The sequence below is a fragment of the Mesoplodon densirostris genome, chromosome 15 (assembly GCF_025265405.1).
Source record: "Mesoplodon densirostris isolate mMesDen1 chromosome 15, mMesDen1 primary haplotype, whole genome shotgun sequence".
Taxonomy (NCBI): domain Eukaryota; kingdom Metazoa; phylum Chordata; class Mammalia; order Artiodactyla; family Ziphiidae; genus Mesoplodon; species Mesoplodon densirostris.
The window spans coordinates 35618011-35870213 of record NC_082675.1 but is presented as its reverse complement, the minus strand read 5'-3'; the positions used below and the strand labels follow the sequence as shown (position 1 = coordinate 35870213).

The 252203-nt window shown below is 41.1% G+C and overlaps 4 protein-coding genes, 1 non-coding gene and 2 pseudogenes across 5 annotated transcripts; 4 read left to right on the top strand and 3 right to left on the bottom strand.

Moving 5' to 3' along the window:
• Positions 1–9660: 9660 nt before the first annotated feature.
• LOC132502362 (cyclic AMP-dependent transcription factor ATF-1-like) lies at positions 9661–12064 on the top strand. Its single transcript, XM_060118191.1, has one exon. The coding sequence runs from the start codon at positions 9668–9670 to the stop codon at positions 10511–10513; it is 846 nt and encodes a 281-aa protein (XP_059974174.1). The 5' UTR covers positions 9661–9667; the 3' UTR covers positions 10514–12064.
• Positions 12065–42470: 30406 nt separating this feature from the next.
• MYOM1 (myomesin 1) lies at positions 42471–181551 on the bottom strand. Its single transcript, XM_060118589.1, has 38 exons — positions 181510–181551; positions 175905–176229; positions 153780–153920; positions 149287–149515; positions 148463–148620; positions 137634–137726; positions 135602–135690; positions 135428–135490; positions 131430–131594; positions 129239–129400; positions 122736–122877; positions 119821–120020; positions 117941–117997; positions 112097–112221; positions 106491–106674; positions 105843–106017; positions 102641–102762; positions 101171–101458; positions 98156–98352; positions 88176–88302; positions 84257–84441; positions 79524–79638; positions 69846–70002; positions 67748–67854; positions 67586–67630; positions 62436–62572; positions 60145–60289; positions 59326–59385; positions 58959–59026; positions 55621–55734; positions 54859–54946; positions 53838–53876; positions 53651–53756; positions 50346–50509; positions 47925–47961; positions 47671–47693; positions 45593–45648; positions 42471–42764 (listed from the first exon to the last, which is right to left on the bottom strand). The coding sequence occupies exons 2-38, from the start codon at positions 176204–176206 to the stop codon at positions 42471–42473; spliced, it is 4959 nt and encodes a 1652-aa protein (XP_059974572.1). The 5' UTR covers positions 176207–176229; positions 181510–181551.
• Positions 138936–140369, bottom strand: LOC132503027 (BTB/POZ domain-containing protein 10-like; annotated as a pseudogene).
• Positions 181552–202291: 20740 nt separating the features above from the next.
• Positions 202292–212481, top strand: MYL12B (myosin light chain 12B). The gene is made up of 4 exons (XM_060119684.1): positions 202292–202411; positions 208130–208328; positions 209044–209205; positions 211983–212481. Exons 2-4 carry the CDS (start codon positions 208145–208147, stop codon positions 212153–212155), a joined length of 519 nt encoding a protein of 172 aa, XP_059975667.1. The 5' UTR covers positions 202292–202411; positions 208130–208144; the 3' UTR covers positions 212156–212481.
• A 5467-nt stretch (positions 212482–217948) lies between these two features.
• LOC132502404 (myosin regulatory light chain 12B) lies at positions 217949–234584 on the top strand. Its single transcript, XM_060118291.1, has 4 exons — positions 217949–218043; positions 226939–227134; positions 230886–231047; positions 231913–234584. The coding sequence occupies exons 2-4, from the start codon at positions 226954–226956 to the stop codon at positions 232083–232085; spliced, it is 516 nt and encodes a 171-aa protein (XP_059974274.1). The 5' UTR covers positions 217949–218043; positions 226939–226953; the 3' UTR covers positions 232086–234584.
• On the bottom strand, positions 226203–226275 carry TRNAG-CCC (transfer RNA glycine (anticodon CCC)). The gene has a single exon. It is a non-coding gene; the product is annotated as a tRNA-Gly (tRNA).
• A 6184-nt stretch (positions 234585–240768) lies between the features above and the next one.
• LOC132502905 (large ribosomal subunit protein eL31-like) lies at positions 240769–241167 on the top strand (annotated as a pseudogene).
• Positions 241168–252203: the final 11036 nt, after the last annotated feature.

Sequence of the window (252203 nt, the reverse complement as noted above, 5' to 3'; positions counted from 1 at the left end):
CCATTCTTCTCTCCTCCGTCTAGCTGGTGTGCTTTAGCCACCCCTTTTGAACCAGGCTAGGTTTTTTTTTGTTGTTTTTTTTTTGGCTGCGCCGGGTCTTCATTGCTGCACACAGGCTTTCTCTAGTTGTGGTGCGCTGGCTTCTCATTGCAGTGGCTTCTCTTGTTGCACAGCACAGGCTCTAGGCACATGGGCTTCAGTAGTTGTGGCACAAGGGCTCAGTAGTTGTGGCTCGCAGGCTCTAGAGCGCAGACTCAGTAGTCTCAGTTGTGGTGCATGGGCCTAGCTGCTCCACGGCATGTGGGATCTTCCTGGACCAGGGCTCAAACCCATGTCCCCTGCATTGGCAGGTGGATTTGTTGTTGTTGTTGTTGTTATTGTTGTTTTTGCGGTACGCAGGCCTCTCACTGCCATGGCCTCTCCCGCCGCGGCCTCTCCCGCCGCGGAGCACAGGCTCCGGACGTGCAGGCCCAGCAGCCACGGCTCACAGGCCCAGCCGCTCCGTGGCATGTGGGATCCTCCCAGACCGGGGCACGAACCCATGTCCCCTGCATCAGCAGGCGGACTCCCAACCACTGAGCCACCAGGGAAGCCCGGCAGGTGGATTTTTAACCACTGCGCCACCAGAGAAGCCCCAGGCTAGTTTTTAAAATATGAACTTCCATTTTTCTCCATACATTTCCCCCTCTCTCCCTCCCCTTATAAGAATGCACGCGGGCATTCTGCTTGTCTCCAGGAACTTCTGAAAAGCAGAAGTTGCCTGCAAGCCATTTCCTTCCTGTCTTTAATTTCCAACACTCTAAACTCCTTGAGGAAGCAATCTAAGTCAGGAGGGAGAGGGCTGGTGAGAAGGGGTTTCTTTGAGGGAATCCGGAAGAGTGAAGGATTTTCCCTAGAATAAGAGTCCAGTCTCCCAAGCCTGGAGTTGGAAGGGAGGTGGTCCTATGCCCTCCATCTGGCAGCTCCCAGGGGAGGGGATTAAGTCGTAGAGAAATAACTTTGTTGTTCCCAGTTTTTGCATCTCTTCTATGAGAACACAGGCTAGTTAGCATTTTCTGAGCCATCATTCCTCAGCTTCCTAGTAATTCTAACTACAAAGCTATGAGGTAGCTGCTATTGTTAATACCAATTTATAGATGAAGGCACAGAGAGGTTGAGTGACTTGCCTCAGGCCTCACAGCTAGTAAGCTGAGATCCTGGGCTTCATCCCCAGGCCTGCTTGTTTTTAACCACCTTCCCTCCATCTTCTGTTAGTTTCCTCTACTGTCCTACCCCAGTCAGCATCTCTTTTTCTCATGCTATTAGTCCACCTTGTACAGATCACAACTATAGCGCTTATTCCAAACATAATAGGTGTCCAATAAATATATGATGAAAAATAAAAGCGGATTTCCATTTCTAGTTATATACTCGGCTGGGTGTCTGGACTAACTCTTCCACTGAAAAGAACAACAAAAATACTGGGTAAAATATTAAAAATATATTCTGAAAAAAAAAAATTCTGGAAGGGATCCAAAAACTGGCAAGGAGTTAAGAAATAGTCCTAGGACAGAGTAGAGGCCAGAACCCAGGAGAGGTAAGCAGAGGCCAAAGTCAGCTTTTGCCTGGAAGGTATTTGCTGAATCTAGTGAATCTGAATATTGGTTTTTGCAGCCTTGGGAGTCTTGGGGACAGAAGTAAAAGCATAGGGTCTGCTTTAAGTGGGGAGTTTAATGGGAGACCCAAGAAAGGTGGGAATCCAAGTGCAAAATCATAGAGTAAGGAAAAAGTTATTTTTGAGCCCACCCAGAAACCTTACTAAAGTTGGTCATAGATCGAGCCATAAAGCAAGTCTCAACAAATTTTGAAAATTTTGTATCATACAGAGCATATTCTCTGACCGCAATGCAATTAAATCAAGAATCAGTTTTTAAAAAAAAAAAACTAGAAAAACCCATTTGTTTGGAAACTTTTGGATCAAAGAACAAATAGTTATGAAAATGTGACAGTATTTAAATGCTGTGTAACAAATATTCGATACTACATGTGGAAGCTAAAGAGAGGAAACCTAGACAAGTAAAGGGAAATTTAGACCTAAAAGCTTATATTAGAAAATACTTGTAAGTGTAAAGAGCAAAAAAATTTAGAAAAAGAATGGCAAAATAAAGTTCAATAAAACAGAAGAAAGGAAATAAGATAAAATAAGAAAATAAAATTGAAAACAAACATACAATAGAAAGGACCAATTAAGCCAAACACTGGATTTGTGAGAGACTAATACATTTTACAAACTTCTGGTAAAAACTGATAAAGGGAAAAAGAAAAGTTACAAACAATGTGAGGAATAAACTATATTCCTATATAGTTTATAATCACACATGATGCAGAAATTACAAGGACACATTTGTGAACATTTTTATGCCAATTAATTTGAAAACTTAGATGAAGTGGGAAAATTCCAAGAAATATGTTAATAAAACTGAAATAGGGCTTCCCTGGTGGTGCAGTGGTTAAGAATCCATCTGCCAACACAGGGGACACGGGTTCAATCCCTGGTCTGGGAAGATCCCACATGCCACGGAGCAACAAGGCCCGTGCACCACAACTATTGAGCCTGCACTCTAGAGCCTGCAAGCCACAACTACTGAAGCCCATGTGCCTAGAGTCTGTGCTCTGCAACAAGAGAAGCCACTGTGGTGTGAGGCCCACACACCGCAACGAAGAGTAGCCCCCACTTGCCACAACTAGAGAAAGCCCGCGTGCAGCAATGAAGACCCAATGCAGCCAAAAAAAAATAAATTTAATAAATTAAAAAAAAAACTGAAATAGAAAACCAGAATAGGCTCATAACCATTCAAGAACTTGAATCTGTTGTTAAATCTTTTCTGCAAAGAAAAATCCAGGCTGAAACAGTTTTACCAGTGACTTCTACCAGACATTCAAGTAATAAATAATTCCAGTGTCTCACAAGCTATTCTAGAGTATGGAAAAAGATGGATTATTTCTCAAATCATTTTATGAGGCTGGCATAAACTTATACCAAAATCTGATGAGAAGAATGTGAGAAACAAAAAATTTCAGGTCAGTCTCACACATAAATATAGACAGAAAAGTCACAGGCAAAATTTTAGCAATTTGAATCCAGCAAGATGATAATCAGAACCAAACTGGTTTACCCAAGAATACAAGGTTAATTTCAAATGAGAAAAATCAATTAATGTAATTCATCACATTAAAGGATTAAAGGAGAAAAATCATATAATGACCTCAGTAGATGCAGACAAATTCTTTGATAAAATTCAATATCCACTCAGATGAAATTCATAGAAAACTAGGAATATTTTCCTTGATAAAAGGTATTTACAAAAACCTACAGCAAACATACGTAACCAGTCCCTTTAAAATGGGGAACATGATAAGTGTGTTGCCATCTCCACTTCTATTCAGTATTGTACTTAAGGTCCTAAATAGTGGAGTAAGGCAAGAAAAAGAAATAAAATATATAGATTGGAAAGGAAGAAATCACAATGACATAATAGTATATGTAGAAAATTCAAAAGAATGTGTACAGAGCCTGTTGAGATGAATATGAGAATTTGGCAATGTTTCTGGGTACAAAAGTCAATACACAAAATCATTAGCATCCATATATACCAGCAATAAACAGAAATGAAACTTTTTGAAAGATGCCATACAATGTTTACTATAATTACTTTATACTCCTTATCATATTTCTATACTACTGCCTTTTTTCTTTTTATCAAACTCAGCATTAAAATACACAGTCTAAGAAGAATGGATAAAGAAGATGTGGTACATATATACAATGGAATATTACTCAGCCATAAAAAGAAACAAAATTGGGTCCTTTGTAGAGACGTGGATGGACCTAGAGACTATCATAAAGAGTGAAGTTAGTCAGAAAGAGAAAAACAAATATTGTATATTAACGCATATATGTGGAATCTAGAAAAATAGTACAGATGAACTGGTTTGCAAGGCAGAAATAGACACACAGATGTAGAGAACAAATGTATGGACACCAAGGGGGGAAGCGGGGGTGGGGTGAATTGGGAGATTGGGATTGACATGTATACACTAACATGTATAAAATAGATAACTAATAAGAACCTACTGTATAATAAATAAATAAAATTCAAAAAAAAAATACACAGTCTTAACTGTTTCTTCAGGTCATCATTTTCTTACCAAGGCTTCTGAGTCTAAATTTGTATGCTTTTCTCCTGTGAATCTGTCTTTGTCAGTTTCATTTTCAGACCCAGTCAGGGGCCCTCATATGGTCAAGGAAAACTTTTCACTCCCCTACAGTATCAAAAAACAAGATACTTAGGATTGGGTCTAATAAAATATGTGTAAGACCTTTACAAAGAGAATTATAAAACTTCATTGAAAGGCTATGAAGAAGACCTAATTAGAGAAATATATTTATGGATAGAAAAGACCCAATCTCATAAAAATATTAATTCTCCACAAATTGATCTATAACTTCAACGCATTTCCATTTGAAATCCCAACAGAGGTCTCTTCTTCAAGAGGCTCTTAAAGAAGAACATAGAGGGAGGAATTGCCCTTCTATATACCAAACCTATAGTAATCAGTAAGGGTGGTATAGGTTCAGGGAGAGACAAACAGACCAATCAAACAAAAATGAGAGCCCAGAAACACCCCTGGCATATACGGAAACTCAATGTATGGTAGAGATGGTAGCTCAGATCATTGGGGGAAAGATAAACTTCTCAATAAATGACAAGGAGGCAGTTGATTATCCATATAGCAAAAAATAGATGTGGACCCCACTCTACACCATTTCACCAAATCAGCTTTAGTTGGATTAAAGACATATAAGAAAAGCAAAACTGCATTGCTGTCATCATTTCAAGGATACACTTTTTTTCACATTTTACCATTTCTGAAATTGTGATTTTTCTTACCATCAGTGGCAACTTAAGATTCAATGATATATGATACAAAACTTTTAGGAGACAATGTAGGAGAATATGTTAACAAATTCTGGGTAAGGAAGTATTTCTAAAGCAAGAATATATTCGCGACACATATAATCAAACAAATATTTGAATCCAAAAGATACAGAGAATTCATATAAATCAATAAATAAAATTCTAGCAATCAATAGAAAAGCAAGCAAAAGAAATGAAGAGGAATTTCACAAAAGAACAAGTGTAAATGGTTCATAAACTTATCAAAAGACATTTAGTTTCATTGGTAATCAGGGAAATGTAAATTGAAACTACAATGAGCTAACACCACACACTCATCAAAACGGCTAACATAAAAAGTTGTTCAATGGCAACTGTTAATGTGGAGTGACCAACCAGAACGCAGACACACTGCAGGTAGAACTCAGACACACTGCAGGTTGGAATTCAAGTGTATAATAACTTTAGAAAAACAGGTTGGTATTACCTAGAAAGTTGAATGTGCACATATACAAAGACTCAGTAATTCCAATGTAGGTATGTATCCTAGAAAAACCCTTGCACAAGTGGACTCAAAGACACATACAGGAATCAATGGCAGCATTGTTCATAGTTGCAAAAAGCAAGAAACAATCCAAATGTTCACCAAAGGTGGACTGGATCATTAAATTGTGGTATAATCATACAATGAAATACTACACAATTACATCAGCATGGATGAATCTCAAAAATAAAATGTTAAGCAAAGAGCAATGAAAGATTAAAATATGATTCTATTTATTCCATTTCATAAACAGGCAACTCTTAAACGATAAGGATAAAAGCACAGGTGATAAAAATTATAGAGAAAAACAGTGAAGAGAGTAGCGGAAATTTCAGGATAGACTTGACTTTGATAGAGCAGACAGGTGCAATTTGGGAGAGGCATGCAGAGGGTCTTAGGTCGGGTGATGTGCTATTTCCTGGCTCGGGTGATTTGTATATAGGTGTTTGTGTGTATCTTTATTTCACAAGAAAAAAATTTTTTAAATGAAGGACAAATGAAAATGAATTAATAAATGAACACATCTCTGTATTTTTTAATGTTATTATGTGCCTACAAGCTTTGTAAGTTTACCTTCAGCACTTATAAGAAAAACTCAGTACGTCTTACCACTTTCCTAAGAAGCTGCAAGAAATGGTTTGTTCTCAACAGTGTGTCACAGTCTGTTTTGTAATAAATCCTAGATGATGAGGAAGAAAAGTTACATAAACCAGACCAGAAGTGCAAAAGGAAGCATGAAAGCTCTTCTAAGAAATCACTCACAATATACCTACCTCCAAATCATCCCATTGAGTTTGTTTGCATTCTTTCATTTTATTTTTTAAAATTTTTGGTCGTGCTGTGTGGCTTGTAGGATCTTAGTTCCCCAACCAGGGATCGAACCCGCGCCCCTGGCAGTGGAAGCACAGAGTTCTAACCACTGGACCTCTTTTTTTTTTTTTTTTTGCATTCTTTTAGTCAGTGGTTATAATTCTAAGTCCTGAGAACAAAGCCATCTAACAACTTTCTTATTTTCACTGGCCCTGCGCTGCTAGGGTCATAAAACCAGGGACCTCAGAGGCCCATGAGTCCTGCTACTAGAGCAGAAATCCCTTGGGCAAGTTGTCCTGTCTCAGCTTGAATCCTTCCAGTGGGGGACAGTTATTCACACTGGGGGCACTCTGTCCATTATTAGGCAGTTGGGTCTGTTGCCCTCCTGGGTAGACAGAGCTATCTGTGGGAGACCTTCATGAGGTCACTCGATGTCACCTAGGAGATGGAATCACTCCAAAAATCATTATCTCACTGGAATACCCACCACCTTCTGTAGCTGAGCAGCTTAGAGAAAATGTGTTCTGTAAATTCTGTGTGAGAAGGATTTGATTATCAGCAGTTTAAGATTATTCTGCTTCCTTGTAGAGCTAAGCTTTCAGCAGCACGTATTTTACATTATAACTGTACAAATAATGTTAACAATAACACTAAATTAGAAGCTCTGGGAGGTGGGGGGATTTTAACTCTCCCTGGAAGGGCTCTGCCCCAAGCCTGTTGGAAAGCCACAGCTATTCACAGAGACCGCCTTACAGCAATGACTTGGAGACCAGCCTGGAAAACTTTCCATTTGTGAACGTTAACTTCCTTGCGCTTCCAGATTGCTTGTTTCAGCAGCTACTGTCTGTTTTTTTCCAGAACAGCCACTAATTTGAATGGAATGTCTGGATGACCCCGAACCGTTCTTAGAAAATGTGTTTGCCGAGGACGTCTGCTCTCCTTAAACTTCTCCGGAAGACTTGGGAATCTATCCTATTCCTCCTCGGTCTGGGGTGTTGGTTCTCCCTAAGGATCCCTGTTGCCACATCTACCCTTTACCTTCTCCCGTCCTCCCCATTTTCTCCCTCATGAAAGCTCTTCTCACTAAATTCATTTTCTTTTTTTCCCCTCTTTCTTTCGTATTTCTCTGAAGGGCTTACTAACGTTAGAGAAATTTCTTCCAATGTTAGAAAAATCAGGGGAAGGTGTATAGCTTTGTAGATTGTTTTCTTGTTAGAACTTGAGTTTTACTATTCTCACTAGGAGTGTCTTTTATCATTAAGTAACAATCCCCAGAATATATGAAATAAATGCTCAGCAAGCTTAGAGTGCTATGTCGTTATTAATTAACTAGCCAATCTACGGAGCCTCTCCTGGAGCCAGTGAGTTACTACTGTGTACCCTCCACAGACTTGTATGAGGAAGGAGACTACTTTTGAACTCTGGGATGGCCTGGTTTGTGAGTATTATCTTCTGGGTGGAGACGAAAACAGTGCTTGTCTCCAAGGACACAGAAAGAAAGGCAAGGTTCAGCTGGCATGGAATGGGGACTCGCCAATGTTTCACTGTTGCAAGTCTGCTATTCCCAACGGACCTCAGCCAACACAGCCCACCCCCACTCCATCCTCCCCTCACACTGCTGGGACTTTCTGTTTGGACCAAAGGGAAAAGATAAAGGAAAGGTACAAACAAGGGGAGTGGCAAGGAGGAAAACAATAAGAAGCCCAGGCCCCTGCACACAATTAGAGGTCAGCTTTAGGGACTTCCCTGGTAGCACAGCGGTTAAGAATCCACCTGCCAATGCAGGGGACACGGGTTCCAGCCCTGGTCCGGGAAGATCCCACATGCCGCGGAGCAACTAAGCCCGTGCGCCAGAACTACTGAGCCTGCACTCTAGAGCCCTCGAGCCACAACTGCTGAAGCCCGCGTGCCTAGAACCCATGATCCCACATGCCGCGGAGCAACTAAGCCCATGCGCCAGAACTACTGAGCCTGCACTCTAGAGCCCTCGAGCCACAACTGCTGAAGCCCGCGTGCCTAGAACCCATGCTCCGCAACAAGAGAAGCCACCACTCACAGCAACTAGAGAAAGCCTGCATGCAGCAACAAAGACCCAACGCAGCCAAAAATAATAATAATAATAAATAAATACATTTATCAAAAAAAAAAGAAGTCAGCTTTAATAACCGACTGTCCCACGAACAGAAACAGGAGCACTTCAGGGGGGAAGGGGTGAAGGTGGGGTGGCCTTGGAGAAAATCTTCCCCAGATCTGATGTTATCACCATCAAATAACCACCTTCCTTTCCAGATTTCACATCTGCTCAAACTTTCTGGAATTTTCTTATGATCTTATGCCAGAAACCACAGCTCTGTGTGTCTACAGTCTGGACGCCAGTGCAGATAGGGGGGACTTTGAAAGGACCCTATAAGGTACTAAAGGAAATTCAAACTGGGAATGTGGAATTTACAATGGAAACAGACATTTAATCTGTCTTCCTGTTCTCAGATTTGAGTCTAAATTTAGATCACAGTATAGAAGAGCATGACCAGGCCTGAAAAGCTTGTTCTGCCAGGCTCACATCCCTTTACCTCTTCTATTTTAGTCTCAGAGAGGCAGTTTTACGTTGTTTCTGTTTTGGAGATAGAAGCGTCCCAGAAAGCCAGCCCCCTTGGCTTCAGAGTCTTATCAACTCACCTCTGGGTGTACTCAGGGAAACCTCCAATTAACATTTGCCAAAATGTTTTTCCAAACCACTATTAGATAGTGGGACCTGAAGTATGTTTGTTTGGGTGTTACCTGACTTGGTGTTGGGAACCAACTATTCCCCAATGTAAAGTTTCTATAGATTATCAATGCACCAGGCCTTTGAATGCCTGGGCTAGTTTTAAGAGAAAAGACATGGAAACAACCTAAATGTCCATTGACAGAGGAGTAGATAAAGAAGATGTGGTACATATATACAATGGAATATTACTCAGCCATAAAAAAAGAACGAAATAATGCCATTTGCAGCAACATGGATGGACCTAGAGATTGTCGTACTGAGTGAAGTAAGTCAGACAGAGAAAGAAATATCATATGATATCGCTTGTATGTGTAATCTTAAAAAAAAGGTACACAACATTAGTCTGGGTGGTAACAAAAGCTGAGGACAAGCCTTCAAGCTTCAATTCACTCTGTCTACAAGAGGCGGGCAGGTCAGGCGTGGATCAAGGCCGGAGAGGACGACACCTCTAGGCCACAGCAAGTAAGGGCTGAGCGCGACGCCCCAACCGAAGAAAACTGCCCCACACCGAGCGGTCTCCTGACACCCCGAGCAGGTGCTGGCCTCCGAAAACACGTGTGGGAGCAGTGGGGACAGAGCTCCTGAAGCAAAAAGGAACCGCAGTTGATTATGGAAGATTCTCACAAGAATAACGCTTCAGAGACAGCACCTCAGTCTGGTTCAACAGCTCAGGGAGCTCATATTTCTCATATTCCTCAACAGATGTCATTAAGAGGATCTGCGCCAGTGACAATTGTACCTCTTCCTGGAGAGCAAGTACAGGTTCAGGGGGTCATCCAGACAGCTCAGTCTTCTGTAATTCACCCACCACACGTGCAAACGGTATCATCTTTATCAGAAAGTGAAGAGTCTCAGGACTCATCTGACAGCATAGGCTCCTCACAGAAAACCCACGGGATCCTAGCACGGCGCCCATCTTACAGAAAAATTTTGAAAGACCTATCTTCTGAAGATACACGGGGCAGAAAAGGAGACGGAGAAAATCCTGGAGTTTCTGCTGTCACTTCTATGTCTGTTCCAACTCCCATCTATCAGACTAGCACCGGACAGTACATTGCCATTGCCCCAAATGGAGCCTTACAGCTGGCCAGTCCAGGCACAGATGGAGTACAGGGGCTTCAGACATTAACCATGACAAATTCAGGCAGTAATCAACAAGGTACAACAATTCTCCAGTATGCACAGACCTCTGATGGACAGCAAATACTTGTGCCCAGCAACCAGGTGGTTGTACAAACTGCATCAGGAGATATGCAGACATATCAGATCCGTACCACACCTTCAGCTACTTCGCTACCACAAACCGTGGTGATGACATCTCCCGTAACCCTTACATCTCAGACAACTAAGACAGATGACCCCCAACTGAAAAGAGAAATAAGGTTGATGAAAAATAGATTCAATGCAGTTCCAATCAAAACCCAAACAGGTTGTTTGAAGAACTTGACAAGTTGATACTAAAATTTGTAGAAGAGTAAAGGGCCAAGAGCAGCCAAAATATTCCAGACAAGAATAAGAGAAGCTGCTCGAGAATGTCGCAGAAAGAAGAAAGAATATGTGAAATGTCTGGAAAATCGAGTTGCAGTCCTGGAAAATCAAAATAAAACTCTAATAGAAGAGTTGAAAACTTTGAAGGATCTTTATTCTAATAAAAGTGTTTGATTCTTACTTAAGAAAGAAAATATTTTTGTGGACTTGCCTAAAAATTAGACGGAATTTCTTTTCTTTTTTTAGTGAAGTTTTATGAATTAAAAGGTCAAAAGTGAAGCTTTTTATTTAGGCTTTTGCAACTCAAAGATAAATATCTTACGCAGGAGATCTGGTGACAGAGGATAAAGTGGAAAAAGACCTCAAGGAGGTTACTGGCACAACTGGAAGCTCTGTAAAAATTAAACATACTCAAGAAACAAGAAATGAACTTTCACAAATTCATATTTTCTAAATAACAATAGTTGTCATATTCCAAAAATGGCAGATAAGATGAAATTTGATAAATAGATTTTTAAAAATAAATCAGTTTACCCTATAGGTTTGCATTTTTTACTGTTTCCTAAAATTTACCTTTTCAATTGTGTGTGTGTGCAATTTCTGCCAATAAATTCTAAATTACAAATAGAAAAAATCTAATATACAACTAAATATATAAATTATGTGTTCTGATTATGTATACTTGCTCTATCATCAGGTCTTAAATGGGTTTTTAAAAGTTTGTTTATTGGACTTGAGAGGATTTTTGAGACTGGGTTAACTATTTTTGAGGCCTTGTCCTAAAAGGCATCTAAGGTACATGAATGGAGTGTGGTGATTTTGTAAAATTTTTTATCAGAATGGAAAGAGAATTGTTTAAAAGTTTGATACTTTTAAATGGTTTGTTTTTTGGTTACTCTGGGAATGGTGATTTTCTACAAATATTTAATAAATTGTTTTTTGATTCTGTATTCTGTATGCAGTTAAATATACATTACTTATTCTGTTGTGCTTTAATAGAATGGAATGTTTACAGGCCCTTGAGATGTTAGAGTATTTTAAAAACCTTATGAAGATGCATACCAAAGTTTTCCAAGAGGACTTTATAATTGGTTTAATGTAAGGTTTATCAGATTCTAAAATAGTACAGTTACTAGGGCAATTTTATGTGAGAGACTATTTTGTAATGTAGTGAATGGTACATTTATAAGAAATGTGACTGCCAATATATTTTTATAGCTAATCTTTATAAATTCTAAAGTTGAGTTTTTAATGATTATTTTAAATGTTTATATAGTTTGTTAGTAAAAAATATTTTGCATCTCAAAGTATCATTTTTATATTATAGGAAGTAAAGTTTCCAGATTGGCTAATATTTGAATTGTAAGTTTTGTATGCAGTTTATCCAGAGTTCAAAAATGCTGTCAGCACACCAGTGTTTAACCTCTGTATTCCAATTTGTATACACTTTGAAATTGTACTGCAAAACTATTGTGTGCTTCTTATACAATATGTATCATATTGTTGTCTATGAAATTAAAGGACATTTGATAAAATTAAAAAAAAAAAAAAAAAAAAAAAAAAAAAAAAGGTACAAATGAAACAGAAATAGAGTCACAGATGTAGAAAACAAAACAGAAATAGAGTCACAGATGTAGAAAACAAACTTATGGTTACCAGGGGGGAAAGGGATGGGAAGGACAAGTTGGGAGATTGGGATTGACGTGTACACACTACTATATATAAAACAGATAACAAAGACCTACTCTATAGCACAGGGAACTCGACTCAATACTCTGTAATGCCCTATATGGGAAAAGAATCTAAAAAAGAGTGGGTACATGTATATGTATAACTGATTCACTTTGCTGTACACCTGAAACTAACACAACATTGTAAATCAACTATACGCCAATAAAAATTTTTTAAAAAAAGAAAGAAAACCCAGCAACCTGGAGATATTCACAGCAGCAACATCACCTGTATGGTCCCACCTCCACCAGACAAATGAAGCCCTAAAGGGATGGTTTTGGTGACACACATCACTCCCTCTAATTCCCCCCACTCCTTTTATCCATCCTCTGGTCCATCTGTTAACTAGACACACCCCTGTCCTCCCACTTACGTCCTCCCAACTTTGCTCAAGTTGCTCCCTCTTTCTGGAATGTTCTCTTGATCCCTTGAGTCTGCTTATTCTTCCAGGTTCTGTGCTGCCTTTCCAATAGTCATCTCTAATCTCATTAGTTGGATGTAATTTTTCTTTTCATTTTATTGAATGACAAAGCAGTTTATTGGTATCTCACACAAGGTCCCGCATTGTGATTATTTATAAGTAAATCCAGTCTCTTTCTGGATCATTTGCTAGTTGACTGCCTGATCCATAGCTAGTTTGTTATCATTGCTTCAGTAATACCTAACAGTGTGTCTAACTCATTGCAGAAAAAAGCTTAATAAATATCTGATGCACAAATGATGAATGTGGCCTTGAGTAAGAGCAAAGTTGGATCTACTCAGTGGTGGATCGTGCCATACAGCTGACATCCTATGGGAGACAGCGAGCGGTTTCCCCAGCTAGAACACAAAGCCCACTGCCCTTACCTCCACCAATTTCAAACTTTGTTTCCCTCCCCTGGCCTCTCCCTGCCAGCCAAGCTCATCTCCTCATCACTGCTGGAAAATGTCAGGCTCATTTCTCAGTCTGAAGCTTTTATTATGACATTCTTCCTACCCGAAATGCCCTACTCTACTGCTTCTAATTGTCTAAGTCTTGCCCTCATTTCCAGGCTCAGTTTAAAGTCCCCCCCCACCCAACTCCAAGAAGCTTTCCTTGACCAGGTTAGCCCTTGGTAGTGTAAGCAGATAAGGTAGGGGGCCCCAGAGGAAAAGAACCAGATGTAACTTTTGACATAAGAGGAACCATTTTAGACCTAAGCCATTTTGTGATCTAAGCCCGGCCACAATGCTTGCCCTTGAACAGGTCTCAGTAATAACGACCTCAAGGGAACAGAAGAACAAAGGCTGTTAAAGGCAAGGAAAGTAACAATAGCAGGTAATAAATCAATTGTAAAGACTCTCAGTTCTGTTTCAATGGTAATGATTAGCCTGAAGCACTTTCTGAGCTGTTTTGCAGAATTTAAACCCCCCTTCAAGGGTTCAAACCACCAGATCAACTGGAACTTCTTCTGACTCTCCTGATTTCAAACAACTAAAGCTTGGCTCTATCGACCTTTGCCCACTTCCATGCTCCTCTGCGCAAGCCCCTTCATGAATATGCATGTACCCTTAGCTTAAAACTTCCCCAGTTTTAAGCGAAGGGGAGACAGTGCTTTGGGAAAGATCCCTGGTGTTCTCCTTACTAGCTGCAGGTAGTGAATCCTTCCTTCTCCCACTCTTTGGCTTGGTTGTGTCTTTTGGCTCAACACCCACGAAGAGGCAAACCCAGTTTTCCAGTAACAGTACCAGCATGCTCTGAAGAAACGGCAACAGATGAAGATTCATACCCCTGGATTCTAGTTTCTGCTCAGCTATCAGCTGGGCAATTTGCTTCATCCTTCCTGACCACTCATCATCTAGAAAATGAGTCCTTGGATGACACAGTCTCTAAAGCTCTTTCTGGTTTGACATTTTACGATACTAATCTTTCCAATCCTGGAACTTCTAGCACCTATATTGCTGCATCCATTCAACTGTAGTAAACTGCATTGTTACTTATCTTTTTATATTGAAGTCTGGCTCATCCAACTCATTTGTAACTCCCTCAAGAACCAAAAATGTGTCCTTTAATTATGTGCAGGCCTGTCATTTAGAAGTTTTGGTTATAAATATTTTTGGTAATAATGACAATAACAGATAGTTACTAAGGTCCATATCCTTTTTCCTGATGCTGCTTTGAGGATGCTGCTGCTCTTACAGCTAGAATTGGCAGTGGGTCACAGTTTTCACCAGTAACCAGATTTTCGGTCTTTGACAGCATCATTGAGCAGCTCTCCTAGCCCAGGACTGTATACCTTAATACTTTTTTTTCTATGTGAAAAATACCCTCAGTATCTACCTATTTAAGCCACTGTCTTTGAGGTTTTCTATCACTTGCAGCTGATCACATTTCTAAGATACCATTTCACTGGTTTGTTATAAGGGTAAACGAGATAGTAGTGTAAATCCCTTAGAATCTCCCAGAGTAAGCCCTCACCAGGTGGATGTTGTTATTATTACTACTTTAAAATATGCCTCCACTACACCCTCCTTTCCCCCAGCTCCCACACTATAGCTGTCGAGCTTCATAACGGAAGAAATACATCTTTTTTTGTGTGTGTGTATTAACCTATGCTTTTCTTTTTTTTCTTTTCTTTTTTTTTGGCTGCGCCGTTTGGCTTGCAGTATCTTAGTTCCCCAACTAAGGGATTGAACCCGCAACCTCAGCAGTGAAAGTGCAGAGTCCTAACCACTGGACAACCAGGGAATTCCCAACCTGTGAACTTCTGAAGATATACTACAACCTTAGTCTGCTCAGGCTGACATAACAAACTACCATAAACTGGGTGGCTTATAGACAACAGAAATTTATTTCTCACGGTTCTGGAGGCTGGAAGTTGGAGATCAGGATGCTGGCATGGCCATGGGCCCTCCTCTGGCTTATAGATGCAGACTTCTAGTATCCTCACCTGGTGGAAAGAGAGTGCTGACCAGTACGCGAGCCTCTCACTGTTGTGGCCTCTCCCGTTGCGGAGCACAGGCTCCGGACGCGCAGGCTCAGCGGCCATGGCTCACGGGCCCAGCCGCTCCGCGGGCACGTGGGATCTTCCCGACTGGGGCACGAACCCGTGTCCCCTGCATCGGCAGGCGGACTCTCAACCACTGCGCCACCAGGGAAGCCCCATGAAGTGTATTTCTGCATGTTTTCACGTCATCTCCTTTTGTTACCTGTCCTCACAGGTCTCTTTCTTACTCCTAATCTTGCGCCAAGTTTCCCTTCTGACCTTGGCTACTCAGTTCTCGCTGCATTGAATGTCAGCCACTCATGCTGTGCAGCGATTTTGTTTCTGTTTTTTCCTGGAGGTGCTCGTCTGAGTCACATGGAAAGATGCTCTCTTGACAACTGGCAAAGTGAGATGATCTGTGTGTCAGAGTATTTGGGCGGGATCCTTACCACCCTTTACCATCAATCAGCTGGCTCTGCAGGGGCAGCCTGTCTGGGATCCTGAAAGACCCTGCTCCCCTAAAACATGGTCCCTACTGTGAACCCCAGATTTAGCACTCGGGGACTTTGTTAAAGTAAAATGTGTTTTTCAAAAGGAATTAGAGTTTTCCACTAGGAGTCCCATTACTCTGCTTGGAGGACAGTGAGGAAATGAAGCTCAGGATGGGACATCAGGACGGGGCTGGTTCTTGGGATGGGGGGCTGTGAAGGGAGACAAACTTGACTGAGGGGCCAGGAACCAGTGGCCGGTGAGTAGGCTCTGGGTGGAATTCACAAGAGCATGGTGTTGAAGAAGAATGAGGATGATCCCCCTGCTTGAACGACTGATCCCGGCTAACTGATTAGTGACCTGATGCTAGAAGCTGTTACCATCAGAGAAATGGATCATAATGTTCTCCTCCCGCCTTCCCATCACAACCCAGGAAAACAGAGTAAAACTCACTTCGCAGGAAGACGTTTTCTTGTATAAAACGAAGGGAGAAATTTGTGAGGCATCCCATTGCTTTAATTATTCCAATATTTGGAGTGAAAAATATGGTCCTATATATTTATTTGCCTAAAACTTAACTCCAGTTGTCACAACAAACCAAAATGAGGAAGGAAGTAGGACTTGCAAGCATATTTTATAGACAGCTACCATCTGTCTCCACGAAATCATGAAAACCTCCTCAAGAACGAGACTCTTGCCCTCATGCTTATCTTCTGTCTCATCTCCTCCCACTGTCCCTCTGTTCTTTCTGAGGCAAAGCTTTCACTCATCTCAAGTGAGAGTGCTGGAGAAATAGTGCTAGACTTTCTGGGAGGATCCTGGGAAGCTGAGTTTTTCCAAGGGAGCAAAATAGAGGAAATCCTAGGTGTTTGGGGCAGCTGACATTTCTACCCACCGTCCCAGTCAAGGACATTGTTCCCCTAATACTCTAGCAGCAAGTCACAAACTCATCTAACAAAGTTGTATTTCCACCTTTGGGCCCCTTGGGCTTTGGGAGACTAGTACCTCAGTACAGCTGGGGAGAGAAAGAAACTGGGGCAGGGTGTTGAGAGACCTGGGCTCCCCACTTCCTGGACGTACTTGTCACATGACCTTGAGCGAAGTACTTCACCTCCCTGAGTGTTAGTTTGCTCATCTGTAAAATGGGGACAATAGCCTGACCCTAGACTGCCCCACAGGCTGACGTATTACTTCATGTACACTAAAGTGCCACCCCAACCAGGAAGCACTTAACATATTTCATACAAAAATAAAATAGTGTCAGTGTTTAGGCACTTGGGCAAACTCCGTGAGAAAATTCCACAAAAATGAATTCCGGATTCCATACACTTCAAATGATTTCCATACTACAGAGGGAGCAGAGGCCGTTCCCGCTTTTATAACATGTTCATATTCGTCCTTTGAAAAGTTGCCCTCAGAGAAAACAAGGCAGGAAGTAAAGAAGGGACCTGGGAAGGCAAGCCCCTCACTACTCACCTACTAGGTGCCAGAGCTTTCTTGGGCACTTTCTAAATGAATCAACTCATTTAATCCTCGTAAAATCTCCACGTGGGAGACACTGTGATGCCCTGATCCCCACGTCCCAGGGGGCTTAGGTGGGGGATCACCTTTCACATGGTCAGAAAGTGGTGGGTTTGAACCCCGTCTTCTAGCTTTGTGATGCTGCCACTGCACCTGCTCAACCCGCCTGCGACTTACAACAAGCGACAACAGAGTCACCAGCGGTGTGAAATTTACTCGGACAAAGTACTTATTTTTGTGCCAAATGGCCTTTAATCAGTCAAACTTTTAGCACCAGAACTTCTGACCGTATGCAGCAGGACTCATTTGAATAGATTCAGCTTCAAGATGTGATGAGGTCCCACCTACATTGCAGGAGTTAATAAGATAAGGTAGAATTTGATGTAAGAAATCCCATGGATCACCTGTTCCAGTCGGCAGTGATGGGTCCAGATTTTCGGTCCAGCCTGATAACTGACTCTATAAAGTACTTTCTATGCTGACTTTTCTCAGTTGTAATAACAAGGATTCCTACTAAGGAAAGAAAGGAGGTTATGTCACTATTTGTCCTTCAGAGAGAAAGATTTACTGAGAAGTTTTGAAATATTTATATAACATAGAAGCCAGTGTTTCTGTTCTGGCTTCCCTGGTGTGGTTGGTAGCTTCACCCAGACTGTCTCCTGTCCCTAAACTACCTCTTAAAAGGGTCTCCATTGTGAAAAAGTAGACCACGAATTCCAGAATCACAGATTGAAAAGGTTTGAGGATTACCAACAGGTCTGGTCAAGTTCTTGCTCGCTGAGATGCAGGAGCTGTAGCGATGGGCCAGCCACGGATGCCCAGGTTGACTGAGCAGAGACCAAATCCTGGTGGAAGGTAGCCAAGATCTAGAAAGGCGACCCTGAGCATCCGGGCAGGGGTCCAGGGAGGGCAAAGGCTCCATCCTTAAGGGGGCAAGGCGGGAAACGCCAGGCAGGGCAGAGGCTAGCCGGTCAGTGCGGAGTGCTGGGGGCGGGGGTGGGGGGGATCCTTATTTCAAGGCCGGCTGAAGTTGGAAGGAATGGAGGCTAAAAGGGACTGTGCCGAGGCTGCTCAGGCAGCTCTAAAATGAGCAAGATGACCTCATGATGAGGCCAAGGGATGGACGGTGTCAGGAAGCAGAAGCAGCAATTCCTATATTCAGTTGGTTTTGTACTCTGATAGATAAGCAACAACAGCAATGTGCCCGTTGCGGCTTGGTTTGCATTCAATTCGGTAAACAGGCATCGAATGTCTGCTCTGTGCAAGACAGTGCCGGGTGCAAAGAGGAGGGCTGAAATAACTAATAAAGTCACAGAAGAAAAGACAGAAGGACCAACAACACTGATGGGGGAAGTTAACCAATAGGAAGTCTGCATAGGAGTCTCTCGACTGCTCCGACCGCCTGAGTGCCCTCTCTTTCCTGAATCTGTCTGTGTAGCTGACAGATAATAATAGTAATAAAGCATCAAGACATGCCTACTGCCTTATACTCCGCTCGTTCATTTATAACAAAACACTTATGGAGAAGCACCTATGGGCCAAGGGTCGGCAGCTGTAATGAGGCATCAGAGGCAGTTTCTGGCCTCAAGGAACTTGCCAGCCCTGCCAGGTTCCACTGGGCCCTCTGTGGCGTCCGGGCCCACAGTCTTTGTTTTCAGTTCAGCTCCTTCCACCACGCTGGACACCCTCCCCCTCGCCACCCCACCCCCCCGGAAAGCCCTAGGTTTCCGCGCCGGGGTACAAGCAGTGCTGAGCCCACGGCGCCCAGGCCTCGGCTCCGCACTCGGCTGCTCCCACCGCGATCTGCACCGGGCAGCCTCCCCTGACGATGCTCCCGCATCCCGTTCCAGACCCTCCCAGGGTCCTCCAGCCGTCAGCACACACGCCCCCTGCTTCTGTCCCGTCTGTCACTTGACCTACCTCTCCAGTTCCTGGAATCCCGCCAAGCACATCAGGAGATGCAATTGTCTTCACGCTTTCTCTCTCCTTCCCCTCTGGCCTCCTTCCCTCCCCTCCTGTCCCCGACGAAAAACTGTGCCTTCTTTGACGGCACCTTCCTCTCTGCTCTCAGACTGACCCATACCCTTCATGCTGAAAAGAGCAGCTTTCCTCCCACCTTGCATCTCCTCTCCGGCTACTATCCTAGCTCTCCCCTCTTTTCAACGAGAATTTCTTGATGCAAGAAGGTGCAATCGTGCCGCCGCCAGCTCCTCTCGGTTCCCTCCCAGCCCACGGGGGTCCTTCTCCCACCACTGCGGAGGCCACTGCTCCTGAAGAGTCACTGACGACCCTCCCTGCTCTGGGACAGTCGCCGCTCGGCCACCCGTGCATCTTGGGGTTGTCACCTGCGATTTCTGGGACACGGCACTGTTCCTGTTTCTCCTTCCGCTTTCTGACAGTCTTTTCCAGGTGCTTCCCTGGCTCCGCTTTCCGTCCAGGAAATATGGGCATTAACTAAAGTTCTGAGTCTGGTGCTTGTTTCTTCTTACAGGTCCCTTCTTCCGGGAGGCCTTGCACATTCTGCACTCCTGCTGTCACACCCGCCCCAGTGTCTCCTAAACGTGTATATAGGGGCGTGATGTTTTCCTCAGTTTCAGACCCAGGTTTACAATTGCTTGCTAGACAACAATTCTACTTCAACACATCCAAAATCAAATGCCTTATCTGTTCCCCAAACTCCATTTCTTCCGTCTTGCACGTCTCAGATAAACACACCACCATCTTCCCGCCCTTCAGACGTGAAGCTCCACCGACTTCGCTTCCTCCGCCCACCTTCCCCCACCCTAACCCCCCTCCCGCCTCAATTACTCACCAAATTCTGATCTTGGGGAGCATCCTCACATCTGCTCCCTCTTCCCTTTTCCTTCTGTTACTCCTGTAGGTCAGGACTTGGAGGCACAGTGGTGTAGGTCCAAGTACAGAGGTCTAGGAGGCCAGCAGAACAGATTCGAATTCTGATCCCACTGCGTGCAACCTAGAAACCAAGCCCAGGTCAGCCACCCCTAGATACTGTGTGTGGCACAATGAGATGCCAAAATACGTTCATTCTCTTCTCTCTTTCTCTTTACTCAGGTTGTTCTGAAATTCACGTTTAACCATTTCCCTATTTTTTTTTCCTCCTTGCAATCCATCCTTCATACCAGCACTGATTTTCATCTGAAAATCCTGTTTAACACTGTGTCATTTTACAGGCTTTAAGGTCCATTATACTCTCTCTACATTTATGTATGATTGAAAATCTCCATAATAAACATTTTAAAAACTTAACGAATAAAGAAAGAAATGAAAGAATGAATGGATGTACATTTCCCCACTTCTGTGCATTTGTTCGTTCTAGTCACTCTGTTAGGTTCTCTTCGTTTCCGCAAGTTCAAATACTACAACTTTCAAGATCCACCTATCTTCTATGAAGTAATCTCCAAGTCTCCTAGTTTTAGACTGATCTTTCTCCACTCCACTCCTAAAGCATCTTGTTTGCTATTTGTGGCTGAGAAGCTAGTTCTCCTACAACATCTGTTCTCTCCTTCTTTCATAGAAAGACCCTCAATTTTTAGCTGGGCTCATGGTCACTCAGAAAAGATTCCATTTTCTTGGCTTGTTTATGGCTTGGAGTAATCAGGTGATTACAACTCCTCTCACTAAGGAGTTGTAATCATGACTGTCCTGTTGTTCTGGGAAACTTCCTCAAAAGACAACCGACCTCTATTCCTTGTCTCTTCTTTTTGCCCTGACCTCTCTCATGCTGTGTGGAATGGGGACCTGATGGCAGGAGCTCTAGTGGCTATCTTGGATCATGAAGACTATGATCACATCCTAGAAACGACAGAGCAACGAGCTGGAAGGAGCTGGGTTCCTGGGAATTTCATGAAGTAGCTCCTGGACTGGACTCCTTCCTGTGGAATTTTATGCAAGAGGGAAATAGGACACTATTTTGTTTAAGTCACTGTTATTTTTGGTTTTTATTTTTCAAAGCCAGAGTTATTGCTAACAAACACCACTTTTTCAATAACATTTCTTCTTTGAATTCTAGTTAGCTGTGGATATACTGCAGGACAGGACGTTTCTCCTCCTTTGTCACCCCCCCTTACTACCTTGGTCACAGATTACAGAGATGGTGTCAACATTAGCAAGAGCAAGGTCTATTTGCCAGTGGGGGCCTATGGCTGTCCAGGCACCATGGAACCTGGGACAATGTCCAGTGTTTCAGGGATCCTGCAGAAGGGGGCAATGGGGTAGGAAAGACCTCAGAGATGTAAAGGAAGAAGAAAAGGGGGCGGGAGACTAGAAGTTGAAGGGACACAAAGTGAACACCTGAATGGAATGGGCTCTGTGTGAACTGCAGGATGACTGAACGGTACTGTAGTCCAGGGACTGTAGTCCCTGGAGCAGGGTGTGTTTGCGTTGGGTTACTGGTAAGATTGTCTTCTCTTGGTGATGGTCAACCGCACAACCCTCTGGACACTGCCAGCAAACTTGCAGGTGACATTCTTTTTTTTTTTTTTTTTTGCTGTACACAGGCCTCTCACTGTTGTGGCCTCTCCCGTTGCGGAGCACAGGCTCCGGACGCTCAGGCTCAGAGGCCATGGCTCACGGGCCCAACTGCTCCGCGGCATGTGGGATCTTCCCAGACCGGGGCATGAACCCGTGTCCCCTGCATCGGCAGGCGGACTCTCAACCACTGCGCCACCAGGGAAGCCGCAGGTGACATTCTTATCTCTCTCCACCTGAGCTCCTCCTGGGCAGGGTCGATGTTCTACTCTTCACATGTAGCCCAGTTCACAGTTCACAGAGATGCTAAAGATGTGTTTGGTGTTGACATTGATGAGCCTGATGATGATTAGCTTTAGTTTTGAAATATCAGTACCTGTGCGATATTTTTCCTGTGTTAGAATCTGAAAAGAAAAAGATACCTTGTCCTTTCTAGCTTCCCTCCCCTCCAGGCACTTAAGGTACTTCTTGGAATTTGCCTAAATAAATATACACCCAAAATATGTGTTTTTGTGCAGAAGGTGCCATTCATAGCCAAGGATGGCTTTAGCCAAGTATTTGTCAGCTTACTTGCTTGATCTTTGTCTATTCCATTCAGAATTTTACTCCCCTCTTTTGGTTAAAAGCAAAACAACCAGAAAATGAGGGACTGTATCTTCCTAATGATTGAATGTTTAATAAATATTTATTGAATGAATAAATAAATGAATGAATAAATGATAATAAATCAACACATTTCTATAAATCCTTTCTATATAACCAAGCGATCATAACCTGCTCTGTGTTATTTCTCAGTTACCAAAGGACAAGCTAAATGTTTATCATAATGGTGTATTTATCAATCAGTATTGACTATATGTCAATTTCAGTGTTAATTAGCATGAGGAACCCACAAGATCCACCTTACAAACTAAGTAGAAAACACACAACAAAAGAGAATGATTTCTTCTAACATGTAAACATAGTACCATTATAAATGAAATAGGAGTTCAAGGAAGAAATAGCCACATGGCCTGGAGGGGGAAGTTAAGGATTACTTCATGGAACAGATCAACAGCAAAGAATGATTCAGATTGGCTAGGGAACATGGAGGAAACAGTGATTTCAGGGGTCAGAAAATCAGGAGCCAAGCTCATGGCTCTAGGTAATGAGCCGAGGTCATGAGGTTCTTGAGCAGAGGATTAACTGAAAGCACATTCTAGACTACTGGTCTGGCTGTGTTCCCCGAGATGAAAAAGATGCCTTTCTTTCTTGTCATAACATGGGGCCTGGGCCATTGTGGGGGCCTAATCAGTGTTTGCTGAGAAGATGAACGAATAAATGAATGTCTCATTAAAATAAGTGTAATCACCCTCCCTCCTTTATTCGAGGGGGGGATACAATAAGTGACATGGTCTCACCTCTCTACCTCCTGTTTTTCTTTCTTTCAAAATCTTCTCTACTTTTCCACCTTCGGATTCATTGCCCACCTTTCTCCCCATCCTTTCCTTTCTTGGTCTATTTTGAGTCCAAAGTGGAAGCCCAGGAAATGGGATAAAAGGCAGCACAGCACAGGCAGCCTGCTGATTCCTGAGTCCAGCAGGATGGATGGCGGTCACTGCGGTTGTCACCTGGCATCTCCTCCCACTCTGACTCCAGGAAGATGCCAGAGCTATGTTCGCCAAGCCTTACAATACTGCATGTCCTCAAGGTCGGCCTGCATTAATGACATTTTCCAAAGTAGGATAATTTAGTTATCAGAAAAACATACATTAGGAAAAGAATGTTGTGACTTCTTGTCTATTCATAGGCATCGTTATTTTCTGACAAGAATCATTTCTTTTTTAACAATCAGGTAATTCAGTTTGCATCAACTGCTTCTTTGTGATAGATGCTGTCAGAATAAATATTGTGAATTAAAAGAAGCTTTGTTTGTTAAAGTTAATTGTCTTACGATAGAATTTTGAGGCTGTTTGGTATATATATATATATATATATATATATCTCGCACATTAGGAAATAAAATCAAGTTGGATATTTCCTTTGATGATTAAATATGCTCACATTTATTTTTGCTTTCGTACAAAAACACAGTAAAGCACAAAGGCAAAAAACAATACAAACTAAGACTCACCCAAAATCCATTAACAGTTTGATATATGTGGCTTTTATCTTTTTTCCTCTGCAATTTGTTTGTATGGTTTTAGATTTAAAAAAGAAGATAAAGGGCTTCCCTGGTGGCGCAGTGGTTGAGAGTCTGCCTGCCAATGCAGGGGACATGGGTTCGTGCCCTGATCTGGGAGGATCCCACATGCCACAGAGCGGCTGGGCCCGTGAGCCATGGCCGCTGAGCCTGTGCGTCCGGAGCCTGTGCGTCCGGAGCCTGTGCGTCCGGAGCCTGTGCTCCGCAATGGGAGAGGCCACAATAGTGAGAGGCCCGCGTATCACACACACAAAAAAAAAGATAAAAAAGGAAGATGCATTTGCTTTTCCAATTAGGCAATAGCAATATATCAATCAATATTGCCACAAAGTGTTCCCTCAGTGGATTACTATAGTTTTCTTAACTGATCTCTAATATTTAGTATTAACAGTGCTTTTTCATACTTTGATATTATAAATAATATTGTGATGCACATTCTTAACTCAAACATCTTAGTACATCATCTCTATTTCCTTTTGACAAATTGTTGAATTTCTGTGTCTAAGGTTATATGCATTTGAAAGATTTTCAATCTGTATTTCTGCTTTTTATTCCTTTTTTACAAAACTTTCAGTTATGCTGTAACTTTAGGAAAACAATGCCAGGCCCAGGCAAACTCTGAAGGACCAAACCTTCTGTTTTGGGTGCTCAATATGTCTGCTCTTTCCCACATAAAAACCTGTTCTCTGGAAATAATCTGAAAAATTAATTCTCACCTGAGGATGAAGTTTGCGAGGACCTCAGTTGCATAAAGTTGGGAGCAGTGCTGGTCTTGTCCCATGCTGTGCACTGGTGTGTTGGCCGCACAGGGCCCTTGGCTGAGAGGAGTTCACTACACACTTACGGAGAGAGATGAGGATGAGGTGTCCCTGCCTGGCTTGAAATAAATCATCTTTCCCATAGGGCTTACATTTTAATAGGAAGTCCCTTGATGATGGAGTAATGGCTCTCTACCTGTGTGATTTTAGACAACTCTGAGCAAGTGAGGGGATACATTCTGGGCAAGGTGAGGACAACAAAACTTTCTTAATTCTGGAATCTCATTTCACAGATTGTTATCTATTCTGTCTACTCACAAGGGGAGGTTAGGGGGAAAAAAACCAGTCTTTGATATCCCGGATTTAAGGATTCCACTCTCTGAATAATGTGTTGTCCTCTGGCCTACTTACTAAAATGCTTCAATTCCAAATGGTTCTATCTCATTGGGACCCGCTGTCCATTGAACACCATTTTCCAAATGTTCTTCTCACTCTTTTTGCCCAGCCTTGGGCTCCATGGTCCAACTTGATCACTTCCTGTGAACCCCCACACCTCCGTCTCCATTCTTTCTCCATTTACTCACTGTGCAAAGCTGCTCCAACATAACTACACTTGTGCAGCTGAATATTGCAGAAGTTGCACAACTGTGCTGACAGTGTCAAATATGTGACACATATTTCAAATGGGCCCTTGACACCTCCTGAAAACCCTACCACATTTTCTGCTAAGATATTTATTTTTTTTAATGCTTTTTCCATGCCCCAAACTGAACTCTCTCTTTAAAAAAAAAATATTTATTTATTTATTTGGGTGCTTTGGGCCTTAGCTGTGGCACATGGGCTCCTTAGTTGCAGCAGGTGGGCTCCTTAGTTGCAGCTCACCAGCTTCTTAGTTCTGGCCTGTGAACTCTTAGTTGCAGCATGCACGTGGGATCTAGTTCCTGGATCAGGGATCGAACCTGGGCCCCCTGCATTGAGAGTGTGGAGTCTTAACCACTGCACCACCAGGGAATTCCCAGGCGGCTAAGATATTTATATCCTACCTTTTTCTCTCTTCAGTCACTAACCCAACCCTCCACCTTCCTCCCGCAGCTTCACTTTCAACTGATGACTTAGCCTCACAATTCATGAAGAAGACGGAAACGATTAGATGGGAACTTCCTCATCATTTCACCATTAACTACCTACCTCTGTGCTCGTATTTTCTACCTTCTGTCCTATTAAGGCCGAGGGGATGGGTCCCTGTCCAAGCAGAGCCACACACCTGCTCATGTGGACGTCATCCCGTCTTGTCGACTCAAGGGCATCAGTCTGCACCTTCGCTTCCTCCCTCTCTACTCAACCAGCCTGATCAGCATCTTTCCATCTCTGATCTATCATCTTAGATAACTCCCCCTTTACTCCAAGCCCCCTTCAGCTACCATCTCATTTCTTCACTCCCCATGCAGAATAAATATGTACTTGACATATTTATCTGTACTCCGTGTCCCCACGTTTTATCTTCCACTCTCTCTGAAACCCACTCCAAGGCTTCTGACACTAAAGCTAAACTCATGCCGACTTTCTGCACATCTGATACAGTTGACCACTCCATTTGGGATGAGCAAATGTTCTTTTCTTTTGCCTCTCTGAGGCTCTCTAGTTGCCCTCCTACCTCCCAAGTTACTCCTTCCTGGTTGCCTTGGCTGGTTCCTCCTCCTCTTCTGGAACTTAAATGTGGGCATGTACCAGGGCTCTCTCTTTTTCACTTCCTTCTTTGCTGAGGTGGTTCTCTCTTGGAAGCCCACGGCTGTTGGTAGCATCTGTAGTCCAACGACTCTAAGTACCCTTCTCTTCTATGACCTCTCCTGAACCACAGACTTTGTCTGACTTCTTACCTGGCATATCCCTTTGTGGGTCTAATAGGTATCTCAAAATTAACATGCCCGATATGGGATGATTGATTTCCCTGTTTTTCCCCATTTTTTCCTATCTCAAACAGTCATACCACCACCCTTCCAGGGGATAGGCCAAAAGTCTTGAAGTTATCCTTGATTTTTCTCTATTTCCCTCATTCACTACATCCATTGCACCAACAAAACTTTGTCCTCGAATTATATCTCAGGTCTATCTGCCTCTCTCCATCTCTGTTGCTAACTACAGTCAGAGCTGTCATCAATTCTCTCTTGAGTTGGTGGGAGAACAATTTAAGTCCTTTTCCTTCTTTCATTTTTGTCCCTCCTCAATCCATTCTCCACTAAGCACCCAGAGTGATCATTTAAAAAAAATTAACTCATGGTGTCTCTTTGCTTAAAAATCTTCTGGTGGGGGACTTCCCTGGTGGCACAGTGGTTAAGAATCCGCCTGCCAGTGCAGGGGACACGGGTTCGAGCCCTGGTCCGGGAAGATCCCACATGCCACGGAGCAACTAAGCCCGGCACCACAACCACCATTGAGCCTGCACTCTAGAGCCCGCGAGCCACAACTACTGAAGCCCGCACACCTAGAGCCCATGCTCCTCAACAAGAGAAGCCACCTCAGTGAGAAGCCTGTGTACCACAACGAAGAGTAGCCCCCTCCCCCTGAAACTAGAGAAAGCCCGCGTGCAGCAATGAAGACCAAACGCAGGCTAAATAAATAAATAAAATCCTCTGGTGGGTTCCCATTGGATTAAGAATAAAGTCCATACTCCTAACCCCACTCTATATGGCCTGATTCCTGCTTCCCTTGCTGACCTTATACTACCCTTCTCCTCAATCACTGTGTTCCAGGAACATTGGCATACTTTCTGTTATTCAAACATGGTAAGTGCCAACCTGCCCCAGGGCCTTTGCACTTGCTGAACCCTCTGCCTGGATCATCATATCTAAACCAGTTCAAACCCATTATTCATTGTCCTGTTGTATGTCTTCATGGCTCTTTTTTATTTCTTTTCTTTTTTTCATAATTCTTAACTCTAAAATTTCTAACAAAGTATCTTACTCTTAGTAGATAATCAATAAATTTTTCTTTTGGAATAAACAAGTGATGCTGCTCAGTGAAACTTGTTCACTGATTGATTCATTCTTTAATATACCTTTGATAAAGAACATGCTTGGGCATCTATCCAAAACTGAACAGGCTTTAAGTTGAGAGAAATGTGAACTGAGTTACAAATAATAGACTGGCATCACTTCAGAGTCAGTCCTTTTAAACGCTGTATTTGAGATAGTTTCTGAGACTGTAATAAAATGGTAATTGAACTGTCTTCCTCCTAATCTATCCACCTCTCACTGTTGACAAGGCAGAGCTCTGATTCCCCTGTCAAAGCAGGGTCCTCTTCACCCTCTGAAATGAAAATTTGTGAAGAATGGGCAAGAACGAAGCATAGACTGGCCACTTACCCACTCTCTACACCTACTGCCATTTTCTCAATAGCCTGGTTTTATTCACACATGTAGTTCTAATATTTTCCCTTTGTCTTTGATATTCTGCATTTTATTCTGAGGGGTCTGGGTGTGGATTTATTTTTTACTTATTTTGCTCATGATACAGGCTTCATAGCATATCTTTAGTTATGGAAAAAACTTCCATGCTTTTTCAATAATGTTATTTTGTGTTCTTCTTACTCTCTTCTCTGGAACTCTAGTTTGATGTATTTGGTATTTCTCATTTTAGTCTCTGGGTCTCTTAAATGATTTTTATGGTTTTCTTCCTTACATCTCTAGTCTGAATTCTGAAGTATTTCTTCCACTTCATTAATTCTCTTTTTAGTTAACTGAGTTTTTTTTTTTATATAGTTCCAATAGGTAATCTACTTTTCATGTGTAGGATTTCTATTTGTTCTTTCCTAAATTCACTTGTTCTTTTCCCCATAATATCCTGTTCCTGCTTTATACGTTGTATTTCTTCCTTTACCTCTTTCAACCTTTCAAACTCAAACTCAATTATTTTAAAGATTCTTTCAGATTGTTCTATTGCCTCTAGTTCTTGGATGGGAATTATCTCTTTTGTGGTTCTTCCCTGGGGTGGTTCATTTCCTGGGTGGTTTGTAATTTTCACCTGTGAGCTCATCTGAGGTGGGTGTTGTTTTCCATGAGAGTCCACTTTCCTTGGGTTTTGTAGACAAATTACAGAGAGAGCAGGTGAGCCTCCTGTGGCTTCTCAAGAGTGGTTGCCCAGTTGGAATGTCCTGGTCTCTGTTTTACAGATGGGACAACTCCTCAGCCTTATACAGGGAGTCCTTCTTACAGAGGTTAGTGGCTTCATCTTTTGACATGTGTGAACATCACAGGTTTGATCAATGAACATCTGATGTATGAACATCAAAACCCTGGCTCCCAAATCCTAAAGCTTGTGTCAGATTCCAGGACCTCCTTTATCCATTCAGTTTTACTCTTGCACACTACTTTGGCTTTGAGTTTTCTGTTCATTTCCAGCCGCTAAAATCTTTTTTTCATTCAACAGATATTTATTGAGTGTGCCAGGCACTATTCTAAACCCTAGAGAATCAGAAATGAAGAAAATAATGTCTTTGTCTTCAAGGGTTTTACATTCCAGAGATTTCTCTTTCTTCTCCCATGCTCTAAATGTATTAAAAACATTCTTGTTACATTTTATCCATCATTTCCATGTGTCTGGAGTGTGTGTGTCTATGGGGTGGTGTGGGGAGGGTGTCTTTCTGCAGCAGGTCAGCCTGTTGGAATGCCCAGGTGCCACCCCTCTCCTACCTGTGCCCCTGCAAAGTTGAGAGGATGGTGAGGCTTCTAGCCTACCTTGAAGACAGTGGAACTATCTCTATCTACATTTAACCTGAGAGGCAGCTGAGTATAATTAACAATTAAAAACATGGACTTTGGAGCCTAAATACCTACATTCAAAACCCAGCTTAACCTCTTACTAGTTATGTGGCCTTGGGCAGAAATTTCTCCTGGTGCTTCAGTTTGCTCATCTGGAAAAGAAGTCCAATAATAGTATTTTTCTTATATGCTTGGAGGATCCAATGTGTAAAGTGCTTGGAACAGTTTCTGACATGTTGTAAGTACTTATTAATTGGTAGCTACAACACAAACATCAGGGACTATTATGGACTGAATTGTGTTCCCCTCCAAATTCACATGTTTAAGCCCTAATCCTCCAATGTGACTGTATTTGGCGATAGAGCTTTTAAGAGGTAATGAAGGATCATAAGGGTGGAATCCTAACCCAATAGGATTGGTGGCCTTATAAAAAGAGGAAGATAGTCTCTCTCTCTTTCTCTGTGTGTGTGTGTGTGTGTGTATGTGTACACACACACACCAAAGAAGGGCCATGTGAGCACACAGTGATCAGGCAGCCATCTGCAAGCCAGGAAGAAAACTCTCAAAAGAAATTGAATCAGCTACAACCTTGACCCGGGACTTCCAGCCTCCAGAATTGTCAGAAAATAAATATCCTCTGTTTATGCCACCCAGTCAGTGGTGTTTTGTTAAGGCAGCCTGAGAAGGCGAATACAGTGATCCAGAGCTAAACCCAGTGCTCTGTGACTAGTAGGTCTTCAAGAGATCTTTATTGTTGCCTGTTTGTTGTATTTTGCTTTCCACCATCTGCATGCCTCACGGGCCAGGGCACGCTGGTGAGATCCAGTCACCAGTATGGCTGGGCTGAGTTGTAAGCTGGAGCAAGGTAGGGAGCCCGGAAACCAAACCCAGTCTCTCACCCAAAAACTGGGTTCACTTCTTGGTGGGTATAGAACCAAAAGACACAACCAAGCCAAAGAGTGGGAGAAGGAAGGATTCATTACCTGCAGCTAGTAAGGAGAACACCGGGGATCTTTCCCAAAGCAGTGTCTCCCCAAACAGCAAAATTGGAGAAGTTTTAAGCTAAGGGTACATGCACATTCATGAAGGACTTGAGCAAAGGAGAATTCAGCATAGAATTAGGGCAAAGGTCGGCAGAGTCCAAGCTTTAGTTGATTGAAATCATGAAGGTCAGAAAAAGTCAACATCATCCCTTGGGTTCCAGTTGATCTGGTGGTTTGAGCCCTTGAAAGGGGTTTAAATTCTGCAAAACAGCTCAGAAAGTGCTTCAGGCTAATCTTTACCATTCAGAACTGGGAGTCTTTACAACTGATTTATTATCTTTGCTATTATAACAGCCTTTGTTATTTTGTCCCCTTGAGAGCATTATTACTGAGACATGTTCAAGGGCAAGCATTGTGGCCGGGCTTAGATCACAAAATGGCTTAGGCCTAAAATGGCTTCTCTTCTGTCCAAAGTTACATTTGGTTCTTTTCCTGTGCCAACCCCCCACCCTATCCGCTTACAGGTCCAAACCAGGGGATGTCTAAAGTCTCTATGGGGACTGTATTAGTTTGTTGGGGCTGCCAACAAAGTACCATAGACTGGGTGGCTTAAACAACAGAAATTTATTTCCTCACAGTTCTGGAGGCTGGAAATCCAAGGTCAAGGTATCAGTAGGGTTGGTTTCTTCTGAGGCCTTTCTTCTCAGCTTGTAGATGGCTTGTCTCCTCCCTGTGTCTTTACATGGTCTTCCCTCTGTACCTGTCTGTGTCCTAATCTCTTCTGAGAAGACCACCAGTTATGGGACTTTCCTGGAGGTCCAGTGGGTAGGACTCTGCACTCCCAATGCAGGGGGTCCGGGTTTGATCCCTGGTTGGGGAACTAGATCCTGCATGCCTCAACTAAGGAATCCCCGTGCCTCAACTAATACCTGGTGCAGCATAAATAAACAAAATAAATAAAAATATTTAAAAAAACCCAAAACGCAGCACCAGTTATATTGGATGAGGACTCACCCCAACGACCTATTTTAACTTAATTGCCTCTTTAAAGGCCCTATCTCCAAATGCAGTCACATTCTGAGGTACTGGGGCTTCGGACTTCAACAAATAAATTTTAGGGGACACAATTCAGCTTGTAATAAGGACAGGATGAACTCTGCTGGACATCTTCTTTCTCTGGGAGCATGTATTCCAGCTCACTTCTGTGCAGACTTGTCTCCTTCTGGGATGCCTTCACAGTGCTGAGTGATTTCTAATCAGTCTCAAAATGGCTAAACCCACCTGCTCATCAAAGCTCAGATAAAAAGCTTCTACTTCTACAAAGCCTTTTCTGAATCTGGTATCTCACCTTCTTCCTATGCTCACCTCATGCTACAGCAAGTATTGCATTCCTCCTCTGAACTCGGATAATAATGGCGTGTTGTCTGTACTTTCCTCATGAACTTGTGGCTTGTATTATGGCTTTTCACGTTCCTGTCACTGCATCAGTTAGAAGTAAGCATCCTGAGGGCAAATCTCCTGCTGGTTCATCTTTATATCCTCACAGTCTGTGCCCAATAAATACGTGTGGAAGGAATAAATGAGTAATAAAAATAACAGCCAGACTGACCTCTATGTCATATATGGAGTCAAGTATTGAGAAGTTCTCCCAAAACCTCTGATCAATATTTGACTCATTTGAAGACCTTACCTGCTTAGCACAACTTTTGCCACTTACTCAAGGTGAGTACTTTGAAAGCCTGGGTGGAAGAGGCATGAAATTAAGGTGTACCTTTGTACAGGCTGAGGGCTACCTTTAGCAAGAGAGAAGGTCATGCAGTTGTGGTGTGAAATCCTCAAGGACTCATGCAAGAGGTCCACAGTAGAATTGAACTGGATTAGATTTTTTTTTTTTTTTTACAGTGACTTTTCTAATTTCTGCATAAAACACTTTAAAGGTTAGAGAAGTAAACGCTTTCTTATTTTTTCCCCCATTTCATTTTAAAGGGAGTTTCCAGAGTTTGACTCTTCTTTTGAATGATGTCTTTGTAACAAACTTCCTGTGTTAACAAGGAACACATTGCATTTCTGTAGCTGTGGCTACCATAGAAATGAGGCGTGGTTCCAAATGTCTTACTATTTTAAGGTCTTTATGCAATTTTCTGAGAGTTCAAGCCCCCTAATTTTTATCATGGGTGTATCTTGATTATATACAACTACAATGCAATACAATACAACTATAATACAATAATAATATACAACTATATCTCTAAATATAAATATATAATATACAAATAATACAATAATAATAATATACTATATCACTATACTATACCGCTGTAATAAGCATATCAAGTAATGTTTTGTTTTTTGTTTTTTGTTTTTTTTTAACTTCGCCTAGTGTCTTGATTTATTTTGCTTTAAATTATCTATCAGCAGAGGCCTGAACACTTACTTCAACCTTGAGGAGGTAAACCTTCCCCTTTATTTTGGTTTTGTATTATTAGGGTGGAAATGGAACCAGTTACCTCTGCATCTCTGCTCTGTCGGAAATCAATCTGCTTCCACTTCAAAAAAGTGGTTCAAATGTCATTGACTCAGATTCTAGCAGAACTGGGGACATCCAAGTGTCCCTATTTTATAGGATAGAGTGATTTTAGCATGAGCCTGTTTTAAAACACAAATAAAAACTTTCTATTACTCAAGCTAAATTTTTATCTTTTTTTTTTTTTTTTTTTTTTTTTTTTTTGCTGTACGCGGGCCTCTCACTGCTGTGGCCTCTCCCGTTGCGGAGCACAGGCTCCGGACACACAGGCTCCGCGGCCATGGCTCGCGGGCCCAGCCGCTCCGTGGCACGTGGGATCCTCCGGGATCGGGGCACGAACCCGTGTCCCCTGCATCGGCAGGCGGACTCTCAACCACTGCGCCACCAGGGAGGCCCTATCTTTTTTTTATCGTTATATTTTATCGTTTATCGTTATATTTTTACTTACAGCTTTTTTTTTTTTTTTTTTTTTTTTGCAGTACGCGGGCCTCTCACTGTTGTGGCCTCTCCCGTTGCTCCGGATGTGCAGGCTCAGCGAGCATGGGTCACGGGCATAGCCGCTCCGCGGCATGTGGGATCTTCCCAGACCGGGGCACGAACCCGTGTCCCCTGCATCGGCAGATGGACTCTCAATCACTGTGCCACCAGGGAAGCCCTTTACTTACAGCTTTTATCTTTCTTTGGTGCCTTGTATTTTAAGACAATGACCTCCTTTAATACAGCATTAGGAGAGCACAGCAACTTTTTTGAAATGTTAACAAGCATAATGTGGCCTAGATGAGAAACAAAAGTAATATTAAAAGCCTGAGGAGATGTAAAATGGAGAAAAAGTCCAACGAAAAACGTTTACACAAAATAGTCTAATTCTTTATAGATATGAAGTTATGCATAGAAACTCATAAGAATTCCCTCTCCCTCTGCCTTCTCTCCCCTCCCCTCCCAGCCACCTACACAGCTCCCATCTTGACCTCACCCTCCATCTAGGGAGACAGAAAAAAACCCAATTTTCACCCCAGTTTAATTCTGTGACTTCTGGGAGTGCCCGTGCAGAGGCCAAAGCTGCCTGTGATTTTCCATTTACATCAACATGAACCTGGAGAGAAGGCAGGGGATTCAAAGGCTGAGGGGCAGCCTGGCCTGCTCTGGGCGGGGGTGGGGGGGGCCTGGGAGGAGGACGGTCTGATCCAGACCTTTGCTAAGTCGATGCTTGTTGGATGAGTGAATGAGCAGAAAAGGCGGTGTCTTGCATTTTTATTAGTATAAGATAGGGGTAATTGCCTTCGCTTCCAGTTCCAAGAAGAAAATTTTTTTTTTTTTCATTTTCGTCATTCTTATCTTTATGTCAACACGGCTGAAACTTCCTCCTAAGATTCTGCCCTAGCAAGGAGTTGATCTCTCCTCTCTCTGCACAGTTTTCTTCTCAGTGAAGTAAAAAGATCCTCTTGGGAATGTGGTCCTGGTTTGTGGTATGGAGGAAGGGGCACTTTTCCCGTGGCGTTCTAGGGAGTGGGGACTGGATGGTGGGGAAGCTCACCAGCTGGTGGGGTCTGTGCTGAAGCAGTCTGAGAGCAGAGGGGGTCCTGAGGCCTGGCTGGAGCTTTGCAGCGGGAATATGAGGCTGTGAAGAGCAGAGGGCAGTGGAGTGGGGTCGTTAGTCTATGTGCTGCAGCTGGCCTGGAGGCTTCTATGCGCAGCTGTGGGCCAGGTGTCTTTGGATCACCGAGGTCAACCCAGGAGCAATCAAAATAGAATCTACATAAGAAAACACTGTGGTTCTGGGCCAGGGCTCCTGGCCTCTGAAAGGAAGCTCGTCCCTCGGACCAGTCCCAGGGATGAGGCATCAGTGGTGCCACCTTGTCACCCAGCTTAGAACTAGGTCAGGGCAGGCAGGATAGGAGGCTTTCCTGTGATACCATGGCACCAGTGACCCTTCAGGCTGTCGTCCTGTTCCTATAGGTTATGCCCTCCGCCCTTCTTCAAACAGGGAGGAGAGGGGAGGGGGCAACCACAGAAACTTGAAATCAGGGGAGGGGAAAGCTACTTTCATGATTTATTCAAAGCAGGGCGTATTTTGTTGCCAAAGTGTCTTTTTTGTTGTTGTTGTTGCGGTACGCGGGCCTCTCACTGCTGTGGCCTCTCCCGTTGCGGAGCACAGGCTCCGGACACACAGGCTCCGCGGCCATGGCTCGCGGGCCCAGCCGCTCCGCGGCATGTGGGATCTTCCGGGATCGGGGCACGAACCCGTGTCCCCTGCATCGGCAGGCGGACTCTCAACCACTGCGCCACCATGGAAGCCCGCCAAAGTGTCTTAAATGCAACTTGGTTGTGTGTTGCTCCATACCTTTTCCAGAATGTAGAAATTTGCCCTTAAGTGGGGACAGCAGGGCGTGTGTACTGTCTCTGGGTGCCCCCAGAACATGAATGAGCTTCGTCACAAGTATTGTCTTATTATCTCTAATAATAAGACAATAGTCGTAGTCTATCGCCACTAGACTACAATAAGGTATGTAAAGAAATAGTGTGAAAAATCACTTAGATCTTAATAACTATGAGCTAGGTCATTTTGGAAGCTTTCATGTAAATATTTTGAGATTTTCACGTACATATATCAGTTGATTCTTCAGAAGCGTATTAAATCATCTAAGACTTTTCTTACATAACTTCATCTCTAAAGCCCTAAGGTAGAGGTCAAAATGCAAACATCTGGGGCTTCCCTGGTGGCGCAGTGGTTGAGAGTCCGCCTGACGATGCAGGGGACACGGGTTCGTGCCCCGGTCTGGGAAAATCCCACATGCCGCGGAGCGGCTGGGCCCGTGAGCCATGGCCGTTGGGCCTGTGCGTCCGGAGCCTGTGCTCCGCAACGGGAGAGGCCACAGCAGTGAGAGGCCTGTGTACCACAAAAAAAAAAAAAAAAAAAAAATGCAAACATCTGAAGACACGACATAATAGTCATTGTGTTTCAAGCATGTAATCTTCCATAAAATCTGTGTATTTTATCTAAACGTCTTGCTGTGTGTAAGAGAGCAGGGCCACAGAGTTGGACATAATAAACACTTTGAGACGGCGCCAGTGGTACTATTAATCCGTAAATCTTTTTTTTTTTTTTTTTTTTTTGCTTGATAGCGGTGGATACTTAGAAGTAACAAGAACATACTGTTTGAGCAATAACAATGCAATGTTACTTTGCAACACAAATGCTACATGGTTCCTGTAACTGCCAAAGCAGTAAAGAAAATTCCTGATTCTATGATTCAACTGGAGTGTAATTCCTCTATCGTACAAGATTTGCTTTCCTGACGTAGATATATTGATGCACCACAAAGATGGGAAAGTTTTTGTTTTGTTTTAACGTACAGTATAAGGATTCATAGTTCCCAGTACTTTAACTCACACTTTCTCTTTTATTTGTTCTGAGAATGCAAGCCCAGTAATCATTTAAACATCATCCTCTGCTGCTTTCTGGTCATTCATCTCATACTGCTTCCTTCTCTTTCAGTCAAGTCTTTTTGTACCTCATATCTTCTAAAAGCAGTAATTTCTTACCCTACCCGAGCTTTTAGGAAACTCACAATTTTGCCGTAATGCAACCCCGCCCCCCCCTCCCCCACCGCCTCACACTGCTTCTTCTATCTCTGGGCTGCTCCCCTTTCAGAGGACACACCATCCATCCAGCTACTCAAGGCAGAGGGTAGGTAGGTGAGTCCTCCTGAGCAATTCTACCCCAGCCCTGCCCATTTACCTCCAAAACGTCTCTCTGGTCAGTGCATCCTCATCTCCTCGGCCGCTGCTCTCATGCAGACACTGCAGGAGCCTCCTGAGTGGTCCAGCCCTGGGTAAGGTTGGACTTCCTGAGACTAGAGGGATGAAGGGCTGGCACATTATCCTGGCGGGACTGCATCTATCCCTAAGCAGCGCCTCTGATGGTACTGATGATGGTGAGGCCTGGAACCCTAGGGCTGGCCAAGTACAGGTGCTGGGTGCCAGGCCGGGCCAGGGTGCCTCTGGCAGAGGTGCATTAGGAGCAAGAAGAAAATACAAATGAGAAAAATGTACTTCATATTTGCCCACGTGTTTGCCACTTCTGCTACGTTTCATTCTTTGTTGATCTGAATTTCCATCTGATGCCACTTGCCTTCTGTCTGAAGAACTTCCTTGAACATTTCTTACAGTGCAGATCTGCTGGTGGCGGACCTCTCTGCTTTAGTTTGACAGATACTGTAAAGTATTTTGCCTTAATTTTTTAAAAAATAAATTTATTTATTTATTTATTTATATTTGGCTGTGTTGGGTCTTCGTTGCTGCGCGCGGGTTTTCTCTGGTTGCGTCCAGCGGGGTCTACTCTTTGTTGTGGTGCGCAGGCTTCTCATTGTGGTGGCTTCTCTTGTTGCAGAGCACAGGCTCTAGGCATGCGGGCTTCAGTAGTTGCAGTACGTGGGCTCAGTAGTTGTGGCTCGTGGGCTGTAGAGCACAGGCTCAGTCACTGTGGCGCATGGGTTTCGTTGCTCGGCGGCACGTGGGATCTTCCCGGACCAGGGCTCGAACCCGTGTCTCCTGCATTGGCAGGCGGATTCTTAACCACTGCGCCACCAGGGAAGTCCTTGCCTTAATTTTTAAATAATATTTTCAGTCGGTAGAGAATGCTAGGTTGAGAGTTTTTGGTTTGCTTTTTACTTGGCACTTTAAAGGTCTCACTCCATGGTCCTCTGGCTTTTATAGCTTCTCATGAGAAGTCTTGCGTTAGTCTCACTTTTGTTCCTCTGTACCTAATTTGTCTTTTTCCCTCTGGCTGCTTTTAAGACTTTCTCTTTACCAATGTTTTTCAGCAAATTCATTATGATATGCCTTGGTATTCTTCCATGTCTCTACTTAACATATTCAGTATTTCCTCTGGCGTCTTGAAAATATAGAATATAGTTATAACAGATGTTTTAAGGTCCATGTCTGCTAATTCAATCATCTCTGTCATTTCTGGCTTTGTTTTTATTAATATACTTTTTTCCCTCATGTATCATTTTATTAGATTGTGGACTTCTGCTAACTTAGATTAATGATCATAAAACTATAGCAATGCCATTTCAAGTTACATACCTATAAGCTACCAACAAATAACTTATATATACATAGCTCATCATATTTCAAAAGCTACTTAAGGGGGCCTCCCTGGTGGCGCAGTGGTTGAGAGTCCGCCTGCCGATGCAGGGGATACGGGTTCGTGCCCCGGTCTGGGAGGATCCCACATGCCGCGGAGCGGCTGGGCCCGTGAGCCATGGCCGCTGAGCCTGCGCGTCCGGAGCCTGTGCTCCGCAACGGGAGAGGCCACAACAGTGAGAGGCCCGCTTACCGCAAAAAAAAAAAAAAAAAAAAAAAAAAAGCTACTTAAGCATCTTTTATGGAAATTATGATTACGTTTGCTGTTGGGATTGCATTGTGTTAAAAATGACTAAAAATTATTTTGAATTTTCATTATCTGCTCAAATTGTATTAAATTAATAATGAATTATTCTTGATACTTCCATAAAATTTGTGTATAAAGTATTTTTCCCAGTTTTATTGAGATATAATGGACATATAACATTGTATTAGTTTTAGGTATACAACATGATCATTTGACATATGTATATATTGTGATATGATTACCACAATAAGTTTAGTTAACAACACCTCACATAGTTACGAATTTCTTTTTCTTGTGATGAGAACTTTTACCATCTACTCTCTTAGGAACTTGTAAATATGCAATACAATATTATTAACTATTGTTATAATAGTTGCATGCTGTACATTACATCCACAGAACTTATTTATATTTAATGTACTTTTCTCCTGGTTATCAATCATATTTTCTTGTTTCTTTGCACACCTGCTGATTTTGATTGGATGCCAGCTGTTATGAATTTCACACTGCTGGATGATGCATTCATTTAAAGTGTGCTGCACTTTGTCCTGACACACTATTAGGTGACCATAGATATTTGATCCTCTGGAGGCTTGCTTTCAAGCTTTGTGAGGGTGTGTCCAGGGCAGCTTTCAGTTTAGAGTTAATTTAGCCCCACTACTAAGGTGAGCAACTTCTGAGGCCTCTACCCAATGTTCCATGTGTTACATTGAACATTTTCATTCCGGCTGGTGGGGAGGAGAACTGCTCCCAGTCTGTGTGAGCTCCCAGGACTCCTTGTCCCCCCACCTCCCAGGGTTCTCCCGCACTCACAGAGCAGCGCTCAGCCAGAGACCTGTCTGCTGCAGCCCGTGCTCCTCTCTGTGCAACTCTTCCCAGAGCACAGGCTCTAGGCACGCGGGCTTCAGTAGTTGCAGCACGTGGGCTCAGTAGTTGTGGCTCCTCTCTGTGCAACTCTTCCCTCCATTGCCCTCTCCCATGAATCCCAGCCACTTCAGCCTCCTTGAACTTCAGTCTCTATCTCCTCAACTCAGTGAGACTGACAGGTTCTCTCTCGGTCCCTCTGGTTGGACTGCAGCCTGAACACTCTGTCCAGGCACCAAGTTGGAGAAATCACAGGTCTTTCGTTACTGTTTCCCTTTCTCTGGGGCATCACAGCCCTGCATGTTCACTAGCCAACACTCCAAACAGTTTTTTTCCACATATATTGTGCCTGGTTTTCTAGTTGTTTATGGTGGGAGGATAATTTCCATAACAGCAATCCTTTGTGGGCAGACACAGAAGTTCCTTGTAGTGTCGTTTTACATTTGCTTCTCTGGGGCCCAGACACTGGCCATTTTTATGGGAACTCTTGGCTTGGGATACCTATACCATGTGGTGCTTGTTGTAAACGTGGAACCCACGAGTGTGCGGTACTAGCTTGAGGAACCCATTAACTTTGTTTTTCTCCCCAGAGCCACTCCCAGGCAGATGGCGAACTTCAGTAGAGCTTCTCCATGTCAGCTGGTGATATTTTTCTATCCTTGTTTTTTTTTGCCTAAACCACCTTTTGTGCATCCCAGCGCTGTGCTGAGGTCTTGGTGTGCAGCTTCCCATTGCAAACAATCCGAACCCATGCCTCTCATTCTGGCATGGGTATTAGAACTCCAGTCTCAGGCTCTAGCAGCTACATCTAGGTAAAATGAGTATTTTTGCATTATGGAGTCTGTGCATATTTGATTTTTATGTACTTGTAATGTTTTAGATAATTAATCCTATTAATAGCTTATGATTCTAACTAAAATGTCTAATTGATTGTGATTTTTATGTTGAAGTCTTACTAAGTTTATGTACAATTTGAGAACATTTAAGAGAACTCAAAATTTTGTATACTTAGTTTTATAGGTAATTAAAGTTATTTAAGTTCTTGGAAAGTTTTTGTTGGTTAAGTCAGACAATAGTAGTACTTAAAATGGAAAGCAAATATGTTATAAATACAGTTTAACAAGTTAAAGGGAACTTAGTTACACTATTAAGGCACCCTTAAAATTAATTTTTTCAATGGCTAGGTTTTTAAATTAGAAAAATAAGGTTTTAAAGCTAAACTTCAAGGATTTAAAATCTAGATTTTTAAGTTTATTATATTAATATGTTGAATATTAATTTTATAAAACTAAACTTTGAATAGTCTTTTCTATTGATCCTCTGTGTTCTAATAGCTCACATTTAGCAGGTGATGGATGAATTCCTCTGAGTTAGGAGGACCATCAGCATCGCTGAATTGATAGAGCTATCATTTCAGTTCTATTTTTCCTGTAGAAACAGCAGCTTTTTACCTAAGCCATCAAATCATGATGTAGTTGATTTAGTTTGGTCATTATAATGGCTGAAATAATTCTCATAATCATGTTACTGAGAAGCCTCGGCTTTAGAGCTGTGAACGTGGAAGGTCTTCCTCTCCCTCACTCCCACACTCTGATTTCCTAAGTTTCCACACAATTTCAAAATTTAGAACACACTGTTTTAAAACTGTGTTTTCATTGGATTCAAAATCCTTCCTGTTTTCCCTGGTCTGGGCTCCAGGGGCTCCAGGAGCGGGGAGCAGGGATCAGGGTGGCAAGTTCTTCTGGCAGGCACCTCCCTCCCACCCTCCTCCCAACGCTGGGGGCTCAGCTGCTGGTGCTTGTGGGGTGCCGGGGGTCCTGTGGAGAGTCTTGGGCCTCTCACCTACACAGCTCTCACCTGTGCAGCCCTTTGGACAGGGTCCCCCTGCTTCACTCTTATCTCCTCTCTGTGGCTTCCCTATGGGCGTCCACTTTCTTTCTGGGTCCACTCGTCCTGGGAGGAGAAGGTCAGCGTGCTCAGGCCGGCACTTTCTGCAGGGTCCACGGGACCCCGGGCAACATCCACCTGCCGTGTCTGACAGTGGGAGGGCAGCAGCTCGCTCCTGCCGGTGGTCGGCGTCAGGGCGATAGTGGGGGCTACAGTCAGGTGAGAGGCAAGTTGCAGTCCTGGTCTTTGCAAAGGAGAGGATGTGTAGGTGCCCCTCCAAACCGTGTGAGGGAGTCTGTCTTCCCATCCCTGACCCTTGACAGGACGAAGGTGGGCGTGGCTTTCACAGTTACTCTTTTCCTCCTGTGTTGTGTGTGTGTGTGTGTGTGCGTGTGTGTGTGTGGTTGTTGGGGGTTAGGGGTAGGGGTGGGGAAGGTCCAAATTCCCTCAAGCAGAAAACGCTGCTGCAAGGGGCAGGCCCCAGAGCTGGCCGTTCTCTGAACTTAGAGTGACCATCCTGTAGTGCCCTTTATTCTCAGCTGTGGCCTTAGTGGCCAATTCTGGTGCTAGACGCCCATGCCATCTTATTATCTTTTGTTGACACATTACGTTTGGTGACTCCGGGTATCTTAACAATGGAAGAGAGACCTGACGGATCGCCTGGTGAGCTACCAGATGCACAGTGATGGAGCAAGTTCACACCTCTGAACTTCAACCAACCCGGATGCCTTATGTGATTGTGTTGTGAAGGCACTGCTTTAACCAAAAGGAATTTAAAATTCAGAAGACGTGTTACAAGAAGAGGCCAGAAAGGTCAGCCAGCGGAGGCCACCCAGCTGGGCAGCCAAACCAGTAAGAAGGAGAGAAGCACTGACGGGGGAGCGGAGGGGTGTGAACTGTTTATTAGGACCGAGAGCTTCCAAATCACCAGGCCGCCCGCAGAACGCACTCGGCTCTCGTTACAACACGCGACACAGACTGGCTGACTGAACAGCTTGTCTTGTCTGACTGGATGCTGCCTCGTCACTGCGAACCAGGAGAGCTGACTGCTGAGAGGCTGGCCGGGTCCCAGCGGCTCCACAGCACGTTTCTCCTACCCCCATGCAACGTCCCTCTGACTTTATCCTGGTCTTTGCCTTAAAACTGTTTCCTAATATTTGCGCTACCAGTGTTATTTTCTTAACACAATTTGTAGGTAAAGAAAAACGATTAAAATGTCGTTAGTCGGTGCTTTCTTATCTGAATAAAGATTTGACAATCCCCCCGGACCCTCAAAGCCAGCACAAAAATAGGGAGTAGGAAGCACGGAGACTTCCTTGCGCTCAGCTCGAACCCTTCGCACACACGTAGCCCGAGGCAGTGCGGGGTGGCTCGCCCCCCTCGGCCCACTCGCCCTCCGGTCACTTGGCCTTCTTGTTGCCCTTCGGGCGCTCCTCGGCGGCCTTCCTCGCCTCCTCCTCCGGGATGAACACGCTGACGGTGAAGTCGCTGATCTCCGAGCCGTACTTGTTCTTCACGACCAGCCCATACTTGCCCGAGTCGGACGTTCTGACCCCGCTGATGGTGAAGTAGGCGGTCTTGCCGGCCTCGAACCTGAGGTTGCAGTGCTCGTCCGAGGCCAAGAGCTTCTCGTTCTTCAGCCAGGAGACCTCCGGAGTCGGGTCGCCCCACACTATGCAGGTGAGGTTAAGCGCCTGGAAAACAGGTTTCATGAGAGGGGAGGAGATGTGTCAGATTAACGATCCAACTTGAAGCATCCTTCTGGGGGCCGGCCTGACCGGATGGAGGATAAACCTAAACCTCCCGGGCCGGGCTGTGTGCACCTGTGTGAGTTACAGTTTGAAATCACACCTGAGTAGGTTTCTCTGGGGCCCTGGCTTTCTGGCTTTGGGAACATTTATCATCAAAGCCCCACAAAGGCATTTGCTTCCAGTTCCCATAAACACACAGATGCCTTTTTGCTCTAATGTGGCGTTTTGGACTCTGTCTCAGTAGAGAAATCTCCTCGTTGCCATGATCTCCACCGGCTTGCTTTTGCATTTCGTTTGTGTCACCAGGCCCAGCAGCAGAATCCTAACAGCTGCTTCAGATAATGACTCATTTTCATATCCCATCGTCCTCATTTTATTTCTCTCCCCAAACCCACTCAAGCTGTTGCAGTTGCAGAGGTGCTCTTCCAGAATGTATTCGTAGTTCCTAATATTTTATTATATTACCATCTGTGCTGAAAACCTCTTATTTTAAAAGATCAATGTTTAGGACTATAATTTTACTTTACTTTTTTGTTGACATATTTTTTAGATAATCATAGATTCATATACAGTATAAGAAATAATAGATTCTGTATATTTTTTACCCGGTTTCCCCCAATAGTAATATTTTACAAAACTACAGTATAATATCACAACCAGTATACTGACATTGATATAACAGATTTCCCCAGCTTTTCTTGTATTTGTGTGTGTGTGTTTAGTTCTGTTCAATTCTGTCACCTGTCTAGGTTCGTGTATCCATAACCTCAGTCAAGATACAGAACCCTTCCATCCCCATAAGGATCCCACCTGCTGTCCCTTTATAACCACGCCCACTTCTCCCTCCCAAGCTATTCCTAACTCCTGGCAACCACTAATCTGTTTTCCATTTCTCAAACTTTATAACTTCCAAAGCATTTTATAAACAGCATCATACAGTAATGTAACGTTTTGAGAGTGCCTTTTACACTGAGCATAATTCCTTGCAGATTCATCCAAGTCATTGCAGGTATCAATAGTTTGTCTCTCTCTATTGCTGAGAAGTGTATGTATGTATATACATGGTATATATATACCTGTAAGGGTCATCTGGGCTGTTTCCAGTGTGGGGCTATTAGGAATAAAGCTGCTATGAACATTTGTATACAGATTTTTATGTGAACATAAGTTTTAATTTCTCTGAGATAAATGCCCAGGAGTACAATTGCTGGGTCATATGGTAAATGTATATTTCATTTTTTTAAAAAGAAATTGCCAAAATGTTTTCCCAAGTAGCTGTATAATTTTGGTCTACATTTCCACCAGCAATGTAGGACTGATGCAGTCTCTCTGCATTTTCACTAGCATTTGTTGTTGTCACTGTCTTTTTATTTTAGCAATTCTGACAGGTGTGTCATGATATTTCATTGTGGTTTTAATTAGCATTTTCCTGATGACCAAAGATGTTAAATTTACTTCACATTTTAAATTCCATTCTTGCATTTTTTTCTTACCTAAGTCCAGAAATTATAAGGAAAAGAGCTAGGGCTCACCATATACAGGGAAAAGGACAGCCTTCTATCTAGAAGGACCTTATATGATCACTTGTTACCTCTTCTGTAAGAGAGTCATTTAGAATTGGGTAGATATTAAGAAATTTGTTTTCTTCCCATGATTAATTAGCACTTCTTACTGATTTATTCTGCAAACACATTTCAGCAAGAAAAACATGAGTCAAACTATTGACATTAAACTTATCCAAGGAGACCACGTGTATGTTCTGGGAAACTGTGATTTCGTGCATATTAAAACTTTTATCAAAACTAAACAAAACTCCCATGCACCTTAGGTGTCCAGGAAAACTATTACCTATACTATATATTTGAGTTATAGATCACAGAATGCTGTCACATACATTCTCTCTCTTAATTCTCACTACCACCCAGTGAATTGAATATTTTGAACCTCATTAGGTGAAGAAAATGGAAAATAGAATTTCAAAACAAAAGCAACCCTGCAGCAGTTGAGCTTAAAGTCAACTGTGGTCCTATTTTCCAGGCACGAAGAAACATAGCTGGATGAACTGACCTCTCATTAAAGCCTTAGGTGTGCCAATGTGCCTCATCATCATAGTCCCAATCACCCATCATACATCTTCATTGCCCTTTGGAGGTGGGAAAAGATGTTGTTCCACTACAAACACCCCTCCTCCTGTGACTGGCATATTAAATTTGTTTTAATGAAACATAGGGATGAAGAAAGTGAATCCAGGTTAGAAATTACGTTCACTGCTCTTCAGAGAAATTCTTATGGATCCAAGAAATACCAGTTTAAAACCAACTGGAAATAAATCAGTTTTCACCTGAGAAGGGGCCTGTAGAAATTCACAGAGCAGCACGTTTCCCTCCAAAGGTGAGGAATCTCATAGGTCAGCCCATTTTCTACTAGTGTGAGAGGTTGCTTCTTCAATTATGTTCGTCACATAGTTATGACTGAACAGTTCCTGCTTCTCCTGATGTTAAAGGGAAATCACTTCTGGAAAGAGACTAAGAGGTCTACATGTACCCACATCAGACAAACGTGCATCCTGATGCTTGACCTACGAAACATTAAGATGAGTGGAAAACTGACTGCATTTTGAACCTTGTATATGGCTATTCTGAAGTCAGGCGTAAGCAGCCGTGGCATACGATGAAGATGGTAGGATGCACCTTAAAAGAAGGAACAAAGTCTGGGCACTGGAACCCCTTCCTAGCGTGGAAGAATTGGGGACAGGAGTGCTCCATGCTTACCTTGCCCTCCTGGATGGTGACCACATCGGGGAGACCTCCCACGACCCGGGCGCGATCTGCAAGCACAGGCATTTCTGGTTAATCACTGAAACGATGAGCGCCAGCAATCACACGCACAAAGCCACCCAGCGGAACTCATTTTCCTGTTTAGTTTCCCTCTCCTTGCAGTTATTTTATACCTGCTTTCAATATGCAAAATAAGAAAATAATCCAGTAATTCTGGATGTTCATCTTCTTCACACACAGGTGCCTCTATCTGTACCTGAAATATCAACTTGAGGTCACTTTGTTGTATCGAGATCTGCTCTGTAACTTTCCTTGCTATTCTCAGCCCTGGCTCTCCTGGAGGCAGAGCGGATCTTGGCCTCTTTCATGGGCTTCTCTCTGATTCGAAAAGGTTACATAACCGGAGGCTGTGTGCCAGGGAGATCTGGAGGCTGGAGAAGATGTGGGCTTTCCTTGGGGCCTTCCCTAGAGAGTTCCCCTTCCTCATCTCCCGGGAGTTCTTGAGATGCTCTGCAGAGCTCCTGTCTATGGCTGAGGGGACAGGGGGTGGGAAGGGTGCTGAAATCCAGGGCTGACACCCACCCCCCCTCCCCCGCAAGCCTTGTGCCGTGGGTGTGACTGCCTCGGCCCCAGGGAAGGACGCCTTTTTGTCATTCAGTCAACACTAACCCAGTAGCCACCACCCTCTCATTTTTAGCCTACTTCAGTGAATGTGTGGCTCTACATCCTTATTTCTATCAATACAATCCCTTCTCCAGTAAGTCAGGCCAGATCTTAGAATGAGTCTTAACTGCCTTCTCCTGCTGACTCCGTTGCCCTTACACCACTTGTGGGCCCAACCCATCACCTGGCCCCCTGAACCACCTGCTGTGTGGTATTAGGTGAGTCACGTCACTGTGTGGACCTCAGTGTCCTCATCGGTTGGGCGGGGGCTTGCATTAAACCCATGGACGTGAAGCTTCTAAACTCTGCTCCACGGCATCCATGGGATTCATCCTGACTCCACCAAAGATAATTCAGCTCTTACCTATTTTATATATTGGGAAGATTTTATGGAAGATTTTATTTGAACTAAGTGTTCTATGCAAATGTTTAAGAACATGGAGCTAGAAGGGCTCTCAGGTCTCTTCCGGCTCTAAGCTGCTGTGGTCCAGAGACCTCTGGAAGGAGCTCATGAACCAGAGGGAGGGTCAGGCTCCTTGTCCACAAGAGAGCTCAAGAACGGGCAAGGCCTGGCTCTGGCTCTGACACTCTCCCGTTGCGCCTGGTGCTGGCCTCGGCCTCACAAGCTCCGGGCAGGAGCGGGAGGGAGGAAGGAGGGGGAAGGAGGGAGGAAGGCCTTGCAGGTCAAAGGTGAAAAGTTCCCTTCTGAGTGACCAGGAGCCACTGACAGGTGGACAACTCCACTTCTCACTCTTCCTCCTGGTTCCCTTCCACCGAGCTCAGGGTCAACCCTACAACTTTAACCCTCAACGGTTTTCAGGTTCTGTTCCCACACTGAGAAAGAACCTGAATTATCACGATGATTCGTCTGTGACTCCCGGGATCCTGTAGACTGAGTTCTAGAAATCTCTGTGTGAAGCACGGTTGAGAGAGGTCAGGAGTCAGCACAGTTTTAGGGACACAGGCTTGACTGCCGGGTCAGGGTCACTCAGCCTTATTCGGCCCTTCAGGAAAATGGGACTACTTGCTGGGGGACCAGCTATAGCGATTTACCTGATACCAAACCTACAAAGTTTCCTATTTTTTCTTCTCTTTAACATATATACATTTTTCTGACACATGGCGCCTGCTGCAAGCGATTAAAATCCTACTGTGTGATTTGCAGCCCAGAGATGTTCAAGTCAAGGCTGGGTGCCATTCTCACAGTGTAACCTGAAACCTTCTTTTCACAGACATTCTTACTGAAGAGACTAAATGAAAACACATGCAGAACACCTAAGATTTAAAATAGAGAAATGAAAGAAAAGGGAAAAAAATGCTTTCACTCTCCTACATCTGCAGTCATAACAGAAAAACAAAAGTTGTATTTTGAAACCACACCAGGAATAAACACGAAGGGGTTTACTTACTTTTCTCCACGATGGCAGCTTGTCTGTGGTTGAGAGAAACAAACAAACACACAAACATAGAAGGATTTTTGTTTTAGTGTTACTTCAAAGTAGCCAACCTCAACTGCATTTCATGTTTTTGCTGCTCAACAAAGCAGCAGAAAATGCTGCTCAAACTGCGCTTGCCCGAATGAAAGACCCTCTGACAGCCGATGGGGAGCAGCACGCATCAGAGACAAGAGTGCCCGTGGCATCGCTGGGAAAGAGGGACTTACTTTAATCTCTGGAATTCATCAAAGGCTTCGTCGTACACTTGAAGAGACAAAAAAGAGAAGTTAGAATTTTCTCACCCAGAACTGGCCACACACAGGGGTCTATTAAAGCTCACAAACTGAGGGCAGTGTAAGCGGTCCAGACAAAATCCAGCTGGCTTTGAATGAGGCTGTGCCCGAGCGGTCCCTCTACAACTTGATGGGCTTAACAAGAGAAGCAAACACTTTCTAGGCAGAAAGCATGAAGTAGTGGATTTTAGAAGCTCTCAATTCAGTGAGAAGCCTTCAACCCTCCAAATAGAAAGGGAAAGATTTGCTCTGCCGAAGATGAAATGGGAAGAAAGGTCTGTTTCAAAAAATGACTGGTTGTCTATTAAGCATCCTGAGCATCAGCAAAGCTTTTCTCTCAATAAATCATCCCGCACGTCACAGCCTCTTAGCCAGACAGTTCTGTGGTCCTTCCCATGTGTTTGCGGTAAAGGGCACGAGGAATTACTATGATCACAGTGCGGGCCAGTGCTGGCCTGAAGCGATGCTTCTACACTGTGCAGGAGACGAAAAATAAGACAGGGAGAGAAGGAAATGAGAGCTATGGAGCTTTAAGAAAATTATTTTTTTCCCGAGCCTTCGAGTAAGGCACTTGGAAGACTTCAGGCCAAAAGCTTCATTTTAAAATTTCTCTCACCTGGTCTTTAAGTTCCTCTGTGGTCTGGGAATCACAACATTTTATGTCTAGAAAATATGTCCATAATACTAGTTTGCTCTCTTCTTTACAGAAGGGAAAAATAAGCGTAAAGCCAGGCTTAAAGCCTCTAGACCAGCTGGGCTAAGACAGGCTACTTAGGGCTGCTTTTCCTGCTCACGACACACTAGAAGGAGATGGGCACGGCTGAGCCAGTGTGTTTGGTGCCAGTGGCAACGCTGGTCAGACAATCCAGGGTCTTTTGCTTAAGGGGGATTTGAGAGCTGGGTAGTTAAATGAGCTTTGGTGAGCAGAGAGTAAAAGCAAATTTTAAATAAGTTTTGAATGTAACTGCCCACTTCTTGTCTCTCTTTTCTATTGTGTCTCCAAGTGTCAGATGGATCGCAGAAGCAATTCCCTGTCATCATCTCTGCAGGGTGTGACTTGCGCACAGTGTGGCCGGGGGGGCCGGGTCCCTGGGGAGCTGCTCATCCTCACAGAGATCCTTCAGGGAGCCTTTCCAGTCATAAAGGGTGGGTGGGGGTGAGGGGAGGGGTACTCAGCCCAAACAACCCGGGGCAGGGTTGAAAGGCTGCTCTCTAAGTTGTGAATCTACTCTGAGGATGAAAACATGAAGAGTCATTGCCTTTTTTTTTTTTTTTTTTTCTTTTTGCGGTATGCGGGCCTCTCACTGTTGTGGCCTCTCCCGTTGCGGAGCACAGGCTCCGGATGCGCAGGCCCAGCGGCCATGGCTCATGGGCCCAGCCACTCCGCGGCATATGGGATCCTCCCAGATCGGGGCACGAACCCGTATCCCCTGCATCGGCAGGCGGACTCTCAACCACTGCGCCACCAGGGAGGCCCGAGTCATTGCCTTTTAATGTACAAAGCCGTAGAGGAAAAGTCAGCCTACAGTCTCCTTTGGTAACTTCACACAAACTCCTTCTTTCTTTAGGAAAGAGTAAGATGAGCAAAGTACCAGAAGAGGGAGAAATGGCACAGGGTTTTTAACTTTTTATTTGTGATTGTACATTTTTTAACTTTTAAAATTCTAATTAATAGCTGCGTATCACCTTTCCTATCTGTTCTTGGATGGAAAACTGCCTTCTGCATCTCATTACTTTCTTCTCCATGTCCCTATTCTTTCCAGAGCCCCTCATTCTCCCAAAAGGCCGAGAAATCTGAGGCCACTTTTCTAACTTCCCTCTGTTCCCCTCAGTATTTATCTTTGCTTATTCACATTTACTCCCTTCTGGTTTCTGAAGAAAAGGTATCCCTGCTCCTTCCCAAAGCCATTGCATTCACCTCTGCCCCGCATCTCCAAGCTTCTGTTCTTCAGAACCCTGAGACATCAATTATTCCCCGTCATTCACATCTCCAATCCTTCCAAAAATCAACCAATTTCTTGGACTCTATGAACATGCTCGCTTTTCAGTCACCATAAAATGATCCTTTTTCAGTGTTTGTTCTTGCTCAATTGATTGTAAATCAACCTGCCCTTCTCTGTAAGCATCTTGGAAGAGCAGCGCTTTCTCTCCACGTTCACTGTCTCCACTTTACTTTTTACTGATTCTCCACTCATTGAATTTTTGCTTCTACCACCGTGGCTGAATTTAAACTGCTTTATTAAAATCTCCCATCATCTTCCAATAGTCAAGCGTAATGCCCTCTTATCACACTTCATTCTTTTTAAAATGCCCTCATCTCCACAGTAGGTTCCAACCTGCAGAATACCCGTTTACCTTGTCCAGAAAGATCCACTGTCTTCTGGTGTCCAGTTTTGCCATCAAAGAGCTCCATCACGTATTTCCCTTTGTCATTCGGAGTGGGCTCGTTGATCTGCAGCCAGATCTGCTCCCCGGTGACCCCACTCTTAACTCTGTCTGTGTACTTAATAGCAGTCCCGCTGTTTTTATCAAAAGAAAACATCGTAATCGTTGGCTTTCATCCAGAGCTTATCTTTACTTTGTCTCTTCTTACTGAAGGTCTTACCATAAAGTTGTACAGACTTTGAAATAACATGGGATCGGCATATGTTCTTCTGCTTCAGAGAAATTATGGGCCCTGAATCACAGAGCGTGGATTCCAAGGCCTGGGGTGGGGGTCTGGCAGTCTGCACATTTCACTCCCAACAGCAGTCTGGGGCCCAGATTGTAGCACTAATACTTCTCAGGGGTAATAATTATCTTTGTTTCCGCTCAGGTTTATTTGTAGGACTAAGGGAATCTTTAAAGTGAGAAGGCCAAAGTCCATATTATATTACTGCATATTTCATGCAGATGGTCTGTGGCTATAAATGGGATTTTACAGGCTAGTTAAAAACAGACCTAAAGAGGTTCATCTGTGGCTGACATCTATTGACACACATGGTTACAAAGCTATTTAAAACAAACTTAAATGTGCACTCAGTAGTACAGCCAAGAATAAATGAAAAGCAGAGTTGCTGTCAGAATGAATGAGGCACTTTCTCTGACCCTGGATGTGAGTTTCCCCATATTCTATAGTAGGTCACGAGCATACTCATGCGTTGTATTCTTTACAAGAGAATAAAAGCAAATAGAACCCTTTCATCTGACAGTCTAGAAATGCTACTGTTACAGATGAAGTAAGAGGAAGGCAGAGGTAGTGTACTCTCAGTGATGTTAAAATAAACTCTATGAAGAGTTTGTAAATGTGAAGAAGTAAGAAAAAAAAAAGCAGTATACAAACTACTTTATTATGGTAACAATTACGCATAGAGAAAAGACCGGAAGGAAGTACCCCAAAATGTTCATACTATGGCTAGGAAAACCATGGATGATACCATAGTATAAACTCTTTCTAATTTGTAATATCATATTAAATATATTTTCTAAAACATGTATTATGTTTGTGGTTGTAATAAACAAAATGAACTTAAAAAAATAAAAATCTCCACCAAAAAAAATTCAGACTTCAAATAAATATTCAGCATTTTTCTTATATACTACATCTTTAAAAGATATTAAAATTAAAATGCCATAAAATGTAAGGTAAAGGAACCCATCCGTACACATAGACGTTAGCCTGAGCAATATAGTATATGTCTTAGAGAGCTAGAAAGACAGATAGTGCTCAGCTTTGCTAATGGTAAGTCTGTCTGAGTTCTTTAATCTCTAGCTAATATGCATAATAGTACCTTAGGTTTGTAAAGCACTTCACGGTTTACAAAATGCCATTCATTCTCTCATTGGGTCCATCAGTGTTATGAGCTAGAACAGGTATTATTGCTCCTATTTTATATGAGAGAAACCTGGGATTCAGAAAATTAGATGTCTAAGATCCAAGGGAAGACAGGAGCAAAGTCAAGATCCAAACCCATTTCAAGGTTTTTTTCCTCATCACACCACATACTTACATAAAGACAGGGAAGACAACCAGTCCTTGGTTCCTGAACCTTTTACAGGCACACGTGTGTGTGCACACAAAACACTCATTTAGCTGACTAGACCAAACAAAGTTTATGTCTTGCTACTCTGGTAGCATTTCCTCAGAACCCAATGTTCTAATTTTTTTTTGAACATGTATTCTTTTAGAGATGATGTAAAGCCTCTTGATTGATGATTCAATTAATTTATCGTCTCATTCTTCAGAGGGATATATTAGAATGTCCTAGATGTCACGGAGGAATTTCCTAGAATTTGATCTATTTTAACTTATAATTACTTTCCTAAAATGTATTCTGAAAGAAATAGAACAAAGGAATGAAACTCCAAGCATTCAAAGTGGAATTTCACTTGTTCTCATTTTTTTTTTAAAGAACTCAGGGAATTAATTGTAATGATAATAAACATAATAAAATACTATTCTAAAACAGTGAAGTCATTTTAGAGAAAATACAAATGACTGTTTTGTGGGACCCAGCTCTGCTTGAGTGTTCGGTCTAGACTTTTAATGCAACTTGAACCCGGGGTACTGCCGTGATGGGGCGGGGGCTCTGGAGCCAGGCTGCCTGGGCTCAGCCCTCCACCTGTCACATAGCTGTGTGACCTCAGGCAAGTCACCTCCCTGAGTCTGAGCTTCCTAGTCACTAAAGTGAGAAGAACCTACCTCGTAGAGGTTGAATATTGAATGAATTCACACATCTAAAGGGCTTGGAGCAGTGCCCAGCGTGTTGTAAATGTCCACTGAAGGGAAGATCTAAATAAACATTGTTGTCTGTATCCTCCCAGGGATGCCACAGCGACCTTCTCCTCAGTGAGGCTCATAAGGACGTTGGGAATTAGCATCTGCTGCATCCCAAGAGTGGACTAAAGGTACATGTGCCCCACCAGGTTTCTTTGGCAGCCTGCTGTCTCTTTCAGCTCAGGAAATTTCAAGGAAGCACAGAGATCAAGGACCCTGATGATGGTATAAGTGGGAGACCTGGTTTGACTAAGAAACCTATTTTAGCTCTTGGAATCCCCAAGGAAAACTTGAGTGAAATCCCTCTATAACTGCGCAAAGGAAGCCTGGGATTAGAACAGATCTTCAGGCTCAATCCAGTTCAAATACACATTCCCAAAGTAATCCTGAGATCTCCAAAGCCTTCCAAGGAAACATGCTAATACCCACTCCGCCAACTGCTATGAACTACAACGATGATAAACTCGGGCACTGCTCTAGATCAGGCTTATTGGGTCATTGGCCATTAGTTCATACAACAGGAAATCTGGTGCAACGCTGCCTCAGTTTTGTTCCAGAGCACAGCGTGGCTTAGGAGTGTGTAGAAAGGTGGAATAAGAATCTGGCAAGGCACGACTGTACGGAGGCAGAGGTCACGTTACTGAGGCATCTACGAGTTATGATACGTCCCAGATCACAAAGACAGAGGCTTTAAGCCATCACTGGCCTCACCATGTGCTGAGGGAGAGTGCTAACCTCACACTAAAGGGATGGCCTGGTGCTTCTGTCCTACACTCATCAACATCAGACCCGAGAAGTAAGAAGACGCCTTACCTGAGAGGAACAGAGGGTTGTTGTTTTTCCCAGTCCTTCCCCTGAGTGGAGAAAGAATTTCTACACAGCATTTACGTTGTTATTTACTTACTTGTGGGACCAGTTAACTTTCAGATCATCCACGTAGTAAGTAACAAAAGAGTACAGCCGGATGCCCTCAACCGTGCTCTGGACCTTCAGGTCTGTTGCAGACAAAGCTGCAAGAAGAAAACACATTATTTCAAACACCTGTAAGCCCATCCTGGAGAAGAATGAAGCATTGCCCTGTGAGAACTTACCTATTGTTTTACATACTTCAGCCATCAGTTCTTTAAAGGCTGTGGATAGAGATTCACAAACAAAGTTATAGCATAAAAATGCTCAATGTCAAGTCAAATCTCAAACTGTTAGTCACACTTGCTCTCAAAAACATCCCATCATAAGGTGAATTTATTGACCAATTGGTAACAAAGAACTTAATTTTTATCAAGTTTCAAAAGATTCCTGCTCTTATTTTGATATTTTTGCTCCCTTGAATTCTTTGTAACTGTCACCATGTTTACATTCTAGAGAAAGAGCCACAATGAGATTTCCAGGAAGCTTCTTGGTTTTAGGATTCTCATCTTCCTAAGTCCCAGGAAGGCTTCATTTACATTAGAGGAAGTGTTCTTATCTGTGTCATCAATTCATGATGAATAACCATCTAGGTCCCCTGGTATTTCTCAGCCAATAAACACATTTAGTCCTGCCTCCACCAGGAGTAGGAAGGGAAATCAAAGGCATACTTCTGCTGTTCGTTAGCAACGTTGCTAAAGATCTTGTTCAGGAACAAAACTGGAAATGTGGGCACCCCATGTAGGTTTTCGTTATCATGATTTAATTGTCCTCAGTAGTCTCTGGAAAATGGAAGTTGCTTTCTTGCTCTGCTATTAACTGAGAGGCTCCGAGTTTCATATATAATCTTTCTTGCCACCTTTTAGAGAGTGGACTCTTGAGACATGCTTTCATGGTAGCTTTTGATCCTGGAACATTTTTCATAGGGTTGAAATAAAAATGATGATTTATATTGAAAACAGACCTCTCGTGGATTGTGGACTATAAATTCTCTGAGGATCAAAACTATACTTCTGATTTCAAGGAAGACTAAAAGTGAAGCATTTTTTAATAAAACAGTAGTTTGCTCAGCTGGAATGGCAATTAAAACAAAATCTGTGGGCAGAAGATCAGCGTGACTTCAATCATTCAGCTCAGCCTCACTCAGAATTCTGGTCACCTGTATACAGAACACACAGAATGGACCCCAGCAGTGGGTGGACTGACCTTCATCCACAAGCTTCAATCTGCTCTTATCTTTTCCTCTGTCGTCTTTCAGGATAACTTCATAAATCCCAGCATCTTTCTTTGAAAACTAAGGGGGGAATAGATATACCACATTACAACTTATTGTAGCCTCAGAATATGGTGTTTGCATTTTTCAGGTCCTGAGATTTATAGAACTGCCATCAAAACACACTGAACAAGCATCTAGCCATGTGAGCAATGAACAGTTCGCAGGTGAACTATCCATCATAACCTGACCAGCTAGCTGTCCTGAGTTTTCACCCTCTAAGGCTACAATTGACTTGAGGCTTAAAGTCCTTATCTTTTACTCTGCCTTCATATTAAAAACTAATGAGCACATGTATTTGAAAGGCATGCTCTTTTAGACAAAAAGTAGATAAAAACCTATACTTAAGTGAATACTATGATCGTCTCTGTACCTTTAGGGAACAAGTTATCATGAGGCTTAAGAGCAAACAAAGAAGGATCCACTTAACTGTCCTGCCGCTCACCCATCTATGAAAAAAACTAGCTCAGAGAGGCAAGAATTGTGGTGTCCAGCCAACATTGTTTGGATATCTGACAAATCCTTGCATATCACAAGGTGAGAGGAGCCTTTGTGTCCTTACAGCTTGCTTTTTGGGTGACATCAGGGCAGGGATCTTTCCCCAGGGCAAAGGAACACATAATCTAGTCTCTGTCTTTTGGAAGAATGTAGGGTACAGAACTAATACATTACATTTTATATTTATAGTCACCTACCTCTGTTATAAGGAGGGTACATATACCATCCTTAAAGTCATGCTTTTCATCCACTGATATCTCCCTTTCATCTTTATACCACACAATATGAGTCTCCTTCTTAATATTTGCCACCTAGAAGAAAAACCGTAGTTATACTTCTCGAAATAAGGGAATGCTACTCTTATGAAACTAAATAATTCTTCATGTAGCATTGGATGTAAGAAAAAGCATAGATTTCTAGAGGAATCAATTGAAAGCTATTTTAACTGATAAAGAGTTTAAAATAAAATGGATACAAAAGAATAAACCTAAATCAATAGCATCTTTATTTCCAGCAGAAAAAAAATTGGCTTTAAAATCACCTGGTGGACAAGAAAACATAGAAACATACACACTAACATACAGACTTAAGTAAAAATAAAAAATTGAAAACCAAAGGAAGATAAATCCCATCAGATTAAAATATAGTCTGTGTCACAAAAACAAATGACTTTATCAAAGTATCAGAATGAGTAAGCCCCAATCTATGGCTAAATATTTTTAAAAAGGTAAATGAAGCTTTGTAAATAAATGTGGAAAGGAAATATGTTTAAAATTATTTAAGTAAAAATTTCTCCAATTTTATTGAGATATAATTGATATAATATTGTATAAGTTTAGGGTATACAACATAATGATTTGATATATGCATATATTGTGAAATGATTAACACAGTGAGTTCAGTTAGCATCCATCAAGTATGGTTTAATAAATTAATTGCTTAGCAATTTTTAGGAAACTCATTTAGATCCAATATCCACACATTGTATCATAAATTTCAAATGGGCAAAATGACTTCATACGATTAAAGGGATTTTAAGCTTTATCTACAATGCTTGAACTTTCTATGAAGAAGAGTATATTCATGTATTTCTTGTGTCATTAAAATTATATGAAAAAGTAAAGACTTCATACAAATCAAGAAAACAATCTCAAAGACCCCACTACATAATTGGACAAATGTATGTATGATTTCCCAAAGAGGAAATATAATTACAGAACAAACAGATGAAGAAAATATTTGATCTCATTAAAGACAAGGAAATGTAAGTTTCAAAAAAAAAAAAAAAAGAAAAAAAATCTCAGCTAATACATTAACATAAGAACCAACACTGGTAACTGCAGTGAAACCAGAACACACAAACGTTCTTTATAAACCTGTAAATTGGTTCCTGGGTTGTAACTGTGTTTCTAGGCAACATTGCTTATGATAAACATGCCCCACAGATGGGAAAGCTACCACTGGACTGGGCGGGACTAGAAATGGACTCCGTGGCTTTGGGCTTCCCTGAATATACTCTTGTTATTCAGACATGGTCCCTGCGGGGACCCTGGAAGCTCTGCTTGGGGTGTTGTTACAAGAGGTATTGGCCCCTTGGGGCACGAGGGATTTTTTTAAAGCCATGGCGTTTCCTGCACCTGCCCAAAGTGGATCTTGTCTCCTTGCACCTGAGCCGTCACCTGTGGGTGGTGAAGGGAGTGATTCCTGATGCGGACTCCTGCAGGACAGGAGTGCCCAGCATGGCCTTGTAGGCAAGCTGGGGTTCTTGTCCATATTCTTTTGAGTAGACTAGTTCCAAGTGGGGCCCATGGTAGTCTCAGAGTCTGAATGTTTGGCTGCACATACTCCATTAACTCTAATGCAATATGTAAATTGCTAAATGTACATAAATTGCTATAATAATGAAACAAAGAACTGTGGGAGGACAGAGGAAGGTTCATTTTACCCAGACTGAGAAGGGGGAGGCCTTACAGAGGAGATGACTGAGTTGGGCCTTGATAAAGGATGTGTCAGAGAAGCTGAAAGAAGAAGGCCATTCGAAGTCATGAATACATAACAAACGAATATTCAGAACCTACTTCTAGGCTCCCGTGGTTGGTCAGGATCTGGGTAAGGGGCTGATTCTCTTGAGGAAAACCATCAGAATAGGGCTGCAGAGCTCACTTCCCAGAAGCCTAGTGCAATAGGAAGCACAGAAAGAAGGACGCACAGACGTGGGGGCCCCTGAGGAAGGGATGGTTTCTGGGGAGGAAAAAGTAAGTAGGGGCACGCAGCTGTGGACAGTCAGGAGGAGAGAGAGGTGCTGCGGGTTTTAGCTGCTGCCTGAGAAAGTGTTTTTCAAGAAGCTCTGCCATATCCTAAGAGGCTAAAATCCAGCACTGATTTTTCCTATACGTTTCTGGTAGACCACTGTTTCTTTGAATTTATCATATCTAGCAGAGACTGGAGTATTTGCGTTCTGGCTTTTATAATGACAACTACATGCAAAACCCCAAATCTGTGCATCTGCTTTGGAGTCACTGTCCACCATCACAGCCTTCACACTCCAACCTCATCCAGCAGTTCTTATCCAAAAACGTTTGATGACTCACGCAGCTGAACACCATACACTCAGGTACATGATAATTTAGAATGTGATGTGAAACTTTTTTTCCCTAAATGTTTCAAAGGCCTAGTAAGATAATTGGTTGTGAGCTGCAAACTCTTTACTAAACCTCTCCCCTCAAGGGAGCACAGGGGTTTCAGAACCAGCAGCAGAGCTGCCCAAAACTCGAAGGTACTGTTGTGCCAGTCACACAATTTAGATTTTAAAAATTGCCAAACTTCCATAGAAACACAGTGTGGCTGGAATGATTCTGGAATAGATCTACCACTTAGAATGCAACGAAGATGATGTGAGATTCTTCTGAGATTAATAATTGAAAAAGAGTTGGTGGGTGTGGTTAGTGAGGGACGAGCAGGCAGAGCACAGAGGCTTTTCAGGGCAGTGAAAATGCTCTGTATGATACTATAAGGACGGGTACATGGTTTTACACGTTTGTCCAAACTCATGGAATGTACAACTCCAAGAGTGCACCCTAATGTAAGCTATGGATTTTGGGTAATGATGTGTCCATGTAGGTTCATCAGTTGTAACAAATGTACCACTTTGGTGGGAATGTTGATAATGAGCGAGGCTATGTGTATACAGGGACAGGGGTGTATGGGAAATCTCTGCACCTTCCCTTCAATTTTGCTGTGAACATAAAACTGCTCTAAAAAAAGTGGTCTTAACAAAGAAAAAAGGAGAGTCTGTCCTTATTAACTAGGGCATGAGTAATGAATAAAAACTATCATCTTGACTTCCCATCTTTTTATGTTGTTTTATTTTAAATATTTCTTACCAACCAACAGTAACATTCAACAGTAAAGGCACGTCACTTATCATTTTGGTGCAAATGGAGGAAATAAAAAGTTGATCTTCCTTTTCTTCTCACATTCTATTTTATCTTTATTTCCCTTGTATCAAATTATTAGAAATTTATCTACTTCTTACCTTGCATTTCAATAGTACGTTACATTCACCAGTCACTTCCCAGCTCAAATACTCAGCGAAATGTGGACCTATAAGATTTTAACAATATCAGCAATCAGCAATATTAATCATGAGTGCAAAAATCCAAGCTCATTCTTAAATTCTAAGGTGATTTACATCTAAAGGGAAATTTAAAAAATTCAAGGTTTAGTTTTTAAATATTTTTAATGGATACATATTTAATAATAAATATTTTTTCAATTATTTTTATTAACCAGGGCATTATTAACATAAGCAATAATATTCATTTAATTTGTTATGGAAATAATCTTGGAATATTTTGTTCAAGAAATTGAAGCTTTTCTCTTTATTCACTGCCTATGTTTACCTTGTTTCCTGATAAATTCTTGACGCTGGAATTCAGCTTCTTTCTGGAGCTTTTTATAAACTGAAAATTGAAAAACGAGGAAATAAGAAATTGAGTTGAGTGGTATAAATGTACATGCCAGTCACTGCGCTAAGTGATTTATATTCCTTGTTATAACACTCATACACCATGACCACCCTATTTGTTTTCAGTATTCATAGATGAAGAAAAAGGCTTAGAAAGGTTAAGAAACTTGTTCAAGGTCATGAAGTCAGGAAATAGTGCAATAGCTTTGGCTATTGCAAATGTAGAGACCTGGCCAGCCTTTCCATTGCTTTATTAAATACCACATTTTAAATCTTGGTGATTTCCACGCTGGCTTATGACAGCTGTCATACAACCTAGTTCTAACAGATAATCATCCATTAGATTTGGCATGCTCTACTCTTGCATATTTATCTTCTTCATTTAAGTAATTTAAAGTAGGTGCACATTATAAGATAGTATCATAGTTTGTTTCTGAGACATAATACTGTCTTGGTTGTATTGCAGTATCCTTCACTAGAGAATTTTAGTAATAAATACTTGTTTATATATGAGATAATTTAAGAGCAGTCTTGCCTGTGGGCCAGTGATAACTTTGGTGTCCTTTTAAATTAACTTTCAATTCTATGAAATGAAATACTATGGAAAGTATTAATTGCAAATTGCACTTTGAACATTGGAATCTAATCAAGAAATAATTTTTACTTCCTCCCACGTGGTCACTTTCACGCAATGGCATATTTGCATTTAAGGGAGTAGCAAAATCTTCCAGATAATGTTTCACAGAACCCTTACCATCGCCAATGAGAACAAGAGTAGAATGGCCAGTTGCTCTTCCATCCTGAACCTGGAAAGTATATGTGCCCTCATCCTCAGACTGCAGCATTTCCATAAACATCTCAATTATACCAGTGTTTCGGTCAATATGCATCTTATATTTCTTCAACGTGAAAAGTAAAAGAGAGAAATAAGTGAGATAGATAGGATGACCATAAGCCATATAAAATAAACACACAAACTCCAAAGTATCATAATTTAATAGTTTCTTGTTAACATTTTTTTAAGTGAGCAAAGTTTCAAAATCTTGTACACAGAGAAAGGAAAATATTATGTGGAATATATGACGTTGACCAGAACTGATTACTAAAAGTCTGACATTTCGTTTTTTAAACATAAACTTTTGTTACCCCAAATCACAAAATGTTATCGAAAAGTTGTTTTTAGATTCCCATTTTTCTTTCCAGATCACATTATTTTCAATTAACAGAATAATGCAACAACTATAAGCAACGTGAAAGAAGTGTTTGTCTCAATCATTGCTATACCCCTGGCATGTAGCACATGCATGGAATATAGCAGCCAATTAATAAACATCTGCTGAATTAATATGTGCATAAAAATGCTTCTAAAGCATTGGAAGCGCATTTGCTCTTAATGAACAGAAATTGCCCTGCTAGACTGTGCTTATTTTATCATCTTCCTTAAGCAACTTTTTTTTTCAGTGTAAAGATAAGTCTTAGTCCTTGGGCTTACAAGCACAAGTTCCATAACAGATTTGAACTAATGAAGTTTTCCTATAAAATGTCACAGAATGAAGGCTCAGGTCTGGGATCAACTCTGTGGTGCAATTCATGCCCTGGAGTTTCCCCTGCAGGGAGCCAGTCTTCAACAGAGACTCCGTTTTGGATTAGCTTGCCCCATACCTTGGCTTGTGTCCCTCACTCCTACCCCTGAGAGTAACCCCCATAAACCACTTGAAGGAGAAACTCTATTTCAGACTCTCCTAGGGAACCTGACCTAAGACAGTAATTTCCACCCAGTGAAATAGTATGATTAGAACCAATTGCAATGACAATAAACTGCTCTTCAAGTTCTGTGTGTGTGTGTGTGTGTGTGTGTGTGCATGCACCACATGCAAGCGTGTGTGAACACATAAAGGGGAGTGCCTCTACACACATGAGCACGAGTGTTCCCTCAATGGCTGTGGTGGCAGTGATGCCAACAAGGCTCTTCCTTCCTCTCCACTGGCCAGATGGTGATCACTGCAGTCGATGAGAACATTTTGAAAACAGGGAGGAGATGGGCCACAGTGGACCCATGTGTGACTTGTTCCTGCTCTGCACACAGTTACTACATGAGTTGAAAAGTAATATACTGCATATTCTTCTGCTATTCATGTTACTCATTCTCCCTCTAACTAAGGAATCCTCAAATATTAAAAAAAAACACATTTTGATGAAAGAGGAACAGGTTGTTAATCATGGCCACAAACTACACCCCTCCCCCATCTTTTTAGTCTCCCATTTACACCCATGAGAAGGCAGGTATGAGACAGGACCCCTAAACCCAAGTTCTTCAGTACCACCAGGCACAAGCCTGATGCTGGCTCTACTGATGTCTGGGGAGGACAGCTAAAGTGCAGATGTTGTAACTCTATCTATAGAAACTATGTTTACATTAAAAGCAAAGAAACAGTAAATATGACATACATAATCACCTATGTAAATAATACACAAATTGATATACACACATAGAAGTATAGAAAAAGACCAAAAGTATATATTAATATGTATATCAAAAAGTTGTAAGAATTTGTGATTTGTCTTTTCTGAGTCTTTAAAGTTTTTTACAATAAGGACGAATTGCATTTTTAATCAGAAAAGCAATGAGTTTCTTTTTACATTTTTTTCTGAGCCATTAGAACGATTCTTCCATATGAAGAACCAAGACGCCACTGGAGTCTCTGATTTGAGTATCTGTGTTCAGGCAAGGGTGCTGGCCCCTCTGCCTTCAGTTTTTTTCATAGGTGACCAACTTCCTGATTTGCCTGAGACAGTTTTTGTTGATGACTGTTATGCTGGAAAAATTATTACTAGCATCTTCTTTCATTCTCAAAAGTATCCTAGTTTTGGATAGTATGATATAATCAATCTATATTTTCTTCCACACTTTTCACATGTGAAATGATTTAAACCCCCTCACCCCACGTCCATTGGTTTTCATAACAACTTATCTGCATTCTAATAGGGGTTTCCCAGCACATTCTACAATGATATGTTTAGAAACATAAAAAGTGTAAAACCTACCGGCCCTTCAAAAATTTCCTTGTCATTAAATATGTAGTTGACTTTGGCGTTGCCAGACAGCTTCTCAGCCTGCATCCAAAACCGGACCTGGCCTTTCTCCAAAATTTCAACTGCCAACTCTGATTTAACTGGGACAGCTATGAAAAGTAAAAATAAGAGTAGTAGTTATATTGGTAACCATTTGTACTGATACAGATTTTTCCAACAAATGAAAAACAATGGAAGTGATGATGTAGCACCTTGCTTCTTTCAGTGAGAGCATTGTAGGGAAAGTTTGATTTTGAGGGACAGTAGAACTGGGTTCTAATCCTGACTGTCATAGATGTCTTAACTATAAATATGAAGAAGATGAACTGACCTCCCAGGGTCCTTCAGCTAACCTCTGTGACTCTCTACTGTGGCTTTGGTTAGCTTTATTTAGGGACAATAACAAAGTATGATGAAAAGAGTCTTGAGCTGGCCCCAGTAGTTCAAGGTCAGCTACTAACAAACTGTGATGTGAGGCAGTTCACTTCGCATCTCTGGGCCTCACTTGACTCATCTGTAAATGGATGGAATTGAACTGAATGTCCTAATTGACCAGGATATTTTCCTGCTCCAACATTCTATGATTTAATTACTTCAAAATATTTTGAAAAAGAGTTCAATTTGATTTTTTTCAACAATTTAACTCACTTTGGAGGTTTTTAAAAATGTTTTAAAAAATGAATCTTAAGAAAGAATTAATTTTGATTACATATATAAGATGAACCAGCTTGTTATTTAAACCCTATCCATCCCAATGGTATACCAGTTCATTTAAGTTCTTATATCAAGCAAAATTTTTCAGATGCAAATAAACAAGTCATTATCAAGAAGCTATATTAAAATATAGCATGGCTTGCTTCACATAGAAAGTAAGGAACCATGTGATATCTCTGATTTACACCTGTATCGCTTAAGCCATTTGAACATGAGTGAAATTTTTAAAAAGTTGGCTGACATCTCTCAAAACCTGTTTCTAAATTTCTTGTAACTTGAAAATGTTTTCTACAAAGCCTCCTCCGAGCCAACAGATCTGTATCAGAGGTGGCTCCTGGGCATCCTTTGTGGAACAAGATGGTTGTTTCTCAAAGTTTTGTAGTCCTTTACTTCTATTAGGGGAAATCACCCTTTGCTTTCTCTCAACTATTCTTAAATATATCTCAAAATTTTAGCTATGCTACATTTTAAATTATAAGCTTGGTATAAACTTGTATGAAATGTACATTAATGTTTTTTGTATTTATCCTAAAACTACCCTTTTCAAGCTTCAAGGGATGCCTTTCCTTTGCACTATTCCATATTCATTGTGAAACTCAGTTATAGAGTCATTCCATGCAGAGCTGAAAGGAGGCTCAGACATCATCTACTGAGGGTGTCCCCTGTGGACAGAGAAGGACCACACCTTGATCAAGGACAGTTATCTACCCCTAAAACCTTGTGTTCCTCACCTGCTAACATGGATATTATCTGCCTCACAAGGCCACCAAGAGTGAATATGGTACCAGAATACACTGAGCCACTGTGAATAATGACCGCTGCTCGAGCAAGGAGTTCTCTTTCTCCCCTGATTTTACTGATGACAAAACTCAGCCTCAGGAAAGCTTAGTAACATATCTGGGTAGCAGAGCTGAGACCAGGGTTGTTCCCTCTATTCTGTGCTCTTATGGTCCTGGCCATCCACTCTGAAGAACACTAGTGGTTTTTCAGTAAGAGTAGATCAGCAACAGACCCCAGGGTGGTGAGAGCAGAGGCTAAGTTTTCTCCCTACAGGATGCTCCTGCTTGCTACAAGTTAAGTCTTGAGGGGAATAGAGAGTAGGATCTCTTCCAGAAACATGTGGAAATCTCACGCTAGGAAATCTAATACATGAGTGATGCAGTTACTAAGAAGCTCAGTGTGGCGGCGGTGGGGAGGGGACACACTCCCACGCTCTCCTGGAAGCCTCCAGATCCCTTAATGTTCACGGTCCTCTCTGAGTAATGGGGCCATTGTCTGGGGAGCACTGGCCACCAGGATGCACACACAGAAACAGCCTATGTCCTGGTTAGTGTCAGACCACCTGGGCTTATGCCCAGGTACAAGCTGTGTACATCTGGTCTAATTACTTAACCTCTCTGTGCCTCACTTTCTTCATCTCTCAAATTAAATCACCATAGTAGTGACCTTTTTAAGGTCATTGTGGAGTTTGATGACATTCTGTTTAAGCACCCTATAAACAGCATATAATAAATTAATATTTTGGTGACTCTTCCTTCAGTTGTTTAAACAACACCCTACAACCACCAACTGTATGTTATATTTACACCTAAGAGGACATACCAGATAGATATAATTTATGTATACGTGCTTGTGTATGTCTGTATTCATAGAGTATAATATATACAAGTGGGATAATAACCAGTGTCTACAAATAAAAAGATATATTATGCAGGATGTCTTTGTTTCTGGTTTTTTTTTAGGTGAGAAGTGTACTTATTTAGGGAGATACACATTCCGTAGACAGAATGTGGTCCATCTCAAAAGGCGAGAGGCCTGCAGGATGTTGTTGATACTGAAGTATATCTCCCACCTTCCCCCCCATATACCTTGAATTTTATATATATATATACACACACACACACACATATTCAAATAAACTGCCTCTCTACACTGTAATTTAGTATCACTACTGGCAACACAGACTAGGTTATTTTCTATTTTTAGCTTTATATATTTTTATTTTTTCCTTCTGCTCAGCCCTAAATTTCCTTAGGCTCTTTTCTCTGGCAGTTAATTTGCTCCAGCAAAATATCTGTCATTTGTAGGTTTAAGGCATATGTTTAGTGGTTTTCAAAATATTTTTGAAAACAGCTTAAAACAGGAGAATTTACTGTGCCAAGGGATAAAGGAACGGCACACTCTTTATTATACTCTGTAAGAGATGAGACCAGTTAAGACCTTACAAAATCTCAAGAAAATGGCTTATGTGTCAACATATACTAAAAGGAAGTGGGTATAAATGGAGAAATTGGATATGTTGCTTTGACCCTATCATCAGACCTCTGAAAATATTCATGCAGTGACCTGGCTGATCCAACAGTGGTTGCGGAGAGAAAAGTACTGGAGCTGTGATACTTTAAACATTGCTTCAACGGGTTCACGGGAGCTACCTCCGGTTGGGAGAGTCATACCTGCACATCAGCGCTTTTACCACATTTTGGGTTCTCTCTGTGCCGACCCAAACGCCACACCTGATCTCTAATAGCGGGGTACCTGAGTCTGCTGCTGCCTCTTCTCCTAGAACCAACAGCTACAGTGATTATGCTCACGCAGAGGAAAATATCTCAGCATAAATGACAGTGACAGCAGGCAATTACTATCGGCAAGTCCATACGATCATTGAACTTCAGGGAGGCTGGGCACCTCCAATTCAACAGTAACACCCCAACTTCTCTCATCTCCATCCTTTAAGCTAAATGTAAATGTGTTTGGACCAGCTGTTGCCTAGACACTTTGTCAAAGTTTACTGTCTGACTAACTAGATTAGATTAGTAGGTGCTGCTGTTTCTGTTTCACGTTGTAGACAGTGCGAGCATTCACAGGCTCCAGCTGTGCTCCGCACGGTGACCCTCTCCTCCACTCCCCTCTTCATGGCCCTGGGAACATGAAGGGAGGACATCAGTGTGACTGGCAGACAGCTCTTCTGCAAGTGGGTTTTTCTAGGTCACTCTTCTGTTTCAATTAACATTTATATTTTCCCTGAAGAGTTCAGGATTAACCAACACCCTGTTGATTGTCTCTCACAGCCCCTCTATGTCGTGGGTGCTGTGAACAATTACAACAGCCGTTCCTGGAAAAGAAACCAGGCAATGGGGAAATTGGGATGAGGTGCTCAGGTTCACAGAGTACAGAACAAAGACAGTCCAGGCCAAACCTCTGCCTTCCATACAATTTTTAAAAGAATAACTTTTAAGACACTATTCTTGGTGTAACTTTTCCAGTTTGATGGTGAATAAGCTTACAGACGAGAAACGGTTCTCCCCTAGAATTCAGAAAGCCTGCTTTCTGCATTCACAATCCACAGGCACCCCACTGTGCTTTGTTGAATAAAGCTGGTTTTGAGAACATTCCAGCTGAGGCCAATAGTCACCAACACCCAGCCTCACCAACAAACATGCATTCCTTGGGAATGTGAGAGAGGTCAGACAACTAGTTTTAAGCAGTGTTTATTTTTTAATCACAGCTCTGCTGAGAATTTCAGGAAAGCTGTAGACCCTCGCCCTAGAAAAATGCACATCTACAAACACACAACCTTTTGCCTATAGTTTGGGGTCACGGTATAGTTCCCTGGGTTCCTGAAACTCCTGTATTAGTGAAGAAGTTATATTTTAGGGATTGAAGAATGAAGAAAATTCCTGATTTAAAAGAATGAGTGATGCTGTCACTCTGTGTTTTCAAACTCTAAGGTGTAACTTTCTGGATGCTTCACTACTTTGGCCAGTGGGTACCAATGGGCAAGAGATCCTATCAGGCCAGTGGAACTTTCTGAGTATCGTTTCAGACTTCTTTCTCTTCTCTTAGGTGTCAACTCTGGAATTTAATCTTTTATGTAGAAGGTGCTTCATTGAAGGGTTTTTAGATAGTTCATAGGGATTCCTTTTCTGATCAAGTCATCTTTACCTTATTTTCCAGGAGTTTAAAATGTTAGGTACTGTCTTTATTTAGAGGTATGGTTCTTCTATTAAATGTTAACATTAAATTGCTTAGGAAGAGATCAGTTCGCCTAAAAGACATACAAATTATTGTATCCAGGAGATATGTGTGTGTGTGTGTGTGTGTGTGTGTGTGTGTGTGTGTGTATAAAGTTCCAAAATATGTAGGCAAAAGGTGAAGAATGTAATTGGTCAGCTGTTATACCTATGTAACCCAATAGTGCTCTATGTAACAGAGCATGGGATGTATTTTCTATGTTAGTGTTCTTTGTATCTCTGGAGAACAATGACAAAGATAAAAGCAGCCCTTCGGAAAGTGCATCTGCAGCTACCAATATATGCTCCATTATATGTTCTCAAGAGCCTCTTCTCTTGATCCTGTCAGAAGTGTGTAGTGGGATGGCTAAACTCTGTGAATGTATTGTGGACACTTACTTGGGAACTTGTGCTCTTGGCTGAGAGCAAGTAAACGTTTCAATTCTGTAGGGAGAAAAAGAGAACAATTAGAGCTTGAACTACTAAAACAAAAGTCACTTGATCCTGGAGAATCACTGAGAAGTCAAAGCAGACTCGTGAATGAACTGATTTTTCACTTACCTTCCTCATCTATCACGTAGCTTGCTGCTATTCCATCAGTGTCTGTTACATCGCAGGAGTAGATGCCCAAGTCTTCCATCCCGAGGTCTTTGAAGGTCATTTTCGTCCTTCAGAACAGAATAATTTTATAAGAAGAGAGGCCCTGTGGGGTCTGAGGACCTGCACCCTGCCCGGTCTCTAGGCATTTGCACGTCCGCTCCCTTCACGTGGAGCACTTGCTCTGTCCCCCTTGCTGATCTAAAGTCCACTCATTCTTGCTGCTTCTGGGAAGACTTTCCTGACCTCCTCCTATGGGCTGATGGTGACGGGAGGGGGAGCTGGTACAAATCTCCCATCCCCAAGCTATGATGCACATCGATGCACATCCCAAATAAAGATATTTTTAGCTGATCAACCCTTGCTGGGCAGCCTGAAATTTCTCTACTTCACAGGGCAGAACCTCCCGATGCCTCTCTTATGTCAACCCTGCACTTCCTGTTATGGAGGTTATCACATGGCATCGGTATTGCCTAGTTCATTAACTATATACCTCCACTGAATGCCTTTTGGGACGAGATCTGTTTTGTCCACTGTTGTGTCCTCCGCCCTCCATACCTTGTCTAGCACATAATATGTGCCTAATGAATACTTGTGGAACGAATGAATGAATGGTCAGTGGTCTAGTTCGCTTTGTTTTCTAACTTTGGTGAGTCACATTGCTGGTCAGGGTCTCAGATCACCCAAACATTTATAGGTTAGTCAAGGAAAAAAAATTTATAGTTTGATTGTCTTTCCTTTGACCAAAATTATGTTTCACTTCAAGGACCTTACAGCATAGTTACAGCAGAACGTCTTTTAATTATTAATATATTCAGTATTTCCTTGCTGTTTTCCAACAAAATTACTATTTCTTTCTTTTATTTTTGAGCTATATTGGGCTTTTGTAATAGAAATAATACTTAGGAATATTTTGCTTTACCAAATATAATCCAATCTGGTTGGCACTATAAAGATATGAAGCTTGATAAATAAGGTGAAATAAAAAGAAATCTTGAGGCTGAAAGGAAGTAACAGATCATAAAATTAATCTCCTTCACTCACTTCTATTTTACAGAAAAAGAAATCCAAGGTCCGTGTAATTAAAAGCTGCCCCAGGTCACACAGCCGGCTCCTGGTAGAGCTGGGACTAGAGCTCAGCTCTCCTGTGCTTCCCATACAGAGTTCTTTCCAGTACAGTATTGTGTCGCTCACAAGTGGTGGTGAAAAAAGCAGAACAGATTATACCCAATCCATTGAATTTACCATAACTTGAATCAGCAAGTTCTTCCTTAACCCCTCCCCATAAGCACCCTCACCATTATTTAAGATTTCAAAATTCTGTAGAATAATGAGAATCATCTTTGAAGTTCACTTTTATGCCAATTAAAGCTTTTCTTACATCATAAACGATGCCAACTAAAAACTGCTGCTCGCCATCTGCTTCTACAAGGATGAAGTCATTAGCCACTTCAGTCGCTGACCTTCAACACACCCTGAAAGGAGTTCAGGAATGAGGCCCTCTGTGCTCTGGAAAAACTGGCAGAACAGGCCTTCAGATAGTTAGGTATTTCTCAGGAGAAGATTTTTTGAGCCCAGTTTCTTGTATCTTCTCATATCTAGAAAAGCACTAAAATAATTGATGGAGACATCAGCTCCTTGTGACTAGCAGCAAGCTTCTGCCAAAACATGTGCTTTGACTTCACGTTTCCCCCTTCACCGAAATCACTTCTCTACTGACTTTCCTCCTAACCTTTTCGGAGCAGTTCCTCAGAGCTGACTGATGCTGTCTCCTGGGCTATTGTCCTCATTTTGACCCAAATAAAACTTAAGTCATAACTCTCACGTTGTGCATTATTTTTTCAGTCGACAGTGAGATACATATGAGAAAATACTTTAAATGGACTAATGTGAAAAGTATTTTATAAGGATTGTTATTTTCTAAGGTTTATACTGGTTATCACTTTTTACATTTCCAGTGATAAAATATTTGTGATTTCATTCTCTTATTTGAAATGGAAAGCGTACTTCATCCTCCTTTCATGAAAAGGAGACCCATAGTTAGGATTGAAACAGTGCGTACTTGTTGCCTTTGCTTTCAACCTCTAATCGTGGAGACTCCTCCGTGAGGACATAATCTTTGGACCAGGTGAACTCAGAACTTGGAGCCATCTGATCACATTCGAAGTTCAAGGAAATGACTCCATCATCATCCACATTTACAACAATCTCTTTGGTTCCTAGAAGATCAAAAACAAGGCACTGATAGTTCCTGGTAGAAGTCAATCACGTAATAATTCCTTACCTTGGGATCCTTTACTGTAGCCTTAAAGCAGGGCATTGAGCCTGTGCAAGCGAAAAGCCCCAACTGCTCACTGCAACTGACAACCCTGCTACAATTTAACTTTTGTGTTGTGACAGAATTAAATGAATGTACCATGTTTCTTAGGTAGTGCTAACACCATGCACAGTACTGTTTGTTCACGGCTGAAGAAAATTGGTTGATGTGACCCGTGGGATAGTTACTGGAGTATGTTGACCATAATAAGAAGGACAAGGCAGCCTTGGGAGAAAGGAAAGTTGAATGGTCCTTATCAGGGCCTAACTCATGACTTTTGCTTCAGTATTACCCATATCTAACTAGTCATCAAGAAAGGATAGATAAGAGATAAAGAAACCAAAGGGAAATTGAAGGGGAGAAAGTAGAGGTAGTAAGAACTGCCTATATTCACGTGTTCAAAGTTTGTAAATCATTTAAGAATGAAAAAAAAACTCCATGGAAACAAGTTCTGCTGATCAGGTAATCATAAATTAATCTAAAGATGCCATTCTAGATTAGAACAATAGAAACCTAGAAATGATTGTTATTGAACTTTATGGAAATGAATTTCAAGAGATTCAAATGTTTCAAGATTAGTTTTTGGATTTTAAAAGAAAACAATAAGTTAATGTTTTTTTGTTTTGTTTTGTTTTTTTTGCGGTACGAGGAGCCTCTCACTGTTGTGGCCTCTCCCATTGCAGAGCACAGGCTCCGGATGTGCAGGCTCAGCGGCCATGGCTCACAGGCCCAGCCGCTCCGCGGCATGTGGGATCCTCCCGGACTGGGGCACGAACCCACGTCCCCTGCATCGGCAGGCAGACTCTCAACCACTGCACCACCAGGGAAGCCCTAAGTTAATGTTTTGAGGGATGTTTTTTGAGGGTTATAATAAATTACATCTGCATTCAATATAGCAATTCAAAGAGTGTGTATAGCATATAAAATGTTCACATCTCTGCCTAAATCCAATTTAAACGGTAAAATGCTCTTCTCAAATTGCCATTCATTCAATTACCAGTCTACACTTAGTTTGTTTCCATACATTAGGAAAACTATATTTAATTTCAGAAAGGTATAGCTTTATTTTTTTTTAAGTATAAAAAAAACCCTTTCAGTAGATACTTCCCAAGTGATGAAAGATTTTCTCTTCTAGATTGCATCATTCAATAAAACTTGTCAGGGGAAAAACAATTTCAGGACTCCTCCCAGGTGAAGAGCAAAATAAAACGAGTGCCTAAAGAGTGATTGGTGACATTAGGATGTTGGTTCCTAAGCCTGGAAGTTGGTCTAATTTGTGTCCTTATTGATAGTAGTGTGTGCTTCAACTGTAAACCTCCAAAAAGTGATTTTTAACACATAGAAAACTTAGAGAAGACTAATTCTAGGAGATTTTAAAAAATTACTTTTTAAAAAATAAAGGGTTATTTTCACATTTGGCTATATAGATAAACAGAAATAAAGATCAATTAAAGATTTAATTTTTCCTAAGTGAAATGTCCCCCATGTATTACTTTTAAGGGTTGTGTCTACTCCATTGGAAGTCACAGACCATGTTTTATTTCTATTCCCAGTAACACATGACTAATCCTTACATTAGGATTAATGTATAACATTGTTGTATAACAAATAACGAACAAGTTATTTAAGAAAAGACTGACACTTAAGAATGCTGAGGTTTAGATGGTATTATAATACACAGTTAGCATAACTGAATCACAGAGAGTATAAATGGAAAATTTTCTGAATATCTGTATTGTTATAAAGAGGAAAGGAGAAGTAATGAAGTTGACTAAACCTTTCTTGCTATTTACATAATAACTATTTTGGAGGCATGACAGATTGTTCATATTAATCATTCATTGGTTTATTTGTAATCTCTTTAAAAAGGAAGTGAATCATCCATATGCCTGCTGTTTATTATGTTGGAGGTATGACTTAAGTTTACAGCAGAAAAAAATATTGCTTAGCTTAAGAGTCTTGATTTTTACTAAAGTGAAAGATTTGACTTTTCTACAAAGGAGTCATAAAACGGAAAGCATATGAACAATATAATTAGCTTGGCTTTTCTCTCAATTACATGGATAACCTTTGTACCGTAACACTTCACTCATTTGGAATCTTGCCCAAGACCAAGAAGTAATGAAAACAAGTCTCTAAGAGCCAGTGCTGATGTGACAAAGTCCACGCACTAGTATTGTTGAACACTCACTGGTGAATTCCATAGACCGTCACTTGGAATCTCTACTTAGCTTGAGCTGAATCTAACAAGCTTAGTTGGTCAGTTTCTCTCAGTAGATTGAACCCAAAAAGAGAGGAAAGTAAGAAGCCACTATCATCAGGAAAATGACAGCAGGAGAGGAAGCAGAAAACTAAAAAGCAGGCACAAAGACATTATTTAGTAGAGGGACAAACAGCTCCTCACCCCATAAGACGTCACTATATTGTAACACTGGGCAATAAATAAGGTGGATACTTATGGCTCTGAGTCATACAGAAAAAGGTAAATGAGATTAAGTATATTGCATCCAGGAAGTATGAAAGGTAGGTACTGAAATGTGTAACCTATTTTACGAGAATTTTCATCACAGAGTCTTAGAATGAAATTTTAAATAATTGATGCTCTAGCAGTAAATTCTCAGGTAAATGGAACTACTGGGTATTTAAAACAATACGTTTTTCAGGTTTCTGAATGACCAGATTTGGTCCCAAACCCATGCAACTTAGAGAATAGAAAAACCCTGCTCAGTTGCTGTCTCAATTGCCTCAGCTATTAAGAGAAGGATATAGAGCTGCCTCACTGAATTATTCTGGGCAATTAATTTTTGTAAAGTACTTGGAGATCTTTTGTGACAGTATGAGATGAAACAAAAGATGTTATTTTTAAGTCCCAGGCAATATGTGTGTTTCCACTTTAACCTATGAGTTTTACATCATTACTTTGTAGCTGGGTTCTAATGTAAAAAAATGTAATAATTTATACTTTTGGAAAACAACATGGTATGTTTTGAAAGTCTTAGATCAAAATTTGTGATTTGAAATTAAGTAATTGCCTGGAGGGGCAAAATAAAAAGTAGAAATTAGATGTAAAGTCAACTAGTATCTGAGTGTGCTCATCTGTGCAGCTTTCCTTGATTAATCATATCAAATCAGGACATGGTAGACAATACCTGTAGTGGATAAAAGAGAGGCATAAACATTTCCTCAATTTATGCTCACATAATTGTGGCTATGATGGGTGCTATTTGTTGATTTATTCAAATAAAGGGAAAAAATTAAAACTCTCTTCCATACTTCAGTTTTAAAAATCAAATACTCATTAAGATGAATATTTGATTAATTTTCAGTTTTCAAAAAGTTGCACTGGTTGTTTATTTTATCAAGAACAGGGTTAAATTCTACAAGGGCAGGGCTTTTGTCTTTCATATTTTCCATACATATTTACACATGCCAGGCCTGTGTAAATATGTATGGACTGAAAAAACAGATTCAAATGAGAAATGTCAGTTTAGAATTGCAATGTTTATTTTATTGGAACTAGTCTTATTAAAGCTTAAGCATAACACCAATATTTTGATAAACAGACAAGATTAAAAAAAACCCAACAAAGAAAACATTCTAGTCGCAGTGGGTTTCCTACTTATGCTCAGAATTTAAAGCTTGATCTCCTTCCTGACAAACAGTGATGCTGTCAACTGGCTGAAAGTGTCGCTCTGAAAGTGATCATAATCACAAGATTTTGAAAAGTAAAATTTACTGAAAATAATTGGAATACTAGTTTTCTAGGCATATTTCTTACGCTCCACAAAAATTCTCTTTAGAAAATAATGTTTAGTCAAAATAACTTACTATTACAAAGAAAGAACACAGTTTCAACTGTATAAATATAAAACAAGGTTATTGTCTTAAAATGATTATGGCAACAAGTTATAGCTTGTTCCCTATTTGTCACATGAATTACAATGTTAATTCTCTCATACTCTTTCAACATGGCTTTTCAAATTCAAATTCTGTTACTTTTCAGCTTTAATTAATTGGTTAACATAGTTCTTTGAATAAAAGTGTTTTTAGAGAGTGACTCAGTAGACCAAGTATTTTATAATAATATCTATAGTGGGAAATGGAATTGAAGTTGCCTTGGAAAAAAGGTAGACTCTTCCTGCATTCTGGGTTTATATATAGAGGAAGTCATTTTTGGAAAATACATAGATTCATAGATTCCTCTTTGTGTAATAAAGAAGGTAATTATGTTAATCTGGAAAGGATATTTTTTCCACATATTAAAATCTAAGAGGAATTAATAGTGGCGTTCCTTAAATGAAGGGATCCTGGATACATCATGGGCAAAAAATTCTAGTGAGATTTTACAAAAGATACATGACACTGAAATGGATGATTCTTTTTATAAGTGCTCTAGGAAAACCAAGAGCAATGTAATGACAGCATTTCTAAGAGGCCCCAGGCTAGTCCACAACTACACCTGTGGAGATTAACCTGGTGCAGCGTCAGAGTGAAACAGGTGCAGCTACAACACCCTCAAATTTTCTTTTTAGAATGTCCCACAGCCTGAGTTTTTGCCAAGCACTGAGCTGCTGTCAATCCATGGTTGAACTCATAAATGTCTAAAGAGACACATTCACTAAATTTGACTAAAACATGAGCAGAATGGTTCTGATATTTAACAGGCAGGCAGCAAGTTTGATGTTCTGCTGTCAAAGTAATGGAATCCCTATGGATATTCTCATCTAGATGAAAGGCCATCTCACTTTCCCGCAGAGTTTTCTCAAAAACAACCTTTGAACCTATTCAAGAATATGAAGAATTCGGTTAAAAGCAGAGGAGATTTGGCTATAGAAAACGAAGGAGATAATTCTGGTCTGAAAAGGAATTAAGAAGAGTTGTCTCTAGTCAGCTGCCCCAACCCTAACAAATCCTTCATGAGGACATAGAGGAATAATGGATTGCTGGAATGGCATTTTAATGGTCCCTCCAGGCTTGCCACTACCCCCAGTAAGTGAATGGGTTAAAGTACGGCCCAGGGCTAAAATGAACTTTTTGGAAATTAACTCCAGCCCACTTTTCTCTCCCTTCCAAATAATGATTTTAAAAAAAGATAAAGGGCTTCCCTGGTGGCGCAGTGGTTGAGAGTCCGCCTGCCGATGCAGGGGACACGGGTTCGTGCCCTGGTCCGGGAAGATCCCACATGCCACGGAGCGGCTGGGCCCGTGAGCCATGGCCGCTGAGCCTGCGCGTCCGGAGCCCGTGCTCCGCAACGGGAGAGGCCACAACGGTGAGAGGCCCGCGTACCGCAAAAAAAAAAAAAAAAAAAAGATAAAATTTAAAAGTGGGAATTCATCTTCCCACACATTTCATAATTCGATGTGAGAATTTTATCATATAATTTAGTCTTTTATATCTGCATTAATAGGTCACTTTTATAAGTTTTATTCTTTGTCCTTCTCCATGGTGTGCATGAGTGTGTGTGTGTGTGTGTGTGCGTGTGTGTGTGTGTGGTGTTTAAAACCACTGGAGAGTGGGACAGAACAGAAGCAGACAGAAGTGAACAAATGTAATCGGCTGCGTGTAACGCTGAGGTCCCCTATGTGGAAGACAGGACCGCTGGCTGACCCACCAGCGGCCCTGGTGCTACATCAGGACCTCCACTGGGCCTCTCCCAACTCACCCTTCACAACCAGGGCGTTCATTACGAGATACTAGGGTTAGGTTTACACGCTGTGGCTGCAAAACAGAGTCACACTCTCTCGCCAAAACATGGTAGCCATTCATTATTTTTTTCATCTATACACCAGGTACTAGGCTATCGACATATAGAGAGAAAACAAAGTTCCTATTTTGAAGGAGCCCACAATCTAATGCACAGTTCATAAACCTTGAATTTCATACTTGAATTACCCAAGGAGTTAAACAAACAAAGAAAAATGAACCTATGCCCAGGCTCAGCCCTGGAGACTCTGATTTAATTGGTCTGGAGTAGTCTAGAATGGAGTCAGAATTTTCAAAAAGTTCCTGGCATGATTCTAATGCAATGTACTGTCAAGGTTGAAAACTACTTTGCTAATGGGTGAAAGAGAGCAGATAGTGAGCAAATATAAGTGAAGTTTTCTAAATTAGCCAGTTGAGCTAATCTTTAATAGTCAGTCTGTCTTCCTGCTTCAGAATCCTTCAAAGCTCCACCTCAAGGCCACTGAGCATTCTCAGCCCTACCAGGTTCTATAACCGATCAATTTTCAGAAACTGGGATTGGTTAGTAGGTTGTCAACTCAATCCCAGCTCATTATTCCTTCTGGAGCCCCGTTCTTCTAACCTGCCTTGCTCTCGGTGAGAAGTCCTAACTTCCAATAACTCAGTTCCTGCTCGGAACTCTGCCTGGGTCTGGGTTCTCCTGCCCCTCACCTCAGTTCTCCTGCCTGCTGCTGGGTCTCAGGTAAGAACACCTGCAGCCTGCTCTGCCAGTTACTTGTTGCCCTCCAGATCACCTGCCACACCTTGGCAGGTCTCTCTCTTGCCTCCCATCTGATCTGGTTCACTTTGTCTCCACCTACAGCCCAGACCTGATACAATCAACATAGATACTGTTTGAAAAATATCAAATATCAAGACTAGAAGTGCCTCTCATGTACCAACAAATCTACTCTAAATATTTTCCAGCTTATTCTTCTTACAGGCTTGTTTAGCTACTAGATTTCTCGGTAAGGCACGGCACACTTAGTTCGTTTTGATCCTCATTACCAGCACGATCAGACTTTGCAGTAGTGGCTGAGCTACATCTGCTGGCATTTTCGTCAACTTCAAAGGGAAACCAGTCACCCTACCAACCCCAGTGGATTAGGTTAACTTTTAACTGGAATTCAAATTGCACTCGAGGTATCTTGTTAGGTGTATTTAAGGTTTGCTGTTACATGATAAGCTTTATTCTCTATCTGAAATTTTAGTAATGTGTTCCAAAAGGAGTGGTTCTTCTGAAATAGCAATCCAAGTTTCACGTTCCAAACCTTGAAACTGATAACAGATCCCACCCCCCGCCAACCCCGGCCCCAAACATTTTAGCATAAAATAAATACATGGTTAAAAGTAATATATTGGTATTTAATAAAGTTAATAAATTCAGACAACCTTAGGCTACATACACGTTTTTACAGGGATTTTTAAAGCCTTAACACCTGTTTATAGCCTATTCATCTATGCGAAATATTTTGTGAACCTCTAAGCTCTCATCATGCCGTGCTGTAAACTGTTTTTCCACTAGCTCATAAGCTCAGTGGGCGGTGACAATGTCACATTACTCTACTCGTGGTGCCCACACAGCACCTGGCATGAAGTAGGTGTTCAGGAAACACATAGTGCAGGAATGAATGTGTCTGTTGCATATGGAACCTGCCCCAGTGTCCTGGGTTTGGGCTCCTTCATGGCGATGCTTCAGGTCAAGCATCTTGACTCTGTGCCTCCCAGGATTTTTTCCTAGGCTTGAGCCAGTGGTTCCTGAGCGGGTTAATCTGCTGCTGTTTAATCTGCAGCTGCTGTTTGTAGTTATATTCTGGGAATGGAATGGCCACAGAATGACTTTGGGTGCCTTGTTCCAGTGAACAAACCAGTGAAACAAAACTCTCCCCCAGGAGCTCACCAGCAGACTCCTTTCTGATGGTAGAGTTTCCACCGTGGTGGCTTTACTAATGTCCTGACTGGCCACCTGCCATTCCAAGGGTTATTGATGAGAAAACAGGAAATCAATTTAAGCTTTCTTTAGTCAATCAGGTTTGGGTTCCACTGCTTAAAGGGTGCTTTTAACCTATCAGTGACTAGATAGTTTATTTGTGTAATAATCTAAATGTTCTTACAAGGGCAGCCTCATAGTTGGGCTCTTCTGCATGTCTATTGGCACCCTATATATCTGCACAGTTGGCACCTGAAGGGTCTGATTTCTATAGGAATGTGTGTCCTCATGTATTCGTGTGTCACCTTTTACCTGGCATTTGGGTCCCTAGCATTTTTCTATTTTCTCATGAAGTTTTGCAAAGAGTACTTATATGAGGTATGGCACTCTGTCCAGACACACCTACCACACTTTGGTACAAGAAGGTCACTTCTGTCGTACCTGGTGCTAGAGGGTAGTTACAGGAGCAGATGAAAGCAGTTCATGAAATAATAGGATGAAAGGGGCAGGTACTTCCTCAAAGGATACATTAGATATTCTTTTCAAGCAGCATGAAGTGAGAGCAGAGTTTTCTGTGTTTACATTCTTTTCTCATCATAAAAACAAATATTACATTATATATCTGCTCTTTATTTCAGTCTGAAAGTAGGAATGGATTAAAGTGAGAGTGCTTGGACTAGAATGAATATAAACTTAAAATAACTGATTAATACTTTTTTAAATCCTCTTTCATTTCCAGTGATTTCTTTCATGTAACTTTAATGAACTGAAATTTATAACTTTGAAAAGGAGATTAAATGACAAAATAAGTATTATATAATGATCTGAAACTACTTGCACAGTGAACACTGTAAACTTTGTTCACATAACAAAGGGAAAGACTGTCTTTCCTAGTCCAATCATGGCATCTTGAAACTGGGAAGTGAGGCTGCCTCAACTCTATAGATCATTCATTTAGGACCGCTGTTAGTTTAATCCAGGGGTCAGCAAACTATGGCTTGTGGGCTAAATCTGGCCCATTGCCTTTTTTTGTACGGCCTGCAAGCTAAGAATGGTTTTTACATTTTTAAACAGCTTTTAAAAATAAAAAGAGGATTAATATTTCAAGACCTGAAACTAGTTATAATTCAAATTTCATAATGCATGTAATGTATCATATTACATAATGCATATATCAAGCACAATAAAGTTTTATTGGCACATAGCCATGCTCACTAATTTATGTATTATCTGTGGCTGCTTTTGTGCCACAGCAGAGTTGAGGATTGTTACAGAGACCATATAACCGTAGAGTTGAAAATATTTACTATCTGGCCCTTCACAGAAAAAGTTTTCTGTCCCCTGGTTTAATTTAGTAGCTACAATTATATAAATCCTACTTTTGTTTAAGGATCATGCTTGCTACCTGGGCTGTTCCAGCTTCCTCTGTGATGGGAAAATATTCTTGTGGGAATTAATGGCCATAGTATAATAGGAATAACGTCCCAGGAACGTATGTTTTAAACAGTTGGTGCAGGAAGCATAATTTGATCAAGAACTTCCCTGTTTTTAAGTATGAACCAGAGTAGCCCTGGACCACTTCAAACCTGACTCACCCCTGCCCTAAGGTCCTGTGATGGGGTAAATGATTGTCATATCCTACGGTCATGCTTATCAATCATTTGGCTAGCATACAGTGATGATTTTGAAAATGAGGAAAAGCATAGAAGTAAGGTTGAATGTTACCTTTGGTATCTTACACAGATGAGATTAACGAAAAAGTAAAAGCCCACCTGGACGGGTTTCTGCCACAACAGGCCCAGCAAGGTCAGATGGCTTCCCGACACCTGCCTGGTTTATGGCTCGGACTCGGAACACATAGCTGACACCCTCTTTGAGGCCTTGCACCTGGAAGAAGCAGGTATAGAAGTGATGGGTGCTTTGTGTCATTTGAACAGAAGTGTCCTTCCTCTGTGGTGGCAATACAATCATACAGCACAAAGGGCACAGGACTTGGGTTCTGAACTTCATTCTGTCAAAGACTGTGTGTGGCTTCAGCTAAGGCTTTCTTCTCTCTGTACCATGTGTAAGTAGACATTTCCAAGATCCCTTGAAACTCAGATGCTGTTTCTTTTTTAGATAATTTAATGGCCACCAGCATCAGAAACAGAAGACTGATACAGGTATGCTTTAAAGGAGTTAGCCACCTTATTCTTTGGTCAAAAGACAAATTACAAAGTGCTCAGAAGAGCTTATATGCTGCCCTTTTTTTCCTGGTCCTTTTGAGACATTCCATGAATAATTTCAGATAAAATTTCTGATAAGAGAGGGGAATTACAAGCACAGATCACAGATCATGGATCACTTTCTATTTGTTTAAAAGCATGTTAAAGCACTAGAACAAAAACAAACAAAAATTGTCCCTATAAATATAATACAGCTATTTCTCACTAAACAGACAAGCAGGGACTTCCCTGGTGGCACAGTGGTTGGGAATCCGCCTGCCAATGCAGGGGACATGGGTTTGAGCCCTGGTCTGGGAGGATCCCACATGCTGCGGAGCAACTGAGCCCGTGCTCCACAACTACTGAGCCTGCACTCTGGAGCCCACAAGCCACAACTACTGAGCCTGCATGCCACAACTACTGAAGCCCATGTGCCTAGAGCCCGTGCTCTGCAACAAGAGAAGCCACCACAATAAGCCTGCACACTGCAATGAAAAGTAGCCCCCACTCGCTGCAACTAGAGAAAGCCCACGTGCAGCAATGAAGACCCAACCCAAAAATAAACACATAAATACATAAATTTTTTAAAAACGATAAAATCTTTAAAAAAAAACAGACAAGCAATTAACATGATTGTGAATTTTAGTAATTTGTGAATAGTCAAATATATTCAAATTCCAAATCCTCACTTTTTTTTTTTTTTTTTTTTTTTGCGGTACACGGGCCTCTCACTGTTGTGGCCTCTCCCGTTGCAGAGCACAGGCTCCGGACGCGCAGGCTCAGCGGCCATGGCTCATGGGCCTAGCCGCTCCGTGGCTTGTGGGATCTTCCCAGACCGGGGCATGAACCCATGTCCCCTGCATCAGCAGGCGGACTCTCAACCACTGTGCCACCAGGGAAGCCCCAAATCCTCACATTTTTAATTATCAAGAAGATGTTTGCTGAGGACCTATATTATATGTGTGCCACCAAGCTAGAGTTACAAGAGCATAAGAGAAGTAAAAAACATATATAATATGTTTTTATACAACAGTCCCACTTCATAATTTTTTGTGACTTTCTTTGGGTTCAACACAGTCTCATTAGTATTACAAATACTGTCAATATTTTACAAAAATGATCTTTTCCTTTTTAGAACATGTGACTTTTAAAAGCTATATTGTATTTTAAGAAGTTTATTACACACAAAGGGCACAATTTTCTCCCATAGTGTTGTGATGGAGATTAACAGCCAAAATGGGATTTAAATCAAACAAAGCTAGAATATACTTATTCAACTAAGCGAAGTGTTTGTGACCATGTATTTAGATGAGCTATGTATTAAATTGTTGGGGTTTTAATCTAATTATTTAATTGTACTGTGTTTATGGTAACAGAATGTCACTACTTATATAGTGATAACTTTCACTGGAGCTAATGGATTTTTGAAATGAATTTTAATCCATAAATGAAATTAGGCACAGGCTAAATGCATAAGAGTTTGATGTATTTAACGTAAGGTAGATAGATAGTGGGAAGCAGCCGCATAGCACAGGGAGATCAGCTCGGTGCTTTGTGACCACCTGGAGGGGTGGGATAGGGAGGGTGGGAGGGAGGGAGACGCAAGAGGGAAGGGATATGGGAACAGATGTATATGTATGACTGATTCACTTTGTTATAAAGCAGAAACTAATAAAAAAAAAAGAGTTTGATGTATTTAAATTCTATACTTAGAAATAATGCCAGGCAACTGTGGATCTACAGAAAGGAGCAGAAACATTTCCTTGTTGTGATAAAAATAGACCAGTTGCCAGGTACCTGCCACATCTGCACCTGCCACTTAGGTAATATGTGGCTGTGAGTCAGATTTCTGCCAACACGGCACAGGAAGTGAATCCACATCCTAGTGTCTAGTCACTGAGGTGACAGGCACACCCCTCCACTCTTCCATCACCGCAGGGGCAATGACTGCTGGCTTAAAGCACTAGAGATGCATTATCTATATCCCCCACCCCTTCCAATTATTCAGTCCCTCTCACCACATTGTCTCAGCAGATTGTAATTACCAGTCAAGAAGGAAGCATGAGCTCTGTTGGTTAAACCTTTTGGTGGATAGTAATGCATCTTACACTCTCTCTAGGAACCCCTAGACACTCAGTGCTAACGTGAATGGGAGTGCTTCTGGCAGAAACCGGTTAGGCCATTATGTTCCAGTGCCATGGTGCTAAAATCTCCTGTTCCTGGAGCTATATGTCCTTTCCTCACTTAAATTTGACAGATTAAACTTTTTAACATGCACATTTTTTCTCCATTTCAGGGCTGAAACTTTTCTGAATACGAAACACCCGGAAAAGTGACTCCACATCAAAATGGGTATGGGGACTATAGGACATCTCTACTTTTCTTCTTTATGCCTTTACTGCTTGAATTTGTCATCATAAGCATGCATCTGTTTTATAATCAGAAAAATCAGTAATTCTATTTTTGCTTTAAAAATTGTGGCCAGGGCTTCCCTGGTGGCGCAGTGGTTGGGAGTCCGCCTGCCGATGCAGGGGACACGGGTTCGTGCCCCGGTCCCGGAAGATCCCACGTGCCGCGGAGCGGCTGGGCCCGCGAGCCATGGCCGCAGAGCCTGTGTGTCCGGAGCCTGTGCTCCGCAACGGGAGAGGCCACAGCAGTGAGAGGCCCGCGTACAGCAAAAAAAAAAAAAAAAAAAAAAAAAAAAAAAAATTGTGGCCAAACTCTAAAGTCATTTCCTTACAGAAAGTTCGTCTTCCAGTTTGTGAGGGGCACTCAACCTCAGTCTCTCTCTTTCCCCTAAATTTGCCTTTCTTTTTCTTTTTTAAAAAAATGAGCGATATTAACCATTCTTTGATGTGTTTAAACTCCATTATTTTCTCTTCCTACTCATTTTTCCTGGGCTCTTGGTCCCCTTTGCTTGGCTTCTCACTCTCACTTGGTTTCCTGTGAGTCGGGCTCCTGGGATCCTGTGCTATGGCAGATGGAGGATTTGGAAGTCATGCTGGCCATAAGAACACACCACCATCAGCCAGTATGTGTCCGGCCTTTGTTTTACACTGGCCTTTGTGGATGTCTTTGTATCTAGAGGCCTCCTGACTTCTCTGGACAGCCAAACAGCATCCTAGGCTTCAGACCTTCCTTGACCTTTTCTCTTCCCCACGAAATGTGACCTTCCTTATCTCCTCATGGTTTTGTAAGGGGCTGGAGAGTTTACTGGCATGTGGGAAGCTGAGTTAATGGCATGTTGGATGTAATGGTTTAAGGGTCATCTCTCCTGGAGGGTACATTTACATCTTTTTATAGGGACCCCAGAGAGTGGCTGCCCTAACCCCAGAGGGTGGCTGACAAATGGTATGGACTTTAGTGGCAGGTTGACAAGAGAAATCTCTTAAACCAGGTATACTCTGAAAATCCTCCAAGGCCCACGCCCTGTGGGGCCATATTCTGCCAACAGATAAGGCTGCACACTGAATGCATTGTGAAGCTTCCTGTTTGACTGTGGTCATACAGTCACACTTCATTGTACGTAACAAGAACTGGAGTCATATTCCCCACAGTTTCTGAGGCCTTGTTGTAGATTCAGGGTCTCCAGATGCCACTGCTGACAATAGGGGGAAACATTCTTTTGAGATTTCTATTTGGTACTAGTGAGAGAGTCAGTGGCTAGAGCAGAACAGTCTCTGGCATATAGAGTTAGAAACTGGTTCAGTTGGAACACTCTAGAGGAACCTGGAAGGCAGTGACATGGAGAAGGGTGAGGACAAGGTCAAGGGTTGAGGCAGCTCATTCCTCTGGCCCCTGAGAGCTCATGTGAACACAGGGGTGAGGGGGCAGGGGAGGTAAGGCCGACCATGACTCAAAAGGATCAGCAGTTAAAGGCTTACAGGCGTGAACTCTATGAAAATAACACCCTCAAATCAAAAAACACCCTCAAAAAAATTCGAGGTAGGAATGAGAAGGTCACCTTTTGGAAATGGTAACATCTTAAGACTGTGAGTAACAAAAATGTGAGGTGGGTAAGTGGAGGAGGGACAGAAGAGGGAGGAGGAATATTTTCTAAAGCCAGGCAAAGGGATTTGGGTCAAATTACAAGCAAATTGTTTTAAGCATCAGAAACATCCCCAAAACCTCACCCACTGCCAAATGGAGTCCTACCAGGATCCCAACAGATGACACAGACCAGCACTGAGATGCTCTGCTTTATCTCACTGACTTTAAAGTTAACCTCATTAGAAGAACCCTTTTCCTTTAAAAAAAAAAAAAAAAAAAAAGATTTTCTCAAACTGTGAGCATCCTCTTACCTTCAGGTATGTGTTTTTCAGAGCCGCCTCATTGAGTCCTCGCCACTGGTCCTCTTTGGCACTGGCCTCCTTCATGTCCATAAAGTAGCCAGTGACCGGAGTCCGTCCCGAGTGGATCGGAGGCTTCCACTGCAGAACCAGGGAGGTTTTCCTGACTTCACTGTACTTGAGACTGTGCGGTGGTCCTGAGAGGGAAAGAGAGACTGATGTGTAACAATCATAATGCAGATAAGAAAACTCCAATGTGTGTAAACCTAGAACCACATTTAAAGTCTTAAAGCTGAAGCTGATGCTGGTGTTCTTCTTTTGTAAAATCTACTACTCCCATGGAAACAGGTATTCTGTGCTCATTCCATATCAGGTTTCCTCAACAGCTCTGTATCAGCCTATTAAGACCCTTTACGGGCAGCAAATGGTTAAGGCCAGTTCAAGGTGCCCTCCAGCAGCTGGATGAAGCCTTGCCCTCAGGCTGTCCTCAGGCCTGTGTTCCTCACCTTTTATCAGAGCAGTTTAATTTGGTTGCAGATTCAGTTTCAGATTATTTTTGGATGACAATCTGAAAATACCCCCCAATCTCAATTATGACGAAGAAAGCAACTTTCTTTGATGGCTTATGAATATAGAAAAAAATATATATTGCAAAACATATATCCCTCCCTCACTGGAGGAATATCTTTCCCGTAAAGCATATATCCCATATAGGGGTAAAAACAAACTACAATTGTGGTTACAAAGAACTTTCACCAAAACAAATACAATCAATCCCATGGGTCCTGAATCTATGCTAAACCCTATCAGGTACTTTACACATTCTTTTATCTCACCCATCCCTAAGACAATTAACAGAAAGCTCAGAGATGCCAAGGAACTTGATCAACCTGTTCAGGAAGGAAGCCAAATACTTCCTGTGTGTGCTCTTTGCACTCTTGGGCGAGTCCCATCTACTCACTGATGGCCTGCATCTTTGCGTGACTACAAGCTGCTATGAAGGTGATATAGCTATTTATTTTCTTTCTTTTTTTTTTAAAGGATATAGTTAGATTTGCACTTTATTTATTTAAATTTGTTTATTTATTGGCTGCGTTGGGTCTTTGTTGCTGTGCGCAGGCTTTCTCTAGTTGTGGCGAGCGGGGGCTACTCTTCGTTGCGGTGCACAGGCTCTAGGCACACGGGCTGCAGTAGTTGTGGCTTGCAGGCTCTAGAGCGCAGGCTCAGTCAGTATTTGTGGCACACAGGCTTAGTTGCTCTGCGGCATATGGCATCTTCGCGGACCAGGGCTTGAACCCGTGTCTCCTGCATTGGCAGGTGGATTCATAACCACTGTGCCACTAGGGAAGTCCCTTTATTTTCTTTTCTCTTTCCTCTTTTTTTTAAATAACAACTGGTTTCTAACCAACCAATCAAAAGCACCTGAACTGACTCACGGCGGCCTGAGAGCCAACTACAAGCGCAGACTCCATCGTGCTATGCTTTGGCATTTTGTAACTGATCACTCAGTGTTTTTTGGGCCCTTTACCTCAGCTTAACGGTCAGTGGCAATGAGTCATCCTTGTCTCCTGATGATGCCTTCTGTGGAAATAGGTTTAAATAACACCAGTACCTTACCCTGGTGTGGAGTGCTCTCTTTTGCAAAGGGCTTTTATGACCACTGTCCTGTGTCATCCTTAGGAGCCAGAGAGGCATCCAAACAGGTAGCACCAGCCCTTTCTTCCAGAGAAGGACCACTGTGCTGCTGCTTCCTACCCCCTCATGTCTTGGAATGAGCAGACCTAGTTTCCAACCCTAACTGCCACTTATTACCTGTGTGACCTCCTGGGTATCATTTAACCTGAGTCTGTTTCTTCATCCGACAAAATGTCCTAAATGCTCTCACCTATCATTAAGCTTTCTTGATGCATGGCTTGCCCAATACTTCTCAGTGAGTCAAGGGTGAATCTGGGAAAAGAGAGGCCGTGGGGGTGGAGGACTGCCCCGTTCACTTCTCCTCTGAGGTGGGAGCACTCACCCTGCAACCTCTTTTGCTAACTATATCTTTGTCTATTAAACCATTTTCCACAGGTCTGCTCAGAATTTCTTGGTCTGTGGTCATTCACATTTTAACTTTATTCAGGAACTGCAAGAATTTAAAAACAGACCCACTTTTGTGTAGGTGGCAGAAAGAACTTAAGAAATATCGCTGGCTTCAAGAAGGCGAAAGGAAAGCAGTGTGTTTGCCTCTTGTATTAACTGAAGGTGACTGAACTCTTGAACTTCTCTTGAGTTTCTCTTGTAATCTTTTTACTCACACCTGATAGAGATGTGATGCAGATGGACGCTCACTAAGTGAAGGCAAAAAAGATGGTTCTCCAAAGGCACTAAGGTTTCAAATAGAGGAAGCAGGTGGCACTGGGGGCATGGCTGGATCCACCCAGTGTGCCCAGTGTGGCCTGGTGTTCTAATGTGGTTGGAGCCAGTGCCATAGCAGTTGTTATACACGCTGAATATCCAACCCAAGTGGGAGAATTTAGTCATTCTGTGGCACTAAAGTACTTGGGTGTTTGAAGTTAGTGCCATTGGAAGCACAATAAAACCATCCACTAGGGACTTCCCTGGTAGTCCAGTGGTTAAGACTCCACCTTCCAATGCAGGGGGTGTAGGTTCAATCCCTGGTCGGGGAATTAAGGCCCCCCATGCCGTATGGTGAGGTCAAAAATTAAAAAAACGAAAAGCAAAACAAACAAAAAAAAACCCATCCACTGACTACATTGCTAGTCTGACTCTTAATGACTTAGTAAATTTGTTAGTATTCAGTCTTTACATTTGTTCACTGTTGTAGCTGTGTAAGAGTTAAAAGCATAGGTAAATGTTTCTGGCTTCTCCCCACTTTCATCCCTGCCCCGTCAACCACCCTCTATGACAACCTCCAAAGGAGAGCATTGCCAGTCCGATTCCAGGATCTTTATTGTGATGCAGAGTTGGAAAAAAGTTGACATAGAGAGAAAGGACTGGAGAGGTAAGTGGACAGATATAAGAGGCAGGAGGCCAGGACTTAAGCCCTAGGCAGGCATGTTAGGTCCCCTGTATGTACTGTGAAGAGCTGGGAGCAAGGAAGTAGGAGACCACAGGAAGGAGGCCACAGAGGCTGGGGCTGAGGAGACGGGGGAGGGAGGCTGATAAATGAAATGCTCTAGAGCAGTGGGAAAATGCACAACTTGGGAGTGCCAGAAGACATTTTTGAGAAATTTTGCTGGGGGATGTGAATTGGATGCCCTTTAATTGCCTTGAAGAAGACAAGCAAAGATTAGAAGTCCTTTTAAATAAACAAGTGGGGGGCTTCCCTGGTGGTGCAGTGGTTGAGCGTCTGCCTGCCGATGCAGGGGATGCAGGGGACACAGGTTCGAGCCCTGGTCTGGGAAGATCCCACATGCCGTGGAGCAACTAAGCCTGTGCGCCACAGCTACTGAGCCTGCGCGTCTGGAGCCTGTGCTCTGCAACAAGAGAAGGCCACGACAGTGAGAGGCCCGCGCACCGCGATGAAGAGTGGCCCCGCTCGCCGCAACTAGAGAAAGCCCTCACACAGAAACGAAGACCCAACACAGCCAAAAATAAATAAATAAATTTAAAAAAATAAATAAAATTAAAAAAAAAAAAAAAAACAAGTGGTATTCAAACTGTGTGCTTCCGTCCATCCTACTCCATGCAGAGGCTGAGCTATGGGGACTCTAGGATTTATTTGGAATATAAGAAATTTATACTCAGTTTTATATTGGTACCTATTGTTTCATAGTACTGTAGAAATATTTAACGTAAACACAAGGGGCTGAGAGAATTTGTCTCCCTTAGAAGCTGTATATGTACCACTTAAATTTAGTTCCAGGTTGTAGGTTCCATTGGAAGAAACTCTGAGCCTCAGTGCTGAGACATGGTCTTCCTGGTTTACCTGGAACAGCAATGGTCCACTCTTCACATTTGAAGCTTGCGCTTACTGCCGAGGGTGCTCCCAAGCCAGCGATGTTCATGGCTGCCACTTGGAACTGATATACCATGTTCTCCTTCAAGTTGCTAATCTGCAACATGGACAATATCATGGATAGTGAGTGTTTCAGGTTTGTTTTTCTAGCGGTTCAACATTTTATTTATTTACCTCCTGTGTTGGACATACTCTAGGGTGACCCCCCAATGAGTCACACCCTTTTCTAATCTCCCCTTGCATTGGGGTGAAACCTGAGACTTGCTTCTAGCCAACAGAACATGGCAGGGGTATTGGAATATGAGTCCTGTGATTGTATTATATCATATGGCAAAGGAAGAGGGATATTTCAGATGTAATTAAGATCCCTAATCAGTTGATTTTGAGTTAATCAAAAGGAAGATAGATTATCCTAGGCGCACCCGACTATGATATTGTGATTTATAATAAGACATATATATTTGGTTTTTGTCCCCATTCCTGGCACAGAGCTCCTAAAACACTTGGAATTTCCTAAGGGATGAGAGTTATAAAGTATCTTTTGTTATGTTAATGAGATGACTTTTGGAAAGCACCTAAGGATGGGGACTGGTTGCCAAGGGAACCAATCATGTGATTAAAGGGTGGGAACTTTCAGCCTCATCCCAGACCTCTGGACCTCTGGGGAGGGAAGATGGGCTGGAGATTGAGTTCAATCACCAATTACCAATGATTTAATCAAGCAAGTCCATGTAATGACGCCTCCATAAAACCCCAAAAAAGCAGGGTTCAGACAGCTTCCAGGTTGGTGAACACGTGGAGGTGCTGGGACAGTGGTGGTCTGGAGAGAGGATGGAAGCTCCATGCTCATTCCCCATATCTTGCCCTATCAATCTCTTCTATCTGGCTGTTCCTGATTTATACCTTTTATAATAAACTGAATAATCTGGTAAGTAAAATGTTTCTCTGAGTTCTGTGAGCCACTCTAGTGAATTAATCAAACTCAAGGAGGAGGTTTTGGGAAACTGATTTATAGTCTGTTGGTCAGAAGCACAGGTGACATCCTGGACATTCAACTGGCATCTGAAGTGGGGGCAGGGTTATTCTTGAGGGACTGAACCCTTTACATGTGGGACCTGAGTCTATCTTCAGGGAGACAGTGTCAGAATTGTGTTAAATTGTAGGACACCCAGCTGGTGTCCGAGAAGTGTTGTGAGTGTGAAGTAGTGTAAGAGCAAAGGAGAAACACACAAGAGGGAGAGTGAGTTTTTCCAAAGGACTGACTTAATCAGATAGAAACTCTTAAAATGGGGTTTGGGCCCTGCCTAAAGAGAAACACTGTCCTGATGGCCTTGAAGAAGTAAATACTGTTTTTCAAACTGCTTAGCCACTCACATTTGGAGAAGGACAGCCTCTAGGAGCTGAGGGTCTCAGACCTACAGCTGCAAGGAACCGAATTTTGCCAACAACAGTGAGCTTAGAAGAGGTACTCGAGTTCCAGATGAGAATGCAGTCCAGCTGAAACCTAAGTTGCAGTCTTGTGATACCTTGAGCAGAAGACCCAGCTAAGCCGTGCCTAGACTCCTGACTCAAGGAAACCGTGATACCACAAACAGGGACAGTTTGTCGTAGTTTGTTACACAGCAATAGAAAACGAATGCATGTACAGATGAAAATTAAATGAATTCTAATCTTGGAATCAAAATACTCAAATTCTTGTAATATTTCTGCTCTTTACTGAGTGACCTCATATTTTCTATATCCCTCAGTATGAACTGGGTTGTTGTGGGGGTAAATATATGTAGTAAAATACTAAATGTGAAAACATTTGCAAAATAGAAATGATGGAATGTATTAATGTGAAAAAAATCCATGAACTAGGCTTTAAAAGAGGAGACAATGAGTAGGACATACTCTCACTCCCTCTTGCAAGAACAACTAACTGTTGAACAATCATCGACAGGAAGACACTGCAACTCACCGAAAAAGATACCCCGCATCCAAAGACAAAGGAGAAGCCACAGTGAGAAGGTAGGAGGGGTGCAATCACAATAAAATCAAATCTCATAACTGCTGGGTGGGTGACTCACAAACTGGAGAACACTTATACCACAGAAGTCCACCCACTGGAGTGAAGGTTCTGAGGCCCACGTCAGGCTTCCCAATCTGGGGGTCCAGCAACGGGAGGAGGAATTCCTAGAGAATTAGACTTTGAAGGCACGTAGGATTTGATTGCAGGACTTCGACAGGACTTGGGGAAACAGAGACTCCACTCTTGGAGAGCACACACAAAGTAGTGTGCTCATTGGGACCCAGGGGAAGGAGCAGTGACCCCATAGGAGACTGAACCAGACCTACGTGCTAGTGTTGGAGGGGCTCCTGCATAGGCGGGGGGTGGCTGTGTCTCACGGTGAGGACAAGGACACTGGCAGCAGAAGTTCTGGGATGTACTCCTTGGTGTGAGCCCTCCCAGAGTCTGCCATTAGCCCCACCAAAGAGCCTGGGTAGGCTCCAGTGTTGGGTTGCCTCAGGCCAAACAACCAACAGGGAGGGAACCCAGCCCCACCCATCGGCAGACAAGTGGATTAAAGTTTTACTGAGCTTCGCCCACCAAAGCAACAGCCAGCTCTACCCACCACCAGTCCTGGCCATCAGGAAACTTGCACAAGCCTCTTAGATAGCCTCATCCACCAGAGGGTAGAGAGCAGAAGCAAGAACTACAATCCTGCAGCTTGTGGAACAAAAACCACATTCACAGAAAGATAGACAAGATGAAAAAGGCAGAGGTCTATGTACCAGATGAAGGAACAAGATAAAACCACAGAAAAACAACTAAATGAAGTGGAGATAGGCAACCTTCCAGGAAAAGAGTTCAGAATAATGATAGTGAAGATGATCCAGGACCTTGGAAAAATAATAGAGGCAAAGATCGAGAAGATGCAAGCAATGTTTAAGACCTAGAAGAATTAAAGAACAAACAAACAGAGATGAACAACACAATAACTGAAATGAAAACTACACTAGAAGGAATCAATAGCAGAATAACTGAGGCAGAAGAACGGATAAGTGACCTGGAAGACAGAATGGTGGAATTCACTGCTGCAGAACAGAATAAAGAAAAAAGAATGAAAAGAAATGAAGACAGCCTAAGAGACCTCTGGGACAACATTAAACACAACAACATTTGCATTATAGGGGTCCCAGAAGGAGAAGAGAGAGAGAAAGGACCCAAGAAAATATTTGAAGAGATTATAGTCAAAAACTTCCCTAACATGGGAAAGGAAATAGTCAACCAAGTCCGGGAAGTGCAGACAATCCCATAGAGGATAAACCCAAGGAGAAACATGCCAAAACACATAGTAATCAAATTGGCAAAAATTAAAGACAAAGAAAAATTATTGAAAGCAGCAAGGGAAAAACAACAAATAACATACAAGGGAACTCCCATAAAGTTAACAGCTGATTTCTCAGCAGAAACTACAAGTCAGAAAGGAGTGGCATGATATACTTAAAGTGATGAAGGGAAGAACCTACAACCAAGATTACTCTACCCGGCAAGGATCTCATTCAGATTTGATGGAGAAATCAAAAGCTTTACAGACAAGCAAAAGCTAAGAGAATTCAGCACCACCAAACCAGCTCTACAACAAATGCTAAAGGAACTTCTCTAAGTGGGAAACACAAGAGAAGAAAAGGAACTGCAAAAACAAACCCAAAACAATTAAGAAAATGGTAATAGGAACATACATATTGATAATTACCTTAAACGTGAATGGATTAAATGCTCCAACCAAAAGACACAGGCTTGCTGAATGGATACAAAAACAAGACCCATATATATGCTATCTACAAGAGACCCACTTCAGACCTAGGGACACATTCAGACTGAAAGTGAGGGGATGGAAAAAGATATTCCATGAAAATGGAAATCAAAAGAAAGCTGGAGTAGCAATGCTCATATCAGATAAAATAGATTTTAAAATAAAGAATGTTACAAGAGACAAGGAAGGACACTACATAATGATCAAGGGATCAATTCAAGAAGATATAACAATTATAAATATATATGCACCCAACATAGGAGCACCTCAATACATAAGGCGACTGCTAACAGCTACAAAAGAGGAAATTGGGCTTCCCTGGTGGCTCAGTGGTTAAGAATCTGTCTGCCAATGCAGGGGACGTGGGTTCATGACCCAGTCCAGGAAGATCCCACATGCCACGGAGCAGCTGGGCCCGTGAGCCATGGCTGCTGAGCCTGCGTATCCAGAGCCTGTGCTCCGCTACGGGAGAGGCCACAGCAGTGAGAGGCCCACGTACTGCAAAAAAAAAAAAAAAAAAAAAAAAGAGGAAATTGACACTAACACAATAATAGTGGGGAACTTTAACACCTCACTTACACCAATGGACAGATAATCCAAAATGAAAATTAATAAGGAAACACGAGCTTTAAATGACACAATAGACCAGATAGATTTAATTGATATTTATAGGACATTCCATCCAAAAACAGCAGATTATACTTTCTTCTCAAGTGCACATGGAACATTCTCCAGGATGGATCACATCTGGGTCACAAATCAAGCCTCAGTAATTTAAGAAAATTGAAATCATATCAAGCATCTTTTCTGACCACAGCACTATGAGATTAGAATTCAATTACTGGGAAAAAAACTTAGAAAACACAGACAGGGTTTCCCTGGTGGCGCAGTGGTTGAGAGTCCACCTGCCAATGCAGGGGACACGGGTTCGTGACCCGGTCCAGGAAGATCCCACATGCCGTGGAGTGGCTGGGCCCATGAGCCGTGGCTGCTGAGCCTGCGCATCTGGAGCCTGTGCTCTGCAACGGGAGAGGCCACAACAGTGAGAGGCCCGCGTACCGCAAAAAAACAAACAAACAAAAAACCCCAAACCCCACAGACACATGGAGGCTAAACAGTACGTTACTAAATAACCAAGAGATCACTGAAGAAATCAAAGAGGAAATAAAAAAATACCTAGAGACAAATGATAATGAAAACACGACGATCCAAAACCTATGGGATTCAGCAAAAGCAGTTCTAAGAGGGAAGTTTATAGTTATACAAGCCTACCTCAAGAAAGAACAAAAATCTCAAATAAACAATCTAACTTTACACCTAAAGGAACTAGAGGAAGAAGAACAAACAAAACCCAAAGTTAGCAGAAGGAAAGAAATCATAAAGATCAGAGCAGAAATAAATGAAACAGAAACAAAGAAAACAATAGCAAAGATCAATAAAACTAAAAGCTGGTTCTTTGAGAACATAAACAAAATTGATAAACCATTAGCCAGACTCATCAAGAAAAAGAGGGAGAGGACTTAAATCAATAAAATTAGAAATGAAAAAGAAGTTACAACAGACACCACAGAAATACAAAGCATCCTAAGAGAATACTACAAGCAACACTATGCCAATAAAATAGACAACCTGGAAGAAATGGACAAATTCTCAGAAAGGTATAGCATTCCAAGACTGAACCAGGAAGAAATAGAAAATATGAACAGACCAATCACAAGTAATGAAATTGAAACTGTGATTAAAAATCTTCTAACAAACAAAAGTCCAGGACCAGATGGTTTCACAGGTGAATTCTATCAAACATTTAGAGAAGAGCTAACACCCATCCTTCTCACACTCTTCCAAAAAATTGCAGAGGAAGGAACACTCCCAAACTCATTCTATGAGGCCACCATCACCCTGATACCAAAACCAGACAAAGATACTACAAAAAACGAAAATTACAGAAAATTCACTGATGAATATCGATGCAAAAACCCTCAACAAAATACTAGCAAACAGAATCCAACAACACATTAAAAGAATCATACACTATGATCAAGTGGGATTTATCCCAGAGATGCAAGGATTCTTCAACATACGCAAATCAATCAATGTGATACACCATATTAACAAATTGAAGAATAAAAACCATATGATCATCTCAATAGATGCAGAAAGAGCTTTTGACAAAATTCAACACCAATTTATGATAAAAACTCTCCAGAAAGTGGGCATAGAGGGAACCTACCTGAACATAATAAAGGCCATATACGACAAACCCACAGCAAACATCATTCTCAGTGGTGCAAAACTGAAAACATTTCCTCTAAGATCAGGAACAAGACAAGGATGTTCACTCTCGCCACTATTATTCAACACAGTTTTGGAAGTCCTAGCCATGGCAATCAGAGAAGAAAAAGAAATAAAAGCAATACAAATTGGAAAAGAAGAAGTAAAACTGTCACTGTTTGCAGATGACATGATACTATACATATAGAATCCTAAAGATGTCACCAGAAAACTACTAGAGCTAATCAATGAATTTGGTAAAGTTGCAGGATACAAAATCAATGCACAGGAATCTCTTGCATTCCTATTCCCTAATGATGAAAAATCTGAAAGAGAAATTAAGGATACACTCCCATTTACCCCTGCAACAAAAAGAATAAAATACCTAGGAATAAACCTACCTAGGGAGACAAAAGACCTGTGTGCAGAAAATTATAAGACTTACAAATGATACCAACAGATGGGGAGATACACCATGTTCTTGGATTGGAAGAATCAATATTGTGAAAAAGACTATACTACCCAAAGCAATCTACAGATTCAATGCAATCCCTATCAAATTACCAATGGCATTTTTTATGGAACTAGAACAAAAAATCTTAAAATTTGTATGGAAACACAAAATACCCCGAATAGCCAAAGCAGTCTTGAGGGAAAAAAACAGGGCTGGAAGGAATCAGACTCCCTGACTTCAGACTATACTACAAAGCTACAGTAGTCAAGACAATATGGTACTGTCACAAAAACAGAAATATAGATCAACGGAACAGGATAAAAAGCCCAGAGATAAACCCATGCACCTATGGTCAACTAATCTATGACACGGGAGGTAAGGATATACAATGGAGAAAAGACAGTCTCTTCAATAAGTGGTGCTGGGGAAACTGGACAGCTACATGTAAAAGAATGGAATTAGAACACTCCCTAACACCATACACAAAAATAAACTCAAAATGGATTAAAGACCTAAATGTAAGACCGGACACCATAAAACTCTTAGAGGAAAACATAGGAAGAACACTCTTTGACATAAATCACAGTAAGATCTTTTTTGATCCACCTCCTAGAGTAATGGAAATAAAAACAAAAATAAACAAATGGGACCTAATGAAACTTAAAATCTTCTGCAAAGCAAAGGAAACTACAAACAAGATGAAAAGACAACCCTCAGAATGGGAGAAAATATTTGCAAATGAATCAACGGACAAAGGGTTAATCTCCAAAATATATAAACAGCTCATGCAGCTCAATATTAAAAAAACAAACAACCCAATCCAAAAATGGGCAGAAGACCTAAATCGACATTTCTCCAAAGAAGACATACAGATGGCCAAGAAGCATATGAAAAGCTGCTCAACATCATTAATTATTAGAGAAATGCACATCAAAATTACAATGAGGTGTCACCTCACACCAGTTAGAATGGGCATCATCAGAAAATCTACAAATAACAAATGCTGGAGAGGGTGTGGAGAAAAGGGAACCCTCTTGCACTGTTGGTGGGAATGTAAATTGATACAGCCACTATGGAGAACAGTATGGAGGTTCCTTAAAAAATGAAAAATTGAATTACCATATGACCCTGTAATCCCACTACTGGGCATATACCCAGAGAAAACCATAATTCAAAAAGACACATGCACCCCAATGTTCATTGCAGCACTATTTACAATAGCCAGGTCATAGAAGCAACCTAAATGCCTATCGACAGACGAATGGATAAGGAAGATGTGGTACATATATACAATGGACTATTGCTCAGCCATACAAAGGAATGAAACTGGGTCATTTGTAGAGACATGGCTGAATCTAGAGACTGTCATACAGAGTGAAGTAAGTCAGAAAGAGAAAAACAAATATTGCATATTAATGCATATATGTGGAACCTAGAAAAATGGTACAGATGAAGCGGGTTGCAGGGCAGAAATTGAGACACAGATGTAGAGAACAAACGTATGGACACCAAGGGGGGAAAGCAGTGGGGGTGGTGGTGGTGGTGGGATGAACTGGGAGATTGGGATTGACATGTATACACTGATGTGTATAAAATGGATGACTAGTAAGAACCTGCTGTATAAGAAAATAAATAAAACAAAATTCAAAAAAAAATCCATGAACTATAAATAATCCTTTGAACATTAAAAATGCTTAATAAATGGAGGTACTGATGGAACCAGCTGAGTTAACAAAGTTTACCTACTGTATGATTTAAGCCAAGAAAAATCTGTATCCATGATCCAGTCTACACCTGATTTTATCATGAAGCTGGGTATCCATAAAAGGGAAAAAAATTTGACCCTTATTTCACACCATGCACAACATTTATAGGTGAATTAATAACTTAAATATAAGTGGCAAACTGTAAAGCCTTTAGAATATAATCTATATAGCATGGTCCCAGCTGGGGCTATGGCTTTCAGGATCCCTGAACTAGAAGGCATTTCTTAAAAAAAAAGAAAAGGCACAGAAATCGCTAATGACAAAGCAAATGTTGGTAAATCTGACTACAATAAATTGACAAGAAAATAGGTGTAGTTCACCATAAGGAGAGGAAAAGTCTAGCCAATGAGACGATATAGACAACTTACATAGCCAACAAGGATTTATGCTCAAAATATTTAAAGAAGTTCATAAGTCAATAAGAAAACCCATTAGAAAAATGGGCAAAAACCTTGTTAGGCATGCTATGAAAGATTTCAAAATGGACCATAAACACAGATGTTCAGACTCATTTGACACCCAGATTGTCAAAACAGGAAAAGTGTGAACATATCAAGTGCTGGAAGGATGTGGAGCATTGGGAATTCTCATACTCTTCAGAAAAACAGCAGAGAATTATGTGGTGAAGTTGGAGATAAACCAGACTCTCTGGCCTAGCAATTTTACTGTGGGTAATAATCTAGAGAAACTAGTGCACATATGTGCCAGCAGGCATGTACAAAAATGTTCATAGCTAAATTGTTTGATATGGCTTACAATGCCCCATGTCAATCAATAATTGAATGGGAAGGTCTACTGTGAGATGGTCATATAATGGAATACACAGCAATAAAGTCAGAGCTACTCGTACCAACATGGAAGAATCTTAAATAAAATTTTGTTTTATGTATTCTCAGTATATGTGTGATATTTCATAAATATTAGATGTTAATTTAAAAGAATGTGACATTGAGTTGGGGAAAGCACCATTCCCCGGACCTCACCCTGCTCTTGCTCTCACGGCTTGGGGTTCTGTGAGGGACGGGGTGGTGACTTGGGTCTAGCTGATGATGCTGTAAAGAGGGGAGCCAGTAGCTATGGTAATAGTGAGACCCCTCAGGTGCTCTGAGGTGGGCCGAGCAGTGAAGGCCCACATGTAGCAGGGAAACTCGTGGGTGGACATGTGAAGTGCCCCTTTGTGGCTATCAGAGCACTATGACAGGGGCCACTTCACAGAGGGCAAGCTGAGTCTGGCCATCGGGTCCATGTCCCTTTATTCTTCATGATTTGGACATTGAAAGTTAAAAATCCAGAGTCATTTGGATTCCGGGACTCTTAAAACTAGTAGCATATTGTTACAGATACTTTGTGAGTTAATTTTTGTAAAAAACAAAAGTTTTCATAAAAAGTATATATTTCATACTAAATATTTGAAGAAATTATGTTTATGTGTATAAATCAGAAAATACACATACTGCCTGGTTAGCCAAAATACTTCTATTCATCTTTGTATATTTGTCACAAAAGTCATGTCACTGCAGGCAAAGGACACTGGAGAAATGACAGGAATCATTGACAAGGTGCTGGGCATGTGCATGTATGTGCATGTGTGTGCATTGTGTGCATGTGGTGTGTCAACAGACATATGACACCCCGCACTACTGAAGGCCACACACTTACCTTATATGCCTCATCACTGACAGCTTTGATGTTGGCTTCTCTCCATCTTCCTGGTACCCCGTCAATTACTTCTCGATAGTTTACATAATAGCCCGTAATTTCCGTCCCTCCAGTCTTATCTGGTTGCTTCCATCCAAGAACCATTGAGTCACGAAAACTTTCAAGACAAGTGATATCATAGGGTGGAGATGGTGCCGCTGTTGCAATATGAAGAGGTCATGAGTGGATAGAAATGCTTCTATGATTCTACCTGCATCAAACTGTCTCATTGGTGCCATGCATGAGGGCACTAGGTCCTGTGGTGTAAAACTAAAATGTGACACCAGTAAGTAACTTAGCATCGATTTGGTCTGTGAGGAAAAAAACTGACACACAGTAAAAACTGCACCGCAATTATTACTCCAAAGATAAAAAGAACCTGCCCCCTCCACTCCCAAGGAGGGATAAGTTTTGAGATACTAACAGCAAAATGTTAGTATTTCTAACAATATCCTGAAAATATAACTAACAATATCCTGAAAAATGATCTGTTCCCCATAAGAAGAAATATTTTCCCCAAGATATATATTTTTGTTTCTTTTTCTCAATACTTTACATATCTTTATTGATTATTTTTCATCCTACTTTGTATATCTCTACTCTAAATTTTAGGACAGAGGTACATGCTACCTCTTCATTCCTAAAGCAATAGCATGAAAAAGTAAGATATTTTTGTTTCTTTAGGTGGTTTTGTTTTCATTTGCTCCGTGAGGAAAATGACATATGTATATCAATTTCTGCCTTGATTTGCTTATTAAGAATTTCTATATATTTCCAAACAGTTAGCATTTCACCACTCAGGTACATGTACCCTGTGAGACCTTACAACTATATAGGCTCTGTCTACACACAGAAAAAAATCATATACTGGAGCTCAGCTAAATGCCATGTTAAAAATTTTTTTAAAAAAAAACAGGAACAGGGCTTCCCTGGTGGCACAGTGGTTGAAAGCCCGCCTGCCGATGCAAGGGACACGGGTTCGTGCCCCGGTCCGGTCCGGGAAGATCCCACATGCCGCGGAGTGGCTAGGCCCGTGAGCCATGGCCGCTAAGCCTGTGAGTCTGGAGCCTGTGCTCCGCAATGGGAGAGGCCACAACAGTGAGAGGCCCGTGTACCGCAAAAAAAAAATTAAATTAAAAAATTTAAAAAATAAAAAACAGGAACAATCAGCCATGTGATTTTTCTCTTACTATAATACTTTTTGCTGCATTATTTTAAACCTGATGCTGGATTATTATTCATATGGCACAAAATACTAAATAGCTGTCACTGTGTTTATTAGTGCTTAGTCAGAAAAATATTTGGATGTTGTTTTTTTTGTTTGTTTCTTTTTGCGGTACGCGGGCCTCTCACTGTTGTGGCCTCTCCCGTGGCTCCGGACGCGCAGGCTCAGCGGCCATGGCTCACGGGCCCTGCCGCTCCGCAGCATGTGGGATCTTCCCGAACCGGGGCACGAACCCGCGTCCCCTGCATCGGCAGGTGGACTCTCAACCACTGCGCCACCAGGGAAGCCCTGGATGTTGTTTTAAAAGTTTTTCTTCATTTATGTGGATTTGCTGATGAAACTTTCACTCAACTACTGAAATTATGTTTTTTTTTTGATAAAGAGAGGGTGGGGTGGTGGAAAGAAATCCACTAGATGTGTAATAACATTAAAAAGAATTTTCTGAATATTTATTTGGATTATCAGAGATAAAGGAACTATCTCATTCTTATTCAAAAAGATTCTCAGGGGCTTCCCTGGTGGCACAGTGGTTGAGAGTCCTGCCTGCCGATGCAGGGGACATGGGTTCGTGCCCCGGTCTGGGAGGGTCCCACGTGCCGTGGAGCGGCTGGGCCCGTGAGCCATGGCCGCTGAGCCTGTGCGTCCGGAGCCTGTGCTCCGCAACGGGAGAGGCCACAGCAGTGAGAGGCCTGCGTACTGCAAAAAAAAAAAAAAACAAAAAGATTCTCAGAACAATAAAGATTTTTAAAAATAAAATACATTTTTTCTGTCTTCACCCCATCACCAACCTCCTTAATTCTTTACATTTTAAAGAAAAGCTTTCTTACTCTCTCTCTCTATTTCAGAGCAATGTTGAATATAAACTCTCAAATGAATACCCTATCTCATCTTGAGTTGAAGGGGCAAATAAAGGTGTCAAAAAAGTAGAGAAGGTTACAGAAGTTAGGGGTGGGATATATATAGGGGATGGGTGAGAGGCATGATATGATTTACCAGTATATGCTTATAATTTCATTTTTATTTGATAAGAAAAACATTGTCTCCTAGAATATATAAACCACAAATACCAAATATCCTAATCAGAAAATTCCAATTACTGATAATTAGTCTTTCTATTCTAATTCTGATTAGGTAATTAGCCTTACTGATAAATAGTCTTAAGTAAATCAGTTCTGGGAATGTGGATCATATATAATAGAATATGTGGTTATAATGCCCTGTTAAACTTTTCATGACAACTCAAAGAGATATTGTTTCTTATGTTTATTTGAATTAAATGTGAAGGTAATTTGAAAACCTGAGGATGAAAAACAGAAGTTAATAACTATGATCCTGATAAAATGTTACTTTTTTGTGAAATATTTTTCCTATCCATTTATTACCAAACACGGATATTTCTAAAGACCTCCCATAGGCTATGAGTATCAAATCCTTCCCCTCTCATATCTAACTCTCTCAGCAAAATGAGGCCAAAGGTGTGTCTGCTTGTTAAACCAAAGAGACTCTATAACCAAATTACTTTAAATATTCTATTGTCATTAAGCACAATGAATTATGTGTCAAAGCCAAACCCCTATAAAATTACTTTCACAATTCATTAAACAAAAGTATTACAAATGGATAACTGAAAGCATAAAATTAAGAATGAACACTGATGAAAGTGAACACAGATGGAAGAAGGTGATCTGGACAATGAGAGGTGAGAACACTGATGGAAACAGACAGGACGCTTTTACGGTTTCAACTCTCACCTAGATCCTTCTTCTTTTTCAGAGGGTCAGACTTACTTTTCCCCTTAAGAGCTGCTTTCTGTAGTGGTGGGGAAAGCTCTTCCTGAACTGTTTCACTTACTTTACTCACTTCTGTTTGGCCCAGGTTGTGAGAGCTACTGGGTAGTGAAGGTTTGTTAAGTTTGCTACCAAGCAAAGCATCTTTCTTAAAAGTTGGCTGGGAGGTGTCATGCATGCCTCCCCTGGAGTCTGTTAGTCCACCTGGTGTATCACTCAGTTCAGGCCACACAGCTGGAGACACTCCTCCCCCTACAATTGCCAGATAACAACAGAAACACTTTGAACCAGGACACAGTACAGAGTGCTCTTACTTCATAGAACAAACAAGAAAAACATTAGCACCACAAACAGAACAAAAGCAATCTTGGTTTAACGGAAATCACTTGGCTTCACAAGAAATATGGAAAGCATACATTTCACATAACTTACACCAAGGAAGCATTTCAACATTTCCATATTTTTGAAATAGAAGAAATGAGAACAAAAAAACCACAGACAGAACAGGAACCATTTTGATTTGCAGGATCCAAGTAAATATAAGAACAAGCACTTCTCAGACATTTCTTGAGAGAGCTCCATTATTCAACAGAATGGGGGTGGGGGGAAGGACCATAAAGTGAACAGGAGACAGACATTGAAGATCTTGATTATACAACAATTAGAGTTATGTACCTTACTGATATAGTAATGGTCTGTACCTTCCAACTTCAAAGAAGCATGTTCACTATGTCCTTAAAATACAAACATATTCTAAGGAATGTTAAAAAGTAATATGGGGTGCTAACTGAAGACAATGGATATTAAATAATCTTTCTCTTTAAATACATGCTACTACATCACAGATTTCAATTTAATTGCCCTGAAATACCTGGGTCCCTTTCCCACCTTGAGATTGGAAGGTACATCACTGTACATACATATAATTACTTTATTACTGGTTTTATTCTGTTGGGTACTTTGCCAGCAGAGATGAAACATATCGAGCAACCACACACGTCTCGCACGAATTTTAGCAGTTTATAAAAAGCAGGTTAATGTGCTGTTACTGAGAACAAGCCAGGCTCTGCCGCAGATGAAACGGCTTTTAGGTATGAGATGCTCTGTGTTACGGGTGATATACCACCTCATGGAATTGGATGGCACTTCATATTCCCGGGATGAGCACGAATTTAGAATGGAGATTCACACAATGGGAAATATCTGAGGAAACTTGGACTGGTGAAGATGAAAAGGCTACAGATGCACAGAATCTGGGTAAGTGACGAAGATCTGTAAAATGACAGCTATGGTAGGTTAGAGGTCACCTGGAGTCAGAGACAATGATCATCTGAGGATGGAATCGTCGAGCAATATTAGAAGTTTTACACAATTTCTGAAGAGGATGGTATCTTTCATTGTAACTTAGAAAAATTCATTTTTCTAAGAACTTACCAATAGCAGCTTTTACTTCGATTGCTTCTGAATCTTGTGAATATTCACTAAGTCCAGCTGCGTTAACTCCTCTGACCCGGAAAATATAACTCTGACCGGTAGTCAATCCATGACAAGTAAACCTGAAAGGAAAGAAAGTTTTAAAAAAACTTTCCCAGGAGGAAGGTTAGGGAAGTTGATTGTTAGCTTAATGGAATGATCTGGCTTTATGAAAATGATGCATTTTTTAAAAGGAAGAAAAAGATGTAGAGAGATGCAGGTAACATATGTACATTAAACAAGAAGGCACCTCAGGCAATTTTCTAAATTCACTCTGTCAAATGATGAGGAGTCTTGGTTATCCCCTGAACAAACACCCTACCCTTTTGAGCCTTTGTGTGCTTATCAGTAAAATGGAGATAATAATGCCTACATGGTAATTTTTGTGTGAAGATTGACCATAAAGTATATATAGCACCAGGAGCCGGGGAGGGATAAATTAGGAATTTGGGATTAACAGATACACACTACTATATATAAAATAGATAAACAACCCTTGTTTATCTATTTGTACCGTATAGCACAGGGAACTATATTCAATAACTTGTAATAACCTATGACAGAAAAGAATTCGAGAAAGAATACATATTAAACAGAATCACTTTGCTGTATACCTCAAATATTGTAAATCAACTATACTTTAATTTAAAAATTTAAAATAAATTTTAAAACTTTAGAAAAAAGTATATATAGTACCTATTACAGGGCCTGGCTATAGGAGGCATTTAATAAATAATAGGTGGTATTAATAACATGATTAATGACTATTTCAGGGATATACTTATAGCTGTAAGGCACTGGCTGCCCTGGTCATAGAGGCCTACTCACTGCCTCCCTACATGCCATGGAAGGTACAATTACTTGAGTAATTGACTCCAGAATTGTCATTTGCATTTAAGGGTCCAATAATGAGGTGTGAATCCATGGGCAGTTTCACACATAAAACAATCCCACTCTTTAATAGCTATTATGGCTATAAAGAAAAACTGTTTCATGAATCACTGTAACATTCTAATGCATCTTGAGGACTGTAAGCAGAGGAAATAACAGGTCTGCTAATGACTCTATCACTATTAGCACGTTGAAATATTTAATAAGGGCAGTCATATGTAGGCCAGCTCAGTTCAGTAAACATTTATGAAGCACTTCAGTGTTCCAGACACTGCGCTAGGTACTGAGGATACAAAGATGAATAAAAAATGGTGCCGGCCCTTGAGCAGCTCTGTTCTATTTATGGAAAGGCAGACTCTGCCTACCCTCCATGAAAATTTCTAAATAGTCCCCAGAAAATGTGGGGAGCTCAGAGTAAACGTGAAGTACACAAACAGGCTACATGAATCTCTTGCAAAACATATTGCCTTCTCCCGTTAACTGGTTTGTCTTCATTCTCTCCTGTTCTGCAAAAGGAGCAACTCATCCTCTGGGGGTCCTTGGACATAGAAGTGGCCAAGTCAGAAGCTGCCTAACAAGCCTGCTTGACAATTGGGATGGGGTGAGTCTCCTCTGAGGTTGGTCCTAAATCAAAGGAGACTCAGAATTTGGATGCAGGCCAGAATTCATCATCAACTTGCAAAGCTGGTTGATAAAATATTCAAAAGCAAGAAAAAATAACCCTCCTCACCTTAGAAACAGACACAAGGAGACAGCAAAGTATTCTGAATGTCTTTATTTTGGTGTTTATATCTCCTCAGCACTGGATTTAACCATACTGATGTTCAAAATCTGTAAAATGTTGATACTTTTTTCTGCTCATTTAAAATGCCTGCATAACTTATGACACTGGACAGCTACATGAACAAGAATCCAACTGGACTACTTTCTCACACCATAGACAAATACAAACTCAACATGGATGAGACTTAAATGCGAGATCTGAGACCATGAAAGTCCTAGAAGATAGCACAGGCAGTCAGCTCTTCGACATTGGCCTTATAATAGTTTTTTGGCTCTGTCTCCTCAGGCAAGGGAAACAAAAGCAAAAATAAACAAATGGGACTACAGCAAATGAAAAAGCTTTTATACAGTAAAGGAAACTATCAACAAAATGAAAAAGCCACTTACTGAATGGAAGAAGACATAAGCAAATGATATATCTGATAAGGGGTTAATATCCAAAATATAAAAAAGAAAACCTCATAAAACTTAACGTCAAAAATCCCCCAAACAACCCAATTAAAAGATGGGCAAGGGGCTTCCCTGGTGGCACAGTGGTTGGGAGTCCGCCTGCCGATGCAGGGGATACGGGTTCGTGCCCCGGTCTGGGAGGATCCCATATGCCGCAGAGCGGCTGGGCCCGTGAGCCATGGCCGCTGGGCCTGCGCATCCGGAGCCTGTGCTCCGCAACGGGAGGGGCCACGACAGTGGGAGGCCCGCATACCGCAAAAAGAAAAAAAAAGATGGGCAGGGCTCCCCTGGTGGCGCAGTGGTTGAGAGTCCTCCTGCCGATGCAGGGGATACGGGTTCGTGCCCCGGTCTGGGAAGATCCCACATGCCGCGGAGCGGCTGGGCCCGTGAGCCATGGCTGCTGAGCCTGTGCGTCCGGAGCCTGTGCCCCGCAACGGGAGAGGCCACAACAGTGAGAGGCCCGCGTACCGCAGAAAAAAAAAAAAAATAATAATAAGGGACTTCCCTGGTGGTCCAGTGGTTAAGACTCTGTGCTTCCAATGCAGGGGGCACGGGTTTGATCCCTGGTCGGGGAACTAAGATCCCAAATGCCATGCGGCATGGCCAAAAAAAAAGTAATAAATAAAAATAAAATAAAATAAAATAAAATGCCTGGTTAATTTATGTTCGCTAGAGCCTATTAGATCCTTGAAATCTAGTATCACACTGGGTATTAAAACACGAACAGAGGGTTAAAAAAGGACAAATAGCATAAAGGGAAAGAATCAGAAAAGAGCTATGAAATGATCTCTTATCATAGCTGGCATTGTGTGTTTCTAAGTGTTTAATATCACTAGTAATCCTTTTTTTCAAATGTATGGCTGTAGACATGTTCAACTTTAAGTTCATCTGGATATTCAGAGCATATTTTTAATAATCTCCCTGTGTTGGATGCTTGTGCTGCTGTTTGGGTCAATGGCTGCGTTCCTTTCCTCAGCCCCTGTGGCTCCAGCGTCATACCCCCACTCCCCACACCATCCACCCTGCATATTGCGGTTACCTCATGCCCTTCACAGGGTTGTTGTTGCAGGGCTCCCACTTGCCAGAGCCAACAATGCTTGACTCTATGTAGTACCCGACCAGCTCCTTAGCATCTTTGGATTCCTCCCACGTAATGACAACTGATGTGTCTGTATTTCTGCTTGGGATGATATTGCTCGGGGGCTTGGGGATGTCTGAGAAAAGAGGGAAATGATGGTCCAGCCCAAGTTGGATTAGAAATTCATTCTTATCACATATGCACAGACATGCACACACATATATAAATTTTACACTAGTAGTCACGTCAAACACACAATTCTTTTATAATATATTTGTTAAAGCAGAAAGTTTTAAAAAATATGCTAGTTTGGGAGTACAATGAGAAACTAAACACCCAGGAACATACCAACCCCTTCCAGAAAAAAATACATTAGCAATACAGGAGTTGAAACTCCTGGAGAAGTGTACTTTTCATAATAATTCATAATAATGAAAAATGTTAATGTATCAGTCAAGTACAGTCATCAATTACATTTATAATATGAAAAAAGGATGTCATGATTTTTACTTTTGAATATATACATATTCCAATAAGATTCTTGCTTTGGAATCCTCTTTTGAATTGAAGTTAAATAAGTTTACAGTGGCTCAAGCAAACTATACTTACCAAGTTTGTCCTCGAGCACGGTCACTTCCGTTGCCTCGGAGGGCTCACCAATTCCTGCTGAATTGGAACAGCGGACTCGGAAACGGTAGGATTTCCCCTCAGCCAAGTCAAACAGAGCAAAGCGGGGAGACTTCACAGGGAGCTCTGGGTTCACCTGCTGCCAGTTTTCTGTTCCTGCATCACACTGCAGCCAGAACAGTGGAATCCAATGAAAGCACAGAAAGAATAAACTGGAACTCTAAGCCAGGCATCTTGAAGTTCGTTTATCTGCCAACAAACTACTACCTGTTATGCAAGTTGGACTGCAAAAGAGATTTGGGGAAAATGGGGTATGAAACATATGAAGTACACAGGATTATCTAAATCAAATATGGCTGTATTGTTGAACAAATATGCTGCTTTAATACTTCACTTCCTTTTTTTTTTTTTTTTTTCTTTCTTTTTGCGGTATGTGGGCCTCTCACTGTTGTGGCCTCTCCCGTTGCGGAGCACAGGCTCCGGATGCGCAGGCCCAGCGGCCATGGCTCACGGGCCCAGCCGCTCCGCGGCATATGGGATCCTCCCAGACCGGGGCACGAACCCGTATCCCCTGCATCGGCAGGCGGACTCTTAACCACTGCGCCACCAGGGAGGCCCTTCACTTCCTTTTTAACTAAATAAGATCATTGGTCTACTTACAAAAGTCCTTAATTTATTTAGATGATAGTTTGGGGTCAGATACTTTTCTAATTCTTAGGGTAGGTAATTAAATTTAATATGCTATGTTAGATACTTAAATTTCCATTATGTTGTTATGAACTGTGTTATTTATTTATTTTTTTTTTCTTTTTGCGGTATGCGGGCCTCTCACTGTTGTGGCCTCTCCCGTTGCGGAGCACAGGCTCCGGATGCGCAGGCCCAGCGGCCATGGCTCACGGGCCCAGCCGCTCTGCGGCATATGGGATCCTCCCAGACCGGGGCACGAACCCGTATCCCCTGCATCGGCAGGCGGACTCTTAACCACTGCGCCACCAGGGAGGCCCTGAACTGTGTTATTTTAATTGTGTTTTGTTTAATGTCTCATAACATCATGCAGGTCTGTGCTCATATACCATCTCCTCAGAAAGACCCACTTGATCACCCTCCTTCCATTACCAATCTGAAAGCTTTATTTGCTCCTTTCCTATCTCTCTGTATCCTTTACTTACTCTGCTTTATTTTTCACCAAAACACTTATCAACACTTGAAACTAAACTATTTATTTGTTGTCTCCTTCATTGGAAAGTAAATTCCAGTGAAACAAGTTCAGGGAGCTGTCTTGTTCACTGCTGTACCCCAGAGCCTGGAATTGTTATCTAGCACATAGTAGATAATCAACAATTATTGTTTCTGAATTAATGAATTTTTCTGAATTCTGAATGCATAAAGTTAGTGTAAGATAAAGAAAATGTTATTTTTTTGCCCATATTTTAGAATAAATAATGGGAAAGCCAATTTAAAGTTATGTTATCCTTGAAATTAAATTGATCTACAGTGGCTTTGAAATCCCTGAAAGAAGGATGTGGTGTGTATTTGAGCTTTGGTACAGAATACAGTAAGAAAACTATCAGCAGTCTTCAGTAATCCTTTTTCCCTACTATTCTAACTTTCAGGTCTGCCCAAGGTAGCAGAAGTGACTTTGCTCCAGAACTTCTGAACAGTTTTAAGAGACTTTTCTGGAAATCCAAATCTTGTGATAGACTGACCAGTTGTCAAGAATGATAAATTTGGGGGACAATAAGTTTATTGGTACATCACTCAGCATAACCTTCATTGACTTGAAATGAGAGGCAATACGGTGTGGTGAAAAGAACTCAGAGGCATCGATTCTGGTCCTAGCTTTGGTAACAATGAGATATGTGATCCTGGGAAAGTCACATTAGTGTCATCATCTGTAAAATAAGCAAATTTGACAAGCTAACCTCTGAAGTCCCTTGCAGTGCCCTTTATGATAATGTGTCAGTTGTGTGTGGGAGGGTTGAGAGGATAAATTCCCCCAAACAATCTGCTCCCCACTGAGGGACAGAATTCTCCCAGACTTTTTATCCTTTAGTTTATGGCTTTGATTCATTTTGACATCTTCTCCCTTAGGGAACACATAAACATTTATCAGTCATTTACACTTTCATAATAAAAATAGTAGCTGCATTTCAGTGTGCTAAGAACTTTACCCCATTGTAAGTCTTTAATCCCCTCAACGGTGCTCTGAAGTAGGTACTGTGGAGGTAATATTGTGTGATTATTGAGGTTTTCCAGAGGAGACTTAGGCTTGGGAAGGTTGAAAGGCAGCGATGTATAAGAGCTGGATACATGGACCTGAGCCAGACTGCTAGGGTTCAAATCCTAGCTCTGTCTCTTCCTAGTTGTGTGATCTTGGGCAAATTATATACCCCATCTATGCTTCAGTTTCCTCATCTACAAAATAGGCATAATGTAAATGAAAGTATTTCCCTCATAGGATTACAGTAAGAATTAAGTGAGTTAACACATGCAGAGCTTAGAACAGTATCTGGTCCTTGTAAACATTAGCTATTTTCATTCCTTTGATAGAAACAGAGCTACCAAGTAATACAATCCTTGCCTCTGACATGACCAGACTTCTGATAGGGGAATGAGAGAAAGAGCTGAAAACATAAGACATCTGAGGAAAAATTGGGGGCTGAAAAGAACACAGTAGGATGGTTGGGAGTGCTGAGACCCAATTTATATAATTCCTCTCAATATCAACCATTTCAGAGCTCACAGACATGGCATAACTCGTTGCAGGCCTGTCACCATGACAGGCAAGTTCATCCTTTATGTGCAAATCCCAGGTAAAGAGTTCCATGAAGAAATGCAAGCACAGGGGTAACCAAAGAGGCAGCACTGCTGTAGGCGTGAACATCCTGGGGATGGAAACTCGCCACAGGACGAGAGCATGGGAACATCTCCCTTAAGAAAGGTCAACGTATTAGATAGAAGTGGTTCATCAGAGATAATCTGAGACTTGGCTCAGGAGAATGGTCTAGCATTTGGATAGTTCCTCTGTAAATGTGCCCCAGGTCTCTGGATGTGTGCTGCTCCCCTACTACCTCAATGTCCTGGCCCTTTTGTCTATCTGCGGTACCTGTACAGGCCTCTTTACCCATGCCGCACTCATAAATGTCCCTTCTGTTCCATACGAACAGGTGCAGTGCTGGAAGAACATTTAAATTTTAACCCGGCTCACGTATTTAGGCCTGGAAAAGTGACAGACTTTCGTGGAGAAATTCGAGTTTATGTGACCAGAGGAGATGCTCAACAGAAGCTAAAGTTGACTCATCTCAAGAAAAGGCCTCGGTAGTAGGTTCTTACTGTGTCATTATTCTAAGAAAGATGGTAATTACTGTCACAGAGCTTATTCAGAACTATCTTCATGTGGAGCATTTCAAAAGGATTCACTGGGGAGGGTGTATTAAACACACCAGGAAGTGAATCACTCTTATCACTCTTTGTCTTGTCCTCTATTAAAAAAAATTGAGGGAAAATTGTTTTTTTGTTTGTTTTTTGTGGTACGCGGGCCTCTCACTGTTGTGGCCTCTCCCGTTGCGGAGCACAGGCTCCGGACGTGCAGGCTCAGCGGCCATGGCTCACGGGCCCAGCCGCTCCGTGGCATGTGGGATCTTCCCGGACCGGGGCACGAACCCGTGTCCCCTGCATCGGCAGGCAGACTCTCAACCACTGCGCCACCAGGGAAGCCCGAGGGAAAATATTTTTAATCAAGAATGCTACTCAAGTTATATTTTATTTGAAGCTAATATCTAGAAAATACAAAAATTAATAAAAATATAAATTTTTAGTATTATTTTGGTAAAATCAGTCTTTCTTTGAAGATGTCCATATTACACTTTGAAGAGATGATCCACTTATTGTTACCGATTTGTTAGGGATAAGAAGCAAGTGAGGAAAGCTCCTCAAAGATGTGAGTTAAATGTCCTCATCAAAGAAAAGTATAATAATTAATAAAGGGAAATCACAGCCCCTAGTGTTTTTAGCTCCAGTATAATTTTCTCAAGAGCTGCTAATTAGAAATAATTAAGGGCCTCCCTGGTGGCGCAGTGGTTGAGAGTCCGCCTGCCGATGCAGGGGATACGGGTTCGTGCCCCGATCTGGGAGGATCCCATATGCCGCGGAGCGGCTGGGCCCGTGAGCCATGGCCGCTGGGCCTGCGCATCCGGAGCCTGTGCTCCGCAACGGGAGAGGCCACAACAGTGAGAGGCCCGCATACCGCAAAAAGAAAAAAAAAAAAAAAAAGAAATAATTAAAAGGCCATAAAGATAGTTGAATATTGCTTTATGTTGTTACCTAATTTGCAGATGCTTGCCTACACCTATATTCCTATGATATCTATTCTCTTGTAATAATTGTCAGGGAAGGTGATCTAGTAGGTGTTCTGAAATTGAATGATCAGAGTAGCATTAAAGGTAAAAGAGAGGACTTTAGGAAAATTAATTGAACTCCATAATATTTTTGCAAAAAAAAAAAAAGACCTTTTCTATGATTTTGCTATGAAAGCAAAATGTAAATGATACCTTAACATGCTATCACAGAATTTTATAAAAATAAAATATAACAAAAAAGTACAAACAGTTGTTTCATTCATTGTTCTAAAAAATGGTGCATAACTGCCAATAAAAATGTTCTTACATACAAGATAAGATAAACTTATTTTAATTTTTTTCAATTATATCCTAATCAAAACCTTCTTAACAATGGATTTTGAACCTCAGTTTCAGCACATTCTCTTTAAATGCCCTTTTCCAGTACCAATGATCCCTTTAGGCGCAGACTTCCTCCACCCACCCCGGGCCCTGTGCCTTGCCTGGCAGGTGCTCCCCTGTGCACTTGCAGCTGGGGTAGCTCTCCCAGATAATGTCTTGTCCAGGTCTTGTTTTTCTCCATTTTCTCAGCATAAATACTTATTAGAACTCTCCTCAAATATGGGTATAGGATAGATTCACATATAATTCTCATCATTCCACCCATTTTAGGCCTTCATTGTATGCTGCCCTCTCCAAGATAACTACAATATAATTGTAAGATATTTGAGGGAAAGAACTAGCCAGTATCTTTCTTGATTGTAACCCCTGACCCCACCCTCCCACCGGCACTTAGAGTAGTGTCAGCCAAGCTCGAGGGAGCACGTGAGGACTTTCTGTCTTCACTCTTGCAGCCATTTGAAAGTATTGTAACTTCTATTCCTCTCGCCCATCTACCAGAAGGACATGTGCAGAGACATGAAAAGGCATTTCTAGGGCAAGGGAGACAGAAAAAGTGTCGAGAAAACAGTGTCACAGAGGCAATCTACAGTTTCAGGAATATTTCTCTTTTTAGAAGGGTTATGAGTTGGGGTCTGTGGACCTTGTAGGAGTCTATGGGTGACCCTCAGGGATCCATAAACCCCCTGAACTTTAAGGCAAAGTTCTGTGTGATACACATTTTTCTATAGAAATAGTTCATAGTTTATAAGAGTTTAAAAAGTTCAGGACACAATAGAAATTTAATCTCTACTTCCTTAAAGAAATCTTGAGGAAGTGGCAAGAGGTATAACGTTGATCCCAGAGTCTTACCTTTTCTACAAAGTAGAGGATGCCCTCATGGCCACGCTGACGGGGGGGCTTCCAGCTCAGCACCACGTAGCTCTGTGTGGCCTCGATGACAGAGAGGTCTGTGGGGGGTCCTGGAACAATACCCTCTGAAAAACAACAGGGAAGAGTGAGGGGCACACACTTGGGAAGCCCAGGACACTCAGAGTCACAGAGAGAGGAAGAGCTAATTGCTGCTCCACAGTAAAAAGAGGTACCTTGTCTCTAAAATTCTTCCTAAAACTTTCATTCATTCATTCACTCATAGCCACAATTTTACTTTCTTTGTTTGACAATTTTAATTTCCTTACAGTCCTGAAAAACAGTAGCAATGATACAAGCTATGTTTTCTGCACATCTTACTTTTTTTTATAAATTTATTTTATTTTTGGCTGCGTTGGGTCTTTGTTGCTGCGTGCAGGCTTTCTCTAGTTGTGGCGAGCAGGGGCTACACTTCATTGTGGGGCGTGGGCTTCTCATCGCAGTGGCTTCTCTTGTGGCTGGCAGGCTCTAGAGCGCAGGCTCAGTAGTTGTGGCACACAGGCTTAGTTGCTCTGCGGCATATGGGATCTTCCCAGACCAGGGCTCGAACCTGTGTCCTCTGCACTGGCAGGTGGATTCTTATCCACTGTGCCACCAGGGAAGCCCTTCTGCACATCTTAAATCAGCTTTTTAACTGAATATCTTTTCAAGTATGCTTGGGTGGCAAACAACCTTGGAATATAGAAATAGTATATCCTCTAGGTCAGAGAGTTGTTTCTCACTGGAATAGTAAAGATAATGTCTTTCTCCAAGAAACTTTGAGTAGGTTGGTGAGCCGCTCCCTTGTAAGACTGGGGTTTCCTAAGGGCAAGCTTTCTCAGCTGTGACGCAGATCTCTGCGTGGGCAATGTCCACATGTGTGGCTCCACATCGCCCTGTGGGGCTCAGGGGAGCAGGGGGACCAGTGAGAATATGAAGCTCATTCTGTCTGCTGTGCTGTGGGTAACAGAGCCCTTTCTCTCTGACCTGGGAGTCTCATGCCTTTTGTCAGCATCTATGAAGCTGCTATGAAACTTGCTGGCTAGTAAACAGGGTGAAGTTTTAGACCCTCCACAGTTCTTGACATTGGAGCGGCCCTTCCATGTGAAACAGCTAAAATAATGAGCAAAATATATGAAATGACCATTTATAGACATTGGACATCAATCATCATAGGACAATGATACCCCATAGCTGGAAAATTAGGTGAGCCCTACCACTGTCCCAGCTTACTGTCTGGAGGGAGTTTCAAGGCAGCAGCTCAGGAAGAGAAACCCAGGTGGAGCCTGGCAGTCTCCCTGAGTGGAGGAGAAGAAGCTGGAATTCCAGGGAGGGCAAAGTGTGCACAGAGAGAGTCATGGGGAGGAAAAGTCTGCACAGAGAGAAAGGCTTCAGAGACCTGAGGGGGTCCCTTTGGAGTATTCACCTGAGTATTGATCAGCACATGCATACAAGGAAAGCACCTGAGTCCAGGAACACCCACACAAAAGAACTGGATGGAAAAATTCTCAAAGCTCTCAAAGGACCTGGGAGAGTTCATGTTCCCACCAGCCAGACTGGAAATCTCCTAACTCATGGGGCATCCAGAGGAGTACTCAGAAAGGTACTACCTCTGTAATTCAGCCAAATTATGGCTGCACTAAAGGCTGCTCTGATTCCACCAAACAAAAGCAAACCTTGAAAGAATCAAATTGTTTCCCCAAAACAAAGCTCAAGAATATTTATAGAAATAAAAAAATATCCAGCACCAAACAACATAAATTCAAAATGGCTGGCATCTCATAAAAAAAAAAAAAAAAAAAGACCAGGGAATTCCCTCGTGGTCCAATGGTTAGTGTTCTCACTGCCGAGGGCCTGGGTTCAATCCCTGGTCAGGGAACTAAGACCCCAACAGACACGAAGCACAGCCAAAAAAAAAAAAAAAAAAATCGCCAAGTATGCAAAGAAGCAAAAAAATACAACCCATGATGAGGACAAAAATCAATCAATGAAACAAAACCAGAAATGTCCCAAATGATAGAATTAGTAGACAAGGACATAAAGACAGTTATTATAAATATATTCCATATGTTCAAGAGGCTAAAGATTAAAGATGATAATTAAAGACATGGAAAATATAAAAATAATATAAATTAATTTCTAAGATGAAAACTACAAAGTCTTTTACAACGAATACATTGCCTGGAATTCACAGTAGGTTAGAGGCTAAAGAAGAGAAGAATAGTAAAATTAATGACATAGCAGTAGAAAGTAACACAAAAGAAATGAAACACAGGAAGAAAAAAAGACTGATAGGAAAAATGAACACAGCATCACTGAGCTGTGGTTTCAAGAGGCATGTATTTGGAGTTCCTGAAGAAGAGAAGAGAGAGGGGAGTATAGAAAAAAATATTTAAAGAAATAATGTGAAAAAAATTTTCCAAATCTGATGAAAACCATAAATGCACAGATTCAAGGAACTTGCAAATGCCAAGCACAAGATATGAAGGAAACTACACAAATGCACATCATAATCAAATTTCTAAAGCCAGTGATAAAGGGAATATCTTAAAAGCAGACATGGGGAAAAAAATACATTACATACAGAACAACACAAATAAGAATGACAGGAAAAAAAATGATAGCAGTCATTCTTACAGTGCAGACCTATATTACAATGGACCAACCTCTAAAGAAAGACTGTCAACCTAGAATTCTATAGCTGGTGAAGATATAGTCCAAAAATGAAGACGAAATACAGACTCTCGCAAACATACAAATAATAAAATAATTCATAACCAGCAGGATTGCACTACAAGAAATATTAAAGGAAATGCCTTAGGTGGAAAGAAAATCACATCAGATGGAAATCCACATCTACACAAAGAAATAAAAAGCAACAGAAATGGTAAAAATGTGAGTGAATACTGAAAACTTTTTTCATACTTTTAAGATTTCTTTGAAAGCTTTGTGACTATTTGAACCAAAATAATAACATCGTATCATAGAGTTTATAATATATAAACAAATAAAATACATAACAACACCACCATGGCTAGGAGGGGTAAATGGAATGATACTGCTGTAAGTTCTTATACTACATGTGAAGTAGGATAATATTACTTGAAGGTACATTGTCATATGATGTATATTATAAATTCCAAACTACTATAAAAGAAAAAAATAATTATAGCTAATAAGATAACATAGATAAAATGGAATAATAAAAGATATTTAATCCAAAAGAAAGTAGAAAGAGGGAAAAGAAAGCAAATGAATAGATGGAACAGATAGAAAACAACTAGCAAGATGGTAGATTTAAATGCAGCCATATCAATAATCACATGAAATGTAAATAGCTCAAACACCCCAATTAAAAGGTAAAGATTACCAGATTGCATAAAAAGGCAAGGCCCAATTATATGCTGCCTACAAGAAACATGATTTAAATACAAAGACACATAGGTTAAAAGTAAAAGGAAGGAAATCATATGTCATGCTAACACTAATCAAAGGAAAGCTGGGGTCGTTATATTCATATCAGACAAAACAGATTTCCAAGCAAAAATGTATTACCGTGGATAAAAGGAGTCACTTCCTAATATTCAAGTGGTCAGTGCATAAGAGGATATAACAATAAAAATGTTTATGCATCTAATAACAGAGCCTCAAAACACATGAAACCAAACCTGATAAAACTATAAGAAGCATTTAAATCCACCATTTAGTTGGAGATATCATCACTATTTTATCAATAATTGATAGAGGGGCTTCCCTGGTGGCACAGTGGTTAAGAATCTGCCTGCCAAAGCAAGGTACACAGGTTCAAGCCCTGGTCTGGGAAGATCCCACATGCCGCGGAGCAACTAAGCCCGTGCGCCACAACTACTGAGCCTGCGCTCTAGAGCCTGCGAGCCACAACTACTGAAGCCCGCATGCCTAGAGACCATGCTCTGCAACAAGAGAAGCCACCGCAATGAGGAACCCACGGACCACAACGAAGAGTAGCCTCTGCTGGCCACAACCAGAGAAAGCCTGCGTAGCAACGAAGACCCAATGCAGCCAAAAATAAATAAATAAAATAAAATAATTTAAAAAAGTAATTGATAGAATGAGTAGATAGAAAATCACGAAGAATAAAAGACTCAACTGAAATCCCAGCAGGTTTTTTTTTTTTTGTAGAAATTGATAAGCTGATTTTAAATTCTACATGGAAATGCAAAGACTTAGAACAGCTGAAACAACTGTGGGGAAAAAAAAAGATTAGAGGACTTATACTACCTGATTGCAAAACTGTGAAGTTTTAAAAAAACATGAAGCTTGGGCTTCCCTGGTGGTGCAGTGGTTGAGAGTCCGCCTGCTGATGCAGGGGACATGGGTTCGTGCCCCGGTCCAGGAAGATCCCACACACCGCGGAGCGGCTGGGCCCGTGAGCCACGGCCGCTGAGCCTGCGTGTCCAGAGCCTGTGCTCCACAATGGGAGAGGCCACAACAGTGAGAGGCCCGTGTACCGCAAAACAAAACAAAACAAAACAAAAAAAAACCCATGAAGCTTATAAAAGCTACAGTAATCAAGACAGTGTGGTACTGGTGTAGAGAAAATAAAATTGACCAATAAAGATTCCAGAAATAGATCCACAAATATACTATCAATTGATTTGGACAATGGTGCCAAGGCAATTCAATGGGAAAAAAATAATCTTTTCAACAGATATTGCTGAAATAACTGGATAGCCATATGCAAAATAATAATAATAACTTAGACCCTTAATCCACACAATATAGAAATAATTAATTTGAAATGGATCATAGATTGAAATGTAAGAGCTAATGCTATAACATGTCTAGAAAAAAAAAAGGGAGAATATCTGAATGAACTTGGATTTGGCAAAGATGTCAAATATGATGCAAAAATGGCAAATAAGCACGTGAAAAGGTGCTCAACAGTATTAGGGAAGTGCAACTTAAGACCACTATACACCTACTATGAAATACCACCATGGTACAAAACTCCACTATGCACCAATTAGAAAGGCTAAAATTAAAAAGACTGATCATACCACGAACTGGTTACAGTGTGGAGCAGCTGAAACTCTGGACTACTGCAGATGGGAATGTAAAATGGTACAACCATTTTGGAAAACAGTTGGCAATTTCTTTAAAAATTAAACAAACAAACAAACAAACAAACAAATTAAACAAACATCTATCAGATGACCTATCCATTCAAACACTGGGTATTTATCCAAGAGAAATGAAAGTGTATGTCCACAAAAACACTTAACAAGGAGGTTCATAGAAGCTTTCAATGGTGAAGGTATAAATAAATTGGAATAAACTGATACATGCATCAATATGGATAAATCTCAAAATAATTATGCTGAGTGAAAGAAACCAGACAAAAATGAGTATGATTCCATTGATCTAAAATTGTGGACAACACAAACGATAGTGAAAGAAAGCAGATCAGTGATGGCCTGGAGATGAGGAAGGGGCAGGAGGGAGGTATTACAAAGGGGTATGAGGAAATTTAGGGGTGATGAATATGTTCCTTATTTTGATCACAGTGATGGGTTCACAGGTGTTTGCACATGTAAAATTTATCACATTGCTCATTTTACAGACATGCAGTTTAGTGTATGTCACTATACCTCAATAAAGCTTTTAAAAAAAGCGATTCTCTGACAACATAAGTTACTTCATGATCTCCAAATATTTCAGAATGTTCTTTCCAAAACACTTAAATAATATACACTGTAGCCTCACAACAAAAGCCAAACTGCATAGCAGAGCACTGGCAATACTATCTGGGGAAAACGTGGCTTTTACCTGTCGGTTCCTCCTCAGTGACAATGATCTGTCCAGTCCAGGGTGCTGAGGGGCGACCTGACAGAGATAAATACAAAAATCAGAAACATTCACAAATGCAGTTCAGCTGCACTGAGAAATTGGTAAACTGGCCAGATTAGTCCCACATGGGTTTGTTACTAGTTTAATTATGTACCTTCTTAGTGAGTCTTACCAAGCATGCACATGGTATTTTGGGGAGAGGGGGCACAGTCTCTGTTCTCAAACAACTCACAGTCTGCTAGAGTCCATGTTTCCGGAACTGTACTGACACAGGTGAGGTAAACAGCCTGTGTTCATACACTGTTCCCCATGTATCTCCTGAAACACGTAGGTTCTCTCACCCTTCTTGAGAGATAGCATTTAATTGGGAGAAACCTTTCAGGAACAATTGTAAGCCGGGCCGTTATTGATGTCATAATGAAGATGAAAGGGGAGAGGGGCGCTGATCCTGTAGTAAAGCTCAACGAAAGAGATTTCTTTCCATTAATTTTGAAAGTGTTACTTACAGAGGAAAGCAGTTTAGATCCCGAGTAAGGAAAATGAGTGAGACAGGCAGTATAAAGTTAAAGAGGAAATTCATTTCTGTGATATCAGAAAGACATCAGAAAGAGAGAATGATTCAACTCCTGCTTCAAGTGAGGGACTTTTCACCAGTGTGTGCAAAAACAGAAAGGTGATAAGCAAGATAACTCATTTTCAATCCCAACAAATCTTACTTTCATTGAAATTTATTAAAGAGGAGTAAATGAAAGTATGAGATGGAATTAGGAAAGAGGGAGAGAAGTTAGACAGTGGGTGAAAAGTGATTGGAGAGTAATCAAGGAGCCTGATAAGAAAAGTCTCCAGAGAGAAGGTGACATTATTTTACTTAGATTTTTATGATGCCACTACATGTACTTAAGGTGAAGAATAACACTGAAAATGTTATAAATTGCATAGACCAGTAGTCCTCAACTAGGGTGATTTTGCCCCCCAGGGACATGTGGTAATGTCTGGAGACAATTTTGATTGTCACGATGGGGGTTGGGGGGAGGGGGTTGGGGAGGAGGGGGTGGGGGGACCATAGGCATCTAGCGAGTAGAGGCCAGGGATGCTGCTAAACACCTTACAATGCACAGGACAGCCCCCTACAACATAGAATTACCTGGCCTAAGATGTCAATAGGGCCAAGGTTGAGAAATCTGGTATAGACTGAAATATGAAATTCCAACAATTCTTTTAATGTCATTTTAAGGTCCCTATTATTAAGGATGCTGTATTGGTTCCCATGAAACAAATGCAGAGCATAATTCATGTACCACAATTTTGACATTGAGACTTAGAGGCTAAATATATGAAAAGATTATTTTTGACTCTAACACAGGAAACCCGAGTACAGAACAGACACGATGTGTTGTAAATGTGTTTTTCCTTTGATATAAAGAAATTCACAGTGTTGAGTACTAATGCTCTAAGGGATAAATTCAAGATTAAGAAAACTACCTTACAATTTTAAGAAAATGAACCAGAAAGAAAAGTATATTTGAACTATGCTAATAAAATGAAAAAAAAAAAAGCTCTCTAGCCTTTTGGTTTTCATATTTCATTTCAAACACAATGCCTGTAACTCAGTCAAATAAGGCAAAGTTTTCTGAATCAAATAAAAATAACATAAAATAAAGCCCTTAGTGAACAGATGAGTCAAAAAACAAATACTTTTTTGTTTTTGTCTTTTTTTTCCCCTGGATTTTTCTGATCAGTAAAGGATTTCTTATTCTCTTCTCCCTCTAGTGGAGGGTGGAGGAATAACCTTGCAATAGGATCTATTTCAGGCATATAAAAAAAATTCAAGATGATCCTGTAAAATGAAAAATGCTTACTTTTAAGTCTAGCTTTCTCAGCTGGATCCAGAGCAGCCACAGGCTCGGAAACACGAGAGGGGAGACCTATTCCAGTTTTGTTCACAGCTCGAACTCGGAATATGTAAGAACGACCTTCTATCAATCCAGTGACTGGGAAACGAGCAAACTTCACAGGTGTGTCATTGCACTGAGACCAGCTGTCTGTGCCCACCTCACACCTAAGGGAGAGAGAGTGATGGACAAAACAGAAAAAAACAGAGCTGGAGGAATCAGACTCCCTGACTTCAGACTATACTACAAAGCTACAGTAATCAAGACAATATGGTACTGGCACAAAAACAGAAATATAGATCAATGGAACAGGATAGAAAGCCCCGAGATAAACCCATGCACCTATGGTCAACTAATCTATGACAAAGGAGGCAAGGATACACAATGGAGAAAAGACAGTCTCTTCAATAAGTGGTGCTGGGAAAACTGGACAGCTACATGTAAAAGAATGGAATTAGAACACTCCCTAACACCATACACAAAAATAAACTCAAAATGGATTAAAGACCTAAATGTAAGACCGGACACCATAAAACTCTTAGAGGAAAACATAGGAAGAACACTCTTTGACATAAATCACAGTAAGATCTTTTTTGATCCACCTCCTAGAGTAATGGAAATAAAAACAAAAATAAACAAATGGGACCTAATGAAACTTAAAATCTTCTGCAAAGCAAAGGAAACTACAAACAAGACGAAAAGACAACCCTCAGAATGGGAGAAAACATTTGCAAACGAATCAATGGACAAAGGGTTAATCTCCAAAATATATAAACAGCTCATGCAGCTCAATATTAAAAAAACAAACAACCCAATCCAAAAATGGGCAGAAGACCTAAATAGACATTTCTCCAAAGAAGACATACAGATGGCCAAGAAGCACATGAAAAGCTGTTCAACATCACTAATTATTAGAGAAATGCACATCAAAACTACAATGAGGTATCACCTCACACCAGTTAGAATGGGCATCATCAGAAAATCTACAAATAACAAATGCTGGAGAGGGTGTGGAGAAAAGGGAACCCTCTTGCCCTGTTGGTGGGAATGTAAATTGATACAGCCACTATGGAGAACAGTATGGAGGTTCCTTAAAAAATGAAAAATAGAATTATCATATGACCCAGTAATCCCACCACTGGGCATATACCCAGAGAAAACCATAATTCAAAAAGACACATGCACCCCAATGTTCACTGCAGCCCTATTTACAATAGCCAGGTCATGGAAGCAACCTAAATGCCCATCGACAGGGCTTCCCTGGTGGCACAGTGGTTCAGAGTCTGCCTGCCGATGCAGGGGACACGGGTTCGTGCCCCGGTCCGGGAAGATCCCACATGCCGCGGAGCAGCTGGGCCCGTGAGCCATGGCCGCTGGGCCTGCGCGTCCGGAGTCTGTGCTCCACAGCGGGAGAGGCCACAACAGTGAGAGGCCCGCGTACCACAAAAAAAAAAAAAAAAAAAAAAAATGCCCATCGACAGACGAATGAATAAAGAAGATGTGGTACATATATACAATGGAATATTACTCGGCCATAAAAAGGAACGAAATTGAGTCATTTGTAGAGACGTGGATGGATCTAGAGACTGTCATACAGAGTGAAGTAAGTCAGAAAGAGAAAAACAAATACCATATATTAATGCATATATGTGGAATCTAGAAAAATGGTACAGATGAACCAGTTTGCAGGGCAGAAATAGAGACACAGATGCAGAGAACAAACATATGGACACCAAAGGGGGAAAATGGCGGGGTGGGTGGTGGTGTTGGGATGAATTGGGAGATTGGGACTGACATATATACACTAATATGTATAAAATAGAGAACTAATAAGAACCTGCTGTATAAAAAAATAAAATTAAATTAAAAAATTTTTTTAAAAAGAATCTTACTAGATTTGTAAAAAAAATGGTGCATTTACATAGAGGGGTACTTTTACAAAGGTAGATAGTTATGTTTTTAATTAAAATACAGATGCATATTTTTAAAAAAGAATATATCTAAAACTTCACAGTTCATCATTATTCAATGATGAAATAACGTGGAAACATTTAGTGTACGGTTAAATAAAGTATAATCTATTATAAATATTTCTCTGGTTGGTACTGAGCCCAGTAGGCATACACTTACTTACTGCTATAAATATTAAGTTTAATCCACCTTGGTACAAACCTGTCATACTACAGTGGCATAGATTATCTGCCCCTAGTGGTTTTTACAGTCAGGGTTATTACTCAAAAATGGAAGAGAATTGGAGCAACTATCTGAAAAGAAACTAAGTCAGACAATAATGTATTTAGGTCAGTAATCTAAATTTGTTTCTAAATTGGCCAAGCTCACTGGATAATTCATATGTAAGACCCATTTACTATAAATATAAAGTCTCTAAGTTTTGGAGAATGTAAACAGCAACGATTTGTAGATAAAACAGTTTAATACTATGGATATTTGTTATTTCTTTGTCAAACTTGAATCCTGTGATATAAATGAGATTTTCTTAGTAATCTTAGAGTATTATTCTTTAAATTACTTAATATTCTTAAATTACTGACAGACTAAGAATATGGACATTAAGCATATTGAATACCAGCTATTTCATTTCTAAAGTGGCCTCTATTAGGTGAACAAATTCATAATATTCTCGCCAAATTAGTGACTTGGGTTGGTAGTACAATTCAAGGATTATCTCTGGAATTTAGGTAAACAGGTAGGTATGTGTATATACATATATATATACATACACACCAGACAGGGACAGAGACACAGAGAAAAGAGGGAGAGGAGACCAATAAAGAAAACACTTCACCTAGAAATGGTGGGAGAAATCAAGCATGTGTCTCTATGACCAAATCACTCTAACTGAAGTTAGACTAAGTACTAACTTATCAATAAAATATCCCAGAATAGGACTCCCTCCATCCACTGCCGGCTGTTTCCAAGAGATGATGATATAATCTTTGTTGGCATCCAAGGACACCACATCCAAGGGAGAGGCTGGGGCTCCTTCAATCTCTGCATCAGCATCTGTGGGGATACAGAAGGATCCTGTTAACCCTCTCAGATGTGCTCTGTCAGCCCCAAAGGCCAAGGTCTTAGTGCAGACATTTCTTACCACACCACCGCAGTGGCTATACCTTTTGCCCCAGTCGAGCAATCTTCAATTTTGTAATTTGCTTACCAAAATAACAATGTGTGCTTTTCACCATCAGTACAAGGAACATTATGCTAGGAAGGGCTCTGAAAAGGACCCATGACCTCTGCCTCATGGCCCTTGCCTGCCCAACATGTTCTAAAAGAAAATAAATAAGGACATGTTGGGGACTGCTATCAGAAAAGTCTGATGTAAGTTATGTCAGGAAGTCTGTTCTTAATATAATTATTGTGCAGTGTTACTCGGAAACTATGAACGGCTCCAAAGGGGAACAAACAGCCCCTTCTTGTCACCTTCTAGATACATCCACAAGAGAAGAAGAACCAAGAAGCTTTGCCCATCCCTATGCTGGGACCACCATTTTGGAAGAGAAACAAAAACATTCATTTTAATTAAATGTTTGTTCCCAAGCTGAAGATCCTTGCGAAAGTAACTCTGATGAAATAGCCACATCTGAGCTTAGTTTATCTGAGTTTAGTAAAAGTCCAAGACTATACAAGAAACAGAGTTCAATGACTGTTCATGAAATGGGATCCTCTGACAGTGGGTCCCCTCAGCAGTGTATGCACAGATAAATTAGTAACTCAGGGGTGTTTTTAGGAGGAAAGGAAGGGGAATGAAAATAACCCCATAGTAGCCTTTTAAGTGAAAATGATTAAGATAAGAGTCAGAGTCCCAAGGGGAGGGGAACCACATTTGCCAATTCCACTTGACATCTGGTCAACCCTTTAACAACAGGAATTAGTAGGAGAGGAGGCTGAGACATGTAGGAGCCACTCACCCAGGGAAAACACTCTTGTTGACTGAATAATAAACACTTTCTTTTCCTATGATCTATACTTCTGTAATTCATAAGTTACTGAAACATTTGCTAACAGGGCTGTGCATTATCTGTGAAGATCTTAAATCAGTTCGGTTTGGAACATTCTGTTTCTTGCCCCATGAACCTGCATGAACCCATGAACCCGCAGGATAATATCTCCTGCATAAGTGCTATAGGAGATTGTAACCAAATCATCGTGCCTAAAACAATGCAGAATTCCTGCATGCCACACAACGGCAAATGGGCATTTTGGTGGGAAGAAACTTTGTTCCTTTTAGGCTTTCAGAGCACTGGATGGTGGGGAGAAGGTCTGCTGATGGTGAAGGTGGAGCAGAGCTAGGATGGAGGTGGAGATGCTGAAGTCAACAGACCTAATAGCTGCTCAGCTGCGAGGGGGACAGCTGGCAACCTCTAGCCATGTCCCTTTTTAGCAAAAAGCCCATAATGTAACAACCAGCAACATTGGTGTTGATAGATAAATCCATTGTATGTAACAGAGCCTGGCAGACAGCAGACATTTAGGGAGCCATTTCTCAGCATTTCTATAAAATTGCTTGGAATATGCCATTTGCCATGTGGACTTGACAATCTTTCAAAACACAGTTCTGTATAGCAGCTGCTGGAAGCCAAATCCAAATACCATGCTGTATTGCTTCACACTTGTGCTCTTGGCTCCCAGCAGCTGCTACAGAGCGACTGGCCCACAGCACCCACTTGGGCAACGTCAATCCTCTTCTTAGCCTCTGCCCTTCCTTCTCCCAACCCTCCAAATGGTCAAACATTTTGTAGCTTTGATTAATTAGGCCAAAGATTAGCCTGCTACTCTTTATATTCTGACCTCTGACACAGGCTATTTAATAACTTTTATCAAAATGTAAGTAATTTTATTGTTTATCTTTATTATAAAAGTAGTGTCTGCTTGTAAAATATATGTAATAAAAAATACATGTTAAAATCCCTCTTAATTCCATAACTCAGAGATTACTAATACTAACATATTTGTCTAGATTTTTTTCCGTATATTTATAAACTCAAAAGTAATTGTTTTTCACAACAATGTAAATTAGCTATACTCCAATTTTTTTTAAAAGTGTTTGTTTTTTAAATAAAAGTGGGATTGGACTATATAGTTTCATGTAAACTGTTTTTTAAATATATTTTCATATTAGTAAGTATACATCATTAGTTTTCATTGCTGTGCTGTATCTGTGTGTTTATATGGAATATTTATTATACTTAATTTTCAGTTCCCATTGGTGGATATCTAGATTCCTTCCAGATTTTCCCCCAAACAAACAGTTTTTTCAGCTTTGTCCGCTTAAATTCCTAGAACTAGAATCGTTGGGAAATGCTCACTGTTGATACATAGTGGCAAAACACCCTGAGAAAAGCTAAACCGATTTACACTCACCAGCAATGTGTGGGAGTGCTGGTCCCTCCATTCCTTCATCCCAGTGGATTTTAAAACCTTGTAAATCTTTTCAGTGTGATAGATTAATTTTATTACTTTGATTACTAGTGAAAACTTTTTCATAATTTATTTTTCATTTGTAATTCTTTTTTCATGACATTTATATCCCATCCTTTATCATTGTATCATCTTTCTTTCCTCCCTGCCATGTGTGTGGGAAGGGGAGGAAAGAATATATAAAAGTCTAGAAGAATATGTGATAAAATGATAACTTCAGGTATCTCTGGATGTTAGACTTACGATGGCTTTTCTTTTTTTTCTTATTTATATTATCTATTTTTTCAGAAAGAACACATATTATGTATGTAATAAAAAACTGGCCAAATATGTATAGCTCTGGAATGTGTTTCCGCAGACATATGGTGCTTTCTACACTGATCATTCTGGTTCAGAAGCTATTTTCTAAGCAGCAAAATACCAGAGCTCTAAAAAATGCATTGAAATGGCCTCATGCAGCTCAAAGTTTAAAAAAAAAAAAAACCATAAAATGTCACTTAAAACACTTTGGCGGTTTCTCAAAAAATTAAACACAAATTTAACATATGACCCAGCAGTTCCACTTGTAGCTATCTACCCAAGAGAAGTGAAAGCCTAGGTCCATGAATAGGAGCACAAATGTTCACAGCAGCATTATTCATAATAGTCAGAGAGTGGAAACAATCCAATTGTCCATCAACTGGTGAATGGACACACAAAATGAGGCATATCCATACAGTGCAATATTAGTCAGCAATAAAAAGGAACAAGGTACCAACATAAAGAACCTCAAAACATAGGCTCAATGAAAAAAGACAAAAGTAAAAGATCACATATGATATCCGGAAATGTTCAGAAAAGACAGTTTATAGAGGCAGGGAGTAGATTAGTGGCTGTCTGGGGGCTAGACTAGGGATGGGAGTGGGGAAGGGGCACAAGAAATCTCTTTGGGGTGAAGGGGATGTTCTAAGCTGGATTGTAGACGGTGGGTGCACAGCTCTATGAATATTCTGAAAAGCACTGTCCACTTAGCATGGTTGACTCTTATGGTGTGTAATTATATCTCAATAAAGATTTTTTTAAAAGAATCTAAAATATATCATTTAAAATAAACTTACAGGGGAAATCTTCTTCTAAAAGTTAAATTCACAACTCGATTTCTGAAATTTGTCTTTGCAATTTTGTCTTCCCCATGAATCTTTTCAATTCTCTCACATCAACATCTGATACATTTTAGAATCTTCCCTTATTTTGTGGATATGAAAATTGACCTAATGATAAATTTCAATCCCTTCCCCCCAGTCTGTGGTTGGTCATTTGAAGTCTGGCCTCAACCTGCAGAGAGCCACGACTCTGGATGTGGGCACTGAGAAATGTTGCTGAGGAAACCCTGGACTGTGTCAGAGCTCCCAGAAAAAGTCCACAAAGGGAACCCTCAAGGCATAACTTAAGTGTTTCTTGAGTCACCAGAGATACTCTTTGGTTCTGGTCAGACTGAGAGCAGAGGCAAAGACTCTGTTTGCTTTCAGTTATCATCTGGCCAGGTCTATCTGGGTGCTTTGTTTAAACAAACATACTTGCTGATAACTTCCAGGGCGTCCATTTTTACTGCAACTGACCCAGAGGGCTACCCCTCTTTTCCCCTCACAAGATACGACTTTTCCCAAATGCTTTTGTGCAGGAGGAAGTCTGCCCCATTTTTCATCTGGCATAGATATTCGTGCATCTTTATCAGTTGCGAATCCATGGCAGAATTCAATGATCATTTGTTATTGTTCAGTACTGGTGTGGTATATAGACAGCTGTCTCTCCCCAGTATCCATTCCTCCTGTTTCCTTTTAGTACCAGAACCCCTGAGCTTCTGCAGGCAACATGTTGCCCAGCTTCCCTCCCTGTGGATGTGTGGTAGAGTGTTCACCATGCAGAAGTGATGTGTGCGTCCCTGCATTTCTGCCCTTCCCACAGGCTGGAACGGGAACACAGGACAGCACCACGGGGGCAGTGGAGCAACAACATAGATGGGAGCCAGGACTCTGAATGACTGAGTTGAGCAGAACCACCTGGACCACCTTCCTGCCTCTGGATTGATGGGCATAGGACAGAAATAAACTTTTTTTTAAATTTTCATTTCAGCAGCTTAACCTATTCCCTAATTAAAATCCTGGGTTAGCCATCAGAAGGCCTGTATCCTAGTCCCACTTCTGCTTCTAACTGTGAGGCTTTTGGTAAATCATGTTACTTTCCTGAGCTATAGTTTTTGCATCTTAAAATTAAGGGGAGGAATTTCCCTGGTTGCGCAGTGGTTAAGAATCCACCTGCCAGTGCAGGGGACATGGGTTTGAGCCCTGGTCGGGGAAGATCCCACATGCCGCAGAGCAACTAAGCCCGTGCGCCACAACTACTGAGGCTGTGTGGCACAACTACTGAAGCCCGTGCGCCTAGAACCCATGCTCTGCAACAAGAGAATCCACTGCAATGAGAAGCCCGTGCACCGCAATGAAGAGTAGCCCCCGCTCACTGCAACTAGAGAAAGCCCACGTGCAGCAACGAAGACCCAATGCAGCCAAAAATAAAAAATAAATAAGTAAATAAATAAATTTATTAAAAACAAATTAAGAGGAATCCTAACATTTTTGTGTGCTTTAGACTCCTTTGGCAAAGTGGTAAAGAAAACCTAGAGGGCCCTTCTCAGAACAATGTTTTTAAATGCATAAAATAAAATAAAATACATGAGCTTACCAAAGAAACTAATTATACTGAAGTACAGTTATAATCACAGACCCCTTGGGAGTCTGTGGACCCCAGTTAAGGACACCTGCATGACCTCTAAAGTTCCACCCTCATCAAAACACCTAGGAGTTTATGGTTCTATTTAATGCACAAGAGATAAAAAATTAGCAAGTCTACCTGTATTGTTTATATGTTTATTTTCTGTACATTGTGACATTTTGACATCTTAAAAGCCTTTCTGGGTGGGGAAAGATTTTCTGCCCCCATCTCTGGGGGCTAGCCAATTTTAACCCGTCCAGAGCTCACCTCCTCCATCTGGCCTGTGTACTCCAGGAGGAAATATTCCTCTGCCTTAATCATCTCAGCACCAGGGACCAGACAACTAAGCACGACCCCTGTAGCTTAGGGTCTGCTGAAGTTGTTCACACCAGCCAATCCTGAACTGTTTACCCCGCCCTGCCATGCCTTTTCCACGGGAACTCCAATACAGACTGCGGTCTAAGCTCTCCCTCTGCCTCTTCTGCCTCCTGACCAACCAGTAGTGACTTTGCTTCCCCATGTGGCCCTGGGTGGTTCTCTAGGACCTATGAGTATAATACACTCTTTTCCTGAGCCCCTCCTCTGTCTCCTTGTGTGGCCACACCTGACTGACCATCACGTAAAAGAACACAGAGTACTGCCTTTGTGGCCTGGAAGTGTTCATCGTCTTCCAGATGTGCTAGGATCTCATGTAGAAATAACATTCCCACTTGTACATGTCTGACCTGTTAGAGACATCGCTGAAAAAAGAAAGACTCCTAAAACCAACAGTTATAGTTTGTCTTAAGGATTCAGTTGTAGCATCTTGTTTCCCAGTTCATTAAAACTAAAGCTATAAAGAAAAGGCCTGGAATGGAGTAATAAATTTGCTCTCCAAAACAGATATTCAAGAGTGAGTCCCCATCACTCTTTCATTGTAGCTTCTCAAACTGAGACAGCTTTTTGCATCACTAGGATTTAGCCTCTCTACTCAGACACCTACAGGGCACTGCTCTGGGGGCTCATTGAAGATGAGGAAAGTACTGACACTAGTGACAGTAACATAGTCTGGAAACTGGTCACCTTCCAACTGGTACCTTCAGGGTTAAATTTTTACATTGGCTCTTTCAGCGTTACCAAAAATATGTTTGGATAGACTGACATGGTCTCGGTGTTTTAAATATTCTCAGATGTTCTGCTTTTTGCCAGGTCTTACCTCGAACAAAGACGTAAGCGCTGTACTGTTCATAATATTCTCCCATTCGTACATGGATTGTGTAGAGGCCTTCATCTTCCTTGTTGAGATGAGAAAATGTTAGTGTTGCCCGATCTCCACTCCAGTGTGTTTGTACCCATTTTGATGGAGAAACAGGAGCCCCTAGGAAACAAAAGTAAGCAAATGAACTGATTTCTTTCTCTATTACTCTCTTCTTCCTCCTTCCCCTCCACTCTTCCCTCCCCCCAATTCTCTCTCTCTCTCTCTTTATTCCTCTTCTATATTGAAAGCTATCTGAATATTAGAGGAAGTCTGTAGGGCTTTGAGTCATTCTGCCATGTTTATATTGGTTAAAATGTTAGAGCAGAAGTGAGGGGACCAGGGCTAGATACATAATCTGCAGGGCCCAGTGCAAAATGAAATTACAAGACTCCTTGCTCAAAAAGCAGAGGAAAAAAACATAGTTAAGGTACTAAAATATTACTTATAAAACATAATAGGGTAATACAAATTGAAAAAAGTAATATTTTCATGCCATAATTTTACATACAAAAATAATACTTTATTAATGTGATACGTTGATTGATAATATGATATTTTTTACTTACTTTTTGGCAAACTCAGTTACTTTTAGTAACTTCATTTTAAATTGATATAACTGAAAGCAACATCAGTCACTCTTTGCAAATGCAAGATCATAAATTAGTTTTGATTTTTTTTTATTTTAAGAAGGATCTTTCTGCTGATGCAACTATTAATGCAGCTGTTAAGAGTATTACATAGTCATAGTAATATATAGCTTTATATGTTATAGTATTATATAGTTATGGTGCTGTAAAGTTAACATTGGGTTAATCTTATGATAAACTATTTCAAAATATAAATTTTAGTACTCTAGAGCTGATGATTCTTTTTTTTTTAAAACATCTTTATTGGAGTATAATTGCTTTACAATGGTGTGTTAGTTTCTGCTTTATAACAAAGTGAATCAGAGCTGACGATTCTTGAGGAACAATTTTTTTCTAAAAATATTTAACTCTTTATACAAATAGTTTCATGTAAGTCTGAATTTAATTTTAAATGTAAATTTACATAATTGCATCCTAATGTTTTCTCTTACATGTCCTGTAACTTGTGGTCATACAAGAAACTGAAAATGACTTCATGATTTGTATATAATTCAAATGCCTGTTTATGCATTCTCTCACTGTATGTTTGATTATGAGGAAAAATTAATTTAAAAATTATCTTTCTTGTTAATAACTGCTTTATCCAAAGTTTCGTATGAAAATAGTGTTCTTTTTCATTGAATGTGACAATCTTTACACTTAATTTTTATTTCCAAGCCTGTGAATATTTGCTTTGCAATGTAGTGGCAGTTTTCATAATCAGAGAGCCTAAACTCTGAAGAATTCTAACTGCCTTATGTGCCTTACTGCAATGTCTATGTACACGCTTTTATTTTATAATATTTTACGGACAAAGTTTACTGCGTGATTGCTGGCAGTTCCTGTCACGGTGCTCAGGCGAGGAAGCTCATATCTGTGCAGATCCCACAAAGACACATTCTGGGGGTGGACGGGCAATCTCGGCTCCCACGGTGGGGGCCCACACTGCCCTACGTGGGACCCCTCCTCTCCTCTAGGGCCACGCTGTCCAGCGATGTTACTGCTGCTGCCGCTACTGCTGCCGTGACTGGTTTCACTCTGGGCCCAGGTCCTGGTCTCAGCCATGGCCTTGGGATGGCCCAGACTGCCCGGTGCCCACACATGCACTGAAGTTCAGACCAACTGCATGGTGACCACCACCCACCGTGCCTGAGGACCAATAGGCATGCTCCATAGTCCCACTGGACTTCACTGGACTCTGCTTTATTTTACCAAATAAAATTAACTTACAAAATGAATATACATCCAACTTGCAAAATGAGAATACATTTTTTTGTAATCCTTTCCCTATATTACTTGGTGATAAGAAATTATAATCTCCACAAATATACTGCAAAAGTTCTGCTACTCTGATATATGTGTAAAAGCTTTTGTAACATCCAAAAGGTTATGTCCTCTAATGTTCAGATTCTGCCAGCCCTGGTAAAGCGAACTGCAGTCTTGTGGACATTCATGCTTTGGGGCCAAGCCCAGGCTGTGACCTGCAAATAAGAACCTAGTGAGAATTCATTAGTAAGGCTCACCATTTCGGTACCACTGGATCTCCGGCTGGAAATGCTTAATTTCAGGAGTGATAACTACACGGCAGCCTAGACTCATCGTCTCGCCTTCTCTCCCGAAAGACACATCAAACTTGTCATCAAAGTGGATCTCAAACTTGGACGCATAACCATAAGGGGTCACAGCAACTGGGCACAACAAAAACAAACATCAGTAATTTACTTTTTGTCATCAAAGAGACACAAGCATTTTAATAAGCACAGGCAGAAAGCAATCACAACAGACCTATCAAGTGACTTATCTGGGCAAAAATTAAGTCTTATAAAAGAAGTAGGTAGCATATTCACATATATCATTATATTGAAATGGAAATTCTGTGTATGGAAATTCTTGCTTCATTGGTCAGATAAGCTAAATGCTTATTTTTACTATTATAATTAATAGAATTTAAAAGGTCAAGTTTAACACCTTACATAAAATGTAAATGAACACCACATTTAGCTTAGACTTAAATATAGCTGCAATATATGCACATTAAAATGTTAGATTCTGAGTTCATTTAAACTTTACTGCTTGTACTCTTGGAACTAATAGCCATCTCGATTTCTCATAAAAATAGAGTTTTTTAGTAAGTGGCTTCAGCTTCTTTGATGATCTCGGTTAAAAAAATACAAGAAATATCAATGGGAGAAAACAAAGTTTAAAATACCATTCTTAGAAATATCTTATTTATAGATTGAGTAAATACCTACATCATAAACTCTCCTAGGTTTTATTTTCTCTTTTCTCAAAGGAAAGGGCCTGGGAAAATAATGACTTTTTTTTTTTCTTTTTGCGGTATGTGGGCCTCTCACTGTTGTGGCCTCTCCCGTTGCGAAGCACAGGCTCCGGATGCGCAGGCTCAGCGGCCATGGCTCACGGGCCCAGCCGCTCCGCGGCATATGGGATCCTCCCAGACCGGGGCACGAACCCGTATCCCCTGCATCGGCAGGCGGACTCTTAACCACTGCGCCACCAGGGAGGCCCCAATAATGACTATTTTTTGATGGCTTCCTACATGCCAGGAACTTCACATTTGACATGTCATCTAATCCTTGCAAAAACTCCATGGCATAGTTACTAGTTTTTCCTCTCTTTCAGGTGGGGATATAGAAGTTCACAAATATATATAGCTAACGCCAAGGTTTCAAAGGTATCATGTGTGAAACTGAAATTCAAATGTATAACTGCCCAACTCTAAAACTTAAGCCCTTTTTCCCCTATTTCAATTCTCTTCCTAAGACCTCGTAGAATTAATTTGAAAATGCAAGCTAACATTTATTGAGTTCACCTTGTGCCAAGTATTGTTCCAAGTGCTTAATATCTATCAACTCAATTAAGCCTCATAATAACCCTATCAGGTAAGTACCATTATTATTCCCATGTTATCGATGAGAAAACAGCAGCACGAGGAGACTAAATAACTGCCCATATGCACCCTGCAGACCCAGGATTTACACTGGCAGGCTGTTTCCAGAGCCTGTGCTCTCAACCAATACATGGGGTTGACTTGACTTTGTGTGTCCCCAGGCAACCACTCATCAACAGGGAAATGACTTCTCTTTGAAGCATGTGTCCTATCTGCCCCATTTTTATATGATGATGTCCTACTGAGATCAAAACGCAAAACAACTTGAACAGATCTTGTTTATTGGGAAGTTGGGCTGGTTTCAAAGCTGCCTCAGGGAGTAGAGATAAGGGTTATAGGGAGAGCCTGGTTTAGGTCAGGGGTTGGCAAATCTGTGAGCCAACTCTGGATTGCCTCCTGTTTTGTACCATGAAGAATGGTCTTTAAATTTTTTAATGGCTGAAAAAAAATCAAAAGAAGGATAATATTTTGTGACATGGGAGAAGTCATAGGAAATTCAAATTTCAGTGTTCATAAGTAAGGTTTTATCTGGAGACAGCCATGCTCAGTCATCTATCTATTGCCGATGGCTGCTTTTGTGTTACAGTGGTAGAGTGGAATAGTTGTGACACAGACCCACACAGCCTAAACTATTTACAATCTAGTCCTTTACAGAAAATGTTTGCCAACCCCTGGTTTAGAATATGGTTTGGAATTAAAAAGACCAGGTTACTAGTCGCTATTCTACTATTATGCGTGGTCTTGACCCATGATTTAATCTCTCTAAATTGCTTCCTCATCTGCATAGCACAGATAAAAAGGCACCCAGTTCATAAGCTTTGGAGAGCATTAAATGAATCAATGTATATAAAAAATGTCCTAGGGGACTTCCCCGGAGGTCCAGTGGTTAAGACTCTGAGCTTCCACTGCAGGGGGCATGGGTTCGATCCCTGGTCAGGGAACTAAGATCACATATGCTGCACGGAGCAACCAAGACAACAAAACAAAACTGCAAACCACCAGTAAAGCTGGCTCCCAGCTCAAAAAAAAAAAAAAAAATGTCCTAGTACAGAGTCTGGCACAACTGATCAATACATATTAACTACTGGAGCAGAACCAAGGGCAGGGAGCTTTATCCATGATATTTACCAGCATACTCCAACCACCTAAACTGGTACTTGGCACACGGTAGATGTTCAATAAATACTAGTTGAATTAATGAATAAGAGCCCTCCATTCTCTATGTTGGGAACAACTGCACTCAACTCAGGAGCCAGAGGAGGCTCTGAAAGATTAAGAAGTTAGAGAGGTTAGATTGAGCTGGGCTTTCAGACTCTGGCTTGATGGAGAAGAGGGGAATGGGAAAAACATGGATGATGATATAGAAATAGGACTGAACAGGATACGTGTGGAGGATTGTAGAATGACCAAGAGGCCAATCTTGGGGACACTGGGGATAAGTCATAGTTTCAAATTTCCCAGCTATTCTATCTCAATGTAAATCAAATGATAGGGAAGGACATGGTTTGGGATGTGTTCCTCCTTCACTCTCACCCATCATCCCCTCTTGCCCATGGGATTGATACCAATGATTACAATTTAGAATATTAAAATTAGGAGCCATTCCATGAAGTCGATGGAGTAGGTCATCTACAGACATCAAACTAATGAGTTAGGTGAAAAATTGATCCATGGGAAAGTATTTTCATTAACCATTTTTAAAACTACCACTTATTTTTTAATGTTTGGAAAATAAGAAGTTCGGGCTTGACTACCTTTTTCAGTCTGAACAGTGTAAGCATCCAATTACTTGAACAACAATAAGGATTTTACTTTTATTGCCTCCCATGAAAAGAAGTTCTGATATAGATGAAATGATTGAAGTTCACAAATTTACAAACTACTATGGATCAGGATATTGTTAATTATTTGTTATGAACCACATTTAGACCTCATTAAATTGCATTTCATAAATTAATGTATTTATTCATTCATCATCAAATACTACTCTACATCAGGTGCTGGGGTTTAAAGATAAAAGGTCCAGCCTTGCCTTCAAGTGTCTCATGGGTCAGTGGGAGAGAACAGTTAACAGTGTCCTGTGAGATAGATGCTCTTATGAAGGTGCCACAGCTTCACCGAGGGCACCAAACTCTGAGTGGGTGGGGCCTGGGGTGGCAATGGGGTCAGACATGGATTTCTCAAGGAGTTGATACTGAACTGGATATTTAAAAATGAGTAAAACTGCTCTGATATAGTCCAGACTGTGTGTGTGTGTGTGTGTGTCTGTCTGTCTGTCTGTGTGTGTGGTTAAATCACTCTGCACAGGTTTGTGTAATGATCTTTCTCAATTTAAACACAGAAAGACTTAAAAGCATTTTAAATGCTTTTAAGACTTAAAACCCTTTTTAGTCTGTCACATCTGGGCATTTATAAAACCAGAACAAAGCAATTAGATGCAGAAAGAGAATATAGTAACCAAAGAATCTGAAAAAATAAAACCAACCACAGGTAGTATTACACACATACTAGCATATATTATAATATAGACTATGTATTTATTTCAGCATTATGGAACAGCTTATTATGCAGTATTGTACAGAGATGACACAGCAAATATACTTTTAAACTTACAGCTGAGGGGCAAGGTGGAGGCCCCCGCATGGAAGCGAGTCTCATCAAACTCTCCCTTATATCCTAGAAGAGAAAGCAGAAAAGCATGCCAACTGTTCCTTGACTTTATTTTTTAGCAGTGAGAATAAATTTTTTAAAAATACACTTTGAATAAAACAAGTTCAGCAAACCTACTCTTTACCACAACCGAAGCATATGCTGAAAGCTCTCCTTTCACATTCATCGCCGAGGCCCGGTACTGAGCGGTGTCTTCAAAATCGCATCTGAAAGAACGGATGGAAATGAGTGCCCAGTGCAGTGACACTCCTGGTACAGTCGTCACTCAGCATCCGCGAGGGATTGGTTCCAGGACCCCCATGGATATTAAAATCCGCGGATGCTCAAGTCCCTTAATAAAATGGTGTAAAATAGTCGGCCCTCAGTATCGGCGGGTTCCGCTTCCTCAGATACAGAGGACCGATGTAATTGCTAGCTGTTTCATCAAGGATCTCTTTGCTAACAAGGCACAGGGCAAATCACTGACTGACACATAGCTCTTTGGCACTCTTGATAAAGCTACTCTCTCTGACCCAGCACCCTGTGGTGTGTTATATAGGCCAACAGATCTAACTACCAACAGCTATAGTCCACCGTGACCCTAGCCTGGGTTCATTTAAAATGTCCAAAAAAAAAAAAGAGTCAACAAAGTGTCAAGCATATAAATTACAGTGTGAACAGTGTGATGAAAAATTGGTCTAAAGTTGTATCAGGAGCAGGAAATGTCCAGCCATGTACCTTTGGAGCAGGTAAGACCCCTAGCACCTTGGGGCCTCCCTCAGGGCGGGTTTCAGTCTGGGGGGCTACAGGGTGATGAAAAGACAAAGAAACAGCCTCTTCTTATAGAGGCCCACAGACTCCCTGAGCCACAAAACGGATCCTGGTTAGTCTAATGTGCTCTAGCCTCGAAGTACAAATAAGTTATTTAACTTTCAATTCTGCTAAGGTTCAGGCCCACAGAACAACACAAGAAGTGCCATTTGGAAGTTCCTCTAAGTTATAATGCAGAAATTGGGATGTCGTTAATAATGGAGTAGAGAGAAGGATCTCACACAGAGATGAACAGGCTAAGATTTCAAAGAAGGCTGTATTGTGTCTTATCACTGCCAGTGTTCGTGTTCTTCATTGTTTGTCTGGGTTTAGTTTCATTTGTAATATCTTAGTTCTTGTTGAAATCTACAGACATCAGTAGAACCCCAGGAGGGTCAATACAGTTGCCTTTCCCATAGCTATTTAATTAGAAAGCAACCACATAGCTTGCTGCCGCCTCGGTAGAATCTCTGACTGGCAGAATGGATGTAACTTTAGGAAGGGGTCAATGCTTGGCGAAAGCCCCAGAGTCCCAGGGTTTTTTCTGCTTGAAGCCCAGCATCACCTGTGTCAACTGCTCTGACCTGAGAAGGCTACGAATCTCTTGAGATCAGAATGACGTAATTTTTTTTACTTTGACATCTCAGCATGTCATGGTTTTATTTGAACCGAAAATGCTGGGAGCTTGTTTAACTTTTTCATCCACATAACTAGGCTTGGATTTCAAAACCACATTAGGAGACATGAGAAACCTTTGAAAACTTGGAAATTTTGATGTGGATTATGCTTTCAAATTTTGCTTTTGATCTTGCTTTATAAACATCCCAATGTCAGGCTCTGCGTCCATCTACAGGCTGACAGGGTGGGCCCATAGTTTCCCACAGTTCCTGGTGAGCTGAAGGAAAGAACAATTTCTCTAAGTCCAGCTTACTTTCAATGTCACCCACCCCAAACTTCATTGGCCTTTACTGATTAAAGGCAAAAGTGTATAGTGATGGCATAGATTTGGAACTCTGAAAGGATAACTGAATATAAATGTCTATTTATGTAACTTATTTTCTTACTAATGTCTAAGAAAAACTCTCCAGTATATAAAAGGATAAATAGATACAAATGAATTTTTCCTCATCGTCTTTGACTAAATTCAAGTAAGATCACTTTGGGAGGTAACGTGGGCTTGGTAAGAGTGTCATGCTTATCGCTCTTCGGTGTGCACCAAGAAGCAACGTATGGGACTGTCCCCCATCCTGATCATGCTGCATTGGGAGGAAAAGGGGACAGTCATTAACTGGAGCACAAATTGCCACCCTATGCAATTGCTGGGCAATACACACAGCAATGTCTCAAACGTGTCTCTTACGCGTTTATCTCCAGAGTGTGCACTCCATATCGGCTTTCGATAATATACTTTCCAGGGTGTGCATGGACGTTTATTGGCACCTGATTTTTATACCTATGAGACAATGGAAACAAGGTGAAGTAAGTTGAGGTGTAAATAGATTCATGATTAAAAGCAACACACACACAACTGTTGTTCTTGAAGGAACACCTGTAAACACAGCACTGAGGTCGGTTGCGGGGTCTGTTCAATAAATGCAAATAAAACGCATTATAAATATTATAAAACTTCTTTTTTTAACATTAAAACAATGGAATTTTATTTTGATGAAAAACGAGTTAACAATCATTTAGTAAATGAAGAGCGAACACTTCATTTTCCTATCTCATAACTCGAAAAAAATCATTAGTAAATAAATATCTGTGAACAGATTAAGGGTAAGGCAGACTGGATAATAAACCACCTGAAGTTCACATTCCCTGCATGTGACTCACTTGAAAAGGATGAAAACGGCACTGGAGATAACTGATGAGATATGGCCATTGAATCTCATCCTAATCATTCAGACAAGCCCAATGACACTCATTTTTTGCTCATCATGGGCAGCAAACTATACACATTTTACTGAAGGAATACTTTGATAGAAGCACTTATTTAGATTATATTGTGCCTCACAATTATTAAAATGGCTTGAACAGTTCCACTTAACCACCATATATAAAATGCAACTATATAATATTCTACATTTTATCTGGGGTGTGATGAATATCAATCTAGACGGAAAGCACCCCAGCTGCCAAGTTCCACCACTTCTGAAAAGATCTAGATGTGTGAAAAAGGACTGTTCCCCCATACAAAGAACCAATTTCACAAACCTACTGGTAAACCAATACATTTATATAACTGGAACCTCAAGATGCTAGAGTTGCACTCATTTGAAAAACCATTCAGGGCTTCCCTGGTGGCGCAGTGGTTGAGAGTCCGCCTGCCGATGCAGGGGACACGGGTTCGTGCCCCAGTCCGGGAAGATCCCACATGCCACGGAGCGGCTGGGCCCGTGAGCCATGGCCACTGAGCATGCGCATCCGGAGCCTGTGCTCCGCAACGGGAGAGGCCACAGCAGTGAGAGGCCCGCGTACCACAAAAAACAAAACAAAACAAAACCATTCAGCTACCTTTGGTCTTTAAAAAAGTCTGCACTGCAATATCCTAAACACTGTTCTGTGCATCTCACAATGAAGAGAGTGGCCTTGCAGTGCAGGATGAGGAGAGTGCAGCAGCATTGTGAAGAGTAGCACGCTATGGTTTCAAGGAACATCACCATCACAGCATCGGATTCTGTGTGTCAGGATCGAGGTCATTGTTTCTAGAAGGGGGATGGATAGGGAGAATATCGAGCTTATCCACTTGAGGAGTTGGGTGCATGACTACCAGCTGGTCCTGGAGAATGTCAGCTGCAGCTGCTGCAAGGCTGGTGATAGATTTACTCTTTACACACTGAAAGTCTACACACTGGCTCTTTCCTTCTTCCTTCTCCCAAGACATTCGAATAAAGGGTCTTTGGACATAGTTGTAAATCACTTCTGGGTGGCCCCCAGGCCTTTTCTTTTACTTTTTTCTTTGTAGGTTGGATAACCTTTTATTCCCAATCTAATCTTCTTAAGACCCCTCTCCATCAAAACTGATTTGGCCACAACTCTGTTTTCAATGTACTTGAAAAATCTATATAATTTTGTGCTATAAATAATTTGTGAATATTATTCTCCCATTTGTGGTGGATACTCTTCATCCCAATCAACCACATCATCGCCTGTAAGCACCACTATGTGGCATTCACGTTCCCCACTCTGGGCACTAGCTACCATGAGAGGCAGAATCATTTCTTCCAGGTAAAATTCGAACTGTCTACGGGCACCATCATTTGATAACTCATGCATTAGGGCACTGAGATCTCTACATTTAATAGTACTATATTCAAAAGAGATACAAAGAGAGTCGCATGGTTTTCTCAGTTCAGGAATAGATATGCCATCGGGACAATGGATTATTCCTGTTTTGTAGTAATTCAGAATAGCTCGAAACACAGTAAAGCCAATCCCCTCTGCCACCTCATACTCTCCTTTCTCGCTGGGACATGTAGAGTTATGTTCTCTGCCAGATCCAAACATCCTGCCCAACACTGTATATGGCTGAGCAGTAAAAATGGATCGGTCTACAACAAATTTAGTGTTATCCACTATTAGTGTCACTCGTTCTGACGTTCTTACATTCCGACCTCCTTCTTTTGCATTTTCATACACAAACACCATTTCCCCAGAAGTCTTACAGCTACCATCTGAACTTGACTGACTACTGTTTCTGCTGCTGTTCCCAGCACTGCTACTGGAACCATTTGGAGGTGACTTTTTGAGGATGAGGACTGCTTGGATGAGAGGAACTGTGATCTTTTTCACGTTCAACATGGTGCTGTCATGTTGGAGAAGTAACATTTCTAATACAAGGAGTGAGCTGAGATTCTGTTCTTTCGTGAGATGAATCTCATGATCTGTCACTTGACCTTCGTCTATCTCTTGATCTCTCATTGAGAGAGATCAAGTCACCAAGTAGTCTCATTTTGGTGTGGTCAACAACTCCCTTGGCAACATGTGAGGGAGTACTTGAATGTTTATAAAGTTTACGATGTCTATTATTCAATTTCCGATCCCAGTTCTCTGGACCACTGGAGTTACTGTCATAAGGATGAGGCCATCCTGCCATCCCACTTCAAGCTTCCTCACATTGCTGCTCTGAAAGCACACATGTAGCACCCATAACCTGTAGTCCCCCTTGAGTGTCCAGACAAAGGCCGGGGCCAGCGACACCTCTGCTTCCTCCCCAACTGGATCCCTCCGGAGGTGTCTGTCGCAGCGGATGCTCTGGCGGCTGCGGCTACAAGAGCCTCCCCAACAGGTTGCAGGCCGGCTCCTAGACTGCTTCTCACCTAAAACTTCTTGATGAATGTGCTTTCCTCTCCTCCATTACAAAAATTACGTTCAAGAAGTTGGCCATTCACAGCAATGTGGTTGAATCTTGCATGTGTAATGTTAAGTGAAAAGAACCAGACACAAAAGAGTATAATGATTGCTTTTATGTAAAGTACAAAACCAGAAAAGACTAATTAATGCCGCTAGAAGTCAGGAGAGTGATTCCCCCGGAGCGGAGCAGGGCAGGGGGGATTAAGGAGGCATCCTGGGTGCTGAAATTGCTTGGTTTCTTTATTTAGGTGCTGGTTACCTGGGTGTATGCAGTCTACAAAAATTCATCAGAGTTCTACATTTATATGTGATACGCACTTTTTAATGTGTAAATGATACTTCAATAGAAGATCTAAAAAAAAAAGAAAACAAAAACTTGCCTATTGTTGACACAACAGAGAGGAAGGCTTTGAGTGGGTTTTTTGTTGGCTGTCTGTGTAGGATGAAAGCAAAACATTCTTCCCACTAACATTCTTGCATGTAGTTCAAAACCTTGTCATTGCATTGAAAGCTCATTATATTTGTTTTACTCTTTTGTGAGCAAGCATGGCTCTCATCTTAGAAGAACTTAAAATATCAATCATGAAAGAAAACTACTGACAAATAGGAGCTGAAAGATTCCCTTTTTATGACTGGCCATCCTTGGTGAAGTCTCTCAGCCTTGAGAGGCTGGGGCTCCATGGAGGGGCCCCTCCTGAGACACTGTCTCCTGAGTCTGCAAGGGGCACCTTCTTCACCACGTCCTCAGGTTCTCAGTAGCCAGTGGCTATAGTGCTGGACCAGGCTTTTCTGCTTAAGCCATTTTCTGTCCCAAAGAGGAGCTGGACTTCATTTGATTCCCTTTCAGACACCCCACTTCACTTGTGCAGACATCGCAAATAATGCTAATAACCATAACGGACAGAGAGTGTTTACTGTGAGCCAGGCAAGTGCTTTAAATTCAATCCTCACAACAACCGCACGAGATGGTACTACTTTTAACATGGTAAAGTAGTAGCATTTTCCAGATGAAGAAACCCAGGCATGGAGAGGTTAAGTGTCTTGCCCCGGCTCTCACCGCTAGAACAGCAGAGCTGGGATTTGCACCCAGGCAGTCTGGCTCCTGACAACATGGGATGCTTCCACTTTCCAGCTGTTCTCTATTTAGCTGCATTTTATTTCTTCAGATTTCTGGACATGGTTATAAGGAGGTTTGGGAGCAGGGAAAGTGGTGGAAAGGGAGAGAAAGAAAGGAAATAATCTTCAGCCAGTCCCTACCTCTCCCCAGCTTGTACACTCATACACACACACACACACACACACGTGCACCCTATGTCCCTAAAATGCATCATTTTTTATACTTTAAAAAATGTACCATTCTCCTTCTCCACCTAGCAAAATCCCAACTCGTCCTTCAAGGCTCTGATCAAATGTCACTTCTTCAATAATCTCTCCCTTGAAATCCCATACAATATCATTCCTGCCTGTCCGCATTGGTGTTACTTGGTTCAAATGGAAATATACAACATTTATCAAATTATGGTTGGACAAGTGTCACTTCTACTAAGGTGTGCGTGCCTTGAAGCTGGGGATTGTGTCTGATCTGTACTTACTTCTATTGCCACTCTCAAGGAAGTAGGCATCACAGGCAAATATTAGGCACTCAGTGTTTGCTAAACTGGATTGAACAGAGTTATTGGGTAACACCATAGATTTAACTCTGCTTCCTGATTTGGGGCCAAAGGAACGGAGTTCTGACAAATCCATCCTTCATGATACAGATAATTTAAAATAAGTGCCTGTGAAGAAGGTGTGTTGAGGCTCTTTGTGTCCCGGTTCCCTAGGATGTGAAGCGGGAGGGTGGACTGGCTTAGGAATCGCAGCTGCGTAGCAGGTGTAGGGGCACAGCCTTCTGACCCACCCTTGGGAGCCATCCCTAGCTGTTTCTCACAGCCCAGAAGCAGCCTCAGTTAGCTGTCTCCCCACAGGGCTCCAGGCAGACGGGACTGTTTGATCAGAGATGGCGTGTAAAAAGAAATCTGCGGCCGCTCCTAATCTGGAACATTCCTTGCTTTGATGAATGACAGGGTAGAACATGTTAATCAGCATGTTCTCCTGACTGAATTGGTTTAGGTCATTTCACACTTGACCCAGAAGCTCCCTCTTGCTCAGTTTTCTCCTTTGCTGTGGTGTTTTCAGTATTTCCTTCTAACATAAGAAGAGAAATATGACACCCAATTCTGTGTGGCAGGTGCTACTTGACCAAACAACTGAGTGACACTCGATTTGGCTTCTGACCAAAAACGTTGTTCATATTTCTATAAAGTTTGAATTGAAACAGCATTTGCAGCTCCCAGGCTTTCTTCACCTTCCTTGTCCTTCTGTCCAATCCGACTTAGCACCTCAATGCCTTCCCCCCATCCCCCGACCCCCAACTAAACAGCCATGGCTTCTCTGTCTCTGTCTCTCTCTCTCTCTCTCTCTCTCTCTCACACACACACACACACACTTTGAGGAGCTTCCATTCTCTCCACTGGAACTCCAATGTCAGTGTAAGAAGCATGTGTTTTAAAGCTGCAGACATGGATTAAGTGAGGAAGTGATTCAATGCTATTCTCCAAGGAATTCACCTAGCAAGGCACTCGGGTTCAGAGTCATTTGCGATTGGCTGTTTTCACCATCAAGTCAGGGGAGAAAAGTAGGATTTGAGGCCTGCTCTGTATATGCTTCACAGTTTCTTACTTCTGGAAAATGAAATTCCAAACTGGCCAGTCATCGGCTAATTTTGGAGAGTTATCTACACCCTGGGGTTATTTGTCAGAGGGTTTCTGAAATTCCTGTGAACATTTAGATGTACACCATTTTCCTTATCATTTTCATGTAGAGTCTATGAACTAGTTAATGAGCTTCTGTTACAAGTATTTCTAGAATAATACCCTTCATGTATGTGTGTAAAATACACACTTAATTCCTCCAAACAAATGTCTGTTTGGATATTGGGCTGACTTTGATAAGAAGGGATTACAGTGAAAGCTCTTTGGCAGTGTAAAGCATGGTCAAACAAAAGGGCTTCACTCTAACTTTTCTCTGTCAGCAAATAATGCCTGCCAAAATGATCTTTTCATGTTGAATACCCCTACAAGTGTGGTTGCTACTTAGAATGCAACCCTACTGTTTTGAATAAATAGCTGTTACTTTAAAAACCAATTAGCTGAGAGAGGGCTATTCCATTAGCATAGAATTTGGACTTAAATAAATAAGAAAAATCTAAAATAAAATCCCAAATTACTCTGGAAGTAATTATAAATAATTTTTAACTATTTTAAATTCAGGCTGTTTTCCCAAGATAATATGGTAGTAATTGCTAAATTTAAATACATTGTGAATAACTCTAATCTTGTAAACAAATTCAATACATGATTCTATCATGGAATTTGTGAATTCACATAATTTGCAAAAATAGATTAAGGCTTTTCCAAATCTCTGGACTCTTCCTAAGATACATTTCTCGTACTATTTTATTCCCAGGTTTTGAACTCTTATCATGCCTAATGACAAATATCTTTGTCTATTTGACAATAACTTCAGGGATAATGTGAAGAATTTCAAATATGTATTTTTAAGTGTCTTGTGTGAGGATCTAGCCCAGTAACCACATACACATCTGAAAACGTGGGTATTGAGTGAGCATTAGACTAATACTAATCCTCACTAACACTAACACATTGCTCCAGGGAGTTTGTGTGAGTCTCCCTGCAGGTTACAATCCAGGCTTCCATTGAAAAAACTGATTTAGACTTTGGGCTCAAAATGCAATTAAATCTGGCTCTTATTTTAAAAAAAGAAGTGTAAAATTAATGCAATTCTCTCCTTCTCTTAAAGAGAACTTTTCTCCCTCATTTCACATAGTTTTTACAATTTGACTGGGCAATACAGGCATATGGTTCAAGGACCAGAAAATATCAGGGTGCCCGGGAAACATTCTCCTTCCTCAAACCTGTCTGCCTTCTGCCCAGCTCCTCCCCACCGCTAACTGTTCTTAGATTCTTACATAGCCTTCCAGAGCTTCCTTATGCAAGTAATATGGATACAAACATAAATGTTTTTCCTCCCCTTTTAAACCAATATATAGCCTATTAAACAAGTTATTATATAAATATAGCCTATTAAGTAAAACAGCTTTGGTTTTTCACCACATATAGATTTCTCCTTCTCTGTTGACAAGCCCTCCTTCGGGATGGCCTGCTTCACTGTGGTGGTGCAGCAGCGTCATCTACAACTAACTTTTCTACCGGACGCAAAGCCCACAGGCTTCCTTCTGCTCGGAAAGTGAGCTGGAAATAGGGCAGTGCTGCTCAGCGTCTCCACACCGGGCCCTGATGAATGATGGGTGCGCCTGTCAGTGAGCGCTCCCCGGCTACCCTCTAGATTCCATCCAGACAGATTTAGTCAGTACGCAGGGTTGGCCAAAGAGCAGCTGCTGTGTGTTGATATCATTTGTGAGACCTCAGGGGTTACCATGACCTGAGGGTGCCCAGTGGAAACTTGGAACTGAACCCTCTTTGGAAAGGAGTCTGAGGGAGCCAGGCCCCAGGCACACATGGCTTTGAAAGCTAAAGGCTTCAAGCAGAGGCATCACAACTGCCCGCAGCAGCATCACACACTTATTTCTGTACTTTCCCTTCTTCTATTCAGTAAGGTCATTTTCAATTATTTCTTTCATACTTATACGCAGTGTCAGGCCCAGGAAGCTGCAGCTGGGTACCAAAGAGGCATAAATGCCAGCAAATTAGTCACCACCAACCGTGGTTCTTGCTAGGTCGTGGATTCCCTGCTCATTGAGGGGAAGGATGCTCACTGAAGATTGCATACTCTGGACCAGCAGCTTGCAAAGTAAATTAGAGCTTCATTTCATGATTATTTTTAAAAAGGCAACATACCCAACAAGCTATAATCAATCCTACATGGAAGTTTACTCTCAGAGGTGGATTTACCTTGAAACCAGTGAAGCTCAAGTTTCAGGGTCTCTCATCAGCATGGGTTCCCATAAGGCTCTGTGTCTAATGCATATGACTTAACTTTATATTCTTTTTTGTAAAAGTACTCCTCAAATTGTATAACTCTTATGCCCCACAAAACCTGGATCTGACCTTATTTATTGCCACAGCCAATTTTCAGTTATCTGCTAGCTGATTGTCCAAATTTCAGCTTTATCCAGGGGCAAATCTTGCTTGCTAAATAAGGTGAACTATTTTTTTAGTGGTCCACTGGCTCTTTTGTTTTCATATTTACTTCTCACTTGACTTGCAAGGCAACAGGACTTTCTGTGAAATGGTCTGATCCGTCCCTACTGGGAGAATTCTTGATACAGAATGGATTTGACTTCTCCAAGCACAAAAGGGGTCGCGGGAACTAGAGAAGGTTTGCTCCAGTCAACGGACAGCCTCCCAAACAGCCTCCCAATCGTACCTGAGACAAATCTTGTCTCTGTGCCTTTGTTTTTGATTCAAATGAACCCCTAGGCCATAAAATTCATACGTTAAGGAAATAAATACTTCAAAGCTAAATGTGAAAGATTTGAGGGATCAATCATACTTCTTCTCAGCCCCATTAGTGAAGATAACTAAAAACTGACAGCATGGGCTTCCCTCATGGCACAGTGGTTGAGAATCCGCCTGCCAATGAAGGGGACACGGCTTCGAGTCCTGGTCCGGGAAGATCCCATATGCCACGGAGCAACTAAGCCCGTGCGCCACAACTACTGAGCCTGCGCTCTACAGCCCGTGAGCCACAACTACTGAAGCCCACACGCCTAGAACCTGAGCTCTGCAACAAGAGAAGCCACCGCATTGAGAAGGTCGCGCACTACAACGACGAGTAGCCTCTGCTCGCCACAACTAGAGAAAAGCCCGCATGCAGCAACGAAGACCCAACGCAGCCAAAAAAACCCACAAAAAACTGACAGTATTTCTATTTTCCCATTTGACTGGAGTTTTACGGGTTGACAATTTAGTCATCTCATATTTTTTCTGTGGCGTTTTAATCTTTTTTGTTTGTTTTTATTTATTTAACATCAACATATTTACTCATTTGCTTAGTTTTGTTTGTTTTTAAATCACTCCTTTTTCAGCCCACAAAGCACTATGTAATGAGTTTAATCTCTAACAGAATTAGAGCTCTGCCTTTGTAGAACCCCATTACTCTGGCTTAGTAACACCATCAGTGGTACATGGCATGTTTGTGTTCTAGTTGCTGTGTATTTAACAGAATAAATAAATGCTTAAGAAATTAATATTTACCTCCTAGAGATTACTTTGTATTCTTTTGAAAATCATCTTTAACTCTGATGTTTAAAAATCAGGAAAACAGAGATAGGACACTGTGTAATAAATATATCTACTTAAGGACTCCAATTATTCGTTTATTGGTAGTACATCTTAATTCATGAAAGATGAGAATTTTTTTTACTCATCAAGTAATATTTCTTTTTTTTTTTAAACATCTTTACTGGAGTATAATTGCTGTACAATGGTGTGCTAGTTTCTGCTTTATAACAAAGTGAATCTCAAGTAATATTTCTTGGAGCTAAAAAATTGTTATTCTTTATGTATTTCTACAGGAAAGTTTGGATTTTTTCTGAGGTGGGAAATAATCAGTTTTTTAAGAGGAAATGTCCCTTTGATAGGCCAATTTGTGCAACTCTATAGGTAGAGAGAAAGGTGGGGCAAAGATGGATTGATTCCTAACTTACTATAGTATACTCTTATACTTTTAAAGCTTGGAAATTGATTTTTTAAACTTCATTTTCATCTAAATATGTTCCTACATTTCTCACCTTTGTTTACTATAAATTATTTGCCTTGGTAATATAGAGCTGGCTTTGGTTTTATTCTTTGGTTTTCAAACTCAAGAACCCTGGAAAGAGTTTACATACAAGAAAAACTGTAAGCAAATCCAATATTACCACAGGCAGATGGATATCACAGGTGAGTTTTAAAAAAACACAACTCACCACCTGCTCCGTAAGAATAACCTTAGCTAGCAGTTTATCTTGTCAGCCACCTTCATTACACTAGCCAGGTGTCCAAAGAACATTAGAAATAACAGAAAAGAGAGGAAGAGACAGGCGCTCTTTGGGTGACAGTGCTATTCTGTGAAGTGTTTCTACTGTGACATAGGGCATATTTACCGCCACTCCCAAGGATAAGAGAACTGCATGCAAAATACCCGTCGGAGAAGAAGACGGAAAACGCCTTTTAAAACTGGCTCACAATCCTCTTCAGACTTCTGCTCTCTGTGGCAGACATTCATGCCGTATGATGGGAGAGTTCTGAGTTTAGGGATCACAAAGTCATTGACAATTGCAATAGGATATATAATGGATGGAAAAAAGGGGAGCTTATTCGTTACGGAGCAAAAATTTCTTCAGGCCCCATAGTCGTAACAGCTCCCATACCATCCCCTCTTTTGTTTGGCTTTAGAAAACACATTAAGACCTCAGCTCATGTGAGGAGTAGAGATGGAGCCCTCTGGATCTTAATTACTTTTAAAAAGGCAGTATTGCTTCTCATCACAAAATGATACCAAATAAATATGCTGACTAAATTTTAACACTTTATATAAGATAAAGACCCATTTGTACAATATGATTATAGAGTATCATAATAAATCGTAATGGATGCAAGACTCTTCTTTCCTTCCATACATGTATTCTTTCTTCACTATTTAAAAAATCTATTCAAATTTGTAGATGCTTTCACTGACCCTTGCATATTCACAATGCCACATGTTTTCACAAGAGGTAAAATTAACTTTGAGTAATCAATTCTATGAGAAATTTTCATAACGATAGCATACCATGTGAGACGAGGTTCTGGCCAGCCGGCTACAGAGCAGTGTAATTTTACATTTTCTTTCTCCCAAACAGTGTGGGAACGAGGTTTAATGACAAATTCAGGAGCATGGAGAAGACTATCTTCATTCAACTTTTTATGGTATGCCTCGGTTTCTTCTAACTGAAAAAAAAATCAACATATTATGAAATCAAAGTAACATGCTACAAAAATGTAATGTAGAAATCAAAATGATCATTTTTTTTCATTTGGAGCCTTACTTTTGCATTCATTTCAAACGAATTCCCCTCACCCCTTTTGAAAACAGACACATCACTTAATTTTTAACATTGTAAGCCTGAGCAACATATTTTACTTCTCTAAGGTGGATTTCTTAAGGTTCTTCAAGAACTTTAATTTCTATAGAACCTAAAATTTCACAGAATTTAAATATTAAGTGTGTCTTTCTTTGACCTATACATTTTGATGTCTTTTTCCTTCTTTTGTTTCTCTGCAAGACCACATATTTCTTCATTTGAAGCTAATTAATCTATATTAACACACATATACACAATGTTACATGCATTTCTACTTTTTAAAATTAATATTTTTTGGAGTATAGTTGATTTACAATGTTGTGTTAGTTTCTGCTGTGCAGCAAAGTGAATCAGTTATACATATACATATATCCACTCTTTTTTAGATTCTATTTCCATATAGGCCATTACAGAGTATTGAGCAGAGTTCCCTGTGCTATACAGTAGGTCCTTACTAGTTATCTACTTTATATATAGTGGTAGCATTTCTACTTTTGTAAGTTATATTAAATTGTCTTTTTTTTTTTTTTACCGTTTTTTTCAGTGACAGGTGTTCTGCCTTTTCTCGAATTGCAACTTTCCTTGACTTCTCAAAACCTTCCTCCTGGTGAAGCACGGACGTGGACTGTTTGGATACTGTGGACTGCTTGGCTGCTGTGACTCCTTCCTCTCTAGCAAGGAGATTCCTCTCGGCTATGTAAGCAGCAGCTTCTTTAATTCTTTCTTCTTCTGTGTCTGTAATTCCACTGACATGCACTTGGCTAAAATATAATAACAGCAAAATATGGGTATTGTGGATGGCAGTGATGAGATAGCCCAATTTTACCAAGTTCAAAGTGCCCGACCTCAGATGCTGTACACTGTGCCCAAAGAAAACCTGACATAGAAAGACCTGGTAAATAGGAGCTAACTCTTCACATATGGCAGTGATCTTCACCTTAACCAACAATGATAACAACAATAATACTACCTATTCCAGCTGTGGTGCCTTGACAAGTGCTTTTTACATACATTGTCTCATTTTTCCCCACAACAACCCTTTGAAGTAGACTGTACCCTCTCTACTTTAGATATACGGCAACAAGACACAGAGAAGTTAGATAACTTGCCCAACGTCATTTCTTTGGTTTCCTTAGTGTGTTTAAATACGATTTAGTCTATAAAAAAAGATTAAGTTACGACTTCCTTCCAGAAAAGACGATATTGTAAAATGACAGACAGTTGTGTGGCTGTGATTCTGATTTTCGACTATGTGCTTGATCTGGATTCTGTAACTCAGATGATGTAATGCATTGCCCAGAGGTGCTGCACACAGAGATAAGTTGTAAATTTACGTGAGATCCTTAAGCCTAGTGGGTTTCCTTTCCATGATAATAAAGGTTGTGTGTGTGTATATACATATTTAATATGACAACCTTACTTTGTGCTTACACACAGCCCTGTTGTAAAGAAATGATCAAACTCACAGTTGAAGTGTTGATGCTGACAAAAGTGACTTGTTTTTACTCATAATTGATGATGATGATGGCAAGTGAGTGGTTACATCCCAAAGTGCTCTGCCTAATATAGTAGTTTATGATAGAATTTGTGCTGTGATTTAGTAATGTTGTTTAAAATATTTGGATTATTTTAAAACTCCTTCAATACCTTTGCTGTCAATCCTATTACATGTTTCAGTGAGGAGTATGTTGATTATATTGAAGATTTTCTTGAAATTGAGTCTCCTGAGACCTCTAAAGGCAGAATTGTACATTTGTTTTTCTTATAAGAAAAATTACTTCAAACTTCAAGCAAACACTGCCATTGTGTTTACAAGTCCCTGGCACCTGAATCTATATAGTTTGCTGACGAGTAGGATGCAACATTTGCACAAGTTTGGAATTTCTCATGGAATATTACTAAAACATCTGGTAGACAAATTAGTCCACCTTGCGTTTTACTCAACTTAGTGAATTTTAATTTCTTTTCCCTTCTCTCTATCTCTCCAAATATTAATAAGTAGTCTCTACCAAGGAAGTTATCTGCTATAATTTAGGGGGAGAAAAAGGAAGATGGAACATTTTTAGCTTAGTGTCCTGACATAATTACCTCTAACTTTTCTTTTTGAATGAGATAGGAAGTAAATGAATTAATAAGTGAATACAAAACAAACGTCATGAGAATCTACTTGGAATTCTCTATAGAGGCTAATATACAATATAGAGATTTGAAATGAGGTTTGTAATATGATTCAATATGTATAGTAATGGATTATATTCAATGCTAGTCCGGCCCCAAGTTGAGACAACTCTAAGTGAAATTCACATGCCCTTTAACAGTGGATGTGCTAACATAGCTCTAGAGGGCAGAATGGAGTCATGGTTTCCCTGCCTTTTCCATTTGCAAATAAGGTAAACCTTGGGGAAAAAAACTGTAATTATTTCACAGGAAAACTCAAGTACACTTAAAAATATATTTTTGACCCAGGACAGCAGGCACATTTGCCTTTAAGTAAATATAAGTGCATATCAGTGGTAACCCTGCTATAATTTGGGTACAAGAGCAAGAATATGATGCTAACATCAAAAACACACTACTGCAAATTTAAAATAATTTAAAACCTTTCCAATACTTTATATCTGATGATTTCGATTTAAAACCTGTTGCTAACATAAAGTTAGTTCTACTTATCAGACTATAAGAAGTGGAATTTTCAAGTGCCATCCAGAAGAAACCGTATTCTCCAGAAATATACTACGATTGCATTTGCCAATCCTAGGGGGACTCTCAGCTCATCCACTACCAGCCATGTGACTTTCAGCAAGTCACTGAGCTTAGATTTCCTTGTCCAAAAATTGACATATTAATACCTCTCCAGGGCTGGATGGAGGACTTAGCAAGATAGTTTATATAATGCACCTAGAGTGATTCCCAGCAAACAATAGGTACTCAGCAAATGTTCATTATTTTCCCATCCTTTTAGATTGTTAATACTGTCAATACCATTATGCAGTGTTATTTTCATAGTAACAGAATATAGGAGATGACTCCACATAAAAAATGAAGGCGAGCTGGAAATAAAACCTAGAAGATAAAATTTTTATTCACATTTTCTTTTATCACAGTTTATTTTGTAAATTATCATTTATTTTTTTATATTTATTTTATTTATTTATTTTCGGCTGTGTTGGGTCTTTGTTGCTGTGCGCAGGCTTTCTCTAGTTGCCGTGAGTGGGGGCTACTCTTTGTTGTGGTGCATGGGCTTCTTACTGCGGTAGCTTCTCTTGTTGCAGAGCACAGGCTCTAGGCACGCAGGCTTCAGTAGTTGCAGCTCACGGGCTCAGTAGTTGTGCCTTAGGGGGCTCTAGAGCACAGGGTCAGTACTTGTGGCACACGGGCTTAGTTGCTCTGCAGCACATGGGATCTTCCCGGACCAGGGATCAAACTCGTGTCCCCTGCATTGGCAGGCAGATTCTCAACCACTGCACTACTAGGGAAGCCCTAAATTATCATTTCTTGAGACTCACCTGGAGGGGACAAAATGGTTTGGTGGGGAAAAGGTAGGGAGAAGATGGTGAGTGAGCAGCTTCACTTTGTGCCCACACAGGTGGAGTGGCATGCCATGTAGGTTAATGCTAAGCTGACATGATTTTTAAATGATATTTTAAAAAACAGAGTGGGAAAAAAAACAGAAAATAAAATATTTCACTTCTCTAACCTAGCCATCTCCTAAAAGGAATATGAGTGTCATTAAACCAACTATGAAGAGGTTGATTCTGGGCAAGCATACTTAATATAAGTATGTTTGTCTGGAAAGTTCACTTTAAAAAATCAGATATAAAAAAAAAGTCAAAGAGGGCTTCCCTGGTGGCGCAGTGGTTGAGAGTCCGCCTGCCGATGCAGGGGACGCGGGTTCGTGCCCCAGGCCGGGAAGATCCCACATGCTGCAGAGCAGCTGGGCCCGTGAGCCATGGCCGCTGAGCCTGCGCGTCCGGAGCCTGTGCTCCGCAAAGGGAGAGGCCACAACAGTGAGAGGCCCGTGTACCAAAAAAAAAAAAAAAAAAAAAAAGTCAAAGATATAAAATGAAAAGCTAAAAATAGAATATTGTTTACTCCCTTACCTTCCTAAGTAGGTTCAGAGCAATTATGACATTAGCCTCCGAAACAATTCAGAAAGGAACCGTCAGAAAGCAGTGGAAAGAAAAAATGGAGGGAAACAGAAGTAGGTCACTCAAAATTACACCGGCATTATTGCCTAGTGATTTTCCTGAGAGCACTTGCCCAGAGAAGACGACCTCATTCTGAACCATCTTAGCTCTGTGAATAATTCTCCATTCAAAGGAAAATAAACAGGGAAGACTCAGAAAGTTCCTGTTAAACTTTAAGTTGGTGTCTTGAACAAGTCTCCTTTCAAGATTCCTTTGTATATATTATCATTCAAAAAATGTTTATACTATAAACAGAAATTTGGCATTACACAGACTGGTGATTTAGTGATTATTTTGTTTGAACTTTACCTCAAAATAAATAGTAATCTATTTTACATTTAACAAACATAAGCCAGGCATTCAAGTTATGGTGCAATTCTTTTACTTAGTCTACGTTATCTAAGACATTTTTTTCTTCATAATGAATAATAATTAAAACCACACTGGCAACCAATCTACCTAAACATATCATCTGATTTTTTTCTTTTAGTTCACCCAGTATTTTATAGTTCTAACCTTTCTTTCTACTCTAAACATAGTGACTATATATAGTGTCCAAACACTAGCATCCAATACTTGTCTTCTAATTTCAACTAGTTACATAATTAGAACTAAGTTGCTAATCATCCTCTTTTGTCATATAGCCATCCTATGTGATGGCAAACATTTTTACAATGAACACATCTCCCTCCGTGCATGGTTCTGAGGTTCCACAGACCTTTCTCAACCAGTACATAGTAAGTGCTCAATAAATGACAGCTGCTATTATTATTACTACCTGACAACATTTACTCTCCACTTTCTAATAATCAGATCCAGGGAGAAAATCCGTACATACCGTCCTGAGAAAATGGGCACCATGTAGTCACTTGGCAGATTTTCTTTCTTCTCTCCAGAGAGAAGGCTTTTCCTGGCTCTCTTTGTTTGGGGGCTCAACTTGGATGAATAATCTTCTAATGTCAGACTGGAATCTGTAAGTCTGAAAAAAAAACACCCTAATGTTAGTCTATAATTTTAAAAAATGCTTATAAAAGGAAGTTTTAAGTTTGGGGATGTTTTACAGAATCCTAGACGGCTAATGTTATAATCATCTTTTATCTTTAGAGCTAGCGTGAGAATGACCTCACATAATGCACTCTATCTAGACACAAGAGAAAAATAGGTCTATAGCAATTTTTAAAAATTGCAGTATAACTGCTTTACAATGTTGTGTTAGTTTCTGCCGCACAGTGAAGTGAATCAGCCATATGCATACACACATCCCCTCCCTCTTGGACCTCCCCCTGCCATCCCACTATCCCACCCAAGTAGGCCATCACAGAGCACCGAGCTGAGCTCCCTGTGCTATACAGCAGGTTCCCACTAGCTATCTATTTTACACACGGTAGTGTATTTATGTCAAATTTCATGGCTTTTTCCCCCTTAAAATTTCGAGGGTAAGTGGCAGTGCTTTGGTAATAGTTCCAAATACCCTTTGCTGTTAAGTTAATGTTGGAAATTTAGGTGGTCTACATAAATGGTTTGGATACATTGTGTATCCAAATGCTTTCAGGGGATTAATACAAAAGCAGATTTTCTGTATTGGGAGCCCAGGCAATTCTGATGCAGGGCCTCTAGGTTCAACCTGAGGCCTTTATGTAGTGTAGACAGACTCCATCTGAAAGGACACTGGGTTCATCAAACAATAGAGTTAATATACTTTCTGTGAACACACAGCGTCGAGTGACTCGGAAAATTACAGGTTTGATAAAGAACACTTTGCTAGTGCTGTTGTACACAAAGATCCACCCACCCATGCACACTGGTGCGAGTGTACACTTGGAGGTAGTTATTGTTCTAATAAACCAAAAAATGTGTTAGCAGAGTGGAAAACATGACAGCAGAGATTGCTTCTAGAGAAAAGAATTGATGAAATTAAAAGGACAACCTTAATCTATATAGTTCTTGAACTAAATGAAGTGCATTTTCTTTCAAATGTATAGAATTTGGCATAAATTTCAGAAGTTCATGGACTCTCTGAACAATCCATGGGCTCAGGCTAAAAGCCTCTTGTCTACATTGTAATGAAAGATAGTCACAATAGGAAGCCGTACAGGAACTCTCTGTACTATCCTTGTAATTTTTCTACAGACTTGAACTGATTCTAAAATTAAAAGTTAATGTTAAAAAGGTCCCTGGTGTAGAGAAAATTTGAAGAGAAAGTGAAGCATGTGAGTGGTGTGGCATGGAAAAAGCCAGCTGCCCAGTTAAAACAGCAAAACCTTCCAAAGTGTCCAAACCTTGATCGTTTCCCAGTCTTTAAAAAGCATTAGCAAAAGCAAAGAGATTACCTAAATCAAAGGAAGACAGTACATATACAAAGTACAAAATGGATACATAATAATGCAAATAATCCTATCCCCTGCTAAGCAAGTAACACAGACCTGCAGGGCTTCTAGGAAGTACAGGGGGTGCAAAGGTAGCCTGAGAGTATAGGGTGGGCTACTCCCTTTAATTCCTGGAGTGGAGTTGTAGCACAGAAATGGCAAACCTTTTCCTCTCCCACTAACTACCCCCTCCCCCAGGGTAAATATCTAGCTCTTATTCTATGATCAGCATTAACGCCAAAGGTTAGAACCTTGAATTCAAACTTGTGGATTGGTTACCAATTGGAAGGCTTAGTGAAATTTGTTCCTGGCTGGCTGTTCCAGGCAGCAGCAAAATGACTGCATTCTATACCCCTAGCAGGTTACAAAGTACAGGCTGTGCTAATACAGGTCTAAGTTTAAAGTGGTATTTTCCTTCACTCCTTTAATTCCATTACTATACAAAATAAAATTAATTATGGAGTCTGTTTCATTTTTTTCTATTTATAGAACATTTGCATTTTCTAATTTTTCTCCTGTTTTTCTGTTTTTGCTCTTTTTACTTTTTACTTTCATTCTACTATCTGCAGTCATTCTCATGAGCTCATATTTTCAATGTTTATTTATATCAAAACAGCTGTGATTTGTCATTCTTTTTCTTGTACTGTCGTTCCTTTTTTTCTGTCATTTTCCCTTTAAGATAAACCTTTAAAATGATTCACTTATTACAAAGAATGTGCCAGAATGTGATTATTCCATTCTCACAAGTAAATCACAGCAGATGATTTTTAATAGTTAAACTTTATGGTAAAGATTCATGGTACTATCATCAGTTTCACATAATATTTCATTTGGAAGAAAAGGCTTCAAAAAAAGCATTATGATTTTATATATTATATAGTATTATTTAGAAAATCATATATTTTATAGTATTATTTAGAAAATCCAAAATATTTAGAAAATATCAAACACTTGTTATGCTCTCTAAAGTTTCTTCAAGCTTTTGAATCCTAACAAAAAGAGCGTGTGAAGGATTAGATGTTAAAATACTGTGCCAACAGACTAGTTGGTAATGCTAAGTCATTTATCGAAGTTAACAAACAAAACTAAACCAGAGAAACAAAGTTTTAAGGAACTGACTATGCAATAATCAGTGTAACTAATTATTTGAAGGAAAGCCATGGCTATTTTGTTATGACCCAGGAACACTGAAGTCTAACATCTTACTGTATTGAATTTTAAAGTCAAATAATGTTTTTAGAGGAGTTCAATAGAATATGTAAAATTTAAATTTCTTTGAAGTTACATCAAAGAGCTAAATAAGGGCTTGCTAACCTCTTGGGCTTTTAGTTGTATCTAAATTTTGAAAATAATACTCTGTCTTATAAGTCAGTTTCTGAGTAGACACTTAACTTGATATGTATGGATCAATGTGGGTCTTTTAACTATTAAAACTATATTTAACGGGACTTCCATGGTGGCGCAGTGGTTAAGAATGGTTAAGAATCCTCCTGTCAATGCAGGGGACACGGGCTCAAGCCCTGGTCCAGGAAGATCCCACATGCCGCAGAGCAACTAAACCCGTGCGCCACAACTACTGAGCCTGTGCTCTAGAGACAGCGCGCCACAACTATTGAGCCCACGTGCTGCAACCGCTGAAGCCCATGCACTCGGTGGCACCGCAACAAGAGAAGCCACCGCATTGAGAAGCCCGTGCATTGCAACGAAGAGTAGCCCCCACTCGCAGCAACTAGAGAAAGCCCACGTGTGGCAACGAAGACCCAACGCACCCAAAAATAAATTTAAAAATTTAAAAAAACCCTAAATTTAATGTTCTTTATGTCTTGAATCTTTCTGAACTTCAATTTATGAAGGCAGGGAAACTAAGCTATAGGTAAGGATTGATTTGCGTGTGCATGGGTGCACCCATGTGTCTGTAACTGTGTCTAGGTACATCTACCTGTACTCTGCTACTAATTGTGGTATGTCCTCTTAATATGTCTAAAGTTAGCAGAATTTAAAGAAATATCATGGTGTGTATGACATCATCACACCTATGACCAGCAGCACCACAGAGGAGGGATGTAGCCCAGGTACAGAAAGCTCTTTCTGGAAATGTTCCAGGGACTCAGAAATAGACTTGCACCTCCATCCAGTTCAAATACTGAACAACAACAACAAAAACAACATAACCTTCTGCTCTTACAACTTCATAATTATTCTTAACAGGAATAGCAAGAACAAAACTAATTATAGAATCACAGAACTGGAAGAGATCTCAGGGATATTTATACCACACTCATTTTATAGATGTGGAAGACCTGGAATATCTTTGTAACTTGCCCAGGTTCATACAGCAAGTTGGTAGGTGAACTAGGACTAGCATTCACCTAGGTTAGTGTTCTTTCCACTACAGCAGTGGTCTCTAGCTTTTGTGACTGAGTCCTCTCGATCCAAAAATATTGGGGGCATGCCACCTGTATATATCTGTTTATTTATAAATTCTACACATATACTGCTGTATAAATATTCTCACTTTATGAAATATTCAATCAACAGAAACATTTTATGGGCCAAATTTGACTTTTTAAAAAATACAGGGCCTCCCTGGTGGCGCAAGTGGTTAAGAGTCCGCCTGCCGATGCAGGGGATGCGGGTTCGTGCCCCGGTCTGGGGGGATCCCATATGCCGCGGAGCGGCTGGGCCCGTGAGCCATGGCCGCTGGGCCTGCGCATCCAGAGCCTGTGCTCCGCAACGGGAGAGGCCACAGCAGTGAGAGGCCCACATACCGCAAAAAGAAAAAAAAAAAAAAAATACAGAAGTGCTCATATTTCTTCCTACACTTCCATGGCTTGCCTTCATGGATTCCCTACTTTGGAAACCACAACACCATGTCACACTGCTCATAATGACTCTGATGTTGATTTGCTATTCCTGAATTTATTCACATCAATTGATTTATTCACATCACAGTCCAATTAAAAATAAAGCATTAAAAAACTCATTAGGGCTTCCCTGGTGGCACAGTGGTTGAGAGTCCGCCTGCCGATGCAGGGGACACGGGTTCGTGCCCCGGTCTGGGAGGATCCCACGTGCTGCGGAGCGGCTGGGCCTGTGAGCCATGGCCGCTGGGCCTGTGCGTCCGGAGCCTGTGCTCCGCAACGGGAGAGGCCACAGCAGTGAGAGGCCCACGTACCGCAAAAAAAAAAAAAAAAAAAAAAAAAAACTCATTAAACTTTACATGAAGTAAAATGCTAGTTCTTTAAAGTTATGTTGTCCTAGTTCCCCAGGATGAGTAACTTTATTCACACTTATGTTAAGTATGGATCTACTTAATGGCTATATTACTTTCTAAAAAAAGTATGACAACCTATCAGCATGTTTCAGAAAAAATGATCGGTTGTAGACACCCATCCCTATATGCCTATGGTTATATTGTATTATTGGTTTCCCTCTCTATCTTTCCCCTAGCCTATGACTATTCAAGGAGGGGAATGGCCTAAGTTACCTTTGTATACTCAGTACTGTGTGCACTGCCTGATAGTGTTCAATAAACTTACTGAATGAAGTGAAATCAAGATTCATCCTGCTGTAATCATATGCTATCTCAGTGATTCTCAACCCTGACTTGCCATCAGAATCAGCTGAGGAGCTAATAAAAATGACCAATGCAGAGGTGGGACTTCTAGTATGGTGGAGTGAGTTCAGCAGTTTCTCTCCCCAAAAAGCCATGATAAAACGGGATACAATTGTCAAAACCAACCCATTCAGGGCTCTGAAAATCAACCAAAGGCATACACTACACTGACAAGTGGTTATTCATAAAAAGATACTGATCTTCAGGTATGAATAAGTGGGAGTCTGTGTGACATTCTTGCTTAGTCTTTCTCCACCCTCCAGCTCCCAGCTCAATCCATAAGGTAGTTCTACCAAGGTGGGAAAAGTTGAGAAAATCATAATGTTCACTGCTAGAGGGGTTGACTTGATTTGGAGCAGAGCATGATAAACCTCCACAACCAGCAACATTGTAACATGAGCCATCTAAGTGGCAAACAAACAAGGGAAGACCAGCAGCTCAATCAATCTCAGGATGCAATCAGGAGCAAGCAGCAGACTGGCAGATCAGCCTGAAATTTAACAGGAAGATTTGAAAAATAAGACCACCATGGGGGGGACGGGGGACTTCCCTGGTGGTGCAGTGGTTAAGAATCCACCTGCCAATGCAGGGGACATGGGTTCAAGCCCTGGTCCGGGAATCCCACATGTCGCGGAGCAACTAAACCCATGTGCCACAACTACTGAGCCTGTGCTCTAGAGCCCACGTGCCACAACTACTGAGTCCGTGTGCTACAACTACTGAAGCCCGCACGCCTAGAGCCCGTGCTCCACAGCAAAGACAAGCCACCGCAATGAGAAGCCCACGCACCACAACAAAGAGTAGCCCCCGCTCGCGGCAACCAGAGAAAGCCTTCGCACAGCAACGAAGACCAACGCAGCCAGAAAAAAAAAAAGACCACCGTGGGGGCCTTCATAAGCTCTCCATGTGCCTGAATAGAAAAAAAACTGGAGAGGGCTCAGGTTATCCACACATCATTAGTTAACTGTAAACCTGTGTACATGTGCAGAGGAGAGACAAGAGAGTCTAGAGGTAAGCAAATCCAGGGCATACATACTTTAAAATTACCTGAATTTCAAATGTGCTCCCCAACACACACACAGATCTATGGCCAGAAGATGGAACCTTTACTGTCTTGAGATGTTTGAGCACAGTGTCTGACCATTCATTGATTGGCCATTAATCTATGCAAATACAAGGTGATCCCTATGAATTCAGGCTTAAAAATGAGAATGACAATTTAAAAAGAAAACTAAACAGAGACATCAGCAGTAACACAGTGCTAGGTAAACAGATTCTATAAATGTGTTTAGGCAAGTAATTAAACAAAAACAAAACAGATCAACAACTCATTTAGGGGAAAATTCAGAATCCAGAATTACTAAAGTATATTATCTAACAGGTCCCATTTTCTTTTTTTTTTTTTGGCTGTGCTGGGTCTTTGTTGCTGTGTGTGGGTTTTCTCTAGTTGCAGCGAGCGGGGGCTACTCTTCGTTGTGGTACATGGGCTTCTCATTGTGGAGGCTTTTCTTGTTGTGGAGCCCAGGCTCTAGGCACGTGGGCTTCAGTAGTTGTGGCTCGCGGGCTCTAGAGTGCAGGCTCAGTAGTTGTGGCACACAGGCTTAGTTGTTCCGTGGCATGTGGAATCTTCCCAGGCCAGGGATTGAACCTGTGCTCCCTGCGTTGGCAGGCAGATTCTTAACCACTGTGCCACCAGGGAAGCCCCCAACATGTCCCATTTTCAATTACAACAAAAATTATGAAATATGACAAGAAATAGGAGAGTGTGACACACACCAGCAGAAAAAAATCAGTAAATAAAAATTGTCTCCAGGAGCACCCTGATGTTGGATTTAGCAAACAAAGACTTCAAAGCAGTAATAAGAAATAAGTTCAAAGGCCAATAAAGGAAACCATGTTTAAAGAATTAAAGGAAAGTATTATAATAATGACCCAAAAAGAGAGAATGTCAACAAAGAGATACGAATTATAAAATAGAAGCAAATGAATATTTTGGAGTTTAAAAGTACAATAACTTAAGTGGAAAATTTATTAAAGGGACTCAACAGATTTTATATAGAAGAATTAAAAAAATCAGTGATTCTGAAGATAGAAATTATCTAATCAAAAAAAAAAAGAAAAAGAATGAAGAAAAAATTTTAAAGCCTCAGAGATCTGTTAGACAACATCAAACATACCAATATATGAGTCATGGTAGTACTGGAAAGAGGAGAGAGAGAGAAAAGGTAGGAAAATATATTTGAAGAAATAATGGACTAAAATTCCCCAAACTTGATGAAAATATTAATCTACGGATCCAAGATACTCAACAAACCCAAGTATGATACTCACAAAGAGATACACATGTAGATATATCATATATAGACAAACTGTTGAAAGCCAAAGTCAGAGAGAAAACTTCAAAGCAGCAAGAGTAAAATGATTCATCACATACAAGAGAACAATGTATTAATGATTGACTTCACATCAGAAATGATACAACCCACAGGCATTCGTATGACATATTTAAGTGCTGGGGGAAAAAGTAAATCAAGAATTCTGTATTCAGCAAAACTATTACTCAAAACTGAAAGCAAAGACATTGCCAGACAAAGACCGAGAGAATCATTGCTAGCAGACCTGTCTTACAAGAAATGCTAAAGCAAATCCCTCAGGTTTAAGGAAATGACACCAGACAGTAATTGGAATCCACACCAAAAAATAAAGAGCACCAGGAAGTAAATAACTGGATAAATATATAAGCATACATATATTTCTATTTTCTTAAATTCTTTGAAAGACATAAGAATACATAAAACAATACTTATCACACTGCTCTGTTGGGTTTATAACATATATAGTTGTAAGGCATATGATAATAGTACAAAGGGTAAGGGAGGAAATGGAACTATATTGGAGCAAAGTTTCTAAATTTTACTGATACGAAGTTAATATAAATCTGAAGTAGACTGTGATTAGTTAATATGTATATTATAATTTCTAAAGCAATCCCTTAAGAAAATAATAAAAAATAGAGTCAAGAAAGAAAGGAATTAAACGGTACACTAAAAATATCTATTTAACACAAAACAAGGCAGTAAAGGAGAAATAAATGAACAAAAGAGATATGAGATATGCAGAAAAAAATAACAAAACTGGTAAACATAAGTCCAACCATAGCAGTAATTTTATTAAATGTGAATGGATTAAAAACTCCAAGGAACAGCAGAGATTGTCAGAATGAATTTTTAAAAATCCAACTATATGCTGCTACAAGAGCCACATTCTAAATTCAAAGACACATATTGTTAAAGTAAAAGGATGAAAAAGATATACCATGCAAATAATAGTCATAAGGAGCTGGAGTGGCTATATTAATATCAAACAAAATATACTTTTAACTAGGAAATATTACTAGAGACAAAGAGGGACATTTCATAGTGATAGGAAGGTCAATTCCTCAAAATAATATAACAATTATAAATGTACATGAACCTACCAACAGAGCCCTAAAATATATGAAGCAAAAAATGACAGAATTGAAAGAAAAAATAGAAAATTGAAAATAGCTGGAGATTTCAATACTCCACTTTCAATAACTGATAGAACGACTAGACAAAAATCAGCAAGGACATAGGAGACTTGAATAACACTCTCAATCAACTTGATGCAACTGACCTTTCTAGAATACTTTACCCAATGACAACAAAGTACATATTCTTTTAAACATTCTCCAGGAGAATTTATATGCTAACTCACAAAACAATCTCAATCCATTTAAATGAATTTAAACCATACAAAATATAGTCTCTGATAACAGAAAAATTAAGTAAAAATCTACAACAGGGCTTCCCTGGTGGCGCAGTGGTTGAGAGTCCGCCTGCCGATGCAGGGGACACGGGTTCGTGCCCCAATCCCGGAGGATCCCGCGTGCCGCGGAGCGGCTGGGCCCGCGAGCCATGGCCGCGGAGCCTGTGTGTCCGGAGCCTGTGCTCCGCAACGGGAGAGGCCACAACAGTGAGAGGCCCGCGTACAGCAAAAAAAAAAAAAAAAAAAATCTACAACAGTAAGAAATTTAGAAAATCCTCATATATCAGGAAACTAACAACATACTTCTAAATTACCCACAAGGGAAAAGAAATCACAAGGGAAATTAGAAAGTATTTTGAACTACATGAAAACAAAAACACAACATATCAAAATTTATGGGATAAAGCTAAAGCAGTTATTAGAGGTAAGTTTATAGCTTTAAGTGTCTATATTAGAAAAGAAGAAAAGTCTCAAATTAATAACTTAAGCTTTCATTGTAAGTCAGAAAAAAATTAAATATGAAGCAAGTAGAGGGTAGATATAATAAAGATTAGGGAGGAAATCAATAAAATAGAAAACAGAACAATAGATAAAATCAGTGAAACAAAAGTTGGTTCATTGAAAAGATCAAGAAAATTGACAAACCTTTCACTAGATTAACCATGAAGAAAGAGAGAAGACACAAATTATCAAGAACAAGAATAAAAGAGGAGACCACTACAAACCCCACATAAATTAAAAGGCTCACAAGGAAGTATGATAAATGCACCTATGCCAAAAATTTAGACAACTTAAATGAAATGGGAAAATTCCCATAAATATTCAAACTACAAAAACTAACTCAAGAAGAAATTAAAAATCAGAACAGATCAATAACAAGTAAAGAAGCTGAATTAGTAATTTAAAATCTTTGCACAATGAAAAGCCCAGGCCCATATTGTTTCACAGATGAATTCCATGGAATATGTAAAGAAGAAATAAACAAATCATTTCCATATATTTTCAAAAACAGAAAAGAAGGGAACACTTCCCAACTTATTCTATAAGGCCAGTATTACCTGATATCAAAGCCAAACAAAAACATTATAATAAACAAACAAACAAAAAAACCCCACAGACCAATAGCCTTCAAGAACACAGGTACAAAAATCCTTCACAAAATATTAGTAAACTGAATCCAGCAACATATAGCCGAGTGGTATTTATTCCAGGAATGCAAGGTCGATTTAACATTTGAAAATCAATCAGTGTAATATACCATATTAACAGAACAAAAAACAAAAAAAAATTATCACCTCAATAGATGCAAAAGAGGTATTTGACAAAATTCAGCATTCCTTCATGTTAAAAACTCTCAACAAAGAGGAATAGAAGGGAAGTTCCTCAATCTGATAAAGACCATCTATGAAAAATCTAGAGCTAGTATCATATCTAATAGTAAAAAATTAAATCCTTTCTTCCTAAGACAGTAAGGGAACAAGGGTGTGATGTTTGCTTTTGCCACTTCTCTTCAACATTGTACTGAAGTTCACATTATACTGAAGAATAGCCAAGGCAATTAGTAAAAAAAAAATTTGAAAAAATTGGAAAGCAAGTCTACCTTTAGTTATGGATGATATAATCCTATATGTAAAAAATGCTGGGCTTCCCTGGTGGCGCGGTGGTTGAGAGTCTGCCTGCCGATGCAGGGGACATGGGTTCGTGCCCCAGTCCGGGAAGATCCCACATGCCGCGGAGCGGCTGGGCCCGTGAGCCACGGCCGCTGAGCCTGTGCATCTGGAGCCTGTGCTCCGCAACGGGAGAGGCCACAACGGTGAGAGGCCCACGTACCACACACACACACAAAAAATGCTAAGGAATACACACACACGCACACACACACAAATGCTACTACTAATAAATGAGTTCAGCAAGGTAACAGGATACAGAATCAAAACACAAAAATCAATTATACTTCTGTTTACTAGCAATGAACAATGCAAAAATAAAATTAAGATAACTCCATTCACAATGCTATCAAAAAGAATAAAATATTTAGGAATAACTTTTTTTTTTTTTTTTTTTTTGTGGTACACGGGCCTCTCACTGTTGTGGCCTCTCCCGTTGCAGAGCACAGGCTCCAGACGCGCAGGCTCAGTGGCCATGGCTCATGGGCCCAGCCGCTCCGTGGCATGCAGGATCTTCCCGGACCGGGGCATGAACTCGTGTCCGCTGCATCAGCAGGCGGACTCTCAACCACTGCGCCACCAGGGAAGCCCCTTTAGGAATAACTTTAACATAGAAGTATAACACTTCTACACTGAAAATTACAAAACATTATGATAAGTGAAACAAAATCTAAATAAATAAATATCCCATGTTCATGGATTGAAAGAGTCAACATTGTTAAAACACACATTTTTCAAAATTGATTTACAGTTTCAACATAATTCTTATCATATTGCCAGAAGACTTTTCTCTTTGTAGAAATTAACAAGGTGATCTTAAAATTTATATGGGAATATGAAGGAATTACATAGGCAAGATTTTTTTTTGTAGAAGAGGAACTAAGTTTGAGAACTTACATCTACCAATTTCAAAACTCATTATAAAGCAATAATAATTAAGAAAGTGTGGTGCTGGCATAAGGACAGGCATACAGATCCAAGCAACAGAATTGAGAGTCCATATATAAACCTTTTTACTTATGGTCAGTTAATTTTTGATAAAGGTGCTAAGGAATTTAAGGGGGAAAGGATAGTCTTTTCAACAAATGGTGCTGGGACAATTATATATCCATAAGTGAAGGGATGGATTTAGAACTTTACTCAACATCACATACAAAAAATTAATTCAAAATGGATTATTTCTGGGCTTCCCTGGTGGCCCAGTGGTTGAGAGTCCCCCTGCCGATGCAGGGGACACAGGTTCGTGTCCCGGTCCGGGAAGATCCCACATGCCGTGGAGCGGCTAGGCCCGTGAGCCATGGCCGCTGAGCTTGCGTGTCCGGAGCCTGTGCTCCGCAATGGGAGAGGCCACGACAGTGAGAGGCCCGTGTACCACACACACACACACAAAAAAAAGGATTATTTCTAAATGTAAAGTAAAATTATAAAACTCAGACGATAAGAGAAATTCTTTATGATATTGAGTTAGTCAGAGTTCTTGGATATAACATGAAAAGCATGATTAAAAAAGTAAAAAAAGTGATGAACTGAATTTCATCAAACGTAAAAGTTCTGGTCTTTGAAGGACACTGTTAAAGGAATGAAAAGACAAGTCACAGAATGAGAGAAAATATTTGCAAACATTAATAAAGGAATTGTATATAAAATATTTAAATAACTCTAATGATTCAATAATAAGCAGAAAATAATCCAATTTAAAAATGGGCAAAAGATTTGAGCAGGCATTTCACCAAAGAAGATACACAAATGGCTACCATGCACATTAAAAAGATGGTCAACATCGTTAGCCATTAAGTAAGCACAAGTTAAAACCACAATGAGACCCCACTACACACCCAAAAGAATGGCTATAAAAAATAAGACGGAAAATAACTAATGTGGATAAACTGGAATCCTTGTACCTTGGTATGTGAACATAAAACTGTATAGCTGCTTTGGAAAAGAGTAGTTTCTTGTAATGTTAAGCATAAACTTAGCACACAACCCAGCTGATATTTTAGAATGTGCAAGAGAAGGTTCACTTCAAACAGAAAGCCTTAACTTTATGTAATAATTTCATTTATTCAACAGAAAACTTATTTAGTATCCACTGTGTGCACAATAGTGTGCTTGAAGCTGGGGTGGGAGGGGGATATGAAGATAAATTAGATAAATTAATGACTCTTGTTAGGACTTCTCTGGTAGCGCAATGGTTAAGAATCTGCTCCCCAATGCAGGGGACACGGGTTTGAGCCCTGGTCCGGGAAGATCCCACATGTCACAGAGCAACTAAGCCTGTGCGCCACAACTACTGAGCCTGTGCTCTAGAGCCTGTGAGCCACAACTACTGAAGCCCGCATGCCTAGAGCCCATGCTCCGCAACAAGAGAAGCCACCACAATGAGAAGCCTGCGCACCACAGCGAAGCGTAGCCCCCACTCTCCCGCAACTAGAGAAAGCCCGCGCACAGCAACAAAGACCCAACGCAGCCAAAAATAAATAATAAAATAAAATAAATTAATTAAAAAAAAAAGACTCTTGTTTTCTGAGAGCTTTACCATCTAGTAGGGGAGTAAATGCTACCAGGCCTGATGTGTTGAATTATGTCAATCATGGAAGAAAGGATGGTAGGACAGAAGGAAGACAGGCAGATAAGCAGAAAGATTAGAGCAAACAAAAGCTGAATTCACAGGCTTGGAGACAATTTCTGTCTGGGGTTATCAGAGAATCCTTTGTGGAAGAGCTGGACATTAAAAGATGGGTAGGTCTGGGGCTTCCCTGGTGGCGCAGTGGTTGAGAGTCTGCCTGCCGATGCAGGGGACACGGGATCGTGCCCTGGTCTGGGAGGATCCTACATGCCGCGGAGCGAGCGACTGGGCCCGTGAGCCAAAATTACTGAGCCTGCGCGTCTGGAGCCTGTGCTCCGCAACGGGAGAGGCCGCGATAGTGAGAGGCCTGCGCACCGCGATGAAGAGTGGCCCCTGCTCTCCGCAACTAGAGAAAGCCCTCGCACAGAAACGAGGACCCAACACAGCCAAAAATAAATAAATAAATAAAGCAAACTGTCAACAAGTAAAAATAAACACTATAAAAAAAAAAAAAAGATGGGTAGGTCATCCCAGGATGACACAGAGATATGTGCAAAAGCTTGAAAATAGAAATTCCATTTTCATTGCTGACTTATCTATGTGTTGCCATTAGACTTTACTGAGTCGCTGCAAAGGAGCTGAGCTCATTTTTGTTATTCTAACAATTTTCCTTTAAAACCGCCTCTTCATATATATTTACAACCTAGCACTGCTGCATATAAACAAAACGCTCAGCTGTTTCCCAGAAGGGAGGAAAAGGTGGTGGTTTTAATGAACTATGGGTCAGCTTCTAGAAAACTGTCTTTCTTGGCTGTCTTTGGTCATTTGGTCAGCCCCTCCTCCTCAGGGCTTCTGGGATCTGAGGGTCCATCTCTTTCATCTTCAGAACCCCCTGGAGGGTCAGGAACAAGCACTTAGAGTTTGCAGTCTCTTTTCTCATTTCTATCTTTCTATCAGCTGCATTTTTCCCTGTTGCAAAACTTGAAAGACTGTATTTTCCCTGGGTTTTGTAAAAGGTTGTTTTGGGTCTACTTTTGATATACAGCAGCTTCGTCCTACGCTCCTCCTTAGGTATGGGTATCATGTCAGCCTCAACACTTTCTACTGACCTTTTGATTCTCCTGTTTCCCAATCTAAACACTTAAGGAACTTTCAGGAGAACATCAAAGTTAGTGGATAAGCAGGAGGCTTTGAGTCCTTTTTTCACTAATATACTTTCAAGAAAAGGTCTCTTATAAGATACAAGCACGAATTTAGTTTCATCAACTTCATCCTTGAAATTTACTGACATGCAGTATCATAATAAATAACAGTCCCTTGGCCTTTCGTTCTGTCTTTGCATTATTTACCTTATAGTTATCCTGTTTTCCTCTCTATTTCAGTCTCTCAGCATAATAATATCTCATTTTTATTTTTATTTATTTTTATTTATTTATTTTTAATTAATTTATTTATTTTTGGCTTTTTTGGGTCTTTGTTGCTGCGCACAGGCTTTCTCTAGTTACAGAGAGTGGGGGCTTCTCTTCATTACAGTGTGCAGGCTTCTCATTGTGCTGGCTTCTCTTGTTGCAGAGCACGGACTCTAGGCATGCAGGCTTCAGTAGTTGTGGCTTGCAGGCTCTAGAGCGCAGGCTCAGGAGTTGTGGCGCACGGGCTTAGTTGCTCCGTGGCATGTGGGATCTTCTGAGACCAGGGCTTGAACCTGTGTCCCCTGCATTGGCAGGTGGATGCTTAACCACTGTGCCACCAGGGAAGCCAAAATATCTCATTTTTAGTTTTAAAAAAATTTTAGTTACTTAAATAGTAATATAACCACAATTTTTTCTTCTATTTAGTGCCTTATTGTTTCCATTATTTAAATTTCCCCTGACAAGTAACATTTTACTCTCCTTTTTAGTAATTTGCCACAGTTAATGTATAGATAGACATGATCTAAAAACAAATACCAGGGGGGCCTGAACCACTTCTCAACATGAATGTTAGAATAGTCATGCTCTAGAAAAGGCTAGTGGGTAAAACACTGAGAGACAAATCTTTATGGTTATCACATACACCCTTCAGTTTCTATCCATTCCTGGCTATTTTAGAAATTAATTTAACCTGACTGAGTGAGTATGGCCTATTTTTAAGCAGAAGTGAAAGAGTCCACTCCATATTTCCTGGATATATTATGCAGGACACTTGACCATAATATCAGGAGATGCCTTATAGAGTCTAGGTCTGTGGACTGAAAATTGTCCAGGGTTGGTAAAAGTTGGCCTTATTAACTTATTTATAAGGCAGCCCAGAAACCCACATTCCACCCCACTCTGAGGATGGTCGCTAGGGTTGACTACACTTTGCATGAAGGTTACCTTCCTCATTTGAGGTGCTCCTGCTATCTCCTGTTTCATCTAGAAAGGCTGCTGTGGAAAAGGTCAAGCCTGTAGCAAGGGCTCCTTGGGCTCCCACAGCTCGGAGAGCTCTGCGGGGAGGCTCAGTTACACTCACTGCTTGGCTAGCAGTGGACAGAGTTAACATGTTACCTCTGAGCGATGGGAGGTAACTGCATGGCCCTTCCTCCACCTTTGGCTACTCATTCTATTCCCACTCTATGAGGGGACATGTCTTCCTTCTCACAGCCTGATTCACCTGCCTATGGAAGATTAATGCCATTATGGGGGTATCTTGTATCATCTAAACTTGAATTTAACCTGCAAAAGAGCCTGATGAATAGTATTTTCAATGTAGAAACAAAGCAAATGAAGCAGAGAATGAATCATGTCTTTCTGGGCCTCAGTGTATATTATCTGTGGAAGGAGGGGCTTGAATTAGATGAGCTTGTGGTCTCTTCCTGCCATTCCACAATTCTATGGATCTACAAATTGCCAGTTGTATGAAACTGGTATTACCAGGAATGATACTCCCAGTTCTCTCTCCGCAAACAAGTTGCAGGTTTACAGCAATGAGAGTCGGAGATTGATGCGTGGTGAAGGCTACTCTCTTTGGACGCAGGGTTTATTTTGGGGATTCAGAACACAAGTCAGTTGCCTTTTAAAGAAGGAACTGGCAGTAAACCTGTCCATTTCTGGGCAGAATAAAAAAGAATAACTGGCTTTCTGCTTTCATTAGATGTTTCCCCTGATCTTCTCCTATCATATAGGAAGTAATATGACTCATCATTTTCTTAGTACTTAAATTCTGGAAGACAAATCCCAGAATGTTGTATTTGCTACCCAGAAACTTATGGTGCCTTTTCCTTATATATAATAGTTAAATCTTTCTTTAGAGAAGAGACTATATCTTAATCCTTCTTACCCTATTCTATTTTTTATTGCTTCCATAACATTTATTACCTTTTAGCATGATTTAAATTCATTGTCCTTTTTATTATATTTATTGTTTATGACCTATCTCTCCATGCTCCAAGAGGGCAGGAATCTCTGTCAGATTTGTTCAGTAATTTATCCCAAGCACCTAGAGTAGTGCTTAGCACACAGGAGGCACTCAGTAAATATTTACTGAATGAATGAACAATACCTAAACCTCGCTAAACGGTCCCTATGTGCCTGCTATTATACTACACACCTTACATGATTATCTCTTTTAGGGCCACCAACATGAAGAACAATCATTTTCCTCATTTTACAGATGAAGAAACTGAGAGTTTACAGGCATATCCAAAGTCGCAAGTGTAATTGCATGTAAGTAAAGGCTTGTTTGACCCCAAAGACTATCCACTCGCCATTATGTTATAACATCTAGAAATGGAGATATAGAAAATGGACACTAATCCAATACCCATAGCTGAGGTCAAGACACACAAATGTCCACAAGGCAGCAGACTTCTTTGGTAGCATCTTTTGAAACCACACTGGGGTGGGAAAGGGAGAAAGTCTTCAGGTCCCCCTCAGTCCCTGCTGTAATCAGATCCATCAATAAAAGACAGGGGTTTGTGTTTTGTGGTCTCTGTTTTTAGCATTGGTATCTTCTGTGTGAATTACAACTGGTTTGAACATTAGCACGTTCTCCGAAAAGTCTAGAAGTTTCAAAAGAGGTTATGATCTGGGTAACAACCAAGGGTCAATCAATGTGACAATGTGACATGAGTGTAGGTAAGGGGCACAATTTAAGGTTAGGCACGGTGCCCAGGGCAAGTAACTCATGTTTCAGTTTTCTTATTCCCAAACTGGTGTCTTCCAGAGCCCTTGTGAGTCTCCAGGTCTGATTCTAAGTGACAGTTAAAGAGTGTGTAAGGTTCCAGGTTTGGCATTCATAATGCCCCTGGGATTTTCTAGCTATTGTTTCTACCTATTGTTCCCTGCTCTAAATCTTGGTTTCTCCAGGAGAAGCAGGGGAAAGAAAAGGAAGCATAATGCAAAACTACACATTGATGCTTCAAGAAAAATATGGTAGCCATGTAGTCAAGGGGAGTTACTGGGAACTTGTAGAAAGGGTGGGGGACTTGGGGTAGGTTGGGGCACTCAAGTCACTATTCCACTATTTGTGAGTGTAAGGAAGAAAAGTCATTTAATCTCTTTGGTCTCCAATTCTCTCATTTAAAAAATATTTTCTTATTCGTTGTACATTTTTTGTGCTATTTTTAAAATTTATTTATTTATTTATTTGGCTGCATTGGGTCTTCATTGCTGCATGCGGGCTTTCTCTAGTTGCAGCAAGCAGGGGCTACTCTTCGTTGCAGTACACGGGCTTGTCATTGTGGTGGCTTCTCTTGTTGAGGAGCACAGGCTCTAGGCACGCAGGCTTCAGTAGTTGTGGCTCGTGGGCTCAGTGGTTGTGGCTCATGGGCTCTAGAGCATAGGCTCAGTAGTTGTGGCACACTGGCTTAGTTGTTCCACAGCATGTGGGATCTTCCCAGACCAGGGCTCGAACCCGTGTCCCCTGCATTGGCAGGCAGAGATTCTTAACCACTGCACCACCAGGGAAGTCCCTCCAATTCTCTCATTTTAAAAATGAGGATAATAATTTCTACTTCTCAGAGTTACTGTAAAGTGGTATAGAGAATGCTATGCTGAACAGCATCATATGGGCTGGATTTTAATATGTTTAGAATCAGACAATCTGATGCCTACCATTACCACAGAGGGTTGAGGGGCCCATCACCCAAGAACTGTCCTGTGTTGTTCTCTGGTTTCTGGAAGTTATTCATTTCTACTTATCAAGCATAACAAAATATTTCTTTTTTACTCCCATCTTACTCAAAAGAAAGGATGGCACCCTGATTTCCATATACCACATTCCCTGTAAACATCTTCCTTATTTTATCCTAATTCCTTAGAAAGGGATCCTCAGGTCACACACTGGGCTGTCTGATATTTATATGTAGACTTTTTAGTGCAGTGGTTGTGACCTTTGTTGAACCACAGAGTTCTCTGAGAATCTGATAAAAGCTAGGGTCCTTCTCAGCAAAAAAAAAAAAAAAAAAAAAAATTTCATCTGCGCCTAATTTTGCGTATAATTTGAGATCATCCAAAACTCTGTTGAAAACTATTCAGGGACAGAGACTAAAAACCCTTGCCTAACGGTTGTGAAGTGGTCATGAGTACCATTTCTCCTTTCATCTCTAATAGTATTTGTGAATTACTAACATAAAACAATAGTCTTGTATCATTTTGTTTTCCTGAATTACTTTCTTTAATTTAGTTTTTTTTTTCTCACTGTGACTAAGAACAAAAGCATTTAGAATAAGCCTTCCAGAATTTATTTTATAACTCTTGGCTCAGAATGCAATTGGTAAACCAATCTGAGCTAAAACCACACTGACTCTGAACAAGCCATTGTTCTCAAGTTTTAACTGAGGTCAGCCAGGTCCTGAATACATATAAATCTCCATAGTTTCCACTTTACTACTGGACATCTAACTACAAAGCAGAGGCTAAAAATAGATCAAGCCTAGTGTTCATATACACTCCACAGAATTGCATTTCCAACCCCACACGAGTTTTAATTAACAACACTTCGCAACCAAAGAGAGACTTCATTTAGCAGGGAAAAGTTGATCCACTTTGAAAAAGTTAAAATACAACCTGAAGGAATTATGAAGATTTTGAAATGTTCAAAGAATATTATCTGCTCCTGTTAGCTCTAGGTCTAAAATAAGAAAAACTAAAATACCCCTGGGATTAGGTTAGCTTTCTTTTCTTTTACATTGTATTACACAAAGGAAAAAATATTGACATCTTCTTCCCATTCTTGTTTCTATGTCTACATTTCTACTAAGTGGAGTTGTTCAAACATAGCAAGCCATTAATAAATACCTACTTACCTACATAAATACTTATAGAGCAAGAAGGAAGATGTGAGGTCGAGTATAGAAAAATAATTACAGTTCTACTGCCTACAGAAAGTTTATTATCTGAGGCTCTTTATAGTTAAAATGGCTAAGTCTTCCAAAGATAATATAGAGCAAATGTTTTCTGGATAAAATATAAAGATGCTCAAAATTCCAATTACTAATGTTAGATATAATTTATCAGATTGTAAATAAATATGAATATTGCATCTGTGGTTGAAAAAAGAATTTGTATAAAATTAAAATAATTTTAACAAAATTTAGCAATCGAGTTTAAGAAGTAAAACTCTTTGAATTACAGATTCATAAAAGCTCTGTAGCCTCTACAGCATTGGGAGAATGAAATAAGTACACAAGGAGTTACCTTAACAACTGTATGGTAATAAAAATACCCATTTTCTACATTTTCTATAGACTTGGCACAGACAGACCAGGAAAATGGATATTTAAAACATAATCCTCTCTGTTACAGGACAGCTGCTTTCCTAAATGAGGTTCTTAAACATATGTATGGGACATTCTTCAGGAGAACACAATGATACTGTTACATAGCATGGTGCTCATTCCTATTTCCTTTGGAAGGCAGGTATTTGAAACAAGAGCTAAAAGAAATGAATTCACCTCCTCACTGACAATATTTCCATATTTGCGGCTAATTTGAGGTCCTTATGAATATCCCCTGGCACACATGACCCATGAAAATGAGATTGCAAAACGATCCTGTTCCATTTTAAATGGGATTTCAGAACGTTGCCTTCACACATTCCAGGTAAACTCCAGAGACTCTGGTACTGAATATGCAGAAGCTCCCAGGAGGTCAATGTCAGTGCCCAGGAATCACAGCCTTGGATCAGGTACTGCTTAAACCCACAGGGATTCAGGCGTTTCTGCCTTCAGAAACTGTCCTTACATACAAGCCACCGTATTATTTCCTCAGTAACTTTTTTAATTCCCAGAAATAAACACCTTCTCCAGTTGCCCTAACAGATATTTTGTGGACTTAAATTTTGTAAGACAACATTATATCTGTTCATAACAAATAATGCAACCTATGCCAGATGGAGGAGATTTGAGGCAGCAGGTGGTTACTGATCACACAGCCCAGGAATTTTTATGTTTTGAAGTTCAGCAATTCTTTCTGTGGACTATAGATAGATGTTTAATAAAATCACATGAATCTTGCAAGTGTGTTTTAATCCCCATGACACATTTTTCTCTGGATACGGAGAAAATAAAAATTGGCTTGGACTGAGAAATTATCTGCCCAGCATTTATCAGGCTGGAACAACAAACACAGAGAAACCAAGCTCAAGGTTCACAGGAAATGTGTCTCCCGGGGACACTGCTGCAGTAGAGGGCTGTGATAACCTCCTCCTTTGAGTGACTACAGGCTCACCGAGAAACTTTCTTCTCTAATATCAAACATTATCAGTAGGCTTGCTGTTTGAAATTTTATCAGGAAGAATGAGATATTGCCTTCTTGTGTGGAGGAGTTGCTGTTGACACAGAGAAGCAGCCTCAGTTCCCAGCCCAGGTGCTGAGCTCCACATAAGAGCTTTCTAGATACAACAGTCCTCATTTATCTCAACTTGACTGTTTCCAAAGCAGCAGGACACTGGATTCATTTTTCAGACCAGACCTGCATCTAAACTCCACGCTTCCTAGAATCCTACTGAAACTCTCTTTTCCTCTGTGTGTGGTCTCCCTCATCGCAATGGGTTAAATCTAATTTTGTCAGAGTACCAGTTTGCTCCTGGTATCCTTAGGCTGACTGAGATAGGGCCATGTTTTTATAAAATGCCCTGGCTAAAGAAAATATTTGCTCCTTGAATAATAGCTCAGAATTTTAACCTTGGCTTTCATATATTGAAAGAATAGAACACATCTCTGCTGTAGTTTGGGATCCTGTGGTCTGTGAATTTCAAATTCTATTCTCACCTACGACTTCCCTGGTGGCACAGTGGTTAAGAATCCACCTGCCAATGCAGGGGACACGGGTTTGATCCCTGGTCAGGGAGGATCCCACATGCCACGGAGCAACTAAGCCCGTGAGCCACAGCTACTGAAGCCTGCGCACCTAGAGCCCGTGCTCTGCAACAAGAGAAGCCACCAATGAGAAGCCTGCGCACCACAACGAAGAGTAGCCCCTGCTCGCTGCAGCTAGAGAAAGCTTGTGCGCAGCAACGAAGACCCAACACAGCCAAAAATAAATAAATAAAATTAATTAATTAAAAATAAATAAATAAAATCGGAAGTTAAGACTCTGCATGAGCATTTCTTTTTTTAAAAAAAAAGTTCTATTCTCATCTAAGTTGAAATGTTCTCAGGACCAGGAAACCTGCTGTGAGTATTGAAATGAGGTTTCCTGGCTCTGCTGCTGCTGAATATCGAACACTACTTGTGGCAAAACTTCTCTGTTTCTAGCAATATCGCAGATGGTAATTCAAGCAAGACATCCCAGCGAGGCTGTGAAGCTTTTTGTGAAACTCAGAGAATGAAGGTAAAGGGAAATCGTAGACATAAGTCCCAGACCTCCCAAAACATGGCCTTGCTCCATACCTGGTTTAAAGGTAGGGCTGCCAGTAAGAAGATGAGAAAATGTGACATGGGGAAGTTATTCAGAGAATGTGGTTTTGCCCTAAATTTGTAAGGCTGCTTTGGACATACCCGTGCGAGTAGCCATAGTCGTAGGCTGAGGCAGCCTTCTGACTGATTGCAGATGAGAGGGCAAACTCGGAGGCCCGGGAAGCCTGCTGCTGGTAGGACGCGGCAGACGCCTGGCTGAAGGCCTCGGACTTCTGGCGGTGGGCAGCGGAGGAGCGGCTGCTGTAGGCAGTGGAGCCATGGGTGTAGATGGCCGAGCTTTTCTTCTCCTGCTGGTACTGGCTCATGGTGGTGTGAAGGTCTCTGTTGTGGTAGCTGCGATCATAGTGCTCGTGAAGTTTCTGATAAAAAGGCAGAGACATCATGTGCCCCCAGGGAACCAGGCAATCTACAAGAAAGCAACAGTTTGGGGGTGAACTATTAAGGAACAAACCCAGCAGAACAAGTCATCTAAACCAACATGTAAAAATTAATACTCTTTTATCTGTTCCAAAGAGTAAGTGGAACTGATGTGAAGGTTAGTTTAGCTGGTTACTCAATAAATTCCTTGCTTCATAGCCCAGATGTACCCCCTCCTATCATTGTACTGTCTTCTCCTTCTTTTTTTAAATACCTAGGAGATCTTTACAAAGTTTCCCTATTGTGCTTTTTCCTTAGACCTTTCATAGCATATATTTCTAATTTTTTGGCATTTCATTCTGACAGGGGCTTCATCCGAGAGAATATGTAATGATGGAGAGTCTGCATCCAGCCAACGTGGTTTTCATTCAACAAATAATTACTGAGAACCTATTTTGAGCCTGGTATTATTCCAGCACAGGAAATACAGAGATGAACAAAACAAACAAAATCCCTGCTCTGATAACCCTATATACAACCTTATGATCTATTGCAAGAGATAGACAAAGAGAGAAAATAAAGTGTAAAGTATATTAGAACCTGCTAAATGCTATAGAGAAAAATAAAACAGGAAAGTGGGATGGGATGCAATTTAAATAGCATCATCAGGGATGATGATGATGACTGAGCATGAAAGTGACATCTGAGCATGAGAATATCTGGGGGGAAGTGTTCTGGTTGGAAGACCATTGCAAAGGCACTGGGGTGTGAGCCTGCCTATTGTACTCCAGGAATGGCAAATAGGCCAGTGAGGCTGCGTGGAGTGAGAGAGGTGCAGGGAGAGGTAAAGAAGATGATGTCAGAGAGGTGGAGAGTGGGGAGGGCAGATAGTGTAGTGTCCTATAGGTGACTGTAAGGACTTTGAATTCTATTCTGAAAGGGCTAAGGAGTCATTGGAAGGTTCTGAGCTGAGAATCACTCTTGCTGAGTCTGAGAATAGACTGTTGAGAGACAAGAGTGAAAGCCAGGAGACCAATTAGAAGGCTGTTATGGGCTGAGTTGTATCCCCCCCAAAATTCATATATAGACGTCCTAACCTTCAGTACTTCAGAATGTGACTGTATTTGGAGATAAGATCTTTACAGAAGAAGTGAGGTTAAACTGAGGTCATTAGGATAGGTTCTACTCCAATACGACATGATTGGCATCCCTATAAGGAGAGGAAATTAGGACACAGATATGTACATATACAGAGGGAAGACTGTGTGAAGACACAAGAAGATGACCATCTACAAGCCAGGAGAGAGGCCTCAGAAAAACCAGCCCAGCTGACACCTTGATCTCAGATTTCTAATCTCCAGAATCATGAGAAAATAAGTTTCTGTTGTTTAAGCCACCCAGTCTATGGTACTTCATTATGGCAGCCCTAGCAAATTAATATAAAGGCCACTGCAATAGTCCAGGCTATAGATTATAGTGGTAGCAGTGGAAGTGTGAGAAGTGATCAGACTCTGCATGCTTTGCAGGTAGAACCAATAGCATTTGCTGAAAGTTCTGGATTAGGGTGTGAAAGAAAGAGAGGAATGAGAGATGGCTCCAAGGATTTTGCCTGAGTAATTGGAAGACTAAAACTCTTATTAACTGAGATGAGCCAGGAGTGTAAGAAAAGAGCAGTTCAGAATGGAAGAACAGGAGACTGGTTTGAGACATTCTACATTTGAGATGCTTGCTAGACACCCAAGTGGAGAGATTAAGTGATTAGTCTTAAACTTAATTAAGAGATTAAGTTGGATATTTGACTCTGGAATACAGGGTAAAGGTTCAGGATGGAGACCTACATTTGGGACTCACCAGCATTTAGATGCTATTCAATGCTAAAAAAACTAGATGAGAATGAAAGTCCTAGGACTGAACCCTGGACGCTGCTTATATTGTCATACAACAAGCTCTCTCGAATTTCACAAATACTTTAAAAAGATATAGTGTCAAGGCAGAAAAATTCCATTAAGAATATGAAGGCTTCTAGTCTTCCTACATAAGGCAGCAAGAAAGTCAGTCATCAGTGTAGCAGTTTGCATTGTGAACGTGGCCTAACAGTCCTACTGAAAGTCAAAAATAGGTTTGCTTAGCATAGAGAGGGGAGACTTCAGACTGCATTATCTTTCTTGAATAATCTATCCACTGACAGAAGCATATCAGCCATACTGAAAACCCTGGATAAAGTAGTGGTTTTTTGGAAGTCCCCTCTTACATTTTTTAAAATTAATTTATTTATTTATTTTTGGCTGCATTGGGTCTTCAGTGCAGTGCGTGGGCTTCTCATCGAGGCAGCTTCTCTTGCTGCAGAGCACTGGCTCTAGGCATGCAGGCTTCAGTAGTTGTGGCACGTGGGCTCAGTAGTTGCGTCTCACGGGCTCTAGAGTGCAGGCTCAGTAGTTGTGGCACACGGGCTTAGTTGCTGTGTGGCATGTGGGATCTTCCTGGACCAGGGATCGACCCCGTGTCCCCTGCATTGGCAGGCGGATTCTTAACCACTGTGCCACCAGGGAAGCACCCCTCTTCCATTTTTAATGCTTTTTGTGCATGTCCTAAACTTTTTACAAGTGAAATTAGTTGTAATCAATTTTTCAAATCTTTTTTAAAAATTCTAAATGAGGACTGAATCCTTCTAAACTTGCCACATTTTCTGTCAAGTTTAAATCTACTTTTTAGGACTTCCCTGGTGGTGCAGTGGTTAAGAATCCACCTGCCAATGCAGGGGACACAGGGTCGATCCCTGGTCCAGGAAGATCCCACATGCCACACAGCAACTAAGCCCGTGTGCCACAACTACTGAGCCTGCGCTCTAGAGCCCGTGAGACGCAACTACTGAGCCCACGTGCCATAACTACTGAAGTCTGCACGCCTAGAGCCAGTGCTATGCAGCAAGAGAAGCCACTGCAATGAGAAGTCCGTGCACCACAACAAAGAGTAGCCTCCGCTCAACGCAACTAGAGAAAGCTCGCGCGCAGCAACGAAGACACAATGCAGCCAAAAATAAATAAATAAATAATTTCAAAAAATAAATCTACTTTTTAGAAAGCCTTTTAAAGTACAAGACAAGCTTGCTCTTCAATTCAGTTCTGTTAAAAACAATGAGATAAATATAAAAACAATTTCTAAGATGAACTGAAAAGCTGTTTCCCTTTTATTATTACTTTATATTTTCTTGTCATTAATCCTGCAGATTTCCAGGCCAAACCTCAGACTTAATAAATGAGGATCTTTGGTGAGAGCGGGAGCAGGAGACTGAATTCTACACAGTCTCTCAAAGTGTTTCCAATGTACACTGTAGTTTGAGAAATGATTGGCTTAGAAGATAGGAGTGATTTTAAGGACAAGTAGAGAATAATATTTCAATGGATTTTAAGTGACTAGTGTGGAGAAGTTTTCAATTTTTTGTGTTTTTATTTCAACACCTAATAAAAATTTTCACCTCTTAAAAATTTTTTTAAAATCTACTTTTTTTTTAACATCTTTATTGGAGTATGATTGCTTTACAATGGTGTGTTAGTTTCTGCGGTATAACAAAGTGAATCAGCTATACATATACATATATCCCCATATCTCCTCCCTCTTGCGTCTCCCTCCCAAACTCCCTATCCCACCCCTCTAGGTGGTCACAGAGCACCGAGCTGATCTCCCTGTGCTATACGGCTGCTTCCCACTAGCTATCTATTTTACATTTGGTAGTATATATAAGTCCATGCCACTCTCTCACTTTGTCCCAGCTTACCCTTCCCCCTCCCCATGTCCTCAAGTCCATTCTCTACGTCTGTGTCTTTATTCCTGTCCTGCCCCTAGGTTCTTCAGAACCATTTTTTTAAAAATCTTTTTATTTAAACTAAAGAGTCAGCATGTATTCCCTAGAGAAGAAAATCCAGCAAACTTCATTCCAGAGATATTTATGTTAGGACTCATGGAAGATATCAGTCTACATGGCATTTCTCAAGAGGAAGAAAATAGCTACTAGCAAGCAACTTTGCTTCAACCCTTAAATAGATTGCTGTTTTCTGTTTTAAAATATACAGGATGATGATCAGGTGTAATGAATGATTATTAGATACATTTTAATAAAACAAAAGGGTTGAATATATAAATATAGAAGTATATGATCAGGCATTTATAAAGATGTTTGATAAGTTTCTATAACGATACATACTACACTGCAACACAGCAAATGTTATCTGAATGATGTCCAAATAAATAATGAATGATCTTCCTGTGTATTATGTTATAAGCTAAATTCAGAATGCAAATAACTTGAAATGCTGTTATTTTCACAAAATAAAATCTTTAAATGTCTTGCCTCAATTCTATTTTCCATTCTCTTTATTTCTATTTTCCCCAAATATATTTATTTTTAATAATACTTAATATCCCAAGCACAGAGATAATATATTACAAGTAAACAGGCTTTGGCCTTATGTCAACTCAGCTGGTTGTCATAGCTCTGACTTCTGGAACAAAGGTACAACTACCTTCTCTTCATCAAGTAAGTGAGGATTATCCCCAACACATGACAGCTAGAGTGTATTGGGAGGAAAGATGGTTTGGTTGTCTTCCATTCCTTTAAGACCTGTGTTTTTTCCTGAAAATAATTTGGGAATTTAGGAAGAGACAGTAACTCCATAGTTGTAACTGTGACATGATACTTTTGTACAGGCATTAGAGGCTGAAAGCTGATAAAAATTCTTCACAGAAAATACTAACTTTAGGATCATGATGTGGGGCTCTTTGTTGCCTCTGAAATATTGCTTAACCATTTTCTGATTAGAAATACCTAATGTACCCTTTACATTCATCCACATGGCACTGTCAGAGCAAAATCACTGAATTAGAGACTAGTGACTTCAGAGCTAGTTTACTTCTTTTGATCTAATGTGTAATCAGGGAGTATTGTAGGCGTATGGAGGATAGAAAACACATGATTTCCTGTTACCTTACCCATTCCAGGTTTCAACCAAACCACTGAACTGTAACTTGGAAACAGTACTTGACTCACGCTTACAGTTCTATCTGAGACAGCTATTATCTTTTTATAGTTCCAGGAACAGTAGCTTAATTTTAAAAGAATCCACTGATCTGAGAGAAGAGCTGTGCCAGGACAAACTGGCACCCTGCCGCTCGTTTTCCTTCCCCGGAGCTCCACTTTCCTATTTCTCTGCTATTCTGACATCTCTTTGAGAAAACTGCTGATCTCAGAAGATAGAAAGAAACCACACACACTGCAGTGCTGTTGAGCACATAAAATATCAAGTGCATTCTTCTGCCTCAAGGTCACACTTACCAGTTTCCAAAGGAGTGATGGTGGTGGAAATGTTCCGACGTGACTGTGGAGCTGGATGAGAGAATGAAAAACCCACGTAGGTTGAATCCAAGAAAATGTTAAGAGGCAGGACTAAAGACAGGACCCTGGGGGCCAGTTCAAAAATAATGCATGCGGTCAGGCTGTAGAATGTCAGAGCCACACAGCCAGCCTTTTATGGCCAAGAGGGCAGATAAATATAGCACCAACTGGGGAGGGTAGTCTTAAACCAAGAGGAAGAAGGAGGCCCTGGCAGGTAGCTGCCTCAGTAATTAATTACATTAATGCCAGTCAATGGCTCTGGCCTGATTAAACCAAATGTAGGATTTTTATTTGGCTATAAGAGCTATTTTCAATATAATTTTATCACAGGATATTTAAAAGCATAATGGAAAGAGTGGCTTGTGTTGAGAGCTAAAAATAGGTGCAGTAATCTGATTCCCAAAATGGACTTCATGGAATTTTAATGCCAAGATACGATTCTGGATGTGCTGTTCATAACCCACGTACAATACATTTAAAAGACACAAGGTGAGAAAAGAACACGAGGCTAACTAGAGACAAGCAAGTAAGAAATGGGTCACACATGGTGGAAATTTTGGCTTGACCATCACCGTTTCTCTCATTTCAGGAAAATATACAAAGTAGGTTATAGCTTCAAGTTTGAATCTTTGATTCCCTATTCATTAACTAAAGCCTTTACGAAGCAACAAGTTTTATCTTTCCTAAAGTCAGAGTAGGGTCAGTCTATCTAACAAGAGAGTCTCTTTCTTTGTTTTTAGAATATGTCACAAATTCAGAGGTGGTATAACCTGGTGGCAAGAGCCTGCACTTTGGACTCAGACCAGACCTTGATTCTAGGCCACCGATGGCATTTAATAGCCAGGTAACTCTAAGCAGAGTATTTCTGCTTAAGTTTCATTTTCTTTCTCTATAAAATGGGGATAATAACATCCAAATTAGGGGACTGCTATGGAGATCAACATGATAATGCAGAGAAAGCACTTAACCTAGTGATTGCCACAAATGAAGACTCAGTAAATGTCAACTATTGTTACCGATAGTAATAATTTAAAAGCTCGTTGTTTAGATTATATGTACGGAGAAGGTTATGTCCTGATGTGATATTACATCGACTAAATACAGATCCACTTGTATCTACCAAAATATTGAACAGACCCAATATCGCAGCCTACTTTATAATTCCTTTCTTGATGATAACTACAGTTAAGACTGTGGAGAACCTATCAAGTGCCAGACACTCTGATAGGCACTTTATACACATTATCTCATTTAATTCTCATATTGCCCTATAAGGTAGGTATCATTACCTTCTATAGCTGAGGAAACCGAGGCTTTGAGAGGTGAAGTCATTTACCAAAGAGCACACAGCTAGGAAATGACATAAATGCAATTCATTCAGAGATATTTGGATTCCAAAGCCCATGCACTTTTCGTCACGGATTGCCTTATCCTCCCTCCCATGACACTTTGTCTATAAGAAACTAGATATTTTCAAATGGTGTTTCGAGTGCATTTCAGGTCCCCACTCATAACTTAGGGTCAGCTTTTGAGCTACCCAATCAATGTATGTAAAAGAATGTATTCCACTTAGTACTGATCAAATTCAACCCAGCACTTGTTTATCTAAATGCACCTCTAGTCAGTGTGCATCCGTACATTTTTGCTGTCAGGAATCCATAGGAGAATTTTCCAAGCTTTACGTTCCCAAGTATCCATTTGTTCTCTAAACATCCAATACAGAATGGCAGTGGTTCTTCCGAGTTTTATCCACCAGCCATTGGAATGGTTCCCAGTGAGTCATTTCTCTACAGAGCATGGTAAGTTGCTTCAAATCTCCTTGAAATAGAAAGAGGAAAAATAAGCAAAAATAAGAGATATAAATCCTCATAATACGAGCTAATATTTAATAAGCATTTGCTATATGCCAAGTATTAATAATGCTAACTACTGTACAGTATTTTATTTGACCATGATACACACATAAAAACATTTCATGGATTATGAAATTAATTTAAGATTTAGAGAGATTAATATTCTTAAAGTCACACAACTAGAATGTGACAGAAAATTCAAACCTGGGTCTGTTCTACATAGAGCTCAGCCTCCTATATATCATACTGTACTGCCTTATAACCATTTAACTCTGTGTGTGTGCGTGTGTGTGTGTGTGCAGATAGATACATACATACATACGTAGTCAGATAGACAGATAGAGTGTGCCATATGCCAATAATGTCCACTAGAAGTAAGAACTCTTACCAAAGAAGAGTCTTAGTTATATTTCCCATGTAACAGACAACTATTAGGTCAAGATTTACTGGCTACAAATATCAACACATTAAAATATTTACTGAACTTTGATCCCTGTTAAGAATGCAAAATGAGAGAAGTCCACACACATTTGTGGAAAAACTAAAATATCATTTATTCACTGACGCTCAGGATCCCAGTGAAAGCCAAATAGTCTATTTCAAACAAATGTACAGTAAGATTTGGCAAAAGAAGTATAAGCTAGACCCAAGCAAGTCGCCTAAGTGATCTTTCTGCTGTAGCATCATCTGGATTCAGCCTTTTCTAACAACATATTTATCCAAAATATAAATATCCAGATAATAAACTACCTACTGTGTTGTACTGCACAATAAAACTAAAGATGAAAAATTTAGTGGGGCCTTGACAAATCAATAATTGTGATTTAATCAAATTGCCTTATAGATGTATAATCAATCTGACTTAATCATGATGCCCTTACACATGTGTAATTATTCTAAAAACTTAATGGAATGCTAATCTACTGTTAATTTCAAATTTCCCAGAAAACCATCTAATGCAAAATACTTTTTAAAAAGTGTATAACTATATAAGTCTGGAAATTTCAAAAATATTTGCTTCCAGAATTAGGTTTTGGTTTTTTTCCCCATTTATTTATTTATTTATTTATTTTTGGCTGTGTTGGGTCTTCGTTTCTGTGCGAGGGCTTTCTCTAGTGGCAGCAAGCAGGGGCCACTCTTCATCGCGGTGTGCAGGCCTCTCACTATCGCGGCCTCTCTTGCTGCGGAGCACAGGCTCCAGACGCGCAGTCTCAGTAGTTGTGGCGCACGGGCTTCATTGCTCCGCGGCATGTGGGATCTTCCCAGACCAGGGCTCGAACCTGTTTCCCCCTGCATTGGCAGGCAGATTCTCAACCACTGTGCCACCAGGGAAGCCCAAGAATTACAATTAGTTTTTTAAGAAAGCAATTTTAAAGTAGGTACATCTTCTCTTCAAACTAACTGTAAGGGTATTAATATTTTTATGTGTGAAATGATGAGCTTAACTAACTGTAGTGTATGCTAAAAGCCAAAATAAATGTATAAATTATATTTAGCCACCTAACAATTTTTGTTTTACAGTAGAAGTGGAAACAGTAACAAATCATTTTTCTATACATGAGGGAATAAACAAAGATATATTGTTTAGAAATAAGGTAAACAAAAGCAAACAAAAACTAAATTCCAACTGAAATCAAGAAAGTTTAAGTTGCTGGGGGGTTTAGTTAACAAATAAAACCCACGTATCAATAATACAGAAAAAGAAAGACCTGTATTTAGTCAGTTTAATTCATAAAGCATTTATTGAAAACCCACTAATGTGTCAGGCCCTGTGTTACACCCTAGGGTCCAGTGGTGACTCACTCACGTCCTCAAAGTAGCCACTGTGTAGTTGGGTAGACAAAGATTACTTAAGAATAACTGTGGTACAGGGCTTCCCTGGTGGCAGTGTTTAAGAATCCGCCTGCCAATGCAGGTGACATGGTTTCAAGCCCTGGTCTGGGAAGATCCCACATGCCACAGAGCAACTAAGCCCACAAGCCACAGCTACTGAGCCCGTGTGCCACAACTACTGAAGCCCGTGCGCCTAGAGCCTGTGCTCTGCAACAAGAGAAGCCACGACAATGAGGAGCCCACACACCACAATGAAGACCCAACACAGCCAAAAATAAAAACAAATAAATTAATTTTTTTAAAAAAGAATAACTGGGCTTCCCTGGTGGCGCAGTGGTTGAGAGTCCGCCTGCCGACGCAGGGGACATGGGTTCGTGCCCCGGTCTGGGAAGATCCCACATGCCGCAGAGCGGCTAGGCCCGTGAGCCATGGCACTTAGCCTGCACGTCCGGAGCCTGTGCTCCGCAAGGGGAGAGGCCACAACAGTGAGAGGCCCACCTACCGCAAAAAAAAAAAAAAAAAAAAGAATAACTGTGGTACAATGTGATAGGTGAAATGATGAACACAGCACATAAGAAAGAATGTGACTGGTTGTTTTATATGTACAAAGCAAAGCCAAAAGAATCCTTCTCCTTTAAAAGATAGGAATTAAAGGAGCAAATCTAATATATCACTCATTGCTCACCTATTATGCAAAGCACATGCTAGGTACAGGGAAGCAAAATGACTGACACGGGCCCTGTGGTCAAGAATTTCTAAATTCTAAGAAATTTCTCCAATACAAATGCTTTCAACAGAAGGCAAAGCTCAGCCAGATTATTCGGTGAGCTCTTTTAAGTTGTAAATTAATTGTATCCTTCCTATCTCAGAGTTGCCTAATTAAAAAATATATATGTATATATATATTGGCGTTTGGCATCTAGTCCTGTTGTTCATTGAGTGAGTTTGAAAAGTCATTTCCCCTCTCTGAAGATCCATTTTCTCATCTATAAAATAAAGGGTTCAACCAGATAACCTCTAAGGTGTTTTCTAGCCTGAATAACTGTGCTATCAATCTAAAAAGCAGTTGTTGGGACTTCCCTGGTGGCGCAGTGGTTAAGAATCCGCCTGCCAATGCAGGGGACACGGGTTCGAGCCCTGGTCCGGGAAGATCCCACATGCCGCGGAGCAACTAAGCCCGTGCACCACAACTAATGAGCCTGCGCTCTAGAGCCCGCAAGCCACAATTACTGAGCCCATGTGCCACAACTACTGAAGCCTGCATGCCTAGAGCCCGTGCTCTGCAGCAAGAGAAGCCAGCGCAATGAGAAGCCTGTGCACCACAACAAAGAGTAGCCCCCACTCACTGCAACTAGAAAAAGCCTGCGCGCAGCAATGAAGACCCAATGCAGCCAAAAATAAATAAATAAATAAATAAATAAATAAATAAATCTATAAAAAAAATAAAAATAAAAAGCAGTTGTTTTTTCTTGCCTGGTTTGTAAGCTGATTAGCAACATCCTATGTGGAGCAATTTTGAGGGGAATAAAATAAATCCTCCGTACTCCAAGAATTCTGCTTCTACCTGCTAGCTCATGTCTGAAATGCTCTCTCCTGAGAGTGTCATTTTATGAATTTAAATCCCTATTATACTAGAAAATATCCAGAAAAATGTTTCAGCATGTAATCAGTGAAGTCTTTGCGTGATGGGCCAGAGTCTCAGACTTATTATGAGTGGTGGGAAAGGAGGCAGAGGGGAGAGGTGATCGTTGAAAAGGGCTAGAGGAGGGGACTAAGACTTTTTTTTTCTTTTTTTTTTTAATTTATTTTTGGTTGCGTTGGGTCTTCATTGCTGCGCGCGGGCTTTCTCTAGTTGTGGAGAGTGGGGGCTACTCTTCATTGCAGTGCGCGGGCTTCTCATTGTAGTGGCTTCTCTTGTTGTGGAGCACAGGCTCTAGGCACATGGGCTTCAGTAGTTGTGGCACGCAGGCTCAGTAGTTGTGGCTCACGGGCTCTAGAGCATGGGCTCTAGATCACAGGCTCAGTAGTTGTGGCACACAGGCTTAGTTGCTCCACAGCATGTGGGATCTTCCCAGACCAGGTATCGAAGCTGTGTCCCCTGCATTGGCAGGCAGATTCTTATCCACTGCACCACCAGGGAAGCCCAGGACTAGGACTCTTATCAGAAGCCAAATCTCACCTACTTATTAAATGAGCTCGATTTAAACTAGATGAACTAGATCTAGATCCAAAATTAGATCTAGTTCTAATTTTGCCTGTACCCGGGCAATGGCCAAATTAAGCCAACGCAGTCAATGTCTTGCATCAGGACCTACAGGCTGTGAGGGGCCCATGTGTGCTGCCATCAAGGCTAGGGATAGGAGAGAATTGCTGGGACTGACAGCCAATTCTGAAAAAGGACAATCCTGTGATGTGCAGCACTGGCCGAGGAGCTGGTGGGATAAGGCCCCACCCCCTGCTCAGATCCCTACCTACCACCCTGTCCCCCAGACTAGACTCCAGGCCACCAGGAAGAAGATGCATAATTCCACAGTGGCCTTGGCTTTCTGTAGCATGCTGCACTTGTGGCTGCAGAAATGGAATTAATTTCTTTTCTTTACCAGTTGCTCTATCTCCCCCTCTTCTTCTTCTATTTTTTTTTTTTTTTTTGCGGTACGCGGGCCTCTCACTGTTGTGGCCTCTGCCGTTGTGGAGCACAGGCTCCGGACGCACAGGCTCAGCGGCCATGGCTCATGGGCCCAGCCACTCCGCAGCATGTGGGATCCTCCCAGACCGGGGCACGAACCCATGTCCCCTGAATCGGCAGGCGGACTCTCAACCACTGCGCCACCATGGAAGCCCCCTCTCCTCTTCTTAATTCCCTCCCCCATCACAAGAATCTTCATCTTACTTATCCAAACCCTCTTCCTCTGTTTGTATTTTTTAAATATTTAGTGTCAAGAACTGTGAAGGCATATAATGGATATTATTCAGCCTTAAAAAGGAGTGAGATCCTGATTCATGCTTACAACATGGATGAGTGTTGAAGACATCATGCTAAATGAAATAAGTCACACACAAAAGGACAAATATTGTATGATTCCACTTATATGAGGTACCTAGGGTAGTTAAATTTATAGAGACAGAAAGTAGAGTAGTGGTTACCACGGGCTTGGGGAGATGGGAATAAGGAGTTAAGTGTTTAATGGGTAGAGTTTCCACAAGGGATGATGTAAAAGTTGTGGAGATGCATAGTGCTGATGGTTGCACAACAATGTAAATGTGTTAAATCCCACTGAACTATGCCCTTAAAAATGGTTAACATGGTAAATTTTGTTATGTAGATTTTATCATACACACAAAAAAACCATGAAGAGTAAGCTTTTTTACCCTGCTTACAAGCTAACAAGTTAACCTACAGTTTCATTGATGCTGACAAGACATGGGACTCCTGGGTCAGAGTCAAAGGACTCTGTTACTCACAGCAATAGCAGAAGCCAAAGCATCAGCATATTCTTCACCAGTGTGACAACCCCACCCGCCCCGTTCCCCCAGGGCAACATGGAGAGGCCCAGGTGACACCAGCACACACACTGGATTGCATTATGAGAGTGGAACTTTGAGGTTAGGGAACCTGAATATTTTATAAGGAGCAGTAAGCATGCCTGCTCTTTGCTCCAGAGGCAGCCGTTCTCTTTATTATACTGGAGAGAGGGTGTGCCTGCCTTTGCCCTGGAGGGAGATACTTTCTCTATCTTCAAACATCCCTGAAAAGATAGCCTGAAACAAAGGGAAGCCAGAGGCTTGCTTGCAAGATGTGCAGAAACATGACAGACCCACGGAGAATTGTCTCTCAACAATCAACGCAGGTTATTTTTACAAAAACAATAATATATTTTCTTTTTTTTTTTTAAGTGAGAACCAGACTGAAGAGTAACAGACGTGAATCTCCAGTTTCAATTTATTTTTAATTTCTTTTTAACAGTTTTATAGAAGTATAATTTATTGTACATATCATAAAATTCATCCGTTTTGAGAGTAAAGATCAGTGAATTTTAGTAAACTTATACTGTTGTTCAACCACCACCAAAATCCAGTTTTAAAACACTTCCATCACTGGAAAACTTCCCTCATGCCAGTTTGCAGTCAGCCCTTGGTCACTTCCACAACCCAGGCAACCACTGACCTGATTTCTGTCCCTACAGTTTAGCCTTTTCTAGAAATTTCATACAAATGGAATCATATAATATGTAGACTTTTGCGTCTGTTTTTTTTTTTAACCTAGCAAGATGTTTTTGAGATTCATCCATGTTGTTGCATGATTCAGCAGATTGCTTCTTTTTACTGCTGAGAAGTACTTCATTAAAAGACACACTATGTTTTGCTTATCTGTTCATCAACGAGTCAACTTTGCATTGTGTCCAGTTTGGGGCTAGTATGAATAATGTCACCTTGAAGTTTTAAATCTATTTTTCCTTATAGTTAACCAAAGTTGGTGTGATAGGTAACAGAAGTATCAAAACACTGACCAAAAAGTATTGCTATCTAACACTTATATAGTACTTACTATTTGCCAGGTGGTATTAAAAATGCTTTATATGTATTAACTTCTTTATTCCTGACAACAATTTATAAAGTAGCTACTATTATTATAATACCTTTTTCATTAATGAGAAAAACTGAGTACAGAGAAGTTCAGTAACTTGTTCCAGGACAAACAACTAAAATGTGTTAAAGCAAGGATTCAAATTCAGATAACCCAGATCCAGTTCATATGTTAACCAGTACACAATATTCCCTTATAATTAAAACAAACCAATTCTGACAAAATTCTATAGCTTCCTCACTTCTTTTAATATTGCAGATACCATTTTTATATTTGATATAGGCACATGTCTCCAAGTATTAATTAATTATGTTCTGTGTTCCCTTATTCTCTCTTTCATACCATAAGAGTCCCCTTTCCTCCCCTAGTCTACACTGAAGCAGAAACAAAGATGCAAAAACACAATAAAACAAAGTTTCAGACTAGTAGTTTCAGATACAAGCTTACAGAGCTAGCTTTTCCTATCCTGCTCACTAGATAAGACAGCCTAGAAAAAAGGAGAGGGAAAAGGCAGGGTAGTTACTAGAACAGGAAAGCAAAGACCAAAAGAAGGGCTGGGGTGATCCTCAACCTGGAAGGAAATGGACCTTTGATGGAAAGAGCAAGGGAGCAGAGAGAAAGACAGGGAATAATTTCCTTCAAAAATGAACTCAACTTTGGAGACACTAAGTAAAGGAAGCCAGTCACAATGGACAAATGCTGTTGTACGGTTCCACCTATATAAGGTACTGGGGTCATATTCAAGGTAGAACAGTAGTTGCCAGAGACTTGGATGGTGGTGTGGAGGAAATGGGGAGTTATTGTTTAATGGCTAGAAAGTTTCAGTTGAGCATAATGAAAAAGTTCTGGAGATGGAAGGTGGTGATGGCTGCACAACAATGTGAGTGTACTTAGTGCCACCGAACTGTGCACTTGAAAATGGTTAAGGTGAAACATTTTATGCTAGGTATATTTCACCATAATTTTAAAAAATGGATTCTTCTGATTCATCACTGTTCAGCATGGACAGTCCACCATTCAGCAGTCCTGGACACTGATAACCCCATTCCCCTCAATAGAGATGCAATACCTGGCCACCTTGTTGGGGGAGAAGAGCATGAAGGGAGACTTGTGCCCCTCCCACGGGGGAACTCAACAGTCCCGGTTGGGACTCTCTCAATGAGGGCAGCAATGGACATAACATTATCACACTTGGTTCTCATCAGTGTGCACACACTACGTTCTACTTTGTCTACAGATACCTTTCAATAACAATTGATGAATGCATTGTACTATTTCACCATAATTTGTTACCTAGTCTCTAGGTGTTGGCCACATGGATATTTCCAGTTATTCACTAAGACTAGAAGTTAGAACCAAGAATTAGGAGCATCTTCATTTTCACCTCATCTCTTTTACTGCATCTATGTGTGTGTTCCCTTCAGAGGCAGCCTTTTAACCCCTCTGGTTCTGTTCTGTCATAGTTCTCCTAATGGAGTGGGATTGGAAGAGTGGTTCTCCATCCTGGCTACACATCAGAATCACCTGAGGAGTTTTTAAACCATCCTCAGGCTCAGGCCATATTCCAGGACAATTAACTCTGAATCTCTGGGCATGGGAGAATGAGTGTCTCTAAAAGCTCCTAAATGATTCTAATATGCAGCCCTAGAGGAAAAATAATCTCCTAGGTCTCTTTCGGTTCTAAAATGATGAAATCCTCTGAATTAAAAAGAGAGCTATAAATATTTTGTACAAACAAGGTTTTCCTTTCAATTACGTCCTTGGGAAGTATTTCCCCAGAAAGGAACTACAAATTGAAGGAAATGTTTCGTGAGAGTGCTATTTGGAATATTAGGCTAATCTATAATGCCACCTACCAAATATGAATGCACTCTTTCTTCATTGCTCCATCAACATTGGAACATACAATTTTATTTCAGCAAGTTTAACAGATGTGAAATATATCTCATAGCTATTTTTAAATGCATTTTTAAAATTCATGGTGAGGCCAGACATTTCCTTCAACATAAGCTATTTGGTTTTCCTCTTGTATGAGCTTCTTTTGACCTTTGACATGGAGATTGATTATTTTTCTTGAGATCATTATTAATCTGTTAATATAATAATAAAGTAAATAAAAATTTTAAATAAGATAAAATAGCTACCATTAAACCTCCTGTGTACTAGATACTATATCATGCTTTACACATAGTGTTTTATTTATTTCTTACAAAAACCCTACAAAGCAGTTATCATCCCCAAGTTATAAATGAGAAAACTAGGTTTCAGAGAATAACATTAGACAAGTTACCCAAGGTCACATAGCTAGCAAATAGTAGAGCTGGGATTTGAACCCAGTTCCATCTGGCTTTAACGCTCCATTCTCTTTCCTGGACAGGAAAGCACTTAATGCCTGCTCTGCTCACAGCATCTGCTGATATTTTGCACCATGTGATTCCTACTCTGTGACCACAGGTGATGGGTCATTTCAAACCCAAAGGTTACTGATGTATATCCTGGCAGCAACCTATGATATAGCCTGGGCCAAAAAGGTGAGTCAAGCCAATCACATTCCTAGCTTACAAATTTGATTTTGGAAATACTGAGTGTCAATACACTTACTAGAAGGACCAAAAGTCAAAAAAGCCTGAACCAAAAGATACCAGGAGTATATCTGGGGTCAGAGAAGCCATGGCAAGCTGAAATTATGAGGGACCCGAAACTAAAATTAGCAGAGAAAGGCAGTTGGTAGAGAGAAAACACAGTAGATGCTACTAAAGAAGCAGCAGGTCACTCAGAGAACAATCATTCGGCTCATGAGAGAAAAATGAGTCAATCCCTCAAGTTACTGAATCCAAAAAAAATGGTTCTGAAGAACCTAGGGGCAGGACAGGAATAAAGACACAGATGTAGAGAATGGACTTGAGGACACAGAGAGGTGGAAGGGTAAGCTGGGATGAAGTGAGAGAGTGGCAAGAACATATATACACTACCAAATATAAAGTAGATAGCTAGTGGGAAGCAGCTGCATAGCACAGGGAGATCAGCTTTGTGTCCGCCTAGAGGGGTGGGATAGGGAGGGTGGGAGGGAGACGCAAGAGGGAGGAGATGTGGTGATATATGTATATGTATAGCTGATTCACTTTGTAATACAGCAGAAACTAACACACCATTGTAAAGCAATTATACTCCAATAAAGATGTTTAAAAAAAGCATCTAAATAGAATTACTATAAGAATTAATATAGTAACATAAAAGACTTTATTCATTGTTATCCCCTGCCTTGGACAATAATTTTTATTGGCTTATACATCCAAACAAGAGCTAACCTGTCTGTGGCTAATCTGGTCACTTCAACTACCTATGTCCCAGGAGATTTTTCATTCTGGACCTAGCAGGCCATACAGAAGTTTGATAACATTCATCTGGTTGAGTTTCAACACAGGACTATTTTCATCATTTAACCACTTCCTAAGTCTCCCTTATTTTTTTCTATACCTTTGCCCCAGAGTTCTTAAATAAGGTTTACAGTTTTAACGTAGGTTTACTGTGCACACATGACATGTCTGGCACTGTGCAAGGCACTGGGAATACAAACAGAAGAAAGCGCTCTTGGGAAGTATGTCTACCTTCTTATCATAGTTCTTTCTTTGTCCAGCAGTAAATAATGAATTATGTGGCACACAGTAAGACACCGAAGAATACTGACTTTGGGAAAGCCCCTTCAAACCTGACCTCTGGCTCATCGACCTGTCAGGGATTCCTGGGTAGTGCTGCCAGACCAGTGCTTTAATGCTTTACTGAATCAGCATTTGAGGGACAACGCAAAAGGCGGTGTTCTGTGTTAACTGTTGACATGTTATATGAAATGGAATCTGCCCATAGAAATTACTTTCATTTACCATTATTTCTCCAGGAGAAAGAAGAACTCAGAATCAAAAGTTACAATACACTTACACATGGCTGGCAAATCAGTTATTTTCCCAAGGCACTAACTTCAGTGGAATCAGGTCTTACAGAAAAGTCTGCACAAGACCTTAGAGTCTCTTTTCCTGGGAAGAACAAAAAAAAATAAGTCAACATTTGGGGTAAATATTCCCACTCCAAATTATTAACACAGTCATTCTTATCAATGATTAGCATGTGCCAACAATAAATACTCCTGCCTTTTCTATTCCCCAGAATATGACCTTGGGCAGGTTATTAACCTCTCTAAGCCTCAAGTTCATCATCTGTAAAATGGAAATGACGGTAACTACCCTGCAGGGCAATGACTGAGAGTTAATAAAACACGTAGCAGATTGCCTAGCTCTGTAAATATAATAACAATAACAATTCATTAGTTTGTTAAAAGTATACACTGAAAAACTTCTACTTAGCTGGTGTAAAACTAATATAGGATATGTTTACAAGTGAGTTGGAAAGCAAGTCAAACAGACATGAAAAAGCAGAGAACAATCAAAAATGATCTAATATTTTTGAGCGCAATAGGACGTTAAACGTGAGGTTCATGATATCTCAGAATTTTGGCAGACGTCCCAGAGGCTGAGAATATTAGCTGTCAGAATATCTATTCAGGACATGTTACAAGACTGTGAAATCAATTTTGTGACTCTTAGCTAATGTTCCTCCTCAGGAATTATAAGAGGCAAGATCAGTCTCTAGACCTGAGAGTTTCTAGAGAGACCAGCATCCAGAATTCTTTGGAGAGAGGTGTCAGGATTTTGCGCATCAATTCCACACACATTTTGTAGGGAGTGAGTGGTTCTTCTCACAGCACTTTGAATACACCTTCAGCAGGTAATGTTGCTGGAGGAAAGCACACTGCCGGTCTAATTATTGTTCCATTGTAGGCCATTTGTCTTTTCTCTCTGGAAGTTTTTACTATTTTCCTTTACCCTTGATGTTCTGAAGTTTCACTGTGATGTGACTTGGCATAGATTTATTTCTATTTTTCTTGCTTCATATTCAGTGCACTTTCAACCCGAATGAAGATTTTTTGACTCTCTTTCAATTCTGGGAAACTCTTAGTCGTTGTCTCTTTTAATACTGTTTCCCATCATTCCCATTTTTATCTTGTTCTGGATTTCCCATTAAATATACAATGGATTGTCAAAATATATCCTCCCTGACTCTTGACAGCTCTTTTATACTTTTATCTTCTTGTCTCTTTGTGCTGTTTTAGTGAATGCCTCTGTACTGTCTTCTCATCCACTACTTCAAAACGTCCAAAACTGTAACTGTCATTTCCTACCATCACCACATCCCACACTCCAAACTACTTCTCCCCCCATGTTCCTCATTTCAGTGACTGGCAGTGTCATCTGTCAGAAATCCCGATTCTTCCTTCTCCCAGGCTACTCCTCTGAACTATCAGAGCGATTTTAAAATAACACAATTCTGCTCATATTAACCCCATACTTAAGACAGATGAGTGGTATCCTGTTGACCTTCAGAAAATGACTTAGAGGCCATTTGGGATACAGTCTCTGCTTACTCCTTTAGCCTCATATTTCTACCATTTTTCCCTTATATTCTACTTTCCAGCTCTTCATTCAGTCAATATGTATTTTTACTTACTGAGTGCCTGTAATGTGCTAATAACAATCACTGTTCTAGGCCTTGGGGATACTTCAGTAAACAAAGAAGCCTAAAAACCCTGTCTTCATGGAACTTAATAGGGAATATGTTCTGGTTTACATTTTAAAGGATTGCTCTTTGGCAGTGTGGAAGTACCACATAGGGAGACGTGGAAGTAAGGAGACAAGTTAGAAGGCTATTGCAAAAATCCAGGCTTGAGAGAGTTTGCCTTGCACTAAAATGGTAGTAAAGTTGGTGAGACTAAGTCATATTCCAATATATTTTGAAGGACTTAACAAATAGGTATGTGCTAATAACTGTTCTAGACCCTGGAGATACTTTGAAAGATTGGATGAAGATCATGAAAGAAAAAGAGGTGGCATAGATGAGTCAAAGGTTTTTGACCTGAGCAACTTAAAGGATTGAAATGCCATTAACCAAGCTGGAGAAGACAACAGGAAGAGCAGGTTTTGGAGTCTGAAGGTTTAGATGCCTGGCAGACCTCCTCTTGGAAATGTCAAGTGAATATTTAGATACATGAGTCTGGACTGCAGGGCAGAGGTTTTGGCCAGAGATACACACTTGGGAGTGATCAGTGTCTAAGTATTATTTAAAGCCATGAAAGTAAGTAAGATGAGCTAGGGAAGGAGTGTTGACAGAAAAAAAAAGAAAGCCAAGCACTGAGTTCTGGGCTACACTGAGGGATTAGGGAAATTAGGAGGTATTGGCAAAAGAGATTGAAGAGTAGCCATAAGGAAGGAGGAAAACCAGGAGAGTGAGGCATCCTGGAAGCAAAGAAGAAAGTATTTCAAAGGTGAGGGAGCGATCAGTCTGGCAATTGGCCATGATGACATGGAGGTCATTGGTGACCTTGATAAGCACTTGTTGGTGGAGTGGCTGGGAAAAAAAGCCTTATTATAGTGAGTTTAACAGAGAACTAGAGCCAGTGAGTATAGGTGACTCTTCTAAGGACTTTTATAAAGGGGAACAAAGAAATAGGACAATAGCTGGAGGAGGAAAGTGCATCAGGAAGAGGGGTTTTTTGGTGTTTGTTTATACTATAGCAGTTTTCTATTGCTGCTATAACAAATTAACACAAACCTAGTGGTTTAAACAACACAACTTAATTTTCTTACAGTTGTGTAGATTAGAAGTCCAACTTGGGTCTCACTAGGCTAAAATCAGGCTGTCAGCAAGAATATATTCCTTTTTAAAGACTCTAGAGGAGAATCTGTTTCCTTGTCTTTTTTAGCTTCTGGAGTTCATCCACATTCCTTGGCTCATGGCCCCCTTCCTCCATCTTTAAAGCCAGCAATGTTACATCACTCTGAACATTCTTCCATGGTCACATCTCCCTCTGATTGTCATATTCTGCCTCCTTCTTCTACTTTTAAACCCTTGTGATTACACTGTGCCCATCATGATAACACGGCATAAACTCCCTATTTTAAGGTCAGCTTATTAGCAACCTTAATTTCATTCTTAATTCCTCTGTTATGTAACCTAACATAGTCACAGGTTCTGGAATTAGGATGTGGACATCTTTGGGGAGCCTGCCATACATGGGATACATTACAGCATATTTGTTGATGGGAATAACCCAATAAAGAGAGAGAGAATCTGATGACGCTGGGGAGGGCAGAATTGTTGGAGTGACATGAGTGAGCAAAGGGAGGAACTGGTTTTCCATAGGAGCAAGGAGGGTTCCTCTAAATTTAACAAAAGAGGAGTGAGAAGACAACAAATGGGGACAGATGCTGGCTGGTGGGTAAATGTGGGTGGTGTGGGAGCTTGCGGGAGTCATTTTTTTCTCAGTGACTAAGAAGCAAGGTCATAGACTGAGAGCAAGGATGGGGGCAAGGTGTTGAAGGTGTGAGAAGACAGAAGTTATAAAACTGACATCGAAGAGATTAGGAGTATGAAAGAAATAGAGAAATGTCACGAGTACCTAGGTAGCATCAAGGGTCCACTTGACACCTGTTGTCATTATTTAAAGTGTGCCCATTCAGCTTGTTTCCTCCAGCCAGGTAGACAAAACATGGGTACATTAATTAGCCAGGATAGGTTAACTGCTCGACAAACTCCAAATCTCAGTGCTTTAACCAACCAAAGTCGATTTCTCACTAAGAAATTTACATGGACTATCTCACCTAATCCATACAATGGTTGAATAACACGAATACCATTATTATGCTCTTTTCCAGATGAAGAAACTAAAGAATTAATTGTAGCAAGCCTAAACCCTAATTTTTGTTTTAGGTATTAGTTGTATTTGGGGGTATTTTTAAAAAAATTTTTGCCTCATAAGATTAATTCAGAAAATGTAATTTGGTCACTATACTCATTCATTAACAAACTATTATTAGAATCAACTATGTTAGGCTATGTATTTCAAATTATGAACCATAATATTATGATATTAGGAATCTTTGTCTTTTAGTAGTTGGAGCAGCATTTCTTCAGTTAATTACTGGAGCCCAGTAACTTATTTTCTAGGTAATTCTTATTTCTTATTTTGGTTTGGTTTATTAATATTCTCTCTTCTTGTATCTTGTTTAGTATTTTAATGTTCCTAAGCATTTATCTATCTTATTTTTTCAGATTTACTAGTATGGAAGTAATAACCTTCCTCAAATATTCTTTTTTTTTTTTTTTTTTTTTTTTTTTTTGCGGTATGCAGGCCTCTCACTGTTGTGGCCTCCCCCGTTGTGGAGCACAGGCTCCGGACGCACAGGCTCCGGACGCGCAGGCTCAGCGGCCATGGCTCAAGGGCCCAGCCGCTCCGCGGCATATGGGATCCTCCCAGACCGGGGCACGAACCTGTATCCCCTGCATCGGCAGGCGGACTCTCAACCACTTGCGCCACCAGGGAGGCCCCTTCCTCAAATATTCTTAATTCAACTTCACATTATTTTTTTAATATCATTCCTGAATTTAGAAATAATTGATTCTTTTTTTTAAAAAAAGCAATTCTTTATTTAGGTAGAATTTTCTATACCCTTTTAATATACTACTTGTAGTTTTGGTGCTTTCAAGCTATTAACTTTAAAGTTAATACAGATTAACTCAAACAACTTTACTTCATTTAAAAGAAAGAAGCTCCTCCTACTCTTTTACTGAATTCATGTTAATTGTTACATTCTATTTCATGTACAGAGAATTAGAATTCCACTTATGTAGGTAAAACCAGAACGTAAGCCATGTCTCTTAACATTCAAAAGTTTCTTACATGCAATAAAAATTGCAAGTGATCATTACAAAATTATTGACTTAGGTAGTAAACACCAAGGGTCAATTCAGCTATGCTTCTTTGTTGTTTGGGTATGGAGTTCCCCTCCTTGAACCAAAGAAGAGAGCTCAGCATAGTAAAATTAAATGTGGGCTTTGGGTCAGGACACTTACTAGCTATGTGCAGTTGAACAAGTAACCAGTTACTGAATATTTATTGGCACCCATGGATAATTAGGCACTTTATTAGGAGTTAGGGATTCGTGAAGAAGAAACACTGGCCTCTGTCCTTCTATCTTACCCCTGGACAACAGAGACATGAGTTATAACCCTGGTTCTTTTATTGTCTTTTGGTAACATGTGCAAGTCACTATAGTATTTAAGCCTGGGTTTCCTAATCTGTGAAACAGAGGTGATAATACTTACTTCACAGGGCCATTGTAAGAATTAAATGATAAAAATGCTTATGTACTAATTAAATGATAAAAATGCTTATGTACTAATACCTAGTACATAACAAGTATATAGTAACTGTGTGTTCCTTTTCTTTCTCTCTGTGTTTTTTTCTTTCTTTAGATCTGATCTCGGGGTGGGGCGGGGGAAAAGAGCCTCACCTTGAGGCAGGAGCAATAGTGCCCTTTCAGTGTAATTACAGCACCCCCAAATAACTGCATACTATATAGTCTGAGTTCCCGAAACATTAGTGCATGGTTTTTCCCAGCCTTGGCACTACTGACATTTTTGGCAGAATAATGCTCTGTTGTAGGGGGCTGTCCTGTGCATTGTGGGGTGTTTAGCAGCATCCCTGGCCTCTACCCACTAGATGCCAGTAGCAGCTCCCTGGTTATGAAAATCAAAACTGTCTTCAGACATTGCCAAGTGTTCCCTTGGGGGAAAGTCACCCCTGGTTGTGAACCTCCACATTAGTGGATCATAAATTCACATGTAGTGGGTCTTGAGCATTTTAAAAAGTTAAATGGCATAAAGTTGACAAGAATAGAAATCTTAGAAAGGATTACAGGCAGTCAAGTATTGCTTAGTGATATAAATTTCTTACTGTGAGTTGTCAAAAATTTGAAAGCCACTGTACTCAATGAAAACTTTCATCTAAACTCGTTTAATCAGAAAACTCTACAAAATAAGCAGGACAGATGTTATCCTCTGTTTTACAAATCAGAAAGTTGACTCTCAGATCAGTTGAATGACTTGCCCTCAGGGTTACTCAGTAGGCTAAAGGAAAGATGTGAAACCCAACCCAGGTCTTTAACTTTTAATGACAAGGTGTAAAGGAGATTGTCACCTGAGGGCAAAGATCTCCCGAAGGGTCCTCAAGGGAAGAGATATTAGACTTGAGAGGTCTTTGGTGGTGGGTCCAATCATTAAAATTTAATATCAAAATTTGAATAACATCTTATCAAGATATTATTTTTCCACACTGCTAACCTTTGCATACCCACTGTTAATTGGGGAATGAATAAATTAATGAATGAACATGGACCACACAAATCCCTGTGGTCAGCCAGGCCCTCTGATCACCTCCAGACAATCAGGCAGGCTGCTCCCTTTGCCTGGAATCTCCCTCTCCTCTCTTTCCCCACTGACTTCTAGAATCAGCTCTTCAGTAGTCTTCCGAGGGACACTTTCCACAAGTCCCCAGACAGGCTGATTTCCTCCTCTGTGCTCCTTCTATAAACCTTAACAAATTATGCTGTAATTTTTTGTTCCACGTTTGTTCCCTGGTAACTCCCTGTGCCTTTACTCCCTCCCCTGTCATCCCAGAGGTAGAAACTATGCTCTATTTCAAAAACCAAATAAACCACAGCACTCACCAGAGTGCCTGGCAATGCGGTTGCTGTTTAATACCTGTTGACTGAATGGAAGGAAAGCAGACAGACAAAGCAATTATCTGATACTACAGAAGCAAAAGACTGTTGCTGCTCCCTGCCGCCCTGAGAGGAAAACTATACCGTCCATTTCACCATATGGGATGAGTTTTCTTCCCGGAGGACAGCAGTGGGAGCTCTAGCGCCCCCTGGTGGCAGGTGGAGGTGTGAGCACTGCAGGCGTCTCGCCCTGCTGCCCTAGCCAGGCTCCAAGAACCATCTGCAGTCCCCCGACTCAGCCATCTGGAGTTTGTGCCCTCACTGCCTAGTCTTAGACCCTAAACTGTCCTCGCTCTGTGTCCCCACCTTTGGTGATAAGACTCACTTAGGACCTCTGTTAAACTAATGGCTTCCCAGGACCCGCCCTGCAAGACTCTGATTCAGTGGGCTGGAGATGAGGCCCCCCAATGTTGTGTATTTTTAACTAGTACCCCCAAGTGATTCTCACTACCAAGGCTGTTTGGTAAACTAATCATCTTCGTTTCACTCACGCTGTAAAATTAGGGCAGTTGTTTATTTTTCAGTGACTTTACCTCCAAGTGAACTTGGGAATATATTACTGGTTAAGAGACGAAATGCTCCTGAGGTCCTTGAAGGTGTAGCTTATTCATATTTCGAGTATATTATCCTGCAGCTTTTACCTTCCTTGTCAGCAGCAGGGTGACTCGAGTGAGGGCGGCTTTCGAGGGCGACCACAAACCTCAGAACTGTTCCGGCCACGTGACCCAGACCAGGCACGTGACCCCGGGGCCAGGATGACCCTGGAGTGGCATCGGACCCAGCCCACCCCTTCCTCAGAGGGGACCGGCCGCACAGGCTCTCCCGCCGGAGTCTGGACGCAGGAAGACAATCGGGGAGGGCTTTCCTTTAACCAGACGCACTGGCTGAAGCGGCCCGGGGCAAGGAGAGCGGAGCACAATAGGCCCCACTTTCTGGCGCCCTTTCCACCAGGCGCACGCCCGCACCACAGTCAGAGGCGGGGGCGAAGTTAGGAAGTTCTCGCTGCTGGTCGCGCGTCTTCCTTTCGAGCCGGACGCAGTCAGGCTATCTTGTTCATGGGGTCTGAGGGGCTCTGGTGGGAAACAAAACCGCGAACGTTTTTAAATAGGGAGGAGGTCTTCAGCCGCCCGTGGCCTGAGGAAATCCTTCTGGGCCGAATAAATAGTGGCCTCTTGTCTGAGGGCCCTCGGGACTAAACAATGTTTGCTTCTGTGGGGAGGGGCGGAACGCTTCATAAAATAACACGGTACACAAGAGATCAAATCTTTTGCCCAAAGGCCTCCTCTCGGGATACGCGGGCACAAGCAGACCGCTAAACCTCCTGAGTCACCCTGAGGTGAACCACACGCGCAGGCGCACGACTCCTCGGCGGCAGGGGCGGGGCGCTCTGGGGCGGGGCGAAGGCCAGTCACGTGGGCCTCGAAGCCCTCTCCGCTATTTCCCTACAAGGACTTGGGCTGTCGGGCCCCGCCCCTGGCCGGGCCCTGGAATGTGCGGAGGGGCAAACCCACGGGACAGTCAACCATTTGCCAAGAGGAAAGGGGGGAAGAAAAGCTTACATTGTAAGAAGAGGTATTAAAAAAAAGGAAAACTCAGTCATCAGACCCCGCGAACCATTACACCTTCTTCTACGTTCTAAGTTGCCCGCTTGACACGTCCTTCCCATGCACTTGGTCAAAACTGCGCCCTTTGAGCACACCGGCAACTCCCCCGCCCCGTCGCCCTTCCATTAAGCCAGGCTCACACTGTTAGCAGAGAATGGTGACTCGCTTCCTTCCGGTCCGCTAAGCGGAGGCCGGAAGTGTTGTTTGCAGCGTCTCTGGGAGTGGAAGGGAGTTGGTAGCGGCAGTCAGGGAAGCGAGGAGTTCCCTGAAGCGCTCGGGTTCTCGCGGCTGAGCAGGGTGAGTGGTGCTCGCTGTCGGGCGCGTGAGGCCCATGCCGGAGCGCATCCCCTCGGGACGGCTTGTGGGGGGGCAGTGGCGCTCCCCCGGCGCCGGGAGCGCACCTGGGCAGGTGTACCAGCCGGTTCCCGGGTTTCGAGCCCCAGTGCCAGCTCCAGCATCGAAGGCCGCTGCTGGAAGCGGCCCAGACGCCGACTTCGCTCCTTTGCCCAAAGTAGGAGCTCGGGAAGTGCGGCTTACTCTGCTGGCGCCGCGAGCTTGGGCGGCGGCAGGCCTGCGAAACCCGAGCCCCGCGGAGCTGACTCTGGGACTAAGTTTAGTTTATAACGTAAACTTGCCCGATTCAAGAGAGTTTGCGCAAAAACTGTAGCACAGTGCGCCCCCCTCCCCCCCCGCGCTGCAGCTGTTGTTGCAGCTGTGTGGCTACGTTTAGTGGGAATAACCACCTCAAATTAGCAACTTCCTCAGCTCAGTGTCCACTTTTGTAATTAGAGTTTTATTTTTAAGTGATATTTGGACAAAGAGGAGTTCGGGGTTTAGTATGGGGCTGCAGAAAAACTCCGAAATACAGTACCGTGTTACTCTTGGGTGGAGACTCGGGGTTAGGTCAATTTCCCAAAGTGTTTCCTTTTAAAGTAGTTGGTTTATCAAAGAGTGTATCAGTTCTTTACAGAACTTTGGAACAGAAATAAGCGTTAGGTTGAGATTTTAACTTAAGTGCAAAAAGTTTTATATCTAAAGGTGAAGAAAGTAAATATTTCCTATAATTACTACTATTTGTTTCATGTTCTGGAAGGCTTTTGATAAAACTTAACCAGAAAACGCTTTTTATTTTAAAAAGTGAGGCTTTACTGGCAAGTGAACCACGACAAAGAATTGCCTTTGTCAAGTGCTGAGAACTTTTTGGGTGTGGCAGTCTAAGGGAACTAATCCTACCTTCTACTGGAAGTTTGCGTAGGAATTGAAAACTTGTTTTAGTTGGAACGGAAGCACCAGCCTGAAAATGTACTTTTAAAAAGCCGTGGTTAGCACCAAAAAATTACATATACTTAGCTTTAAAAAAAGAAGTGCATTGATTAAATGAGACGGTAGATTTGGTAAGCAGATACTACGTGCTCTCACATTAGGAAGTGTTTTCTAAAACGGGAGTTTTTCCTTAAAGAATATAATCATATTTCCAGAATACTATCAATTTGAGTGTTAGTTCTGTAGAAAAAGTCTTCGGATTAGTTTACATTTATTACCACTACAAACGCTGGACTCTAGGATTCTAACTAGAGTAATCTAATGTAATATTGGTATGGATTAATCCCATTTTATAAATGAAACCAAAGTATCTAGAAATTCTGAAAAATCTTCTGGTTGCCCTTGATGTGTGGGGACAGTCTCTTTGAGGATCTTTATTTTCCATTTCCCCCATCACTTAATCTAGTCTAACATCTTCCTTACATAGTTTGTATCCCTCCTTTTGTCATAACCCTGAATGATTCTCTTCCTATTTGATCAAGCTAAAAGGAAAAATCTAGAAATTCATTATCACCAACACTCCCTGTCCCTGATTAAGACAGGATTATACTCCTTCAGATCTGTAAACTGAATCTCCTTGTCTGAATCTCTTCTATATATTTAATAGAAGCTGGCTCTGCAAGTCTGGGGGTTTTCAAGTTCCATACAACATATAGCCCTTCACACCAAAGATCTTAAATTAAATGCTTCAAAAATAGACTCTAGACTATAACTTAGGATGAGTGAGGACATAACTCGGAAATCTCAGGTGCCTTCATGGCAATCTTCCCACCCTAAATAAAGAATAGTTACATTGATGAATAAAATATTTTCAATTTTCTTTTGCCCTAGTTTATGAGAGTTGTGTGTTTGCTGAAGGCTTGTTACATGAAGAGCGTTACAGGTTGACTGGTTTGGGGAGAGTAAAAGTGGACAGCGTACTAGAATCATAGCAAGGAGGACAATGACAGTATCTATCATCAATGATCTTCTCCTTCGGATCACAGCACTGTTCCTCATTTGGCTCCCTCTCCGCCAGTGTTTATTCCATCTATACTTTCAGTTTGGTAGGGGAAAATAAAAAACACCCTTTCCTTATTTTGAAATAACTGACTGCAAAGCTGAACTCCCTGTCACTATAAGGATCTGGGTTTCTGGTGGGAGATAAACTCACAGATTAGAATCCAACCTCCTTGCAAAAGTAAAGGCCCATGTAGTAACTTGCCCAACGGTATACTACCAGTTTTTGGTAGAATTAACTACCCTAATTTGTTAGAATTAAGACTAACGTTTAAGTCTCTTAATTCTAAGGACGTCTTGTAGCTTTTAGGATTTTTCAGTCTTCTCCCCCCGCCCAAATCTTTTAGAAACAAAGATTTTTTCTGAACTCACAATATTTGATAATCATGTACCACCTTTGAGTTATTTTTCATTTTTGTTACGCATTGTTTTAACTTGAGAGCCATACTCCTGGAATGAAAACTATGTGACTCATTTCATAAGTTGAACCAATCATCTCATTTCTTTAAAGTTGCCTCCCCAACTATATTTTAAGCTTCTTGAAGATAGCACACCTACCTTACATTTCTTAATTCTTAAATAATAATCAGCACTCAGGACATTTAATGCACATGAATGTAACTCTACTGATCATATTAAAAGTTGATGGTTAAGTATCGAATGAGCTAAAGAAAACTCCTGTGAGACCACTGTCAGTGCTGACCCCCAAAAAACCTTTATAATGTTTAAAAACTATGTTAGAATGCATTTACAAATTTAAAGAATGCATGATTTTTAAAAGGCTAAATAGGGGACTTCGCTGGTGGCACAGTGGTTAAGAATCCGCCTGCCAGTGCAGGAGACACGGGTTTGAGCCCTGGTCCGGGAAGATCCCGCATGGCCGCGGAGCAGCTAAGCCCATGCACCAGAACTACTGAGCCTGCACTCTAGAGCCCGCGGGCCACAACTACTGAGCCCTCATGCCACAACTACTGAAGCCCACGCACCTAGAGCCTGTGCTTCGCAACAAAGAGAAGCCACCACGATGAGAAGCCGCGCAACCCAATGAAGAGTAGCCCCCACTCGCCACAACTAGAGAAAGCCCGTGTGCAGCAACAAGACCCAACACAGGCAAAAATAATAAATTTATTTATTAAAAAAAAAGCAACTGTAAAAAGGCTAAATAGGAAATACATCAAAATTCAAGAATGAGAGTCGCTGTGTGTTAGTTTATAATCCAAACTAAGTTTTAAAAAGGTGTATAGAGGACCCGCACCAAATTGAGTATTATGAGTTTTTTGGTTTTGTTTTTATACGTTTATTTATTTATTTATTTATTTATTTATTTATTTATTTTTAGCTGTGTTAGGTCTTCGTTGCTGTGCGCGGGCTTTCTCTAGTTGTGGCAAGTGGGGGCTACTCTTCATTGTGGTGTGCGGGCTTCTCATTGCAGTGGCTTCTCGTTGTAGAGCACAGGCTCTAGGTGCACAGGCTTCAGTAGTTGTGGCTTGCGGGCTCTAGAGCGTAGGCTCAGTAGTTGTGGCACGCGGGCTTCAGTAGTTGTGGCTCGTGGGCTCTAGAGTGCAGGATCAGTAGTTGTGGCACACGGGCTTAGTTGCTCCATGGCATGTGGGATCTTTCTAGACCAGGGCTCAAACCCATGTCCCCTGCATTGGCAGGCGGATTCTTAACCACTGCACCACCAGGGAAGCCTATGAGGTTTTGTGGATTAAAAAAATCAGTTGTATCAACCATTTGACCGATAATTTTCATCAATTTCTTTTTTCTTAAAATAACTGACATTTATGCATCATTAGGGAATATAATGTAGTCAAACAAAACAGACTGTTTTTAAAGATGTACTTTGTTTTGCAAAGACATGGCATACCTAAAATATTAAAGAGATGTGGATTGGTAAATATATGCCACTCATTGGGTCTCAACCGCTAACCCAAGTCCTGGAGTCCATTTAAGAGATGGAAGAATAATACATATATGCTATAACTCCTTGTAGTTTTTAAAACTACATTTAGAATAGACGGGGACATTACAGTTCCATATAGTTTAGATAATAGTGGGATTTACTGCGTCCAGAGGTGTTACAGAGTGAAAATATGCATTCATGAAAGGGTGATTAAAGGAAACTGTGGAAGAGTATATATCATAACTGCTGTGTCACGTAGGGTATATCTTACCAGCAACACATTCCAGTGTATCCTAGGAGTGCTATATTTAATGGACTGGAATTTGTGACTCTCCTTTGTGGAATTTCCTTCTAAAATCTGAGAACAGATTTAGCTTAAAAAAAAGAAAATCTGAGGCAGAGTCAGAGCTTTTCTAATTATTTCCATAATGGAATTTAGCCTGGCTGATATGGTGTAATCAAGGAAAGAATGTAAGTAATAAGTTTTTAAACTCATGTGGAGCGTTGTGTTCTAAAGTCACTTTGCAGTACTGACATCTAGGTAGTACTTCATTCTTTACAATCCACAGACTTATTTTTAGAGTGAGGGCATAGTGTTTTGCTACATCATAGTTAAATGTTGTTTTCAGAACGTAAGCTTTAAAATTGTTGTCCTGGTCAGAGAGTGAAATCAGTAGTGCCTATTTTAGACCTGCTTCAAAGAATATAACTGAATACAGTGTCTTAGTCTTTTGTGTTAGAGGTTTTCCAGACTGCCATTGCCACCTCAGCTCTGAAAGATGGTATGGTAAAATTTTATTATCTGATGACTGTGGGATTTTTAACTTCAAACAAACTTTTATAGTATTAAAGGTTGTGTTGAAAGGAAAATTACCTCTTCATCTTAGGTATGATTAAACATTATTTTTAACTTAAATTTTACAGGGATAAATTTAGACTAGAGAGCAAAGATAGTTTCTGTACCTCTTAAAATGCTTTCTAAAACATTTTAAAAACTAAATTGCTTTAAAATTTTTTATTGTGCTCTGATTTTTGTTTAGAGGACTTAGTCACCTCAAGTGATTTAGCTTAGCTCTCTGCAACAAATTGGTTAGGATAGAGTGGAAATGTTTACAAAACTTAATTATTGATGAATTACCTTTGGAGTTTTCTATACTTCTTCAGTTAGCCTTTTAACAGATATCTTTCCTGAAGTACTTTGATTCCAGGAGTGAGGGTGCGATAAGAAATGTTAGTTGCGAGTGGAAGAATGGTATTTGGCAGTAAGATTAGGAGATGAAGACCTGTCCCATCAGTTAATCCTCCTTCCTTCTTTCTGTCCACCTTAGAATGGGAGGCTGGTTTCAGCTAGGGCTGCAGAAGGATAGACCTGTTGAAGATGAGTTAGTGTCCCTCAGTACTCCATAGCACTGATGTACAGAACCCAACGTTTTTTGTTTCTTGTTTTCTGTATTGTTATTAAGCTAGTAGATTGGGTTATTGGTCCTTAATCAGCTGTCCAGTAATACTGGGGACAGGAAATCTTGTTGATAATGCTCTGAGCTTTGAATTAATGTTGGTTGTAGTTTCGTCACAACTACTAACGATGAGTGGACTCAAAGCAAGAGTCTGGTTTTTCTCTTTGTAGATTGATTCTCTGCATAATGGTATCGATTAGTTGAGAGAGATTTTTGCCAAGTGATACTATCCTGTGGAATAGTCTTTAGACACATCTCTAAATGGCTCAAACGTATCAGGAAGGTTGGTTCAGTTTACTTTTTGTTATTTCTTGTATTTCCCTTCTTTGTTAGGATTTAACCGCCACCATGTCGAGCAAAAGAGCAAAGACCAAGACCACCAAGAAGCGCCCCCAACGCGCAACCTCCAATGTGTTTGCCATGTTTGACCAGTCACAGATTCAGGAGTTCAAGGAGGCCTTCAACATGATCGATCAGAACAGAGATGGTTTCATCGACAAGGAAGACTTGCATGATATGCTTGCCTCCCTGGGTAATGATCAGTTTTTTTTTTTTTTTTTTTTTTTTTTCTGTACGCGGGCCTCTCACTGTTGTGGCCTCCCCCATTGCGGAGCACAGGCTCCGGACGCACAGGCCCAGCGGCCATGGCTCACGGGCCCAGCCTCTCCGCGGCATGTGGGATCTTCCCAGACCGGGGCACGAACCCGTATCCCCTGCATCGGCAGGCGGACTCTCAACCACTGCGCCACCAGGGAAGCCCAATGATCAGTTTTAACATTAATAAATCAAATAGAATTTCTATAACAACTTTTATATTTATTTCTTAAGCCAATCTAATGATGCTTTGTGAAGCCAATCTAATGATGTTACAGTTCACTAAGATTCAAAGTCTGGAGCACTGTTTCCCAAAGCATGGTCCCCGGACCACCTGCAGATTTCTGGCCAAGTCTCGGGGTTCGGCTGGGGGCCAGCCGTGTACATGCATGCACTGCAAACACTGATCTTGATTATGAGAGCAGTGTTATTCCTCCTGACATGCCAGTGGAACAGCACACAGTCTCCAGACTCTTAATACGGATCCTATTCATTGAGAAGACTTTTCCGAATAGTTTTGCTATCTTGAATGCAAATAGCAAACTGTTCAAATGATCATCTTTCTTGTCAAAATGTTTACCATGATGAATTGTTGTTGCATTTTGTGGTGTAATTATCACCCTCTTAAAATTATGACCCTCTTTTTTGTTTAGGGAAAAATCCAACTGATGAGTATCTGGACGCCATGATGAATGAGGCTCCAGGTCCCATAAATTTTACCATGTTTCTCACGATGTTTGGTGAAAAGTTAAATGGCACCGATCCAGAAGATGTCATCAGAAACGCTTTTGCTTGCTTTGATGAAGAAGCAACTGGTAAGTCTGAGGTAACCTTTAATTACCAAGTGATTTAATTTTTGGTTATGGCAACTAAAGTATATAATAACTTGAAATATGATGACATAATACTCTCAGGTTTATACCATACCTGTTTTGGGGGATTTTGGGGGACAGGTTTTGCCTATGGCTTGTTAGTCACTCACTTCACTGCCTCTGCCCGTAAATATTTAATTTACAATTTAATAGGTGTATTTGAAACTTCTTTAGGAAACTTATGTTACTCCTTTACTAGAATAATTCCACAAGGGTCAGGCACTCAGTAAATGTGTGTCAAACGAATATCTTTTACTGGAGCAATCTTGGGAGAAGTTTAAATTGATGTAGGCGATGATACCAGTACAATCCTATGTTTGTTTATCAGGTACCTCTCAGCTCTGAGAGTGTTTAGATCTGGTATCTAACCTCTCCCTCTGGAATCAGGTGCCCCGGTTTCATAATCCTATTCTGCATAATAGCTGTGTGATTTCAGGCGAGTTACTTAACTTCTCTAAGCCTCTGTTTTCTTATTTGTAAGGTGGACAGTAATACTACCTACCTGTTAGGGTTGTTGTGAAGATTAAATGAGGAAATGAGATAGTAGCTTACTGCCTGTACAGAGTGGACTCTCAAAGACACCCAAAAGGTTAACCAAATACATGCCAGATAAGGGGGTAACTCCCATGGCAAGTTTTTGAGAAGGAAGGCACACCCTCTGGTTACACATGACTTGGACTAGTTTAAACAGTCCAAGCATAGTTTGGGCATGGAAGCATAGTCTCCCCACTTTGGCTTTCAAGGCTCCACACGATAGGGCCTCATTTGGCCTGTTCAAGTAGACCACCCTCAACTCTTCTAACCTTCCAGACTCCTCCATGCGTTGTTGCCCTGACTTACCTCCATCATTTCTGCCTCTGCCTTTCCTCCTTATACCACCTCCTTCCTCCTTCCCCTTGAAATCAAGACTCTGAACAGTTATTTCTGGAAGGGGTAGGGAAGGGGCAGGCAGAAGAGACCTTTTTCCTGCTAAAAACATTTGTGTATTGATTGAATTTTTATAGTCAATGGGTATTACTTTTTTAGTGGAAGGGAATAAAACCATAAAAGAGTAAATTGACTTATTTATTCTTCAAAGTCATCTCAATGGTCACATTCTTTATAGAGCCTTACCTGTGTTTTCATACTATTTTTTCCTGACCTCTGGGAAAACTTAAAAGCTCTCCCTTTCCCCCTCCAAAGTATTTTATGTATGTCTCTACTGGCACATACTCTACCTGAGCTTCTACTTTAGTTGTGTGCTTATTTCTAATCATCACAGTCTCTCCCTGCTCCCAGGATAATGGCTGTGTCTTCACCAGCATTCCATTCCCATCTTTGTAACCCCTCCCAGCTCCTACCACAGTCCCTTGCACATAGTCAATGATGATTTTACATGATAGTTGAATGACTTGGCTGGAGATGAGGATTTATTTCTACAAGCTAAAAGTCTAAGATTTGGAGAACTTTTTTTTTTAATCTAGGATTGAATTAGCAAAAACAATCCATAAATCTAGAGTTTCTTTTGTGAACTGACCTTACACTTTAAACTCATAGGAAATATATAATCAATGTTTTAGCTTAATTTCACATACAAGGAAGTTGTCAGATTTTTCTTCTTTTACTTAATGAATTTCAAAATTTCTGTGCTTGAATGGTCATTTATTACCTTTGGATTACCGCATTAGTGGGTCTCAATCATGATTGCTCATGGGATTTACTTGGGGAGCCTTTTAAAAATATCAGTAACAGGGCTTCCCTGGTGGCGCAGTGGTTGAGAGTCCGCCTGCCGATGCAGGGGACAGGGGTTCGTGCCCCGATCCCGGAAGATCCCACATGCCGCGGAGCGGCTGGGCCCGCGAGCCATGGCCGCGGAGCCTGTGTGTCCGGAGCCTGTGCTCCGCAACGGGAGAGGCCACAGCAGTGAGAGGCCCGCATACAGCAAAAAAAAAAAAAAAAAAAAAAAAAATCAGTAACAGATAATAAATCAAGGGTGGCCTCTGGGGTTGTTTTGTTTTGAGCTCCCTGGGATGATTCTTATGTGTAGTCAGGCTTTATGAGAACCCTGCTTTCACAAGTCCAGAGTAGAAAGCCTTCCTTTCAGCTCACCACTATACCCCCAGTGCCTATCCCAGTGTCTGCAACATAGTTAATGCTCAAATATCTACTCAGTGTTTTTGCACGTCCTGGGCCTGAACATATTTGTTACTGAATCTAAAATTAGATTTGTTTAAAAACATTTTTTAAATCTCATTTTACATATAAAGAAAAAGAAGGAGGTAAAGTGAAATGCCTGAAGTAACATAGCTTGTTAAAACTGGACCTCAAGACTTCAGTATGCTTTCCACTGAATGACATTATCGATGTTTATGATGATTTTAGTGTATTTACTTGTAGAATAAGTGTGACCATGCTACTTTAAGGAACCATGAGGCTTAGATTCCTTCATCATATATTATGGCTTGTGGTTAGGCATAGGCTTAGCCACTGTTATCAAGAGATCAGGAGATGGATGTCGGGTGAGGCCAGTAGAGCAGAGCAGGTTAACATCACTAAGCAACAGGGCATTTTCTAGGCAGCTGTCTGCTGAGGCTGGCCTCAGCATGTCAAGACCTCATATTTCATACATTGGCATGCTTCTAGTTCTTAACATATAGCCCATGTTTAGTCAAGTGTAGATGCCCCTTGCAGTTACTCCTCAGAGCAGTGTGTCTTCTAATCCCTGGTTCTTTTTTCTTTAGGCACCATTCAGGAGGATTACCTGCGAGAGCTGCTGACCACGATGGGAGATCGGTTTACGGATGAGGAAGTGGACGAGCTGTACAGAGAAGCACCTATTGACAAAAAGGGGAATTTCAATTACATTGAGTTCACGCGCATCCTTAAACATGGAGCGAAAGACAAAGATGACTGAAAAGAACTTCAAATTCCAGCCAAACTTTCCTTGTTGCTACTTTGGGTATTTCTGAGACTTTCTCTTAGAGCCTATTGCATGCCCTTAGCTTTACAGCTTTTGCCTTTCTTGTTGTATTTATTCTCAACCATTTGGGGCACATGCATCTCTATAATCAGACTGGAAATGGGACTTTTTGTCATTTTCAGAATAGAAAATAGGGTAGTTTAACTTACCCCTACCTTCCCCTCCCCCATAACTGCAGTCTACAAAGAGTCGATATATTTTTTCAGAGAAGGTTATTCACTCAATTTTTTCTGAACCATAATTAAACTTTATGATAGAAACTTACTTGTTTAAAACTTCTTTATTTACCAAAATTGGCTTTTGTTGGTCTTGGTTGCAATTATTTATTTATTTATTTATGTCTGCGTTGGGTCTTTGTTGCTGTCCGCGGGCTTCTCATTGCAGTGGCTTCTCTTGTTGCAGAGCATGGGCTCTAGGCACGCGGGCTTCAGTAGCTACGGCTCGAAGGCTCTAGAGCACAGGCTCAGTAGTTGTGGTGCACGGACTTAGTTGACCCGCAGCATGTGGGATCTTCCCCGACCAGGGCTTGAACCCGTGTTTCCTGCATTAGCAGGCGGATTCTTAACCACTGCGCCACTAGGGAAGCCCTTGGTTGCAACTTCTAAAGAAAGGTAGTGAGAATTCACTGGCTGTCCAGTAGTTAGGACTCCACCTGCACTTTCATTGCCAAGGGCCCGGGTTCAATCCCTGGTCAGGGAACTAAGATCCCACAAGACGTGCGTGCGGTGTGGCCAAAAATAAAGAAAGAATGGTAATGAGGCAAATCTTAGAAAATAATACAGTTGTTAGACCTCCCCCTTATTCCTGCCAGTTTTCCTAACAATCCTACTCCTCTACTATTCATTCTTCCCCCTTTTTAAAGAAATCCAATTTTAACTGCCTTTATTGAGTTTCCTGCACTTTGCCTTCCAATTTTAAAAATAATTTCCTGTAAAATTTACATGTATATGATAGCTTTGGTAGCTTTAAATCCTAAAGTTTAACATACCTGCCAACATCACCCCATATCTGTTCTAATCTTTTGTACATAACTTCATGTCATTTAAAATTAGACCAGGCCACTGAGTGTAATTTTAATTTGTCCTAATTTTTAAAACTATTTTAGCCCCAAAGGTTCTATGGAATGCTTCTACCAGAAAGGCGGACTTTTTGTATTGTATTTCAAAGTGTTGGAAACACAATATGGTTGTTGTTGGTTTGTTTTGGGTTTTTTTGTATATAGTTTTTTTATCACACAGTCCTCATTGAAGTACTGTGTTTATTTATGCAGAGATTCACATGAGTTCATTTGTGAATGTTTGACATTCCTGACCTGCCCATGGTCAGAACAGCTGAAGCTACATGCCTGGGAAAGTGAGGTCATTATTTCAATCCTAAAAATAACTCCTGATATTTGCAGGAATGCAGGACTGTTTTCAGAGTTAATCAGGAAATGGTAGACAGTTTTATTCACTTCAGGCTTCAGAAATCTGACTCTAAAGGATTCATAAGTTTAAGAAAGATCTTGAAACAGTGGGGGGAAAAGTTGGGTGAAGAGGGTTGACAGTTAACCTGTGAAGATGAATAATTGATAATTACTATAACTTTATGTTTTATACTACTATTAATAAGACTGTCATTGGACAAAACTATTACCTCATTGAATATGCAATTACTGAATGCCTTCAGGGCAGCAGACCTTTACACTCAACAGGACAGGTGAGCTAGATTCTTTAACCTCAGGAGACCAGCTTAAAATAGGAGAAGGACTAGTAACAAGACTGCTCTTGGCCCTTTCAAGATTAGAATCTTAGCACCTGCCTTAACTCTGCCTTTAATGTGTTCCTGAATTTTGTTCAGTGGTTTAAGCAAAGTACTTTTTCCAGGGTATAGCCATGATGCTGAAATTGTTGAACTAAATTTACATTTCAACTGAAAAAAATATATAACTTCTGCTTTGTTAACAAATTTCCAGTCAAGAACAAATAACATTGTTTCCGTACTGAAAAAAAGGTAGCCTCATCTACTAAAATTATCTCTTGCAGTATCTCCACTTCCATTTCAGATAACTGCTCAAAGAACCAGCCGCCATTAGAAACAGTGGATAGTCTCTCCTGAATGAAATGTCTCCTCATTTAGTAATAGCATTCTCTATGTAGTAAGTAGGCTTTGCTTAAGTAAAGATGATTGACAGTAAAAAGCTAAAGCATCTACTCCAACAGTGCATTTGATAGAAAAACTGGTCTCCATGATGAAAGCCAGACTTGAAACAAACCATTTCAAAAGTTGTGATGAAACCAGCCTAATGGGGCAGCCTCCTTACCCACCTGCTTATGATTACATTGTCATTTGGACTCCAGGGCCCAAGTTTTATTTGATCAAGGAGCCTCTATGACTGCACGAGAGCGGGAATTTATGAGTGCTACTGGGAAAAAAGGGAGCAGACCAGACAATATGAGACAAGTAAAAGCAAATTCTGGAAAGGAAAGGCAACTTTTTTTTTTTACAAAGTATGAGGGGGGAAAGGACAGCAAGAGATGTACTAGACTTTGAGAAGTGCAGGCAAGTTGTAAGAAGGATCAGATAGAGGATGGTAAAAGAGCTTAGTAGATAGAGCCACAACAGTGTTATGGAAACCAAGTGAATAATTTCAAGAGTGAGGAAGTTAGTAGTGTTAAACCACAGAAAAATCGAACACAGGAAAATTTTAATGAGGCCACTGGATTTGGCAAGTCGGTCACTTCTGCCAGAGCTGTTAAGGTAGAGTTTTGAGTGCAGAATCCATAGTGTAGCAGGAGACAGGGACAATGCCTGGGCTTGCGGGTCAGGCCAGCTGCATTTTAATCTCATTCGTGCTACGTCATGGCTTTATAACCTTAAAGTTATTTAACCTCGCTCGACCTCTATTCATTTGTAAAACTGAAGTAATGCTCTGGCTCATAATAGGAACATAATCTATTAATATATAAAGCAGCATTTTTCTGATTAGGAGCAGTATGGGTGTTTTAGAGCCAGACGTGGTTGAGTGAATAATGCCTGCTATTTGATGAGCTTTGTGTCCTTGGGCAGGTCGCCCATCCCTAAGAGTCAGTTTCCTCACCTGTTTAACAGGGACAATACCCTCCACGTTTGTTGTGAAAATAGAAACACTAAAGCTAAATGGGTCTGGCACACAGTAGGTATTCAAATAGTGGTTATTCTGTTTACCAGCAGGGGCTGTTGGGCAGTGAGGAGAGGCTTGAAGGGAAGGCAGGACCAAAGAGCATTTCTTTAGAGATTCAAGCCTGTCTGTAGACAGAGGAAGAAGGCAAATGAGTGTAAGCAAATGAGTGTAAGCAAATGAGTGAAACCAAAGGAATGATGTGCAGGAGCTAGGAAGAGATAGAACCTAGATCACATGTTGTAAGATTCTTAGAAAAACAAAAATGGATACTGCTCCCTCTGAAAACGGGAAAGGGTAGGTGATAGGAGTTTAATCGTAGTTGGAGATTAAAAGCTGAGGTTAGGAGAAAGGTCCATAGTGGTTTGATAGTAAATTGTCTCAAACTAGAATTTAAAGGGTTGTTATGAGCATTTAATGAGAATATACATAAAATTGGTACCAAGTAGATCCTCAAATAGTTTTAGATTTCCTGAGTAGGTCCAATATGCCAGAATAGTTTGTGTCTTTCTAGATCCTCCTTAAGTGTACAATTTCTTGATTGCCCTGCAACCCTGGTTTTTATCTTTGCTGTCCTCCTGAAAGGCATTGCTGAAGCTAATCCCATATTGAAGAAACAGCCAGTTTTCCCAAGTCCCTGTATCTTTTCATTCTAGGTTTATATGTGCCTGCTCAAATATTAGGCATCATAACTTCTCTTCCACACTTATCTACATACGTCTTGTAGTTGTAGTGAATATACACCTTGTTTTTTAGTTTAATGTATCTTAAATTGTCAGGTTTTGGCATACCCACCATTTTTGTTTTGAGTTTTAAGTATATTACCTTTTTTTAAACCATTCTTTTTAATGACTACAATAAACAATTATCTGGTATTTAGATATTCAGCTTTTCATTAATAAATAAGTTTTTCTTTTGAATCTAGAGAGAACACTATACCCTAGGATTATTTTTCTATAACAGTGCTATCCAGTAGAATTTTCTGTGATGACGGAAATGCTCTCTGTGCTGTCCAATAAGGACAGTAGGTCACATGTGACTACTGAGCACTTAAAATGTGTCTAATATAACTTAAATTTACATTTAAATAGTCACATGTGGTTAGTGACCATTGTGTTGGAAAGCAGTTCTAGAAACAAATATGGAGATCAAAGTCAAAGTACAGAGTGTCTCAGCTATGATCGTAAGGTGGCCAGGGTGAGGGCTTATGGTATAGTAATATACCATACTTGGAAGAGCTCTCTGACAAAGACCTCAGAAGCCAAAATGTTCTCAGGAGTGGAAAAATATTTACTTAAATTATTGGACCGAAGGGCAGACTACAGCTAAGGAAGAGAGTAAATATTTTAGAACCAGATATGATTTCTCAGCCATTGGTTTCAAACCCTATTGAGAAAATGCATTGTTAAGGACTTTGGGGCAGTGCTAACACCGGAGGACCACGGTATCAGCATCACCTGGGGCTTATTAGGAATGCAGACTCTTGCCCCACCCTCGACCTACTGAATCTGAATACCTGGGGCTGGGCTCCAGAATCTTTTAGTAGCTCCGAGGTTTTTCTTATTGGTGCTACTGTTTAAGAACTACTGCTATAGAGTGTTGAACACATGGTTCCTACCATCTAAGATATCTAATTTCTTATCAAACTTTTCTAGAATATAAAAGACTGGATTATTCGTTCATCTCCCTGCATCCCGCACACGTTCAGGCAATCACAAGTGCTCAACGAAGGTTTGCTATTAAGTTGACTATCTTCCATTATCCGTAAATAGTAGTATCTATCTGTAATATTCCAAGGTGAGGGAACTTGAAGGTTATAGGCACAAACAATATCTAAAACAAAAATTGAATTATGGAGCTTCGTGGTTGGTTTTGACCAAGAGCATTATATAGTGTGTGCGCGTTTGTGTGTGTAAATCTGCATTGTCTTTAACGAACCAAAGGAAAGCAAATAACTTGAATAAAGCTTTCCTGTGGTTGAAAGGGGAAACCGTCACCAGCCGTGGCCTGGTAAGGGCGTAAACCTGATAATCTGAGGGGTAAAACAGGAGGGGCAGGGGTAAATGATAGGACTCGGTCTGGGCGTGCAGTCTGTAAAGCAGGCGGAGACTACCCGGCCGCAGCCCTCTTACCTTCCCCAGTGTGGCGCGGGTCGGAACCTAAAAAATTGCTCGTTTTATCTGAAGTTCAAGTGTAACCAGGCGAGGTCTACTTTTACCTGCTAACTTGGGCAGCCCTGGGTGGGCGGCGCCCTGGGACCCCCAAACCTCGAGGGCTCGCGCCCGCCCAGCCGGGTCAAATTCCAGGCCGGCCCTGAGCCGGCCCGGGAATGCGGAAGGGCCGCGGGACACGCCGCGAGCGGCGGCGCCCCGGCCGTGCTGCGCCTGCCTCAGAACGCACGGCCCGAGAAACACCACGAAACTCCAGGCCGTGGTCGTCGGCGCCAGCCCCGCGCCCGGGTGGACAAGGTGGACTCGACCTCAAGCAGAGCGAGAACCGCGGCGCATGCCCCCGCCCAGAGTTGGATCCCGCCGCCACTTCCGGTGCGACTTCCGGTCCGCCTCCCGAGGCAGGAAGTGCGGGTGCCGCTTCTCTATCGCTGCAGACCTGCCGCAGCCCCGCGTTCTTCGCCTCGTTCGTCTCGAGCAGGCAGTCCTTTTTCTGGTGCTGGTGTCCGGCCGCGGTGAGTGGCGTTCGCCCCCCGCGCGCGACACCTCTGGGGCCGCCCCGGTGCCCCGCCCCTCCGACCGCTCGCCGCCGCCAGACCCCGGCCACCGTGCCGGCGGGCGGGGCGGGGGCTGCGGGACCTGTCGGTGGGGCAGGGAGGGTCGGCGAGGAGGTCCGGCCGCGGCCAGCCCGGGCCTGGACGTCGAGGGTACGGGAGGTTGGGGCGGATGGAACCGGGCTGGGGAACCGCCCTGCTGGCCGAGTCGGCCTGTTCTCTGCGCTGCGTCACCCGACGGCTTCACACACCTGGCGCCTCGGCGGCCGCAGCCCCGCTCCCCGCCGGCCCGGTCGGTGGGTTTGGGTGTCTCCTTCGCCCACAGGGCTGGATGCTTTGGGCGCACAGGGGTCCGCTGGTGCGTGATTCTTGCCCGGAGCTCCGAGTTGGTACTGGCTAAATGTAACGATTTCCATAGGAGTTGTGACTCTTCGCAGCACCTTGCATCTTGTAAAGATTTACTTCATTCGTGCTGACTGAAGAAGAGAACAAATAGCAAAAATCAGGAAAGGTTTTTTGAAAAAGAGAATCTGGACCTCATTGAAGGCCTTGGACTTAGCCCTGGTGGGGAGAACTTAATATTTCTGGCTGTATCTGTGGTAGGAGGTAACAAGACCAAAAGCTCAAAAGGTGTGAATTGTGTCGTGTGAAAAGGAGACGGTGGGGAGACCAGCCCGAATGGAACAGAACTGTAATGAATAATAGTTGGAAATAGGTAGATCAGTGGGGCCTTTTCACGGATGTCTTGTAAACTTGATGAGAAATAAAAGATTATGTAAGAGACATTCGGGAGTCATTTTGGATTCTTCGCTAAGGGAGTGAGATGAAGAAAGGGGTGTTTAGAGGATTAGTTTGGCAGCCTTGGTTTCGGACGGATTTGCAGTGGTCCTTTGGTAAGAAAAGAATTGTAGCATTTTAGAATTCAAAAGAAACTTACAGGTTATCTTTCGTTTTATTATTGAAACCCAGCGAGGTGAGATAATTTGCCCAGGGTCACTTGAGGGGTTCACCTGCTGCCACCCATTTTCTCTGAGCATTAGGTGGACGTTCCTCATGGTTAAGTGCACGGCTTCTTGTTTGTTCTGGCTCTGTTGAATAAAACAGCTTCTGTGATGACCTACTCGATACGCATTTATGCTTTAATGAGACTCAGTGTGGACAAGAGGAACTGCAACTTCTGAAGGACAGGTCCCAGGTGAGGGTTGCTGGGCTTAGGAAAGATAAAAGGACTGGGATCCCCTAAATGGAGCCGGTTGTCCCTCTCCCAAGATTCGAAGACAGCATATATCTAGGGATGATTTTCATTGCCGGCAGCTTTGGGGTCTTCCTTCCCCGTTCCGCACTTTAGATGTGGTGGCTTTGCTTCTTACCCCCAACCACCTCTGCACATTTTCATGGTGGAGAAATTCTGCCGCCTACATGCAGGATGTTCGGAGCTAGTGGTGCAAGCTCTGGGCTAGACTTCCTGAGTATGATCCTGCATCTAAGCTCTACCTTTTTCTAGCTGTGGCTGCAGACAGATTATTTATTCTCTTCGCCCTAATTTTTCATCTGAGAAATGGGGATAATAGCAGTGCCTATGTAATAAGTTGTTGTGAGAATTACATATATTAATACATATGAAATGCTTAGACCAGTGCCTAGCACATATTTAGCACTCTTATTAGTACTCTGTGTTCCAGGTACTTTTTGTTATGGATTTCTTGGGGAGAGTCCAGTGGAGTTTATGCTGAACCATGGGTAGACCGTAGAGAAAAGCCATATTTTGGGGAGTCATATCCAGGGGGTGATGGGAATGTTGAAGAAGGGGTGACTGTTGCACTTAGAAGAGGAACCCACAGAACTTGGAGAGAAATTGAATAGAAGGAATCAAAATTTGCTAACAAGGAACAGAAAATTTCCCTACCCAGTGCAAACTTGGCTGTGGCCCCTTTGAGGTTTTAAAATTTCTTTGGCTATAATTCTGAAATAAAGGCATTGCCCTATTGAATATTAAAGACGCCAAGGAAACACAACGGCTTTATTAGTTTTCTATAGCTATATAACAAATTACCCCCAAACCTAGCACCTTAAGAAAACAATAAAGAGCTTCTGAGGGTCAGGAATTCCAGGGCAGCTTAGCTGGGCAGCTCTGGTTCTGGCTCAGGGTCTCCTGGAGTTGCAGTCCAGATGTCAGCTGGGTTTGCAGTCATTTGAAAGAGGATCAACCTCCAAGATGGCTGACTCACCTGGCTGGCAAGTTGGTGCTGGCTGTTGGCAGGAGGCCTCAGTTCCATGCCACATGGACCTCTCCGTGGGGTTGTGTAGTACCCTATAGACCTGATGCTGGCTTTCCCCAGATTGAGTGATCTGAGAGAGAGCGTGGTAGAACCTGCAACATCTACAATATTATGACAAAGTCGCACTCCATCATTTTCACAATATCCTATTAGTTATGAAGGGTGGCAGAATATGCCACCCCAAGATGTGCCACTTTGGCATGAAGATTATTTTGAGCTGAAGGCAATTGAGAAGAAAGCAGACACAAGAAAGGCTCTTTGCCCTCCCCCAATGTGCCTAAAAGCAGGACACACATTTACAAAGGTGTTCTTCTTTTCCTCTCTACCAGGCAGGACAAAGGTTACTCTCTGGAGACAACTTTAGACTCTTAATGGAGAAGGGCGTGACTTAAATCTACTAGAGAAGCCTTACCCTTGTTTATACTGTGCTTTTAACCTTCCGTACCTAGCCTCTCCCCTCCACACATGCCTTTCTTCTTTTGACTTCAGCTGAAGATGATATTTAAGCCAGAGTTCTAAGCCACCTCTGAGAGTTGGATTTTCCCTGGGTATCTCCCCATGTATACATGAGGTATACATGTTAATAAATGTGTGTTTGTTTTTCTGTTATTAATCTGTTATTACAAGGCATCAACCAAGAACTCAGAACCACGGTCAGTGCCTTCTAAGTGTTTAACTCAGTGGTTCTCAACCGTCACTGTATATTGGAATCACCTGCTGCATTTTAAAAATACAGATTCATAGACTTCACCTGTAGACATTCAGTTTCAGTTGTACTAGACCAGGATCTGGACATCACTTTTTAAAAACTTCCAAGATGGGACTTTCCCTGGCAGTCCAGTGGTTAAGACTTCGCCTTCCAATGCAGGGGGTGTGGGTTCAACCCCTGGTCAGGGAGCTAGATCCCACGTGCCTCCTGTCCAAAAAACATAAAAAACAGAAGCAATATTGTAACAAAGACTTAAAAAAAAAAAAGCTTCCAAGATGATTCTAATGTGCAGCCAAGATTGAAACCAGAGGTTAACTGTTGTGAGAGCCGTATTTACCCGCCATGTGGTAGCAGCCCCTAGCTGCCTTAGGTGTTTCATAGGTAGCTAATAGGATATGCTCCACGAGCATCGTTTCCAGGCTTCCAATAAAGCCATATAGGCTGAAGTTCACAAGCAGTTTCTGCTTATTAATGATTATAGTGCCCATGTTTTGATTTGCATATCAGTATAGCAGGTGATTTTGAAAAAATTTAGATTATGACCTAAATATGTTGACGCCACAACTACCTATAATACCGGTATTCCTATATCCCTGCCCTTCTTTAACCTCTACAAATACTACATATAACCTTTAGTTCACTCTATATCAGAAATTTACAAAAATAATGAAATAAAAATTTTGAAGAGGAAGTAAGACTTCTGTTTATTCCCGTTAAAGCTTATTCATTACCTTATATGCTATGTTCTAAATGGATATTTTTTGTAACTAAGGATGGGGTTTGGTGGGGTTTTTTCCTTTAATATTTATAGGTCAAGTAGTAATTTCACAGTCTTAGGTAAAGATTTCAAGCCGTTACCTACCATGTCAAACCAAAACCATGACTGATAGGAAATACTGCCATTTGAAAAAACCCAGAACCAGGGCTGCAACATTGCACAGTTGCAGGGAGGGCCATTCATATCTTATTCTCTTCCCATTCCACTGTGCACTTCTAGTCTACACATTGGTTTCCCCAGCATAGTTTGAATTTATTTGAAAACTCAGTTTCACTAGGAATTAAATTTAGAGGAAAGCAGCTGCTCAGAAATCAGTGTTGGACTATATTGGTAAGTACTGAAAGTTTAAGAATTTTTTTGTGGTAAAAAAAAATAACTAGCAGAATTGTATGAAGTAAAAAATATATAGGTAAAATCACCTTTAACAAATGGGGTTGGTTTCTAGCTCTGCCACCAGGTGACCTTGGGCAAGTTGTTTAACATATTTTGATACTCAGTTCTTCCATGTGTAAAGCAGGTGTGTTGAATTTAGTGCACCCGAGTACCTAGCATAGAAGTCACTCAGCAAATGGTAGTAGCCATAAGTTGAGTAGACTTTTAATTCTCTCTGGTCCTAAGGCATTTGGGGGCTAGAAAAATAGCGAGAACAAATACATGAGTTAAACTCATGCATGGTGCCTTGGGCATATACTAGTACCAGTAGTTTGGTGTTGCTGAAGGAAAAGTACAAAGTAGAGAATGGCTAGCGATGAGGCTGAAAGGTCATTCTAGAGCAGGGAAAGGTGTGTGTGCCATGCTCAGGAACTTGTACTTTGGCCTATAGGCAGTGGAGAGCCGACAGTTTCTCAAAAGGAAATGATATGGTCATATTCATGTTTTACACACCTCTGGCTGGAAGATAAAGGATAGTCTAGAGGGGACCAAAAAGCATGGAGGTTGGTTATTTGGCCATCGAAATATTCTACACAAAGAGGTGATGAGGGCCCAGCATAGGATGGTGGCAGAAGAATGAGGAAGATGAGCAAATCTGATGAATCTTTAAGAGGCAGGCTTGGTTCATCAGTGAGAGCGATGAGTCGGGGATGACTTGCACGTTTCTGGCTTGGTGAGGGCGTAAACGATGGTGCCATTAACTGACAGGAAACAGAAAGTTGAGAAAGTTTAGGAGGGGAAGATAATGAATTCTGTTTCTAACACGTTGATTCTGAATGTCTGGGATATCAAAATGGGTGCCTTTCACAAGCACAGTTGGCTGTTTGATTCCACAGCTCAAGGGAAGGGTCAGCCCTGAGGATACGGATGTGGGAGTCATAGGTGTTGTCAGGACAGTGAGAGCCAATGAGATCATCCAAGGAACACAGAGTGAAAAGAATTTAATAAGCCATGGACTGTGAGAATACTCGAAAACGTGAATATTTAAGTGAGTGGAGAAGATAAGAGCCTAACAAGAAAATGGAGGAGGACCAGGCATAGAAATAGAACTGAGAGGAGGTTGGTGTCACCTAAAATGTCACAGCATTTTATTGAAACTAAATGTGATCTTCAGGAGTCTCCCTTGTTGGAGTGTAAAGTGTTAAAGGCTGGGAACCTTGGGCTTTCGTTCCATTGGGACAGTTCATTTCTACTGTTACAGTTCATCAAGGCCAAGAGTTGTTGAGGCCTGAAGAGAAGAGGGATAAAATCGTGTCAAATATAGCAGAACGGTCCAAGGAGACTTAGACCAGGTTTGACAATGGGAAAGCACTTGCAAATAGAGAAGAGAAAGCCAGATTGTGATGAGTGGGAAGTGAGAAAGTGGAGAAAGCCAAGATATTTATCTCAGAAGCTAAGGACAGAGAGGGTGGTAGTTTCTTTGGGGGCCAGAGTTCTCTTTAGATTGACTGTTTTGCTACAACCTTGCCTCACTTTTCAGCTGAGGTTTTATTATCAGTTGATATTTTCTGTGTGTACTGTGTATATTTATATACAAATATAAATGTGCACTGGTTTTAAATGAAGTACAGAGAAAACGTAAACTTTTTCTTTTTAAAGAGATCATGGTGTCATTTCATTGAGCCATACCTGCTCTATAACAGGTTTTGAATGGGGGCTCAGACTTGCTCACGGTATAATGGCTTTTCTAGCCTTACTGGGTTACCTCCTCATTCTCTCTCCCAGGCATTTTCCGTAATAAAGATTCTTGCATGTGCAGACCCTTCTTGGCATCAGCTTCTTGGAGAACTCCAACTAAGCTTCAGAAATGTTTAAATATAATATACTTTTGGGTTAGCTGTAGCGTTAGCATGAAACAATTGATTATTTTTTAAAAATAAAGATTTTCTCTTTGGGAGGTTTTTCTAAATGACTCTATTGCAGACATAGTTTGCTGATACTGAGGGAGAGAACTAATTCTTGGCTTCAGATCTACTGTCTTTTATATCTTTTGAATCTTGAAGAAATAGAATCATAGAATTTTTAGCATGAGGAAAAATTTTAATCCAACAGTTTTGAAATGTGAGGAAGAATTAAAGCAGAGTCAGGTGCCTTGCTAGTGGACCACATTCTGTCTCCGATTGAATCTTCAATATAACTGTCACATGACTAGCTAGTTACAGGAAGGAGAAGAAATTAACATTTACTCAGACCATGTTTGTCCCCAGGGGAAGGAGTTGAAATGTTAAAGTAAGGACTCTAAGGCTGATGTGCTTCAAAACTGCAAACAGGGCTTCCCTGGTGGCGCAGTGGTTGAGAGTCCGCCTGCTGATGCAGGGGGGTTCGTGCCCCGGTCCGGGAAGATCCCACATGCCGCGGAGCAGCTAGGCCCGTCAGCCATGGCCGCTGAGCCTGCGCGTCCGGAGCCTGTGCTCCGCAATGGGAGAGGCCACAACAGTGAGAGGCCCGCGTACCGCAAAAAAACAAACAAACAAAAAAACTGCAAACAAACTAAAACAATGTAGGTTGAAAGTCCAAGACCTGAAGTCCCGGAGACCCAGGTCCAGAATTCCCTTGCCCAGCCACTGCCCTCACCAGTCATCTGCTTTCACACTGCGAGGCTGCAGAGTTAGAGAACCAGTCCCCAAGGCCACCCTCATCTCTGACACCAATTCCAAGTTTCGTTCCCCAAGACGACCCTCAGGTTCAGTAATTCGCTAGGACTTAACAGAACTCACTGAAAGCTGTTACACCTATGGTTATGGTTTACTGCAGTAAAAGGATTCAGATTAAAGTCAACCAAGGGAAGAGACTCGTGGTATGGAGTCCAGGAGAATTCCAAATGCTTAGCTTCCAGTGGTCCTTTCCATGGGCAGTGTTGACCTCTCCTGGCAGCAAGGTGTGATGGTGAGCATGGAGTATGGCCTGGCACAGAGCTTGCTTGACCCTTCATAACCATAGTTTTTACTGCGGCTCTGTCCCCTAGATACTGTCCCCACTCCTAGGCTGACTTCAGTCTCCAGTTCCTCTAGAGGCCAAGCTGATTAACACCTGACCCAGAGCCCCCATGATAAATCACATTGTTAGACTCTGTGGTGTGACCCAAGACCCCAGATATACCAGGCAGAACGTTCTAAGGGCTTAGAGATTACCTCCCAGGAGCTGAGGACAGAGGCCAGACCTCTCTTTGGGCAAAATTATATTCTTTACTACACAAGAGCCATTGATTTTTTTTTTTTTTTTAAACCTAGGTAGTACCTACCTCATAGGGCATTTGTGAACATTGGATAAGACAGTGGAGCAAACAATTATTCTGGTGTCCATGGGTTTTCAAGAAATGGTGAAGCTGAGATTCAGGCTCAAGATTTTTCCGATTCCGAAGCCAGGAGTATTTTCGTGTTGTATTTATTTACATCATTTAAAACTGCAAATAAAAATGGAATGAGAAGGGGATTCCCTGGCGGTCCCGTGGTTAGGACTCGGAGCTTTCACAGTCAGGGCCCGGGTTCAGTCCCCGGTTGGGAAACTAAGATCCTGCAAGCCACGTGGTGGGCCAAAAAAAAAAAAAAAAAAGGATTGAGAAGTGTCCATTCTATTTGACATTTAAAACATTGGTGGCTTTCAGTAGAGTATCAGGGGCTACCACTAAAGGTGTATTACAGAGAATTGAGGAGCAATTGGAAAGATGAGAAAATGGAGAGAGTTGAGTAGTAGGATACTATTCTAAAAGTTTTGTCAAGGGAAAGGGGGAATGAGGATGTAGCTAGAAGGGATACAAGACTAAAGATACATTTTGATGGTTTTTTTAAAAAAAATATATTTATTTATTTATTTTGGCTGCACTGGGTCTTAGTTGTGGCATGTGGGATATTTAGTTGCGGTACGCAGGATCTTTTGTTGCAGCATGTGGATTTCTTAGTTGCGGCATGCATGTGGGATCTAGTTCCCTGACCAGGGATCGAACCTGGGCCCTCTGCATTGGGAGTGCAGAGTCTTATCCACTGGACCACCAGGGAAGTCCCATTGATTTTTTTTTAAATGAGAGCCTTTTGAGCATGTACCTTAGAGTAACTATACTAGTCTCTTTGCATATGTTATCATTTAATTCTCACTTGCATTAGAGTAGATATTGTGTTTTGCTGTAAAACTGAGGGTCGAGTGAGGTTCCCTGGTTTTCAGACCATTTTTTGGAAGAAACCAAGGCTCAGAGAGGTTATGCAATATTGGTAGTAAAATGAAGTTAAAAGGTGTACCTACTGCATAGGATTGTTGTGAGGGTTAAATGGGACAATCCTTGTGAAAGTAAGATGTCCGCTTTGGAGCCTTTCTCTTTAGGGGAGCCCCCTGCTGCTTGGCACGTAGTAGCACTCGGTAAATGCGATTTATTGCTACGTGCTTTAAAACTCATTCACATTTAATAAAAATGAGGTTCGTGAAATTTGGGATGAAGCCACATCAATAATTTCTATTCTGTTTCTTCAAAACTGCTTTTGTCCTAGCTGTTTAATTGTGACATTGGAAATAAAGTTTATATGTATATTCCTACCCAAATAAAGTAATAATTCTACAATACGTTGAAATATTTTTACTCACTAACTTTAGGTGTTGTGAGTTCTTTTTTTTGCTTTATGTTTTTATGCATTCTGTTTTGCTTTATGTTCTTTTCTTTTTAACTCTAGGATTAAACGGCCACCATGTCTAGCAAAAAGGCAAAGACCAAGACCAAGAAGCGCCCCCAGCGCGCAACCTCCAACGTGTTCGCCATGTTTGACCAGTCACAGATTCAGGAGTTTAAGGAGGCCTTCAACATGATCGATCAGAATAGAGATGGTTTCATCGACAAGGAAGACTTACATGATATGCTTGCTTCGCTAGGTAGACTTTTATGTTCTTAATATTCCTGCTTCCCCCAAATAACTAGCATTTTATGAATTATTTTTTGTGTGATGTACAGGTATTAATCTCCTGGTCTCAAAGGCCTCTTGAGAGATGTTGGGTGGGAGGCACCATACTGAGGCTTGGCCTGTCATAAGAGGATACGCCTTCAGGGGTGGGGGCCTGGCTGCCACTGTGGCTAGGCAGGCTTCCGTTCCTGTTAGCTAAATATGATAGGTCTACAAGGTGAAAAGCCAGAGGATGACTAGATGGCAAGATACCAGAATCTTAAACAGGAAGTGTGGACAATAATATGTACTAAGTAATAAAAGTTGAGGACAGGTTATATGACAGAGGTGACAGTCACAAGTGATAACGACCATCTCGGGGAGGAAGGGCAGTGCTCCTAAAAAAAGGGAACACAGGGAAGGGGGCTTCCACAATTTATATATATTTTTTATAATTAAAAGAAAATGTAAAGATAGAAGATTTATCCATTTATTTTTACACATTTATTTAGCTATAGTTGATTTACAATATTGTGTTAGTTTCAGGTGTACAGCTTCAGATTCTTTTCCACTGTAGATTATTGCAAGATATTAAGTATAGTTCCTTGTGCTATACAGTAAATCCTATTGTTTATCTGTTTTTTGTATAGTGGTGTGTATCTATTAATCCCAAACCCCTAATTTATCCCTCCCCCCACACCTTTCCCCTTTGGTAACCATAAGTTTGTTTTCTGTGTCTGTAAATCTGTTTCTGTTTTGTAAATAAGTTGATTTGTAATTTTTTTTTTAGATTCCACATACAAGTGATATCATATAACATTTGTCTTTGCCTGCCTGACTTACTTCACGTAGTATGATCATCTCTAGGCCCATCCATGTTGCTGCAAATGGCAATATTTCATTTAAAGATACAGGATTTAAAGCAAACATAAACTGCCCTTTGTCATTCTGGCTATGTTGGTGTTAATTTACTATTGCTTATATGATTTTGTTGTTTTGATCTTAAGGAAAGAGGGGAAAGTCCTCCATGTCCTGCCTGAATTGTTACTGATTTTACAGTTAGAAGAAAGGAGTATCAAGTCGGGGTGTTCTTGATAGGCCAGAATGACAGGCAGGGAAGGGGGCACAGGTCAGGGATGGCCCACAGTTAGGCTCTGCACTCTAACGTTTCTGTGTCTGACCATGATCCAGAAAGGGCAGTTCAAGGGCCAGAGGACAAAGAGAGAGAATTTGTTACTTTTTTCTTTTTAGTAACCACATGATTTTGTTCCTCTCTTTTATTTTTATTTTTTTCTCCTAGCATGTTATTTTGAATTTTTTTTTTTTTTTTTTTTCCCAGTACGCAGGCCTCTCACTGTTGTGGCCTCTCCCGTTGCAGAGCACAGGCTCCAGACGCGCAGGCTCAGTGGACATGGCTCACGGGACATGGCTCACGGGCCCAGCCGCTCCGCGGCATGTGGGATCTTCCCAGACCAGGGCACGAACCCATGTCCCCTGCATCGGCAGGTGGACTCTCAACCACTGTGCCACCAGGGAAGCCCTGAAATTTTTTAAGCCTATAAAAAGTTGAAAGAACGGTATAATGAACACACATCCATCCTTTACCCAGATTCACAAGCTGTTAACATTTTGCAACATTGCCTTTATTCAGAGTGAGAGTTGAGTCTTGCAACATTGCCTTTATTCAGAGTGAGAGTTGAGTCAAGATACTGATCTGACTTGTTGACTTGCAGGTGGGGTGGATCCCAGTGTTTTCCACACTCTGAATAGCTAAGTACTAAGTGTCCTTTGGGGAGCAGGTTACTACTGAAGAAGACCACCGAGGAGAATTGAGGGCCTGAGTTGTATTACAAAGATCGAACACTCAAGCCTGTCCCCTGGTCCTAGTAGATGCTCAGTTAATTTTTGTTGGATGAATGAGTGATGGTAGAGTAAGAGACTGACTTTTGGGGAGTGCCATGCCTTTAGATATACATATTTACTTTTTAAATCAACAAATTATATTAGATGCCTTGAATGGGTCCATAGGTGCTTAGCCTAAGCCAATTCATTTTAAATCCCTGTGTCTTTTTCATACCCATGTTCTCTTGACACCTTTGGGTTACACTTTTTACCCCCAAAAATTGCTGCAAGAGAGTCGGGATAAATCTGGAGGTAGAAAAGTAGTCCTTTTTAGCTACTTTCACGTACTCGAAGAATCTTGAGATTAATTTTGGGCTAATTTTGTATCGATATGTAGAATAGGTATAATGAGTGAAGGTTGTAATGCAGTAAGACAGATGCCAACTCGGCACTTAAATTTCACCCAAATTCCCGGGAGTAAAACTTACATATGAACCATAATTCTAGATTTGACTATCATTAGCACTTAGTTGGGTATAATAGTGAGATGCTGACATAGATGCTCTTTTCATGGAGAATCATACAAACTTAATGTTGGAAGGGACCTTTCAGATACCAAGTTTAACTAGTCCATGTTATAGATAAAAAGTAAACCCTAGACAGTTTCCACCTTGTCCCAGGGCACACAGTCAGTGGCAGAACTGAGATTCAAACCCACTATTCCAGACCCTTCGTTCAGTGCTGCTTTTCTGCACCATGTGGACCTCACAAATGCCAGGACAAAGAGAAGCTCTTTGTTACTCCCACCATATGTGGCCATTCCAGGGGAATTTCTCCCAACTTCGAGGGGAGGGTCAGGGGAGTTCCCTCACCACCGTACTGGAAGAGGAAGAAGTGTCCTTGGTGGGAACTGAGATTAAGATTTCCCATCATGAACAATACTAAACAAGACTATATTTCAGCAATACGAGTAAACAGCATCTGGGGATATGTCTGACAACCAAATAGAACATAACATTGTTTAAAATGAGCTCCCAGGGACTTCCCTGGTGGTGCCGTGGTTGAGAATCCGCCTGCCAGTGCAGGGGACACGGGTTCGAGCCCTGGTCCAAGAAGATCCCACATGCCGCGGAGCAACTAAGCCCACGTACCACAACTACTGAACCTGCACTCTAGAGCCCACGTGCCACACTACTGAAGCCTGCATGCCTAGAGCCTGTGCTCTACAACAAGAGAAGCCACCTCAATGAGAAGCCTGTTCACCGCAACGAAGAGTAGCCCCCGCTCACGGCAACTAGAGAAAGCCCACGCGCAGCAACGAAGACCCAATGCAGCCATAAATAAATAATAAATTGATTAATTAATTAATTAATTTTAAAAATAAATAAAATGAGCTCCCAGTTCTAAACCAACCTAATAGTTTCAGCTTAAATGACCAACTTATAAATAAATTGTTTGAAGCATACCAATTATAGGCAACTTACTGAAGTTAGAAATATGAATATTTAGATTTTTTAAATAACCAGTATTGAAATGCCCTGATGGGTCTTTAATGTTATCAGCATTCAAGATGTAATAATGTGGCATTACCTGGTTCATAGTTTCATGTGTTTGTTTTATTTCTAATGAAAAATAGTGAAGGAAAAGTTGCAGAAAGTATCAGTGAATGGACAGTATTCAACCTAAGCCCAGGATGCATTTTATTTATGATGTATCAAAGATTTTTTTATGTTGTTAAAAATTGTCTTTTTTAAATGTTCTTAATGTGAGTTAATTGAAATATTAGTTTCGTGTGATGGTGATGTAACTTTTAAAAATATGTTGGGGAACATAACAATAACAGTAATTATTTATTGAAATGAGTTCTTTGTCCTTAAATGTTAAAATGTGCAATTTTATAGGGAAGAATCCAACCGACGCGTACCTCGAAGCCATGATGAATGAGGCTCCAGGGCCCATAAACTTCACCATGTTCCTTACCATGTTTGGGGAGAAGCTGAATGGCACAGACCCAGAAGATGTCATCAGAAACGCTTTTGCTTGCTTTGATGAAGAAGCAACTGGTGAGCACTCTTTGTTTATGCCCCGCCTCATTCCAGACTATGTGAAACACTTTTTAGGGAATGAGGAAGATTGGCAAAATATAAATTTTTAAAAATGAGTAGAGGGAAACTATCATTTACGATAGGACAGTCGACCAAGAATGGCTAGAACACAGGTATGTAGGTCATAAAGCTACATGGTTTGTGGTGTTAATCTTTGAATCTGGTTCTGAGCTTCCTGAAAGCCAAACGGAGAATTGTCTTTTAAATCGTGTTTCTTAGACAGTATACTGCTTCAAGAAACTTTGAGTTTCACCAGAAAGTATACTTAACTAACCTGGACAATTAAAATCTTCATTTTTTTCCCTTATTATTTAAAATGTGTGAAGAAAGCCCGGCTGTTCCGTTTTCTGACTTCTCTCGTTTTCCCCTTTGCTTGTGCGTTAACCCTCTGCTCAGCCACGCGCATCGCCTCCTCACATACACCTCGCCTCCTCCTTCCTGCTTCCCCCTTGCTACCTATTAAAACTGCACCGGCCTTCGTGCACGTTTGGTCTTGGCAACGCTGCCCTTTTATTCTGGGTATCTGCCTTTTTTTTAATATCTCTGAAATACAAGGTGTTTTTTTCTCCTCTGGAAAATACTGGCTCCAAATTAATTTTGTAAGCGTATGATCTACTAACTGACTTTGTAAATGACTTAATCTAATATGAATAAAGAACTCTAAAAATAATAGGAAAAGATAAAGATATGGTTATATATTGCTTTATTTTGTTCAGGTAAGTATGTATGTTCTGAAATATCTTGTAAGATTGACCTAGTTGAGAACCAAATCATTAAAGTGCCGGGAGGTGTTCACAACTCCCCTTTTTCTGCTGCCTTCCAGGCACCATTCAGGAGGATTACCTGCGAGAGCTGCTGACCACGATGGGAGATCGGTTTACGGATGAGGAAGTGGACGAGCTGTACAGAGAAGCACCTATTGACAAAAAGGGGAATTTCAATTACATTGAGTTCACGCGCATCCTTAAACATGGAGCGAAAGACAAAGATGACTGAAAAGAACTTGAGCTAAAACTTTCCAATTACTTTGTCTTACTCTGTTTTATTTCCCATTCACTTCCCCACTCATAGACCTGTTGCATGCAACTTAGTTTCACAGCTTTGCCTCTTTTTCGGTGTATTTATTCTAGACCTTTCTGCCACTTAGCACTTGTATAATCAGACTGCAAATGGAGATGAGGTGGTAAATTGTATTGAGAAAAAGGATTGGGAATAAAAATCGACAAATGTGAAAGCCCAGGAAAATATATCCGGTATTTCTGGTTTTGCTGGATTTTTACATTTTTATATAATAAAAATGCTATTTTGAAATAAAGATTATGCTGACTCAAATGTAATATAATGGAAAGTTAAATAACTGGTAGTTGGTGGTAGTCCTTTTTTTAGATTTTCAAGTTCGTATAATTCAGATTCCATAGTAAAACTGATTGTTCACATGTATGGGACAGTGTTCTTCAGTATAAGTTAACATCATTATACAGTAAAAACTAGTTGTACCTTAGTTTCTTTCATGCTTATGGTAAGTCAGATGTTTAAATTATTGAATGTTAAATATAGAATGTATCTGAGAAAACACTGAATGTTTTACTGATTTGAGTCTAGGAACATGAGGCAAAATTCTGAAGAAAAGAATAGTTATTATTGAATATTTACAGTGTGTAAAGCATTACATGTAGACGATTTTCATTGACTCTTCCCAGCACCCCTGTGGGATAGAATTTTATTAGCCCTGTATTTCAAGGGGAAGAACTGAGCACCGGGGAGTCAAGTGATTGATCTGAGTCTCTGTCAGAGCTGGGACTCCAGGCCAGGGCGTCCCACTCCAGAGTGTGGATTCTGGGACCCCTGTGCTGTCTCTGAAAAGCCCCAAATGCCTAAAAGGTCAAGATATTTCCATTACATTCTAACATAGTTTTGTAGTCATTATTGAAATTTAAAATAACTTGGGGACATTGATTGTTGGAATAGAATTTCAGAAAATTCTATCCAGGTGAAAAGTAGAGGACCAAAGATTATAAGCAATATAATCTTCCAACTGCCTTCAGTTGGAAGGTGGTTCACATAGTGTAGAGTGTAGACTGGATGGAAGGTCTGAAAACCATACAGACAAGGCTGCTATGAGCTCGCTTAACATCCTCAAGGCCAAGCAATATGAGAAGTAGGAGAGAAAAACCTAAAAAAAGAAAATCCATTTAAAAAATTTCCCAACGTTGTTCAACACCTATTCCCTCTTAAATGTATTGATGTTTTATCTCCTTAAAATCGATGCATTTACACGTTGTTTAACATTTGTGCTTCCGAGCTTGCTGTTGTAGGCAAATCCTTGCTATCAATTAATTTTTCTAGGTTTTTCATCATCTTTAAGAAGAGCAGTTCCACTCTCGTGGTCTAGTTCACGAGAAGTGCTTTGCAGTTCATAAGAGTTTTCGCACTTATGACCTAATCCTCACCGCCCATTAGGTAAGTAGGGCAAGTAATATCCCTGCTTTTCATATGAGAGCTAAAGTTTAGAACAGCCAAAGCACCTGTCCGAGGTCCCACAAGAATAAGAATCCACATCTGGCTCCCTTTTCTACTTCCAAGAGTTAAGTCACATGCAGTGTCAAAACCAGAATCACCGTGTGTAGAAGGAGAAGGGGAAGCATACTGGGATCATCTTAACTGTCATTAACAAATACTTAATCAGTCACCTGTTATGTGCCAGGCACTGTTCTCTGTTGGGGATAACTGGGGGGGTAGGACAAACAAGGACGCCACCCTCCTGGGGCTCAGCTCCTTAGTGGGAGATCAGGAAGGCACCTCTAAGTATCGTGGGACACAGAACTGAGCAAGTGCAGAGAGGGCCTCTGAGGTGAGATCTGAATCACGAGAAGAGGGTCCCCGTGTGGAGGTCAGGGAGGATGTTCCACTCACAGGGGACAGTCCTTCCAAGGCAGGCACTGGCAGAAGCACTGGGAGAGCTCAAGGGAAGGACATAAGGATGGTGTTTGCTGCGTGGTCTACGTGCAGAATCATAGGGCTTTGGGCAGGGAAGAAATGTGAATTATGTTTTAAAAACTCAACCTTGCTGCTGAGTATAGAATGGAGGGCAAGAGTAGCAGCAAGAAGACTTCCAGTTAGGAGGCTGCCACTATGGTCCAGGCAAGTCAAGAGGTTGGCTTGGTCTCCAGATGGTCACGCAGGTGGCTCTGCTGCCTGACCTATTTACTCTGCTTCAGCCTTTTCTTGTCACCAGCTCTCTGGCATCATTTTAACTGCATTTATTCTTTTGCTCTGCTTAAAGGCAGATTCGAGAAGATTGGGAAGTTGAAAAAGTTTTCAAGATTAAAAACCAGAAAAACTGTCTCTTGAATGCCTTATGTTGACCTGACGTAACCCATTCTGTTTCATCCATAGTATCTATAAAGAGTAGTGGAATCCAGCACACACTGTAAGGCACCTCAGCTAGGACCTTGTTCCTCTCTGGTTCAATAAATATTATGATGATGAAAACTCTATTTTAGTATCTTTCCTTTTTTGAGAACAACTTACTAATGATCTCTAAAATTGACAATTGATGCCTTGGCCATCACAATTGGAATGTGTGTGTGTTTGTACTCAGGTAGTTAAAACTATGCTGAACGGTTGCTCTGTATTAAGCATGTACACTACTGGCCTTTGAGGTAGGTTTTTGTTTTGTTTTAATTATCCTTGTTCTACAGATAAAGCACTGAGGTGCAGAGAAGTAACTTACCCAGGTTACACAGGTAGGAACCAATGGGACCGTAATTTGAGTCCAGTCAGTCGAGCTCCCGAACCTGCCCTCTCAGAAAAATAATTATTGAAAGTAACACCACTGGTTTCTTACCATTGTACAGGAATTTTAAAAGCATTCATTATTGCATTTGATCCTCAAAACTCTAGGAGGTGGATAAGGTAGGCATTATCCCATTTTACAGGTGAGAATACTGAGTTATAGACGTTACCCCACTTGCTCAACTTTATATATAAAGTAGACAGTGTCTGAGCCATGACTAGCTTTTAAGCTTTTTGAGTGAGGGTGCTTCTCATTAAACCTATAATTTCCTAATTAGATAATACCTGTAGCCTGATCAACATCTTTTTCTCATTTATAAATGTATATATACTATATATCATATATATGAAAGCCATTAATATTTATAAAATTGAAATTATGTTTAGTTATACATTTAATGAATCATCTATCCTGATAAAAATGAAGTTTTAAATTCAGCATATATATGAATAAATACTTGAATAAGAATTTTCTTGATTGTAATTTTTTTAACATTTTAGTGTTTTTGAAAACAAAATGTCTTACAATCAATGTATATATTTAATAGTTTATCCTTAAAAATAATTGCATCAATGTTGCATCTCAAAACTGAAAGATCTAAACAAAACTGAAGGGTCTTAAAAGATAAAAAACCATTATTTGGAATATACATATGTAAACTACTGAAAAATCTGGTGTGAATAGGCTGTCATCTGGGAAATATGAACGAGGATGAGAAAGTTTATCACATACTGAAATCTTGGGAAAAGTTTTCTTGAACAGAAAAATTATTTTTCTGTAATCTGGGGAAGATTACAAATTGCATACATCACTCTCTGTCCTTAATCTCGGGTCAGTCGTTTTTAGAGCAAGCGATGTTGTCATATGCACTTTTAGAGACAATAACTAGAAGGGTCACTAGATGGCACTATTATTCTTAGTACTGTAGTAACCTATTCTGTAGTGAACTTGAGAGTGACAAAGCATGAATATGCAGAGAGCATTAGTCCAATAATGCTGTAACTTTGTCAAAATTGTTTCTTGAAAGAATTGATGATAAAGTCTGTTACAATGAAATTCATACTATTTTGTGAACCCCAAAATGCAGGGAGCGATCTCTAGGACTCCTTTTTACAGTGCAGCATTCATTTGTTCATTCATTCAATCATTCATTCACTTACAAATATTTATTGTTTCGAAAGTGCCAGGATCTCAGTGAAGCTCTGGTTATTTTCACACTGAAGTAATGACTTTTTTTTTCAAGTAAGAGCGCAGGCTTTACACTAGTAAGACCTGAATCCTCCACTTACTGGGTCATCTTAAGTAAGCCCTTATTATTGTAACTTCTGTTTTTGAGATGAGAAGAGTAAGGCACAGAGCCAGTGGCTGTGGATGGAAATACTTTGTAAAATCATGCTTTCTATATGAATACTATTACTACCTCAAGAATGTTGAGGACTATGTCTAGTAGTAGTTCTATTTACATAATAGACTATTAAATCACACAATCTAAGCTTATTAAGATCAGCCTCGGGACTTCCCTGGTGGCGCAATGGTTAAGAATCCGCCTGCCAATGCAGGGGACACAGATTTGAGCCCTGGTCCGGGAAGATCTCACATGCCACGGAGCAACTAAGCCTGTGCACCACAACTACTGAGCCTGTGCTCTAGAGCCCACGAGCCACAACTACTGAGCCCCGTGCCACAACTACTGAAGCCTGCACTCCTAGAACCTGTGCTCCGCAACAAGAGAAGACACCGCAATGAGAGGACCGTGCACCGCAATGAAGAGCAGCCCCCGTTCGCTGCAACTAGAGAAAGCCCGCGCACAGCAGTGAAGACCCAACACGGCCAAAAATAAAATTAATTAATTAATTATATATATATATATATATATATATATATATATATATATATGCTAAAAAAAGAAAAGAAAACATTATTTAAAAAAAAATCAGCCTCAACACAAGTGACCATGAGACAGTTTCTCAGTGCAGCTCTTCCCTGCCTCAATATACGTCTTGGAAATACTATCAGAATCAAAGCAAAACAGATAGGGGCTTCTCTGGTAGCGCAGTGGTTGAGAGTCCGCCTGCCGATGCAGGGGACACGGGTTTGTGCCCCGGTCCGGGAAGATCCCACATGCCGCGGAGCGGCTGGGCCCGTGAGCCATGGCCACTGAGCCTGCGCGTCCGGAGCCTGTGCTCTGCAACGGGAGAGGCCACAACACTGAGAGGCCCACGTAACGCAAAAAACAAACAAACAAACAAAAAACAGATCCGAAGTGTTTTGGCAGAAGGATACTAGAAGTGTGTTTGGGGTGTGAACGAATGGGTGTGTTTATATGTAAAAAATTGTTTCAACGCACCTTGCCGGAAGCCAACCTCATCTCTTACCAGCCTCACTTCTGCAGTTGGTTTTGCTCCCAGTGCACAGTACTTCCTTTCAGACTCTCATTCTGAATGAACATGATGACGATGCATATTTAGTCCCGGACGTTGCTAACCAGCACAGCAAAAATAAATCTGAATACTTTATTCACATTTTGTAATAATCAGGGTGTAAATTGACAGTGGCTCATTTAGGAGGTTGTGCTCATTGTACTTTACTCAAGTTCCCTTTTTATGTATGATCTGTTTATTCCGTTCTTATTTATGGAAGTGGATATTATGTCCGAGTGTTACGGGTGATACAGAGATTCTGATTCTATAACTCGCCGTAAGTGTTATACTGCCCAGCCCTTTGGATGCGAGTAATAAAGGTTAGGTTTCTCCTTTGGCCAGAATCCCAACACAACTGTGCTATCTATGCTGGAGCCACCGCAGCTGATGTCCTAACAGCTCACTGAGGAGGTCAAAGATGGTTTTCTAAAAAATGCCTGCTCTGACAATGACGCTCGCATCTCAGAGCTACCATTGTTTGCCCTCCTGTCAACCACTCACATAGCTAAGAACTCAAGCGAAAAAGAAAAGCCTCTATTTTAAAAGTTTTATTGAAAATATTCAAGATTTCCTGCTTATTTTAGGGACAGTGAAAGAAATCCAGTGTTTTATCCATGTCAGGTCCCTACCAGATTATAAACAGTTGAGAGGAGGGTCCACTTGCTGAAAGGTGCCTTGAGAGAGAAACTCCCACTTCTCGGATTTGAAGAGGAAGGCCCCTCATCTCTTAAGTCTCCCTTGAGGTGTCACAGCCAGTGGGGGCATCACAGCCTCCCACTCCAGGCTCTTTCTAGCTTCCACAGCCTCCTCCTCACCCAGTTTATCAGGCAGCAGGACTGGCTGCTCTACCCAACTCCAGAGCTTTTCCCTTTGTTTTAAAATTGCCCTTGAATTCAGCTCCCTTCCACTCCCTTTTCCCCACACAGTGTCTTTACACCTTTGGTGCCCAAACCTTGAAGGTAATTACAAAGACAGGCATCTGTAAACACAGAACGATGCCCACATTCATGGGAATAACAGCAATCTCAAAAAACAATCATGATGGTAAATTTTAATCAGTGACTCTGAGAAACTTCCCAAGCGAGAAAGATTTGTGTCCCAGTCTTGCTCCACCCTCATTTCATGTCTTTTTTTTTTTTTAATTTTACATTTTCGTTATTTAGTTAGTTAGTTATTTATTGGCCAGCCCGAGAGGCATGAGGGATCTTAGTTCCCTGACCAGGGATCGAACCCATGCCCCCTGCAGTGGAAGCGTGGAATCTTACCCACTGGACTGCCAGAGAGGTCCCCCTCATTTCAGGTCTTAGTTCCAGCTCTAAGTGTTTGCAACAGTCTCCTTCCTGAACTATATCACATTCATGCAACTTTTTCCCCCCCACCTTGTATGTGAGCCTGGCCATTTCTTTCCCTGTTAAAGAATCTACAGCCCTGACCTCTTTATATAACGTCAACCCAACTAGAGCAGGAACCTGCCTTTATCTAAAACTCTGGCCATGCAGAGCCGGCAGTCCGTGAACAGCAGTTGACAGGCTGATCCAAAGCAAATCCCTCATGTACTCCTCAGGAAAGGGAGGAAGGCAAACCCATTGCCAGCCCACGACGGTCACGATGGAAAGATGTGCAAATCCAGGCTGGCCCTTCAAGCTGATGGGGCTGCTGAGAACTGAGTGAATAAAGTGAAATGGAAGGTAAACGGATGCAATCAAATTATTACAAGGAGGGCTTCCCTGGTGGTGCAGTGGTTGAGAGTCTGCCTGCTGATGCAGGGGACACAGGTTCATGCCCCGGTCCAGGAGGATCCCACATGCCGCAGAGAGGCTAGGCCCATGAGCCATGGCCGCTGAGCCTGCGCGTCCGGAGCCTGTGCTCCGCAATGGGAGAGACCACAACAGTGAGAGGCCCGCTTACCGCAAAAAAAAAAAAAAAAAAAAAAAAAAAATTATTACAAGGAGGGAACAGGCAAGGTTGCTTTAAAGAGACGAAAAATAAGCATTTCTATACCCTCCACAATCATGGGGGTTGAAAATGTTAGTATTTTTTCTCATCTTTTCTCTTTGGTGTAGATCCATCTTTTGATGCATATGGATTTTGTTGTGATTTTCTTCGTTTTTACCACCTGTGTTCCAGATGTCTGTCAACTTTATCATTTTGCTGCTTTGCTTGAAGATTTCAAAACAGACCTCAATTTTGAAACTCTTCTGTGGCATATTTCTCCTGTATTTGAGAAGATGTGTTTGATTTAGAAAATACAAAGACATTGCCCTACTTTCTTTGCATTGGGGCTAAATTGGAAGTAGGCAGCAAAATGGCTTACCTCCTGACTAGTGGAAGAGGTACTCACCACAGCCATCTGCTGACTGCGGAGAAGTGGCAGCCGGGATGGTGCAGGTGAGGCCAAGTGCATGTCCCCAGCCTTTGTGCTTCATTATGTCACAGAGGCCAGGAATGACAAGAGGATAAGGAAATCTGTAGCCTCAGTTTAAAACAGAGTCCAGATAGAGTCCATACCGTATTGAGAAATCAATTCAGTACATGTGTGTGTTCTACACGTGCACAGGTGTATTCATGCCAACATAAATGCATCAAACGTCTCTGGCAAGACATACAGGAAGTTGGTTGCTGTAGAGGTGGGAATTTGGAAGCCATGGGCCAGGGGTAAGAGGGAGACCTAATTTCACTGTAAACACTTTCTTCTTAAAATTTGGAAGTTGTGCTTGTATTTCCCATTAAAAATTAAAACATTGGTTAATCATCATAACAAAAGAATATATTCCACGAGACTGGGAACACCTAAAAGTAGTCTCCTAAAGCAATTTCTCCCTCTGCATGAGGAATAAAGTCCTACCTGTCACCTCAGTTTGAAGGGAGATTAATGTGGCTTGAATATTTACTATGGTTTTACTGCAGGGATGTTTAAGTGCCAACGATGTGTTACCACGTAGGCAAATGGCCCTTGAATCCAGATAACTGTGCTATGGAAAAGACGGTGGGGATTTGGGTGTTTGTGTCATTTGGGCTTGGATTACAGCTTCCTTCCCCTGTTGCTGGGAGGCCCATGTTCTTGGAAGTAACTGAACTAAGGTTGGAATAGTGGGGATTGAGGAAATGAATGACTTGGAAGAAGATACTGCGGCAGCAGTTTGTGGAGACCCTCTTTCTGCCCCCTGCTCAGACATCCAGGGCAGGTGAAACATCCAGATGCACAGGACCCTTTGGTTGTGCCATCTTGGTTCACTCCTTGCTTCCACCACTAGAGGGCCCTCATCTGTTTCCTGGGACATGGATCTAGGGCTCTCTCCAATTCCTCCCAGGGTCTCCAGCATGATTCCTTCTCTCTCTTTGCAGCCGGCGCAGAACAAATAGACCAGTGAGAGGACAGAATGCAGATGGCATATCTCTCATATAATTTACCTAATCAGGTTGCTTGCTTACTTATTCATTTAATAAACATGTACGGATTCCTTTCCAAGCCGGGCAGGGCAGGATGGCTCCCACAAAGAAGGGTGGTGAGAAGAAGAGGGCCGCTTCACCGTCAACGAGGTGGTGACTAGAGAATGCACCATCAGCATTCACAGGTGCTTCCATGGAATGGGTTTCAGGGAGCGTGCCTCTCGGGCACTCAGAGAAATCTGGAAATTTGCAATGAAGGAGACGGGGACTCCAGATGTACGCATTGACGCCAGGCTCAACAAAGCCATCTGGGCCAAAGGAATAAGGAATGTTCCATACCGTATCCATGGGCTGTTGTCCAGAAAGTATGATGACGATGAAGATTCACCAAACAAACTCTAAACGTTGGTTACCTATGTACCTGTCACCACTTTTCAAAAATCTACAGCTAGTTGATGTAGATGAGAACTGACTGCTGATTGTCCAATAAAGTTATAGAACGGCCAAAACCAAAGCCAAACAAACAATCAAACAAAAATGTATGGAAAACCTACCATAGGCCGAAAACTTGCTCTGGCGATGCAAGACCTCAAGAAGTTTACAATCTAGTGGGAAAGATAGACTATGATTTTTTTTAAAATATATGATTGTGATAGTCTGATGAGTGTTAATGTAACCTAAGGCCAAGGTAACATAGGAGCATCTACCAGGGCATCCAAACCAGACTAGGGGTGGTGCTGATCACACAGGTGACCAAGTTGGGACTGGACGGGCGTGCAGGAGTCTGCCTGTGGGCCCCATGGGAGATGGGGACTGAGTGTGTTATTGCTGGTTGGTGACAGGAGAGTGGCTGCTGTGAGGGGTGTAGGGCATTTCACGATGAGATAATAACATAAAATGAGAAATGACCACAGCTCATCAGGAACTGCAAATTGCCAGCATGGCAGAAACATAAAGTCTGAGACAGGGTAGGGAGTATAAAGGGAAGAGGAAGGGCTTTACACGTCCGGCTAAGGCATTTTTGAAAGGATCAAAGTGGGAGAATGACAAGACTTAACAAGATATGCGTTTTCAAAGATAATTGAAAGCGGTAGAGGGAATGTATTGGGGTGGGAAATGTTAGAGGCGGGAGACCAGTTAAGTGGCTTCTGCGGCATTTCAGCCAAGGGGGGATGAGGTGGTGAAGCGGGTGGGGGGGGGGGCAGTTACAGGAAAAGAGAAGAACAAAGGTGAAACCAACAGCAGGGGCAACTCTGTGACCTTCCTCCCCTGACACAACGGGATTAGGATGTCATTGCAGGTCTACCTGAAAGGAGCTTAGAAGAAATGACCAGACAGTATCCAAGCACGGGTCAGATCAATGTCTAGGTAAGTAAGTAGCTCAAAGTTAACTAAGAGGAGGCAGGTAAGAGATAAAGCCAGCTGGGATGGAGAGTGTAGGGAGAAAGTGCAAGCAGATAGATACCATAGGAACCTGATTTAGTGGGACCCTTGAAGCTGGTGAGTGTTCCAGAAGCCCTAAAGGAACCAATACGGAACACATATGTGGGGGTGGGGAGGGGGCTAGGGTCACTTACTTCCTGGCTTGAGTTGCTGGGTGGGTGGAGATACAGCAGTGAAAGTTCAGGAAGAAAGACTTTTGGGAAGAAGATAATGAGTTCAGTTTTGAGCTTTTTGGATTTTAGGTGCTTGATGGCCATCTGAGCCACATTCACTCTGAAAAGCATCTAGGTAATGCAAGAGATGTGATGGAAGCTAAGAGAAAAGAGTCTCAAGAAAGAAAAAACAATGAAAATGTCCATTGCTTCAATGAAATAAAATAGGTGTCCATCTGATTTGACAAAAGGAAAGTAACCAGTGATCTTAGTGAGAACGTTTTTGGTAGTGTGGTGTTAGAAAGTAGATTACCAGATCACCTCCGCTGAGGACCTAAGGGAGAGAAGAGAAGCTTGTTGCAGTGGGAAGTCAATTTGATGCAATGTTTACCTCCAATCAGGTGACCAACCATCCCTGTTTGCCCAGGACTGAGTGGATTCCAGGATGCTGGACTTTTAGTGCTAAGACTGAGAAAGTCCTTGGGCAAGCAGAACAGATTGGTCACCCTGCCTTCAATCCCACTACCAGAAAGGCTGTCCAAGAGTTCATGAAATAGGCTGAGATAAAATTAAGATGCTTGGGACTTCCCTCGTGGCGCAGTGGTTAAGAATCGGCCTGCCAATGCAGGGGACACGGGTTTGAGCCCTGGTCCGAGAAGATCCCACATGTCGCGGAGCAACTAAGCCCATGCGCCACAACTACTGAGCCCGCATGCCACAACTACTGAAGCCCCCGCACCTACAGCCTGTGCTCTGCAACAAAGAGAAGCCACCTTAATAAGAAGCCCGTGCATCACAACGAAGAGTAGCTCCCTCTCGCCACAACCAGAGAAAGCCCGCGTGCAGCAATGAAGACCCAATGCAGCCAAATATAAATAAATAAATTTATTGAAAACAAAAAAAATTAAGATGCTTGAGGGAATTCCCTGGTGGTCCAGTGGTTAAGACTCGGCACTTTCACTGCTTTGGGCCCGGGTTCAATCCCTGGCTGGAGAACTAAAATCCCACAAGCCATGTGGGGTGGCCAAAAAAAAAAAAATTTAAGATGCTTGAATCACAAGGTTTACTGAATAAATTTAAAACGCACAGCAAGAAACAAAGGGAAAGGGATGAAGGATGCTATCACCATGAGGATAGGGTGCAAGTTGGGTGTATGAGCCACAGCTCTCTCTCTGTCTGTCTCTGTCTGTCTGTCTCTCATCTTCATTCCCTGCTGCCAGTATGGTCACAAGGTCCAGAGCTGAGGGTGAGCAAGGGGACTCAGCAGACTGAAGATATCTGGAGCCAACACATGCTTACTCTTTCCAAGAGATGGAGGGACAAATAGCTTGGACACAACTGAAACTCACCAATAAGTTGCTGAAAAGCTATGGATTTGTCTGTGTATCTTGGGCAGAGGTTACATGTGACGTGAGGATGATACATGATCTGTGCTTTATTAATGTTTTAGGTTTAAGTGGTCTTTCTATCCCTTCCTATCTACAAGTAGCACTCTGATTTGTTCCATCCTTTTCATCTATGTTTATCAAACATATGCTCTGTTTATATTTATATTTAATTTACAGATTTCTAACTTAGCACATTTGCTATCATTCCTCAACATGTTGTATGAGTTTCATCTGTTATTCTACTTGTTTGTTTCCCTTGTTATTTACAGCACAATTGAATATTCTCAAATAACGTGGTAAAATCATATTATAGAAGTGACAATAGCACCAGTAGACTTTTCATTCTCGAAACTTGGCTGTTGTGAAAAAAGAAAGAAAGAGTATTTACTAGAGGGATTTAGATAATCATAAGAAAAAATTCTTTTAATAAACTGAAGTCATCAAGTCAGAACATAAGGTGTTTCAACCAGAAACATGAGAAGTTAATTGACAAAGCATGATCCTTGGGAGAGTATAAAAGGATGGAATCCAGATCAGGTGGAGAATTGGTGGGAGATCTCATCCTCTTAGACTAGAGGGGAGAAGGAATAATAGTGGACAGGTGTGTTTCCAGTGATGGACTGCGTTTACTATGTATGTCTTAGTTTTCTTTGTGAAGTAGCTTGGCCATTAAACAATTATTTCCAGGCACTGGTTGATTTACAAATATTTACTTTTTTGTTAGGTGTGGTGGCCTTGTAATGCATCAATTTGCCTATGCTGAACTACTTGCCCCAGAATTTCATTTCATGTATATTTTGGGTTATGGTGGGTCCCAAGGGAGATTCTTGTGCGATTTGGAAGGCAGACAGGAAAGGGCAGCTGTTCTGTAGCTCACACACGTTGCTGCCAATGTGCTGACTCACCTCATCAGCATGAAGCAGCAGCGCCACCAGCTCTACTTCCCCTGGACCAGGTGCCTATGTTCAGTTCCATGAGGAAGGGCAATGTCAATCATCAAGGGTTTCAGTCTGTCCTGGGTTCCAGCATGTTCTTGATCTTCCTCAGTTTACATCCATTTTCCCTTCGTAACTCCCCACCATCTAGACTCTAGGCTCCAGTATCAGGTGAGAAGACTTACAGAGATTGTTTAACCAGTCCCAACAAAAGTGTAAGGCCAAACTCCTATAATATAACCTCCGGAGACCATGCTTGAGTTTATGCTAATGACATGACTCAGGACAGGGGCTGTCCAAGCCAGAAAGATCAGCCTTATGATTAGAGGGTTAGGGCTTTGAGCCACATGATATCAACCCAACATTTGACCTCCAGGGAGGGCGAGGAGGGCTGAAGACTGAGTTCAACCACATGGCCAGTGATTCAATCAATCATGCCTACAAAATGAAACCCCAATAAAAGCTTTGCACATGGAAGCTCTGGTGACTTTCCTGGTTGGTAATCCTGTATCAATGAGCCAGGAGGGTGATGCTTCCTAAGGACATGGAAGCTTTGCATTCAAGACCCTCCCGACATTGCCCTGTGTGTCTCCTCATTTGGCTGGTCTTGAGTTGTATCTTTTATCATAAAACTGTAATCATAAGTATAGTGCTTTCCTGGGCTCTGAGTCATTCTAGCAAATTATTGAATCTGAGGGGGTAGTGGAAACCTGTGAATTTGTAGCCAGTGGTCAGGAGCATGGGTGACCTGGGGACCCTGGACCTTATGGCGGGTGTCTGAAGTGAGGGGGTGTCTTGTGAAGGAATGTGCCCTTACACTGTGAAATTTAACCTAAATTCAGGTACTCAGTGTTAGGATTGCACTGCAAAGAGAAAATAATATAGTAACCTTCCATGTGGGCATCACCTAGGTACAACAGTAATCAACTCATGGCCAATCCTGTTTCATCCATAACCTCCACTGTGGGATTACTTTGAAGCAAATCCCTGTTGTGATATTATTTCATCCATAAATATTCAAGTAGATATCTCTAAAAGATAAACCTCTTCTTTCTTGCTAATAACTACCATACCATTAATTTATTTTTAAAAATTGACAGTGATTCCCTAATATCATTGCATACTAATAGTCAGTGTTCAAATTTCCCCTATCATCTCAAACAAATTTTTATATCTGGTTTGTTCAAATCCAAACAAGTCCCCACATTGCATGTTGTCAACAGACCTCTTAATCTCTTTTCATCTGTAGGTCTCCTTCCCTCTCTCTCTCTTTTCTTGCAATTTATTTATAAACGATACTGAGTGTCTTTTCCAGTAGAGTTGTATTCTCAAACTTTAAAGTACACACAAATCACTAGGGGATTTTTTTTTTTTTACTTATATAAATGCGTTTTTAATTTTTTAAGTTTTAAAATTCTTAAATTGGGCCTCCCTGGTGGCGCAGTGGTTGAGAGTCCGCCTGCCGATGCAGGGGATACGGGTTCGTGCCCTGGTCTGGGAGGATCCCATATGCCATGGAGCGGCTGGGCCCGTGAGCCATGGCCGCTGAGCCTGCGCATCCGGAGCCTGTGCTCCGCAACAGGAGAGGCCACAACAGTGAGAGGCCCGCGTACAGCAAAAAAAAAAAAAAAAAAAAATTCTTAAATTAATTTTTATTGGAGTATAGTTGCTTTACAATATTGCGTTAGTTTCTGCTGTACAGCAAAGTGAATCAGTTATACATATACATATATCCCCTCTTTTTTGGATTTCCTTCCCATTTAGGTCACCATAGAGCACTGAGTAGAGTTCCCTGTGCTATACAGTAGGTTCTCATTTGTTATCTATTTTATACATAGTACCAATAGTGTGTATATGTCAATCCCAATCTCCCAATTCATCCCACCCTCTGCCTAGGGCATCTAATTTTAAAAGTAGATTCTGCTTTAGAAAGACAATTTGGGGGCTTCCCTGGTGGTTCAGTGGTTAAGAATCCTTCTGCCAATGCAAGGGACACAGGTTCAAGCCCTGGCCCGGGAAGATCCCACATGCTGCAGAGCAACGTGCGCCACAACTACTGAGCCTGCACTCTAGAGCCTGCAAGCCATAACTGCTGAGCCAGCGTGCCACAACTACTGAAGTCTGCACACCTAGAGCCCATGCTCCGCAACGAGAGAAGCCACCGCAATGAGAAGCCCGTGCACCGCAACGAAGAGTAGCCCCCGCTCACCACAACTAGAGAAAGCCTGCACAGCAATGACGACCCAACGCAGCCAAAAATAAAAACAAACAAATAAATAAATAAATGTATTTTTTAAAAAAAGAAAATTTTGTGTGGGGTCCAAGATTCTGCATTTTCAGCAAGCCCTCAGGTGAATTGGATGCTGCTGGTCCGTGAACCACACTCAGACTAGCAAACTCTGGAGCTCTCTACAGTCTGGATTTTGATGATTGCATCCCCATGATGTCATAACCATGCTTCTCTGTCCCCTCTCAACTGGTGGTCAGACCATCTGGATGAAGGGGAAGCCCCTTTGTGTGTAAAGCGACCTGTTGTGTAACTTCTAATGCTCCTTCAAAAATGTATACTTAAGCAATCTGAAAGTTTTCCAGTAGTATTTTTCTCACCCTCCCAACCCTTTTCTATGTTCTCTCCCATTTAAGGTTTATGCCCAGTGTATTCCAATGGCACTCAGTAAAAATACTTTTTAGGGAAAGGAGGGAATATATCCAGTGGTTGTAAAGTTGGAGGACATACCAACATGACATGGAAGACAGCCTAGATTAGGCGGAAGACAAGAAGAGAAGCAGCTGCAAGACTGACTTGGTTAGAAGTAAGGGCTCTTGGATAAGAGAATGAGGCTGGGTGAGGCTGGCTGATAAGAGTGGGGCAGAAGTTGTGAAGATCCGTTGCACACAGCCATTCTCAAAAATCAGTCCAAAATCCCAGAAGCACATGGGGGCTTGCTAAAAATAGTTTCCTGTTCTGACACATCAAATCAGAATCTCTGGAGAAAGAGCCTTGGAATATGCTTGGCAGGCACCCTCTGGAGACTCTGATGTAGAGTGGGTCTAGAAACCACTGAACTATATCAGATGCCACACATTGCTGTATGTGTGTGTGTGTGTATATATATATATATATATATATATATATATATATATATATATTTTTTTTTTTTTTTTTTGCCATCTTTCTTGCCAGTGAATGCTCTGAAGTACTCATTGACCAAATGCTAGGTAGCCCTAAGATAAAATATCATCTAGTGCTTTCATTCTTGGTGGGCACGTGACAGTCTGATTACATGATGTTTCATTTAATGGCTGAGACATTAAAACCAGTGGTTAAGAACTCCAACGAATTTAAACTCTGAAAAGTGTGGTGTTTACACTCCTATACGTGGCACCATTCACATATCAATTATGCTGGATTTTCAGATTGATTAGATGACCATAGAGTTGCCAGGCTCTGAAGGCATTGGACTTCAGACAAGAAAAATGGAAATTTTGTAAATTATTTACAAGTTTCACTACTCTGTTTTCAGCCAGACCTCACCAAAAAGAGAAAAAAAGTAAAAACAGAGGAACCTTTGAGCACAATGGCGAGAGTTCGCTGGGCTATCATGGGCTTGACCTTCCTGTCTCATTGGCTTGGCTGTCTCACACAGCTCTGGTTGGCAGCAACTTGGCTTGGTTGTGAATATTATCCTTATATGGGCTGAGTCATCCAGAGAGCAAACATGGACTTTCAAGGATTTGAGGGACCCTCCTTGTTAGAATGTTCACATTAGTTCCTCTTTCAGCTACACATGACAACCACACATGCTGCTTCATCCTCTGCCAGTAAGATTCCTTTTCCTCTTTCCTTGGCCTGGCCACTCGTCACTTCCTTCTAATCTTGCCTGTTTCTTTTCCTTTGTCACATCTGGCCCTCACACCAGTTTAGCCTGCTTCTAATCATGTGTTTATTGGCATTCCCAAGCATTTTCAGAAAACATGTAGTGTTTCTGCTGCATTAGAACACTGAGGTTACAGGAGGAATTGAATTGAGGATGTTGATTTTTTTCAGTACAATTACTCTTCAGTTAGCGGATCCAGTAACACCAGTGAATTTTAAAGCCTGAACAAGTTTTACAGATGCTCTGAAAAGTACTAACTGTTTTCCCCTTGAGCCCAGATGACATTTGGGCAGAAATGGAATGCCAACTTTTGTCAGTATTCTAAGGCGATAACATGTAGGGCGGTGACTCTGGTGTCATATTCCCACCTCCTTACCCACTGGGAAGTCATAGAGTACATTCCACGGCCAAGTTGAAATGTTTTCTGAATGATTCACTCTATCCTCTCCCGTTGGGTCAAACATCAAGAGTAAGAGGAAGGACTCAAATCAGACTCCTTAGGTTCGAATCTCAGAAATCACTACTGTACCATTTTCCATAAAACTGTAAACCTCTTTAAGCCTCATTTTTATCATCTATAAAATGGGGATAATATTAGCACCCACTTTGTAAGGATGTTGTGAGCATTGATTATTATAATCCATGGTAAGCACTTAGCATAGCATCAGTATAAGTACTCAAGACACTTCAGTCACTAATATTTCTCTAAGGTTTGTTGATAAATATTCTGCCTCATAGCACAATATTATCATGAATTATAATGTCATTTTTGGAAAAAATTTGTTGTCAAGAATGTGATCACTGTGATAAGAGAAGACTAAAAACAGAATCAATGAATCAAATTAAACATTTCATGACTTTTGATATTATTTAGTCCAATATGTTCCTTGTTAATACATCTTCTAGCCTTTTGAGCACATAGACTGGCATCGTAGGTTGGTCTTGCAACAACTGCCGTGTGTCAGAAAAAAGACTAAGTCATATTATCCTGATATGAGTTGCCACCTACGATCATCACAGGAGAATTTCAGAAAGTCGGCTAATTTTAATCTTCTACTTAAAAAGAAAGTATCACAACAGCAAGTATTTGTTTGATTCAAACTCTGATTCTATGTATCCCAAATCATTGAGTGAGGAAAATGTCTTATAAATTTAAAGTAATAAAATGCACGTGATAAAAGATTCACAGGGTAAATAAGGATGTAAAAGCAGAAGGAAAATTTTCCCTACCCCTGCCTCCTTTCCACTCCCAGGGGGAATTAAGACTGACAATTATTTGTTTATCTTCCCAAATGTTTTGTAATGCACATTCTGGTTTATATTCTGGAAGCTCTGTAGTTCAGTCTGGCCTCAGTGTTCTGACAAATTCTGCTATTTGGCTTCATCTTTGGCTGAACAGTCAAATGCCAACCTACTGTCAGTCCTGGCATGCTTAGTCTTGTGCGTGATCAATTATCATCTACATCAGGGGGTCTGCAATTTACCACCTTCAAGCCAAGTCTGGCTTCTTCTCTGTTTTTATAAATAAAGTTTTATTGCAACCTATCACACCCATTTGTTTAGGTAATTGTCCATAGCTGCTTTTAAACTAGGTGGCAGAGTTGAGTAGTTGCAATAGAAACTGGCCTGCAAAGCCTAAAATACTTCCTGTCCGGCCATTTATGGAAAATGTTGTCCATCTATGATTAGGCTATCACCATAGCTAACTAATCAGCATAAGACCATCCATCCACACAAGGCAAGTCATTGATTGTTGTCATCTGAACAATCACTTTAAACATAGGTGCATTCTAGATGTAATTTAGAGAGAACTGTCACCCCAAGTGTTCTATGTTGAAATTCTTTCAGTTAAAGTATAAGTTTGAATTTACCATTGCAAAAGAAAAATGTTGAAATAACTAATGTAAAAACCGTTAAGTTTGTGAACAAAAGCCATCATTTAGAATTTTCAAATAGTTAAGTAAATGAGACAATAGATCATCAGTGCAAATACTAAGACAGAGTTCGATAACTTTAGGAAAGATTAAAAAGTCCTTTTTGAGTTCACAAATGTTTATTTAAAAATTAAGTATCAATACAAGGACAGCAATGGAGATTAGAGTATCAAAATTCTAGTATCTGTAGACTTGTTTGAAGTGAATGAACAAAATAACCCTGAAGAATTTTAATTATTTGTTATTTAATTCCAATTGGGCCTTGATTGTTTCAAGAAAAAAAAATTCATTTGGGAATTCCTCACATCATCTAAAAATGAATCAAATGCAGAATGTTGGCTTTGTTATCAGTTCAGACTTTCCAAAGAAGAAAAACTCCAAAATCACATGTAACAATAGCCATATATATTTAGACATAAGAAAGAGTGTATACAAGTATAAGAAAAAGGAGGGACCCCAAATTTTGTTCTCACTCTTCTAATTCAACAGGGCAGACTCCATAGATGAACCCTGAGACCATTATGCTCAGTGAAATAAGCCAGCCACAAAAAGACAAATACTGTATTATTTCATTTATATGATGAAGTCCCTAGAGTAGAGATATTCACAGAGATGGGAAGTAGAACCGTGGTTGCCAGGGGCTGTGAGGAAAGAGGATTGGGATGTTATTGTTTAATCAGTTACAGAGTTTCAGTTTTACAAGATGATAAAATTCTGGAGATGGATAGTGGTGATGGTTGCCCAACAATGTGAATGTACTTAAGGCCACTGAACTGTATCCTTACACAAATGGCTAAGCTAGTAAACTTTATGTTATGTGTGTTTTACCACCATTTTAAAAAGATTCTATGAGACTACTTTAAGAAGACAATCCTTTACAGCTTTGAGTCTATTGAACTCAAAAACTTAAACAGAAGCTTGTTGAAATAACTCCTATTCATTGCCAACCATTTTCAATAAGTGAAGTAAAAAGATTCTGGAAAGTTGACCAATCTATGAATCTTAGGCACAAAGTTCCTTCTAGAAAACGTGTTACTGAAAAATGACTTCCTGAATTGTATTCTACTGTGATGAAAAAAGGAAGGAAGGAGGGGAGGGAAGGAAAGATGTCGTTAAAGATGCCGGTTGAAAGAACTATTTACCTGTTGGAAATGTGCAATACAATGACCACAGGAGCTGCTCACCAGCTGACCGTGCTGTGGAACCACTGTTCATGTACCAAGATGGCAAGCTTTAAAGATGTGATTAGTACAGTTTTTAACAATATTTGAAGTTATAAAAATAAGTCTGGAATGAAGTTCATTCTATGATGGTATAATCTGTTCCAGTCTTAGTTTTAACTGAATACTGATTTTTAATAGCCCTCCTTTTGGAATTCAGCCAAACTATGAAATTGGTGTTGAAACATATATAAAATCATGTGTATTTTTAAAATGTACATGAGTGAGACCAAAGTATTCATGCTATATTTATTTTTTAATGAGTCATATGCCTTGGATATCCTTCCGTATCAGGATATACCACCCCGAGGTATTTATCCAAGAGAAATAAATCCTGTGTCCACACCAGACTTGTAAACCGACATTCACAGCACCATTTGTAATAGCTCCAAACTGGAAACACCAGCCAGTGACTAGCAACAGGTGAATGGCTAAACAACGTGTATAGCATTTGTACAATGGAACACAAATCAACAATTAAAAAAATGAATGAACTATTGATACAAATAAGAACATAGATGAATCTCAAAATATTTATACAAAGTTAAAGAAGCCAGA

Coding starts and splice junctions, on each gene's coding strand:
- MYL12B (XM_060119684.1), top strand. CDS start 208,145: ATGTCGAGCAAAAGAGCAAAGACCAAGACCACCAAGAAGCGCCCCCAA. Junction 208,329..209,043: donor TGATATGCTTGCCTCCCTGG/GTAATGATCAGT, acceptor TTTTTTGTTTAG/GGAAAAATCCAACTGATGAG. Junction 209,206..211,982: donor CTTTGATGAAGAAGCAACTG/GTAAGTCTGAGG, acceptor TTTTTTCTTTAG/GCACCATTCAGGAGGATTAC.
- MYOM1 (XM_060118589.1), bottom strand. CDS start 176,206: ATGATGTCTCTGCCTTTTTATCAGAAACTTCACGAGCACTATGATCGC. Junction 106,675..112,096: donor TCCTCTACTTTGTAGAAAAG/GTAAGACTCTGG, acceptor TTCTGGCTGCAG/TGTGATGCAGGAACAGAAAA. Junction 106,018..106,490: donor CGTGCTCGAGGACAAACTTG/GTAAGTATAGTT, acceptor CTCTTTTCTCAG/ACATCCCCAAGCCCCCGAGC.
- LOC132502362 (XM_060118191.1), top strand. CDS start 9,668: ATGGAAGATTCTCACAAGAATAACGCTTCAGAGACAGCACCTCAGTCT.
- LOC132502404 (XM_060118291.1), top strand. CDS start 226,954: ATGTCTAGCAAAAAGGCAAAGACCAAGACCAAGAAGCGCCCCCAGCGC. Junction 227,135..230,885: donor TGATATGCTTGCTTCGCTAG/GTAGACTTTTAT, acceptor GCAATTTTATAG/GGAAGAATCCAACCGACGCG. Junction 231,048..231,912: donor CTTTGATGAAGAAGCAACTG/GTGAGCACTCTT, acceptor GCTGCCTTCCAG/GCACCATTCAGGAGGATTAC.